General features: G+C 54.3%; 7 protein-coding genes across 23 annotated transcripts; 2 read left to right on the top strand and 5 right to left on the bottom strand.

The window, feature by feature from the left end:
• The first annotated feature begins 12418 nt into the window (after nt 1-12418).
• NR2F6 (nuclear receptor subfamily 2 group F member 6) lies at nt 12419-33113 on the top strand. Of its 7 annotated transcripts, none has more exons than XM_073324531.1 (7): nt 12419-13423; nt 19732-19826; nt 21415-21453; nt 26219-26743; nt 29911-29980; nt 30561-30622; nt 31529-33113. In XM_073324531.1, the coding sequence occupies exons 1-7, from the start codon at nt 13152-13154 to the stop codon at nt 31615-31617; spliced, it is 1152 nt and encodes a 383-aa protein (XP_073180632.1). In that variant the 5' UTR covers nt 12419-13151; the 3' UTR covers nt 31618-33113. The 7 variants fall into 7 exon arrangements, 6 of the variants coding, with proteins under 6 accessions (XP_073180632.1, XP_073180630.1, XP_073180627.1 ...); XM_073324529.1 differs by having other exon boundaries at nt 29911-30098; XM_073324526.1 differs by having other exon boundaries at nt 29911-30098; nt 30561-30761.
• A 2749-nt stretch (nt 33114-35862) lies between these two features.
• LOC140903349 (occludin-like) lies at nt 35863-61712 on the bottom strand. 2 transcript variants are annotated; one of them, XM_073324524.1, is made up of 8 exons: nt 59105-61712; nt 53396-54198; nt 49592-49750; nt 43094-43251; nt 42281-42490; nt 40602-40773; nt 39828-39869; nt 35864-37534 (listed from the first exon to the last, which is right to left on the bottom strand). In XM_073324524.1, the coding sequence occupies exons 2-8, from the start codon at nt 54086-54088 to the stop codon at nt 37433-37435; spliced, it is 1536 nt and encodes a 511-aa protein (XP_073180625.1). In that variant the 5' UTR covers nt 54089-54198; nt 59105-61712; the 3' UTR covers nt 35864-37432. The 2 variants fall into 2 exon arrangements, with proteins under 2 accessions (XP_073180626.1, XP_073180625.1); XM_073324525.1 differs by lacking the exon at nt 49592-49750 and having other exon boundaries at nt 35863-37534.
• Nucleotides 61713-77724, bottom strand: OCEL1 (occludin/ELL domain containing 1). 4 transcript variants are annotated; one of them, XM_073324522.1, is made up of 7 exons: nt 77551-77724; nt 65820-67035; nt 64449-64642; nt 63844-64015; nt 63598-63677; nt 62717-62767; nt 61713-61834 (listed from the first exon to the last, which is right to left on the bottom strand). In XM_073324522.1, the coding sequence occupies exons 2-7, from the start codon at nt 66945-66947 to the stop codon at nt 61792-61794; spliced, it is 1668 nt and encodes a 555-aa protein (XP_073180623.1). In that variant the 5' UTR covers nt 66948-67035; nt 77551-77724; the 3' UTR covers nt 61713-61791. The 4 variants fall into 4 exon arrangements, with proteins under 4 accessions (XP_073180623.1, XP_073180620.1, XP_073180622.1 ...); XM_073324519.1 differs by lacking the exon at nt 77551-77724 and adding an exon at nt 69776-69932; XM_073324521.1 differs by lacking the exon at nt 77551-77724 and adding an exon at nt 69836-69932.
• A 1468-nt stretch (nt 77725-79192) lies between these two features.
• KCNN1 (potassium calcium-activated channel subfamily N member 1) lies at nt 79193-155267 on the bottom strand. 3 transcript variants are annotated; one of them, XM_073324115.1, is made up of 10 exons: nt 154842-155267; nt 131458-131602; nt 109919-110362; nt 107835-107930; nt 101783-102201; nt 89847-89988; nt 88510-88620; nt 88092-88219; nt 81913-81982; nt 79193-80673 (listed from the first exon to the last, which is right to left on the bottom strand). In XM_073324115.1, the coding sequence occupies exons 3-10, from the start codon at nt 110279-110281 to the stop codon at nt 80386-80388; spliced, it is 1617 nt and encodes a 538-aa protein (XP_073180216.1). In that variant the 5' UTR covers nt 110282-110362; nt 131458-131602; nt 154842-155267; the 3' UTR covers nt 79193-80385. The 3 variants fall into 3 exon arrangements, with proteins under 3 accessions (XP_073180216.1, XP_073180217.1, XP_073180218.1); XM_073324116.1 differs by lacking the exons at nt 131458-131602; nt 154842-155267 and adding an exon at nt 129953-130017; XM_073324117.1 differs by lacking the exons at nt 131458-131602; nt 154842-155267 and adding an exon at nt 112340-112379.
• A 16244-nt stretch (nt 155268-171511) lies between these two features.
• On the bottom strand, nt 171512-193244 carry CCDC124 (coiled-coil domain containing 124). Of its 3 annotated transcripts, none has more exons than XM_073323821.1 (5): nt 193099-193244; nt 189520-189691; nt 174355-174541; nt 173768-173882; nt 171512-171885 (listed from the first exon to the last, which is right to left on the bottom strand). In XM_073323821.1, the coding sequence occupies exons 2-5, from the start codon at nt 189676-189678 to the stop codon at nt 171681-171683; spliced, it is 666 nt and encodes a 221-aa protein (XP_073179922.1). In that variant the 5' UTR covers nt 189679-189691; nt 193099-193244; the 3' UTR covers nt 171512-171680. The 3 variants fall into 3 exon arrangements, with proteins under 3 accessions (XP_073179922.1, XP_073179924.1, XP_073179923.1); XM_073323823.1 differs by lacking the exon at nt 193099-193244 and adding an exon at nt 192129-192339; XM_073323822.1 differs by lacking the exon at nt 193099-193244 and adding an exon at nt 191832-191990.
• Nucleotides 193245-204671: 11427 nt separating this feature from the next.
• SLC5A5 (solute carrier family 5 member 5) lies at nt 204672-218892 on the bottom strand. The gene is made up of 15 exons (XM_073323850.1): nt 218521-218892; nt 216340-216405; nt 215852-215903; nt 215211-215278; nt 214623-214777; nt 213912-214052; nt 211730-211859; nt 211040-211128; nt 210418-210530; nt 210055-210125; nt 209103-209189; nt 208583-208788; nt 207569-207672; nt 206554-206669; nt 204672-206028 (listed from the first exon to the last, which is right to left on the bottom strand). Exons 1-15 carry the CDS (start codon nt 218890-218892, stop codon nt 205813-205815), a joined length of 1986 nt encoding a protein of 661 aa, XP_073179951.1. The 3' UTR covers nt 204672-205812.
• Nucleotides 218893-242095: 23203 nt separating this feature from the next.
• JAK3 (Janus kinase 3) lies at nt 242096-266537 on the top strand. 3 transcript variants are annotated; one of them, XR_012156151.1, is made up of 25 exons: nt 242096-242307; nt 244491-244705; nt 245474-245597; nt 246760-246871; nt 247572-247717; nt 248078-248375; nt 249229-249351; nt 251501-251658; nt 252574-252679; nt 253303-253489; nt 253984-254105; nt 254830-254961; nt 255126-255210; nt 256186-256319; nt 257134-257272; nt 257672-257823; nt 258943-259093; nt 259509-259648; nt 260396-260585; nt 261291-261415; nt 261756-261928; nt 262815-262932; nt 264189-264299; nt 264398-265148; nt 265932-266537. XR_012156151.1 is itself a non-coding variant. In XM_073323712.1 (24 exons), exons 1-24 carry the CDS (start codon nt 242201-242203, stop codon nt 264512-264514), a joined length of 3462 nt encoding a protein of 1153 aa, XP_073179813.1. In that variant the 5' UTR covers nt 242096-242200; the 3' UTR covers nt 264515-266536. The 3 variants fall into 3 exon arrangements, 2 of the variants coding, with proteins under 2 accessions (XP_073179813.1, XP_073179812.1); XM_073323712.1 differs by having other exon boundaries at nt 257137-257272; nt 264398-266536; XM_073323711.1 differs by having other exon boundaries at nt 264398-266536.
• The last annotated feature ends 4153 nt before the right edge of the window (nt 266538-270690 follow it).

Here is a 270690-nt window from a genome sequence, read left to right as displayed (position 1 = left end):
GGCCCCGCCAAGGTCAAATGTTAACCTTCCCCCGCCTGACAGGAGCGGGGGGCAAAGGTCCCCGCGCACAGTGGGAGGGGGCGGGCGCGGTGCAGCGGGTTAATGGTTCGGCCGGGAGGCCCTAGCCAGGGAGCGCCCATCCCAGGGCGGGAGGCGCCCTCCCCCCCCGCACCGTTGCCTCGGGGAGCAGGCCTTGGAGGCCGAATTCTCTCCCGACGCCCACACACAGAGACGCAAGGGCCATGCGCACGGAGACCCATGTGCACGCACACACACGCGCACACATACACACTCGCACACCCACACCCACACACACACGCACACACACCCACACACGCACACACGCACACCCACACACACGCACACACACACCCACACACACACGCACACACACCCACACACGCACACACGCACACCCACACACACACACACGCACGCACACACACCCACACACACGCGCACACATACACCCACACACGCACACCCACACACCCACGCACACACACAGAGCCATGCGCGCACACGCACACACACACCCACACCCACCCACACACACACGCACACCCACACACACGCACACCCACCCACCCACCCACCCACACACGCACACACACAGAGCCATGCGCACACACGCACACCCCCACCCACACCCACACACACCCACACGCACACATGCACACACGCGCACACACACACACAGAGCCATGCGCACACACGCACAGAGGTGTATACACACACCCACATGCACCCACCCACCCACCCACCCACACGCACACACGCATGACACACCTCCTCCTCCACCTGCATGTACGTACCCACCCACACCCACACACACGCACACACACACGCAACTGGCTGGCAGCTCCTTGGCTCCTGGAGAAGCAGGCCCCAGGAATGTAACTGATAAGAAACCACCCGGGCAGTTCCTATGCCTGATATTCAGCAGCACCTGCAGCTTCCTGTTGACGTTAGGGAAGGTTGTGCTAACTCAGGACCTGTGGGTCTCAGCTCACAGGAAACATATGAAGGGTCTGCTCCCCCACCCCCACCCCCCCCTGCCGCCATCACTGAACGATCAAAAATCGGGTGGTAAGTCCTGCAAAAAGCAGGAGATCGGCTGAAGAATCATGAGATCTTAAATAATCATAGGCCTGGAAGGGACCTCGAGAGGTCATCTAGTCCAGTCCCCTGCACTCAAGGCAGGACTAAGTAGACCATCCCTGACAGGTGTTTGTCTAACCCGCTCTTAAAAATCTCCAATCGTGGAGATGCCACCACCTCCCTAGGCAAATTATTCCCGTTCTTAACCACCCTGACAGTTAGGAAGTTTTTCCTAATGTCCAACCTAAACCTCCCTTGCTGCAATAATAATCTATGCTGGTTTTTTTCTCTTCACCTTCTAGCTTCTGAACCTCTAGGTCTTGAGCAGGTCCTGTTTTCCAAGCTTTTCGCCACGTCCAGGAGGCCCAGAAACTTACTTTAAGAAATATTACATTAAAAAAAAAAAGCCAAGATTCTCATGTAATAACATGAGTCCAGGAGCTCGGGCTTTAGGAAACCTCCACAGTTCATGACACTCGTGATAAAATCGTGAAGATCAGCAGCATCGATCCCCTGCCCCTGGCTCCCCTAAAACATGACCTGAGCCATCCCAGTTCTGCAATAGTTAAAAGGTCGAACCCCAGGATATGAAAATTCAGCTCGGTTCTTTTTGCCTGTGACCTGGGTGGGAAAGAGCCGCAATCAGAGCGTGGCTCCGTCCTGATGACAATGCATGAAGCAGAACAGACTCTGGCTTGCTCTTTCGTAGCTGGATCGGCTCTTGTGGAAATTTGTTTATCATCATTATTATTACAAGTGGTGTCTTGAGGCCCCAGCCGAGATCAGGGTCCCGTTGTGCTAGGTGGTGTACAAACAGATAGAGAGAGAGGGACCCTGCAAAGAATAGTTCACTGTCTAAATACACAAGACAGGGATGAGGAGGGAAAAAGAAAAGATTATTGTCCCCAATTTTGATGGTCAGCAGCTGTGACTCTTAGACGCAGGAGGAGCAGGTCTGTGGACAGGGAAGAAGTTGGTGCCATTGCTTTTCAGACTGTTCACTGCATTTTAAAAGCAAAAATACTCAGTCATTCAGAGCTGCTACATGACATTAAAGGTGAGAGGCAAAGACTGGCTTTGCAAATTCAGCTACACCCCCAAGAGCCCTGATCTGATGCTTGCTCTTATTTGTTAAGGGGAAAACGCTTGCCTAAACACCACAGTTATGGATGAGAGGTGATCTGGCACTGTCCTCTCTCACTCCAGATTCCCCTGCTTTTGTTGGTTTAAAGTCAGATGTCTAGATGTGGATTAACTTGCTCTGGGAGGTGTTTGGAGTTGAGGCTGAGCGAGATATTTGCGAGGTAGTTTCAGGGATACTTACTCAGCCGGGGTTCGTTAAAATACATGAACTGAGCTGGGGACTCAGGGCCCAGCTCCCAGTGAACGTAGGTCTGATTTCGGGGTTTAGATCAGAACTGGAAAGTAGGGACGATATTTGTACCACATCAGCCCCTGAGAAGCAAAGCTGCTGGCGTTTCCCACATGCATCTTCATTTGGGAGCGACTGCAGACACACAGAACAGTGGAGAATGGGCGAGAAAATCCAGGGCTCCCAGCAGAAGAATGGATCCACAGTGCTGCTAACAGGGGCAATTTCATCCCCCTGACCCACATCTGCAAGGAGCTGGGCCTCTCCCCAGACTGGAGCCAGTTAGGAAGCAGCTGCAAATTCTCTTGGGGCCACCATAAAACATCTCTGTGTGACAGGTCAACCGCCCCCAGCCTCGTCCCCCTACGCAACAGACAGCAAACGGATTCCAAAAAGAGCAGGGTGACTCAGCCAAACTTTCTCTTTCAGTGAACGAAGGCGCAGTTGTCGGGGGGGGGGGGGGAAAGAGCTGGGCCCAGATTTATTTGGAGTGGAGCAACCAGGAGAATGTCCTAAACTGCCCCCCGAGCCTTCCCGTAAAACTACCGATAAAACTATATGACAGGACAACGTCTTGGACGGGAATGAAATCTGGGGTCCAACTTCACCAGCTGATGACACCTGGCAGGCTAAAAACCGCTCAATCAACCCTTCATTTGCAGTTCAGCAAAACAAATACCCCATAGTACCCGTGAACCATTAGAACAGTGGCTTCTCCATCCCTGGCCATGTTTAAATCAAGCTTGGATGTTCTTCTGTGCTCTAGGAATGATTCTGGGGGCATTCTCTGCCCTGTGCTAAACCGGGAAAAGGGGTGGGGGGGGGATCAGACTGGCTGATCACAGTGCTCCCTTCTGGCCTTGGAATCTGTGAACTTCAGCAACAGTGACTGAAAGCAAGATCTGGCTCAATTTCCCTAGAAAAGACCACTCGGAAAGGGTAGTTATTTACACCAGGGCAAAACGGGTGCGAAACTCAGCCTCACTACAATAGCCCTGGTTTGTACTCCCCTCCCCCTTTGTATCCTTTTGCCCTGGTCTCAATGACAGCCTAAGGTGGAGGGGAATTGAAAAATGGAGTCCTAAAGGTCTGGTGCCTTCTCAGCCAAAGCAGCAAGCAGCTCTCCGGCCACCCACCCAAAGAACTGGAGGCTCACACATAAGAGCCAAATGAAAGTATGATCCCGCTCCAATGTACTGTCATTTCCCGAGACCTCGGCAACTCCGTCTCCAGCCCTGTGAACATCCCAAGACACATCATGGGAGGGTCGGGGGAGAACAAATCTCAAACAACAAGCCAGACCACTGCAGATCCCTGCACAGAGCTGTCATGCCACTAGCAGATACCTCGCTGCAGCTGACTGCGCAAAGCTAGGGCAGACACCCTGCCAAATCCAGAATTGGTGACCTACAGAGGCAGCAAGGGCAGCCTGAGCCCCGAGGACTGGCAGGCCACCCAGTGTGCTAAGAGGAGAGGTTGAGGGTGACCAGACAGCAAGTGTGAAAAATTGGGACAGGGGGTGGGAGGTAATAGGTGCCTATATAAGACAAAGCCCCAAATATTGGGACTGTCCCTATAAAATCAGGACATCTGGTCACCCTACAGAGAGTCACTTTCTGCTCTGGTGTCTGAAATACAAGGGAATGAGAGGAGACTGTCTCAAATGCGCAGGGAAGGTCAAAAATTTGTTATGAAAAAGCACTGAGGAAAACCATGTGCCTGATTTAAGGAGAAAGGAGACGTGACAGTAGAGAGGGCAGGCAGCTATTTAACTGACGGTGTTCTCCAGCCACCCATGGCCATGGTAGCCAAGCATCTTCCACGCAAAATCCATTGTGGCATCATACTATAACCCGCTGGCCTCCAGACCAGGGAATGAAAATCCAAACTCACTGAGCTGCAAATCTGCCTCTCTCTCTTGTTCACTGCGGCAGCATTTGCCATGCCACTAAAGTACGGAGTTGAATTGAATTGTTCTCTGGCGCTACTCCATCCAGGGAGTATTTCCCCGCCCCCAACTTCTGTTCCATGCAGTTTATTTTGTGGCTTTCTATGTCACTTGCTAAAGAGAGAAGCAATTATTTCAGTAGATTCAGGGTCAGACCCAAGATGATGTGTTATCTACCCAGCTCTGCAGCTTTGGAACCATTGGGAAATTCACAAATAACACACAAAGAGTGTTCATGTGGGTGGGGGAATGTTTCTGGACACGGAAGTTTTGGGGGGTTTACGCTACCCAACGATAAGACAAAGCAATGTGCAGGTGACAGGCAGTTTCTTAAATGGAGGAACTCCCGCAGGTAGAAAGCAGGAGACAGTTTGAAAGTTCCATGGTCCCCCCTGCACTCCCCAACCCTCCATGAGGCAGTTCAAAACCCATGGTGCTTTTTGAGTTGTAAATAAGAAGGAGCGAAAGCAGGCCGGAAAGGCCATGGGAAATGGTCTCGCGAAGGAAATGTGATGGTTTCGGCTATACCAACTTATTTGGTGGAAATCAATAGGCACAGAAAACCACATTGGGTTAAAAGACGAGGCTCTTGGGATGATAGTCAGCAGGAGAAATCCTACGGCCTGTGTTATAGAGGGGGTCGGACAAGGGGCCCTAGGTACCTAGCTCACTTTGGTGCTTCGGTAGATCCCTTTAGGTACCTGTCTGCCTAAAGACTTTCATAAAACAGGCCCTGGATGATCAGAATGACTTTAAAAATGGACGAATCTGTGAATTCTGATAGGAAAATGGCCCATTTTATGGGGGGAAAATGACATTTCTGGGTCTGGAGCTGGTGGCCCTGGAGGAAAGGGCGGAGAGACACCGGCAGGAAATTTTGCGTTGCTGAAACGTTCACGTCACTTTCAGGGCAGTGCTAAGGACCCGGTGGACTCCTTCCTGCTCTCCTGTGCACAGCAGCCTCCGGGGGCAGGCATGGAGCTGCCCTTTCGAAGGCCCAAACAAAACAACAATGACCAAAAAAACCCCCCTCCTCCTGCTGAAAACGGAGAGAGGCCCTTTTGTGTTGCTGAGTCAGCGGAGCAGCACGGGGCAGTGGAGGGGAGAAAGGAATTCCTTCGGCGATTGAAGGCCCTCGCCAACTGGACACCGATGTCAAAACAAACACGGCCTCCGGTGGGGGGGAATGCGGGAGGTTGGGCAAAGAAGATCGAATTTCTTCCTTTGTTCCTGGATTATTATTTTGGGGGAGTGTCGGGGGGTGGGGGGATGGGGGGGGAAAGGCCATAAATCAAAGGCTGACAGGGGAGGAAGGAAAAGCAAGCCAGATGCTCCGCTATGGGGAGATGACTGTCACGCTTCTCAGATTGAAGAGCCTGCGACAAATTCATCCCAGGTGCAACATGGCCTAAGCCCTTGGACTTACACCAGGGAGGGGTTTGGCACTCGGTGATGTTCTCCCCTCCCTGCCTCACTCCTGAGATAAGAGACCCGAGAGCAGCGCAAGTGGGGGCTTCTTTCTCTTACAAGCTAGCCAAAAATTCCTCCAGGTTTGGGATGTTTTTAAGTGCTATGCCTGCCTCACACAACTCACTCCCGTCAGCCCCTGCAGGAAGAGCAAACCAAAGTCTGTTCTGTCTCCCACATCATCTACAGAAATCACCACTCCCACCCCATTTCCAGGATGCTCCAGGAAGCAAAATCAGCCTGGCAAGATGCTTAGCTGGCCTGCAGCACTAGAAGTCGGGCGGGGGGGAAACGTCCTTCAGCCTCATAAAACCACTGAGTGTTGGATCTGGGAGCTGCTGAGTGAGACCCTGGAGCGTCACTTTCACACGACAATGACTGTCTGTAATCACACTTTACATAACCAACTGTAGCAGGGTGCAGAGTAGCAGCCGTGTTAGTCTGTATTCGCAAAAAGAAAAGGAGTACTTGTGGCACCTTAGAGACTAACCAATTTATTTGAGCATAAGCTTTCATGAGCTACAGCTCACTTCATCCGATGCATTCAGTGGAAAATACAGTGGGGAGCAGCAAGCCTTGGCTGATTGGGGAAACGGCCACAGCTGTGGCCACGCCCCAGTCAGGGCCCCGCTGGCCTTTTTAAGAGGGCAGTGGGCCAGGAGGACACAGTCTCTCTCTACATGTTGAGAGGGAAGGGCCTCACTGCTGGGAGCTGAGCAGGGTAGCTAATGTGGAGCAGGGCTGGGGAAAGGCCAGAGGAGCTGGGGAGTTCTGGCCTGGGAAACCACCAGGCTGCAGGCCTTGATGAAAGCCTAGGAAAAGGGTGCTGGGGTGGCAGAGAATGGCCCAAGGGTAGGCAGAAGCAGCAGGTCCAGACCCTCCTTGCTGATGATGAGTGACACTTACGCTGCCGTCCGCCCCAGGGAGCGGGGGCTAGATGGTGACTGGCAGTAGCCAAAGACTGAGGTGAGGTGGGGATAGAGGGTGGGGGGACCCAGATCTGTTGGGGTACTGCCAGGGGGCAACACCCTGGTGTGAAAGGGGCACCAGGGTCTGGGAGAGACTTGGGGGCCCAGCGGCAAGTGAGACACCAGCCTGCAGAGGGCGCTCTGGAGGCTGGTGAGCTAATTCCCTGGACAACCAGCAGGAGGCGCCGTGGCGGTGAGTCCTGCCCTGCTACAGCATCGCTCAGCTTTTTGCAGGCTAGAACCAAGCTGCCCACGTGCCACTCCAGAAACTACAATGTAAAGACCCCGGAGGCCGAGTGAAACCACAAAAGCAAGCAGCTGATCGTTCAGGCTCACTTCCCCATTGCTTGGGCGCCAGTAACCTGGTCACCTTAAGACCTAGCACATGGCACGCCCACTGAGTTTGCAGGCCACACAGTGGCTGCCTCCCTTCCTGTTTGTTAGTGGGTATCTCCTGAGCCACCACCCTCAGCCGAGAGGAAATGGAGGTTTTATTTATGTCCTGAGCAGTAGTAGATGTCCCTTAGCTGTGCTCTGTCTGCGGTCTCAGAGCAGGCTTGACTCAAGCCCTGTGCTTTGGGTCACAGCGTTGTTGGTGCATATTTCTGTATTCTGGGATGAGTGGGACGGTGGTGCGAGGTGTGAAAGTGAAGGAGAAACGCACAGAGCGCTGGACAAGCCCCCACATTGCAGCTCTTCTCAAGCCCCTCAAACCTGCCCCCCGGTCTAGCCCCCATAGTGCAGCGACCACACAGTGTGCTCAGTTTAGTCCTGTTTCTATTCCAGGAGAGCCTAGAGGCCAGAGGCGAGAGCAGGGTGCTGTTGTGTCAGGCGCTGTACGCACACAGTAAGAGACTGTCCCTGCCCCAAACAGCTGGCAGTCTAAACCAAGCTGGACAAGACAGAGAGTTGAGGAGACTTGCCCAAGGTCACACGGTAGGTCAGGGAATAGGATGCTGGTCCCCTGAGCCACAAGGCTGGCCCCTTTGCCCTGGGCTTTGCTCACCAAAGCCAGGCTGATAATTCTGCTACAAAACCAGGCTGCTGCACTGCAACCAAGTGCAGAATTTGGCCCCAAGGTGAAAGGCTAAGGCAGTATGATAGCAAGGGCCCAAGCCCCAGTTCACTTGCCTTGTTTGTAGTTTAGTTCTTAGTTAATTATTAAGCCAGCATTACACTGACTCTGCAGAATGCATTCCCACCTGCAAGCTGCCTGGCTCCCACAGGGACTATCCCTGCCACCGATTCGTTAACAAGATTTCATTAACCAAAATAAATCTGGAGCTCGTGCGCTAATTAGCAGGCACTGCACACGCAGGCCCGCACATTGCATCTGTGCTCCTTTACCATCGTCCCTCTATGCCCCCTCTAGCTGTGTCCCCCTGGAGAGCACAGTCAGACCTGCTTCCTGGGCTACCCACAGAGAACCCAGGTGGGGAGTGCGCTGCACGAAGGCCCTTCCCCAACGAGCTGCTGGGCTGATGCAGGAGCTGTTTGGGGTGAGAATTCAAATGAAGACCTTGTGCTACTTCAGTGATGAAGAGCCTGTGGGAACTTTTGCAGGGGCGGGGGGATGCTCACATTGCGTCTTGGCCACATGCCAAATGTGGGCAACTATTTTCTATCTTGCTAGATTCCCACCACTGTAGTACAGCTGGATACAGCACTTTACTTTGGTCCTAAACGACATCGCAGCTGTGTGCTGTTAAACAGCTGCCCTGCTCTCCTCCAGAAGTGGCTGCATTCCAGGGCTGGGAGAAATGATCCAGGTCTTCCTCTCAGTCTTGTAGCTGAGCATAGTTGCTTCTGCCCCAATGGCTGGACTATCAGAAACCGTTCACCTTTGGTTACAGTTCCCTTTGGCCATGCCTCCAGCTGCAGTTCGCTACACAGAACTAATTCCTCCAAACTGGAGGCCTTCTCTTCGGGGTGACCAGTCCACAAGTGCCGTTAATATCCTTTGTGTAAGCTGATGACCTTTCAGTGACTTAGGATATATATGTCCCATTTCAATTTGGGGTCCTTGTCCCACCCTGTCAATAGAAGACCACACTGAATGCGCAAACATCACATTTCACAGTCCTAGGGTAATAGTGAGTGACCAGTACAGTGCAGGAAGTACTTTGGGGAAAGAATTGCTGTATTCAGTAAAGGGGTAAAGTTAAACTATAAGAGAGGAAGGGTGGCCTTGGGCACAGGGTGGGGGGGACTCAGGAGGCTTAGGTTCAACTCTGCCAGATTCCCTGTTTGACCCTGGGCAAGTCACTTTGTCTTTCTGCGCCTCCATTTCCCCATCTATAAAATGGGAAGAATAATCCTCCCTTTCCCATGCCTTGCGTCTGTATCATAGCCTGGTTGGAGCAGGGAGCGTTTCGTACTGGTGCATGTACAGTGCCTAGCTTTGGGTATGGCCTCTAGATGCCACTATAATAGTGTGGGTACGTGTAACAACTATCTTCTACAGGATGCAACCAGAACTGCTCAGCTTTTGGTCTGAATACACGGCAGCAGAGGTGTGATTGCAGTATGTGTAGACCTACCCCCTGATCCAGCTCAGGTACGTTTACACATGCTGCAGTCACACCTCCCAGTTGCAGGGTGGACACGCTCTGTGTGACATTAACCCTATACTGCATTTAGCCAATAGAGATTCTCCCTTAGCTCAAGGGGCCTGTGCATTTGGAACAGGAGAATGAATTCAAGCCCCGCTGCTGCGGTGAAGGTGACAGGGCCTCGCTGTTACTCCTGAGGGCATTCTGCACCAAAAAACTTTAAAATATTGTGTGCAGAATTTTTAATTCTGCAAATCTTATTTGTCAAATAAATGTGAAGGCTCCTGCTTGGCATTGGGGAGTACAGGTCACTGGCTGCATGGAGGTGGGACTCAGCTGCGAAGCTGTACCCAACCTTGACACAGCGCAAGGACAGGGCCTGCCCCAGAAACACCCCAGGGCCCTGCCCCTCCATGCGAGGTGTGGGCAGCCAGGCTCAGGAAGGCCGGATCCAAGTGTGGAGGGATCCAGGTGTGGGTTGAGAGAGTTCTGTGTGGGGTAATTTGGGTCTGGCTGGCTCAGTGGGGGAATCCAGGTGCAGGAGGGATTTGGTTGTGCAGTGGCATGTTGGGGGTGGGGGCAGTTCTGGTTGCCATGGTAATTGGACTCTGCAGGGGGGCCTAGGTGAAGGTGGTTGGGGCTCAGTGGGGTGGGGATCCAGATGCGGGTGGCTCACCAGGGTGGTCTAGGTGCACGGGGAGTGGGGCTCGATGGGCGGGTCTGGATGCACGGTGGTTGGGAGATGGCAGAGCAGCTCCCTGCACAGTAATCCCTCTCCCTGCAGCTGAGGACTGATGGGTGCAGGAAGTGGGAGGGGGGAAGCAAAGAAATCTGCGGGGGACATAAATTCTGTGCATGCAGGAGTAACACTGTGCTGCGCAGAGATCCCTGTAAAGCCAGGCCCTTGGATAGTATTAGTGCTCCTAAGGTTAATTTGCTGTAGTGGGGCACATGCTGGGGGTTGAGTGTTTCCAACTCCCCTGCCCCCAGGTTGACAATCACGGGGTGCCTGGGTATGAGCCAGTGGAGGGGAGATTTTTGCCATCCCTGGACGTTTTGTAACACCGGACAAACAGCCAGAGCAGGAAGTGCTGCACCCTGAACCTTCCCTGCTCCTGTCATGGCCTCTGCCACCCTCCTTATCTGCAGGCCTTTCAGGAATGCGCAGCTGGTTTAATGTTCTGCAAGGCCCACTGGGAAGCAGACTGGAGATGCTGTAAATGGCTCCTGTTATCTGGCGGGGACGGCTGGGAAAGCAAACAGGACTGCCAGCAGCCGGGCAAGCAGAGGGGCTGCTGACTGGCAGGGAAACTGAAACGCAGGGGATTGCAAAGCAAGCTCTGGAGAGCAGCTGTGCACGTTCATATCACACACTGCAGGGGAAGGGACCCTGAGTGGGGAGCGCAGGGCCGGGAGGGCAAGGGGCCCCATGGGGAGCAGGGGCCTGAGGGTGAGGAGTGCAGTGGCAGCTGGTGGAGCCTGGGGTGAGCCCAGGGGGCAGGCAGAAGGGCTCCTGGAAGAGAAACCTAGTGCAGAGGGGAAGCTGCGGGGTGGCTGCCCTGGGCCAAGCTGACAAAGGTCCGCAGCGCCTGCCCTGGTCACTGGGCTGGGGCCAGTCCCCAGAGACTCCAGAGGCAGCTGTTAGATCTGGGGCAGGGGCATGTGCCTGGCACTAGGGCAGGGGTGTGCGCCTGGCACCGGGGGATCCACTGCTTCCTCTCAGAGCCTGGGACTCCAATATCTCCTCCTGCCCTCGGGTGCTGGCTCCCCTTGGGGCAGGCCCCAAACCCTAAGAGAGACTTGGTGGAGGTGCTAGGGAAGACGGGAAGGGGAAGAGAAGGATAAAGGGGAGAGGGAGGAAGGAAGGAAGGGAGAGGTGGGTTCCAAGGAAGGTGGAAGAGAAGGACGAAGAGGGAGGGAGGTGGGTGGGTGTTAGGAAAGGATGAAGGGGGAGGGAGACGGGTGTAAGGGAAGGGGGAAGAGAAGGGCAAAGTGGGAGGGAGGGAGTCAGGCAGGTGCGAGGGAAGGGGGAAAAGGAGGGAGGGAGAGGGTGGGTGCTAGGGAAGGGGGGGTGGGTGGAAGGAGGGAAGGGGGAAGAGAAGGATGAAGGAGGGAGGTGGGCTGGTGCTAGGGAAGGGGGAAGGAGAAGAGGAGGACAAAGGGGGAAAGAAGAGGGGAGGGAGGGAGATGGGAGGGTGCTGGGGAGGGAAGAGGAGGACAAAGGGGGAAAAGAGGGAGGGAGATGGGGGGTGCTAGGGAAGGAGGGGGGGAGGGAGGTGAGGGGTGGAAGGAGGGAAGGGGGAAGAGAAGGATGAGGGGGAAGGAGGTGGGCCGGTGCTAGGGAAGGAGGGAGGTGAGGGGTGGAAGGAGGGAAGGGGGAAGAGAAGGATGAGGGGGAAGGAGGGAGGGAGGTGGGCTGGTGCTAGGGAAGGAGGGAGGGAGGCGGGTGGGTGGAAGATGGGAAAGGGGAAGAGGAGGATGAAGGGGGGAAGGAGGCGGGTGGGTGAAAGGAGGGAAGAGATGGAAGGAGGGAGGTGGATGGGTGGCCTGGTGCTAGGGAAGGAAGGAGAAGAGGACAAGGAAGGGGAGAGGGAGGCGGGTGGGGGGAAGAGAAGGATGAAGGGGGGAGGGAGGCGGCCAGTGCTAGGGAGGGAAGGAGAAGAGTAGGACAAAGGGGGGAGGGAGGAAGGGAGAAGAGAAGGATGAAGGGGGGAAGGAGGGAGGCAGCCGGTGCTAGGGAAGGAGGGAAGGGGAAGAGGAGGACGAAGGGGGGAAGGCGGAAGGATGAAGGGAGAAGAGAAGGATGAAGGGGGGAAGGAGGGAGGCGGCCGGTGCTAGGGAGGGAAGGGGAAGAGGAGGACGAAGGGGGGAAGGAGGCAGGCAGGTGGGGGGAAGAGAAGGAAGGGGGCGGGCGGCCCGGTGCTAGGGAAGGGGAAGAGGAGGACGAAGGGCAGCCGGGGGCGGGAAGGGGCCGGCCGGGGGCGGTCCCGAGGAGGCAGCGGAAGGGGAGGAGGACCGCCGGGGAGGAGGAGCATCGCGGCGGCTGAGCCCTGCTCTTCGGGGAGGCTGGCGGAGGGGCCCGGTGGCTCCAGCCCCGCAGCAGCAGGCGGCGGAGCGGGGGTTGCCGGCCGCGCCACCCGCGATGTGGACGCAGCACCGGCGGCGGGGGGCCGCGTAGGGGCCGATCGCGGGGGGGCGGGCGCGCCCCAGCCCTGCGGGGACCCGGCTCCGCGGGGCGCTCGGCTTCTGGCGAAGACTCCGGCCGGGGCAGCGGCGCGTCGGCTCGCCCGTGCCCCGGGGCCGGCGGGGGGATGCGCCCTTAGCCGCCCTCTGCGCGCTGCCCTGTGCGCTGCCCTGCGCGCCGCCCGGACCTGCGCCTGGCGAGCCCCCGCGCACCCGCCCCTGGCTGGCCAAAACTTGTTGGACTTGTTTTTCCGGCGCCGGCTGCTCCCCAGGTGGGGCTGGCTGAGCTCGGCTTGGGGGGCAGAGTAAAGGGGCTCGGGCCCAGCCTGCGTCTCTGGAATTTTCAGCCCTCCTGCCCCAGCGCAGCCCCACGGACTAACGGGGCGGGTTGAGGGTCACAGCCCGGAGCCGGGCGGCTAGACCAGGCCGGAGTTACCCCCCCTGCGCCAAATAACCAGTAACTCGCTCGTTTTAGCTCTATTCCTCCCCCCCCCCCGCCCCGCTGATTTGTTTTTCCCATTGGAAGGCGTCGCTGTTTCCTCGGGCTGCCCCACGGAGATATGGCCATGGTGGCTGGAGGCTGGGGAGACCCGAACGGAGACACCAACGGGGTGGACAAGGGTTACCCCAGGACCTCCGAAGAGGACTCGGTGTCGCCCCAAGGTGGGGTGAGCGACCAGGAGCACGGGGACGAGGACAAGCCGGGCATCCAGGTGGACTGCACCGTGTGCGGGGACAAGTCCAGCGGGAAGCACTACGGGGTCTTCACCTGCGAGGGCTGCAAGAGCTTCTTTAAGCGGAGCATCCGGAGGAACCTGAGTTACACCTGCAGGTAGGGGCTCACCTGGATGCCTGCCTGGGGCCTGCTTGGATTCGACTGCTAGAATCAGAGAATCGTAGGCCTGGAAGGGACCTCGAGAGGTCATCTAGTGCAGTCCCTGCCCTGCTAAGTACTATCTAGACCCTGTCCCTGACAGGTGTTCGGGGGTTTTAAGAGCAGGTTAGGCAATGAGGGAGATTCCAACAACCTCCCTTGCCCCAGGCCTGCCCCTTGTGCAGCCATTTACCCCAGTGCAAAATGGGTCCTGTTCCTGGCCTCTCATGTGGTCCCTTGAACCAGCGCCGGTGATGACACACGGTGCGGGGTGCCGTTGCAGGCTCTTCCTTGTGGTTAGATTTCCCCTCTCCAGCCAGTGTGGCAGCTAATTAATTCATGGCTGTAGGGTTCTCTGCGAACGTGCAGCCGTTGTTGTTATGAATCATTATGTTCCCCAGCGCCTCAGCAGAGAGCAGCCTTTTAAAAAACTTGTTGTGGCGACTAATTGGAACCAAAAGCACAAATCCTAATGTGTTACGGAGCTCAATTCTCCTCTCGCTCTGGTGCAGATCAGGAGTAACTCTTAAAATCAATAGGGGTGCCGTAACTGGTCAGTGGCCTTGACCCCTCTTAGAAGAAAAATATTTTTCAAGGCAGAGAAGTAAACACAAGGAAGATCTAGGTTCACATGCATGTATGGTACTGTAACAAGACCTAGGCGTTCTTGCAAATCAAATTTTGCATAACGGTACTTGCCAAACCAGTAGATTCCATAAGATTGGCTACGAACCAGCCTGGGTACACAAATGATTTCCTCAGTTTTGTATCTGAGTGCCTATGTTAACAGAAATAATCATTCACAGCCCTGGTCATGGTGGAAGACATGAGACTCAAACCTGATCAAAGAGCAAGTTTTGCTGCTGTATTTATCTTGCAGTTTCTGACCCACTCTGCTCTCAGGTTTCAGAGTAGCAGCCGTGTTAGTCTGTATTCGCAAAAGAAAAGGAGGACTTGTGGCACCTTAGAGACTAAATTGGTTAGTCTTTAAGGTGCCACAAGTACTCCTTTTCACTCTGCTCTCAGTTCGCCTGGCCCAGATTCAAACTCCCCTATGTCCTGTTCCGTATCTCCTCTTATGTGGGGGTGAGCTTGATTTCCTCTTTATCCTCAGTTCTTAACAGCAGAAATACTGCCATGTGAAACTGACCTTATGAACCTTGTGTGCATGAAATTAATCCTGCAGGTGTTAAACTTTGTGCAATGTTTTTTGTCCCCTGCACTTTGCGTTTTGAAAGGTTGCGATATCCTAAAAACCTTCTGTATGTTGCCACCGCTATGAATTCTGGGCCTGTGGGCACAACACATTCAGTGAACCTTTGCTATATCACCATCCTGTGCCCCTGTTTCCCCAAATCGTGATAATGATGCTTACCTACTTTGTAAAGTGCTTTGAGATCTACTGGTGAAAAGCACTAGATTCAAGAGCTAGGTATTCTTGTTACTTGAAGACTGGATATATGTATCCTACTGAAAGTACCAGCATTCTGAATTACAGAGGGGACAAACGACAAATGCAAAGAATGTTTGTTTTTGCAAAGAAAGAAGATAGATGTCTGTTGTTGCTTAGTAGTTAGGTACAAATGTATTGAGAAAAGTAGCACATCGTTCCGGCTAGACCTTCACGTCTGTAAATGTATTTTTTCACCTCTTTGGTCAGAGCATGTATTCAGGGGTGAGCGTATTCGCTTTGCGCTCAGAGGAATGTAGGATGAAATAAAAACATAGTTTCTTAGTACGCAGTTCCTAAGTGAGGACATAGGCAATGCTTTCCTCAGGCAGTCCTGTAGTGGGCTTCCTTAAAGGATTCACAGCGACATCAAGCCAAAATTGCTCTAATTTGAATTTTAAAAACTGAGCTGAATGCAGTTTAGTTCTTATACTAAATAATGACCTGTCCTAATTACATAATTTGCACCATACACACCTCCTATGTTCTCACATTTTCCTGTATAGCTACAGTGTGTCTAGGAGAACTTGCTAAGAACTCTTGGCTTTAAATACAACTATTTAAGTTTTAAAATAACATAAAAAGTGATTTCCTTTTTAAAAAATATATTTTTTGGCCCTTACTGTAACTCAAGGCCTGGATTCTCAGCTGGTAGAGGTCAGTTTCGCTCTATGAAGCTCAGGTTTTGGCCTGGGCTGTCTGAATGGAATTGGACCAAAAGCACTAATCATAGCCCGGTTTGTCTGTAGTGAATTTCTGGCCCTCTTTACAGAAGAATTTGTGATACAAACAGTTTCTCATGCTCCAGCCCAAACCGCTGTAACCCGGAGCCCTGGGGTGAAGATGTCATCTGATGTTTAGATTTATCGCTTCTCCACTAGAATAACTTTTGATCAGCAACACATTTTAAATGTGTTAAACACAGTGGTGAGGTTCAGGGTAAATTAATTCCAGTATGAACAGTTGTCGAATCGTACATGGCTCTTCTCTGGAGTCATGTAAAAATTAGGATATTCGTGTCAGGATTCCAAGGTATAACCAAATGCTTTCACTCATGCCTGCAACGGGTGGGATTTCTTTGCAGGTTGACTGGCCACCGTGCATGGTTTACATTCCCCCCCAGCCTTTCACTTGATCATGCATTATTTTACTAGTGGTCCCCTTGCAAATATAAAGTCTGAACCAATCCTCTGCTTCATTTGCATGCTTTTATTCCATCCTCAGGTCTATCCCTCGTCCCTCTTGACAAACGAAGGGGAAAATTCTCAAACATTCAGCGCCCACAGTGGGGGCAGATTTTCCAAAGGGCTCAGCACCCAGCTGCTCTTGTTGTGACACTTCCAGCCATTTTTGTTCAAAAGTCCTCTGCACCCAGTGCGCCGAGCATCTTAGAAAATTTGGTTGCTTATTTTACTGCCTAAATGGGAGCAGAGCCCTTATGAAAATCATGCCCCAAAGGGGCGACTGCCATGTCCTACTTACGCAGGAACAAAGCTCGAGGTAGCAATGTGCAAAATTATTTGAGAACTGGGGCGGGAACTCATCCTAAATGCACAGGATCAGATTTTGGGAGTACGTTAAAGCCTCCTTCCCACCCCGCCATTTACATCTCTTAAATAAAACAGCACATTGCGTTAAGTAGTGAGCTGGGCAGTAAACATCTCTGGCTGACGAAGGCCCACGATTCCAGACACCGGGGCAATGCAGCTTCTGTTCTAGCTGACTGCCATGTGTGTGCTGGATTTGGATCCTGGAGAGACTCTCCGGATAGCCTTCGCTCTTCGGAGAACAAAACCCTGTTTTTTGACCCCTAACATCCATTGCTTCACATCTCTGACTATGAGAACATGCTTCTCATACCATGAATGTGATGGCAAACGGGGTTTGAGCACACAGAAAAGGGCCGCAGCGCTCAAGAGACACGGGATGCTACATTTTGCTGAATCAAAGCCAGGAAGAGGAGTTCGGCATAACACTTGAGCATGTGCTTAACTTTAAGCATGTGAATCTGCTTATCCCTATACATCAAAACACTTAATGTGTGCAAGTCTCCTTGGAGTCAATAGAATTTCATAGCAGGCTTAGACGCTTTTCAGAATCGGGACTGAAGGCTGTCATGGGGCTTAGGACCCCTGAATTATTAGTATTTACCATTGTTTTTAATCACTTCTGATCAGAGCAGCGGGGGCGGTTAGTTATGGGTCCTGTCTATTTACTTCTGTGCTGGTTTTTCCTATTCACATCTTGTCTGGCATTGATCCAAAATGCAAGGCCCAAAGTGGCGAGGATGGGGATACGTTTTCTCTCTCTCATCCTTGTTTGAACATGTGCTGGGCCAGGAGAAGAGCCTGTGAAGACAGGACCAGGGCTGGTAGCTTGGTTCCCCACCTCTGCTCTGCCTCAACCGCCCTTCACTATCAGAGCGTCCCTGCCGAGTCACTTACCTCTCCGTACAGTCTGTAAAATCGATCACGGCTGCCGGAAAGCATCTGGGTGGGTTTGGAAGCTGTGGGCTGGGTTGGGAGACCCTTACCCTCGCTCGAGCACGGTGACTGTCATGGGCCTACTCCTAGCTGCAGAAAGAGGCTCACGATTGGGCCCATAGTGCTTGAAAGCATTGTTACTCCTGGCTCTGCACGGTTCTCCACTGAGCCTTCTCTCATCCCTCCTCAGATCATAGAATCATAGAATATCAGGGTTGGAAGGGACCTTAGGAGGTCATCTAGTCCAACCCCCTGCTCAAAGCAGGACCAATCCCCAATTTTTGCCCCAGATCCCTAAATGGCCCCCTCAAGGATTGAACTCACAACCCTGGGTTTAGCAGGCCAATGCTCAAAGCACTGAGCTATCCGTTCCCCCCCCCCCGCCCCTCCCCGCTCCCCATCCTTCACTCTTCCTCTTCCTTGCGTCCCCTCCCTTACCCAGACACTCTTTCCACCATTCATCCCCCGCCACCCCAGGTGACCTTCCCCTCAAAGCTCCCTCAGGCCCAGATCCTCAACTGGTGCAAGACACACAGCTGTCTTGAAGCCAGTGGAGTTAGACGGAGTCACGCCAGCTGAGGATCGCCCTGGGTCTGCACAGTCCATCTGCTAAACGACCCAGAAGCCAGTCCCCTGTTGCTCATGTGTTTCATTTCGTTCTCTGTCTGCTTATGCTGGAAGCTCTTGGGGGCAGGGACCAGGCGTTTGCAGAGCCTACCAAATATTGGGTGCCACCCCCTCTACCAGGAACACTAGCAGAGGGGCAGTGTGTTGTCTAATGCCACGCTCGGTCCATTTCAAAGGAGCAGAGGGGGAACGGGCAAGCACTGGTCGTCCCCCAGAGACTAGCTGGTTTGGGGGTACTGATTCTGCAGCAAGCTGGGTAAACGGGGGGGGTGGGGGGGCAGCAGCAGGCGGGTGAACTGCTGACTCTTAGCTTTTGTCACCCAGGCCTGGTCTCCATGGGACGTGCCCGTTTTTCAGTCTAGCAGCGCTGGTGTAGATGTGGTGTTTGCGGTGGTGGGCCCCCGCTGAAGACGGCGTGGGGGGGCCAGATCGTGAACTGGCTCTGCACTGATTTCAGTGGGGCGCCAGCAGTTCAGGATCTGGCCTGGAGACTTTTGCCGCCGACTTCAGAGGGGTTGGCATTGTGCCTTCAGCATTAGCCCCTTCTCCAAAGTGGAGTCACAATTGCACGGGGGCAGATAATGATTTTACCCTGCCTACCCTAGAGGTTTGCCCCCCGTGAAGCCAGGCAAATGGCCCATGTCGACAAGGCCTTAGGCAGAGCTGAACATGAGACCCATGGAAGTAAATCTGTAAGTGCTTAGTACCTGGGAAAGCAATCAACACGCTTTAATGGGGCTGGGATTATTCCCGCCCTGCTGCTGTTTACTTAGCAGGGCAGGTAAATGAGTTGTGTGCACTGGGAAGAGAAGTGACCCCTTCCCCTCGGCTGCCTGGAAAGGGCTGAAATGTTCTCATAGGAAATAGTTGGAATTCTTCAAGCTCCTGGTGAAAGGGGCTGGGAACAAAAGGAAGGCTGGCTCAGCTGTTTTCAGTTTAAACACCGCTGCCCCCTCCTTAGTGCTGGGAAGGCAGAGCAGTGTGGGAGAGCAGCTCTTGCAGGGTGGGGACTAGACCCTTTCCTCAGCAGTGGATCCTGGGCATAGTTCACCCTGTGCAGATGGGCCAGCCCACAGACTAGCCCTCGGGCCCCGATTCTGGGAAAGCACTTGAGTGCTTATGCATAGCCCCGTGCTGGGCAGCGCCATCCTGAATTAAAATACTTTGCTTCAGGGGGGTCTAGGCCGAGTGCTGGGCCTCTGCCTGGGGGTGACGTTCATCCAGGGGTCGCAGCAACTGGGGGCAGCTCTTGTTCCCCAGGAGAGCTGTTTGGCGAAGCAGGGTCACGGACAGCAAGGCAAAGTGTGCAGTGCCTGGTGCAACGGAGTCCCGGGTTCTGTTGAGGCCTCTAGGCCCAGCACTAATACAACGCAACGCTCTGCCCAGTCTGTCTCTCTAAAGTACTCCTCAGGCTCCCATTCCTGGAGTATCTGGGCCTTTCCAAATCTCTAATGTATTTAGCCTCCCAGGCCCCTCCCCGGTGTGGCAGGGCACTCTTCTCTCCATTGGACAGGGAAACTGAGGCACAGAGGGATAATGTGACCAGCCCGAGGTCCCACAAAGGAGTCTGTGAGTTGAACCCTCGTCTCGTGTCCTCTCCTCCTTCTCTCCTCCCCAGTACTTAACTCAGAAAACACACTTCCCCTCTCGGGCCGGCGCTTTCCTGCCCCCATGCAATGGCGTGGTGTTGTCTGATTTGCACACAGGTCGAGCCGAGACTGTCAGATTGACCAGCATCACCGCAACCAGTGCCAGTTCTGCCGCCTGAAGAAGTGCTTCCGTGTGGGCATGAGGAAAGAAGGTAACGTGGCCCGCCGTTCCGCCAGAAAACCCTTCCGCGAATGGTGGACTCTGGCACTCGCTAGCCAGCCGAGCATTCCCCAGTGCGTGTGAGAGGTGTAGCTGGCTCCTGTGTCGACTGCCTCCCACGCAAACAGGGCCGCAGGGGGCGTGGGATGGAGCGGTGCCACGCTGATGCCCAGTTGGCACGTGTCCCCGGGGGTAGATAGACATGCAGCCTGGACGTTGCCGCATGGGTGGCTGCTAGAGTACGAGCCTGCCTGTGAGCCCTGGGGCCGGAGCTGGGCTGCTCAGCCTGTTGACCTGGCTCGCTCCCAGCTGCAGGGTGGCTGTACCCCTAGAGACCAGAGCAAGGGGATGCAACTTAGAGCAACCTCTGAGCTGCTCTATCTTATGCCGATAAGCTGTGGCCAATGAAAAGGCCCTGTGAGAATCCGGGCAGAGTATATCTAGGTCTGTCCTTCCCAACGTGCATTGGTGCTACAGGATCCACGTACCTTTGGGCTCTTGGGGCCGGCTTTTCAGAAGAGCTCGGCTCCCATTTTGGCATCGTAATGAGGCCCAGATTTGCGAGAGGTCTCAGCCCCCAGCGGCTCCCATTGTGACGCTGCTGGCCAGATTTCCAAGAGACCTCCGCAGCCAGTGAGCATTCTTGAAAACCCAGCCGCTTGGGTTGATGCCTAGTGGAAACCGAGCTCTCTGGAAAGCCAGGCCCTAGGGGCATGAGTGAGAGCGCTGCTCCGGACCAGCTGGAATGCCAGTTCTTGAACTGCTGTTGCTTGGAAACAAGGAGGCAGGCTGGTAGTTAACCAGCATGGAGACGTGACTGTGCCGGAACTATTGGCTGGGATTTTATCGAGGCTTTAGGCTTCCAAAACCCACTGAAGTTCCAGGGGAGACCAGACAGTCAATAGGGCCCTTTGAAAATTCCAGCCATCTTCTGCATGGACCAGCACCATGGGCGGTCAGTTACATGCCTCCCGGATGGGTTGTTTTCAAAGCACAGAGGGCAGCTAAGTGCCCAACTCCCAGTGGACATCCGTGGGATTTGAGTGCCTAATGCTTGTCTCTGCCTTTGAAAACCTCCCCCAGTATTTTTAAACACTGGCTGCTCCCAGCAACTAAACTAAACTCCTCCAATGTCATGAAGGGGCTAGGAATCAGCCACACCTCCCCGACCGGGGCTACCCCTGCCACAAAGGGGATTGCCTGCTGGGGTAGGACCAGCCCACAGCAGCCCCCAGCCTACGGGCATGTTCCAGGAAGGAGCAGGCACTCTGCAATCCAGCTATTCTGGCCTCTAGGCCGGGACCATTGGAGCCAGGGCAACCGTCAGAGCAGTGCCCGGGGCTGCTCTAGTTTGAGCGAGTTTTCAAAAGGATCCCAGCATCCCCACAACCTAGGAGGTGCAAAGGTGGTATAAATTCCCACCCTTAGCCCCCACAGGAGCTGAGCCTCCAGAGCTCTGACGGGGTCGCAATCCGAGCCAGTGCCTCTTGAGAAGGGGGTGAGGGAACGATCCCCTCAAAATGCACCATGCCCTGCCTCGGACAGAGTGGCTGCAGATTTTCCTTTTGTTTGGCTTTTAGAACTAGTAAACGCTGCTCACCAGCTGCCTAGAAAACCAGGTGAGTAAATGCTACAGCAGAGGAGATTGTTGCTGGATCAGATCCCAAAGCTGAGGCCCAGCCAAATGGCCTGTAAATCCCAAGCGCTTCCCCAAGATGTGACTGGACATGTTCTAGGGAGGATTAGAAACTCCAGGCCTGATCTCCTCTCTCTTGCCCCAGCTTCACATGGGTGCAGTGGAATGCCTCCTGCTTTGTGCCGGCGGGAGCAGAACTGGGGCCTCTGGGAAATAGGGTTAGCTTTTTAATCTGCGTTAAAACCAGCCCTGGGGGTGGATGGGTTAGGGGAGTCAGGAACTCCCGGTTGCTTCTTTTAGTAAGTTACATTCCACCCTCTACAATTTATACCAGTTGAGGATTTTGCCCCCCATGTATCTTTGGTTACATGCCAGGGACTGCAGTTGGAGAGACTGAGCGAATACCTTTCTGCTGGTTTGATGCCAGCAAGACTCCTTTGAAGTCAGCGGAATCGCACCAAGGAAACACAGTTGAGGATCAGGCCCTTACCACAAGGTCTTGTGGAGCGAACTGGCCAGGAAATCCCTGGGCTGATTGTGGTATCTGGGAGCAGCCATTATTCTCACAGTGAAATCCCCGTCTCCGGGCAGAATACAAAGCCATTTCTGCTATTTCAGTCTGCCCTTGGGCGGATCGCGTACCAGTCTGACAGGTGGTGTGTGTTTGGAAAGCCAAAGCCTTGGCTAGATTCGGTGACTCACCTGGAGCCTTGTACCAGACCGCCTGACCTAGCAGCTTTAAAGGTCGCAGATGGAAACCAAGACAAACTTAGAATAATCCTTTGCAGTTCCAATATTGACTCAGTTATGCAAATTTCTGTGGCAGTGTATCAGGGCGGGGGGGTGCGTGTATGGCACAGCAGATGGCGTTGGCGGCTGTTCGCTTTATCTTGGGCATTGTGTTGCATTGAGAGTGGAACCCAGAACATTTTTAAGCATTTCTTGAGTCCGTTTCCCAACTTTACAGAGCTGGAAAGCAGAGGAATCCTCGTGGCTCAGCACCCTCTCTCCTCCCCTTAACACAGGGGCCCCGCTTCGATCAGGAACTCCTCTGCTGTGTCTTCATGCGCAGTCAAGGAGCCAGTCAGTGGCAAGCTTAGCAAACCCTTTCCCACAACACGCCATTGGCTGGTGGCACTCATTGCCATAAGATAGCGCTGATGCTCAGAATGGAGCCGAGTGGTTTTTAACTGAGACAGAACATTCTGTGGAGAATGAGAATATCCAAAGGTGTTATAGGAAGGCTTAAAAATAACCAAGAGCTTTGGAGTGGCTATAAATCCTCATGCTTCAGGGCAGAAACCAACGGAGGTCAGGAAGGAATTTCCCCAGATTATCCCATAACTGTCCACTGCAGGGGTTCTTGTGCCTTCCTTTGAAGCAGCTTGTTTTGGCCATTGTCGGAAGCTACTGGACGAAATGGACCATGGGTCTGATCCAGTCTGGCCATTCCTAGGTTCGCAATCTTCATTTGAACAAAAAAGTTCAGGCCAGAGTTTTCAGAAGTGGCCACTCATTCAGGGTGCTCGACTTGAGACCCAGGTGGCCTGATTTTTCAGAGGGGCTCTGCCATTGTTGCTCCATGAGGTCTGAGAGCAGAGCTGGCCGGGCAGGGTGGCTAGCTGCAAGGTTTCACTAGGGCCTTGGGGGTTGCTTGGGAAGGGACTGACCAGAAACAGTCGTGCTGGGACGAGCTGACATGGGTTTTGAGCGTAGGTGCTGGCAGAGTGAGTTGCACAAGGGGAACCTAGGACACTAGAGACCTACTTAGAGTGGCAAGTGCGAACTCCCATCAGGGATCAAAGCTCTATTGTGGGAGGTGCCGTACAAACCAACGAAGACCACAGGCCCTATCCCAGATTCCCCAGCCACCCTGCTCCTTGTGCCATTGACGCCAGCGAAATGCTAGTTAAACACTATGGATGTTCCTCAGTGGCATTTCACACCCAATTTGTCTTGGCGTCAGACCACAAGGTGCAAGGCTGGGGCATGAGGTGTCAGAGAGGATGTGATGAGAGGCAGGGTGGGGGAAGGACAGGTAACAGCATGAACAGAGTTTAGCAGACAAAGGAGACGTGAGTTTTAAATTCACCACTCGCTCTTTGCTTGATGTCAGGCGGTATTTGTATTTAATAGTCTCTACTTCTTCTCTAGCACTTTTCATCTCTGGACATCAAAGTGCTTTACGTGGGAGGTCAGGATCATTCACCCCCTCTGTGAAATGGGGAAACCGAGGCACAGAGCGGGGCAGTGACATCCCCAAGGTCTCCCAGCAGGCCAGGGGCTGCTGGGACTAGAACGAGAGGAACAAGAAATTCTTCGCTCCTCTACTGAAGCTCTTCGATGCTCAGAGCCATGTTTCTGCTGGCATTCAGTAAGGTTGGGTGCCTCTGCTGGCCAGATTCCCAGCTGGCATAAATCCGGAGGGAACCCATTACATCTGATTTTCAGAGGTGCCAGGCCCCCATGAAATTCACACCTCCTGCCTAACGCAACTGCTTGTGCTCGCTTTCCTTTCCCACGGCATCCCTTCCCTCCCCATGTCTGTGGGTTGTCAGCGTAGGCAAAAGGCTTGGAGACAAGGCGCGTGTTGTCTGTCATGACTTAAGGCTCCGTGCTTGCCAGTAAAGTCACATGCGTGATATCTGTTAACATTGCGAGAGCAGCCGTGTGCCGGGCCCCCGTGTGCAGGGACACTCAGTAGATTTCAGGCTGTGCTCAAGGTAACAGATTTAGGCCCCGAGTTAGCAAAACACTTACACGCACGCTTGAGTCATTTACCCTGCTTACGTGAATCGGGGCCACAGGACAGATCCTCTGCCGGTGTAAATGGGTGTGGCCCCTCCGGGGATCTGACCCAACAACTGGACGGGTGAGTGAAGTGCCCATGCTGGCCTGTCTTGCAAGCTTCAAATGCTTGGATCTCCCCGGGCTGGAAGTTGGGGGTGGGGGAGTTTCAGCTACTTTTGTGGGACCGAAGTCCATTCTTGATGCTCATGACAAGACTCCCCAGGCTATTCCCACTAGAAAGGGTCCAGCACTTGCCACTTAGCTGTGTAAAGTTGGATGCTTAGACAAACATCCTGGTTTGTGACGGTGCTCCGCTGAGCCCAGTGGGATTCGCTCAGTGCGCACTGGGCTGGGACTCAGGAGATCTAGGTTCTCTCTTCCTGACTCTGCCACTGGTCTGCTGGGTGACCTTGGGCAAGTCCTTTCCCCTCCCCGTGCCTCAGTTTCTCCATGTGACGCACTTTGAGCTCTACTCATGTAAAGTACTAGGCAGTAGTATTTAAGCTGCCTAAGTATGGATTTAGGCCCCTAACTTTTAAGTACTCAAGCTTGAAAATCAAAACCATTGTTCTGGGCGGATTCCACCTTGCTGTGGGCAAAGATTGAGGGCGGTGGGATCCCTCTGTGGTTCGGCTAGCCAGAGCGTATTTGCTGCCCCACAGGCGGTGGTAGAAATGTAAATAGCACAGGAAAGAGATATTAGGAGCAGGACATAATTTCCTCCTTCCAGGCAAGTCGGGACAGCATTGTTGTCACTTACGATGATTTAGAGCTCTAATTTAAGTGCTGCAAGAACAGCCCATAAATTAATTACTGGGGGCCGAGCAAACAGTGGATGCTAACGGGAGCTGAAAAATAGCTTTCTTAGCATGCGGTTAGGAAGAGGAGCACCTCCAGGGTTAACAAGTTCACTGAAGATGTATGTTTCCATTGCAGAGACATGACCTTGGCTAGCCGTCATCTCACTATAGAGCAAAATGGGGAGGGGAAAGAATTAGAAACTTCACGTGACTGCTTGGAGATTAGAAACCTGGGCTTAGTGCAGTTTGGAATCCTGCCTGCTAATGGAGATGAAATCAGCTGTCCCAGAGGCCAAGATTATCTGCAGATTGATCCTGGGTTTCCTTTAACCCTCTTGCAAGCCCCCAGGTGGAGCTGATCTCCTTGTTCGTCTCTGGGGGCTCCTCGCCCTTAACCCTGTCAGCCCTGCATCTGTCAGCCAGAGCCATTCAATGCCCTTGGCTATAGGCCTTAGCTCAGTTGCTTATCTCTGGGGTTAGGCATTAGTTTACAGCTCATTAGGAGTAATTAGGCAGTGTGGGAGGGGTGATATCACCAAGGTGCTAAGGAGGTTTATCTTATTTTCAGATAAATATTTCTAGTGTGTGTAACTGGCCAGGTATGCGTCATGTACCTCTCCAAGGGCTGGATAACAACCTGCTACTGATACCAGTTAATGGAGTGACCCTTTGAGCTCTGAGGCCTGGGCTGTGGAGCTGAAGGTTTTAGGCGCCCACTCTGCTGGCAACCCGGTCCTTACCCAAGGCGTTTACAGTTCTGTCCAAACTGATTCTAATGAGGCCCAGCGGACAGAGCATTGCTCTGGGAGTCCGGCTCTGCCATGGAACTGCTGGGTGACCGCAGGCAAGACACTGCCCTGCTCTATGCCTCAGTTTCCCCTCCCACCCGTTGCCTGCTTGGACTCTGAGGCAGGGCCCATCCTGGATTGGATACAAGTCCATGCCGCTCCAGGCCTGCCAGGCCCTGATCTCTGCTGGGGCCTCTAGACGCTACCGTAATGCTTATAACAGCAACCATCTCGTTTGGTAGCCACTTGCGGCCTCTGTGACGGGGACGTCGGCCCCAGCGTAGACCCAGCTGCTGCGTCGCGGTGGTAGCCACCGCATGGGACATTGCTGCCTCGTGGGATCTGATCTCTTCTCTCGCTCCCTTTCCAGCTGTCCAGAGAGGCAGGATCCCGCCCACTCACTCCAGCACCAGCCCAAGCGCCATGCCCAGCGGGGAGTATTACAACGGGCAGCCGGTCTCGGAACTCATCTCCCAGCTGCTCCGGGCGGAGCCCTACCCGACCGCCCGCTACGGCTCGCAGTACGCCCAGCAGGGCAGCGTGATGGGCATCGACAACATCTGCGAGCTGGCGGCCAGGCTGCTGTTCAGCACGGTGGAGTGGGCCCGGAACATCCCTTTCTTCCCGGAACTGCCGGTCTCCGACCAGGTGGCCTTGCTGCGGCTGAGCTGGAGCGAGCTGTTCGTCCTCAATGCCGCGCAGTCGGCGCTGCCGCTGCACATGGCCCCCCTGCTGGCCGCGGCCGGCTTCCACGCCTCCCCCATGTCCGCGGAGCGCGTGGTGTCCTTCATGGACCAGATCCGGATATTTCAGGATCAGGTGGAAAAACTGAACCGGCTGCAAGTGGATTCTGCTGAATACAGCTGCCTGAAGGCCATCGCCCTCTTCACACCAGGTGAGTGGCTGCTGCATGCTAATCGTCATGACCATGTCCCGGCCCCGGGCCCCAGCTGAGCTCAGGGCCGGCTGCTGCACAGACACAGGCCCTGTGAGAGCCAGGCCCTGCCCCCAAAAGGCCACAGGCTAAATAGACAAAGGAAGGCTCAGTATCCCCATTTTACAGGTGGGAAACTGAGGCAGGGAAAGATGAAGAGGCAGGTTTTTAAAGGTATTTAGGCACCTAAGGGTGCAAGTGGCTGCTCGTGAAATTTTCAAAAGCAGCTAGGCACCCAAGTCCATGAATACCTTTAAAACACTGGCCCAAAGTGACTTGCCCCAGGCCCCCCAGGAAGCCTTTGCACTGTACGACCTTAGAGCAAAGCCACGGAGTTGTAATTAACAGATATCTAGAGAACAAGGATGATCCAGTGTTTCGGGTGCTCGAGACCTGGCTTCCGTTCCCTCCTCCGCCACTGACCTTCCTGCGTGACCATGGGCAAGTCACTTAGGGCTAGCCAGGCTTTGTCCCTCGGTTCTGTACAATGGGGATAGTAGCACTGCCCAGGGGTGTTGAGGATAAAGATGCTAAAGATGGTGAGGGGACGGGGTGTGCGCCATAGAAATAATGTCCATCGAGCTGAATTAACACATGGGGGGAGGCAAGCGGGCGGGTAGGTTCTTGGAGTTCTGGTAGGTGTTGCAGCTCTCCCCACAGCTTGGTGCAAAGTGACCCTAATTTACTGACCTTCAGGACACGCTGCCCGGCCCATTTCTTGCCCCGGCTGTGCACGTCATGGGAATGCCCTGGTGGCTGGCACAGCTGGCATTCGCCAAAGGATTTAAGGAAGTTCTCTATCCTGCTTCCTCCAACACTCAGTAGGGTTTGGTTGCCTGACTCCTTTGGAGGAATCCCAGCCCAGGCCTTTGGGTGCTCGGCTGTTGGTGGTTGTGGGTGGCCCCAGGAGCAGTCTCGTGTGTGTGTGTGTGTGTGTACGGGTGGTTTCAGAGCGCAGCCTTTGCAGTGAATGCTTACTAGACACAACTAAAGATCGTGTCCGTGCGCCAGTGTGTCACACAATGTGCACCTGGCACTGCTGCCTTTCCTGCTGGTGTCATCTCCTGGTACCGAATAGACAGCGCTGAAGCCTGGGATTTATGAAGCAACCTAAGGGCTTCAAACACCCAGGGTAAAATTTTCCAAAAAGCGACTAAGTCACTTAGGAACCTCAGTCATGTTGGGTTTCAACAGGATTTAGGGGTAAAACGTTCAAAAGGACCTAACTCTTGTGTTTCAGTGGGATTTGGGTGCCTAATTCCCATAGGCTCCAGCCCAAAGGTAGCGACTCCCAGGCACATCCTGTGAGCAAGGTAACTTTCCCGCGGGGGGAGATGCTCCATGGGATGCACGTAGTGTTAAAGCTCCGGATCCATCAATCAGAACTGGTTAACTTTTATAAGATAAATTAAAGAGCCTTTGCCCTAAGAATGGAAAAACTTGTATCTGTTAATACTGCACAACACGAAATGTATGTCCCTTTAAGAGCCATTCCAACCTCCAGCCAAGCTAGCAATCCAGTTGGCCTATGTATGCACTGCAGTAGTAACAAGGCACAATCCCATGGATCCCGAGCTCCCGAGGCGGGCTAGCAGAGAAACCTGGCTATCTAACACTGCCTGGCTTGCGGGCTCTTCCTCCTTCCTAAAGAGAGAGAGAGGAGGAAAAAAAAAAGACCGGCTGGGTCCTTTAAAGGATGTGCCAGCGTGGGGTTCTAATTTAATCACCAATTGGAGCTCGTCAGCCAATCGGCTTGCTCTCCTGCCCACTGCCAGCTAACGAGATGAAGCAATTTTCCGTTCTCTCACAAATCAAATGCTCCGGGTTGGGTTTTCTGGCTTGTAGCATTTGTATTAAAAACCCATTCGCGCCATCCCCTTGTGGTTGGATTAAGCACCCGCAGGGTTGGATTTGGTTTTGATAAGAGTCCATTTGCGTAGGGGCCAGACAGCAAAATGTTTGGCTTGCAATAGTGGGACATGCGCGCACCAGGCGTCTAATGCAGTGTTGCATGGATAGCTACAGAAAGCCAGCAATTTGATTTGATTGGGAAACGTTACAGGAAGGTCAAGGTAGCCAAAGATGCAAGGTGGGGGGTGTGGGGGAGGAGAAAAGGATGTTCTAGGACTTGTCTTGACTGGATGGCCATCGCCATGTGACAGACGGGCACTGGCAGGCCATGGCTTGATGCCTTTCCACCTCCGTTTAACATGGCAGTGCTGCTGTGATTTTAAAATATCTGGGCAGGCAGATACCCCTGCCATGAGCCGCTGGATGGTTAATAAAATAGAAGCCCGGCTGTGTTTCTGCGTCAGCTGGCAGGGTGAATTGCTCCTACTTGGAGACTGGCTGCAGGGAACAAACGAAAGCTGCTGATGCAGGGTTGGCAGGCTCTGCCCGGCTACATGATTGTGTTTGTGGCATCTCAGTGCCCCTGTGCCCATGCAGCCTGCAGTGGGAGCAGCGGGTCTACCCTGGGTTTACACTGAAACCAATCTACACCCTCACGCTAAGGCTTCCCGTGGAGCATTGTTGCAACCGTGTTGCTCACAAGGGCAATATTGTGCCAGAAGTGGGGGAGGTTCAGCCTCTTGTGTTCATTTGAGGAAGCTTTGTCCCTGCTGGCAGATTACAGTGCTAATCCCTTGCTTTATAGAGGGCTTTCCATCGAAACGCAGTATCGTTATCTCCATTGCATAGATAGGGAAACTGAGGCACGTGGGAGGGGGTGTGACTTGCCCAAGGTCACTGAGCGGGTCCAATGGCAGAGCCAGAAATCGACACCCAGGTCCCTTACACCCCAAGACGGGGGCTCTGTCCACTAGGCCATGCTGTCTGCCAGTCCAGGCACATATTCTGGCCCTTCTGTAGCCAAGGGAGGGAACGGAAGAGCCTTAGAGAGTGGTGGCGCTGGGTTGGATACGGGGTACCTGTGAGCCACGTGGTGGCCTGTGTTACACCCACCGTCAGAGGAGAGGATCTAATAGTCCTGCCCGGCCTTCGCATCTCGGAAGTGGAGCGGGCCCGTGTGTCGGCGTTTGCACAGCCCTTAGCACGGTGTGGTGGGGACATCCAGAGCTGCGCAATCTCTGTTCCCTGCTAATGATTCTCCCCCCTGCCTTTTGCAGATGCCTGCGGCCTCTCAGACCCTGCCCACGTGGAGAGCTTGCAAGAGAAGGCGCAGGTGGCCCTGACGGAGTACGTCCGTGCCCAGTACCCATCTCAGCCCCAGCGCTTTGGCAGACTCCTGCTGCGGCTCCCGGCGCTCCGGGCGGTGCCGGCTTCACTCATCTCTCAGCTCTTCTTTATGAGACTGGTGGGGAAGACACCCATCGAAACACTAATTAGGGACATGCTGCTGTCTGGGAGCACGTTCAACTGGCCTTACGGGACGGGGCAATAGGAGACAGCGGGAATTCTCCCCTCGCGGTCCCAGATGCAGCTCGGGAACCCCAGCCCGTTCCACCAGAAACCCTTCCTCGCTGGGCCCTGTACTGAGTGGTTCCTGCGCGGCCAGAGGCTCAGGCCTGCACGGTTCTTTTCCAGGCCGGAGTCCCAGACCGTGCGGCCCCCCACCCACGTGGCAACGTTAGCTGGCGCCTCGCCCGGGTGTTGCACACGGAACCCCCTCCCCACTCATGGAGTGAGTCAGCAAAGGGATGGAGCCGATGACTTTTCAGAGTGCGACAGCAGATGGCTCTGGATAGGTGACGACTGGAATCGAACAATGGGCGGGTCGTGCGGTCGGGATTTGAACTTTTATTTTTTCCTTATTTAGAAAAACCTCTCTGAAGGCAAGACAAGCTCAAACTCCCGTCCCTGGGGAACCGGACAACAGAGGTGGGAAATGACTGTGGGCTATTCTGCTGCTCTGCCTGTTGCCTCTGAGCCAGTCCAGAGCGACCGGGGCTGCAGGCCTCTCTCTCCTGCCCCCACCCCCCGTCTGCCTTTTGCACGCAAGCTATATGACAGATGTCAGGTAAAATAGCCAGCAGCTGTCTCTGGCAAGAGCGTTTTGAGCCCTAGGAACTAGACCCGGCGGAGAGCCCAGCGCCTGGTCCCTAGCCAATGGCAGACCACTCTAGGGAATAACAGAACTGCCCAGTGTCAGACGGGTTAAAATAACCAAGTTCGGGAAGGGAGACAAAGCCGTACCCTCCAGGGATGTGCCAGTGTGTGGTGGGGGACAGGGGGAGGGGAAGGAAGAAGGGGGTCACGTTAGGCCTTCGCATGGGTTCTTGCATCATCTCCGCTTTCAAGGCCCAAGGGATCATTCCGCTCTGAGCAGCAGCCTCCCAGGCCCCATGCTGTCACCCAGTCACGCCTGCATCTAGCGCAACAACTAGGGAGAACCTAGGTGCTGGCCACGGGCTACTGGGCTAGAAGGGCCACAGGTCAGATCCAGTCTGGCCTTCCATGGGGGAAGAGCTCCAGTGCTTGGCCCTGCCTGCTTCCCTCGACCCCCTGCAGGCAACAACGCTTCCCTGCTGTTCAGCCCGAATTCACCTTGGCTCTGGTTACATGATGCCTGGCCTGGCGTGGAGACAGTAGGCGAAGGGGAGGCATTTCCTATATTACAGATGACCTCCCCCCATTCATTTCACCACCCTATATTTGACATCTCCCAGCTCAGCTCAAGCCAGTCCCTCTCTGCCTGTGATCGTGTCAAGGAAAGTTAGCAGCTGCTTTACACCGCAGACCCTTATATATAGGAAACACTGTCTCCCCCCCTTTCCTTTTTTTCAGGCATACAGCTGTTTCCCTCTCCTAATTCTGCTGAGCCTTTGAGGAGCGGTAGTGAGCTCTTAAATTGCTTGAAGGCTGCCAACATCTGAAGTGGAAGGGAGGGGACCAAGAGGCAGAATCTCTGTATGGCAAAATAAAAAGCAGACTGCAATTATTAAATCCAGGACAGGTAGTGGGTAAATCACTCTTTGCAAGGGCAGGGCTGGCCAGATTCAGGGTTATGTGCTAAACTGGTAAGTGGGGCATGGTTTATTTGTCCTATTAAAAGATACTGTTCTTTTGGCAATTGCTGATACACATGGGAATTGCTGTTGCAGAAAAGAACCTAGCACGGGGGGGGGTTAATGCAAAGTGAGGCAGATCTGGGGCAGACCTCATTCCTGGAACCGTGTGGCCTCTGCCCCACTAGTGTGGCTGCTCCCCAGTGATGCAAGCCTGAGGATCCTTGCTATAAACAGGCTCGGCACAGACATCCTATCTCTGTGTAAGCAAAAGAAAGCTAGATGGGTGGAGGACTTTTTATTTAGATCAAGTCCTGATTCTAAACCCATTAACTGAAGTCAATGCAGATGTTCCGTTTACGAAGGGGTGCTCTGTTTAGAGGGGAGTGGGGAAGGCGCTGGCCTTCGACCACATGGGCTGGGGTGGGAATGAGCTGCCTGGATTTTGAATACCTGCCTTCCCCCCCTTCAGTATATATTGCAGGAGACTTTTCAGCACAGCAGCCGCACAAATCTTTAATCCAGCTCCCCTAAAAACTTCCGAGGAGAGATCTCATTTTCGTCTCTGAGGGAGGAGGAGCATGACAACGGCTCTCCATTAAACACACTGGCACCCACTGCTTTGCAGCCACCTTGCGGATTCACTTTGCCTGGAGTTAAGCCATGGTTGCAAGGTGCCTGGGAGATACGAAGCGCTAAATCTTATCGTTACGCATTCACGTTGCTGCTCCAAAGCGCCCTCCTACTGTGGAGGCAAATAGGACCCTGAATCCGCATTTTCCAAGCGTGACTAGAGATTCTGGGGTGTCCGACGTGAGGCACCACAACGGGGCATGACTTTCAGAAAGCAGGTGCTGGGCAAGCTCTGAAAGCATGGCCCCCTTTGAGGGCATCCAGAAACAGTGGTACCCAAAATCTCTAGTCACTCTTGAAAAAAATGAGGCCCTGGATTCTGCTGTTCTATGCAAAGAGCCTTAACACTAAACCCGCTTGCACTTAATCCCTGAGAGCAGGGGCGTTTTGGTCACCCAGGGGCATTATGGGATATTATCAGGTGTGGCAAAACCAGCGCGGAGCCCCAGTACTTGAAATTTTCAAGTAAGGTTTGGTGCTATGAAGAGATTTTTCTGTTCAGAAATAAGAACCAGACGCGCCGCTGAATCCTGCGTGGGCATCGATGCCCCAGTCTGGGTCCCTAAGGGGCTGGGAAATGAACTTTTCCCCCGTCACCAAAGCAGAGAGTTACTGTTGCTGTCGGACTGAGTGTCTCCAGGTCTAAGCGCCAGGGCAGCACGCCTGCAAAGACCCCCTTAGAAAAGGGCTCAGCCAAAGAATCACAACAATAAAAGTGTGTTTTATGCTTCTGGGTGGTGCCTTCTTCTGGAATAGACTTTCCTGGACACACTAGCACAACCCGGACTTGTGCCCGGACTCCTTATCCCCTGCTAGGGGCTGCTCCTGCTGCCTGAGCTCCTGGCACTGGGCCCAGATACTTCTCTGCCTTCGCTAGTTAGATTCCACTGTCATTTCCCAAGTGCCATGTTAACAATCCTACATCCGCCGCTCTCAGGCAGCGTGGGGCTTGTTCTGCTTACCTGGGAATTGCGATGATCAGTGGCAATATTGTTTTGTTGGGTTGGGTGTGTGCGTGTGCAGGTAAATCGCTGATTCCCGACATTTACCAATGCAAATCTAACATGTCCATGCCTACCCCCGGAGAGGAATTGAGCTGCTAGGGCCAGGGATGGTGTTACAGTAGCATTCTGTATTATAGGGCCCCCAAACCCCTTATTACCCCAGCCAACGCTCTCTGGGCCTCTGTGCTGGGGCTGGGTTTTAACATGATGATCAATCTAGTTCCATCAGGCAGTGCCCCGAATTAGCCTCTCTGTGTAGCCCACCCTGTCTGTAAAGGGGTTTGGGCCTAATTCACCACTACACCTTGCGCAGGCCCTGACAGCAGTGGGATGTAGGTGTAAAACAACTTTTCATTGGGTGTAAAATCCTCCCTTGTGTAAACGTGCACACGAGGTGCAGGGCCATCAAAAAGACAAGTCACGTCCATTTAATGCAACCATTATACGTAGGTGTCTGGGGGAGGGTGACAAGACTCTCCCCCAGACCCACGCTTTCTTGCACTTAATTCAGGGGTGTAATCGTGCTGGTGACTAAACCATACCATGGACCTGGGGCCTTTGCAGTAAAATTGGTCAAAGATTGAGGATTAAAATGCAGCCAGAGTTCAGGCTCCCAGTTCCTTCAGCGGGATTAGGACTAAAGTGACTTTTCAGAAGCCATCTGGGCAAGAAGGGTCCTAGGGGTTTAAATATTTTTTAGAAAATAGTTCACGCGGCAAGCAGCTGAAAGCCCTTCCCACACCACCATGCCCTGGCAGCCAGGTCTGGGGTGGAACGCAGCAGCAGTTTCACAGTGTAGAACAGCTTTAGGACATGGAGAATTAAGTGCAGCAGCTTGAGGAGGGATCTGGCCGGCAAACCCAGAGCCCTGTTCTTGGGGGTGGGAGTGTGATAGAGGAAAGGCCCTTGGAGTCAGGCGAGCAGAGCACCTAGTGCAACCAAGGGGTTTTCAGCTGGGGTGGGGGATTCAATCCCTGGGCTCAGGCTTTCACCAAGACCTTCAGGGCTGACCCTTAGGGCCATACAGAGCCCCAGGGATTTCAGCTGAGAGCCAGCCCCGTGGCTTGCCATGCCACTGCACACTGCACACCATCACAGCCCCCAAGATACAGTAGCCCCCTCCCCTCCCCCCATTCAACGAGCCCATGGGGCAAACCGCAGCAGGCCCTCGGCCGGCTTAAAGCTCTGACAGCATCTACGGGCCTGAGAGGATGAGCAGCAGCATGTGCCATGCAGCATCCCGCTGCTCCCAGAAATCACAAGATGCGCTAAAGATAATCAGGAGCTTTCACAGAACAATACATATGGCGGGGGGTGGGGGTATTTATTTATTTTTTAATTTCCTTTCTGTTTTTTTGAGCCTTTAGTGGTCATGATTTTCAAGCTATTTCTCTGCAACCACCAGGGCTAGAAGTTTCTCTCTTGAAACCAAACACTGAGCTGCTCATGAATCCCACGCCTCCAGGAGCTGGCGCTTTAAGAAAAACTCCGAGCCAGGGGAGCTCCACAATAAAAATCCCAAGCGTGGGCAACATAAGAGCTGGTCATGTGGTTCTAACGGGTCCTCTCCAGGCCCAGCTGACCTTACCAGACACTAACTGCGCATCAAAACCCTTGTCTTCAGCGTACGCAGGTCATGTGGGACAGCAGGGAGAAGGGCGGGCGGGAAGGGGACTGAATCCACCAGCCTGCATCAAATGGGAAGCAAGGTTCCCACAGACCAACCCCTCTCAAACTGTGACCAAGATATTGGAGCGCCCCAAGAGCACCTGTCCTGGCTCGCTTGGCCCGGAGAACTCAAAGGGCTCTAGGAAAGGGGCCGCCCCTGTTCAGTGTGTGAAAGGGGAAGCACCTGGGGTTAGCAGTACTCACGGGCAGGGAGCAAGAGGCAGCTGGCAGCAGGCAAATGGCCACTTCAGGGTTCCAGCAGCTTCTCTCTGCCAAATGTATAGGTCCTGCCCCCCAGCAAGGCATGTTAGAAGAATGCAGCTATAAGAAGTAGCTATAAGAATGCAGCCCTGGGCTGGGGGTGGGAACTTTGCCAGCCCATTGCTGGCAGAGCATGGCTGGCCTTGTGGTTCAAGCACTGGCCGGAGCTGGGGGACGTTGGGGTTCACTTTTCAGGCTCTGCCCCAAACTCCTCGCGTGACCTCATCCAAGTCACTGCAGCACTCTGGGCCTTGGGTCCTGCCTGGTCTGGCAAACCAGGGATGATGAGTCTCACCTCCCACATGGGCTGTCAGGAGCATAAACTCATGACAGCAATGGGTTGACAGGCTGGAGGCCAGCAGGGACTGCATCAAATGCACTTGCTGTCATCTCTCCCCTTGCCCAATTTCTACCTCCAAATAGTGCTCCGGCCAGCGGCAAAACACTCACTGCCTCTGGCTGCAGCCCATAAAACATACAGAGATTCTTTTTCTCTAAGCCACACACTGCTTCAGGAGCGAAAGGGGGAAGCGTTTCATTTTTCAGCAAGCTGCTGAAATTTAAAACCAATAGATACAGTTTATTAAAAAAAACAACCCCAGACATCACAACCGGTTCCCTACAGAATAGCACACGGGCGTAGGAAGTGCCGGTGGCGTTAAAAGAAATTGCATTCAAACGTTCGCACCGTGCCGTCCAGCGCTATAAAACCATGGCAGCTGTAGGGGCTATTCTAAGATTGGCACCGGGATGCCCATGCGAGCGTGAAATCTCCTCACAGAACGCCTAGCATGGGCTCTGGCGGGAGGGCGGCCAAACCCTGGCTTTTGCTGGCTTGTCAAGTTGTCAGAAGTGTGAGCTGCCTGCGCTGGGTGACTCAGGAGCTCCCTATGTATTATTCATCCCGGTGAAATGCATCCACTGCCGAACTCAGTTGTCAGCTCCACAAGAGACACGTCTGCAGAATGGGGCAGGAGGTGAGGGGCTGGGACAATCTCTGGAACTTGGGTCTGTGTTTACACCCAGCTTGACTGCACGCATCTCAGCTGCTGTGGTGGGAGACAGGCCGTCACCCTCAGCTGGCTAGAACGGGCTCCTTACGGCAGGCTGGTGTGGAGTGTGAAACATGCCTGGGTTCCAGAGCTCCAGCTGCGGATCTCCCATGCTCCTGGCTTTGAATCACATTGGGACTCGGGGGATGGCGGGGAACGAGGACAGTAATCTAAGAGGGAGCGGGAGTCCTTGCTAATTGCCTTTCCAGAGAGCACGGGCCCAATCCTGCAAGCCTTTCTTGGGCAGGGATCCAGCATCAGGCTTATGCAGCACAAAGTCCCCAGAAAGGAGTGAAATCCGGGCTCTATTGAAGTAACAGCTCACTCCCCAGAGAGGTCAATGGGGCCAGCATTCCACCTACTGTGCTCGGGGGGGGGGGTCAGTGGTGCATAGGCCTTGTACAAATCCCTCTGCCCAGAGGTGAATTTCACCCACCGAGGGTCCTCGCTCACGAGGGATGTCCCACTGAGCTCACTGGGACTACCTGGGCGAGTAAGGGCTTGCAGGATCGGGACCAGCATGTGAGCATGCTACAGAGAGGCTCACCCTTTGATCATATAAAACAGAAGGCTAATTTATATACACACCCACGTATTTACAAATTTACATCTGCACACATGTACAAACCGAAGGGCCGATGCTGCAGCAACCGCAGGTGCATGCTTAATGCTCAGTTCTATTAAATTCATGAATTGCATGCGTAAACTTAAGCACCAAGGATGATCTCCTAGCCCCACTGAAGTCACTGATTTCAATGGGGCCAGGATTTCTGCTTAGGTCATTGCAAGATAAGGGCCCACCGGAATCAAACCAGAGCGCAAACTTCCTTGGAGTTTCATTTCTGTTCTAAAAATCGCCCTCTCGCCCCGCTCACTTAGACCTGTCGGGTTTCGGTTTGGAAACAGCACAAAGAGAGAGAGATTCTGCTTTTGAAACGAGTGTACAAAGCAAAAAGAAATCTGCTTTTAGTCCAGGTATTTGGCATTCTTGCAGCGCTTCGTGGAGGGAAGTCGGCTGATCACACACAGAATTTCTTCCCCCTCCAAAGGATTCCGCTTTCTGCGCTAGCCTCTCATCTTATCGTAATCGCTCACCATGCGTTTGATGTGGAACAGCTTGTTCCGCAGAGCTTTGCTCTCCATTTTCTTTGTCTGATAGTCAGGAGTCTGAAGCGAGAGCAAGAAACGAGGAGGCGTTAATCACGTCGCAGGGAACACGGGGGCCCATTCTCTCTGGCTCCTTAATGCAGTTGTGCTCTGGAAGCACGAAGCATTGTGGGAGCTGGTTCAGTGTTCTGCATCGCCATCTAGTGGCTGGTCCGCATAAGAAGATAAGAGCCTCCCATTGCTACCGGCTAATGGAGTTCTGTTTTTAGCTCAAGTGGCACAGGCTGATGCTTCTGGAGAGCAAATGTTAAGAATTCATGGCCAGATTTTCAAGGGCTCAGTGCCCACAACTGAGGCCAGATTTAAGAAAATGCTCAGCACCCAATGGGACTGCTCCCTTCAGTGCTTAAATGAGCGCTCGTCCCCTTTGAAAATCTGGTACTTAATATTTAAGGTTCTGAGTTCAAGCCCCACGTGTTGACTGTGATCCCAGCTTAGACCCCCTCCCTTTGCAAGTGAACAGAGATATTTTTTATCCTTTGCGGCCTGTGCTGCAAAAGCAACCTGGGATCCCAGAGGCGCGCTGGGTTTCTTCTTGCCTCGTGCACGCTCCCCGCTAATAAAGATTTTGCAACTGGAACTAAGCAGTCCTTTGGGATGTATGAACCCCAGTGGAACCCCCTCATGCCACTGGGCTGGCTCTGCAGGGCTCAAGGGAATAATCCAAAGCCAGGTTTCAGAGTAGCAGCCGTGTTAGTCTGTGAGCTGTAGCTCACGAAAGCTCATGCTCCAATAAATTGGTTAGTCTCTAAGGTGCCACAAGTCCTCCTGTTCTTAATCCAAAGCCAGTGAGCTCCGCAGGCCTGCCAGGTCCCCACAGCGGAGAGCAGATCGGCTGAGTGAAGAAGGCCCCCTGGCCATGCCGCAGGCTGTAGGAGGCCAAGGCTGGCACTGGACGGTGCCGTCTAGACAACTCTGAAAGCAGGAGGTGTTTTTCCTCCGTCTCAGCTCACTGAAGCATGTTGGATTTCAAGCTGTGCCACAGAGCGTAATCCAACACCAAACCAGCCAGCTCAGGGGCACTGCGAAGGGTGGCAGGGCATTGCACTCCAGGTCATGTGTTTGACTCTGACCCAGGTACGGAAGGGTTGGCAGTTTTTAACCAGCTGATGGCTCCTGGGCCACGTCAAGCACATTCATCGCCTGGGTCCTAGATGACCAGTCTCCACATTACAGAGTGTAACCCACTGGTGGGCGTGTGTTACAGACCCCCTTGGAGTGAGGACAGGAGTTGTTACAATGCCCGCCCGCCTCCCCTCCACCCAGGGAGCTTTCACTCAAGCTGTAGCAGCTCCTACGTTTAGCTCCGGAGGTCCCCAGTTCAATCCCCCTTATGACAGCCAAGAGGGTGGCTGTCACAAAAGCACACACTGCATGGGACTTTCCCCCCACCCAGCCCAGACTAGGGAATGGGGGCCTGATTCTGGGGGGTGCGGCTCCCACTGACTTCAGTGAGAACGGCGTGTACACAGCAATGCTCAGGATTGGGCACACAGAGCGGAGCTAGCCTCCCACCCCTAGCCGGGGCCTTCCAGCTCTGGGATCGGTTACATCACTGGCTACACACGCACTAAAGCCATGCTGCCCTAGGGTGACCAGATGTCCTGATTTTATAGGGACAGTCCCGATTTTTGGGTCTTTTTTTTAATATAGGCTCCTATTAGCCCCCACCTCCTGTCCCAATTTTTCACATTTGCTGTCTGGTCACCCTATGCTGCCCCTGCCCTGGGATGAAGCACAGAACTCCAGCTCTGGGCTCTCAGTCCAGCCCCCTTCATGGGAGCAACAAATTCACTGAAAAGGGGAAAAAAGACAATCACCCCCAGGCCTGGTCTACACGCACAGAGCTGCCCCGCTCTAACTCAACATGAGATTTTAAACCGATTCAGATAAAACTGGTGCAACATTGTGTGTGGACACCCTGAAATCAGTTTAAGCCTCACTCTGATGATTTCGTTCACCTAGGGAAATTGACAGGCATTCAGCTAAACCGACAGAACTATATTCAAACTGATATCCATACCTGCACATAGGGGCTTTCAGTGGTTTAACCATGTCTGGGTTGGAAAGCGATTTAAGTTAAGCCGGTGCCGCTTGCGTGTGTAGACAAGTTCTAAGGCTGCTGAAGTGGGAAATGCTGAACGGCTAAGCCCTTGGCTGAGGACACTCACTATGGGATGCTATTTGAATAGCTAGGGGAATGGACAGACACACAAATCCTTAAGGGAGATCAGACAGACAGAATAAACACAGAGGCAAGTGGCTAAAGACAAGCTGGGTTTTGGAGACTCACCCGTTTTAAATCTTTCAGCCGGTTGTATTCCTCGGCGACTCCCTGAAAAAGAAAAACCAGGAGGAGAGGGCCATGTTATGTGCACAGCAGATAATTATTCCAGAGCCATCACTCGGCAGTGTACCTAACGAGGGAGCACAGGTGATGGTGCCAGGCGGGGGCTGACAAAGAAACCCTTTCAGGCTACTGTATGGAAAGCCAGCCACGTTGCCGAAAGGCAGTCTTCCCAAGGCAGCCCATCACTGCATGCTGGTGGAATCAGGATGGGCTGGGCAGGGGCTGGAGCTAGGGAAGGAGAAGAAGAATGTCTTCCAGCTCCCACTGACTGGGCAAAATTTCCTGTCAGCTTCCACACGGGCAGGGTGGGTCCCTGAACAAAATAGATGAGCATGAGCTATCAGATGAGACCTACATGCCCCTTGAGTGGGGCTCCAGCTTGGTGCTGGCCCCTCTGCAGGGGGGTGAAGTAGCAGGAAGGATGCCCTGTAGATAAGGCACTGGGCTGGGAATCAGGAGACCTAAGCTCAGTTCCTGCCTCTGCCACTGAATCTCTCTGGTTCTTAGTACCCTGGCTGCAAAATGGGGCGACAATGCCCCCTTTGTCTGTTGAGCCTGTGAGCGCTTCGGAGTTGGGCCGGGCTCTTGGGGTCTGTGCAGCGCCAGGCACAACGGGACCCTGAGTTCTGCTGAGCCCTAGAGGGGCTACTGTGATACAACCCCTACAGACTCCGTGTCAGTCGGTAAAGCACAGCCCCAGCCTGGCCCCACCCTGACCTGGTACTGTGGGCTGTCCTCCGACAAGCCGTCCAGCTGCTTGCTGAGCTGGTTCAGCTGGTCGTTGATGTCGTCCATCTCGGCGCACAGCTGCTTGTAGTGCTTGAGGTCAGCATCGAACTCCTGCTTGTATTCCTGGCGAATGCTGTCCGAGGTGATTGGGGGGTACACGCTGCCCGGCAGGAGGAGAAGGAGAGAGAGAGAGATTAGATTGGGGACTCAGCGGGGGGTGGGGTGCTCTGGAGCTGAAGGGCCGAGTCTCTGGGAACCAGGTTCAAGGTGCCTCGAGTTTGGAGCCCCGCTCCCCTGCACCCCCAAATCATTGCAATTTATTTCCATGCAGCGTTGTTCTTGCACCCACATCCAGGGAGATGGCAGGTGCTTACTGGAATTACAGGAGGGCTGTGTCACCGGCCTGTCTGACGGGGGAGGAATGCAGGCGTCCCCCAGATGGGGCTGCCACAGCACATGGTGACATCACTGCCGTGACAATGACATCACATCGGGATGCCAGCACACCTTGTCAAAATGTCAGTGAAGCTGGCGTGACCAGATCCCCCTCCCGCCTCCCATGGAGTAGCCCTCCCCCACAGGCCAAATGGGGCAGCCTGGATCCCCATCCTGGTTCAGCTGCATGGCATAACATAAGACCATAAGAACGGCCATACTGGGTCAGACCAAAGGTCCATCTGGCCCAGTATCTTGTCTTCTGGGGCACCTGGCATTGGCTGCTGTCAGAGCAAATGAACAGAACAGGGAATTATCAAGTGATCCATCCAGTCACCCACTCCCAGCTTCTGGCAAACAGAGGCTAGAGACACCATCCCTGCCCAGACTGGCTAATAGCCATTGATGGACCTATCCTCCATGAGTTTATCTGTTCTTTTTTGAACCCTGTTATGGACTTGGCCTTCACAACATCCTCTGGCAAGGAGTTCCACAGGTTGGCTGTGCGTTGGGTGATAAAATACTTCTGTTTGTTTGTTTTAACCCTGCTGCCTGTTAATTTCATTCAGTGACCCCTAGTTCTTGTGTTATAAGAAGCAGTCAGTAACACTTCCTTATTTACTTTCTCCACACCAGCCATGATTTTATAGACCTCTATCATACCCCCCTTGGTCGTCGCTTTTCCAAGCTGAAAAGTTCCAGTCTGATTCATCTCTTCTCATATGGCAGCTGTTCCATGCCCCTCATCATTCTTGTTGCCCTTTTCTGAACCTTTCCCAATCCCAATACATCTTTTTTGAGATGTGGCGACCACATCTGCACGCAGTATTCAAGCTGTGGGCTTACCAGGGATTTATATAGAGGCAACATGATATTTTCTGTCTTATTATCTCTCCCTTTCCTAATGATGCCCAACACTCTGTTGGCTTTTTTGACGGCCACTGCACATTGAGTGGATGTTTTCAGAGAACTATCCACAATGACTCCAAGATCTCTCTCTTCAGCTAATTTAGACCCCAGCATTTTATATGCATAGTTGGGATTGTGTTTTCCAATGTGCATGACTGTGCCTGGCCATGGGTCAGCCCCTCCCCCTGTGGCCCAGCCTCTGATGTTAACAGCAGCGATCTCTGGTGCTAGACACCCTTCTGGGGGATGGCCCCAGTAGATGCGGCCCTGCAGAGGCAGCCAGGGGTCACTGATGGATGCGCCGGGGAGAGCGAGCCCCTCACCTGCCCCACTCGTCCTTGTCCCGCTCGTCGCTGGACTCCATGGCTGTGGTGTAGTCCGTCTCGTACTGGGACTCGTCCAGCTCGGGGTTGCGCCTCCTTCTCCTCCCACGCCGGGCGGCGGGCTTGCTGGAGCTCTCCCTCCCCCTCTCCTCCAGGGTGCTGGTGCTGAAGGTCCTGGCAGGCTGATCACTGACCACACGGGCAGGAGAGCTGGGAGGGGTGTGTGTGGACACGGGGCTCAGCCTAGAGCCGGGATTCTCAGCCTGAGACCTCCCCAAACTGCTCATCCATCCAGGCGGGACACAGGGAAACCCCTGGGCTAGAGCGCCCCAGCTGCTGCGGGTGACCGGGGGCTGGCAGCATGGGAAGGCGGCAGGTCTGAGTGAAACCGGGAGCGCGCTCCCCACATGGGCACCGTTATCGGTTTGGACACCTTTTCCTACCAGCAGCAGTGAAGCAGTGTGAGCTCAGGACCCCGCCGGGCCGGCTGCTGCCCAGACACGCAGTGAGAGAGAGCCCCTGCCCCAGAGCTCACAGCCTCAGACCGTTATCCTCCAGTCTGCAGATGTCTGGGAAATGAGGCCCAGGGAGATGCAGGGCCTTGCCCAAGGTCCCACAGAGCTGTGCCCTGAACCCAATGAGTCCGAGCCCTGGGCTCTAACCACTAGACCCACCGGGTACGTTACTTCGTCAAACCAGTGGCTCCCGAGCACCGTGAGCCCAGCTGAGCTGGGGGAAGAGTCTGCCGGAGGCCCGGGTGGGAGATCTGGATACAAAGGGACCCTGGGTTCCCAGCCCTTGGGACGGACTCACCTTCCGGGGTTGTAGGCCTCGGGGGCATAGTAGCCGTTCTCCTTGCGCGGGTAGCCGTAGGCGCTGGCCGGGGCGTTGACAGGGCTCATTGGCTTCTCAGAGTAGGCCAGCGTGGCCATCTCATCGGGCATGCTAGCCCCCTCTGCAACGTTCTTCACCTGAAAAGCAGCCAGAGGCGTTCGGCTCCCTCTGTGCCCGCGTGCGGCCTTGGGGGGGGGGGCTGGGCGTGATGCTGGGGTCACGCTCTGCCCTTAGCTCCACCTTAGCAAGAGTCAGGGCCAGGCGTGACCTTGGTCTCAACTTCAGGCCTGGTGATGGCCTCGGGGCAGTCCGCAGGGTGCACACAGTGGGGCCCAAACGGCAGCCCACCGCTGAGGGAGGCTGGGGGGGCAGGAGAGCAGGGGGTTGAGATTTAGGGACACTGGCAGAGCTGTGTGGGAGGGGGGAGCTCAGGGTGGGGATAACAGGGGGATGGGAGGTCGGGATTGAGCAGCATCAGCAGGCGGGGAGGCGGGGAGCCCAGGGCTGTATAACAAGGGGCTGTGGGTCGGGATTCAGGGACGCTGGCAGAGCAGGGTGGTGGTGGAGCTCAGGGCTGGGGTAACAGGGGCTGGGGGTCTGCACTGTGCGAGGAGCTCTGGCAGAGCCGTGAGGGGGACGCTGGCCCAGCCAGTTCTATTCGTTCCTGGTCACCGTCACACAAAGGCACACAGAAAACCAAACCAGGGGCCGCTAATGCAGCCCAACCCTCCTCCGGTCTGCAGGGCCCCGGAGCTGGGATTGGGATCGAGAGCATAGGGAACCACCGCCCAGATCCCGGCTCTCTGCCTCCCGTGTGCGCAGCCCCAACCCCCTTATCACAGTGCGAGGGGCTGATAAGCTAAATCAGCACTTGGCAAACACCTCCCCTGCCATTTAACCAGCCCCACCCTGCAGGCTGGGTGAGAGGCAGCTGGCACCACCGGGCCCCACGATCCCGCAACCTGCCGGCCCAGCAGCAGAGACCAGAGGGATGGGTGGGTGCCAGTGGATAAGTCCCAGGCACAGAGGAATGGGGCTAAATTGTGTGACCTACCCCCCCATTCCAGGGCCTAGCTGACCTGGCTTGCTATGCCCCACCCCCAGGAGCCAGCCCCCACAACCTGCAGTGGAGAACAAAGCCGTGGGGCTGTTGGGTGACACCTTCCCCCAGCCCCCAGCTCCTGGCTGTTTGAGGTCTGGGAGCTGCAGGAGCAGAGCGAAGGAGATACAAGGCTCTCCAGGAAGGGGAGTGGCTGCGCTCAGTGCCAGGGAACAGGTGGTTTGGGTGGGAATTTCCCCTCCCGAACTCCCCTGTGCCAGCACGCCACGGGGCCAGTTCCCTTTCCCAGGGGTGTTTGCTCACCTCGCTTACAATAAATCACAGGGACTCAGCCACCTGGAGAGCACTAACCCTTCCCTCCCCAGACATCCCTGGGACTGACAAAGGGAGGATATGCCGTTCTGGGCAGCGCCGCCCTGACCTGGGTCCCTACAGAGCCCATGCAGGAGACGCTTCCACCAGAACTCAGGAAATGCCTCCCAGGGGTGACCTGCTCAGTAAATAAACCGAGCTGGGAGGAACGTGGAAACGCCCAGAGCTGGGAAACTGGTCACGTCCAGGGTGCTTCGGTTCTTTCAGGCTTTGCTCTTGTACAGACGGCAGGCTACAGGGTCAAATTCTGCCCATCTGTTTTATGTACATCTAGGACCCGCAGTGCTGTAGGATCTGAGCACCTCCCAATCCTTAACATATTGATTTATCTTCACCCCCACCCTCCGTGAGTTAGGGAAATGCAATTATGTCCATTGTACAGATACCACCTACTGCTTACATAGCACTTTTCATCAGCTGATCTCCAAGGGCTTTACAGAGGAGGGCAGGACCACTATCCCCATTTTGCAGATGGTGAAACTGAGGCACAGAGATGGGAAGTGACATGCCCCAGGTTACACAGCAACCCAGTGGCAGGGCCAAGAAGAGGACCCAACACTGCTGGGTCCCAGTCTGGGGCTGCACCCACTAGGCAATGCTGTCTCCTCTCTAGATAGGCCCCTGAGGCCCCAGAGATTAAGTGACTCACCCAAGGTCACACAAGAAGTCTGTGGCAGAGAAATGACCCCTCACCTTCCCAAGCCAGTGCCCTAACCACTAGGCAATCCTTCCACTGTATTCACACAATCTTCCTCATGCTGGACACAATGCCTCACGCAGCCAGTGGGCCCATTGACCTCAGTTGTGCAGTAGGACACTACTTAGCAGAAAGTTACAAAAACAAAGTATTAAAATCTGGCTCTAAACAGGGGAACCATAGCTTTAGAAGTTGTGACCTTGATATAGCCTTCCGGCCCAGCCCCCCACGTACATCCTCTTCCACTTCCACCAGGCATCTGCTAAAGAGGGCATCCCAACAGAACAGATTTTTAAATAATCAGTAAATAGTTAATGTATGAATGGGAATAACATTCACCGGGGGCCGGGAAGGAGATGGTAAAACAGTGTTAGACTGAGTTCATCAGGGTCTCTGAAAGAAAGCGAGCAAGCAAGCAATCTCTACTTGCATCATGTGGAGAAGATGATATAGAGAGATAGATACAGTGTTGCCAACTCTCTCAACACCTCATGTTTCTCCTAAAGCTCCAGCGCCTGGAATCAGGGGATTAGGGGAGAATCTCCTTTTTTTAAAAGTCATTTTTTAACCTTCATGCTTTTGGAGGAAAGCTTGAGCACACACCCTGCGTGCCCCCCAGCAGCTCACTAACCAGAAGGCAAACCAAAAGCAACCAAAATTCATTTTTAAACAAAATCTCTTAGTTTTTAAGCCAATTGTGTGATTTTTCTGGGAGACCGGATATGGGACGATTGAGCTCTTGAGGCCGGTGATCAGCGAGATCGATAGAAATGAGAGCGAAAGGGCGGGGGGTTAAGAGATATCTTTTATGGGACCAACTCCTGCTTGTGGAAGAGACAAGCTTTCAAGAGCTCTTCTTCAGGGCAGGAAAAGGTACTTGGAGTGTCACTGTGAACTACAAGGTGGGACAGACTGTTAAGCCCAAGGGATTGGCACATGTAGGCAGAACGATCAAACAGAACAGGTTTCATAAACGGCATGCCTGATTCTCCCCTGTCCTTGGCTAGTTGCCCCTCTGCTCCAGTCAGATCTTTTCTAAACGCCTTAAGTTTGCCCCTGCTTGCAATTCACTCCCTGGATAGCAGATGCACTCGTTAACTCCTTCCTTCCTCTCCTCACGTCCACCCAGCCACCCGTGGAAGCTGTCTTTGCTCCATGCTGCCGGCTGCTGAATAATGTAGGCCGCTCCCTCCCCTGCCCATCGGAGCATGAACGTCTGCCTCTGCTCTATGCAGCCTCGCAGCTGCAGGGCCCCGGCCCCTTAACGTTCCCCGCATCCTAGTCCCTGACCTCAGGCCAAAGGCATTTCCTAGCACTGGGCCTCCAGGCCGAGAGGTGCTGGGTTGGTGACGCAAGAGAGGTGCAGGCAAAGAGGGAATGCGGCCACATCTGCTCCTGGAGGTTAAGGAAATGGGGAGGGGCGGGGGCATTTGTTTAGACTGAATCCTAGACAGCCAGATGTTTTCCCCTTTCACCCTTCCTTTCTTCCTGGCCCTTTGTGGCTTGTTAGCTGGAGCCTCTTGCTGGGGGGCAGAAATTGTCACTTGTCTGGGATCTGATGGATCTTTGGAGAAAAAAGCTTCATTCCCTGGCTAAGTCAGTCTCTCTCCCACCTTCCTTCCCACATGAGCAAAGATACAGAGAAACCTGGGAGCTGATCCTGGGGGGGAATCTCAGGGGGGCCTGGGAGCTGATCTAGAGTCAGTGGGGGAATCTCAGGGGAACCTGGGAGCTGATCCTGGGGGGGGGGACCCCAGGGGGACCTGGGAGCTGATCCTGAGTGGGATGAGGGGAAATCCCAGCTCCCACCTGCAGAGCCCAGTCTGGGAAGAACTTGTCTTGTTCAGTTCCACACATTATTGAGCCCTTGACCCCTGCCCGGACTCAATGCTGCCAGCCCTGCTTGCGCTGTTAGACACTCCCTGCCAGAGCTGTGACTACAACCCAGGCATCCTGGCTCCCGAGCCCCATCCAGCTCTAACCCCTAGGCCGCGCTGCCTACGACTCTGACAGTCGCGCTCTCTCCTTGCCCTTGTGAGAAGCGCTGATTTGGTGGTTAACTCTCCTTTCGAAGGTCACAGCCCAGCCCTTAAACACGGTACACGTCACTTAGGACATGCCTGGGCGACGCTCAGACCCTAGTTACGAGAGCAGGACAAGACCCCAAACAGAACAAAGGAGGCTCCTGCTGCGGACAAGTCTTCCTCCAGCGACTGCTCTGACTGTGTTAATTTCCCCACAGCTAGGTTTGTCAGCGCTGTTCAGCTCCCTGATGCGGAGATGGCTGCTTTTCTGGGTCATGCCATGCAGTGGAGGGGATGCCAACTGCCATATGCCCTGGCCCAGCAGCGCCCTGGAGGGCTTGTCACTCTGCGTTAGGCTTTTAGGCATCAGACGCGCACGCTGAGCGGCAGGGATGCACTGGGGAGGCGGAGGGGAGAGGGGTGATTGCTCTGATGGCCCTTGGGGGATTTCACCCTGGGCAGAAGCCCAGCGCAACCCCACGGTACCACTACACCCATGGCTGGGAATCCCAGAACCCTTTGCTTCCTTGGCATGGGTGTAAATGGGATGTAAGTGGTGCTAAGACCGCCCGCCAGCCCCCCGCCTAGAGATGAATTTCCCAGGCTTAAGCGGAGCCCAGCACTTACCCTGGTGTGAAATTTCACCCCAACAACCAACCCTGCTCCCCCACCCCATCCCCAAGTGCCTGTGACCCCACTCGCCCAACCCCACTGCCAACCAGATGTGACCTGGCGCCAAGCGACGGACCAGAACACCGTGGCCGTTTGAGATGTGCCAGGCGAAACCCTGTGTGGCAAGAGCTGCCCGGTTAATCATTGACGAGGGTGAAACTAAATCATATCATAAGCAAACATCTTTCAAGCACTCAGTAGACAAAGGGGAAGAGAACAAAAACCCTTCGTGTTGCTGGTTCCAGGCTCACAGCCTATCTGATCCAATCCTGTTTTATTTATCTTTTGGTACATTCGAGATAGCTTGGACCAGCCCTGCTCTCTACACCCTGTTACTCATATCTGAGCAACAAAGAGACCCAAAAGCAAATGGAAAAAACAAGGCATTTAAAACAGATGCAAGGAACTACATCCCCCCTCCACTAATATATAAAATTAACCCATGGAACTCATTGCTACATGATATTATTGTTATTGTTATTTATTTTAATTTCTGAAGTAGGCCGGAGCCACAGCCACGGACCAGGATCCTGTTGTGCTAGGTTCTGTACAAACACTGAACAAAAGTAATAATTCCTAGTTCTTATATAGCACATTTCATAACGTGCGTCAGGGAGCGCACAGCACTCTGCCACGGTCCCTGCCAGGCCACTGCACTTGCCCTAGTCCATCTTTTGCTCCAGAACCTAACCTGACCCTGACATTTATGGTTGCCTAGATCACCTTAAAATGTGAAGCAGACGAATCCAGCCACATCTGCCCACAGCCTGAAAGAGCAGATCAGAGAGATAATGCCCCATTGACCACAATGGAGTGTTAACTCTGAAGCCTACAGACGGTGACCTACAGTCAACATTGTTAACCATTTATAGATTCGTACCTCCTAAAGCCAGAAGGGAATTATTGTGATCATCTAGTCTGACCTCCTGCATAACACATGCCAGAGAACTTCCCAAAGTAACTCCTACAGCATCTCTCTTAGAACAAATCTAAATCTTGATTTTAAAATGGTCAGTGATGGAGAATCCTCCATGACCCTTAGTAAATTGTTCCAACAGTTAATTACTCTCACCATTAAAACGTTATGCCTTATTTCCAATCTGAATTTGTCTAGCTTCAATGTCCAGCCATTGGATCGTGTTAGCCCTGTCTCTGCTAGATTGAAGAGCCCGTTATTAAATATTTGTTCCCCGTGTAGATTCTTTATAGACTGTTTTCAAGTCACTCCTGACCCTTCTCTTTGTTGAGCTAAATAAATGGAGCTCTTTGAGTCTCTTGCTATAAGGCAGGTTTTCTAAGCCTTTAATCATTCTTGTGGCTCTTCTCTGACCCCTCTCCGATTTACCAACATCAACATTTCCCTGCTGCTAAAAGGAAGATGAGGATGGATCATGCTACAAAGATCTGCACAACCTACTGTGAGCGACGGCTGACTTTGAGGGCTCTCAATTTTGGCGCTATGAGTGGATGGGGCTTAGGAGAGTCCCTCCCCTTGTTTGTTTCCCAATCTGGCTCCTGAGGGTAGCTCTTGCAGCTAGACACCTTGGTGATGGGCTGGTTAGTAATGCCCTGAGTTAGCCAGAGCAGGTTGGAGCCTCAAAGTCCCTATCACTCATCTGCTCCACCCGCAGCCTGCACCATCCTAGACTCACCCACTCCTCCACGTTGGGGCCTTCCTGGAAGGCGAGTGGCTTGTCCCAGTAGATATTGGGCTTCCCAAACTTCCAGATCTTGTGACGCGTCTTGTGAGCAAAGAAGCAAATCACGCAGAGAAGAATGACGATGAAGAACCCACAGACAATGGCGATGGCCTAGAAGAGAGGAAAAAACCCACGTTGGCCAGGGAGTCAGGGAAATTACCCTTATGTCATCCATCAGCTTGGTTCAACCCCACCACTCTCTGCACTGCAGCACTGACCTCTACCACTCAAGCTAAAGGAAGAACTCCATCAGCTGATAGCAGCAGTAGGTTGTTGTCGTCTATGTGGATTGGCCACTAGCAGGAAATGAGACACCCGTTCCTGCTAGCACAGCTGGAGAAGTCATTCCAGTCCATGTGAAGGTGCCAAAGGGTGGGGGGAAATCAAATAGAGGGAAAATAATTGTTACATCAGAGAAAAGAGTCCCCCCAAGGAAGAGAGAGTGAGACAGATGAGGAATTTCCTGGAATTAGGATTTAGGGGGAGGAAGAGAAGAAAAGGCAGCTTCTTGGGTTGGCAAGGGCTTTTGGAACCGGCTCCTTCACAAGAACTGCCAAGCGACGGAGAACAAACCCAGCAGCACTCAAAGGGGGAATGGTAGGGATTGGCTGTGCTGGCAACAAACCGAATCAGCTTCCCCAGCTGTCCCTGGCACAAAGCAGGAATCACATGGGAGGCTGCCACTGCTTTGCTCATTGCTATGATCTTATCCTGTGTGGAAGTCAGCAAAACAATCGAGCTGGCAAAGCTTTCTGGGGTTTCATTCTCCGGGACTGGGCCCAGCTCAAGAACCAAAAAGGAACCAGGTGATGCCAAAGCACTTTGCAAGCTACAGGGATCCAATGCCCTCATATTTTACAGACTGGGAGACTGAGGCACATGGCAAGAGAGGAAATGACTTTTGCAAGGCCCCACAGAGCCAGGAAAAGAGCCCAGGAGTCCTCACTCCCTGCTGCATGCTGAAACAACCAACAATCTTCTCCTAAGGACACATGGCCGAGAGCAGCAGAAACAGGGGCTACTTATTCTCTGTATGATTTTTGCTCCAGGAGAAGGGGTTCAAATCCTTGCATTTTGGTGTGTGTGAGAGAGGGAGACTCCTCAGAATTTCCCATAGGGCCCTAGTAAGAATGTTGAAGTTTGATAGATATTAGACATGGGGGGAATGACAGATTAGGTCACATCTGGTCCATGCATCAGGCAAGTGCAGCACGGCTTGTTTTTAGTAGGAAATATGCAGCAAAGTGCGTAGCTCTACGTGCCTCTGGATTTCAGGTGGCCGGAATGCAGACGGCATGGTATCGGCAGCCCCGCCCAGCTTGCTGCTTAAATCGCTGCAATTGTTTCTCTCCAGACCAAAACTGACTTCACAGACACCTTGTTTGTTACTATTCTGCTGCCTTCTATCCAACAGACAGCCTAGAGCTCTGACTCCGGAGCCAGGGCCAGCAAGCAGAGATCCCAGTTAGCTGCACAGTGGCAATAAGAAAACCGACCAAGCCCAGCAGAGTAATTGAGCAGCAAATGAAGGAGATTTTTATAAAGCTGTTTTGCACCGTGTTACATCCTGGGGGCTAGACCTGGACAAAGCACGTGGCTGGTGGGCTTGTGGTTAAGGGGGGGAGGGATAGCTCAATGGTTTGAGCATTAGCCTGCTAAATTCAGAGTTGTGAGTTCAATCCCTGGGGGGGCCATTGAGGGATCTGGGGCAAAAATTGGGGATTGGTCCTGCTTTGAGCAGGGTGTTGGACTAGATGACCTCCTGAGGTCCCTTCCAACCCTGATATTCTATGATTCTAAAGCAGTGGACTGGGAGTCAGGAGACCTGAGTTTATTCTGAGCTGAAAGAGGCGCTTCTTAGCTTAGAAGAAGGAAGGTTCAGTGATCAGGGCACTAGCCTCGGACTTGGAAGACCTGGATTCAGCTTCCAGCTCTGCCACAGGGTCCCTGTGTGACCCTTAGCCAAGTCATTCAGCCACTCTGTGCCTCAGTTTCCCCTCCATTCAATGGCGATGACAGCCAGGCCTTGCCTCCTAGGAGTGTGTGAGGATAAATCCATTAAATACTGGGAGGTGCTCAGCTCAGAGACTACAGTAATGTGGGCTATACAAACATTTATGATAAATAACTGGGCTGCAGATTCTGCTGTGTGTCTGTCTGGGCCTCAGTTTCCCCCTTTGTAAAATGGGGTGAATGAGCCTTCCTTCATTTATTCAGACTGAGTTCTTTGGTGCAGGGCCTGTCTCTCACTGTGCATCTGTGCAGCGCCTGGCACATAGGGTCCCTGACTTCAGCTGGGGTGTCTAGGTGCTAGTGGGCTACAACGCACCCCAGCACTGGTCTAAGGGGAGCCTGCAGTGGACTCATCGGTCTTGGCAATCGAAGACTGCTAGATGCTGCTATCGGTGATCCCCGTGTAGCTCTGCAGAACCGTTGCTGTAGCCAATGGGGATTCAATGGTATCAATCCATAGTAACTATTACAAAGACATTACAGCAAATCTTTTCCATCAGCTTTCTCCCAGGACTTAGAGACTTTGAGGCCGTGACCACCTGACCCACTGGGATCAAGGGAAACCGACTAAGGCAAAACCCAACTTTCAGCAACTGTCCGTGGCACTTGGTTCATAGCTGTAGAGTTTTAAACTGTACAAATCGTTGCACCAGGACGGCTCAAGGAGGGGAGAGGGGAGCAGAGCTCTGAGCTGATCAGAACAGAGGGTTTGGAAAATCCCAGAAAATGGGTAGAGATGGAAAAGAGCCAGGAGATGGTCTAGTCCAGGGTTTACCGAACTTTCCCATAGTGGGGACCACAGCTTAATAAAGGGATTGCCCTCCCATCCCTTTCATGATCCTATTTCACTCCTGTCAACTAAAGCCATTGGTTGAATGGAAAAATAACCACATGCTTTTCCTTCAGCTCCCTCTCCCATCAGCTCTGACCCTCCTTCAGCTGCAAAACCCAGGACGAATGAGTCAGCACCATGACAGCGGCCAGCTCCCCCCTGGGCCAGGGGCCAGTTTGCAACCCTCTGGGCTAGCCCATCCACCCGCCAAAGCAGGATTTTTCTCATACTTTGCCCAACCTGGATTTAGAAGGCCCAACTACTTGGGTCTCCACCGTTCCCCTGTGAGATTGCTCCACAGCTTCGCCCACGAGAAAGCACCTCCGGTATTGAGCCTTGAATTTCCCTGTCCTCAGCTCCGTCCTCCTAGCCTTGGTGACACCCTGTGTCGAGCCAAGGGCAGCTGACGCTAGTCACCAGGAACTGCTCTTAGCTGAGGAAAGTTGGAGAAGCGCACCTATGGCTAGTGGAAAAGGGAAAGTAGCAGTTACAGCCGATGGCTATGGAGGTACTGACTGGCTGGGAAATGCCAACACTTCCAAGCAAAATTTTAAAATGTTAACAAAAAACCCAAAACAAATGGGGGGTTTCCACGAATATTCTGTCCAAAATTTCATCCTGTTCATCTGTGAAATCGAGCGAGCGAGCGAAACGGTAGGAAATTTTCAAACCCCTCTGTAGATCATTTCACATTTTAAACAAACCAGGACTAAACGGACATTAACATTTCCCCAAAACAGTCACCCCGTTTTCTGAGCAGCTCCAAGAGAAAGTCGACGAAGGATGAAGACAAAATGGAAGGAGAGAGAAAAGAAGGAGAAAGAGAGAAAAGGCAGAAAGGAAGTGGAAGGAAGGAGAAAGAGAGAAAAGAAGGAAAGCTGAAGGGAAAACGCAAGCAGTGCCCATCTTACCTCCTGCGGGTCCACGGTGCAGTAATGGTAGAGGTACTGGTTCATGTAGGCTCCACCGGAGGAGTACATCTGGTTGCACATGGTCAGCATGGGGCTGTAGTAGTAATTGCCGGTCATTTGTGCCCGGGGGTTGACGCCCATGATGTAGACGATGGAGGCGATGAGCATGACAAAGGCCAGGATGGCGCACACCACGATGACCGCCAGGTAAAACCTGCGGGAGCGGGCGCTGCTGGACTTGGTGACGCTGGCCACGAAGAACCCCAGCAGTGCGATGAAGCACAATACCGACATGGCGATCATGAAGCCGCTGGCTGCCCGCGGGTTGGTCATCCCGCCATAGTAGCCTCCATAGCCGCCGTAGCCGCCGTAGCCCCCGTAGCCCATCCCTCCGCCATAATAGCCAGACCCGTAGTAGCTCCCTAGCCCGCTCCCGTACATGCCCCCGTAGCCGTAGCTGTATTCCCAGGCCAGCGTAGAGGCCACGCAGGCGAAGATGGTGATGCAGAGCAGGACGACCAGGGCCTCCAGGATCCTCACCACGCCGGGCGGAGAGTTCCACTTGTAAAAATACTGCGGCACGTCCTCAATGTAGAAGGAGCCCGGGGCGGGGGAGTGGATGTCGTAGCCGTAGCCGTCGCCGGGGGGGCCGTAGCCGGTGGGCGGGCTGTCGTAGGGCTTCTGGCTATACATGGCGGAGGAAGGATCCAATGCAGGGCAGGCGGCCGGAGACCGCAGTGACGGGCAGCCTTAGAAACGCCTCGGTAGGGCGGCAGATAAACAAGCTGGTCAAGCAGGGTGGCCTGGAGGTGGGACAAGCACAAGGGCAGGGGGTTCGAATGCTTGCTCTGCCACTGAGGCCTTGAGCTAGTCACTTACAAACTCCCCGAGCAAAGGGTGTGAGGGCCACGCGTTTCCCTCAGCTGCCGTCCGGCCTTGGGAGACGACTGTAGTGGAATCGGCTGCCTAGGGCAGCCGGAGCAGGGAGCTGTGAATATCCAGAGAACTTGCCACAGTTCTGACTGGACTTTCACTGCTCTGCATTGTTTGCTCCAGCTCTGAGCTTCTCTCCACACCTGCGCAGCCCCCTTTGCTTTCCAAGTAGCTGATCTCCAAACTAACCCACTGCCACCCTCCAGAAAACATGGCATCAATATGCTGCTTGCTGCCACCTCTGCGTGTGGGTTGTAGCCCTTCCTGGGGGTCACAGACCTTGGGCCTGTCTCGTTTTAGTTAGACTGTGAGCGCCGACCACCCCTTGCTTCATATTGGTGCAGTTCCTAGCACAGTGGGGCTCTATTCCCAGCTGGCCTTCAGGCACTACCGTAATAACCCCGGTTGATAACAAATCAGTGGCAATTAGGGGTCTAGGCCCCTTTGAAAATCCCAGCATCTCCATCTATAGAATTGGGGTGGTTTTATATGTATAGGTATGTATATTACATAGATAGATAGATAGATGGGGGGGTGTGGGGATAGATAGATAGAGGGGGTGTATTGGAATGGATAGCTAGATAGCTAGAAGGGGGTGTATGGATATAGATAGATAGATAGATAGATGGGGTGTATGGGAATGGATAAATAGCTTGATGGAGGGGGGGTGTATGGAGATAGATAGATAGATATATTGTAATTGCGTCTACATAGATGGTCAAGTCAAGCATGTTAGTCACTGGCTACGCCTACACTGCAAACCCCCCCGCAGCAGCGAGTCTCAGAGCCTGGGTCTACAGACTCCGGTTTGCATTATGGGTAGGGCAACCAGACAGCAAGTGTGAAAAATCGGGACGGGGGTGGGGGCTAATAGGAGCCTATATAAGAAAAAGACCCAAAAATCAGGACTGTCCCTATAAAATTGGGACATCTGGTCACCCTAGTTACGGGGCTGAAAGCAGCAGTGTAGATGTTCCCTCTTGGGTGCCACGACCTAGCAATACGGTGTCTTAATCATTCACGAGCTGGGGGAACGGCTTCGGGCGAGGCCAGGCAGCCCTTGGGGACGGGTGCAGCCTACAAGGATGTGGCCATCTTCTAACTGGCCCCAGCGGCAAAAGGAGGCATCACGCAGACCCCAGTTTAAGTCCTGAGCAGCACAACTGATCTCTCCAGCTCAGAAATGATCCACGATGGGGTGGAAGGTCAAAACCAGGGGACTGGGCTTGTTCATGCCACCTAGAGGTTCTGTAGGGGGACTGTTCAAACGGGACTTGCTTGTCTAATATCCCAGAATCTAATCCTCCTTCTGGTCCCAGCCAGCCTCCTCCCTGAGCCCTCGGCACCATCTCCCCACGCTGGGGCGAGACCCTTCTCCCCTGCAGAGAACAGAAACCCCATTCACCTCGATGGACTCATTGACGCACACCTAGCAAAGGCTGCAGGGGTCAAACAGCCCCCATGCCCCAGGCTGTGCTCAGCCCTGACACTAGGGGGTGAAATTCCCATTGACTTTGGCCCTCCGCCTTGCAAAGGATTCTCCTAGCTGAACTTTAGGGACCCTTGGTAAAGTTTTTTTTTAAAGCACATAAATGACTTAGGAGCCGAAGTCCCATTTTCAGAAGTCACCAAAGTGCTGGGAATTGAGGGGGCCTGTTGATTTTCCAGGAGGCTTGGACTCTTAAGTCACATGGGGTCTGAGTTAAGTGGGGTAAACAACCCCAAGGTTAGCCTAGCCCTGGTGTGGGCAGCCACACAGTGACTGTGCCTCCCGGGTGCCGACTCATCCAGGCGTGCAGCTAGGACGCCGGGGGACCCATCCTTGGGTCTTTGCCCTGCAGTAAACTGAGCCACAGGGTTTTTCTCCAGTGGATTGTGGGAGATCTTGTCTGTCCCTCTAGGCACGTGGAGGGAATAGTGGGAAGGCCCTGGAGGACTGGCCGCATGATGTCCTTGCCACAAGTGGGCGGGTTACCAGCTCCTGCGTGAGCACTCCGCCCTAGAGGAGCCAGCTAGCCCAGGGCGAAAGCACCACTAAACTCAGGTTTCGAGGGTTTTGGGTGTGGACGGGAGCTGGGTTAGGGGCAACCCCCGAGCAAGAACCTGAGTAAACTTTGCACTGAAGACAGATCCTTAGACACTTTGATGATTTTTGCCCCCCTTGCACTAGCGCCGGGCTCTGGTCTCAGTTACACCAGCATAAACCTGGAATAACTCTGCCAAATGCGGGTCTGATATACTGGTGCAAATCCTGAGAAACAGGCCGTCACACCCTCAATATCAACCAAGTCCACCACATTTTTAGTTCAACACCCCACAAAATTTACTCACTTGAATTTACTCGAATTGCTTCAACCAAATAATGCAAAAGATTTAAAAAGAACCCACCAACAACTGAACTAAAGTAATTTTGTTCAGACACTTTGGTAACAAAATGCAAACCCCCAAGCCCCACAGATTATATGTTTCTAAAAGAGATTACTTCCGCATGTTCCCACGCTATGGTGACGGTACTAGGACCTCAGCAGACAGACGGGCCTAGAGTCTGCCTTACATTCGTGTATTTCAGTCAATCGGTTTTTCCCTAGGTCTCCCCTACCCCCGCGCCCTGCTCTGTGCAATAGCAACACCGCTGAGGGCTTCAAAGCACTTCCCGAGCATTGATTAATAACGGTACAAACAACAGAGGCTCAGACACAGAAATGCTTTTGTAACACAAACCTTATTAGTAAGATAAAGAGGCCCGACCTTGCTGCTTCTGCACGAGTCATTATGACCCAGGGAGAAGAACTCCTGTGTACTCGTAGGTTACAGTTATCCGGTAAAGGGGGAATTTCACGTATTTACATTTACAACTTCTCTGTGACGCAGGGAAAGGCCATTAATGCCATGGAGAACAAAGGCAGTCCAGAGAAACTGAGTCACTTACTCAAAGGGAGTCGCGGCCAGGGCAGGGGATTGAACCCTGGCCTCCCAGGTATGTCTACACGGTGACAAAAAACCCATGGCTGGTCCGGGGAGCTGACTCAAGCTCACCGGGCTTGAATTGCGGGGCTATAAAACTGCTGTGTAGCCGTCAGGCTGGCACCCCGGTTCTGAGCCCCTCACAAGCGAGGGTCACTAATACACGGAAGACCTGGCTGCTGAGAATAATTACCCCAGGGATGAATTTGCTGTGCTATATTTAAAGGGATACATAAAAGGAAGATGCAGATTTGTTTATTTGATCCCTTACACTTCTGGGGTAGCCACGTTTTAAACGCTCTTTTCTGCCCCTGCATTCCGGAGGTGTACCCCTCCTCCCTCCCCCCCCCGAGTGTCCTTTGGGTCGGTTCGGCAGGCTCTGACTCGCTGGGCACAGGCCCAGGCGTTCCCACAGGAACTGCCTGTTCTCCCCCTCACCCAACTTTTAATAAAAGGCCTTTTTATTTTGCTACAGGCTCAGCTCACGAGAGCCTTGCCCCTGCGCTCCATTATAATCCCCCCAGTGCTGGAGGGGCAGAGAACACAGGGAAGGGCAAACAATCCTCCGTAGAATCCTTCTAAGCCTCACCTTGGATTTTGGGATCACTAGGAACATGCAGGGTCAATGATCCCTGCTGAATCCAGCCGTCCTGAACCACTGGAGATAGGATGGGAATGTTCGGCTGGGGCCTCCACGCCGGCTGCAACAGTTTCTGCCAACACCACCTCCTCTCTTATTTCACCTGATTAATAAGGCTCTGTTTTCCCAGGCCTGCAGCTGGGAAGCCCACAGCAGCTCAGGGCAGGGTTTGCTCACTACACGCCCCTCGTGGGTCTCCACCCGTCTGTCCCAGCACTAGCAAATAATACGCTCCCCTCACACGCGCGTGTGCTCTAGTCAGTCCTTTTTAAAAAAAATCCCCAATGTTTTTCTTTCCCCAAGAGAGCCCGCGATAAGGTTGGTGCTGTGTTCTCGCTGCCAAACCTCCTTTCTTTGGCCAGGATTCAAGTTTCAAAGACAACAAAAGCTCCCAGTGCTTCTAAAAGCTGCAGTTCCAGTTTGATCCCAGACCCCAGAGAGAATTTCCAGACCCAGTGAAGTTGACTCCGACACCTAAGCCCTTTCTGCAAAGATTTTGCAATTCCACCTCTTTCCTTAACCGGGTTCTTTAAATTGCCCAAGATTTTTGTTTAGCAACCACCTTGCTTTATTCAATTGAGCCAGTTAAGCTTGTTTTCATTTCTGTCCTAGCTTTGTTACTCTAGAAATAAACAAGATAATAAACAAAATAAACAACGGCCCCTCTAAAAGCCCCTTAACAACAAACAAGGATTTAAGCTTTGAAGGAAGCAGCTGGTGAACATTCACGGTGTTGTGCATCGAAGGCGAACTCTCGGAGGCAGATCTGTGTGAATTCAGCCTTCTGACCTCATGAGAAGAATTTTTCTAGGCCAGGGTCTCAGCTAGCATCCATTGCCATTGCTCCACTGAGGTCAACGGGGCCAGACCCCTACCTGGCTGCAGGTTGACTGATACCCGCTGGGAATCTGGCCCCCTTAAGTTCGACAGAGCTTTAAGAAAAGGAGTACTTTTCTTAAAAGCATCCGATGAAGTGAGCTGTAGCTCACGAAAGCTTCTGCTCAAATAAATTGGTTTGTCTCTAAGGTGCCACAAGTTCTCCTTTTCTTTTTGCGGATACAGACTAACACGGCTGTTACTCTGAAACCTGACAGAGCTTGAGACGATCCTGAAACATATGATGCAAAAATAAGGGAGCAGCTCTCCCCTGTGAAGCGATCAATACACCTTACCTTAGATTGCAGAAGCTGTCTCCAGGGCCAGCTGCGCCCGTCTCTGGCCTTAGTATTGTTGGTAAACGTGCTGCTTTCCAGCCTGGTGCTGCCTGTAGACGGGCCCCTGGCTCAGGGCGCCATTCCTGGAGCCGCTGCCTTGCGAAGGGGGTTGGCTGGGTTTCCTTTAAAAGCAGCTACCTGGGTCCCCTCTGTTTTCCTCCCCTCTTTGTTCATCTTAAAATGGCAGCCCAGGGATTAATCATTACTAGGTGCACAATCATTAAAAACAACCCACCAGCCTCCTCCCGCTGCAGCCAGGCCGAAGAGAAGGCTTGTAACTGCAGGAACCTGGCACAGCTGGAGTCAAAAACTTGGCAGCAGCAGATGGAGTGCTTAAATCTCAGCTCCCTGTTCCAGCGTGGACATAAATCGCCTTGTGTGCAAGACTCTGATCAAAGCGCCCGGCTGCGTGGCTGGTTTGACTTTAACCCCTTCTATTGGTCATGCACATGGACCGACGGGGGAGCAGCCCCCTAGGCATGGTTGAGCTGCCTCTCCCTGTCTCAGTCGGGCCCGAGAGGTCCTGCCAAGCCACAAGGATCCCAGCCCGGCACTTGGATTTTACTCCTCTTTAAGTCTTGCTCCCAGTGCGCCCCCCGCTCTTCATGGGTGCAGTGAGTTTGTGGGGTCCCAGGCTTTGCAGTCAGAGGGTGTCTCAGCTGAACGGCCCACAGGGCTTGAAGTTAAATATGGGGCATGTTGGCAGGATTGGGGCCTTAACTAGCTCTGGACGCCTTGTTGTTTCCAATTTTTAAATAAAAAGCAGCTTTGTAAGTGGAGAAAGAACCTAAAGCCAGGTGTGTTGCAGTGAACGTGCGAATAGCAGGGCTGCTCCGACCAGCTGCCCGCACCGGGATGGCTGTCAGTCAGGGTGTTCTGAAATTCTCCCTCTGCAGCTAGCTTTCAGCACTGGTCACTAGTGCTAACAATCCACAGATGCACCAGGGTAGCTCATCATGGGTCTGTCTACACTGCATTGTAAACCCAGGCTTTTCCAAGCCCATTCTTGAGTGTCCACGCCGCACTGTAAACCTGGCTTTACAACTGCTGGACCCGAGTTGCACAGCTGGGCTAATGGCTTGAGCTGCATCCACACTGCAACATGACAGGGCTCGGACCCCAGTCACAGCGGGACTCAGGCTCCAATCCATCCCCCAGCAGGCTCCAAGGACCTGGGCCTTGAGTGTTTGCTGACCTTAGTCAGGCTGATGTGTGTAGCCAGGAGGCTCAAACCTGAATCAGAGCCTGGGCTTAGTGTGCAGGGGAGACACACCCCACGTCGTCTCACTCTGCTCCCTAATGACCACATGGGGACGGCCCAGGAACTGAACCTGGGACCTTCCCAGGAAGAGCACGAGACTTTCATGAGCTTGAACTAAAGAAGTAAATCCCCCTGGGGGGAAGCTGCAACAGAGTCACATCCTCTGGGGGGAGGGGGGTGTCTCAGGGCACGGTGAGCAGAGAGCTCTGCTAATTTCCCACGTGATGCTGCTATGACCCACAGTGCTTTTAGCGGAGAGCACGTGTGTTAGCATCCCTTCCCTCACATCTTCCCCTTCGGGGACCCTCTCCAGGGGAATTCTGGCGCAGGGCAGGGCAGATCCTGCTGGCTACAGGGACTTCACACACGGGCCGCCAGGTGTATTTTATTCACTGGAGAAGCCATTGCTCCTTAGGGACAGTTACGGGCACGCCCCAAAGCTCAGTTTTTGCTGCACAGATGAATGCTGCCCCCCTCCTCCGCTGGCTGCTTTGCAGACAGAGTAAGGGAGAGTGGCAATGAAGTCATGCCCGTAAGAGGCAATCTCCAGCCTGGCTCCCAGGGCTCTAGCCAGGGACCACATTACAGGAGTCAGGGTCCCAATCCTGCTCCCGCTGAAGTCAATGACCTGATTCAGACCAGTGCAAGTCCACTGTCCTCAGTGCCATGACTCCCGAGTTTACACTAGCATGAAGTGACCACAGATCCAGGCCCGGGGGCGTTTTATCCTCCCATCACAACAGCTCTCTTCAGCCAGAAGCTTTGTCCAGTTTCACAGCTTCTCCCCAGGGTCCGCCTAGAGGATGGGTCTGGCTGCTGCTGGCTGGAGCAGATGCACCGTGCACCTGGTTACCTATTCCCGTGAGCAGGAGCGATGCACCTCTCCCCACCCCGCCTGAGGCCGCACTCCTCCCACCCCCAGCTTCGGTCCCACCTGGAGAGTGCACACCAGCACTGCTGGTTCCCAGCCCCAGCTGGTGAGGGGGCAGCACAGGGCAGGGATGGTGCCTGACCCACATGTGACCCAGCTGAGGTGTGTGTGTGATGCACAGGAGGCCACAAGGCACAAGCACCCCCATAGGTGCTGGAACTAGGGGTGCGGCCGCACCCCTTGGCTGGGAATGGTTTCCATTATAGACAGGGTTTACAGTTTGGTTCAATAGCTCTCAGCACCCCCACTATACAAATTGTTCAAGCCCCCCTGAGCGCCCCCCCGTGTCCTGTATCCTGCTCTCTTTCAGGCCGAGATCTCCCAGACATCAGCAAGCCCCAGAGTAAATCAGGGCTGGCGGCCAGGGTGTTGGGGCTCAGAAGTACATTGAGCCCTCCTTGGCCGTCCGGTCGTACTCCTGGATCCGCGCTTTGATGTGCGTGAGCTTCTTCTTCAGGTAGTCACAGCGCTCCTGTTTCTCCAGGAAGGTGGGGTCCTGCAGGGATGGGGAACGGGTCCTTTGTCAGCATCACCACTGCTGGATCTGGGCTTCACCCCCCTATCCGCTGCCCGCAGGCATTCACAAAACAATGACCAGAGACTGAACTGGGGAACAGGGTTTCCAAAAGGATCCGGGATTTGCTCCACGCTCCCGACCCTGCGGAGAGCTGCATCCCTGCTGGCACCGACCAGGCCCCGAACAGCTCTTGAGCCAAGCGGAGAAGCAGGGAGCGTTTTCACCTGGGGATGTTCCTTTGTACGGAGTCTGAGCCCTCAGCTGGGAAGGCCAGAGCCGTTGTGGCTGCCCTGTTGTGAGCAGCCCCAGGCAGGCCAGGATTGAGAGACGGCACAAAATCCCGTCAGCCAGTCTGGGGACCCCAAGAGAATCACAGGTTCTATCTGCATCCAGCAGCCACCATAGAGAATCCCCATTCGAGTCATTTGAACCCAGTCTGGCTCTTCCGTACCACAGGGGCTCCGCAGCCACACATGTGGGAATGCCCAAGACCCCCCAGTTGGCCAGAGGGGCCCTGCTCGTTTGGGAGAATTCTTTAGCCAGAAGTGCCCCAAGCACCGTTCAAATGGGGACACGGGCAGGAGAGCCTCAGGGCAGGTCTGTTCAGCTATTGGGATGTGACTAGCTCATGCGGACACACCCAAGCTGGCTTGAATCCGGCTAGCTCGGCCATCGGGGCAGGGAGGTTGTGCTGCCGCGGCGTCACTGGGACCCGAGCTAGCTCAGATACGTCTGCACACTGCAATCACACCGTGATGGGGCGAGCTCCAGGGTGTGCAGCGTCCCCCCGAGTCGGTCTGCCTACTAGCCTCCGCCCCTTGGCTTGTCCCGTGCGAATCCAGCACCATGCCCCTAACTCACCCTCTTTTTCTTCTTGTACTCCTTCCAGATGTTGGAGACCCGGCTCTGTTCCTGCGGAGCACAAAGCAGTGGGTGAGGGGGCCTGGCCGAGCTGTGCCGGACAGGAGCAGGGAGCAGCCCCAGCAAGCCTGGGTCATCAGCAGAGCTGGCGGGAGCGGAAATTTGGCCAGAAGATTTGGAAACATTTTTCTGTTTGGAATTGGCACCTTTCAATTCTGGTGAATCAGCATTTTCCGACAGGAGACTGCGCCCCTGGAATACTGTGGCCAGCTCCAGGAATTAGCGGCTAACCAGCCAGCCAGGGACCCCACCAACACCCTGGGAATAGAGTGGGGGTTAATTTCCCCCCTTCAGCTGGGCGTCTGGCAGGGTAACTGTGACAAGGGCCCGGCTGGGAAATGCTGCTGCTCTTTTGATCTGCCAGCTGGGCTCTCAGATCCCGGAAAACCAGGAACTGCCCCTGAACAATCCTCTGTGTCTTAGGGTAGCTCTGAAGACAGCGGGTGGTAAATAACCAGAACTGCAAAGCCTGGAGTTGGCTTGGATCCCAGCAGATGACCAGCTTCCCCTTTCCTCAATCAGCCCTGGGCGTCTGCTCCGAGTATTAATGAAACCAGCAGGAGCCGTGTCGGTTCATGGGCCACAAGGGTTTGACTTGAACTGGCTTCCTCAAGGAAGCCCCAGCGGAACCCAAAGCACAAAGCTCAGTCCCGCCGGTCCAAGGAAAATTTCCGGACAGCTTTGTCACAAGAGCGACAGCGGCTCCTTTCTTGTTCCTGGGGGCTCAGTCGACCCTCTGATGCGTCTAGCCTCACGCCGGAACCAGTCTATGGCTTAGGCCACATTGTACTACGTGCTTCTGCTGCAGGTGGGTTCCCTACCTGTCTCCAGCCCTGGGCTTCTTTGCCAACACTGCGAGAAAGGGGCCGACCAATTCCAGTGGGTTTTTTGTGGCTTGTTCCTGTCCCAGTAGGAAATCAACTGAGACCCGTCAATTCATTCCACCAAACATTCCTCACTGCTGAGCCAGGCAGGATAGGAAGTGGACCCCTAGCGGTGGAGAGGCCCCACATCCCAGCCCCGGCTCCGACCTGCCCGTGCCGTGCCCCCTCTGGTTAGCAACTGACCTTCCTGCTGGGTGTGAGACGCGGCAGCCGCCTCATCACGGCGTCCAACTCCTTGAACTTCTGCAGCGCCGCATGGACCTCCTGGTAGAGCTCCTTGTACTCCCCGTACTGGTCGTTGAAGACGGCCTTGTACTTCTCTCTCTCCTCAGGACAGCAGATCCCCGGGTATTTCCTACCCAGCCCCAAGAGACTCTGTGATAGGTGGGGGGTGGAGCTGGCAAGGGATGGATCCGCGAATGGTGGGAAAATGTTAACACGTGGGGCAGGAGGAAATCAGGGACTTCTTAGGAAGGAAAGTATCTGCAGACCTAGGTGGGTGCTCAGACATCATGTGTATTATCATCGTACCTAGATGCAGTGACTTGCTCAAGGTCATCCGGCGAGCCCGTCACAGAGGCAGGCATTGAACCCAGGTCACCTGGGTGCCAGGCCAGAGCCTCAGTTCCCGGGATGGAGAGTGACGCAGAAACCCAGTGCTGCCGTCTTAGCACCCCGCCCCGCCCCTGCTAATGACCGTGCTAAACTCACCAGTGCATAGCCCTGAGCCAGCCTTCGCCTGCTCCCGCGGCCGGGGACATGGATGGGGCGGGCGGGTCGTTACTTACACAACATAGTCGGGGACGATGTGTGGCTGCGGGGTGTGCCCTGTTGGGATGGAGCAACTCAAGGCCCCCAACTCCTCTCCCTTCTCGGAGAACGCCAGCTGTTTGGTGACCTTCCTGGGGAGGCTCCCGGACGGCATCACCTCATCCTGGAAGACGATCCGCTTGGGTCTGGCTTGCAGGAGGACGGGGTTGTGCTTAAAGAGACAGAGGGGAGTGAGGCTCAGCAGCAAAGCGGCAACCCACATGGGCCTCAAATAGTGAGCTCCTAGAGCCTAGGTTAACACCCCAGGCCCCATAGCCCACCTCCTCAAGAGCAGCCTCCCATCTCTAGGCATGGCCTAGCCACTGGAGGGAGACCTTGCCTAGGAAGGGTTAGGCAAGCCCCAACCCCTCAGCCCCATGCAAAGGGCGAGGGCACAAAGCGGGTGTCTGCGCTGTAGGCAGGGGGTGTGATTGCAGCTCCTGTAGATACGGAGATCAGCACTAGCTGGGTAACAATAGCAGGGAAGCTGCGGCGGCATGCCCAGGACCCTGGGTAGGGACCTGAGCCGGCTTTGATGTACTCCAGTGCGCTACGTCTGCAGGAGTGGCAGTCACGCACGTCCCAACGGCTGGGCAGAAATACCCGGAGAGAGGGAGGCTCCTGCCGCACAGAGCCAGCGAGCTGCCAGCCGCCAGTCTGAGTGACGGCCGTCTCTGACGCAGCGGGGGCTGGAGATGGATGGCTGCTCCAGAAGGAGGATTCATGCATCTTTGGAAGGCTCCGGTTCGTGGGTCCCCCACATGGAACCATTTCCTGTTCCTAAGGAGTTAATCCCCCAGCCCTCAGTATAACCACCACTGTCTCCAGCTCAGGGTTTGCCCTGACCCTTGTAGGACTCTCTGCCACAGCCTCACCCCACACAATGCAACTGTGCATGGGGCTGGGGGCATAGGGCCAGGTTACTCACAGCCCTGGCGCCCTTTTATACCAGCTAGCCAGGCACGAGCCCCCAGGGGAGCTCCCCAGCACAAGGAACCCCCTGGGGGGCCTGGGGGAAGCTGTGGGCAGGCTGGAGGAGGGAGGGGGCGTCTCAAAAGTAGAAGGGGGTGTGGCTTACGGGGCACTGCAGGGAGGCAGAATGCAGGCCCACCTAAGGGCCTTTGAAGCATGGGTGGTGAAACAGGGCACCCGCGGCTTAAGCTAGGGGCCACACCGGCCCCTGTAGCCCTGAAACAGAGGTACCAAGTGCCTCCCCTCCGCCCCTGCCTGGGGCGAATCCTTCCCGGAGCCAAGCGAAGGCGCTGGGCCCTGGGGGCAGGGAAGGGGGCAGAAGCGCTAGGAAGCGGCCGCCTCCTGCTCCGGGGCAGGCGTCCCTGGGGAGGACTCACTAGCGCTTCAAAGGCCTCCCGCTGCTTCCTCGCCATCTCATGCCTCCACATCTTCAGACACACCAGCGCCCCGGCCAGGTAGAGCAGGGTGGTGATGAAGAGGAAGGCGATCGCTGCCACCTGGCCCCCTTCCACCCGGCAGAAGGCAGCTAGGAGCGGGTTGCTGGCGAACAAGGAGTAGCACAGGCCGCCACGGTTCACGTCGTTGACGTAGGCGATGGCCGCCCCCATGTAGAGGAGGAACAGGATGATGTTGAGGGCGAACTCCGTCAGGGGCCACCAGTGGGAGTCTAGGAGGATGGTTCTATAGTACATGGTGACCCCCAGCCCCAAGAGGATCACTGTGACCAGCCACGCCAGGCTGGCCACCACCAGCACAAAGGGGGTCATGGGGCCGTAATAATTGTACCCGTAGCCCCCCCCAAAGAGGCCGTCCGACAGCAGGTTCCCGCCGTACAGGTTGTACCACTGGGAGTCCTTCTGGACGTAGGCGCAGACACAGGCAAAGACCATGCCGCCAAAGAGCAGCTCCAGCCCGGCCATCAGCCTGAGCAGGCCTGGCCATGACTTCATGTAGGAGTACTTGAGGTGGTAGGCCTCCAGCTTCTCCTCATAGCTCGGCAAGGCGGGTTGGCCCTGCTGGCTCTTGGGGGGAGACATCTCTGTCTCCTGGTGACACTCAGAGGGGCTGGACCAGGAGGGTTCCTGGAAACCGCTGCTGGAGCTGCCATCACGGGCTGGCCTGCGGCGATCTAACAACGGACTTACGGGTGGAGAGCTCTGGGCAGTGGCGTAGGCCAGCGGCAGGAACGGCTCGGGCTCTCGCCTCCATCTTTGGAAAAAGTTCTTCCACGACGGCGGGATAAAACGCCTGACAGGCTTCAAGTGAGAGGCCTCTTGGTCCTCTGAGCTGCGGGGGACGTCCCCGACGGGTGGCTGGGCGGGCAGGGGAGGCTCACGGGTGGAGGAATCAAAAGAGTCAGACAAGTCGCTCTTGCCAGGGTAGGACCTGCCGGATGCCCTGATCCAGGCTGGTGAGGGCCACATTTGCCAGGAGGAGTTTAGCGGGTCTCCGTCTGACTCCACGATAGGCTGCCTCTTCTCCCTGGAGGAGGTGGAGTTCGCCATGTCCAAGGAGTCATAGCATTTCAGTCCCTAGTCTCATCAGCACCGCTGGGACCGGGGGGAGCTCCCCTCTCTCCGATATGGCCAGGCCCTGTTGGAGCAGGAAGGAAGAAACAGGGCCAGGTTAACGCTGAGGGTCATAGGCTCTTTGCTACAAGCCCATTCGTTTATTCATTACATCAGCAAATAAAATTCCCTTGGTGAGAGTTGGCACCCTGCTCTCTCATCCCACTCTCCATTCCCGAGCACCTGCAGCTCCCATTGACTTCAGCTGCAGTGGCCTCCTAGCCCTATGATGGGCAGTGTGGTCTAGTGGCCAGTGGCCAGGAGACCTGTGTTCTTGTCCCAGGCCTGCCCATGGACCTTGGGTAAGTCACTGCCCATCTGTGTGTTTCGCTAGCCTCCTCTTGTCTGGTTAGACTGAGCCCTTCAAGGCAGGGGCTGTCTCATACTGGGTACGTACAGCGCAGCGGGGCCATGGTCTTGGGGTGGTGCTGCAGGTGTTCCAGAGCAGGGCTTAGAACCCAGCAATGCCCGCGCTCGGACCGCGAACCCCTCTCCTAGAGTGTTGCCTTGGGCCTGCAGCTCGTTCCCCGTCGGCCGCTGCTGATTGATAAATGTTCAGCACCAAGGGAACAATCTGAACATAAAGAACGTAAGAACGGCCAGCCTGGGTCAGAGCAAAGGTCCATCTAGCCCAGTACCCTGTCTTCCAACAGTGGCCAATGCCAGGTGCCCCAGAGGGAATGAACAGACCAGGGAATCATCAAGTGACCCATCCCCTGTGGCCCATTCCCAGATTCTGGCACACAGAGGCTAGGGACACCATCCCTGCCCAGCCTGGCCGATAGCCATTGATGGACCTCCAGGAACTTATCTAGTTCTTTTTTGATTGGCTTATGGTGACGTCACCACCACGCTTACACTCCAATTCTTCCCCATCTGTAGGAATCGGCACGGTTACGAGCCCCTTCAGCTCTGGTGCATTCCAGGCCCCTGGGCACCCACCCCATTAATACCACTCAAGGCTGGGCTATAATGGGGCAGCCTGTCAGGCCTTAGTGTTGAATATAGAGAGAATTTCTTGGCTGTTTGGGATTGTTCTCAGCTCGTCGCCCAAACCTCAGGGGCCGCACAATCTCTGTCGGACGTGAAAAGCAATTAGAGTGGCTCCGGGCTGGCACAGGCAGCTTCCTCCGGGGCCGTCTTCCCCTGCAAACAGGCACGAGGACAGGCGGCTTTCATTGGCCATTTTGCTGCTCACTTGACACCGCCGAGCGCATTGGGTTCAGAAATAACAGCAGCAGCTAACAAAAGAAAGGCCTCCACGTCTAAGGAGAGTCCCCTCCCCTCCTCCAGGCTGCTTGGTCTTTTTCATTTCTCACTCACCGTGGGCACCTGGCTCAGTAGCACCGCCTTATAACCTGGCTTCTACTCAGGGACGTCCCCTGCTGCTTCTGGGGTGGGGATGTGGCTTTTCCCTTTGTACCAGAACAGCCACCCAGGCAAGGTGGGCTCCACAGAACCACGTTTACTAACGACACACAACATGCAAGGGCTAATTACATCACACTGCCAGCCTGGCTGCCTTCTAAAACACGGTGAGCACCACCAGCCGGCTCACGAACGAGTTAAAGGGATACGACCCTCTGCACTCACCTGACTAACGCCACTTGCAGTGCAGGGCTAACATCACGGGGGTGCCGATCAGCACCCCACGGAGAAAGACACTAAAGTCACTTTCAATTGAAGTTAATGCGCGTGTGTGAAATCCAGAGGGAACACGCCTTTGACCGGGCTTGGGGATTGACTTGGGGGATCTAACAGCGTAAGCATCTGCTTCTTGAGCCAAAGGAGTGGTCCATCTGCCCAGGGAGACTTTGTTCATCCAGAGGGCCACAGCGAGACTGAGCCCAGAAGAAGTTTGGAGCTCCTGTTTTCTATCTCTAGAGGGCCTGGGGGCGTTCACACAGGGACTGGCTGGAAAACAGGGATTCTTGGGTTTTGTTCCAGATCCGAAAAAAACCACAAGAGCTTTGGAAATTTCATCCACCCCCACATCCACCTCCACATATATGAGAATGAGTGAGACACGCTCCCTCCACCTCCAGAATAGCCCAGTGGCCCAGGCACTCACATGGGTGAGCCAGGTTCAAGTCCCCACGCTGCCTGATTTGGAGCAAGGACTTGAGTGTCCTACTCTGTCATCCCAGGCGAGCCCCAGCCCCTTGGCTGTCCCAGACCTGAGACACCTTCCTGATGAACGGGCTGTCCGAACCAACACCTTCCCACCTGACGTCTCTGGTTTGATGAATTGGCATTTTCAAGCAGAAAAAAACATTTCATTGAAAAATTCCCACTCGGCCTTAACTAGCGGGGATCTCATCAGTTTGTCTAGGCAAAGCCAGCTACAGCTGAGCTGCCACCCTGCCTTACCCTGGAGCACACGAAGTCCAGCAGAGAGCCGCACCCCCCCTCCGACCGGGGGCTCGGCTGCCCTGGGGATTCTTGCACGGATGTGGTTGTGCTCTACCAGCAGAGAGCATGGCTTGTGCCCGTGGGACCTACCCTGGCCACACCACTGCAGGCCCCACATTACACGCCCGGGGCCCACTTCTGCTTCCACGCAAATCAGCAGCCGTGGCGCTGCAGTCAGCAGAGTCAGACCGGGTGATGCCGTTGGGAGCCAGGGCAGGCCCGGTTTGTAGGATCTGCACCAGCGGCGGGTATCTTGGGCTGCTCCAGCCTTCCCAGCGTGGCCGCTAACTGCGCCTACGCTCAAGAAGGGAGGGCCCCCGGGATTTCAAACAGAACACGGCGTGAGCCATTACCTGTCCTTCCCTTCTGGGGCCACAGGCTGCGGGGTACATAGGTTCATGGCTGATCCTCACCCTCCTGCTGTCATCCCGGCAAAGTCGGGGTATTGTGAAGGCGTCCGGCCCAGCTGCTCCCCTTGGTGCGTTATTAGCCTCCAGTGAAAACAGTGAGTTAAACATTAACTGTGCCCAGCCGCCAGGCAGCCCCGTGTGCAGAGCCGGGGGCCCTTGTGTGGCCGGATGATAAGCTCCACCCCTGGGGGGGGGGGGAGAGTTCTCATAGAGCGCCCCCACCACTCCACTTCCCTGAAGGCGGGTGGCACTCCGCCCCATGCTTTCCTGCCCATCAGCCAAGCCTTCCTGGTGGCGGGGACGGGGTTACTGCCAGCAAAAATAAAATCTGTGAGAGCTCTGTGCCTGCCAACAGAGATTGTGGGTTCCTATTGACCCCCCGACGGCTGGGATGCCAACAGGATTCGAACCCTCCAGCTTCAGCAGCCCAGTACAGACCTCTCTGCTACTGGAGCTAAAAGAGTAACTCCATGAACCGGCAGCAGTAGCAGGCTAGGACTGGGGAGGCCAATAGTACGGTTATGAACAGCATGAGGGTGATCACTGCCCCCTACTGGCTGGACTCAGCCGTTTACCATAGGCACTATATTGCTAGCAGATAATGAAGATTTTCCTTTAAATCAAACGGTTGAGACCTGGGCCACAAGGATTGGCGTCCACACGGCCTCAGGCCCAGCTCCGTCCCAGCACACCCAGCTGCACTATGGCTAAAGTGTTTCTCCAATCAATTAGGAGGGGCAGGATCATTCACCTTCCTGGGGCTGGGGTACGACCAGCCCCTCCCTCCTCCCCTGCAGCTAATCAGATTTGGGCTGGGACAACATAGAAAACCATCTGCCGTTTGCTGGGTTGTTTTAAGCATTCCACGTGGCAGCGGCACCTTTCTTGATCTTTATCCCCCCCCCCCCCCCCCCGAACGAATCAGGCATGCTTAACCCCTTCGTTGCCACTGCTCTAGCCCCCTGCCCCCTCGTTGCACTGTTAGTATCACTGAGTCTATAAACTTCTCTCTGGCCTGGTCGGGGGGGTCCCAGCCTGGGGCTCATGGACAGATTTCAGGAGGCCTTGACCACGCCCTGTTTCTTTAGATGAGGCGGAGGGGTGTGGGTACAGGACCCACTTTTTGTCCTGTTGTAATAGGAGGTCACAGCCCGCAGGATGGGCTGTGCTGGCAGCAACTTAACTAACAACACTTCATGTACCCTAGGCTATCACTGTGTGGGTCTTTGTCCCCCTCTGTTGGCTGCTCCACATACAGTCGGGCTAGGGGGAGACCCATGAGCCCCTCCAGCTGAACTGGGCCGACGAGATTCTTCATGCCAAGCCCAGAAGCCACGGAAAAGCCACTCCATGCCAGGGAGAGGGATGCGTTAGCAAGCGAGACAGAGCAGCTTTCATCTGAGACACTTCAGGCACCTTGTGGGCATGAACCATTCACCCCCAGCCCCTTCTCTCAGGTCGGGTTGATATTCCTCATTCCACAGATAGGGAAACTGAGGCACAGAGCAGGGCCGTGATTTGATTGAGGCCACAATGGGAGGCAGTGGCAGAGCTGGGCCTGGAACGCAGGGGTCCTGACTGCCAGTCCTCGGGTTCTAACCACTAGACCCTCCCAGCCCCGCATTAGGACACCACAAAGGGCTGCGGCAGAGGGCTTGCCGCACCCTGAAGCGGCCAACGTGACAGCGAGAGACCAAATTAAGAGGCCTGGCTGGGGAGGAGGGTGGGAAATTGAATGTTAAGAAGTCCGAGTCCAGTTAAACACGCCCAGGACAAGTAGCGCTGAGGAGCCACAGGAGCTGATGGCTCTGGTCAACGGGCATCCCTTTGCAGCAGCAGGGGGCGCCCTCCCCCTACAGTTCACACTGGGCCCAAGTTATTTGTGAAGCAGAATAAAGGAGCATCTTTGTCCAATAGACTACAGCACCCCCTGCCAGCCTCAGCCGGTGCCCGCAGACCAATCCCAGGTAGGGCTGGGTCCCCCTTCCTCTCACAGGGCAGCCACCCCGTGACACCGTCCACCCCGTCTCCACGGTGCTCCCAGCCATGCTGGCTCGGTGAGCTTTGGACGCGTGGCGTTTTGCTTCCCGGTGCCTTTAGAGGTCAGGGGCTAAACGAGAAGACCAGGCATGCCACAGCCACCCAGCGCCTGCCGTCCTTTGTTCCTAGCCCTGGTGCTTTAGGTCTGGATGGTCCGGAAATCTCAGCTCCCGGGTAGGGTCAGTTTTCAGGCTTATCATCATTATTACTGAGTCACTGTATTGCAATAGCCCCGGGGTGTCCCAGTCACGGACCAGCCTCCTCGGTGCCCTAGGGGCTGAACAGACATGCAACAAAGAGACCGTCTCTGCCCCAAAGCGCTTCCAGTCTAAACCAGATTAGCTCAACAGTGCGCAGCCCCATAGCTCCCATTCTGACACCCACGGGCAGGTTCTTCAGACCCACCCAGCCGAGCAGTTTGGGGCAATCTGGCCCGGATGGATGGTGGGGGCAGGAAGAGGAGGGGCATCGCCTGAAAGTGCGGGCCTGTTGCACAGGTCTGTTGGTAAAACCTGGTTGGATCGTGCTGGGATCCTCTAGGTTTCCTTACTCAGAAACAAGGCCCAGGCAGTGTGAGAGGAAGATGGGGGGTCTTTCAAGAGCTGCAGGGAGCTTCTTGTAGACACCCTGATAAATCCCTAGTGGGGTGCAGGGCCCTGCACATTTTTGTAGGACTGCCCTTAGCCAGGCCAGCAATAAGAGCCCAGGAAACCCAGGTGCAGGTGGGGGGGCGTTTGTGGGGTCCCCAAGTTGGGTTTGCACTAATTTCACAGCCCCCCATGGTTTGGCTCCTACAAACCCCAAATCTCAAAGCAGAAACCATCGTTGTGGCCATGAGCCACCTGCTCTTGGGCAACAGAAAACCAAGCGAGAGACAAGCCGTTTCCATCCAGGAATCCCACACAGCCTCCCAGGGCAGGTGTTCTTCTCCCTACTTTACCAATGGGGAAGCTGAGGCACAGAGGGGGGGAGGGAGTTGTTCAAGGTCACAAAGCAAGTCAGAATCTTGACTCCCCATCCCTGCTCCTGGCTTTCCTGCTCTAACCACTAGGCGTCCCCGACCCCACCCTCTGAAAGCCCACACTAGAACCCCAGAGTCCTGATTCTCATCTGTCCCTGCTCTAGCCACTGGACTAGACAGCCTCCCTGTTTCATTACAAAGGTTCCAGTTCCCCATCAGTGGGGCCCCACCCACAGCATTCCTGGGTCACCATCTCCCCCATTCCCTCCGGCTGGCCTGCGGCTGGCTCTGGGATCTCGCTGGCCTCCTCCCAGCAGGGGCCTAGGTACTCTGGCTGGCAAGCAATGACCTGCCCGGCTGTCTTCTCATGCAGAGGCCTCTCCTCTCTGGCTGGGGAAGAGCCATGCTGATGGAAGCACTAAGCACTCGATCTGCTCCAAAGTTGCCCTGGCTGGCTTAGGGGGACACTGGGAGCTAGAGAGCCCCAAAGGACCACAGCGTCTGTCTGCGCCCAGCAGCCTCCCCAGAGAATCCCCCTACCATCATTGCAGTCCAGCCCTACACTTCACCCGCCCAGCTGCCCCCAGCTCAGCCAGAGGGGTCGGTTCACAGCATCTCCAGCTAAACCAGCTGTGCCCTGCCTCAGACAGCACCCCCCGGGATAGGCTCAGCTTGGTGAGGCCGGGGAGCCCCGTGGGTCAGAGTCGAAGAGACTGAGCTAACTCCCTGCCCCCACTTGGCGTCTGGACTGATCTGGCCCAGTGTTAAATGCCGGGCCCACCAGGGAACGCACCAGCAGCCGACACTGACCCAAACCCAGCTGAGGGCGGGAGTCCTGTTCTGGGCTTGGCTCACTCAGATCATAAACACAGCCATGGCCTTGGCTTCCCCACTCCCTCCCACTGGTGCCCCCCCATCCTGATCCACAGCCCCTGTCGCTATTCCAGCCCTGGTGCCCCTCAGTCCCGACTTGCAGCCCCCCCCCCCATCTCTGTAGTTGGTTCACGCTGGACTGTCTTTAGTCAGGGGGAGGTGGGGAACCAGCTTGGCACGTACAGACGGGGCCTGCAGAGTGCATCGGAGACGACTCCTTCCCCGGCTCCGGCTCTCAGCAAAGCCAAGGTGGCAGGTTGATGGATGAGGCCGGGACAGCTCGCAGGCTGGATCCATAATGGGAAGGGGAAGCGCCGTGGTTCCCGCACGTGGTTATTGATGTGTTCTTGGCCAAGCGGCAGAGAGAGATGGAGGGGCCGGGCTGGGCGGACGTGGGGGATAGTCACAGAACAGCTGCCATTCCAGCCCTCAATTAGCAGCTGAAGTTCATTTCACGCCTCACAAGGTGCTTGGCAGGAGGATTTTTCAAAAACCAAATAAAAGCAGCCACAATGAACCGCTCCTCCCCTCACCCCCCATGGGCTCAGGCCCTCGCAGGCATGGCCCTGGTTTAAAGAGGAAGGGTCAGAGCTTGAACTTCCTCTTGGCCTCCAGCCTCAGTCACCTGCTCTAGCATTAACTCCCCCCACCCCCCGAGCCCTGTGCATGGTGCAGCAGCTGGCTCTGTGGGGAGGGGGTTATTCCAGGGGGTTCGGTAGCTGAGCTGCCACTGGGATTTTAGGGTATTTTGCCTTATTGTCTCTATGAAAAGGACAAGATCAGGGAGAGGGACACAAGTCTCATACAAGTCAGAGGGCTGGTTCAGAGGGGAGTAGCCAATAGCTCAGGGGCAGATTCAGAGAGAGAACCCAGGAGTCCTGACTCCCTGCCCTCTCTACTCCAACCATGAGACCCCATCAGCTTCACAGAGCTGAGGACAGAACCCAGGAGTCCTGGCTTTCAGCCACCCACAGCACTCAGCACTCCCCTCAAGCACCTGGCTTGCTGGGTGTGAATCTAATACCCCGTATAGAGTCCATACTGATCCCCCTCGAACCAGACACTGCCAAGGGTAGATATCTGGGACACTGCTCAGGCTTGTTCCCTCCCCCCGCCCCCGCCCCCGGACTCTATGCCTGATGCTAATGGCCCAGATGTACCGGTCTGGGTCTCTGCTCACCTGCAGAGGTGCCAAGTCCCCTCCATACTCATTGGTTTCCAGGCTCCGCAGAGGGCACGGCCACTTGCTCTGATGTGATCCTGCCTTGGATGTCTGTGCTCCTTCCCTGCACTGCATGGCGGGGCTCGGAGTGCAGGAAGAGTCAGGCTGAGAGATGCTCCCCTTCCCGCCCCATTAGAGTCACACTCTCCCCATCAAAGCCCTTTGCTGTTTGTGATACCACAGCCCTAAGGAATGCCAGTGAGAGGGGGTGAGCGAGCACCTGCCTTTGCCAGCTGGAGCCGAGGGCCCAATCTGCATCGCCATCCTCTGCACAGTTGCAAAGTAAATTAGTTAATTAATCCATAAAGCCCCCTCAGGGAGGCAGGTGAGGATTATCCCTGTGTTAGGGAGGGGAAAACTGGCACAGACAGGTGAAGTGACTTGCTCAGATTACAACAAGCAGAATGGAACCCAGGAGTCCTGATCCCTCCTCTACCTACTAGAGAACACTCCCTTCTAGAGCTGGGACCAGGTGTATGGATTCCCAGCCCCCCCCCGCTCTAACCACTAGACCCCACTCCTCTCCCAGAGCCAGGGATAGAACCCAGGAGTCCTGGCTCCCCATTCCCCAGGGAGTTAGGAACCAATCCTTCATTTCAAACCCAGGATCAAGCCCAACTGCTGCAGAATGCAATTGGACCACTTGGAATTTGGCCGGGAGGACAGAGGTCATGCCCTGACTCATTGTTAAAGTGCCAGGTGGTCTCTGCTGACCACAGTGGCCGGCCACTCAGCACACTAAAGGAGAGCGACAGGCAGCAAGTCACCCCCACGGGACCTCAGCAGCTCCTGTGCTCCACACAGCAGGTTCCATGGTGTTCATGGAACCAGCCCAGGGACACTGCAAATGCCCTTAAGGCTGCTTGACTCCTCCGTGACCCAGGTCTGGGCTCTTGGGTCAACTCCAACCCTGCTTCAGTCAGTCCCCAGAGATGTCTGCAGCTAAAGCAATTTGCACCAGGCCACATTTTCAGCCCTGAGGTCTTCCTGTGCCCCATCCCTCCAGGTCACGGGATGATCAGTTTCCAAACCAAGGAATGTGGGCAGATGCCCTGTGCTGGGGCAGAGCCTCACCTGCCCCCCATTGGGCCCACAGGTCTAAATTCTGCTCCCACCAAAATCAACGGTAAAGCTCCTATTGGCTTCCACAGGATGCGTGATCTGGCCCAGCCACTAATATCAAGCCTGCAGAGTGAACTGTAGGACCATGACAGCTGCCATCCCAGGGGATTGAACTCATAGATTCATAGACTCATAGACATTAAGGTCAGAAGGGACCATTATGATCATCTAGTCTGACCTCCTGCACAACGCAGGCCACAGAATCTCACCCACCCACTCCTGCAATAAACCTCACCTATGTCTCACCTATGTCTGAGCTATTGAAATCCTCAAATCATGGTTTAAAGACTTCAAGGTGCAGAGAATCCTCCAGCAAGTGACCCGTGTCCCATGTTACAGAGGAAGGTGAAAAACCCCTAGGGCTTCTTCCAATCTACCCTGGAGGAAAATTTCTTCCCGACCCCAAATATGGCGATCAGCTGAACCCTGAGCATGTGGGCAAGATTCACCAGCCAGATACCCAGGAAAGAATTCTCTGCAGTAACTCAGATCCCACCCCCTCTAACATCCCAGCACAGGCCATTGGGCCTATTTACCATGAATAGTTAAAGATCAATTAATTGCCAAAATCATGTTATCCCATCATACCATCTCCTCCATAAACTTATCGAGTTTAATCTTGAAGCCAGATAGGTCTTTTGCCCCCACTGCTTCCCTTGGAAGGCTATTCCACAACTTCACTCCTCTGAAGGTTAGAAACCTTCGTCTAATTTCAAGTCTAAACTTCCCGATGGCCAGTTTATATCCGTTTGTTCTTGTGTCCACATTGGTACTGAGCTTAAATAATTCCTCTCCCTCCCTGGTATTTATCCCTCTGGTTTATTTATAGAGAGCAATCATATCTTCCCTCAGCCTTCTTTGGGTTAGGCTAAACAAGCCAAGCTCCTTGAGTCTCCTTTCATAAGACAGGTTTTCCATTCCTCGGATCATCCTAGTAGCCCTTCTCTGTACCTGTTCCAGTTTGAATTCATCCTTCTTAAACATGGGCTCAAAGCACAAGGCAGTTCACCAAGAGCCAAGGTGCCCCAGACTCACCGCTGTAGCTCAGGCCCAGAGGGGTGCCCAGAACTACAGCTGGGTGACATTGTTCCCCCGAAACTTTTTGTAGCCAAAAATGCAGGTTCGGCAACACCAAAATCGCCTGCGAATTCGTGTGGCTTTCGCCGAACTGGCTCAGTCGGAAAAAACCCTCGACAAAAAACAAATCAAAACATTTTGTTGGACAGTTTCGATTTTTTAGCTCACTGTGTTTTCAAAAAAATGACCAACTGTTCAGAAATGCTCAAACTGGAAACGAACCGGTTCACATTTTGGGCTGAACAAAGCGTTTCCTTTGACCTGAAACAATTTTTCCCCCCCAACTTTGATTTGCCCCACGTTTCAACAATGTTTGTTTTCAGTTCGACCTGGAACAATTCCTTCCCCCTTCTCCCCCCTCGGAATTGACAGTGAACTGAAAAATCCTTTATTTCCCCAGGTCTCCCTGCTATACACACTCACCGGTGAGTTACACAATAGCCAACCTTTGGCTTTCCTGCTGCTCTGTAGCTGGCTCCCTTTCAGGTGTCGGTAGCAAGGGGTTTTCTTTTAATCCAGGATCCCTGAATGAAGGCTTCTCCAAGAGATAACATGAGTATCTCAGGCCAAGCTGACATAGCAGGAGGAGAAAGAAGTAAACCGTTCATCTGGTAAATATTACAGATCTCGCCAAGCCGCATCCTGCGGCAGTGCATAGAAAACACTGGCCATATGCTGGTCTCTTTATTTATTTATTTTTCCCTTTAAAAAAAAATTCAGTATTCCTAAGGAAAAGTCATAAAGGACCAGACCCGTCGCACCTCCCTCATTCTCCCCTGCCCCCCTTCCGCCACCGCTCCTGCCAGGATCTGAAGTTTGGCTTCAAAGGAAAAGGGTTTATTTGAAAGTTCCCTGGATTCTGCCATCAGAACCCACATACTGGAGTGAAGCTGGAGGCCAGGGGACCGAGGCCCTGCACTGCTGCGCCGGCATTTGCACCAGTGCGAAGTGGGCGTGAAACGCTGCTACTCTGACTCGATAGCATTTGACTTTGCACTAGTGTAAATGACGGTGCAAGGTGCAGAAGTCTCTCCTTGCAAGACATTTAAAATTGCATTTACAATGAGGACCAAAATGCCCCTCCCTTGGTAAATCACAATGGAACGGTTTGTTGCGCCAGGCACCCGCCTCAAACACAGGAGGCCTTTGATTGGCTGAGCATCCCCTGCGTGCCTTAGGGTGTTCCGTCAGCGCTGGGTTGAGACCATTCACAAAACCCGGGGAGGGGGGTGAGCAGCACGATGAGGAAAACGGGGCTGTCGGGGTCACCCCGTGACACTACCTTGTATCAATGACCCCTCCTACATTAGGATTCGGATTACAAACCCCACACAGTGCACCTGATCTCTGGGAAGTTTGGCATAGAGGGTGAACTTGTCCAGTGAGACAGAACCAGAACCCTGGATCCCAACCCCACCCCTGGGTTATGGCTTGGGCTCCCAGGCGGGTTCCTCCACCTGGGCCTTGAGCCCCGTGATGGCTTTGTGTCCCCAGACCATGTCTCCCCTAGGGGACCAGGACAGCGGCACAGCTGGGAGCCTCATTGCACAGCACCAAGAATGCCCCTGGTCCAGTCCCTCCTGGGCCCCAGCCTCCCTGGGCTTTGTGAATAGCACTGAGTACGCTTGAGACTCAGGCGTTAACCAGCAACTGGCAGCCTTTCCCCACAAGGGCAGGGACCTCCAACACTTCATGGTGGGGACCACAACTCCACTGGGGGATCCTAGAATCATAGAAGATTAGGGTTGCAAGAAACCTCAGGAGATCACCTAGTCCAGCCCCCTGCTCAAAGCAGGACCAACCCCAACTAAATCATCCCAACCAGGGCTTTGACAAGCCCTGGGATGTTTCACAGATACCTCCCCTTCCAGCACCCACCTCCGGTCCCCTTCCCCATCACCACCTCCATCCCCCTTCCCCATCGCCTGGAACTCACCTCCTTCCCCCTTCGCTGTCACCCGGCACCCACCTTCCCTCCCATTTCCCAATGTCTGGTCCCAAGTTGCAACCCATCTCTCATTCCCCATTGTCCAGCACCCACCTCCCCTCCCCCCCATACCCCGTCACCCGGCACCCACTCCCTTGCCATTTGTGATGACAGAAAACCTCAGTGGCTCACCCAGAAGATTGATGCCAGGGGTGTAGTTCATATAATGTTTAGCTTTTAACATCATTCAAGCGGAGGGACCAGCCCCCTGTGCCCAGCCATCCCTCCCCAGGACAGCGCTCTGAGGGCAGGCTCATGGGGCAGGTAACTCTGAGTTAAATCCCCACTCTGCTCACTTCCCCCCTCCCTGGAATGTGGGGCATTGCTCTGCCCCCACCTGCCACCCAGCGTTTACTACACAGAGTTCCTTCCGCAATCCGCAGCCGGATTCAGACCCATCCCAGGTCCCGGCTGCCGTGTGGTGCTGTGGTCAGGAGCCATCATCATCAGAAGCTCTTCGGGCTGGGCGGGATCGGCTGCGCCTGCCCTGTTCACAGTCTGTATTGGCTTAATATTGCAGCCAGGAATCTCACAGCGCTTTACAATGGTCAGTATTATTATCCCCCATTTTACAGATGGGGAAACTGAGGCACAGAGTGGTGAAGTGACTAAGCTGAGGTCACCTAGTGGGAGAGCCAGGCATAGAACCCCAAAGTCCTGATTCCTAGTCCCTGCCCTGCTCTAACCGTGAGACAGCACCCCCCTTCCTAGACCCGGGGAGAGAAGCTGGGAGTCCTGGCTCCCTGCCCCTCCAGCTCTAAGCATTAGATCTCCCCTGCTTTCCCAGAGCCAGAACTAGACCCCCGATTCCTGGCTCCCAACAGAACCCAGGTGTTCTGGTTCCCAGATCCCCTTCTTGCCACCACTCAAACCCTCTCCCACTTCCCAAAGCCCCCTAAAGAACCCAGGAGTCCGGCCTCCCAGCCCTGTGCCCTAACCACTAAACCACGCCCCTTCTGTACGGCTCCTTGTCAGGACGACCTAGAGCAGTGCCCTGCCTCCACCCAACCTGTGCCAGTTCCGTGTGCGGCCGGGTCCCCTTGCCATGAGCACTGGGGCACCGGGTGCCGCTTTGGATTCCCTGCCCCCTCCTCCCCAGGATAAAGGCAGCCCTAACTCCAGTCTAGGCCCATACGGCAGCTCTAGCTTCACTCCAGCACGATGAACTCCAGGAGTTTAACTGTACAGGGCTTTACAGAACAAAGCAAACAAGATCAGCCACACAATGGCCAGACATAAACAGGCCCGAGTGCCGGGCCCGCCCCCTGGTGTCACCCGCTGTCCGATGAGGTGTGGGGAGCGGTGGAAGGAGACGTCCGCCGGCGCGTCGGCGTCCACGAGGACCTCTCCGAGCTGTTGGAGATGGGGCAGAACCTGGGGGCGCAGCGCTTGGCCAGCTCTCGCTGCTGCTGGCTTATGGCTTGGCTGATGAGTCCCGGCAGGGCGTGCAGGCTGAGGCCCAGTGCGTCGATCTTGCTCTCCAGCGTGTTGATGCGTTTCTCCAGGTCCTCGTTGCGCTCTTGGAGCTCGGAGATCATGTCGTACATGACGTTCTGGGTCTGCCGGAGAGACGGGGCGAGGCCAGGTGCTGAGCAAAGGTGCTCAGACCCGACAGCATCTCAGCAGGCAGCCCCAGGGCTCCTGGCCTTGAATCTCCCAAGGCGCTAGTAGCCATTGAGGGCTCCTGATACCCATCCTCAGGGGTTAGGGCTCACACCCAGGGGGCAGTGACGTACCGAAGTGATTATTCTGCCAAGGCTACACTGCGAGAGCCAGGGGAGAACTGGGAATAGAACCCAGGAGTTCTGGCACCCAGTGCCTCGCTCCAACCACTAGACTCCACTTCCCTCCCATAGCCAGGGATAGAACCCAGGAGTCCTGACTCCCAGCCGACCCCATCTGCTCTAATACACCAGCGCCACTTCCCTCCCATAGCCGGGATAGAACTCAGCAATCCCGTCCCCTGCTCTAACCACTAGACCCTTTCCCCCTCCCATAGCCCAAGGTAGAACCCAGACCTCACTCCACTCCCGGAGCTGGGAATAGAACCCAAGATTCCTGGCTCCCAGCCCCCGGCTTGAACCACTAGCACAGGGGTGCGCAATCTATGGCCCGGGGGCCTCATCTGGCCCTTCATACATTTTAATCCAGCCCTTGAGCTCCTGCTGGGGAGCGGGGTTGGTGGCTTGCCCCGCTCTGCACGTGCCATGGCTCTGCATGGCTCCCGGAAGCAGCGGCATGTCCCCCCTCTGTTTCCTATCCGCAGGGGCAACCAAGGGGCTCTGCACGCTGCCCTGCCCCAAGCGCCACCCCTGCAGCTCCTATGGGCCAGGAACCACAGCCAACGGGAGCTGCAGGGGCAGTGCCTGCGGACAGGGCAGGGCGCAGAGACACCTGGCCGCGCCACCGCATAGGAGCCGGAGAGGGGGACATGCTGCTGCTTCTGGGAGCTCCTTGAGGTAAGCGCTGCCCGGAGCCTGCACCCCTGACCCCCTTCTGTGCCCCAACCCCCTGCCCCAGCCCTATCCCCCTCCTGCTCTCCGAACCCCTCGGTCCTAGCCTGGAGCATCCTCCTGCACTTCCAACCCCTCATCCGCAGCCCCACCTCAGAGCCCACACCCCCAGCCAGAGCCCTCACCCCCCGCCCCCCAACCCTCAATTTCCTGAGCATTCATGGCCCGCCATACAATTTCCATACCCAGATGTGGCCCTCGGGCCAAAAAGTTTGCCCACCCCTGCACTAGAGCCCAGCCCTGGTGCAGCACACTGCTGAGGCCGGACGTCTCCCGGAAGCTCACCTTTGCCAAATCCACCAGGGTGTTTGCCTGGTCATTCAGTTTCCGTTGCTCCATTTTCACACTCCTCAATCTAGAGCGAAAGAAGTGACACTGGGTCAGTGGCCCCTGTCCGGCAGCCGGAGAACGGGGCCTGGGGCGGCCCTTCCCGAGGACATGCACCGCGTTCCACAGCCCGGCTGGCTGGCTCCAACGCACAGACATGCAGCTGTCGAATGAGGCAGCCCCTGTGGAATCTCAGGGCAGGGGGGCCGATCCCCTTGCTCCTGGCGCGCTTTTCAAGCCCTGTGCTGCCACGCCCTGCCGGAGAACAAATCTCGCCCCAGCTCCCTCCAGGAGCAGGTGCCAGGTCGGCAATCAACCTTCGTGGGCACTTGGGAGCAAGGAGGAACCTTGGTGTCTGAGGCCCCGTGGGGCTCGTGTGAGTAAATGGGGCTCTGGCCTCACTGGAGAGCACCCACAACAGCCAGACGGTGGCGCTATAGAGAACTACTACCATGCAGACAGGCCTGGAAATGGGACTGAGATGCCCTGCGATGAATTTGGATGCAGAGGAGATGGGGCCGCCCGGGGAATGCAACAAACGATCTTTGGGGCAGGGGCTGGGCTGGGCGGTTGAAAAGGGACCTTGGAGTGGCGCTGGGCTGATGCGGACTGGGGAAGCCTTCGAATGAATGAGAGTCATTGGAGATGTCACAGCTTAGAAGGGCTTTCTCTACAGGCACTGTCTCCTCCCCGCCCCCCACCCCGCTGCAGTCACCCCTGGCCTAGCTGTTGCCTAAACACCCCCGGCCCCCCCCAACCCTGTTCTACAATTAACTCCCATGGCAGCCCTCCCTCCTCTGCTCCTAGGCTGGGATGCCTTGCATTCAACCCCTTGGGAAGGCACAGAAGCAAAAGGATGGAGGCATCTCTGCCCCCCTCTCTCTGCAGCCCCCATTGGCAGCTCCCTCCCTGTGCCCTAAATTGGCCTTCGCTCAGCTGCCCTGGGCAGTTCCCATCTCACTGCCTCAATCCCTCCTCTGCCGTGCCCTGAAACTCCATTCAAGGCCATGCGGGTGGAATTCGGGGAGCCCTGGGAGTTCTGAGAGGTTCTCGATCATGTGTTCCAAGACTGCCCCCTAGATCCAGCACTGCCCCTGGGCTATAGGCCCCAGCCCTGCCTTTTCTAGCATCAGGGTGGCAAAGAGCGACGGGGGACACATTTCCAGGCCTTGCTCAAAGGCGCTCCGTTTACAACTAGCCCCTTGCTGGGATGCGGAGGCTAACGGTGCTGTAACTCCCCTTCCAGCTTGCCCGAAAGCAGGCCCTGGCCCGCGCTCACTCTGGGGACATCTCCGCTGCACTCAGAGGGGTGACTGCAGCTCGGCTGAGCAGCCCTGTGCTAGTTTTAATGTGGCTAAAAATAGCCGTGAAGCTGAGGCAACACAGCCCCTGTCATGGGCTGGCTCCGAGTACACACCGGGGTCCCAGGCAGGCTGCCTGGAACATGCTGCTATGGTTTCACTGCTATTTTTCGCCGCGCGTGGATTGACGCTCAGGCAGGTATCCCTGCCTGAGCTGCGGTCACCCTCGGATTGCAGTGGAGACGCACCAAGTGACTCAAGCCCCCGGCAGGGAGAGAAGTCCTGGTAAGCTGCTACATGGCTGCTAGCCATGGTGTTCACGCTGCTGAATGGATCAATGAGGGGGAGTCAGTTCGGCAGATGCCCCCCACTCCCGGGCAATGGACGGAACATGGATTCACAGGGTAGATTTGCGGGGGTCTGAATGGCCAAAATGTTCCGTTTCAGCAAAACCATGCAAAACACAAGGCCACATTCGAGAGCCTGGCAGCTCCACGGAGGCGACTTACTTCTGAGCTCTGGAGGGATCGGGCAAAACAAAGACAAAACACAGCACGTTTTAATAACACGACAGACAACAGGCACTGTCATGCCAGCCGGTGCCCTCCCCTGCCCCGCCCTGCTCCCGCCATATCCCTGCACCCCCCCCACACACAAAGGCCCAGCCCGCTTGCACAGATCTGGAAACTGACAAAGCTGATTGCATTTAGCGCCTTGTCCCATTGGGGGAAAAGATCTCCTGGGGTCCCTCTGCCCGTTTCCCCAGGGCTTCGATCCCGGACTGTGGAGACGGCCCTTTTAAACTCCTCCTGTGCTGGGGGCTGAGGTCAGGGCTCCACTGCTGAGCTCCCGGTGACAGAGATTTCGAAAGGCCTGAGCTGTACTTCTGGGGAGCGGGTGGAGAGTGAAAACCAGGAAGTCTTGGCGAAATGAACCCAGGGGGCAGGGAAGGGACCTCAGGAAAAGAACAGACGCTGATCAGCCCGGGGGACTGGAGATGAAGGACCCAGGCACCAGGAGGGAGGGGAGCGGAAATGCTGCAACCCTCACAAAATCTCCAGCTTCGCTATTTCCAAGCCGAAGAGGCTTAGCAGGGGGCCAGGTAACTCCAGGCCTCCTGGGGTTTGTCCAGCTTTGGGGTTACCCTATGGAAAGGCAATGGGGTCACCCGCACTTTCTAGTGCTCTGGGGCCTTGTGGGAACAGCTCACCAGGCCATTGGTCTATGGATTTCTGATGCGAAGGGGTGGGTCACTGGCACTGGATGGCACTGAGCTCAGAGCTCAACCGTGCCCACCTGCCATGGCTACCTGTGGGAAAGACCATCTGCCAGCTGCCTTTGTGCTGGGACATCTGGTGCCAGTATCCAGCTTTATAAGGTGGATACAGGGCCCCCACCACTGCTGTCTCTCAGTTACTAGAAAGGGCTCTTTAGGTGCTTTATCCACAGTAATTGTTTAAACATGAGGCTTAGTCAAGGCTCACGCTCAGTGTTCAGCTGGGGAAACAGAAGCACAGAGGGGGAAGGGACATGTCCAGAGAATCTTTGGCAGAGTTGGGAATAGAACCCAGGAGTCCTGCCATGTGGGGGGTGCCCCCGGCAATGTTTGAAGTGGTACGCACCATCAGTCCCTGGGGCTCCCCTGGGGCAGGCCCCTGTGCCTCACCCGGGCCAGGCTCGGCCCCCCCCACCGGCAGGCAGTGTCACTCCCAAACCCTGAGAAGGGGGATGGCCTGCTGGGAGCAGGGTGGCCCAGGCAGGCCCCCAGCGGGGAGCTGGCGGCATGGCAGCAGCGAGGAACAGCAGTGGTGGGCGCCCTCTTGCCCCCTCGGTTTGACCCCGCTGACCTGTCACAATGAGGGGGGTCTCGCGACTTTGTGCGTGGGAGCTGCAGCCCGGCTCGAGTCCGGCGCTGCGACCCCTGGTCACTGGGTTTCCAGCCCACTCACTCGGTTTTGGCTGCACTGCCCCACGAGGGCGGGGCCCCAAACCGAAGTGGGCAGCGTGGCCGTCAGCATTGCTGCTCCACCTTGTGCCCCGGGATGCACCGGGCACCGCAGCCTAAACGCTGCGCTTGGCCAGAGACACCATGAGCCCAGCGATGGGTGAGGAGGGGGAAACTTCCTGGGGCGAAGACTGGGGGGCCAGATCCGCAGCCACTGGGGACTGCTGGCTGCAGTAGATTTATACCAGCTGATGCTCCAGCCCTGGGGTCACGCCTCGGGTGAAGGGGCAGGGCAGGTTTTTGCTTCATCCACCCAAGTGCAGAGTGGCTGTGAAGCGCCCAAGAGTCTGCCAATCTCTCTCTCTCTCTCTCACACACACAGACCAGGTTCCCCTTCGCGTGCTGGTTAACAGTCCATGTAGGGTGGTAAAACCCCAGACCCCTCTTCCCTGAGATAGCTCTCTCTTGCTGCGTGGGCTTTGGTCCATCCATGCATCCCCATACGCATCCCTCCCTCCCTCCCTCTCTCCACACATACACCCATCCATCCCTACACGCATCCATCCATCCATCCGTCCGTCCACCCACCCACCCAGCCCTTCCCAATGGTTTCCCTTTCGTTCACTGTCGTGTTCCGGCTACACCCAGAGCAAGTGGCGTCTTCTCCCCCTCCCCCATCTCTGTGCAGCGCGGGGGGCCTTTGTGGGTGTGTGCGGGGGAGGGGGATGCGCGAGGTGGGCCACGATGTGGAAACAATGAAAAAAAGTCAAGCCAGTCCTGCAGACACAGCGAAGTGCCCGACATCAGGGTTTCATTCCCCCTCACCCCTGCCAAAGAGAACAGACAGACCAACTGACCAACCCTGGGCAAGGGGGCAGGGGGTTTGTTTTTCAGAGCCAGAGTATCAAAAATGGCCACCCAAGTGCGGGGCCAGGGGGCAAATCCCATGCAAGCGTGTGCCCAGCCCATGGGCACCCAGGCCCATGGGGACCCTCTCACGTGGGGCTCATAGGACCCGCTCTGGGCTCCCGCAGGCTGGATTTCCAACTACTGAGCCCTTCAAATGCATTGAAGCTCCCCATGCCCAGGTGGGTGAGAACTGAGCGTGGGCACGTGGTGCCCTGGGAGGTGGCACCCTCTATCCATACAGCACACGGGCAGCCACAGGCGTGCTGCACCTGTCTTAACGCTGCTCACGTCTCTCGGCCCCGATGGAGACCGTGGTGCCAGGGATGACACCTCCCCACTCCCTGGCTGCACCGCGCTGGCCATGGCTCTGCACTCCTCTGCCTTTTTGTAGGGCCACGCTGGGGCTGGGGCTGGGGCTGGGGCTGGGGCTGGGGCTGGGGCTGGGGCTGGGGCTGGGGCTGGTTATTAAAGGCCTTGCAGCCTCCAAGCCTGATTCAGTCGGCAGGGCATGTTCCCCTGGAGCACGGGGACTGGCACCCAGGCTTTCCAGGCGCTAAAGGCTGCCCGGGACCAGGGGGAGCCCCTAGAGGGGAACTTTGCACCCACCTGCAGGGGGACAAGCAGCGCTAGCCAACGCCAACACAGAGCCCCTGGCAACACCAGGGCATAGCCCTGCCCAGGAGGATGGAAGCTGGTGGGCGCTGAGAAGCTGCTGGCAGTTTGGGCCTGCAATAGCAAGACAAGGCAAAGAGGGACCCTCTTGCCAGCCACGCTGGCGTCCGTGCTGCTGTCAGCCCACGGAGCCCCTCCAGCCACGGGAAAGCGAATCGGCACCTGTTCTGCTCTCCGCATCGCCGGCGGAGTTCTGACGGCGCCGGGGCGGGGAGAGCAGAGATGGCTCCTCTTAGCGTGCAAGAACCCAAGCGTGTCGGGGCCCCGAGACAGCAAAGCGTACAAGCACATGCTGCTGTGACTTGATGAATAGGGGTCTGGATGTGGGCACCACAGACAGCTTGATTCAATGCACTGGTTGGGAGTCCACAGGCCCAGAGAGGATAAATCTGATACCCTGTGGGGTAGTTTGCAGAGCGTCATCTTGGTTGTAATTGGGCTTTGAAGTGCTTCAGCGCTCCGCAGCACGAAGGGCAATCTGGACTCATCCGTGAGATTTCTAGAGGACCCACAGCCTTGCAAATGAGTCCTTGGGGAAATATTCTAAGCTGAATTCCCCTTGAGTCAGGAGGGAGCGAGAGATTTTTATGGTGAAAACTGAGATCCTAAGTTTGGCAACTGGAGTCATTTTAAATGGAGCTGACGAAAAACCAAGAAAAAGAATTAGTGGACAATGTTTAGAAATTTTTTTCTCCCTTTTTTGGTCAAAAATCTCAAAATCTGAGAAGTTTCAGCCAGTCGGTTGGAAAAAGAGGAGGGGAAAAAGGCAATTTGTAGAAATCTCAATTGCTGAAAATTTGACAAATTTGAAATTTCAACCATACTTGTCCCCATTTTTCCTCAAAATTGAGATGAAATTTCCCATCAGAATTCAGAAGCTGGACAAGACTTTTTTGCTGAAATTTGAAAGTTTCAACTTACTGCAAAGTTGGTTGAAAAATGGAAATAAAGCAACTGGAAACCATTGTCTTGTGTTTTCTTTTGGGTCAAAAATTGTGACCAAATTTCATGGGAAAATTTAGGAATTTTGACATGATTTTTCTGGGCAAAGTTTGAAATTTTGACGAAATTCGATGTTAAAATTTGAAACCGCAAGAAAATTTTCTCTCATTTTCTCAACACAATTTAAAAAAAAAACCCTCAAAATTTCAACCTATTTCATCCAAACTTTGGAATGTTAAGAATGTCAATCGGCTCGTTTTCACTCCTGCCCCAGTCCGTGTCCTCCCATCCCCTTCACTCCCCCAACCTCACGGCCTGGAAGCGCTGGAGGGTACCAAATATGAAGCAGGTAAAGGTGTTGGACTTACTGATGGATGGCTTGGAGGAACTTACGCTGGTGTTTCCGAACTTTGGCATGGTCAATCTTCTTCACCAGCTTGGTGTGTTTATAGATGAGCCACGTTTCCCTGAGTACGTTGGCAGCAGCGTTTTTCACCTGCAGGAAGCAGGAATAAATACGGCGGTCAACGGGCTGAGTAGATTGGGCATTGATCATGTTTTGAGCCAACTTGCCGGGGGAACTTCACCCAGGGTAGGGAGGCTAACACAAAGCCTAGATGCCACATAAGACCCCCTTCAGCCCCACCCTGGGAATCCCAGAATCCTGTGTTTCTCAGGGCTGAATTTCACAACTCCCCCCCCACCCCAGAACGCGATGCCTGGGATTTGCAGAGAACGGGGCAGTGGGGGAAGGAACAGGGGTGGGGAATGGGAGAGATTTCTTACCCGCTTTGTTAACTGTGTGTCCATCATAAAATTGTGCACGTGTTTTTCAGCTTTCGTGAGTTCCAGCTTCCGGGCTACCACAGCGACAACCAGGGCCGTACACCCAGCGCCCTGGGACCGAAAGAAGAAGGGGTGCGGGTAAGGGAAAGCAGAACTCGGGCTACCAGGAGAGAGGCTGCTAGGACCAGTGGGAGGTCAGATGTGTGCCTGCAAGGGAACTAGTGCTGAGGAGAAGAGGTGCCAGCACCTAGCTAGGTTTTTCATAGGGGCATGGGGAGGTAGTCACACTGAAACCCAAAAAGTTTGCAGGGACCCCGGGAACATGCCATGGGAGCCTGCACCGTTCATGGCAGCAGGGAGTAAGCAATAGGGTATTTCACCTTCACTAGGAGAACATGTCCCTTCGTCTCTTTCTAGTGGCTGGTCTTTCTAAGAGGATAAGAGCTTACTACAGCTGCCAGCTAAGGGAGTCACTTGTTTAGCTCAAGCCATAAAGGTATATGCTTTTTCGTGCTGTAGGTTGCAGGTTCAAACTCCAAGCAGGGGTGGTTAGAAAAGCAGAAATGTAGCCTGTGACAGGGTCGGGCCAAATGGCTACAGGAGAGTAATAGAAGGCCGATATATTAGCCCCAGGCTAAGTAGGTCCCTTTTCCCTGGGTAAGGTAACAGGGAAGGTTCCAGAACAATCAGGAACCTACTGGAGACAATTAAGACAGAGAGGCTGATTAGAACACCTGCAGCCAATCAAGAAGTTGCTAGAATCAATTAAGGCAGGCTAATCAGGGCACCTGGGTTTAAAAAGGAGCCCACTTCAGTTTGTGGTGCGTGTGTGAGGAGCTGGGAGCAAGAGGTGCTAGGAGCTGAGAGTGAGAACGCGGACTGTTGGAGGACTGAGGGGTTTAAGCATTATCAGACACCAGGAGGAAGGTCCTGTGGTGAGGATAAAGAAGGGGTTGGGAGGAGGCCATGGGGAAGTAGCCCAGGGAGTTGTAGCTGTCGCCCAGCTGTTCCAGGAGGCACTCGACAGCTGCATGCCACAGGGCCCTGGGCTGGAACCCGGAGTAGAGGGTGGGCCCGGGTTCCCCCCAAACCTCCCAACTCCTGGTCAGACACAGGAGGAGTCAACCTGGACTGTGGGCTCATGAAAACGGCCAAGCTGAGGGCTGCCGTGAAGCTCCAAGGCGAGCAAATCCGCCAATAAGCGCAAGACCCACCAAGGTAGAGGAGGAACTTTGTCCCAGGCCTCTATGTCTGCAGAGCTGGTTTTTGACTCAGCTCTCTCTATGCAGCCAGGATGCCCCTGGCCAACGGCCTTCCCCAGGCCCCCTTGGGCTTACCATGATTCCAGTGAGCAGGCATACTCCCTTCCCGCAATAGGTGTGCGGCACCATGTCGCCGTAGCCAATGGAGAGAAACGTGATTGAAATTAACCACATCGCTCCCAGGAAATTGCTGGTCACTTCCTGTTTGTCGTGGTACCTGCCGAGGGGCAATAAAACACAGGTCAGGGGTTATCCGGTCCCTCCCTCCCCCGGCACCAGCGCCAACGCACGCCCCAACACGAGCATTTCAGAGTCACTCATCAGATCTTCATCCAACACGGGCCACAGCTTGGGGCTGTCGCAGGGCTCTGCATCAGGCCAAGGTCTGATTGCAAAACACCAGGCCAGAACCTCTGCTCCGTGACAACAGTGCGACTCCTTATTTGGACTGGCAGCTCCCTCCGGGCAGGGGCTTTGCGTCACTGCAGCGCCTAGCGCAACGGGGCTCCTCCTCCTGGCTGGCCCTTGGGCGTGACCGTAACAAACGCAGTTTGTAAGAATACGAGACTTAGGGTTATTGCACTGCCTAGGCTCTGCACAGTGGGCTGGCTCCTAGCCCCCCCGACTCCAGGCTGCCTGGGGTTTCCCAGTGGAGCTGAGGAGGGGTGCGTCCATCAAGGTTGCAAAACGGGTGAGCGGTAAAGCTGTGATCTGAATTAGGGACCCCCTGGCACTCCCTCACTGTGCACGTTCCTGCCTGGCTCACACCTGCTGGGATCTGGGCAGGGCTGCTTCGCCACCGTCCGGTTCCCTCTACTGTCTCTGCAGGCAATGGGGCGAGAACACTCCGCTCTTATCGCTGCGACTGTCCAGGGAGCCAACGGAGCAAGGGTTCTGATCCCACGGGCAGGCCATGAGATACAGGCACCTGATGCCTTTACATAGCCCAGCCTACAGCCTTTGCCAAAGTGTTTCACAAACACAAATGAATCCGTCCTCCCCAACCCTGTGGGACAGGGGTGTGCCACGAGCCCCATGTTGGACAAGGAAACTGAGGCACAGAGCGGGTGGGAGTCTTAATTTACCCCCGGGCAGACAGTCAGCACAGGGACTCTTCTAGTGGTGATTCCTCCTGTGTTGGCCCCTCTGCCCAGAGGTTAATTTCACCCTCATTGACTTGTCCAGACGAAACTGGCAACAGAACACCGGCCTCCTGGCTCCCAGCCCAGTGCCTTGGCCACTGGGCCTTGCCTCTCTTTCCACGCAGTTACATGGTGGCTGCTGGACATCGCAGCGCTAGTGAATCAGGGCTTTGCATCGGAAGCCCCTGCATGGCCAGCTTCAAACCTGTGAAGGAGGTTCCAAGTTCCACCCCTGCAGTGGCCTCAGAGCCGCGCGCGCTATCAGATGTCAGCGGTCTCAGCCGAGGGGAGATGGAATCTCTTAAAAAACCCGGAGTCTTTTTGAAAAGAGAACCATCTCCAGCCATCACATCACGTCAAGGCCGGGGGAAGGGTTTTCAGCGCGACGGAGGCGTTTTGCCAAGAAGCCTCCCCTAGGACCTGGGATGGGAAAGGCGAGCCGGGGACGTTGCCTGGAGCTATATAGGGCTTTCCTGCCTGGCCTTGGCACCTGCATGGGATCAGGGTGTGAAATAGCTGCCAGTGGTGTGGGCAGCTGACCCAGGCGCCCAGAGGGTCCTCACACGACGCTGACGCTGCATCCTACTTAGCTCTGCAAAGGAGACCACATGGCATCGCCTCTCCCCACTGCCTGCCTCTGCCTGCCTCTCTCCTGTGGAGGGGCAAGAGAATCGCATGCCTGTGAAGGGTGACAATCCCACAGGCTGGACTCCCCAGTGGCTATGTCAGCAGTACACAGTGGGATGAAAGCGGCTGCCAAAGGCCAGTGGAGGATGCTCCTGTGCAGGGGAATGATCTGCCGGGGAAAGTGATGCCCCAACCCCTGGCACAGGGGGATACCGGGAGAGGGGATGGGGGGATGGAAGAACTGATCTGATCCTCCACAGGGGTCAGTTTAGAGCTGCTCCCCTACAGCTCCAGCTTGTTCTGGGGACAGGTGGCTCAGCTTCAGAGAGCTGTAATCATCTCCCCGAGGTATCGCCCCCCTTAACTGAGCAGAGATTGACCCCAGAGAGCCCAGTGGGCACAGACAGAGCAGCTCTGCGTTGCCTGCTAGTATACAGTACTGGTCAGGATAGTGTGGAGAAATTATATCTGTGAATGCAGATTCTCTCTTGATGTCACGGTGTGAGTGTGACACACAACTGCACTCGCACCTGTTTGCACGCCCAGCCACCCACTCAGAGGCCTGATTCTCCATTGCAACCACATTTGCTGCACTAAACGGCTGCACAAGACTCCTTCCCAGGGGCTCTCTCTTTCTCTGTCACTCACACATGCGGGTCCATCCCCTGGTCCTGGCTCAGCCAGAATTCCCACTCAGGTTATTAGAAGCTCTGATTGCTCAAGGCTTGCATGGTTGTGTGCTTCATTGTGTGTGTGACAGAGAGACAGGGGGCATGTGCGTGCGTACGCACGTGGACATGTTCATTCACATGCACTCGCCACCCGTGGCCTGTGTTAAACACGAGGTCACATGATCACAATGGTCTCACCTGGCCTTAGACTCTAGGGATCGGATCTGTTTAAAAGATGGATGCTTTCTGAAAATCTCCCTGCAAACTTTAGATGGCACAAAAGAGCCATTTGGTTTCAATGTGACACACTCTGGCTACTGACGAGACTTTAGGGGAATGGGAAATGCAAACAAAACTTCAAACAGAACCATCCAGGGGTTCGAGTTTTAAAACATGACAATCGGCACTCATGTAAGACAAAGAGGTGGCAGCTAAGGTCTTCTGCTGCCTTGAGCGTCTCTTTGGAGGTTGCTGGAGTTGCAGTTTTGCATTAATAGCTGGCTGTCCAGTACCACTTCCTTGTAAGATTTGCTTGTGGGGTTCAGGCTGGAGTAATTTCTCTGATGTCAGCTGGGGGTGCTCTGCACTGACACCCATGTCACTGAAATCAGAATTTGGCCCAGTGTCATTAAAAGGAAACAAAAGCCCCCCAAAATGCAACTGGACAGTTGTCAGGTAATTAAAAAGCTCCGTGGCAATGAGCAGCCAGTGTGAGCAGAGCAAAACCTTCCCTGAGAAAACTGAAACATGACTCAACACAGCCCGGGTTTGGGGGAAAGTTGGGGCAGAATTAAGCCTTTCAAAAGCCGCATGGGTAGAACTTTGAAACAGAAACTCAGTTTGAAACCAGTTTCAAACCCTTGAAAACTCAAACCAATGAATACATCCGAGGAATAAATACCAGGGAGGGAGGGGAGTTATTTAAGTTAAGCAACAATGTGAACACAAGAACAAATGGAGGTAAACTGGCCATCAACAAGTTTAGGCTTGAAATTAGATGAAGATTTCTAACCATGAGAGGAGTGAAGTTCTGGAACAGCAGGGGCAAAAAACCTAACTGGCCGCAAAACTGAGCTTGATAAGTTTATGGAGGGGATGGGCTGATGGGACGGCCTACAATGACATGTAGCCGATCAGCGACTGCTAGCAGCAAATATCTCCAATGGTCAGAGATGGGACACTAGCTGGGGAGGGCTCTGAGTTACTACAGAGAATTCTCTCCCAGGTGTCTGGCTGGCGGGTCTTGCCCACATGCTCGGGGTCTAACTGATCGCCATATTTGGGGTTGGGAAGGAATTCCCCCCCTGGGTCAGATTGGCAGAGACCTCGAGGTTTTTTGCCTTCCTCTGCAGCGTGGGGTACGGGTCACCTGCAGGTTTAAACCAGTATTACTGGTGGATTCTCTGTAACTTGAAGTCTTTAAACCATGATTTGAGGACGTCAGTGACTCAGCCAGAGGTCAGGGGTCTATTACAGCAGTGGGTGGGTGAGGTTCTGTGGCCTGCAATGTGCAGGAGGTCAGACTAGATGATCACAATGGTCTCTTCGGACCTTAACATCTCTGAGTCTCTAATTAGGCACAGCTCTCTGACAACACACCGTACTTTCTAGTGTTACTGTATCCAGTCCCTTTCTGTTCTATTCTTCCTGACACTATGTGGTAAATTAAACTACATTTATGCCCACTGTAAGGCCCCTTTAGACCCCCAAATGGGTATAAAAGGGCCTTGGTCTCAATTTCCGAATTGCTCAGCTAAGATCAAGGCCTTAGCCTTGTGTATAGGGGTGAATTTTCCCCATAAGCACAGCAGATGGGGAAGGGCCTCTTTCCCCTCTTAGTTTGTAGGGTAACAGTCTCTCTGCAATTTAACATCGCTAGGCCAAAACCACTCCTGGAACCTGCCCTTTTACCTTGCAGGTGAGCTTGACAGACGCTATAGCTCACACATTGACGCAAAGAGAGTGACCAGCTGTGTTCACTCGGCCAGCCCGCACTGCAGCACCCGGGTGTGGCTGACTCATTGGATGAAGATAAATGGCAACTTAGAGCATCGGTTTACAGACCCCCCCGCTTTCATGACCATGTGGGGGATCACGTTGGGAACAGGAGATCTACACAGCAATTGCACAGTGGAACAATCCATCAAGGTGTGAGGGCGGGAGGGGGAAGCCGGGTGTGTTAGAAATCAACCTGACACGTGTGCAGAACACAGATGTGGCATGTAAGTGAGATGCCAGGCACATGTATGACACAGCTGGCCAACCACATGCCTCTGTCACAGGGGACATTCTATTCCAGCATTCGCAGAGGGGGGAGAAACTCGCACCTGATACAACCTCTTAGCGGTTTAGCCGTTACATTTTGCGGATGGGTCTGAACCGGGGACAACAGAAATCTGCAGAGGGGGGAGAGCAAAACATCTGAAAGGTGGTATGAAGGTGAAGGAAAGTACTTCACATATTACCTGTGCCCTCTGTGAAGTTCAATGAGAATTAAGTCTCCAAAGGACCTTGAGGGATCAATTAATAATAATTCTGCCTTTTGTATCTTTTCCCGAGGATCTCAAAACACATGAAATTAATTTCACCTCACAACAGTCCCAGCAGGTGCAAAATCCTGTTTTACAGGTGGGGAAACTGAGGCACACAGGTGGGGAAGCCCGAATCAAAGAGTGAATTGATGGCAAAGCTGGGAATAGAACCCAGGAGTCCTCAAACTCTAGCCAATCAAAAGGGTCAGATAGTGAGTCAGCCAATCCACACAAACCAGTTGAAGCTACAGAATTGGGTAGATCTACCTAGCTAAGTTTGTAATCAGGATGCCTGTCACCATGGTATCTGGGTATCTGAGATCTCAGGAGAACACGCTCTTGTACATAATTTCCTGAGATTCTTGCTTCTGGAGGGAAACGTCACCAGAAGTGGCCATTCCTGGCGGGATTTGCGGTCTTTGCGCCCAGCAGGAAGCATAAAGGCAGTGCAAAGCCAAACATTTCAGAGCCATGCGGAGAAAACAGAAACTACTTTCAAGTTTGGACAAAGATTCTGAACTTTGGCTTCTCACTTCAACACCTAAGAGACACCCACTTGGTTTCCGAAGACCACCAAGCCAGCCCTGAGAGGATAGCTACTTTCAAGCCACGGCTGATTTGCTTGGGTTCGAACTAACAACCTAGATATAAAGCATTTTGTGAGCCACTAGGTCAAAGCTCCGCAGTGGAGGTGCAAGAAAACCTCCCCCCACTGATTTCTGTTGCCTTTGGCCCACTAGTCCTCAACTGACTTCCACGAGTCATTTTTGCTGGGGCTGATGTCTTTGGGTCGCAATCATCTTTGTCAAAGCTGGGATTGGAGTGGGAGGCTGTGGGGGTGGGACTGGACAGTGGGGTGAAATTCGCTCCTGTGCAGAGAGCCAGCATTTAGACTTAGACATGACTTAAGCCCTGTTTTTAAGGGCATAAGTGGGACATAAGTGGTTCGTGGGACTCACACAGGCTTCTGCACCAGGCTGAATTTCAGCCTTAGTGAAATGAACGTCTTCCCATCTTTGGCTACTTGAGCCTTGTGCAGAGGAGCCAGTGACCAGGAATAGCACTGGGGACTGCAAGGGTGGCTTTCTCCACCTCAGCAGGGCTCTGAAGGCTCTCTCCTGCCCATCTTGACCCGCCTCACTCCCGCCCAACTGTATCTCAGCACTGAGACACAATTCCAAGGGCGGTGTTCTTTTGAAACCTGCATCTAATGAGTTAACACCAAATGCTTCTGTTTGAGATGTCTGCCCGGCCTCGAAACCCTGAGTGCAAAATTTCACCGGGGAAAAAAAGTGAACCCAGAAAATGAAAAACAAAACAAAACAGGGCTCCCAAGGGAAAAAGAGGCTGGTTAGGGGTAGTAAAAACCCAACCCAAAATAACCGGCGCTGAGCAGTGTTGCAGATCTTGCCAGACTCATCAAAATTCTGCAGCAGGGCTCCAGAGGCATGCAGGGGAGGGAAAAAGGAAAAAGAGAAGAGAATGTAAAACTCAAAACAAAAATAAAGGGAAAAGAAAGAGAGAGAGAGAAAGAGAGAGCCCCAGACCAGTCAGAAATTAGATTCAAGCAATAGGAGACTTGGAATTTAGGATTGCTGCGTTCCTCAGACTGACCCCCCTGCCCCATTCAGATCCCTACAGTCAGACATGCCCCGGCCTTCCCAGCCCCTGCCGCCCCCCCAGTCTCATGCATTCGCACTCAGAAGGGAGTTTTGCAGAAAGGGTGGGGTGAACCTTTGAAAGTTTGGCTTGGAACCTCAGTGGGGAAGGGAACTGCAGCAGCAAAGCACTATGGGAAAACACTGCTCATCTGTTGGCAGAAAGGAGATGATGTGGTGAAGCATTATGGGTAAAAAAAAATCTTGGGGTAACAGGTGGGTCTCCTGTAGATGCCTGGATCGATGAATGGGTGCAGGAGCAGCTGGAATGAAGGCACTGAGCTGTTCATTTCACCCCCATCCCCACCCCATCCCCTCTCTCCCCGGCGGGCTAACTTGGCGGCGGTGGAGTGGGGCTAAGGTAAGACCTTACATTCTTTAAAAAGAATCATTCCTGAGCTGACTCCCGCTAGAGACAGCTGCAGGAGGAAGCAGCCATGGTGAGAGGGCATTACATGGCAGCGTTTGCTATGGGGAAAAATTCAGGCCTGGCGGGGATCTGGCCAAAGCCTAGGTACCACGTAAGTCCCACTTACACCCCTTGGCATAAGTGGGACTTAAGTAGTGCCCAGGCCTCATGTTGAGCCTCTACCCAGAGACAAAGGTCACCCTTGCGGGACAAAGGAGTCCAGAAGTGCCAGCTCACTGACTTGGTTTGAATGTGATTGAGTCGGTTTCTAAGGGGCCCCCTACACCGTGCACAGCAGGTGAAAACCTGGCCCTAATGCAGAGTCTTCCTCCATCTCTGGCTTTCGCCTTCTCTCTAGCCCTCATTTCCCTCTTGATTGCAGGGATTGCTCCTGGGACTCTTTTAGAGCATTTGACTTGCGCTGCTAAAGATGGAGAAATGCTGAGCAGCTGAGCAGAGAGAAAGGCCTTTGGAGATATTTTAGCCAAATCCTCATTCATTCTATAAATAACGAGGAGTGAGCGTTTCCTTTCCAGCTGCTGTTGATTGTCTTGATTCTTTTCCAGGTTTTATTGCTGCATCCACATAGTAAGAAATGGAACCACCTGTGCTTGACTCATTTTGCTGTATGGAAACCACAGCCACAGCCTGTGAACCAGAGCACGATTGCTTGAGCGCCATGTAATAAATTGGCACTGTGTGAATGATTTGGAATGCATCATTTATGCAACAAATTTTACCCTTTTTTTTTTTTTGCTTCCCTTCCATTTATGACTCAATGGGAAAGCGTGAGATTCCGACCCGTGTCCGTTGTTCGTAAATTCATCTGTGGATCAGGAAGAATGCTTCAGAAAGTCACCTGGTATCTTCTCTGGCCTGTGATTGGACAGTTTGTGTCACTGACCTATACTTCCCACATTGACAGATCTCCAGCTAATTGTTCAATTAATTGTGCACCAGTGCAGAATGTTACCACCTTGTATTGGGAGCCTTGTACACCCTCCTTTGCCCTAGGGCAGTAATTTTCCACCTTCTTTCATTTGCGGCAGACCCCCTAAAACATTTCGAATGGAGGGGCAGACCCCTTTGGAAAGCTTAGACATAGTCTGCAGACCCCCAGGGGTCCACAGACCACAGGGTGAAAACCACTGCCCTAGGGTAAGGGACTGCACAAGAGACAGATTAATGGTGGACTGAGCCCCTCACTGGGAATTCATTCGGCTACTATTCCACACTAATGTTCCTTTTCACGAGGATCCGTGCTAGTAAAGCCAAAGAGCTCAGACCTTCGTGAAAGGCAAACACCAAAAGGGCATAGCTCAAAATTTGCTTTGGAATCTGAGTAAGAATTTTTTTTCACTATTTCCTCAGCTCTAATTATTCCTGGACATTTCTCTGGAGCCCATCACTCTAATATCTAGCCTGGACATGAGGAGCTAGGCAGGGGGTATTGGTGATCTTCAGATTCAATCACTATTGGTGTGAGCGAGAGGAAAGTTAGGAATCTGTCAGTAGGATCAATGCTCTATTATATTTTGGTGCATGATAACCAAGCAAGGGGTGGTGGAGTAATTGACTATTTACATAGCACCATAAGTGTGCATGGAGCCTTAAAGGGACAGTGTCCTTGCTCGACTACTACTAAAAGGTCTTTTTTTCCCGATAGGACCTTCCACGTTTACACATATTAAAACATTCCCATGGGAGAGGTAAATATTTGTATCCTCCTTGTTTTTCAGATTGGAGAAACTGAGGCAGAGAGCGAGCGAGGAAGTGACTTGCCCTTCGGGTCACATGGCAAGCCAGGGGCAGAGCTGAAAATAGAATCCAGCAGTCCTGGCTCCCACGCCCCTGCTCTAACTGCTAGACCGTGCTGCTGCCCTGCTCACTCACTGAAAAGCCGACTGCATCCTAGATGTAATGCACTAAATTCAGCTGCAGTGATGTTTCCCTTTGGCACCCTGGTGCAGCCCAAGGTAACGTCACACAACGTTACAAGAGAGGCAGCCGACAAGCAGGGCCGGGGTGGGGGTGCGCAGGGGAGCGGGACACGACTGCTCTGACATGGTGGAACTGGACCTTGAGCAGCCTCCGAGCGCGGCTCGACGGGGAAAAGGTCACATAGCTCCAGTCTCTCTAGTGCTTGCGTAAGGCCCAAGTGGTGCTCACATCCCACTGCTGCTGTTCCTCACTGAGAAATGACACCAGGCTAATAGCCAGGCACTAATCGCCATTTTGCCTCCGCCACGAGCACAGCTGCAGCAGCTGATGGCAGTGCCCGTGCTGACCCCACCCTACCCTGCGGTCTCTGTGCCGTCTCCCTGACGCCTCGCACCGGCCCTCTCATTGTTTTTTAATTTTATCCTGCAAAAAGCATTTTAAATCCAACTGAGCAGCTGGTGAGAGGGGCCAGACTGGCATCCTTCAGGGCCGGGGTCCCTCGGCAAGCTGGCACAGCGTGGGGGACTGGAGGGCAGGTCTCCCCTAAGCTGCACTATGCTGGTAATTGGCCTCACCTCCATGGGGCGAGAAGTGAGTTCAGTCTGTGGGTTGTGTGGTCCCTGGCCTCAGTGCTGACCCAGGGTTCTCTCACTTTTCTCAGAGAAAAATGTCATCCTGGCAGCTGAGCTCTGACAACTCGTCACATCTGCCACAGCAGTGAAATGCAGCTCAACGGAGAGACTGGTGCAGACTGGCACCAAGAACTTCTGGGCTCTATTCCTGGCACTGCCACTGACTCCCTGTGTGGTCTCAGGCGTGTCACCGCCTCATTCTGTGCCTCAGTTTCCCAATCTGTACAATGGGGATGATGCGCGCCACCTGTTTCCCAGGGAGAGCTTTTGAAGAGTCTGGAAAGCATGTTGAGCTCCCCCGGTGGAAGGCACTAGAGAAAGGAACAGGATTGTTGTGTAGTCATGGATTCTCCACGCTGGGTGTCATCTGGATTTTTGCAGTCAGGGCTGGAACCAAACGCAGCAACCAAGAAACAAAGGAAATACCAGCCTCGGAAGGTCCGGAACGGCATTTGCTTCCCTGGAGAAGGCCCTGTGTTTGTGCCTGCCCGTCCCCAGAGTGCAGAAGGTGCAGGAGTCTGTGGTCCTGTTGCATATATTGCAGTGACTCCCGCATTGGAAGGGGGTGTGGGCCATTGGACACAGGGCTACCCCCAGCGCAGAGGTGCGCTCCAGCGACAGAAGGGGTTTTCCATTGCGGCAGGATCTCCATCTCCCCAGGCGGCGCTAGTGAATTCAACAGAAACATCCGTCCACTGACCCAGCCACATCTACACCGGGGCGAGGTCAGCGCCGCTCCAGCACTCAGGGGGATGCCATTTTTCACACCCCTGAGCGATGTTTTAACTGTAGATCAGGCCACAGAGAGGGGCTAGCCCCGCGGAGGGGAGCTGGGCAATACGTCCGCTTCCCCTGTGGCTGGCTCTTATGAGAACTGGCTGCCCAGCCCCGGCGCTTAGAGCCCTGGTGCCTGGAGTTTGGCTCCATCTGAGCCAGAAGGCAGATCTTGGCCCTGAGAAGACGCTGCAGTTCTGATGCTAGGGGTACGGCTCTATAGGGCGTGCAATGAAACATCCCCCCACCCCAAGGCCGGGGACTCTGATGCACTGAAGGGTCAATCTGTTGGCGGTGGAGGTCTGCGATAATGAATGCCGAGGTGAGACCACCTGCAGAGGAGGGGGTCTCCTCCCTCCAGAGCACCTGGCCATGCCAAGGAAAGCTGCCTCCTGCCACTAAAGGGTTAGCAGCCCAGCTCCTGGCCTGAGGTCCGCAGGGATGGGATGGGAGCCTTCGGCAAAGCATGAGGAATCCACGCCTGGAAACACCCTCCTGTGGCGAGCTCTTCCCAAGGGAGAAGGTCAAGGGAAGAAGTGGCGCTGGATTCCTGGGCACACCTGGAATGGACTGGGGGGGGAGGGCAGAATGTCGGAGGCAACTGCCCCCGTCACAGTGAAATGCAGAGGTTCCAAGTGAAATGGCTCCAGCCTGCTTTCAAGGTTCACGGCCCCTTTGCTACGAACTGGATCCCCACCCCCGCCTCCTCCCACCCCACCAGCTGCAGCTAATCTTAAATTCTTGGCAGGCGCAAGGCTCGGAAGTAGGAGGCAGCTCCCCGTGCAGGATTGGGGCTATTGGTTTCTAGGAAGGAAGACTCACAGTTTGTCCCTATGAGCAGCATAGCAATTAGAGAGGGAAAACAAGAGCAGATTAATGAGCAGTCCCGGTGCAGAGGAGAAGGGGCAGACAGGAGAGGAGAGGAGAGCGGAGAGCGCACACGCACCCCCCCACGCACACCGTTCGGGTCCCTTCTGACTGCTCCGCAGGCTCGGGTGCAGCTGAAGGGGCATGTGTCAGTCACACGGCGCTCGCTCCCTTAAATGCCAGAGCTCGGGATGCGCTCCCTGTTTGATGGGATCCGCCCAAGCTAAAGAGGAGGCAAAGGGCCAGATGCCCAGCTGGTATCCATCGGCCCAGCTCCGCTGGAATCAATGGGATCAGAGCCCAGCGGGTGTACATCAACCTGGCCTTGGCCTCTAGGATCCCAGCTCCGTTGATTTCACTGGCTGAGGCTGTGGCCCACGGGTGTACCTGAGATGACCGAGGTGGGTTATTGTGGTTCCTCCTTGAGTGGAACAGCGTGGGGCTGTCAGCCTCCATTGACCAGACCGTGCCCAGCGGCCTACCAGTCAGTGGGGCTTTCGTTCAGGCAGGAGGTTGCTTTCCCATCCAGAGGCTGTGGGTTCACTCCCTGCTGGCGACCCTTGTTACATACGGCTGAAGCCGGCAGCAGCCAACCAAAGGGCCCTTTCCCTCTCCTGGTGGGGGGATCACATATGCAGGGGTCCCTAGCTCTGGTCTATTTAAGGGAGCCCGGCGTGTCTCCAGCTGCACGGGAGGCATGCATCTCAGTGGCCCTTGTGCAGAGCCCGCCCCACCCTCCGCCCGAGGAGGAGCCCTTACCTCTCGCACACGCGGACCGTCCAGGCGGCAATGATCCAGGAGGAGATGCTGAAGACCAGCAGCACGGTGCCGGGGCAGATGGTCATGAGGGTCTTCATGATGAAGCGGGTGTTGAAGTTGATCTTGTTGAGGGCGCCGATGCTGCGGGAGGAGGCGTCGGTGAAGAGCTTGCTATGGAGCAGCATGACGCGCCCAATCAGGTAGAGCCGCAGGAACATGGGGATGGAGAGGATGATGTCCACATCGGCGTCGGCCACCGAGGTGGTGTAGGTGAAGGCCAGCCGGGCTGTCCAGGTGAAGAGATACTGGCCCGGAATGGGGTGGATGGCGCACACAATCAGCTCCAGGCTGATGAAAAAGATCCGCTTGTAGGTCATGGCTATTCTCCAGTCGTCTGCCCCGTTGTCCACCATGAAGAGCTGGGCAGGGAGAGGGGAGGGGGGTTAGAGGTAGGGGGTTGCTTTAGGGTGGGTCGAAAGGCCCAGCAGCGGCTAACAAGGAGCAGGCAGGCGGTGTGGTGTAGCGCCGGTGGGCTCTATGCCCAGCCCTGCTGGCTGACCTTGGCCAAGCCCCTTCCCCGCTCACACTGTAGGCTCCAGCGGCTGGCACAAGGGGCCCGGGGCTCAGGTGGGGTTCCCCAGGCTCCAATACAAGCAGTGGCAAGAGGCTCTAGCCAAGGAGTAAGTTGTTAGCCCCAGCTGAGTTCAGCGTCTGCCCAGGAACAATTCCTGCCCTGCAGAGCTAACGCCCGAAATAGAGCAGGCAGCTGAAGGAAGGTTTGTTATCCCCCGTTTACAGGGGAGCCAGGAAGCAAGGCCTAGGAACTGACGCACTTGGGCAAGCAACAAGTCACTGTAGAGGTGGGAATTGAACTCACCCTGCTCGGTGCCACCCCCTGCCCACGAGAGCAGGCTTCCAGTCCTTTAGTGACACCCGCCTGGACTGGGAATATAACAAGGACCTTCCTGTTTGCCCCTCAAGCCCCTAGGGCCAGATGTGCAGGGCAGAAGGGGAGAGACGGGTAGCCGAACGAACCCTGCTCTAAATGCAATAGATTTATAGAGGGTTCGTATTGCCCATTGAGCAATGCATATTTTTCTTCTGCTTGTCATCGGCGGCAGGTCACATGTGGCTCAAGGCAATAATTGCAGCCAATAATAAAGTTTTAATGGGAAATCTCTGAGCAATTTAGCCCTGCATTATTCTTCTGGGACTCTGCCAGGCTTCTCCAGAGCCCACTCGGCCCTGGAACCGGGTGGGAGGGCTCTCAGGCAGACGCCCTGCCCAAAGATGGATTCCCCATGTGCCACCTGCAACAGCTGGAGCTGTTCAGCTGAGTAATGACTGTACGCATCATCCAGCCCAAAGCCACTGCTCGCACATCTGCTTCTGCCTAAGCTTTGCTGGCAGGCGCTCGTCCCAGGGCCTGCTGTGGAGATTTTCCAACTTCCTCTGCACTCACACAGGTTGCACAGAGCTTGCTGGCTTTGTCTGTCAAGTCGGGGGGGGGGCGGCCCCTACGCATGCCCCTCTCTCTGCTTCTCCATCCATCGCTCTCACTTGCTCCTGACAGTAACCATGCCTCAGCGCGACTACAGATAAACAACCTCCCAAAGGGACTCGGGGCATGCCTACCCTGCAGCTGGAGCAGCCAGACCTGCACTAGCTCTGAACAACCTCAGGCACTAAAAACAGCCACGTGGCCACTACAATGAAACAGGCAGGCCGCCCCAAGTACATTCCTAGCGTCTCGGGCGGGATCGCACTCAGGGCAGCGAGCCCCTCCCACCGCTCAAGCCACCACGGCTACACTGCTCTTTTCGCGCACAAGCTCACTCAGAGCTAGCACCGGTATGTCCGCCTGAGCTGGAGTTGACACCTGCCAGCTCAAACGTGGACGTACCCTCGGGCCTGATTCTCCATTGCTTTGCCCCTGCTGACGTCATCTGGGGCCAGATTTGGGAGCAGGGAACAGGGGAACTGTGAGAAGGTGCCGCACTCGACTGATTTAACCTGTGTCCTTGCTGCAAAGGAGGTGGGTTACCAGAGGGCAGCAGCCGGGCTGTAGCCTGTACCCCCAGCCCAGCCAACTAGTCCAGGGTTAAAGTACCATAGAACTCAGGTGAGAGGTTTGGGTGTAAGTTAGAGGCAGCTCCGGAGTCAGAGCCTGGTTAACTCTGCAGGGAAACAGACACAGGAATTTACAATATCCCCCTAAAAGGGTAGGCACCTCACTCCCTTACATGCCTCTGGAAATCCCCCTAAGCTCCTGTCTGCATCTTTAGCTGCTCATATATCTGTGTAAATCTGGCCCTTACCGCTGTGTAAAATGCTACCAGATCAGAGGGGTTGTGGTTTGATCTCTGGACAAGCGTAAATGACTGTACAGGCCCCAGTGGAACCCCGTTTATCCGATCTAATTGGGATCGGGGCCGGATCGGATTTTCAAAAATTCTGCTAATCAGGAGGGCTCGGCGAAACTAAGTTACGTGCTTCAGCCCCAGGCGGCAGGGCTCTGGCTGTCAGTGCTCCGCACATCTTGCTGGTGTGCAGTCAACGAGCTAAGATATTCAGTGTTGCCAGTTTTCAGGGTTTGAGCATGAGTTTTGCAATATCTGGTGTCCCGGCTTCCGGAATTTGGTGATTTTGTCAGAATCTTGCCGGTTATATTTTTTAAAGAAAGCAAGTCAATTTCTAGCCCTCGTGATTGCAAAGAAAACCTTGAAAATGTGACTAGAGCAAAACCCCAAAGGCTGAAAACCCCAAAGGCAAACGAGCGGCAAGCCCACAGCATTGTTATTTTAAGCCAATCTCAATATTTTGGGGAGCTGGACTCATGAGGTTTGAACATTCGGGGTTGGCCAGCCCGCAGATTTCAAGTGCTACTTAGTCTTCTTGCCAAGGTTTAGGATTTTCCAGCCACATTTTCCTAGGTTGATCGGTATTTCCCTGTGTTCCCATGCGAAAAGTCCCCGCAAAGTGAAATTAAATACACAGCAGGTGAGGAAATAGCAGCTGTACAAATCCACAGAGCTGCGTCCCAGATGGCAGGACTCATCTGAGACCGGCCTCTCTTTTCCTGCTGTGCAGAATGGGAGAGCTCGCTTTCCTTCAATTAAGGCATTAAAATCTAGCTCCCTAAGCTCTTAAAGCATTACTATCGACTTTCTCCTGGCGAAGCTGCGGCTGCAGGGTGAATGCTGTGACTTCTCCTAACAGCTGCTTGGGGACACAGAGCTCAGCCATTGTAGAATGGATGGTGCTTTGCCTTAAGGGGACATGATCAAAGTCACATAGGGTGTAGCTGAGATGGTGGGCATTAACAGTAGGAGAAGAGTTTACGGCCCAAAGGGGCTAGATTGCAAACCAGAGGCAGCGCAGATAGGAGAGAGGTTGCTGTGGTGACCTTCAAATGGACCAGGTGCCAGGGTCAGAAAGTCCCTGGATAAAAAAAAACAACTGATTTTTGCTGTATCTGCTCCTTCCACTCATCTTTCTGTGGCACCAGGTGCCATCTCTGAACACTGGAGACTTTTGTTTTCCTCTCAAAACCCAGCTAGAAAATCCTGTTATCAAGTACAATTCAAGCTCCAATTCTGCAACCTGTTCTGCGTGGATGGAACCCGCTGGGTCTACGCAGAGCTCTGCTGGGGCTGGTTCTCCATGGCTCTGCATCTTGTGTGGTCACCTACCCCAGGGCAGCATGTAAATCGCTGACATGCGAGGGCATGGGGTGGGATTGCAGCTTGTGTAGATGGACCTGAGCTCCTGTTCATCTAGCTGGCACGTGTACCGGAGCAGCCAAAAGGGGTCCCCAGTTTGAAAGGGCCCCCAAACGACCTGGTGCGTGGGATCGTAGTGCCATTCAGGCTTGGCCTGGCAGTCCCCCCATCATGGCAGAGGGAGGGCTGGGCCAGACCTGAGTGGCGCTGTGACCCTGGGTAGGAGCTCCCAATGTCTGGGGCGGAGATCTGGGCTCAGCCCCGCAGGATAGAAGCCTAGCCACTGCTGTGGGGTACGTGCAGTGGGAGCTTGTTCTCGGATTCCCCCTCCCCCGACACTCTGCAGGAATTTTTTTGGAAGGGTGAGGGTTCTAGATTTCAGATTTTGCCCCGGGCGCCCTAAAAATCACAGAAGAAATGCACCAGTGCTAAAGCCTTCAAACATCATGAATCAGATTGCAAAGAATCATGAGATTTTTAAAAAAAATAATGCATTTTGGGTTGTTCTCTTTTTACAAAAGCTGAGCTTCTCAGGTAATCACCTGACTCCAGCACCTGGTACTTTAAGGAAAAACACCACATATTGCAAGGCTCAATAAAAATCACCAGAGCTGGCAACACTGTCAGTATCTGCAACCCACACACCAGGGTTTCCTGCTAGAACGGGAAACTGACGAGAACTTTTCCTTGTCCCAGACTAGTGAAATGCAACAAGTAAATAAAGAACAAAAGGTGACAGGCATATACAGCTTATAATTTAATAGTAACAAGCAAATACAGCTTGTTTTAAAGTTAATAACTTACCGGCTAATTTGTCATACAGGGAAGGACATTTTTTAAGATGTGATGTTGCACCTTTATAATGAATGTTGTCATGCCAACCTCAAGCAGGAAGCCGCCTCCTCGGTGTATGTGCAGGAGGGGGTGGCAGGTGCTAAACATGTTAGTGGAGTCCCTCTTAAGCCTTCAGAACAGATCTTAAGAGGGACGTGGGTCTCCTGTACTGGGGAGGATTTCACCTGTTGATCAGCACTGTCTCAGAGGAACGGTGCCACCTAGTGACTCGCCAGCACGGCTTCCTGCAGCACCTACTTGTTCCTTGGAGGTCTCCCAACTACTAGGATCTACTACGGAGCTGAGCTGGGTCAGGTTAGGTCTGTGGGCACCAGATTCTTTTAAAAGAGCTCAAGGCCGGATTTCCAGCCCGTTGGGTGCTGGGTACTTGGGAAAACTTGCTGACAAATGTCACAATGGGAACCTGCTGACCCCACTTGAAAATCTGACCCTTATGCAGGGGCCTAAATGGGAGCCGAGTTCTTGTGAAAATCTGAGCCCAGCGGAAGGTGCTGAGCCCTTGGAAATGTGGCCCGCAGCTCTTCTGAAAAATTCTGGCCCGTTCTGCTCCTGCTCCTCTTAGATCTGACACAGTTGCAGGGCTCAGAGACAGCCTCAAACCACCCCCTCTCCAAACCCCTTTGAACTTTGCAGGGCAGGAAACGGTTGAAAACTTGGGATCTAGGTCTGAATTTTGCAGCTCTGAGCCATCTCTAGGAAAGCTACAACATGCCCACCCAGCTGGGACAGCTAATCAATCACCCCTGTATTGCAGTGGTTCTCAACCGGGGGTACGCATACTCCTGGGGGTACACAGCGGTCTTCCAGAGGGCACTCAACTCATCTAGATCAGTATTTCTCAATGTGGGGGATGCAACTCCCAGGGGGGTCATGGGATGGGTTTAGGGGGGGTCACAAGTGCAGGCCCAGTGTTAGGGGGTAGCAAGCAGGGCAGTTGCCCGGGGCCTCATGCCACAGGGCACTCTGCGAAGATAGATTACAAGCTTCAGCCTTGCCGCCGGGGCTCCGGCTTCAGAGAAGGTTCAAAAGTGAAAAACAGGCTCAAGTATGACACTGAAATGTAAGTACAATATTTACATTCCAGTTGATTTATAACGATATGGTAAAAATGAGAAAAGTGAAGTGTGCTGTGACACTTGTGTATTTTCACGTCTGATTTGATAAGCAAGTAATTTTTAAGTGAGGTGAAACTTGGGGATATGCAAGACAAATCAGACTCCTGAAAGGGGGACAGTCATCTGGAAAGGTTGAGAACCACAGTTTGGACAAACTCAGGTTCCCACGAGGACCACCGGCTTCTTTAAGGTAAAAGAAAGGGAAAGGGGAGGGTTTGGTTTGAGCACATGCAATGGGATTCCCAGAGGAACGTTCCTGTCTGATTTCACACTCCCATCAGCTGTGCCTGGTGATGGCACAAACTCCACCCCCTCCCCATGAAATAGGGGAAGGGCCATGCGTTGTGGTGCGCGGCTCACCTGGATTTCTCTGGCATGGTACATGATGATGAGGCCCAGAAGTATCATGGTTGAAAGGCTGATAAGGCATTTCAGTGCAAATGAATATGAAGACTCCTAAAAGGGAGACAGAGAGGAGCAGCATCAGGCACGGTTTCCCCCTCGGTCCTGAGGCTAGTCACACCGCGGCCCGTGGCAGGGAGGCTCTGGACTCTGCCCATTCAATAGGCACACGCGGATCTTTATGGAAAGGCGCGTACCAAGCTGTTGGGAGGGACTCACCGTCTTTGCATGGGCCAATGACGGCGGGGCGTCACCGGGCATGCAGCAGGGATCCCGACTCCAGGAGAGAGCCTATCCCTTGGGCAGGCCATCAGCCACTCGCACTGAACTCCAGGCTGGGTTGCTGGCCTCTGGGGGCAAATCTCCGCAGCAGCTGAGAGGTGGAATCCCCAGGGCCGCGGACGCACCCGGGGTAGCCCTGATCAAGCTTGCAGGCTACAAATAGCAGCGTGGCCATGGTCTGGTGCGCGCAGCAGCTCAGGCTGGCTGCCCAGCTACGTACCTAGGACCTTGGAGGGGGTTGTCCTTGGGCGACGAGTTCATGCCGCCATGGCCACGTTGCTATTCTTAGCGCACGAGCTCCACCAGAGCTGGTGAGCGTATGTCTACCCGAGCTGGGGTTCACGTCTCCCAGCTGCTGACTGGACGTACCCCCTGGCACCAGAGGTTGGCTGGGAAGCCTGAGGCAGGGGTTAATACTAACCCTGTGCCCCTCCCTACTGATGGTCAGCAATGATCCGCTAAGCCTCCCAGCTCCAGCATTAGGATCCACATTTATTTCACAGACAGGGAAACTGAGGTACAGAGCTGCTGAGACATGCCCAATGTCACCCAGGAGGTCAGGGGCGGAGCCAGGAATGGAACCCAGCTCTCCAGAATCCAACCCTGAGCATTAGCCCTTGAACAGGCTTCCTTTCTGGAGATCCCAGAGGCAGCCTCCAGTGTGGCTGAGGGGGGCAGACGCCACGTGATCAGTTCAATCCAGAGATGCATTTGCTACATGGACGTTAGCAGCCCGGGGACCTGTTCTGATCCCCAGGGCCTTGCACAGAGGTCTGCTGGCTATCCAGTGACAGATGTGCATGCCAGCTTCTGTAGCGGCAAGATCTGGGGCTCTGTAGTCACAGGGAAACTCTCCCCACGTGCCCAATGTGCAGTCAACAAGGGGCGTGCGGGACAGGTGAGCTGCATGGCAGCGTGCAGGGGACAGGCGGGTGTTTGCATGAACGATTCTATCTGGTCCCACACCCCTGCCGTTCGGGGGATGATTCATCAGCCCTGGAGAGAAGCCAGCTGAGCAAGAATGATAAAGCATCTCGCTGAGCCAGGACTGTTCACACTGTCAGCACAAAGCGCCCATCAGCATCAAACGTCGCAGCAAAGAGCAGGGTCCATTAATCCTCAGTGCAGCTTGTGCATTGCCGGGCCGGTGCAAACACAGAACACAGGAATGGGGAGGGGCGCACACACGATGCACCCAGAGAACAGGTCCACACGCACATAGCTGGGTCCATGCACGTATCCCTACATCGGTGCACGTACACATACACAGACTCTGGGACGCATCCTCCTTTCCCCAGACGAGACGCACCCACCCCACACCCCGGCACGCCCATGTGTGCGCACCCCCACAGCCAGCCGACGTTCAAACCCGCTGGCAGGCCCGCTCTCTCTGTCACCCTCACACACTTTCCTTATCCCTTACGCGTGTTACGGTGGCACTCGGATGCCTGGCGTGCCAGGTGCTGTACGAACACAGCTGTCTTGCACTCACAGGGCCTCCAGCCCCCTGCTGGGCCCACCTTGGGCAGAGGCCCCGCCCGCGTGAGACCTAGGTACCAGATAAAAGTTCCACTTACGCTCCAGGGCTGGGACTTCCCGGACCCTTTCCTTCCCAAGGGCGACATACAGGCCTGGTTCCCACAGGGCGTGAAGGGGACTTATGCGGTACCCAGGGCTCGCGCCAGCCTCTTCTCTGAGCCAGGCACGTCTGTCCCCCGAGTCCCCGGCCTTTCGGCTTCACGACCAGCCACGGTCCCTACCTTGGTGTAGATTCCCCAGGAGAGCTCTGTCTCCGTCACCATGACCACGATGCCGAACATCCCGAAGATCAAGGCGTAGTCGCTCAGGCGTTTGCGCTTCTCGAAGAGGGCCCGCCGGTGGCCCAGCCGGTACCCAATGTTCTGGTTCTTCTTCTGGTTCCGGGAGCGCGCCGCCGACTCCTCATCCGCCTGCAAGCTTGTATCCTTGGCCTGCTCGGTTTTGGAGACCACCACCTCCAGGCCCGAGCTGTGGAGGGTCTGCAGGGGCTGGGTCTCGGCCGCCAGTTCATGGAGGTTGCGCTGGGAGGCGCTTAGGCTGCTCAGGGGTCGGACCACGCCTCCATTGTACTTGCAGCTGTTCATGGCTATCTCGGTGAAGGGGTTGGGCTCGCTGAACACTGTCTTGGATCCAGCATGGTTCAGAACCTGGGAGTCCGCATTTACCTGGAAGGAGACGGAGATGGGGCTAGAGAGACGCAAACCCGGGGGCAGAGAGACAAGTGGGGGAAGGGGAGAGCTCGTCCCCTTCTCAGTCCGAGTCCCCCGGGGCCTGCAGCCTCCATTCTACAAAGCAGGATTTGAGATAATTATTAGTCTGTATCCCTAACTGGCCCCTCAAGTGCTACTTATCTAGCATTACAGACGGGCCACATGGACAGAGAAGGGAGTGCAGGCCCTGGGCTGTTCTCAAACCTCAGACCATGACTGCTAAGAGCAAGCATCGGGAGGTGGCCCATGATGCCCACCTACACAGTGGTGTGTGGCTCTAAACTGCACCCCTGGGCCGCTCTTGAACTCCGTTCCCTGGCAGCTGCGAGAAGGCAGGCCGTGGCGCCCACCCATAAGGCAGGGAGACCCCTGACATTACCAAGATGCAGAGCTGTGGATGGCAACCAAGCGTGAGGATAAAGGCTCCATTAGCAAATGGATGGGGAGGCCCAGAGGCAGGGACCATGCTGGGTGAGAGGGCTGCAAGGGCCTACCCAGAGGTGAGGAGCTTGTCTGCTCGGCCCTGCCCAACCTTGGAACCATTGCAGGGTGAAATTCACCCCCAGGGCAGTAGACCAGGAGGAGAGGACAAGGCAGGCATGGGGAGGGGCGTAATGCAGCTCAGATGCTGTGGTGATGGGCACTCTATAAAAAGTAGGTAGAGAAGAAAGAAAGAAAGAAAGAAAGAAAGAAAGAAAGAAAGAAAGAAAGAAAGAAAGAAAGAAAGAAAGAAAGAAAAAGAAAAATTCAGCAGCCTCTTGGGATACAGGTACACATGCAAGGGGGCATGGTTACCTGATCTACTCACTAGACAACACTCCCTTCCCAGAGCTGGGAATTGAACCCAGGAGTCCTGACTGCCAGTCCCTGCTCTCACCTCTGAACATGCCCAAAAAAAAACAACAAACAACTCAGCTGGTTAAAATACTTTGATCCCAAAGGTTCCCAAAAGGATTTTGTAAACTTCAGCTCTGCACAGGGATCCCTTCGACCACTGTGGAAATGCGGCCACCTCTGTGGCGAAGTGCACTAACCGCATAACAAGTCACAGCAACAGGGTAATGCAGGAAGTGCAGAATTCCGTGTACAGCTGAAACCACCCCTGGGTGGGGGGTTGGACAGAAGCAGGTTATATCACCCTCCCAGTCAGTAACCGGGCCGGGCCGGGGATGCTAATGATCCAACCAGCAGACCAAATTTGGTCATGAACCCTGGCCACGTGCCACCCGAGGCATGCTGCTCTAAGACGACCGTGGGACTTGAATGATCAGTTTCAAATCTCATCTAACAGCCAGCGCCCACTCGTAGAGCCCTAGGCAGATATGAAATCTGTATCCGCATACAATTTGCGATCCACAAACATGGTCCGTGGATATAAAGCAGATATCTGCAGATCCACAAGAGCTGAGGCACTCGCTCAGAACAAAGCGCGCCCCCTAATAACTCGCCGAGGCGTCAGGATCATGAACAGCTGTCAGGGGTGTGATTGAAAATTACTGACCGACACAGCATCCCAAATGTAAGTAGCTCTCGCTGGTCTCCCTGCATAGCAATGAGCACGGGCAGAATCACAGCATGAAGAACAGTGGCTGGACACCTGCCAGGCTACCCTCCCTCACACCCCTTCCTCGGCCCACCACTGCTTTGGCGTCCAGGGACCCAGCATTTCAGAGGCTGCTGCCAAGCGGGAAGAGAACAGCTGCAGCCGCAAGAGCGGGGTGGACAGGTCTGTCTGGGCCTCCCTAATGAGGCTTTGATTTTTCCTGAGCTGTGTGGAGCCATCGCGCTGGCTGGCGAACAGGTCTTTCCCCAGAGCTGATTAATGGCCTGCATCTGGCGCGGGGCACGGGCTGGGGAGTGAATCTTCCGTCTGTTAGCCAAGTGTCTGCACGTCAACAGAGTGCCCCCAGCAGATCTGGAATAACACCTCACCTCCCACTCTGGAGCCAGTGCAGCGAGGCCGATAGGCGAAGCCCCCGTGTGCTCCAGCTTTGAGGCAGGGTCACCAGTGAAGTGAGTTTGTTCGGGCTTAGTATAGTTGGCAGGGGGTTGTTATACAATCACTGTCCAAAGCAACGTGACTTCCAGGTTCTCTGCTCGCAATGGAGCCAGGGCAGGAAGAGAGGAGGAAAGGTAGGGGTGTGTGTGTGGGTGTGTGGGTGTGTGGGTGTGTGGGTGTGTGTGTACGTACATACACAAGGCTATATAGTCACAGGAACATAGGAACTGCAACACTGGGTTGGACCGTGGGCCCGTCTAGCTAGTGTAGAGCAGGAAATTATTTTCCCAACCCAGGAGAATTTTGAGATTTTGAAAATTTCTCCCATCCTGAATCAAAAATCAAAGTCAAAATCGCAAACATTTTCACAAACTGATAATCAAAAAAAAAAAAAAAAAAGAAAAGAAAAGAAAAGAAAAGAAATCAGAGCGGACCAATCAAAATGCTTTGTTTTGATAATTTCTACGCATTTAATTTTGATTTTGACTTAAAAAAAAAGAATTCTTGTAAGTATAAATTAAGTAAAATTTTGAAACAAAAAGCGATTATGAACCAAAACCCAAAACAATTCACTTAGAAAATGGCCAAACATCCAATTTCAACTATTTTGAAACTTTTTTCCAATTTTTTCCCCAATCAGATTCGTCCAAACTACCCTTTTCTCGTGAACAGTTTTGATTTTGAGAAATCAGCTTTTTCAGATGTAAAAACGTTCCCGGTCAGGTCTATATCCAGCCTGTCCCCTACATTAACCAGCAGCAACTGGGTCAGAGAGAAAAATCCTGCAGGAGGCACTGTTGGGATAACCTGCTCCCTGGGAAATTTCCCTCCTGACCCCTATTAGAGATTGGGGCTCATGCCCTGAAGCATGAAGGTTTCTAGCCCTTCCAAAGCCCTTTCATAATTTTACTAGCTAGTCTCACTACACATTTCTTTGCTTTGCTTTTCTGAGTGTTGCTAAGTTGTTGGCCTCAATGCTGCCATGTCCAGGGGTTCACTGTGCCCTGGATGGAAAAACACTTTTTTTTGCCAGACGTCAATTTGCCACCTTCCAGCTTTGTGGAATGGCCCCTCTCATTCTTGCAGTCACATGAAAAGCCTTTTGATCAGGCTCGAAGCACGGTCACTAGCCCAAAGCACTGAAGATGAGCTCGAAAATCAAAGCCCTCTTTCTAAAAAGCTGACGGATCCTAAATGCAGCAGGGTTGGGGTGCTCTCCAGGGCAGACAAAGAGAGGGGACAGACGTGGTGCAGAGCACCATAATCCATCCCCTGCTTGACCCACGTACAACAGGGAAAGGTCCCACGAGGGATGGCTTCTCATCTCATTTCCAAGCACGTGGGCAAGTGGGAAGCCCCATCCTCTAAAGCAGTCACTGAGGCCTCCAACGGGGCTCTGCTTTGCTCCTGGATACACCTGAGACAGGCCATGAGAAATCGCCCCACCAAACGGAGCCCTGCTCTCTCTGCACCGGGTTCAAAGCCCACCAAAGTCAATGGGAGTCCTATTGCTGTCCACTGGCTATGGAGGATGTCCAGATCAGGCTGACCCTCGGGGACACCTCAGAGAGCCCATCGAGAGACCCGAACGAGCCTGCAGACCCTTGGGGTGATGGGGGACAATGCTACTAGCTTGTGCAGCAGGGTGGCAGCCAGCTGGTGGTGGGCTACAGCAAATCCAGCCCAGTCTCCAAAACCAATCCCATCTCGTGGCCATGGGGAGAAATCAGAGGGTCTCGTTTCAGCTCCTCGGGGATGAGTTTTGAAGGCCAATGTCCTAACAGAGGTGCTTGTTTGCAACCTCAACAGGGAGGCTAAGGACAGGGGGTGAGAGGGGTGAGGCTGCATCATCAAAGCCACGGCCCCGTGTGACAACAGACAAAAGTGGGGGGACTCCGAGTTCTGAGACCCTCCTAGGCGCAAAGACCATGGGTGGCTGTGTCCTCCTTCGAACTGGGGTTGAGAAGGAGGACACAGGTAAGACAGCCCCTCTCCCCGTGCAGAGAGAGAGCTACATATCACACATACACGCACACACAGCCACTCACTCACAGTGAACGCTCCGCGGGTGCCGGAGCTGCTTCCTTTAGAGAATCTCTTGGGAAGAACAATGAGAACGAGCGAAAGAAAACCAACAGGATCAAAAACAATCCTTCTGATTTGCCCTGGATTTCCAGAGATTTCAGCCGAAAACTGGGGGCGGGGCAGGGATTATGATCCACTGCATAGAATTCCTGATCGGCGCAGAGAAACAGACCCCCATGAAAAAGAAAAGGCAAGGCCAGCCCCACCCTTGGCAGCTGGGAGCTCAGATACCGCGGTCATGGACATAGGTGGAAGATGGCCTTGTGGCAAAGGGGCTAGGTTGGGGCTTTAATGGGGGCTCAATATCCAGCTCTGCCATTGGCTCTCCAGTCACTTCATCTCTCGGGCCCATGGCTCCCTGCTGATCAAGTTATAATTTCCCATCCCAAGGGGAAGGGGGAGGTTTAGGGGCAATCCAGGGGAGGGTCCCAGGTACCGACCCCCAGAGGCACTAAGTGCTCCATGCACAGGACTCCTTCCCGTACCTCATCTATCTGAAGAGACGTGTGCCGCACAGCTCCTGAGAGACCTCATCAACTCAGTTCTAATACAGTGAGCTACAGGAGGGCATTTGCGGTGTGGAAGTGTGTACAAAATATACCGTACTGCGGGTCAGACTGTCTCTAAGTGTCTGGGCAGCTGGCCAGTTCCAAGTGTAGCACTTAACTGCAGTGCATACTGGAAAATAGAGACCAGATGAACAGTGTCGTCCAACTTTATTTTATATATGGTCTCTATTTTCTAATGTGTACTGCAGCCTCGTGTTAAACTCAGGTATTGATAGAAAAAAACATATCCCTCTACTGCTAAGGTTATATGATAAGTACAGACACCTAATCTACACTGATTGGCTAGACAGACAGGCCTGGTAGGGGCTAATATAGGTTCTGCACCAACATGCAAATGCCATCTCAGAAGGCAGCTCTCGGCAGAGCATGCAGACAGCTCCGCTGGCCCACTGCAGAGCTGAGAGTTACAAAGATCCGCAGAAACGACCTGCAAGCAAGTCCTCCACCAAACTCCTTGCTACATGGAACAGCTGCAGGCTAGCTAAAAAAAAAAAAAAAAGGGGGGGGGGGGGGAGAGGAGCGGCGGCCTATGTGCGATTTCCCAGGCCCACAGGCAACAAGGCCCTTTAAAACATCCAGCAGGTGCAAACTCACCCGCCGACACCCAGCCACACTCATAAAATCCACCTCAGTAGCTGGGAGCAGGGAAGGTTTAGAGGGCAGGCTGGCACCGCCGGGCTGTTGACTCTGGAGCGGGTGAGTAGTGGCACAGAGAGAGATGGATCTGGTCACCCGTGGATCTGTGGGTGGGTGCTGACTGGGGCATCAGAGGCAGGCCCAGCTCCTGGAGGGTGACTGATACAGCGAGAGAACAAGCAATCCGAGTCTGAGTAAGTAATAATATTTAGCCCTCATACAGCCCTTCGCTTCTTTCAGCTCTGCACAAACCACGGCGCAGAGGAACTCGTCTCCAGAGAATAACCCCACGGTAGGAGCAGCCCTGACCTAGTGCTGTCACCCCAAAGCAGACACACAGGGATCCCGCCACCGACCACTGAAATGCAGCCACCTCTAGGGCGCAGCGCACCGTCTGCTTAACAAGAGCCGCAGGAACCCTTCGTGACAGCGGGTTGGCTGCACGGTTCATCTGAAAGGCACCATCCGAAGCTGCACAGCAACAAGTCAGGAGTGATCCTTCAGCACCAGGAGCTCCTGCACCACGTGTATTTTCCGTGCTGGTCTCCCATCCAGCTACTGACCAGGCCTGGCTCGGCGTAGCAGAGAAGACCCAGCAGCGTGACAGGAGGGCTATTCCCAGAGAGCTTCCGCACTTCACACCTGGCTGGCATGGAACTACTCCAGCCAAGAGCTCCCTGGTAATTGGCTCTGCCCAGTTTCTTGCCTCCAAGTGGCAGATGGAACAAAATCTTCTCTCTGTCCAGTGCTTGGAGACTCGTTTCTCCAGGGCCTTTGAGAGTGACACGGCTTGTCTGAACAGAAATTAATGAACAAGGATCACAGGAACAAAGTCAAGGGAGCCAGCAGGAGTGGAAATGTTCTGATCTAGCCCGGGGTTGGGGGGCTGAGGAGGCCGGACCTAAGACGTGTCTCCAAAGGACCTGGGATGAGACAAACACAGGGTGCCAGTTACAGGGGAAGTTGATTAAAGCACAGGCTACCTTTGTGGAGGAGGAAGGGAGGCTGGTGAAAACACAGGAGATGGGCTCAGAGACAGCAAGGCAGGCCCAGAAGGGTGGGGAAGATCAGACTTTCCCTGGGCCAGAAACTCCTACCCCAGGAGAATGGAGTAATACCCCAGCGTCGTTCCCACCAGTGCTGTGTGCCTAACGGATTTCTCACTTCGCTGGCAATGCCGGAAAAGATCATTTGGGGTCATACTGCGAATGGAAAGTTTCACAGGTTTTGGCAGATTGAAAGTAAAAGAATAATTCTTTTGGGTTGAACGAAATGCTTTGCTTTGATTCTGAGCATTTTAAACCGGGTTCCATTTTTTAACAGCAGCAAAGGAAACTTCGAGATGAAAAGTCCTTTGGAGTCACCGAATTGCAGCGTTTTGAGGTCTGCGGATTCCTTTTGAAGGTTTCTTTCCCACTGAAACCGTTTGGCGAATTCACAGACCGTTCCGGTGCCGCCGAGCCTGCGTTTGGCACGGGGGGGAAGAAAAGTTGCGGACGAAAAAGGTTGCCCAGCTCGAGTCTGCAGTGCCACGGTGCACACACCACCTGACACAAGGCAGGCAACACGCCCTCAAACTCAGACACACACACGTCCTCTCACACTGACACAACTGGGCATCACAGGCGTCCCGCACACGGCCCCTGCTGTAGAAGAGGCCCACAGTCACACCCACAGAGATCGGGTGCTCACAACCACACTCACACGGCAGGTGTAGGTTCTCCCCTTCTCTCATTCCCACTTGCAACTTAACCAGCACTTAGCCCTAGTGGGCAGGCAGCAAGGAGCCAAGGTACCAGTCAGCTCTGCCAGGGCCTCCCTGCACACTGCTGTCTCTCTGCGCCCATCCAGACCTGCGGGGTGCTGCCCCAGGAGTCCTGCTCCCCCCAGAGCCCTCTGAGGCACTGAGCTCCTTCCAGCCAAGGGGGAGCGACATGGCTGGCGGGGATAATTACAGCCCTGGCATTCACGCCCCCGGCACGCTGCTCTCCCCCCACCCGCCGCCAGAATGCTGCCAGTGGAACCCCACCCTCCACGCAGCACTGTCGGGGTAATTACAGGGCTGGGTAGCGGAGTCGCTTTAAAAGGGGGGGAGGAGGAAATCAAGCAAAAATTACCCTGTCATGCTGCCTTGGAATCTGACACTGGGAGAGAGCGCGGGGGAATCGATGCTCCTGCATACACAGCCCCTGGACATGCTGAATTACAGAGCACAGGAAATTCGGGACGTTCTGGGGCGCGCTTGCCAGTGACAAAGGGCAGGCTGCCTGCGATCTGGGAGCAGACCACCGAAATAAATACGGGAGCAGTTTAAAAAACAACCACCCCCCTCCCCATATTTTGCCCCCCATCCTACCCAAATTTGGGACCTAGACACATGCCTAGTTTACCTCTGTGTTAATCCAGCACTGTGCACACACGGTCCCAGAGACCTAGTGGTGGTCACACACCCCAGCCTGGTGCTGATCTCACACACACTGGTCACACTCGTGCACACATGAGCCTGGGGCCAATCTCACACGCATTTGTGCGTACACCCCCCTACAGCCCCCCCCCCCCCACTGAACCTCAGAATGCCCAGGTATCCTCTCTGTCTTCTCTGCTTACGGCCTCTTTAGCCTCCGGGAGACGCAAAGACCCCTCACTTCAGCTGTTGAAGGAAGAAACCCATTTGACGTTCAATCCAGTTTGCGTCACCTCCCTCGCGGCTCATCAGAGGCACCCGCTGCCCCTGTGGATGGCCAGTGTAAAAGCAAATACCCCAAAATCTATGAGACAGAGCAGAGAGCGAACTGTGGCCAGGGAGAGGCCCAGCAATGCTCTCATCAACATTCACAGGCCAGGAGGAGAGCGTGGAAGGCGAGCGAGAAAGCCTCTGCCCTCCGCATGGAAAGGAGAGAGAGACAGGCGGCAAGGAGAGAGATGGTGTTTTGTTGGTGCCATGGGGACAGGGGTTCAGATACAGCCGGCTCGGTCGGCGGCTCCGTGCCCACGAGGATCCAGTGCCAGGAAACGTCTCTTGTTTTCTGCCTCCCAGGGCCCAGTTTGCCGTCCCCAGCTCATGAATCAGCAGAACACACTTGCTCAGGAGAGGTGTCTTTTGCAGCGACCTCATCTCCAGCTGTGATCTCCGGCAGCCCTCCCAAGCTCAGCAGGGTCAGGCCTGGGTGCGAGACAGCGGCAGGGGACGCAGGCTGCATGCAGGTGACTCAGCATTGACCCCCACGGTCCTGCGTGGGGACTCGGTAGATCTCACTTCTCAGCCGGTGCCGACCCCGATGCCCCAGTGCAGTGGTAGGGGGCGCGGTGGATGACAGCAGGGCACTCTCGCTTGGGAATCAGCATTGAGCTCTGTAGGACCAGACGGCCTTACTGGTCCAAATTCAGATCCCCACGCTTGTGCTCCGAGGGAGTTAGCTGGCCCTTAGCCTAATACACCTGCTCCATCACATGTTCCTCGCTTGCCTCAACCCTCAGGGTCTCCCCGTCCCCAATCCCCTTCCCAGAGCCCTAGTTCAGAGCAGCCTCCACCCTTTCTTTACAGCAATCACTTGGGACCACCCTGCCTGGCCGATGCTCGTAGCCCCCCACCAGCTCTCGCTCCGTTTGCTGGGGTTACCCCCAGTGGATGAAGAGATGGCAGCTGCACGAGCCCCCTGGGGCTGGGAAGAGGTGCCAGATGGACATCCCTGCTTCTGTTCAGCCACAGGAGTGCGTGGCATGGATCGCAAGCTCCCCCTGCAAATCGGCCCCTGGCGTGATCCTCTCTCATCCCAAAGATAGAGGGACCACTGCCCGCACCCAGGCCTAGCCTGCAGGGCGCAGAAGTGAGCCCAGCCTGACCTCTTTAACCCTGTCAGCAGCTTTCCAGAGCATCAGTGTGCTGAGTCCCATCAAACTCGCTGCACCCAGGGGCTGCCCAAACAGGTGTTAGCTGGAAATGGCTTTTGCCCCCTACCAGTCCGGCCTGGATTTGAACCAGCGACGTTGCAGCGAAAGGCTCCGTAGTGCATTGCCGACCCCTGAGTCATCCAGACCCCAAGCTGGTGCAAAGCCGCAAAGCTCCGTGGACTTCAGTGGCGAAACTGAGTCCTCGTCCCCAGCTCCGTGCCAACCACTCACCCTGCACACCGGCCCCCAGGAAGGCCTCCTGCCAAGTGCCCCCTCCCTCTTCTTAAAGGGGCAGTTCACATTTCGCTCACTACGTAGGTTTGTTAATACTGCTGTTATTTATTTGTCACGGAACCAGAATCCAATTGCGCTCAGCGCTGTACAAACAAAACTGAAAGACAGCCCCGCCCAAAGCGCAGAGCCAGAGTCACTATAGAAATGAACCAATATATGCCCAGCAACGAAATACACGAATAGAATTATTCCTAATTAGGAACCCTATTTCTGAAAGGATCAGGAGCTGGGTTCTGTTACAAAGCCCAGATTTGATATAGTGTCCCTCCAGCTGTGGGTGTGGTGGGAATTATTTGAGGGGTTGGTTTTTCGTAACTGTTTGGCTGCGCTCCTCGTTATTCCCTCATGACACACGCCAAGAGCAGGCATCAGAAACAGATAGCTCTCTTCCAGGGTCATCGCCGCAAGTGTGCACGTGATTTAGTGGACAAACATCTGGACGGAAATAATATTGTCCGCAACCTCTGGGGACCAAAGGCAGCAACAGAGCTAGGGGAGTAAGCTTGGGATGGAACTCTGGCTAAATATAAAAGTCAAACTTTCCAACATGCCAGGTTTAAAAACAGGGCTTGGAATTTGGAAAAAAAAAAAGACACAGGACGTGAAATGTTACAACCCACCGGCAAAGCTGGGACCACGAACTCAGACAGCATTCCTGAAAAGGTTCTCTCAAACCCATGGATATCAAAACCGAAAATATCTTTTTTTCCCTGTAAGGATACTGGTTAGAGCACAAGTGAAAGAGGGCTTCTGTCCCCGGAGGGAGGGTGGTCTAGTGGTTAGAAAAGGGGGGTGGGAATCAGGACTCTGTTCAGGACTATTTCCAGCTCTGCCACTGACTTCTCTTGTGACTTTGGGCAAGTCACCTCCCCCACCCCCCTTTGCCTCAGTTTTCCCATATGTAAAATGGGCCCCTCTCCTGGCAGAGTGCCAGTTCCATAATCACTGGATCCATTTCCAGGCCAACTGCTCCATCTCCCCGTGACTCAGAGGAGCAGGATCGGGCCCTGACAGAGCATGAATTTCACTCGCAGAGGCCTGTAACCTGCCCCATCCCCTGCCAACACCATTTCTCCTGCCACAGCTAAGTGCTCTCTGTGTGAGGACAAGGCTGGGGAGGTGGCATGAGCATCCGCAGGGATTTCTCTGCAGCAGAGACTAGAGAAAGGTTCAGAGACAGTGCCCAGGCTAAACTGGGGGAGAGGAGAAAATCTGATAAACTATGTGGAGCAGAGAGGGTGTGACGGGCCATTTAACTGCTTCAGTTGTGAGGACAGGAAGCAGTATGCCCTGTCGGGGCAGTCAGGTAAGAGGTTGGGTTCACATTAGTATGAGCATCCGGGTGGTACCTCCCTGAAACCCAGCTCCCACCAATAATCTGCAAACTCTCCCATGAGACCTGAAAATGAGAAACTGCAAATTTGGGGTCATGTGTCCATGTCCTGGGTGGCTGGGGCTGCTCTCTGACCCCAGGATTCCCCATCCCAGGATGCAGCGTAGGCCCTAACTCCTCTGCTCAGAGTCCAAGCTGGCAGGAATTAGCTGCATTCATATTTTCCCAAAAGGAAAAATTTGGTTTTGTCAAAACTGAAATTGTCTGCAGGGAACATGTCATCTCAGGTGTGTGAGGGTCCAGTCCAGACCTGGCATCACAAACCCTATTTCAACCTCTTGAATCGTTCAGTTTCAACAGAAAATGTCAGCAAGAAAATAATAAATAAATAATAATAAATAACTCCTCCATCCTGCTGATCCCTTCTGTCCTCCATAAAAGGAGAAAGGAAGATCTAGCTTACAGGAACTCAAGATTATTCTCCCTTTGTGCCAGGTGCAATTTAAGGGTATTTTTATCACCTACTGCTGGGCAAATAACGGATTTGGGGGAGGGGGAGAAATCATTTTGGGTCAACCCCAAACCAAACTTTTGGGGAATTTTTGTCAAATTCAAAAAGTTGAAAAAATGTCATTCGATTTCCAGCTTCTTTTCCCTTTTACTTTTATTTTGAAAATGTTTTTAAAGATACTTTTGAATCAAAAAATCCAATTGTTTGGTTAAGAAAATGTTCAAACAAAACATTTTGACTTTTTTTTAAACCAAAACAGTTCCCCAAACTCGATGCAAATTTGTGAAACGTTTCAGTTGATCCATACCTTCATCTTTCACCAAAAAACAAAAAAAAAAGAAGTTTGGGTCAAAAATTCTCAGCCAGCTCTATTTCCCCCCCTTTACAGATGACACAGCAGAGACCCAGAGACATGCAGGCCTTGTCTACACTAGAAACAGCACTGCACGCCGTCTAGCTAAAGTGGTACGAAGACCCTAGTGTGAATGCACAAACAGCAGCATAGTTATTCGCATACAGAACAGGGAATAAGCTGTATCAGTGTAAGGTACCTTTTCACTAATCTAACTACATCTCACCTGTATAATTATTTCAGGTGAAAAACAATCAACCCTTCCTAACCAATATAGTTATACCAATAAAACTTGTAAAGTGTAACCAAGGCCTTATTCTCAACGGCTGCAGCTGGGGGATAAAACCTTCGCCAGAAGCGACCTTCTCAAGGTCACTTGTTGTTGTTTACAGGGTTGGTGTAGCCGTGTCAGTCCCAGGGTAAGAGAGAGACAAGGTCAGGGAGGGAATATCTTGTATTGGACCAGCTTCTGCTGGTGAGTGAGGTTGGAATCATTTGATTTTCTCCCCTCTTCTTGTGAGGTGAAGAATCGCTCCAGGGTAAGTTTGAACAGGGGAGAAAATTAAACCATATCACCCTCCTCCACCAACAGAAGTTGGGCCAGTCCAAGATATTCCCTCACCCACCTTTTCTCTCAATGTCACCCAGCGAATCCTGGTTGGGAGTTGAACCTAGGTGCCCTGCCCCCTCTGCTCTAACACATTAGCCTCCCCTCCCCGGGCCAGGAATAGAACCCAGGAGTCCTAACTCCCAAGCCCCTGTTCTAACCACTAAACACCACTCCCCTCTCGGTGGCTGGAACAGAATGCAGGTGCCCCAGTACCTGCACCTGTGCTAAAGGAATACAGGGGGCCGACGGGATCGCTGGCAGAGGACAGTCTCAAATGCAACATTTTCCTCCGCTGACAATTCTTTTTGCCTTTTGGTTTGCTTTCTCTAAGCGCGGTGGGCCTGCAACTTGTCTTCTGGATGGGCGTGCTCCATGCCTGCGCCATCAGCCACGACCCGATGGCAGCCACTGGACTATTTGTTCCTTATTGTTTTCTAAATGAGGGGGAGATTAATTGGCTGTCTGCTTCTATTGGGCACCTTTCACACACTGCCTCTTAGGAAACAATTCCCGAGCGACGGCTGTTTGCCCCAGCTCCGGCCCCTCTCCAAGGCTGCGGGCTCCCAGCCACCCCGATGCCATGCCACCGCACAGGACGATCACCGGCCACTGCGTTCGGTAACGGCCTTTCCAAATGGTTCTGGTGGGCTGCCTACTTCGGGCCACAGGTTCTAGAATTCGGGGTACTGCCGCAGCAGGGGCAAGCGGGGAGCATTGAGATTCTGCTCTTTATTCCCGGCACGGCCAAGCTCAGCAGGGCATGATGTTACCTGTCCTGCACGAGGGGCCTATCAAGCTGGTGGCTGTCGGGGCCACAGCTGGTGGATGGGGACAGGGCTGGTAGGAGGGCGGCTCTCTGATCTTTCAGGGATGTGTCTGTAGGGTGGGGATTGATGGCAAACGGAGGGGGAAAACCCACTGCGGGGTTCTGGCGGTGTCCCCTGCAGCGTAAGGTGGTGAACCACAGCCCTCAGGATGTGCAAGGGTATGAGCCATTCTCTTGCCTTCTCAGCATAAATCACCAGGCAAACTGCAAAGCATGGGGAACCTTCATATACAACTGCTGTTATGCAGCATCGTGCATTTAAGCTATCGCTTGTAACAACACCCCGGCTTGTGTGGATTGCACCTTGGATCTCAAATCACCAGCCCCGACTGCCTGCACTAAAGGGCCAGGTGCAGTCACTTTAAGCCTGTAACTGACTCATAAACTGCTCTATTTGGTCCAGTCACTAGAGGGAGACAAAGAGCCACACTTGTGTTACCGTAGGCCACACGTTGTCTGGCGTTGGCACCGAGTTCCCACCTCAGGACTGGGTTTTATTAAATGCTGTTTGACTGATGTGCTAGAACAGCTGATTATCCACTCAGCAACGGGCCTCAGGTCCATACACTGCATGGAGCAAGGAAGCATTTGCAACAAGGCCGCCACTCTGGAGTTATTCATAGTAGACGATCATTGTGCTCAGCAGTTATATGGTGCCTGTCACCACAGGAGCTAGGCAGAAGTCACTATCTGTATTTTACAGGTGGGGAAACTGAGGCACAGAGCAGGGAAGTGACTTGCCCAAGTGTTGAGCTGTGCCTAGAAGCCAAGAGTCCTGACTGACATCCCTGTGCCTTAATCTCTAGGCCACACACCCTCCTTAAGCCAAGAAGAGAACCCAGGAGTCCTGACACCCAGTTGTGTGCTCTCCCTAACACACAGCACTCCCTCCATACACTTGTTCTATCTTTGTATTACAGTAACACCTAGAAGGCCCAACTGAGATCAGGACACATAGTGAGAGACAGTCCCCACCCCAAAGATTTATACTGCAGGCAACACACACAAAGGTGGGAGGGGAAACTGAGGCACAGAGCAGGGAAGTGACTTGCCCAAGGTCACCCACCAGACCAGAGGCAGAGCTGGGAACAGAACTCAGGTTTCCTGAGTCCCAGTCCAGGGCCTCTAACCCTTTGCACAGCATTGCCTTCCACAACTGAAACACCCATGAGACAGCAGCTGGTTAAATGCATCTGCTGTGGGTCCTGCAGCTGCTGGGTCATGTTATATAATAAACTCTGCACCTTAGACCCAATTCTTGGCTCCTCGGCAATCAAGTTAATTGGAAAAGCCCCCACTGGGTGAAGGCGCTGCCACTGGTTTCCTGCCCTGTATAAACGCGGCCCCAGCTCGGCTCAGCACGCTTCTCTTCTCTATCTCCAGACACAGATTGCACTCGGGCCACTCTACTAATTACAAAGCGCTTAGAACAAAGGGAGGTCGGCGCTGGGGGCTGTGTCCCCAGACATACCGGAGGAGCCTCCCCGAGCTGCTGACACAGGCCCACAGGCTGAGCCTTGGTGCCTGAGCCCTTCAGGCTCCATTCAAACCAAGGGAGGATCCGGCCCGTTGCTCAGCACCTCGTTAACGAGCCTTTAAATGGGGACTGAGGACAGGCAACGGAGTGAGACGGCAGCTGCTCTGTGCTGCCTCTTGGCTTTAGCGGGCGCCCTTCCGCACCAGCTTCCCACCAAGGAGCTGGGAGCGCCTTTTGGGCATGGGCTAGGCAGGGATTACCTTGCATTGTACCGATGGGGAAACTGAGGCCCAAAGAGGGACGTGGCTTGGCCAAGGTCACGCAACAACTGGTAAGAGCAGAGCAACCCTGACCCTGAAAGGGAAAGAGCCCACGCCCTTTCCTTTCATTGGCTATGGGAGGCGTTTCCGCTGTGCTTTTAGCTTCTGTGTCATTCCTCACATAGCTTTCGTGGAGGGCGGGTTAGTGGGGCAGGTGGAGTCAGGACTCCTGGGTTCTACTCCCAGCTGGCAGGAGAACACGGGTTAGAGGGAATAACGGGCGATTTGGAATCTCGCTGCCCCGGTTCTGTCCCCGACTCACTGCGCGACCTTCAGCCACGCGTCTCCTGCCCTCATTGCCCTGTTTGCTCACCTGATGCTAACGGGTGCCGCCCCCCCCCCGCCCAGGCCTGGGGCTTTTATTGTTTATTGAGTTGGGGGGAGGGGGTTGTTATGTGGTCTTTGGGATGCGCTTTGCCAGCCTCGGTGAAAGTCACAGAACTGCAAAGCATCAGGCTGTCCTTCTAAAAAACTCCCCTGCCTGCCTCCATGGAGATCAGAGGATCCAGGCAGCAGTTCTGATCCTGAAAACCCTTTTCCCCCCTGCCAGGAGCCTTCCCTCACACAAGCACCCTGCCAGAGCCAGGCAGCTGAGCAAAGAAAGGCTTGCAGGATCAGGACCATATATCAGAGCTCCTCCATTGTAGATACAGACACACCTCCCTAGGAGAGGGGTGTCTATGACAGAGCACGACACAAACACACACATCCCACCCCTTCTTAAGGGCAGACTGCAAAGCCTCTTCCTAGTTTACCAACTTCCCTGGGGCTGTGATTGGCAGGGGTGGGGGGGAAGAGTGGGCCAGGGATGCTTATTTGGGAGCAAAAGAGTCTTTTTATAGACCCTGTCACTTTGAGATCCAGATGCAACGTTGGATGCATTTCGGACTTGACTTTGGAGTGGATGCATTTTATTGCAGGAAATACTCAAATTACATAAATCAAGAGCTGGACACGCGGCACTGTCATGGGACGAGTGGTGAACCCCACGGCTGTCACTGGAGGGGCCGGTCCCTTCCCTAGGATCCCAGCTTTCTTGTTCAATACTGCCTGCCTCCATTCGCGTGGTTGTAGCCTCCCTTCACACCCCAGGTGACAGGCTGGTCCCCCAGTTGTAATAGATTAGAAGGCCTCTCTCAGCAAACAAATGCTGCTGAGGACAAGTCACGAAGCCTGGATCTGCAGCCGTACAAACGTTACTTATCAGGGCTTTTTAAAACCTCCCACCATCCCCATATAAGCAGTTATCAAATATTCTCAGGCCACGACTGGTCCCTTAGCTGAACAAAATCAAAAAGGGTAGATTTTGATCCCTTACCCCTGCATCAGTCTGGGCCAGATCCTCATCTGGTTTAAATCAGGAGAGCATCACTGACAGCAAGAGAGTGATGCTGATTTGTAACAAGTGGGGATCTGGGCCCACTGATTTAATCAGAACTAGGGCTGATTTACCTCAGCTGATCTGGACCATTTATGGAAAGACACCATCACTTTTTTGGGGGAAGGGGCAGGCCAGTAGGAAGGGTATTAAAAGTAAAGGGTGTCATTCAAAGATCCTGCAAAACAGCGCAGGATTTCCCTTGCTCTAGAAAGACAATTTCCTGCATCGGGCAGAACTGACCGATACTGATAAAACACGACATTTAATCAAACAGTTTTCCAAAATTTGATTCTCCCCCTTCCTGGACCTGTTTCGGAGTCCACTTCCCCAGCGCTGCTCTGATTCATCTCCCAGCCCATGATGGAGGCAGCGAGGACACGAGTGTGACATTTCTATTTTCCTTTCCCTTTATCCTAAGTCCCCACCACCACTCCTCCCTCCAGTCGCTGGGATCTACAGCTGCTGGTGACAGACAATTTTAAATGCACATTGCTGCTAATTCTATAAACTCAGTGGGTGCAGAGAGAGAGAGAGAGAGAGAGAGAGGCCTCTTCCTTTCATATCCATATAAATTGACTTGGCACGAGCAATTCAATGGCTTTTGCACACCTTTTCTGCAAGCCCGGTTTGGGAAATACTGTCCAGCTACTACAGTGTTCTAGGGTTGGATGGCTGGACTTCACTGCAGAAACACTGAACCGTTTAGCTAGCCAAGTCAATACCTACATGGAGATGCAGCTGTTTGCAGACACTAAACTTGCTAACCCATCTTTACATGGCTAAGGCTGCCCGGCCACACTTCCACTCCATTAGGAAGTGACGTTATGGTAAAAAAGCAAACTAGCTGTTACTCTGGAAAAGCTTCAAACTCCTTCTAATAGAAGACATTACTCGCAACACGTGACTTCTAATATTAAAGTCTTGGATCCCTTTTGAGAAGTTATAAAAGGCAAAAGCACAAAGATAACGCATGAACGGTTTGTCTATTTTGTTTTTTCAATCTCTCTGGTGAATTATCAGGGATCTTTTATCCTCTGTAGAAAACCTTGCAATCAATCAATAGGTTAATTAAAAAAGAGAAAACTCTGATGGTCCAGCTGAGATAAAACAAGACATGAACACCTTAGTTGGATGTAAAGGCCTGATTTAAACTCACTGAATTCAATGGGCGTTGGATCAAGCCCAGATATATTGAGTGAGATTTTCAAAGGAGCATAAAAGGAGTTGGGTGCTCCCTATCCATTGGAATTCCATGGAACGTATGCACCTAATTCACTTAGGTTCCTACTGAAAACTCCAGCCTTTACTTTGGGTAGTTCTCTGAGCCTCTGCATAGATCGATACACACACACAAGCTATCCTCACCTCTGTCTGCCACAGCTACTAATTCCCTTTGATTGAACGGGTCTCTGCCCAATGCCAGGGATATTAGAAAGTTCAGACTGAAGAACGCTCCCCTCATTCTAAGCCCTCTGCTCATTCAAGGTTTACTGAACACCAGCGTGAGGAGGATCAGAGAAATGTTCAGGAGCCATAAGTCAGCAGACCCTCGGCAGGTGAGGCTACCGGCCGTTTATTTCCATTTCCCCTACCCCAGGGTGTGAGCTTTTGGGACTCACCCAGAGATGGAATCAAACAGCACTTTAGCTACAATTGACAGGAAACTAACCAGCCAACCAGAAATCAGAATCGGGTGAAACTCAAGGTTAAGGGAAGAGACTGGGAGTGACAAGGACAGGGATTCTTACCCATCTCCAAGCCAGGGCCCCTTTCTCCACATAGGGATCACCCTCCTCCCATCCACCCGCGGTCTATCTGGGACCCCGCCCCCCTTTTCCCATTTAGCACTGCAGGAAGAGCAGGGTGGGCGTGGCCCCCTGACACCTGTGGGATTGTGACCCCCAGGTTGAGAACTGCTCCATAAGGCCATAGTAACAGAGAGAATTTCACACCCTTACAAACAAAATTATCCCTGAATCATTCCTTGGGCCCAATCTCACAGACCCCCACGGACCGTTCAGTCTCAGAGAAGGACAAAACCCTGCGCTGAATTTGTAGCCACTTTCAAGAATCCCTCTCCCTCCCGAAAATTCAGCATCACATCCTTCAGCTCAGAAAGAAGCAGGGCTCAGCACCCAGACCTGATGGACGAGCCCACCCCCAATACCCTCTGCAAGGCCAGGACTTCACTTCCACAAGATGATGCGGGGAGGGAAGAAGGCAAAGTTTGAGCCTGTCATCAAAATGCTCTAGACCCAGCAGTTCAGGCCAGGGGGGACCCCGACAGTTCTATGGGATTCCAGCAGCCTCATTAGGTTTTCGGGGGTGGGAAAGAAACATATCCAGGTTTCCTATGAAGGTATATATCTATCCCCCCTTCCTAACCACACAGAAAGGAATCAGGTATTTAACACAACCCCGGTACCTACATTTTCCTTGGTAAGTCCCAGGCTCTTCAGACAAAGATCTGCTAGCAGCCAAGCATCATTAAAATGCTCCCCCCCCCTTGACTGGGTCCATCGGGTTTTCTCTCTCCCCACTTCACTAATCTCTCCTCTGCCAGCTGCAATTAGCTGGACTCGGAGAGCAGGGCTGCTCGCAAATCCTCCCTCCCCCCGTCCAGTGGTGCATTGTGTGAGCTTTACAAACCAAACACACACACACACACACACTCACACACCAGGGGGACCAAACTGCACTGCACAATGACACTGGGCGAGGAGGAGCTAAGAGGAGCACGGGGGGAAAGTGCACAGTCCCCAGAGAAAACACTCACACACAGAGTCGCTAGAACACACACACACATCACACACACACACACACACGAAAACACACACAGAGAGTGACTCGAACACACAAACAAACACACACACACTAGCAAAAACAAACACACACACACTAGAAAACACACACACACACAGTCTCTGGGACACACACACACACAGAGTCGCTAGAACACACACACACATCACACACAGACACACTAGAAAACACACACACAGAGTGACTCGAACACACAAACACAAACACACACACACTAGAAAACACACAGACACACAGTCTCTGGAACACACACACACATCACACACAGACACACTAGAAAACACACACACAGAGTGACTCGAACACACAAACACAAACACACACACACTAGAAAACACACACACAGAGTGACTCGAACACACAAACACAAACACACACACACTAGAAAACACACAGACACACAGTCTCTGGAACACACACACACACACACGCCCCTACCTGCTGCTCTGGGGGGCCCTGGGACCCGCAGCGCCGCGACGCGCAGGAGCCGCCGGCGCCGGGGAAGTTTGCGAGCCGCTGGCGCGGCCGCGGGCTCGGAGCTCGCCGCCCCGCCTCGCCCCGGGCTCGCTGCGGACAGCGGCAGCGCTGCGGTGCGGGCTCCAGCCGGCGCGGCGGCTGGCTCTCCCCGGGCGGCAGGCGCAGCGGCGGCACAGGCGGGCGGGGGGCGCGCCGCGGCTGGGCGGGGGGCTGCCGCACGCGAGCCCGCTCCTCCGCTCCGCAGCCGGGCTGCGCACCCCGCGGGAGGCGGCAGCCGCCCGGGGCGGGGGGCGGCTTCGCGGCGCGGCGGCGGGGGCGGGGGCGCCCCCCCGGGTCGTGGGCTCGCGGGGGCAGGGGCTGGGCTGCGGGGCTGCGGCGGGGAAGCGCTGCCGGCGGCGGGCGCCCCGCGGCGGGCTGGTGGCGCAGGGCGGCGGGCGAGCGCTCGCCGGGGCTCCAGCGCCGGGCAGATCCCGGCCGCCGCGGGGGCTGGCGCGGGTGGTGCTGAAGGACAGCTCCCTGCCAGCGCCGCGGCATGGCCGGCCCGCCCCGCTCGCGCCGCCGCGGCTCCCCGGGGCGCTGGGGGAGCCCGGGCGGCGCGCCTGATTGGTGGGCTCGGCCAGAACGAGCCGCAGGACGCACCCCCACCCTGCTCCCTCCTCCCCTGCTGAGGCTCAGAGCCACGCCCACATTGGCGGAGGGAAATGTTCCCTGCCCATGGCCTGGGGAGAGGGGGGTGGGGGGGGGTGGGGGGGGTGGTGTGTGTGGGGAGGGGTGTGGGGAGGGGGGTGTGGGTGTGTGTGGGGGGGGGAGTGGGGGGGTGTGGGGAGGGGTGTGTGGGTGTGTGGGGAGGGGTGTGGGGGGGGGTGTGGGGAGGGGTGTGTGTGTGGGGGTGTGTGTGGGGGGGGGTGGTGTGTGTGGGGAGGGGTGTGGGGGGGGTGTGGGGAGGGGGGTGTCGGTGTGTGTGTGGGGGGGGTGTGGGGAGGGGTGTGTGTGGGGGGGTGTGTGTGGGGGTGGGGGTGGTGTGTGTGGGGAGGGGTGTGGGGGGGGTGTGGGGAGGGGGGTGTCGGTGTGGGGGTGTGTGTGGGGGGGTGTGTGTGTGGGGAGGGGTGTGTGTGTGGGGAGGGGTGTGGGGGGGTGTGCGTGTGTCTGAGCTGCCCCCCCCCACAACCCTGCAGCTGCAAGGACAGGGCAGCCCAGATGGAACCAGCCCAGTCCCAGAGAGCAGCCTGGGGGAGCCCTTCCTGGCCCCTTCACCCCACCCATCATCTCAGTGCTCCCCCCCTCCCCCCAGCTCCTTGGGCAGATGAAGCAGGCAGGGGCCTCAGGGCCCGCCTTGCCCTCTGCTCAGGAAAAGGGAGCCCCTCCATTGAAACCGAAACCGAAACGCACCCCAGAGGAGACCAATGGATCTTAAGGAGCCCCAACCTCTGCACACCGCAGCCTGGCCTTGGCCTCCTGCGCCTTACCTGCTCCGTGCCAAGGGGGCCCGGCTGGAATCAGCCCCTTGCTTTTAGCACCCCCGGGGCGTGTCTGCGTGGGGATGGGGTGCGGCGGTTCTAGCGAGGGCTCTTGCTCTGTCTGTCTCCTGGGGACATTGGGTTCCCTAAACACCTGGGGGGAGAGCAAAACAGAAGTCATCAGTGTGGAAGAGCTACAACAGACTCACGCAAACAGCCAGCCCAGAGCTACCCACAATGTCACACTAAAGATATGACTTGATACCAGTGTAGGTAAACTGGTGCAACTTTGGGGCCTTGTCTACACTAGAAAGTTGAATCACTTTAACTTTCCCTGTATACTTAAAGCGGTGCAACCTGCCCTAGTGTGGATGCAGTTATACTGACTTGTACTAGGATAGCTATTCCCACATGGCAAGGGGCATAAGGGTTACTGACCGAAGGCACCTTTATACCAATGTAACTGCGTCCACATTAGGGATCAGACTGGTATAAATCATCAGTAAAAATCACTCCCAACCTGCCATGGTTCTACTGGTACAGAATCTGTGTGCAGAGCCACTGAATGCAGCATCATAGGGTTAGACACATCCTGTAAGGCTCATGTTCGGTGGGACTTTGTGGCTCAAGTGTTCTCTGGAATAATTAGTAGCACCTTGAAAGAGAAACTGAAAAACTTTTTACGTGACAAGACGGGAGTTTAAGATTCTGTTTTTCTCTTGCAATAATTAATGACTCAAATTTAAAGGCCAGATGGCCCATTATGATCAGCTAATCTGACTTCCTGCCTAACACAGGGCACAAAATTTCAGCCTGTCATTCCTGCACCATGTGGCTGAGTTGGAGCATGTCTTTTCGAAAGATTCAATCTTCATTTAAAAGGGTATAAGTGGTGGAAGTCCTCTACTTACGGGGCAAGGAGAGCTAATTATGGATGAGATCCAGAAGGCTGAGAGGTTTAATGCGTATGGTGCTTCAGATTTCACTGAAAAGGTTAATGGTGACCAGATACTCAACACAAGTAATATTAACAAGGAGGAAAGACCACAAGTGGAAATGGGTTAAAGAATATAGATAAATGAGACGTATTCAAGTCAGCAGGTCCGGATGAATTTCACCGTAGGATACTTAAGGAACTAGCTGAAGCAATCTCGAAACCATTAGCAATTATCTTTGCGACCCCTTGGAGGACAGATGAGGTCCCAGGGGACTGGAGAAGGACAAACATTGCACTTATCTTTAAAATAGGGAACAAAGAGGAACCCGAGAATTATAGACCAGTCATCTTAACTTTGATACCTGGAAAGATACTGGGATAAATTAGAAAGCAATCAGTTTGTAAGCACCTAGAAGATAATGGGGTTCTAAGGAAAAAATCATGCCAAACCAAACCAATTTCCTTCTTTGATGGATTACTGGCCTAGTGGACGGCGGGGGGAGTAGGAGACGTGATATCTCTTGATTCTAGTCAGGCTTTTGACACAGTCCCACATGACTGTCTCATAAACAAACTAGGGAAATATGGTCTAGATGAAAACAGAAGATGGGTCCACAAGTGGTTGAAAGAATGTACTGAGAGAGTAATTATCAATGGTTCACCGAGTGGGGTACCACAGGGATCAGTCCTGGGTCCAGATCTATTCAATATTTTCATTAATAACTTGGATCATTGAGTGGAGAGTATGCTTATAACATTTGCAGATGACACCAAGCTAGGAGGGGTTGGCAAGCACTTTGGAGGACAGGATTAGAATTCAAATGACCTTGACAATGTGGAGAATTGGTCTGAAATCATCAAGATGAAAATCAATACAGACAAATGTAAAGTACTACACACAAGTAGGAAAAATCAAATGTACAACTACAAAATGGGGAATAACTGGCGAGGTGACAATACAACTGAAAAGGGTCTGGATCACAAAGTGAATGAGAGTCAGCAATGTGATGCAGTGATCATTGTGGGGTGTATCGGCAGGCGTGGCATATGTAAGACACTGGAGGTAATTGTCCTGCTCTACTCAGCCCTGGTGAGGCCTCAGCTGGAGCACTGCGTTTGGTTCTGGGCATCACACCTTCAGAAAGATGGGGACAAACTGGAGAGAGTCCAGAGGAGAGCTACTAAAATGATCGAAGGGTTAGAAACCCTGAGCTCGGAGGAAACCATTTAAAAGCTGGGTATGTGCATTCCTGAGAAGAGAAGGGGAGGGGTCTGATAAGACTCTTCAGCTCTATTAAGGGCTGTTATAAAGAGGACAGCGAGCAATTGTTCTCCCTGTCCACAGAAGATCGGGATAAATCTGCAGCAAGGAAGATTTAACTTAGATATTAGGACAACCTTTCTAACTCTCAGGGTAGTTAAGCTCTGGAACATCACTGGAGGTTTTTAAGAACAGGTTGGACAAAAACCTGCTAAGGCTGGTCTAGGTGTACTTGGTCCTGCCTCGGTACAGAGGGCTGGACTTGATGATCTGTCAGGGTCCCTTCCAACTCTACATTTCTGCGATTCTGTGGAGAATCCACCCATCCCTAGGTAAGTCGTTCCAATGCTTAATTCCCCTCCTTGTTAAAAACCGAGTTCTTATTTCAACCATTCTTTCCTCGCTCACATTAGTGGAAATCAGGAATGATTCCACTGCAGCATATAAGGTTATACCAGTATAAAACTGGTGTAAGCAAGAGGATCAGGACCATTGGTTTTGGTCTGGATCTATGTATGTTGCACCATCAAAGGCCTTAGTAAATAAAATAAAGATAAGACCAGTTAGTTTCCCCTGGAATCACTTTTTTTAATAAAATACTGCAAATTCTGGACAATTTAGCCTCAAGTTTGAAAACTTCCCCCAAGCGTACAAACAAACACAATGCAAATTTGTAACAAAACCCCCAAACCAGATACACCTAGGATGACTGAAAGGGGGTGCTAGGAATACTTGGGGGCATGAGGCATAAAGGGGTGCTAGGAATATTTTGCATGGCCCTGGCCATCTTGAGGAAGGATGGAGTTGTGAAGGCCCAGCATGAGGAGCCAGGAACCTGGATTCTATTCAGCTGGGACGTGCCAGGGGAGTGGGAGAATACCCTGCCTGACGTGTGGCTTTCCTAGGGCACACCTGCTGTGTCTGATCATTTGGCCCAGACCAAGGGGTGCAGCTGCCTTCTCGAATGATAGCGTGTTTCCCTTCCTCGTAAAGCGAAAGCATCTGGGCTGGGGGCGGGGGCTGGGGGGCACTGTTCTCTGGGGCAGAGGCAATGCCATGAACAAGCAGCCTGCTATTCTGTTCCAGGTGAGAGCAGCACCGTCAGAACAGAAGAGGATATTTTACTACCTGTGGAGGGCAAGCACCCAGCCATTGAGTATTATATATGGGGATGCTGGCAAGGCTCCAGAGCCAGATCATTTTCTCTCCATTGTGCCAAATTTATTGCACAAAAATGGTCTCCAATTTCTTTTTAATATTTTGATGGGGAGGAAAAATGACACTGGCAGACTGACTAGGAAGGACACGTCCTTAGAGCAGGACTCACCCAGCCAGAGAGGGGAGGCCTGATCCCTCATCGCTCCAAGCCTTGGCCACCCATTGATACCCAGGCTAAGAAGGTGCAAACTGCTCCCAGATCAGAGTGGTCATGCTCCCTTTGCACTGGTGCAAACAATTGCGTGATGTGCAAGGGCAGCGGGGAAACAGGCCTCAATCTCTGAGAAGGTTTGGATTCACGTTAATTGAAAGCAGGACCTTTAAGAAGTGTGGGGCCCGTTTGCCTTGCAAATGCACACGATTGCTGGATGGATTGCAGCAGGGCCTAGAGGCTCCAATTAGCTGCCACACCCCCAGACCCTCCCCAGTGGTCGGTGCTGTACACACAGGCAATGAAAGGCAGTCCCCTGCCCCCCCTCCCCACAAAGAGTTTGCCATCTGGTCTGTTCTCACTGCAGGGTTAACTCCACTCAGGTGTTAGCCCAGCCCAAGTGAGAGCAGCCTCCTGCTGAAATAACACTGGGGTTGCACAGAGAGGCTGTGTCAGCCGCTGATGCATTGTGCTCACTTGAGCTGTAGCTTGGACCCATGCCCGGCCGGCCAACTGCTGGTAAAAGCACCACCGTGCTGGAGTGAAGGGTTTGGTTTGTGTGTGGACGGGATTCGAGCTGGAGCTGGAACCTGAGCTCACTCCGCAGTGAAGACAAGCCCTAGGTGAATCACACGGCACAGCGGGGGTGTGGGTGTGGGGGGGGTGCACCACAGAGATGGGGAGGAGGGAGGGTGACAGGGACACTGCTCTCACTAAGCGCAGTGGCTCCCGCTTTGAATCTGCCTGTCCCCATCACTCCTGCCGCTCGCTTTGGGGCATCCACCTGTTATGCTTCCCAATTCACTCAGGCCTTGTCTTCCCACTGTCCAGCATCACTGGCCAGGACTTCCTGCGTTCTATTCATTAGCAGGGACGATCCACAAGACATCACACCCCTCCGCCTCCACTCTGCATCCCACCGAGCTGCCCCATCTTCACTATGGCCTGGACATGCCTCAGGAGGAGGAGCTGGAGAGAACCAGCCATCAGTGACAGAGAGGGACAACCCAGGGCTGGTGAGAGGAGCTGTCTCCCCTCTCCAGCACCAATTGCTCAGTGAGCGAGTCCTGGAGGGCAGGGCAGAGAGGGGATACACGGGGAGGGGGGGGAGCCTGGTAGGTCCCACCGCCCCCAGCCAAGATCAGGGCTTTAGCTCCCAGGGCTGCGCTTTCTTAAGGCTCCTGTGTGGGGCTGGGGAGGGGAGCTAACGCAGCATAGCCTCCAAAGCGCAGAGCCCTGATGCCTCAACACACAATGGACTGGACTCCTTGGGGAGCCACCTGGGCCTGAGACAGGCAGTGGCTCAGGACGGGGGCGGGGGGAGGGGAGAGGAAACCCAGACCTGGCTCACCCATAACCCAAAGGGATGGGGGAAAGGGGAGCAAGGCTGGAGAATCCAAAGCCTGTTAACCCTTCTCGTGAGAATGGGCATGTGGGCTGCCCTGGATGTCAGGAGCCAGGGCAGCACTGGTGGGGAGCTGGCCCCATTTCCCAGGGCGTTCCTATGAGTGGCCCATAGGGTGCTGGGACCCTAGTGGGCTCTAGTGGAAGGAGCAGGATAGCACTGGGAGTCAGGACTCCTCCATTCTACATGTAGATCAGAGGGGAGTGTTACCTAATGCTTAGAGCAGCTGGTGGGGGTTGGGAGCCAGGACTCCTGTGTTCCATTCCCAGCTGGGAGCGGCAGCATGTCTAATGGTGAAAGCCAGGGATAGTGTGGGGCCTTAATGCTCCCTCCAGGTTTGGCTCTTAAGTGCCCGCGTTGGTTTCTAATCCAATCGCTGGCACCATGTTTTAATTATTATCTGGTTTCTGAGGATGACAGAGGTTGCAGGTTTCACACTGTCCACAAGGCCCCCAGTCTGGGCTGGAGAACTTACATTAGTCTTGGCCTCATTACTTTCCAGCTGTTGGAACTGGGCAGGTAAGGGGTAAATGAGAATCGGCTTATCCCTCCCTTCCCCCTTCCACGTCCCTGCCTGTGTCATTCTCCCGGCCCATCGGGCACGGGGACAGAAGGCGAAGGCAGCAGGAAGCTGGCAGCTCTATTAACGGGCAGGTTTGTCCCTGCGCTGCTACTCGCCCACCTGACTGCTCCCCAGGGGAGCGCAGAAGAAACCCAAGGAAGAGCCACGATCCCCAGAATTACTTGGTTCTAGTGCAGCTCAGCTGAGGCTACGACTTCAGCACCTCCCCGAGACATCCTGCCGGCGGACTTTATACCCAGCTCTTCTCTGGGCTCTTTCCTGAGCGCTTTGCCAACCTCCACAGATCCTCATAACCCACCCACCCACCCCCCAACAAACATGGTGTCATCTTCTGGCTGGGGCAAGCAAAGGCCCAGGAGCAATTTGTTCAAGGTCACGTGTGAGTCAAAGAACCCAGGTGTCCTGACTCCCAGTCCCACCAAACACTAACCACTAGGCAATATTCCCCAACAGCAATGGGAATAGAACCCAGGAGTTCTGACTCCCAGTTCCCTGCTCTAATAACCAGACACCACTCCCAGCTTTTCATGTTACCTGCGATTTCATTTCTCTCTAGCTTGCAATCCTCAGGAAGCTGCTCCTCCAGCTGCTGGAAACACCCCAAACCAGCTTCTCTCCCATTTCGTACATTGCCAGTGGCCACCCTCACCACAGCAACGGATCCTCCGACCACAGCGGTGGAGACACAGGAGCAAGAGGCGTTTCAGACGCATCAAGGCTGGAGCAGCTTTTGGGGTCAGCGCTTCCTGTGGGCTCCCAAATTAGGTCAGGGAGAGCGCAGTGCCGCATCTCCGAGTGGTCCTCTGAGATGGATCCAAGTAAATATTTTATTAACCATCACTTAGCCGACGTTTCACGAGTAGGTTATATTGCTGTCATCATAAATGGGCTTTATTAAATCTTTCAGCCTGTCAGGACATCAATACAAATATCTCCACCAGGGAAAACGTATTGCCCGGCCATATAATGACAGTTGATGAAAATGTCCGGCCTGGCACCTCTGGGTTTACGGGGCTCGAACGCTCCAGAGTCTGGACAAAAAGAATTACTACTGTGATCCAGCCCCACTCACATCCCTGCCATGATGACCCCTCCGAAAACCAGCAACCCCGCTCCATCCAGCATGCACATCCTCCCACTCACCAACCACCCAGCCAGGTCTACCCTAGGTAACCTCTCCACTCACTCCTCAACCCAGCTCTCCTTGCCATGAGAATCCCCCTCCAAAACCTGCCTCTAGCCCCAGCCCCTGCAACCTAGCTCAGCCCATGATGAACACTTTCCCAGCCCCCCATAACCCAGCCCTACCCGTCCTGTGTAGCGCCCTCCCCCACAACCAAGATAGTCCTGCTCTGGGAACCCCTTCTCCAGCACAGCTATATCCACTGTAGTAAGCTGCCTTCTCCAAACCCCAGTTCAAGCAGCCACAAGGTTCTGTCCTGCTTTAGCGCATGGGATACAGAGGCCCCTCCTTGTACCAGCGGTGTTACCCAGGGTGCAAAAGATCTACCTGGAGCCATAAGGATGAGAGCTGCAGCCCCTAGAGCATGAAAATCCCTTGGCAGTAACAATGCAGATACGAATGGTCCATGTAGCCCAGTGGCCAGGGACAGATGCTTCAGAGGGAATGAACAGAACAGGCACTTATCAAGTGATCCATCCTGTGTTGTCCACTCCCAGCTTCTGGCAAACAGAAGTTTAGGGACACCTGGACAATCCCTGACCAGCTTGGATAATAGCCATTGGTGGACTCATCCTCCATGAATTTAGCTAATTCTTTTTTGAACCATTATATTTTTGGTCTTCACAACATCCCCTGGCAATGAGTTCCACAGGTTGACTGTGTGTTGTGTGAAGAAGTGCTTCTTTGTGTTTATTTTAAACCTGTTGCCTATTGATTTCATTGGGTGACCCCCGGCTCTTGTGAAGGGGTAAATAACATGTCCTTATTCACTTTCTCCAAGCCAGTCATGACTTTATAGTCCTGTGTCATAGCCCCCCTTAGTTATCTCTTTTTTAAGCTCAGTAGTGCCAGCATTTTAAATCTCAGTTTATACGGAAGCTGTTCCATACCCTTAATCATTTTTGTTGCCCTTCTCTGTACCTTTTCCAAGTCTAATATACCCTTTTGGAGATGGGGTGACCAGAATGGCAGGCAGTATTCAAGGTGTGGGTGTACCACGGATTTCGATAGTGGCCTTATATTTTCTCTTTTCTCTATTCCTTCCCTAATGGCGCCTTCCGTTCTGGTCGCTTTTTGGACGGCTGCTGCAGAGTGAGCAGATGTCTTCAGAGAACTCTCCACGATGGCTCCAGGATCTTTTTTTGAGTGATAACAGCTCATTTAGACCTCTCGTTGTTTGTGTACGGTTGGGATAACGTTTTCCCATGTGCATTACTTTGCACCTATTGACACTGAATTTCATCTGCCGTTTTGTTGCCCAGTCACCCAGTTTAGTGAGATCCCTTTGTAACTCTTCACAGCCAGCTCGAGATTTAACTCTCCAACATAATTTTGTACCATCTGCAAACTTTGCCACCTCCCTGTTCACCCCTTTTCCAGACCCTTCATGACCATGTTGAACAACACCAATCTTGTACCAGGCAGGGACATTCTATCCTCTTAGCTGCATTATCTAATACAGAGGCTGCCTGGCTAATACATCATCTTAATAGACATTGAGATAGAACATTCTTCCATGCAGAGAGCCCAGCTCAGTGTCACAAACCCTCTACTGAAAAAAATCCCTTCCTCTGAACCGGAAATGCGGCCTCCTCTGGGGTGCAGCTGTGCAGTGGTTTGGGATCAGAAGCACTTTGCACAGAGGGGATGTGGGATCTTGAACAAGCACCATCATATGTGGTGGCACCTGCCACGACACGGCTGAAGGATTGACTCATAAGGAACAACCTCCCTTCCATGTCTTGGCCAGCCTCAACCCTGCTTAGCTTGCAAAGGCTGACAAGAGACCAGCCCTCTGCAGTTACTTTGCTTCTTGCAACAGAGGGTAAGACAACGCTTTTCGCACCTGCCCTGAGTTTAGTTCCCAGCAGCTCTTTCTTAAATAAGGCTTTGGGCACTGGAAGAAAATTGAAAAAAATGTGCCAAAGGCCAGAGGGGTTCCCAGCCTCCCCGTTGGAAGGATGCTATTTTCTTAAATGACCAAGGACAAAACCTCTCTCTCTTTGTTAATAGCAAAATACGTCAGCACCATGAAGTCAGGGTTAATGACAGCCAACAGCCAGGCTCAGCAGGGAGCATGGTGCGAGAGCACGAACAATGATTTTATATATAAATATACAGCACCTAGAAATCACATCCGCCCAGTCTCACAGAACCCCAGTGCTCACCTCGCTCAGACAATTAATTGCTTCTTCCCGGGCACCTGCTCACACCCCCGTCCATAGATGTTAAGGGTGGAAGGGACCATTAGATCACCTGCTCCGGCCTCTGGTGCAGCCCAGACCAGAGACTTGTCATCCCTGGAGGGAGCCCAACGACATGGGTCTGACTAAAGCATCTTCCAGAGAGGCCACCCAGGCTGGAGCTGAGGACATCAATAGCAGGGACATCATTTGCTATGGGGCAAAGGAGGCAGTTGCCCCGCTCAAGGCTTGGTTGCCTTCCCCCTCTCTGCCGCCCCAGACTTTCCGTAGGTCTGTGTGCTCCATTATGTTTTCCACTTTTGGCATACACCGCAGCCAGACTTGGTAAAATATAATACAACCCCATACCATGGGCTATGTGATGACACAACTTTGTGTCTCCCCATCCTTGGCACCCACACTGGTGTGAAATGACATCCCTGATCAAGAGATGGAGAATCTGCCTGTGACGAAGTGGGACTGTTCTTAATGTTTCCTCTGAATAGTGTGGGGGTGCCTCAGTTTCCCCTAGGCAGTTCTTAAGTATCTAGGGGGTGGAGTAAGGGTGTATGATCATTGCAGAGCCCTAGAGGGCATGTGTGTGCAGGAGTCTGGACACAGAGAATGGCCAACACCCTGTTTCCTGGCAACTGATGGCCTGGGCCCTTCCCCCCCTGCAAGGTGAGAGCTAAAGGGTTGGAGAACAAAGGAATCGGGTGACCACCTGGCCCGGGAAAGGAACAAAGCCCAGAGGAGGAGGGGCTGGAGGGGGTTTTCAGTTTGGGGCTGGCTGGGACATGGAGTGAAGGGCAGACGGGGTTGTCTGGCTCACTGCCCCCCAAAATGGACCCAGCTGAGGGGTCCCGTTCTCTGCACCTGCAAGCTCTGTTTTAGACCATGTTCCTGTCGTCTAATAAACCTTCTGTTTTACTGGCTGGCTGAGAGTCACGTCTGACTGCGAAGTTGGGGTGCAGGACCCTCTGGCTTCCCCAGGAGCCCCGCCTGAGCGGACTCACTGGGGGGAAGCGCACGGAGGGGCAGAGGAGGCTGAATGCTCCGAGGTCAGACCCAGGAAGGTGGAAGCTGTGTGAGCTGTGTGTCCTGAAGACAGGCTGCTCACAGAAAGGCGACTGCCCCAGAGTCCTGACTGGCTTCATGGGGAGCCGTTCCAGAGCATCGCCCAGGGACTCCGTGACCACTGGTGGCAGCGGTGGGATGTACTGCACCCCGTGGATGGCGCTTCCTGCAGTAAGTGACTGGGGAGCAGTAACACGAAGGGGGATTGCCGAGGACCAGGCCTGCTGAAGGCTCAGAGAGGAGCGGTTTCGGGGGGCGGTTAACCCCTGCGAGTGTGTGACCAGCGAGAAGGACTGTGCAGTAACAGGGTTCCCCTGGGGATTGCAGCGAGCAGTCCAAGGGGCGGAGGAGTCTGCAGCTCGACCCTGGCAAAGAGGTGGTGACCTCGAGAAGGGCTGGCACACTAGGGGTTCTCCCTGGAAACCGTGGGGAGCTGAGAACACACGGGCCTGTGAGTCCACAACAACTTGGGAGAAGCGGAGTGATGGCCTGTCCCCGTCTCCTTAAGAAGGACATTGTAACCCTGTGCAAAAAGAGAGGGTTGAGCATTGGAAAGTTCACCAAAGCAGAGTTAATTGTGCAGCTGGAGGAGGATGGCCACTCTCAGGGACAGATTCCTGACCCCAACTGGGGCTATAGCAGGATCTGGGAGCAGCTGGAGCGGGAGCCAGGCATCGCCAAGACTCCTGTCCCCGACCAGACGGGGGTCTTCACGATCGGGTTCCCCATTGGGGGATCGGAGATGGACGGGATTGGAGCTGAGTCCGAGGGAGCAAGAGGACTGTGAGAGACAGCGAGAGCCCGAGAAAGAGATGCAGAAGCAGCAGCAGGATGAACTGGCGGTGGGGGAGCGGAGAGGCCTAGGGGACCTCCCCGGGTGAGTGGGGATAGACCCCGGGGGGCCAGTTCCGCAGGGAACCTCGAGACTAAATTGCTGCCCCTGGTTAAGGAGGGCGGGGTGTGGATGCCACCTCACTGCCTTTGAGCAGGCTGGCGATTTGAACCAAGGGGACCCTGCGGAAAAGCCCTGGTGTCTAGCTCCCTTGCTGGGTCCCAAGGCCATAGACTCCGTCAGCCTGATGGTTGGGGATGTGGACAGGCTCCCACTCCTGACCCCGACCTATATGTCTGTGTGGAGTTTCCTGGGGCCAGGCCCCTCGGACCTCCAGTGGGAGCAGAAGGTGATGGTCAATGGGGAGACATTCTTGGGGTGGCCAAAGGGCATGGGCTGCATAAACCTTCCCACATGCGGCCTGCGAGTGCTATCGACCACCCCTGACCTAAGGGAGGGCGTGAAACTGGAAGGGCCTGGTGTAACTCCTACCAAGGAATGGGAGAGATGCTGGGGCATCCATGGGAACGTTGGTGGCTTCGAACTTCCCCAGGTCACCGGCTAAAGTGACCCCGCTCAGTTCGATCTTGAAGGGGGGAGAGATGTGACGAAGTGGGACTGTTCTTATTGTTTCCTCTGAATAGTGTGGGGGTGCCTCAGTTTCCCCTAGGCAGTTCTTAAGTATCTAGACAGGTTTCAGAGGAACAGCCGTGTTAGTCTGTATTCGCAAAAAGAAAAGGAGTACTTGTGGCACCTTAGAGACTAACCAATTTATTTGAGCATGAGCTTTCGTGAGCTACAGCTCACTTCATCAGATGTTTACCGTGGAAACTGCAGCAGACTTTATATACACACAGAACTCATGAAACAATACCTCCTCCCACCCCACTGTCCTGCTGGTAATAGCTTATCTAAAGTGATCAACAGGTGGGCCATTTCCAGCACAAATCCAACCTGGATTTGTGCTGGAAATGGCCCACCTGTTGATCACTTTAGATAAGCTATTACCAGCAGGACAGTGGGGTGGGAGGAGGTATTGTTTCATGAGTTCTGTGTGTATATAAAGTCTGCTGCAGTTTCCACGGTAAACATCTGATGAAGTGAGCTGTAGCTCACGAAAGCTCATGCTCAAATAAATTGGTTAGTCTCTAAGGTGCCACAAGTACTCCTTTTCTTAAGTATCTAGGGGGTGGAGTAAGGGTGTATGATCATTGCAGAGCCCTAGAGGGCATGTGTGTGCAGGAGTCTGGACACAGAGAATGGCCAACACCCTGTTTCCTGGCAACTGATGGCCTGGGCCCTTCCCCCCCTGCAAGGTGAGAGCTGAAGGGTTGGAGAACAAAGGAATCCGGTGACCTCCTGGCCTGGGAAAGGAACAAAGCCCAGAGGAGGAGGGGCTGGAGGGAGTTTCAGTTTGGGGCTGGCTGGGACATGGAGTGAAGTGCAGACGGGGTTGTCTGGCTCACTGCCCCCCAAAATGGACCCAGCTGAGGGGTCCCGTTCTCTGCACCTGCAAGCTCTGTTTTAGATCATGTTCCTGTCGTCTAATAAACCTTCTGTTTTACTGGCTGGCCGAGAGTCACGTCTGACTGCGGAGTTGGGGGGCAGGACCCTCTGGCTTCCCCAGGAGCCCCGCCTGAGCGGACTCGCTGGGGGGAAGCGCACGGAGGGGCAGAGGATGCTGAATGCTCCGAGGTCAGACCCAGGAAGGTGGAAGCTGTGTGAGCTGTGTGTCCTGAAGACAGGCTGCTCCCAGAGAGGAGACTTCCCCAGAGTCCTGACTGGCTTCATGGGGAGCAGTTCCAGAGCATCGCCCAGGGACTCCGTGACACTGCCACTTCCCTTGGTCTACCCCCTCCCAGAGGGGATGCATGGGGTGGTCACATGCTCCCCCCTTTAAATTGCCCCCCCACCAGCATCAAGAGTTATGTGTTATCTCCTATTAGAAACCAGAGCCAAACAGAGGGGAACTGACGTGGCCAGCAGTGACCCAGCAGAAGGTGTTGCCCAGTCCCCAGTAACATTATTATTAATAATTATTTTAAATCATCTATTTGGTGACAGACAAGCTGCCCCCCTCCCCCATGGGGCTAGGCTCTGCACAAACACATCAAATCATTGGGGAATGTTCTGACCTACCCCAGTAGGTCAGACTGAGGACTGCACCCTCAGCAAGTTTGCAGATGACACTAAACTGGGAGGAGAGGTAGGTACGCTGGAGAGTAGGGATTAGGATACAGAGGGACCTAGACAAATTCGAGGATTGGGCCAAAAGAAATCTGATGAGGTTCAACAAGGACAAGTGCAGAGTCCTGCACTTGGGACGGAAGAATCCCAGGCACCGCTACAGACTAGGGACCGAATGGCTCGGCAGCAGTTCTGCAGAAAAGAACCTGGGGGTTACAGTGGACGAGAAGCTGGATATGAGTCAACAGTGTGCCCTTGTTGCCAAGAAGGCTAATGGCATTTTGTGATGTATAAGATGGGGCATTGCCAGCAGATCGAGGGACGTGATCGTTCCCCTCTATTCGATATTGGTGAGGCCTCATCTGGAGTACTGTGTCCAGTTTTGGGCCCCACACTACAAGAAGAATGTGGAAAAATTGGAAAACGTCCAGCGGAGGGCAACAAAAATGATTAGGGGACTGGAACACATGACTTATGAGAAGAGGCTGAGAGAACTGGGATTGTTTAGTCTGCAGAAGAGAAGAATGAGGGGGGATTTGATAGTTGCTTTCAGCTACCTGAAAGGGGGTTCTAAAGAGGATGGATCTAGACTGTTCTCAGTGGTAGCTGATGACAGAACGAGGAGTAATGGTTTCAAGTTTCAGTGGGGGAGGTTTAGGTTGGATATTAGGAAAAACTTTTTCACTAAGAGGTTCATGAAGCACTGGAATGGGTTACCTAGGGAGGTGGTGGAATCTCCATCCTTAGAGGTTTTTAAGGTCAGGCTTGACAAAGCCCTGGCTGGGATGATTTAGTTGGGGTTGGTCCTGCTTTGAGCAGGGGGTTGGACTAGATGACCTCCTGAGGTCCCTTCCAACCATGATATTCTATTATGATTCTGTCCCTAACCTCCCCAAGGAAGTAGTGGATGGGGAGGGACCTCTTGGGTCCCAATGAGGCCGGCATCCCAGAGATGCTTTTCACCCCACACATCTAGTGTGGTAGAGAAGATAAGAGGATCTGGGCAGGAGGGGGCTGTGACAGGAGATGGACAAAGGCTCCCATTTCTCCTTCCCTCTCCCCCCATCTCTTCATCTGGTGAGACCCATCTGGCAGCCCCACGTGCTGGAGAGGGGACCTTTGCTCCCCTACATAAGCCCTTGCTGACTGTCAGTTGCAGTGATGCACCCTGGCCAGGCTCAGGAAGAGGCTGGGGAGGATGGAGATTTCCAGAGCACGTGCTGGTTTCCAACCCCAGGGTGGGCACTGAAAGGTCATAGGCTTTAAATAGGAGCATGCTGGGGAAGGAATCCTCGTTAGTGCCTGTCTGACTAGCAGAGAGAGAATACTTCATGTGGTCACACACACCCCTGGGGCTCACCCAGCTCCCAGATCAGCTGGAGAAGGATCAGTCACCTGTGGGCATGGCCTGCATTTGGCAGGGTATCATAGATGATCCAATCCAAGAGAACGGGACCCTGGCCCAATGCACAGAGATCCAATGGAAGAGGATGCCCACGGCCTTCAGGGCCAGGCACCTTCCCCTGGCCATAATCCCTGAGACTGGATTCGCCTCTATTGCCCCTTGGCTGGAGTACAGTTACCCCTGATTTACACCAGCCTCAGCCAGAGCAGGAGAGGGGCCAGTGAATTGTTCTTTTGGGGTCCAAAACCCTTTTTCATGTGCAAACATTTCCGCGGATTCAATTCCCCTGGCAGATTTTTCACCCTTCCTTATTCCACAGAGATTCAGCAGAAAGAAAGAAAGAAAGAAAAAGAAAATAGAGCTGGGAATAAATAGACACACAATGATCTAGGGAAGTAGACAGACAGGCAGACAAAGAGGAAGAAGAAAGACAAGGAAAGAGACAGGGTGTGCCCAGCTGTCGGGAGGTTTTTCCTGTACAGGGAGGCAGAGGTTTCTCACAAGGGCTTGGCGATTGCTGCATGGGAAGGCTGGGGAAAAGCAGCTGAACCGGAGCGCGCTGCAGAGGGAACCTCCTGCCCCCCCTCCCCCGCGCCGCCCACGCACAGACAGCGTCTATTATTTGCCAGGGAGCACGAGTAAATGATGCACCCTCCTCTTGGGTTTTCCAGAGCTGGGATTCAGAGACAGCTCCTGAAGGGGCAGGAGGGTGTGTGTGTGCAGGGGACCCCCGGGGCCACCCCGCTCGCTGGCGTCACCCCTGGAGATGGAGGCCCAGAGCAGCGTTGGGACAGCCCAGGCAGGGGGAGTGGCAAACGCAGAGTGAGGACTGCCTGCCCCGCACAGGGCCGCTCTGCCCCCAAACACGGGCTGCATGGCAAAGTCTGCACGTGCTGCCGGGGGCGGATCCGGTTCCTTCCCCGTGTCACGAACAACGGGGGCTAAAACGCAGGGGGCAGCCGGGGCCAGGCATTCATTTCAGTAAAGGCTTTTCAACCGCTGCCAAGCCAGACAACAAGGGGGGGCTTCTGGTGAGCTCCCAGCTCCTCAATTATATTTAGGTGCCCAACTCCCACTGAGTTCTAGGATTTCAAGGGGTGTTAAGCCCCTAAAAACCTTCAAGGACGCTGGGCCAAGGTCCCAGGCTGAGACGCAGAATGCCTCGGTGATTGCTCAGACGGCGGCTGTGTCCCACCCCAGAGGTGGCTGCACTTCCTGTGGCCCGTGGGAACCGCACATGGGGTAGCCTGCAGTAAAATCTGACTCATGGTCTGCTAAGCCCTTGGGGACCCTAGATATTGCCATTACAACCCCCCAGAGAAGAGCACGCTCCAGCCTTCTGATTGGCTGGCAGCCGAAGAGGGGTGGAGCGCTCGCTGGCGGCTCCATCCACTGCCCGCCAGCTGGGGCTCCCCTGGCTGCGGGCGGATTTGGCTGGGAAGCTGCCGGCTGGCCTGGCTGCCTGGCTGCCGGGAAACGGGGCGTTGCTGATGGAGGCCGGGTCAATCGCACGGCACGTAATTGCCTCCAACGCAGAGGCAACTGGAGCGAGCGGGGTCCTGCTCCATCGCCCTGCCACATGCGTTCATATCCCCAGGCTGACCTCACAAGCCTGAACTCAGGGGGGCTCCTGATCTGGACCCCGTCTCTGCCTCTCATTCCCCCTTCCCACGGTGAGGGCAGTTCGCTCTTTCCCTTCGGCCAGGCTCCATTCTGAGTCAGGCCTGTTGCTCCCACCCACGCCAGTCAGTTAAACATAACAAGTGGGGGGGTTAGCCACCCACTGCCGCATCTGGTACCTTCCGACACCTCTGAGGCACCGTGCCTGAGGGTCACAGCTCGTTCCTGCTACTATTATTTGCATTACAGTAAATCTAGAGGCCTCATCTGAGATCAGGGCCTCCTTGTATCCGGTGCTGCATAGCCTGCGAAACACTGTCCCTGCCCCAGAGGGGATGCAATCTGAATAAAGCAAAGGAAGAACTGTTCCCAACGTCTTACCGATGGGGAAACTGAGGCCCAGAGAGATTCAGTGACTTGACCAAGGTCACACAAAGGATCGGTAGCAGAGCTGGGAACCGAACACAGGTCCCCTGAAGCCAAGCCCAGCAGGGTCATGGCAAGGCTGTTACCTTGGCTGCGTTTAGGGTAACAGCTGGATCCCAGAGGGCACACCCCTGCTGGGAAGAGAATCCAGAAGCAGGAAACACTCTGTCTCACCTGGAATAGGGGGACCCACTGGCCAGCCTCACCAGCTCCAGCCGGATTGTGGCATTGGAGGAAGAAGGAGCTGGCTTACCACCCACGAAACCTAGCCAGAGGCCCGTCCAGCCTGTTCTTAAAACCTTCCAATGACGGGATTCCACACCCTCCCTTCAGAGCTTAACAAACCTTGCAGTTGTTTTTCCTAATATCTAACCTAAATCTCCCTTGCTGCAGATTAAGCCCATTGCTCCTTATCCTACATGGAGAACTGATCACCAGACTAAACCTGCCCCCCCCACCCTTTTTAACCTTTCCTCACCAGTCAGGATTTCTAACCCTTTGATCACTTTTGTTGCTCTCCTCCGAACTCTCTCCAATTTGTCCACATCTGTCCTAATGGGCGGCGCCCAGATGTGGACACAGGACCCCGGCTGAGGCCTCGCCCAGTGCCGAGCAGAGCAGGACAGTGACCTCCCGTGTCTTTTACATACGACATTCCTGAGAGGAGTCTTTTCTGCAACTGCATCACGTTGTCGATTCATGCTCAGTGTGACCTCCTGCAACCCAAGACTCTTTTCAGCAGCGCTTCCACCCAGCCAGGTCTTCCTCCGTTCAATTTTCCCTTCTGAATTGCGGTACTCTGCATTCCTCTTTACTGAATTTCATCTTGTTGATTTCAGACTAATTCTCCAAATTGTCCAGGTCATTTGAATTCTAATCCTGTCCTCCAAAGTGCTTCCAAGCCCTCCCAGCTTGGTGCCATCTGCAGATTTCGTAGCATACTCTCCATTTGATTATCCAAGCCATTGATGAAAATATTGACTAGTACCAGACCCAGGACAGACCCCTGCAGGACCCCACTAGACACGCCCTCCCAATTTGACAGCAAACCATTGATAACGCCGATCTGAGTACGATCTTTCAACCAGTTCTGCACCTACCTTACAGTCATTTCACCTAGAGCACACTTCCCTTGCTTATGGGACTGTCATGTGGGACTGTGTCAAAAGCCTGACTAGAATCAAGAGATATCCCGTCTCCTGCTCCCCCCATACCCCGGGAGAGAGGCAGTGGGGACGATCTTTCATGGGCTAAGTCTGTGCCCAGAAAGGGAATAAAAAAGCAGGCCAGCCTACCACAGTACCCGCACTGGTTGTGCACTTGGCAGCTTGCAAGGTGGCAGCTAGGCTGGTGGACGGATGGGAGACCATGACACCGGTGCATCAGCAGGGGATACTGTGAGCCAGCTCTGAGCTAATAAACAAGCTGCTTTTGTCTTATTCTTCCCCCCCTAAACTCCCCTGTGGTGATTTTAACCGGACACGGCGAGCCCCTCAGCATAGCCCAAGCTGCATCGCCACGAACTCGCACAGCTGCTGTGCTTCACCCCAGAGGTGGCTGCATGTCACAGCGGCGCAGCAAAGAGATCCGCGGCCTGTGCTGTTTGTCCAGCGCTCTGGAGGAGCGGAGCGTTTCTGGGCTGGGGGAAGGGACCCAGCACCGATAGGGTTAAACAATCCCGCAGGCGCTGTTGTCAAATGCTGGCTGATGTGCAAATCTAAAATATTCCCAGCCCTTGGTCGGGTGGAAAATAGCCCTCGCCCCTCGGGGAGCTCTGGGGTCCGACAGGGCAGCTGCTGCAGAGGCTGCAGCTAAAAATAGACTCGGGCGGTCAAAAGGTTCAGTGCGGGTGATTTATTTATTACTTTGACTATTTCTTGCCTAGGAAAGGAGTGCAGGCTCCCAGGGGGCGGGGCAGTGGGGGTGGGGAAAGGACATGGGCGGGAGGGGGTAAAGGCAGGCAGCATGGGAACTCAGGGTCAGGATGGCTGCCCTGTAGAATTTCATAGGCCTGCTTGACAGGGGGAGGTGGGATGGATGTGAGGGGTGGGGCTGCAGGGCTGAGCTGGCGTGCAACGGGAAGTGTCCTGTCTCTGTCTGGGCTCCCACTCATGGAGAGTGTTTGAAATTAACGGGCACTGTCCCAGAGAACTCACCCAAGCTCAGCAGCACCAGACCTGGCTGCCCCCCCAGTATTCACAGCCCGGGGTGGGGTCAGGTCCCAGTGTCATGAGCCACAAAAAGGATTCGAGGGCTGGAGAAAACGCCTGACTTCAAGAGCTCCAGCTGTTTGGCTTATCCAAAAAGCTCAAGAGACGACTTGATGACGGCGCAGAAGTACCTTATCAGGGAGAAAATCCCAGGTACTAAGAGCTGTTTAACTCGCCAAGAAAGGCCGAACAAGATCTAATGGCTTCACATTAAAGCCAGACAAATTCCGATTAGAAATAACGCCCAGATTTCTAATGGCGAGCGTGATTAACGGCTGGGTCAAACTCCCAGGGAAGTGTCCATTCTCCATCCCATGCTGTCTTCAAATCCAGACTGGAGCCTTTCCAGAAGATGCTTTAGCCAAACACAAGTCATTGGGCTCACTGTGGGGGCAGTGGGGGAAACTCTTGGGCCTGTTACATACAGGAGGTCAGATGAGATGATCTAATGGTCCCTGCTGGCCTGAAACTCTATGAATCCAGGAATGAATCTGAGATTGGCTTTAAAACTATAAGGTCAAAACCAATGTGTGTTGGGTTCTTTCAATTTGTCACCTGGTTTCAGGCTTTTCTCCACCGGGAGAGTTAGAAACTTGCTGTTCTTTATTAAACGGAAGCTGAGATTCTCATGTAACCACATGATTCCAGCTGCTGGGGCTTTAAGCACCAAATATTGCGAAAGCAGCTGCTGTGGGACAGGTGCTGGGGTCTAGTGGTTAAAGCAGGAAGGCTGGGAGTCAGAACTCCTTGCTTCTAGTCCCAGCTCTGGGAGAGGAGAGGTATGTCATAGTTAAAGCAGGAGGGACTGGGAACCAGGATTCCTTTGGTCTATTCCCAGCTCTGCCACTGGCCTGCTGGGTGACCTTGGGCAAGTCACTTTCTCGCTCACTCTCTGCCTCAGTTTCCCTATTTGTAGAACAGCAGTGATGACACCGAGCTGCTTTGGAAGGCACCTGGAGATCTAGGGATGAGCAGCGCCGTGTGAGAGCTAGGAGTGCTGGCTGTTCCTGTGTCCGGGCCATGCCAGTCAGGGCCTAACCCTGCCATTCTGCAGAGGTCAGCGGGCTCTGTGCTTAGAGTAGGGTGACCAGATAGCAAATGTGAAAAATCAGGACGGGAGTGGGGAATAAATGGCACCTATAAAAGACAAAGCCTGAATATTGGGTCTCTCCCGATAAAACCAGGACACCAGGACATCTGGTCATCCTAGCTCGCAGGGCTGCGGGTCCCAGAGCTGAAACCCCACTGGATTGACTGAAACGTTTCTTTTAAAAACCCACTTTAGAGGGTATTCCACCTCAAATCCCTTTGAACTTCCCTGTGCTTAGCCCAGCTGCTCTGCAGCGCACCCAGCTCCGCTCACAACCGATGTAATGACAGGCTCCTTCCTGCTGCCAAGCTCCCGAGCTCCGTCGGCTGGCTGAGCTGCGTCTCTTTGTGCCAATAGAGAACACAGGGTCCTCGTAGCAATGACAAGGCCCTGGGCAGGACAGAGGAAGGGCTGGCATGCAGGGCAAGGAGATACTGAGCAGTGACATTCCAGAGCGGGCATGGGGAAGTTTAACTGTAGGATTGGGGGTGCAGGGTCATTTTGGGGGGCCAGCATTGGGGGGTGCAGGGCTGTCTTGGGTTGCAGGATTGGGGCTGTGTTTTACTGGATGCAGGGCTGGGGTCAGGTTTGTTGGGGAAAATCTACCTCCTCACAAAAAGCCCTGGGAGGATCCCTTTAAGAGAAGCCACTGAACTGGTTGGAGCGTGTTCCACTGCCCTCTACAGGATGCAATCAGAACTGCTCGGTGGTGTGTCAGAGACCCTACACAGCACACAGTAAATGGGGATTCTCCTTTAGCTCAGGTGGGAGGGGCTGGTGTTCTGTGGAGAGGAAGATCTGAGTTCCAGCCCTGGAGTCACTGCAAAATTCCTAACATCTGCAGCATGCAGCGGTTTCAAGCCCAGCACTCCCTAGAGGCTGGGGGGTTGTTAGAGCCTCCATGGCACCCTAAACATCAATTAAACCTCAGCATTTCTGTGGGGTAGGTGAGCCCTGCACCTAATTCACAGCTGAGGAAACTGAGGCATGGAAAGGAGAAGTGAATTGACCAAGGTCACATAGTGAGTCAGTGTCAGGCCTGGAAATAGAGGCCAGGAATCCCAAATCCCTTTCCTTCCCCTCCAACTAATGGACCAAACTTTCTCCAACAGCTGGGTCTAGAACTCAGGAGTTCTGACACTTCCCCCCTACCCCCCCGGTCTAGACCAACAGCAGAGCTGCTCTTGCTGGAGTCCATTCTATTATTTGCGTAACAGCACCCGAAGCACAGCTAGTGTCTGGATTTGTCAAAAGGGAACAAAGGGAATTTAAGTAAATGTAGCCAATTCCAATATGGCACCAGACAACCAGCGTTAATTACTTGTATTACAATAGCGTCTAGAAGCTCCAACCAAGATCAGGGCCCCTTGTGCCAGGTGCTGCCAGACACACAGCGAGAGACAGGCCCTGCCACAAAGAGCTCACAGCCTAAATAGACAAAGGGTGGGAGGGGAAACTGAGGCACAGAGAGGGGACGTGACTTGCCCCAGGTCACACAGCAGGTTGGTGGCAGAGCTGGGCCTCCTGATTCCTAGCCCAGTGCCCTACCCACTAGACCACACTGTCTCCCAACAGCACCAGCAGAACAGAGAGCAGGGTGAATAAGGGATGTAAATGAGGAGGTAGGGGGCAGAGATGGGGGGGACCTAGGGCTGGAATAGCAGGAGAGCTGTGGGTTGGGATTATGGGGCATCGGCAGAGCTGCCTGCCAGGCCCAGGACAGGGCTGAGGCTCACTTGAAACAAGGAAAGCTGCAAACCCGTTGCCTCCGTGCCTCAGAGAGGCCCTTCCGTGGCGCCCGCCTCATGCTGATCACGTCTCCTGAGCCACAGCTGCGGCTCTGATGAAAGTTTTTGAAAGGCCGGCTAATTAGCGGCGTGCTAGCCAGGCATGGCCCTTGCTCCCAGCCAGGCTGGAACAGCCCCCGTTGCTAGGCTGTCAGCTCCCTGCAGCCTGCCCGCTCCGCACGGGAACGTCCTTCCACATAGCAACTCCCAAAGGGCTAGGGAGCCCCAGAAGCAAAAATACATGACGTGGGCCCCTCAGCTGCCTGGGCCCAGATCCCGACCCGCTATGCAGGGGCTCTGGGCCTCTTAAAGGAGGACGATGGCCCTTCCAGAGAGCATGTATCAGGAGGGAACAGAAAAGCTGAATGTAGGCTCTTTGGGTTGAGTCAGGCTGGTAATTCAGAACAGAGCATAGCTCTGCTGCTGTCTCTTGAGCCCAGCCTGCACCCTCTGATCCCTGCTATCCTAGTCCTGGGGTCCCCCTCACAGATCTGATGATGCCTCTCTATCCTGACCCCCAGCCACCTGGGATCTCCCACCCGCCAGCTCTGCTGGTGCTCCTCAGTGCCAACTCACATCCTCCCCTGCCATTCCAGCGCTGACCAGGCTGAGACCCCCGCACTCATTCCACCACCAACCCAGTCTGCAGGGTGGGCGGGCAGCCCCTGTCGTTCCATGGCCCAGCCTTCAGAACAAAGCAACCCGAAAGGAAAACGCCCAGGGGAATCAGATCTCGAGTCCTTCAGCAACCTGCTCTACCCACCACGGCAGGCGGGGCGCAGCTGGGGGCTCATTGGGCCGGGCAAAGACGGAATCCCGCTTCTGATCCGTGGTGACGACGAGACCGGGGCAGCTCCTCAGCTGGTGCGAATCGGCTCAGGCTGCCCTGGAGCTGGGCTGACGGACGCCAGCTGGGGATGTGGCCCGAACTCTCCCCAGCCTGGCTGGCACGGCACCTCCTGAGCTTGCAGCTGATTACGGAGACATTTGTCGGTGCAAAGTGCAAGGCAAGCGTCCAGAGCCACCAGAGCCAACGCAGAGACAGAAATGCCCTGTAAACCCTGTGCCAGGACGGCCAGTCGGCCCAGCCCAAGCATGGGGAGAAAACTCACTACAGGATTGGGGGAGGGGAGAGATTTTAAACCCATTCAGGAAATCTGGCACATTGAGTGGAGTGTGGAGAATTCAGAGCTGCTCCTACAAGTACCTGTTCCCCCCGGGGTAGAATCCACCCCCAGCCCTGCTGCTGGCACGTTTCATGCCCATCTGGGTGCCAAGCCTGCTCGTGCTGGCAGATAGAACACACCTGCTCTAGCTTCAGGACATGCCAGTTGCCCCGTCACTGCAGGTAAAGCCCTGTTGCCCCACTTTAATGCCGTGCCAACCAACTAATGCACCAGGGGATAATTTCAGGGGACAGGGCTGCACGGGCATGGGAAAAGCCCTGGATCATGGATTTAAACGCAACGCTTACAAGAGAGGCCAAACAGGGCAGCATCCAAATGGCACCTGCATTTTCCACCCACAATCGGATGCACTTTTCTTGATTGTCGGGACAATTAGATGCCTCCAATCCAACCCACCCTCAAACTCCAGCCCAGCCCAGGCCATCTGCTGTCGCCTAATCTGCAAACCCTGCCCCAAACCCAATCTTAGGGGAGAGATTTTCCTTCTGCCTTTGCCCAGCCAGCCAGAAACCATCTTCTGAATGCACAGCAAGCAGAAGAGCTTGGGGGTAGATGCCACTTACAAGCCCCCTCCCTCCGCACAGATCCCCGTAAAACGCTACCAGCGACAAAGGCATTCCTCTAAGCCCAATATTCCACCCGCCCGCTTACCTGCCAGCCACGGAGCTCAGTTCTGGGCCTTTGCTTTGAGCAGGGGACCAAACCGCTTCCTGCTCGATGCCCAAAACGGGCCGAGGAGCATGCAGGGCTCACTTGCAATCTTGGCTGTGGGTCTCGTCAGGTGAGCGGCCAAGGGAAGACGTTCAAAAGTCGATTGGGTCGGAGCCGCTTTTAAGCCAGGGGTGGCTCAAAAACCCCGCTGCAGGTTTAGCGTCAGGATCCCGTTCGGAGCTGAAAGGGCGTGGGATGTTTCGGGTGAAGCGTGGGGATGCCCCCCAGTTCCCTCCCCGAAATGGAGGGCTTTCTCTGCTCTGGATGGTGACCTTGAGGCCTCCCCCAAATCCAGCCGGGCACACTAGAGTGGGGTGGGGGAAGAGGTTATTTTTAGAAGAAGGAGTCACTCTCATCGCATCCTTATTGTTATTGGCTCGGGCCGACTGTTTCTGTGACCGGCTGCCAAATTCCGGCCTCGCCCCCAGCCCTGCGGCTCAGAGAGCGAGTGGCTTCGGGGGGAGAGCGGGGGCTGCACACAGAACAGGGGTGGAGGGGGCAGCAAATCCCTGTGCTTTGCAAACGGAGCAGAGCTGGAAGGGGCCTCTCTGTTCCCAGCTCCTGCAGGATGGTGCCGCCCAGCCGGCCGGCTGGCTTTCAGTAGCCCAGAGCGTGGCCCCAGAGAGAGGGTTCTGCAGCCCGGCCCAGCCGATCTCCTGGGCTGGGTGTTTTGCCTGCACATCCCCTTCAAGTGCATCCCATGTGCCCCCACCACCGAAGACCACCACTCCCCCTTGGCGCTGACCCTTGTCTGACCATTCCCATCTCCTCCCCCACAGGGCCCACTCAGGCAAGCTGGACCTGTGCAGGTGTTCTATACCTTGCCCTCCCCCCAGGTCAGCCCCTCCACCATATTTCTTGCCCTTCTCAGAACTCCCTCCGGTTTGTCAATATCCTTCTGGTCTCCAGGGGGCTGGGAGCATCCCAGGGCAGCCTGGGCCGAGCCACAGAGGGTGAAAGTCATTCTCACTTCCCTCCCCAAGAGACAACTGTTGGGCTGGGTGGGGAGCCAGACCCTATCCGTCCATGGGAGCCCCCATGGCCACACACCAGCCCGTTGGGGCCTCTACGGAACCGCAGCCCTTCCTAAGCAGGAGGGGATTGCAGAAAACTAGAGACACTGAGGCACGTCTACACTACAGACTTTGGCCAGCCATAGCTCGGTTGGTCAGGGTGCGTCTCTGACTGACAGAGCTGGGCCAGCAGGAGCCCCTAGTACAGACACAAGCTCCACCAGCAAAAGTGTGCTTCATGGGGCCTGGAATAAGCTATCCTGGCAAGAAGCTACGTCCACACTAGGAGTGCGTTTGCTAACCTAGCGTACTGGTATGGCCATGCCGGCAAAGCCTTCCAAGTGTAGCCCTGGCCAAAGATTTTGGCTTCTACACAACTCGTGTTCCAGCTTCAACTGCCTTTGTTTACCATAGCTTGCCTAGAACTCGGTATGGCATGCAGACACCTTTAGTGGCTGAATAATGAACTGCAAGCACCTATCATTACAGCCAACCCCCCCCCGCCCCCCCAGGTCTGGTGTACTCTGCCCACATTATCCCTCCATCTGCTGCAGTTAGCGTTATTAGGGCCCTAGTAGGCAGGAAATCAGATTCCTGTCTCTGTCACTGACTCACTGCGTGATCTTCGGCAAGTCACTGCCCCGTGCCTCAGTTTTCCCGTGTGGAAAATGGGGATGATTTTACTTCCCTAAGGGGATATTACTTTGTCAACAACAGAAGAGCTCTCCTGGGCCCTCCGATGAAAGGTTGCGGTGACACAACATCTTATTGTTATTCTGCTTACACATGCACAATCACACACACGCTCGGAATTTGTACCTGTATCTGCAGCCGGGGCATCTATTGTCTGGATCTATATTTAGATGGTTGCTGGCTTTAGGTCCACCTTAGGCTGGGCAAATCCACATCTGCAGGAAGGCCAGGTCCCTTTTAACGTTTCAGCCTTTGAAGTCCCACCAGCCATACCTCCTCTCTCCTCTCAGCTTTCCGTCCTCACTTTAGCATGTGATCCACTTTCTCATTTGCCCAAGGAAAAGTCATTTAATCTGCTTTTTGTGATCTTGTCGCAGATCAAATCCCAGTGTTAGCTGAACGCCTGAAATTTAACTGTTTAGCGACAAGGCCCTGCTAGCAAGCTGTTCCCCAAAGAACTATTGTCCTCTGTTTGAGTCATTGGCTGCAGAATTAACACCAGCCGGTTCTATTCCTGGCTGCAGTAGGAATTAATATCAGCAATGGATTTACTCCTCCAGTCCTCCCAGCCTGGCCAGAACTGGTGCAGAAGTCCATCTGCCCTTTGGCTGTGTGGCAATGCAATAGCAAGCCAGGCTACCGAAATACGAGACACTCTTCCAGGGTGTCTGCCCCATTCAAACCGTTGGGCTCCACCCTGTGTCACTCTTAGCCCAGAGAGCCCTGGTGAAGCTGGGGAAGTTAAAAGGCTGGAGGTCAGACTAGATGACAATGGCCTTGGAGCCTAGGAATCTCTGGACCCCATTCACCCTGCATTGGGCCTTTATTTATTTAGCAGAAAATTAAAAAGGGATCCACTGTGCAGAGGGGCCATGCTCATCTGTCTCGAGTCACTGACCCCAGCCCCGCATCATCCGGGCGCCCCTGCACGGGGCAGAGGCAAGGACCCAGGACTGTCTCCTCACAAGCCTTCAGCTGGAACACCCGAGCAGAACAGGAGCAGCTGCTGCTCTTGGAGGTCGGGGTAGGGCCGGGAAAGCTCCTGTGAATCGTGAATGTATTAAGTCCCCGCAGCGGCCCAAGAGTGTCTCTCTCTCCAACTCATCCAGCCCTGCTTAGAAAAAGGCTCTCAGAGAGAGACAAAGAACTGTCCTCAGCTCAGCTGCTCCTCCAGCCATCTCTAATTTGCTCTTAATGCCAGTTCCATTGACCTGTCAGGGGATTGGCTCCATCCACCCACCCAGCCCCTTCGCATTCATTGTTTGCAATTAACTGTATTCTTTTTGCTCTCAGAGGCCACCACAGAGCTGCGGCCCCGTCATGCTGCAGAGACACAACGAGAGTCGGGCCCTGCCCCAAACAGCTTCCAGGCAAAACAGTCAAAGGATGGGAGGGGAAACTGAGGCAAGGAGAGGGGGCGGGACTGGCTCAGGTGGATGGCAAAGCCAGGAACGAAGCCGACAGCATCTGTGCTCCAGCAGCGGTGACAGCAGGGACCACATGCACCATGGACCAGCTCCCCGGCAATTCCCAGGGGGTGCACGGCCCCGCATAAGGATTGCCATGGGGGAATAGCTCCCCAGCTCCCTGTGCTAGAGGCCAGTTGCAGCTCACAGAGCCCTTCCCTCCTTTCGTGTTATTTACCCTTTGTACTGAGATTCAGCCTCCTAATAAACAGTCAGTACCCGGCCCCTGAGCCAGGCGCCCTTGGGCGCAGGCAGCTCCCGAGAGACTGCTGCGGCTGATCCCGAGGGTGATCCGGGCCCTGGAGGGCTCCAGAATACTGCACGGCCAGGGGGCACAAAGGCCCGGACCCACCCCCCAAGTGCAGAGACCAGGACTCAAGCTCCCAGCCCCTCATTTCTGTGTATCCAGCGTGAGCCCCCCCTCCGAGACCCAACAATCCCCCCTCCACACACACACTTCCTGCACCCCTCCTGCACCCTGGGCATGCTGGTCGGCTCCCACCCACTGCACCCCAGCTCCCCTGGGAAAGAAAGGACCCCACCCTCCCCCCATGCCTTTGTCCTGCCTCCCAGCCCCCAGCTGCAGGGAATGCGTGCGTGGGGGGGGGGCTATTTTCTCTCCCTCTCCTCGTCATTCCGAGCACGGCTCCCTGCATTCCAGGAACGCCCCCCCCCCAGGCACCCCCGCCCCCAGGCTCCGTGACATCAGCAGCCGCCTGCGCGCCGCACGGGGAAGCCCGGGCGAGGATTCCTGGCCGCCCCGGCGCCTGGCGCGAGCCTGGCGCGAGCCTGGCGCTCCCCGGGCGCCCCCGCCCCCGCGCTGGCTCCTGGCCCGCCGCAGCAGAGATGCCCTGTTGCCATGGCAGCCGGCAGACCACCCCCCCCCCCGGGAGGAAAGGCCGCGAGAGGCCGGACGATCAATAATTCAGCCCCGGAGCCCCGCGCTCGGCTCCGGTCCGGCAGGCGGGATTTCCCCCTCCCCAAATAAACCAGGCAGGGGGGCATCCCCAGCGTGGAGGGCTTCCCCAGGAAACGAAATGAGAGCGGGGGGGGCGGAGTTTACTGCGGGGGGGCTGGAAAGGAATGCATGGCAACGCTGCTAAGGAGCGGGGCGGGGGGGGACGGGGGGGGTATTCCAAGCCGTGGACCGGAGCGAGACTCGATTCTGCAGTGCCAGCGGGGGGAGATGGGGGGGGGTCTCACTGCAGGAGGCGAAGGGGCGCGGGGGGGGGGGGAATCGGGAGGAAATCCCCCCCCCACAGTACAGCGCTGCACCCGCCTCGCTGGAGGATGTTCCGGGGACCCCAGCGAGGAGAAGGGCTGGGCGAGATCGGAGCCAGAGGCGCCCCATGGCTGGGGGGGGGTGCTACGGGAGGGGGAAGGGGGATGCTGGGTTGGATGGGCCTGCTGCCCCGCGGGCCCCCCCTCCATCTCAGCCCCTCGCGCCCCTGCCTCTCCCCCCATCCTGCCTGGGGGGCGGGGGGAGCTTGGGGAGAGCCAGAGGAGACCTACGCTCTCCCCCTACCCCCACACCTCTGGGCGGAGGAGAGGGGGCGACGCCCCAAGCGGGGCGCAGTCCCAGGATGGGCTGCTGCCCTGGCCAAAGGGCAAATGCCGGATAATGAGCAAGAGCGGGAGGGAGGAATCATAGAATCATAGAATCTCAGGGTTGGAAGGGACCCCAGAAGGTCATCTAGTCCAACCCCCTGCTCAAAGCAGGACCAATTCCCAGTTAAATCATCCCAGCCAGGGCTTTGTCAAGCCTGACCTTAAAAACCTCTAAGGAAGGAGATTCTACCACCTCCCTAGGTAACGCATTCCAGTGTTTCACCACCCTCTTAGTGAAAAAGTTTTTCCTAATATCCAATCTAAACCTCCCCCACTGCAACTTGAGACCATTACTCCTCGTTCTGTCGTCTGCTACCATTGAGAACAGTCTAGAGCCATCCTCTTTGGAACCCCCTTTCAGGTAGTTGAAAGCTGCTATCAAATCCCCCCTCATTCTTCTCTTCTGCAGGCTAAACAATCCCAGTTCCCTCAGCCTCTCCTCATAAGTCATGTGTTCCAGTCCCCTAATCATTTTTGTTGCCCTTCGCTGGACTCTCTCCAATTTATCCACATCCTTCTTGAAGTGTGGGGCCCAAAACTGGACACAGTACTCCAGATGAGGCCTCACCAATGTCGAATAGAGGGGAACGATCACGTCCCTCGATCTGCTCGCTATGCCCCTACTTATACATCCCAAAATGCCATTGGCCTTCTTGGCAACAAGGGCACACTGCTGACTCATATCCAGCTTCTCGTCCACTGTCACCCCTAGGTCCTTTTCCGCAGAACTGCTGCCTAGCCATTCGGTCCCTAGTCTGTAGCTGTGCATTGGGTTCTTCCGTCCTAAGTGCAGGACCCTGCACTTGTCCTTATTGAACCTCATCAGATTCCTTTTGGCCCAATCTTCCAATTGGTCTAGGTCCTTCTGTATCCTATCCCTGCCCTCCAGCGTATCTACCACTCCTCCCAGTTTAGTATCATCCGCAAATTTGCTGAGAGTGCAATCCACACCATCCTCCAGATCATTTATGATCTGAGGAGCTGAGGGGGTGAATGGAGATATGGGAGGAGCCAAGGAAATCCCTCCTGCCCCCCCCCAAATCCTCCCCATTCCCAGGGGCAGTGGGGAGCTGCTTTGCACACCCCACAAAGCCCAAGTAGCATGTGAGCACAGCAGGCTGGGGCCCCACCTAGTGGCGGGATAACAACCTACTACTGCTACCAGCCAAGGGAGCTACTCCCACAGCTAAGGGCAGTAGATCATGGTGTCGAATGCCACTGAGGACAGCAGCGAAGCAAAACTTCTGAGCAACTGCCAGCTACGCCCCAGCTCCTGAAGTGTGGGAGCAGCAGGAAGGACAGAGAAGAGTGAAATCTGGAAGCAACCGTTGGAAGAAAAGCATCTCCCCTGGAGATGTTAAGCAAGGCAGTGAGGCTTAGTGGCTGGGGCACTGGACAGGGGAATGGGGAGAAGAGACCTGAGCTCTATTCCTGGCACTGCCATTGCCTGCTGGGTAACGTGGGGCAAGTCACTTCCTCACTCTGTGCCTCAGTTTCCCCTCCCACCCTTCATCTATTCAGACTGTGAGCATTTGGGCAGGGCCTGTCTCTTGCTGTGTCTCTCAGCAGCGCCCTGGGACCCTCCAGATGCTGCTGTGATACAAGTAATATGCACGAGCCCCCGCTGCAGGAGAGGCAGGTGTTAAATACCTGGGAGATTCCCAGTGGGCTCCTGCCCCAGGGTACAGTCAGGGGGGTAAGCAGGAAGGCCGGGCAGGCTGTTCTCCACTTCCAGGCCTCGCTCGTCCTTCACTGCTGTCAAGAAGGGGAATTAAAGCTTCACGGGGCCCATCAATCATGCTGTGCAGGCGCAGCTCAACTTCGGAATAACGAGGTGGATAACAAAACGTTTAGCAGATTAACGGCCTTCACCAACAGCGACCACCCCCAACCCCAGGCCAGAATCACAGGGCTTCTGGGCCCAGTCCTGGGACAGTCCGCTTCCTTTGCTGATCTCAGTATAATTTACAAGCCATTGGGGTGGAGGTAAGAGGGGGACTGAGGGTGTTGCAGAGTTTAACCCCTTCAGTTCCAAGCGCCAGGGCAGGCGGAAAAACAATTTCCCCCTCTCCCCGAAGTCCCCTGCAGGGCAGTCTGTTCTGCCCACCCTGCACTCCTCCCCCCAGCAACCAATCAGTTTCCCACCCCCATGCTCCCACCTGCCATTTTGCTTCAAGCAATGGGCCGGAAATTTTCAAAGACTCATGTAAGGCGCAGCTTAAAGTGCTCTGAAAAATGTGTCCCCTGCCCCATCCAGCCGCACAGGAGCCGGTTGTTTCTGGGCCATGTCCCCGGGGTGCTGGGATGCCCCTCCCCTCCCTGCCCCCCTCACAGGTGGGCTCAGAAGGGTTTTGCACAAACGGCAGGGCAACAAGGTGAAGCTGGGGGAAGAGAGTTGCGAAGGTGCGGGGCTGCTCCCGGCTGCCAGGACCTGCCAGCTCCCAGAACAGGCACCGTGGCAAGGGTGGAGCGAGGTAAAGGGAACCCACTCCAGCAACTGACACTGCCCCACAGCCAGGTTGCCCTTTGATCTCTCGGACACCCGGGGGTCAGGCTTGGGCTGTCCGGATTTTCCCGACCTGCAGCCTCCCCATTATCTCAGTTCTGGCGCTTCATTTGAAACCACCCTGTGCTGCCATGCGCCGAAGTCCCTTGGGACTCTGCAAACTCATTTCACTTACACCGTTTCCCCCCAGATTTGAAGGTGGGTCTCCAGGTGAGAGGAGGCAGGGGATTAACCCCTTGAGGCCCTTAGGCCCCGGGCTGAGACGGTTTCTAAATCATCACGGTCTAGCTCCAGGATTAGAACATGTCCTTGGCCTGACTTTGGGAAGGCGACGCTTTTGGTGCATCGTTATCGCTTCTGCATCAGATTCCTCTTGGTTATCTCCTGCACAAACCCAACAGGCAGAGGGCGGCTGCTGAAAGACACCAGCCACAGAGCAAAGGCCGCAGCGACCTCTAAAAGACCCCCAGGAACTGTTTACTGACCTTATCCCACCCTGCCCCAACACCTGCCAGCAGGGAATCTGGGCACACTCAGACAACAAATTCAGCTGGAGGGGAAAGATTTTACAGAAGAGGGAGAGGCACAGAGGGGACATGACTCATCCAAGGTCACATGCTAAGTCAGTAGCAGAGCCTGGGATAGACCCCAGGAATCCTGATTCCCTGTCTCCCCCATTCTAAGCACTCTGCCAAATCCTAGCCCCCACCTTCAGCACTGGGGGGAGAACCCAGGAGTCCAGACGCCGAGTCCCTGGCTTTACCCACTAGATAATATTCCTTCCCACAGTGGGAAATAGAACCCAAAGCAGAAAATCACAGTCCCGTGATCCACAGGAAATCTGAGCCCCCGGTCGGGTCAGAGAGACTTTTCCTAGGAGGCTTTTAACCACTGCACAAGATGCAGCCTCCTCGGCTTCCCTCAGGAGGCTACGCAGGCCCCAGTGTCACAGGCCGCTGGGCATGTGACTAACTCGAACACTGGATAAGCACGTGCCAATGTCATTGCAGGATCAGGGCCCTAACTGTTAAGGGTCTTGGGGGCAGGGACAGACTGCTTGTAGCACACAGCACAAGGGGGCCTCAGTACGGACGATCAAGAACAATATTCCAGCAGATTTCACTGGCAGCAAGGTCTGTCCCTTTCATAGCCCAGCCGTCCCCCTGCAGGTTTTCACAGTGTGCCCTTTGCAGTGGCATCTACACATCAGCATTATTGGAATTCCAAGAGTTTCTCAGCTCCCTGTCCCAGATCAGGGCCCCGTGGTGCAGGGCGCTGCCCAGACGTGGGGGGAGACAGACCTTGTCCCAGAGAGCTCACAGTCAGAATGGGCATAGGAGGGATTGTTAAACCCATTTTACAGCTGGAGAACCTGAGAGATGCAGGGGCTTCCTCAAGGTCAGACGGGGATACTGCAGCAGAGCCAGGGACTGAACCCAGATCTCCTGAGCCCCGAGGGAGTCTGGTTTCTCCCCACTTTATGCCTAGAATGGCCATGTGAATAAGGCTGTGGTACCAAAGGTGGTGGTGGTACCAAGGGGCTATTGTCCCAGCTCGCTAGCTCACGATCACCCTGTCCTCCCCCCGTTGCTAAGTGAGAGTGATAGATCCCAGCAGGGGAAAGGTAGAGAACGGCCAAGTCTGGTACCCACATGGCCCTTACTGGCACCCTTGAGCCAACTCCATCCCAGGACGCAGTGGAGACCCCAGCAGGCATGGCTCTCCCGCAGAAACCAGTCTCTTGTCCACTGAAACCACTCAGGGTATTTGTCCACCTCCCCACCAGTGCAACCCTGTTAAAAACACTCCATGAAAGGCACCAGAGGAAGATTGGGGCCCTGCAGGAGACCTGCTGTGGTTTGAAACAATTCTGCAACCTCAGGACCCAGATAGCTCTGGGGAACAAGTGCCCTTTGTTGCTAAGGCATCGGTTTCAATGGGGTACGGGTCTGGAGACACAAAGAGCTGGGTCCGGGCAAAAGGAGGCATTAATCAGCCCTCACACACAGCCCCAGCTTTGCACAGTGCTGGAGAGAGGCTGCAAAGCGGGAGACGACAGCAACACAAACACACTAAGTACTCACAAGCAGGAAGGCAGGGAGCTGCAATCTGTCTGCACCAGGGAAACCAAAGCACACCCTAAGGGCAACAGCTGTGCCTGTCACCCAGATTGAAAGGGCCAGCAAGCATGCTGGGAAAGGGTAAGTGCACACTTAGGGCTGGTCATAAAGGCAACCACAGCTGCTAGGGAAGCGGGGTAAACTCCCACCTCCCTGCGGATTTCCAGCCACAGAACCTTTTGTCTGTGCTCGGTATTCAAGGGAGTTACACCGGCCTTTCGGCTTGGCCTGACATGCCCCTGTAGCAAATACTTCAAATAATTATAACCGCCGCAGCCTGCTCTTATCTAGCACTGTCCACGCGTAGATCTCAAAGTGTCAGAACGAAGGCAGGGCAGATGCGTTCTCCCCATTTCACAAATTTCAGTTTTCCACAATCAGGAACTGAAACATTTTGGCTAGGAAAAAAAATGCAAAATGGGGGGGCTGGTTCTGATAAAAATCCAAACAATTGAATCACAGACAGTTTGGACCAAAAAAAGCCACTTGCCCGCAGTGAGAGTCGTGTGGGGAAGTGGCAGTGGTGGAACGAGGGACGAGAACTGGGGCCCAGTTCGGGGCTCCCCACGCCAAGTCCTTCATTGCAGTGATCTGGCCCCCATCCAATTGTCTCGGCGCAGATGCCAAGGCCTCGGAGGGCCAAGGGCAGCATCTGCCCTCCCTCGTCATTGGCAGGGCAGGGCGGGAGAAGCTGCCTATGTGATCCCTGTTCTGGAGACAAGCGGAGGGCCGTCAGCACAGTGCTGGCTGGAATCCACACCCAGGGTCCAGGCCTTGGCCCTGCTGCCACTCACCCCAACTCAGGGGGCCTGCCCGCTACCAGCGCTGCTGCCAATAGAGACAGGCTTTTGGGCACCTGGCCCCCAGGGGGCACTGCTGAGAGTTAGGCCCGTGAAGAGTTAACGGCCAGGTGAGGCGAGGTCCCAGGGGCAGTTCCCGGACTGGTGCATAGCCCTGGTAAGTTGCCATAGTTACAGCCCAGCCACTGCTTGCTTAGGTGGCAGGAATGATCCCAGGCTCTAATTGGGTGGGGGCAGGGGAATTTCCTAGCCCTGTCGTTCTCGTTAACCCCTTTGCTGCTCCCCGGCCATCCCTGTGCACCAGCAGCGGGTCCTCAGGTAGATCATCCAGAGGGGGCAGGAGCCTCCTGGCAGAGGACACGGTGGGATAGCCCGGCCTGCAGCAGTGAAGGGGTTAATGGCACAACTGCTCGCTCCTGGGGCAGGGAGGAGGGTGACTCTAGAAGGGGAAGGATCCGCCCCAGGCCCTTCAGGGGAGTTTGTCTGGAAGTGCAAAGACCTTTTGGGAAAAACTGGAGGAGTCAGGGTGGTGAGTACTCGCTGCTACCCACCAGGCACCGTTCCGATCGGTAACCACCCTAGCCCAGAAATACCCACGAGTACTCGCTGTTAGCCACCAGGTACCATTCCCATCAGCAATATCCCCTAAGTAGCATCCAGAACCCATCAGAAAAGCCTGCTGGGGCCATGTGCTGTTGGGCTGGGTACCAGAAAGATGGTGATCGCTCAGGCTGTGAAAGTATCTCCAGGGAAGCCCCGGTCCCTTGAGCCCAGATGAGGCCCTGCGGGGAGGTGGTGGTGGGAGGGAAAGGGCAGGGCAGGGCAGGGCAGGGGCTCCCAAGTTTAGATCACAAATGAAATGAATTTGTTGATTTCATTCCAGTCTCTGGGGCATGTCTGTGCCTCTGAACCTCCATGGGGTTTGGCGGCCTGGCAAAGCAGAGGGTGCAAGGACCAGGGGCAGTCATAGAGCTGGGGGTGGGGAGCCCAGGACTGGGATAGTGGGAGCAGGAGATACGGGCTGGGATGGAGGGGCTTCAGCAGAGCTGGGAGGTAGGGGGGCCAGGACTGCGACAAACACCCAAATCTACGCTCTTGTGCTTTTGTCTCTAGTAGGATTCTGGGGATGGGCTGAGGGATAATGGCTGGGGGGGGGGGTGGGCAATAAGTAACTGCCAGGCTGAGGAGACATGGGACCCCGGAGCACAGGGGATAGAGCAGGGCTGGGGTGCTGTGCATATGCTTTACTGAATGTTATTTAAGGATCAAATAGCCAGCGGAGAAATACATGAGTCATGACAGGGCCAGGCAGCCAAGTTTGAACAGCAGCGGGGAAATGAATGGGGCTGCTACTGGCCTGCGGGGCTGCCCGAAGGTGACGAAGGATTAATAAAAGTGGCAGTTCCCCTCCCCCCCATTTGAAAGGGCCCCCAAACCGAGTGGCATTGGGCCCTGATGCACAGGGCTGGGCCCGGCTCCCCACTCCTGTTCCAATGACACAGGGTAGGATGGGGCATGGCCGTGCAGTCAGAGCACGGCTCCTTCAACCTGCCACGGCAGACGCTCTCACAGAGATGCAGTTCAGTTAAAGTTATTCAGCAAACAAGGCAGAGCCTGGGGCTGCGGTTGCGGTGACATCTCCCCCGGCAACGCCATCTCTCACTACTCTCATTCTACTCATTGCCAGCTGGCCCAGAAGCACAGCTGAGAGAGAGGGGCAGGACCCAACAAAGCAAGCTACTGCCACAGCAAAGAGTCCTATCTCCCATCCCTTCAGCAGAGCACTAGGCAGCCACCTGCCTCTGGAACAGGGAGGCAGGAAGCACCGGGTGCAAGGTTGAGTCCGGGAGGCTAGGACTAGAGGCCAGAGCCCAGCTAGCCAAGCCAAAATGCAGCCCCTGCAGAGCGAGGGGCAGTGGCTGCCTGGAGCAGGATGTGCCAATGGCTGTCAGGCCCGTAGCGCAAGGCCCAAGCCTGACCAGCCCGAAGCTCGCAGGAGTGGGGGTTTCTGAGCCTGCTTCTAGAGCTCTCAGGTTGCGGTGCCGGTCCCAGGAGGTACTGCAGATCTCCCACCCCCAGCCCTGGAGAGAGGGGGCTGTAGCAGGCCAGCTCGCCCTGAACAGGGTGTCCTCATCTTACTGCAGGAAGAGAAGACACTCCGCTGCTCCATGGCCGGGGTCCCGTGGCTGAAAGAGACAACTCAGGGCTACCAGAACCCACCCGGGTGATCAGGACAACTTAAGGGCCCGAGTCACTAGACAGAGACACACCAACTGCGTTGGCCACTGCCAGACACAGGCTAGAGTACATGGCCCAGGGACCCTAGATAGGCCAGGCCATGAGTCTACTCTTCCTGCCCCAATCTAATAATGCCCCACCTCAGTGCCAAGTTCACTGGCTGATGAATGCTTCCGAAGTACTCCAGCAAGTCCAGCCAGAGGTGATGCAGAGGCCCCCATGGGACAGGTGGGTGCTTCCCCTCAGCCACAGCGCACGCTCTCCCCGTCATGTCTAACTGCCTTGATAAATTGCAATTAATAAGCAGGGAGAAGTTTAAGCACCGCTCCAGTGAGCTTTCTGCTTTGCTGGACGCAGCCAGAGCCAGCAGAGGAGATCAGCCCCAGGAGCAGCGCAGAGGGAAGCCCAGCACTGCTGCTTCCTCTCCACTTGCTCAGCTCTGCTGAGTTTGCAAGGCAAGACAGGTCAGTCACCTCTAACGGGCCAGCTGAGGGGGGAATCCAACTTCTCTTACCACTTCTGGCCTCAGCTCCCCCTCCCCCACCACACACACAGCAGTCCCTTCCCCACTTGACCGAGGACACTGATATTCCCCCATGGTAGGGAAGGGACCAACGCTCACCTTGGTTTACTTCCTGGTTTCTGCAGAAGGTGGAGAGGAGCCCTAGGGCAGCATTGGGACTAGTGTGAGCTTCAGTCCTCTCTACTACCCTTCCACCTCTTTCAAGGTACCGTAATTCTACGCCCCCCTACTGGTCCAGGCCAGGGTTGCCCCCACGCCTCTGCTCCTCAATCCCGAGTGCAGGGCTAGGCAAGGGCAGAGACTGCCACCCCACTCAGGTGAATTTTAGCACTGGCCAGGGCCAGACCTCAGCCAGTTCAGTCCTTTCTCCACACCCCTCAGCGCATAGAATTGGGCTGGAAATCTCTGGACGAGCCAGGAACAACAACAAAAAGCTGGTTTGGGCGCAGGTTAGTACCTCTGCTACTCGGCAGACACAGACAAGCAGGGGGCCCTAGCAGGGGGAGGGGTGTGGGAGCGTTACACAGACCTTTACAACAGGATGGATCAGCTCTGGCAGTTCTTAAGTTTACCCAAATGCACTCCCCACTTCTATTTTTTGACCCAGGACAAAGGTTCCCAAGACCCAACTTAGAAACAAAAAACTCATTTTCATTTGTAACCAAAGCTGCATTGGAAGTTAAACCTCGAGCGAAGGGTGTAAATGCATGAGCCTCTCTCCTCGGCAACCCCTCCAAGGTAGGACAGTCATAGAACATCAGGGTTGGAAGGGACCTCAGAAGGTCATCTAGTCCAACCCCCTGCTCAAAAGCAGGACCCATACCCAATTAAATCATCCCAAACAGGTCAAACAGGGCCATTTCTCTCTGGCCTTCAGAAAGCAACTCAAGCTTTGCTGGTAAAGCTCACAGCAGTAGCCCATGAACAGCTGTTGAAATAGGAACCAATAGCTCCATATTTGATCTGTGCCATGCAAGTGCTGGAGGGGACTTAGAATTCTTCTTCCCATCCCAGCTCAAGGTCACTGCTGGTGGGAAGGCTGTAAATTTCCCCTCGAATGTAGCCCTAAGAAAAGGCTCATTAAACAGAAACTTCTCTAGGCACACTTAAGGGAGATTTCAAACCACTTCAGCTCCCCCTCCATTTTTTCCAAGGACCAGTCTCAATTGATGGAGTGCAGTGGTGAAGGGCCTGAATGCCACATTGTCTACAGAGGAATAAGACAAGAGAATTTCAACCATGCTTGGCCCAAAAAGAATCCAGTCAGGAAGCTGTCAGTGTTGACTCCTGTGATCTTTGAGTGGGAACAGTTTTTCTGCTTCCTTGAACAGATACATACGAAGGAAGGGAAGGGGGAAAAATATGCCAGCATGATCCAAAGGCTTTATTTCTTCAATAGCTTACAGGTTGGGATTTCCATTTTTAATATTAGATTAAAACAAAAATAGGGAGCTTTTCACACTAAAAGGAGAGGGAAAGATGCTATCGTGTATTTCTCCCTGCCCTTGTACCAGCTGGATTTCTTTGAACTCTTGGGGATAGGGGAAGGGGCAGGACTGTTTCAGTCATCCTGTTTCTGAAACAAGTTGGAGTAGGGTGCAAAGAGGACAAAGGTTAATGTGAAGAGTATCCGTCTGGATATGAAGCCAAAGCAATAGGTGAGCTGCAACTAAAAGGGTTTTCAATGCAAACCTTACGGTCTCTCCAAGCTCAGATCAGAGCCTCTTCACAGCTACCACAGTGCATGAGCAGCCACTTGAAATGCAACAGCAAGCAGGCATGTGTTTGGCCACTCCTAAAAAGTGCAGCAGGTGGAGAGATTGCCCTCTGTGTTTAGTGCCATTAAAAGAAATCCCCAACCCTGCAGGCTAGCAGCTAAGGACTCCACAAAAAACCTCCCTACACCTTCCTACTGCAATAGAGGCCAGCCCTAAACTTGACCTGTGTAGTCAGATTTCCATCCAGGGCAGGCACAGATTCAACCCGTGAAGACATTAGGAGAGGCTGCCCGTAGGCTAGTGCTTTGTGGTAGGGGGGCGATGGAAGTGAGGGTCATGAGCTGGCTCATGGAGCAGCTTTACAAAGAATGTCATCCCCAGCTGAGCACGGTCTCCTCATTCACCCAGCAAGCAGGTTAGGATTAAATGCCAGATTACAGCAGCATAGGCTTGACATGCCAGAGACATGGCATGGGTTGGGGCTAGGGCTGGAGCTGATTGCAATCATGGAGCATAAGCACAAAGGCAGGGTGATGGCCTTGGACCAACCTCGTGAGGTTTTAATTTCAAAAGGAGGTGGTTAGAACACAGTTTGGCAGGAACAGGGGGAGGTAAGCATTGTACCTTTAATGTGAGGGCTAGAATTCCACCTTAGCACGAAGCCCTTTCCGCTGCACGCCTGGTGTTTCCAGGAGCACGGCAACTCTTGCAAGGGAATTCTCAGCCTTTTGTTTCAGGGTGGATATTTTATTACCTAGCTTCAATACTGCAGAAGGGAGAGGGTTAGGACTATTAACAAAACACAATGGCACTGCTGATTGGGCCAGCGAGCAGAGTTTAAAGGGCTCCTGGTGAAGGGGTGTGTCTAGGGCAACACAGAGCAGGGTGTCAAACTGGTGCTTTCACGCAGTAGGTGGGAGAAAGTCATTTTGACCCCTTGGGTTAGTTGCCATGGTGCAAGATCCACATTTCCCTTTCGAGAGGAAAACGCACCCCAGGCTACAAGAGGCCCCAGTCTTCCCGGCTTGAGACTGCTCTTCATGTGTAGTGTTCTCTGAAGTCCCATTCTGATCTCCCGCTGCAAAGCTCTAGGATTCCCACACATGGGCTGTGGGGAACTCTGTGTAGAGAAGTGATAGCACCTTACACTCTGCAGCGTTAGGGGGGCAACTGCACTGTGCTAGGTCATCAAGGTCCTTTGCTTTTCCCTTGGAGATAGAAGGGAAGGCAGAGAACGACAAGTGGCTGCACTGGAAGAGTTTCCTCTAATACTGTTCATATCCTTCGATTCCACTCCCTGCCCCCGCTGTGTCACTGACTGACACCGAGGAAACAGCAGTGGGCAACTGCAGGCAGGATGGTGGCTTAGCAGTTAGGGTTAAAACCCACTCCTAGCCCATTACCTCTTCCCAGAACAACCTAGCGCTGCTTGACCTGTGGCCCAGAGCAGATGCCTTCTTCACACTGTTCTCTTGCCACATGTCACCAGCTCAGCATTGAGAGGATTCTTGTAAACAAGGTGTTAGGGCAGCTACAAGAGAGACTGGGATAAAAAGAGAACACTTCAGTTTGAATGGGAGAGGGGCTTAAATGTGGTGCTGGGCAGCTCAGATGTCTAGACAGTCATGGATGGTGCTGGGAGCGTCCATATGGCAGTGCCAGATTTGGTACAATGCTCTGAGCTCTCCGGGGGGGGGGGGTAGGAGTGACACTTCCAAAAGGACTACCACGATTTTCAAAGTTAAAGATAGAGTTAATCCGTCCGGGTTGCTTTGGCCCAGCTGCCTAAGGATATAAAAAACGGGCTGCTCTGGAGAGGTCTGTATGCAACGGACAGTTTCAGAACATCTGCAGCAGGCAAGGCTCCAGCCAAAATCAGGGAGCCAGGCTCCCTGGGGCACCCCGAGAAGAGCTGCACGCATCTGTTTGGATCAGGAAGCCTCATGTTTAATTAGGAGTCCAACAACAGGGCACAAAAGAGATGGAGAGGGGGCGGGGGGAATAAATGAGGCAAGGTTCCTGGGTGGCCTTGTTTTCTTACGTGTTTGAAGGAAGCCCTAGGGCCTCAGAGGGATGGCTGGCTTCTTTCCAGTTCTATTTTTGGCTGTTGTAGGTCATGTGCCTCTGGTTCATTGGGTTGTCTGGGGACCTCATCCACTCCTTCTTGAGGAGCTGCTTGAGCTGGGAGAGGCGCATGTTGGGGTTCTCCTGCTTTAGGCGTGGCAGATTGATCTCTTCAAATGTGGCAAAGGCAGCTTTCATCCGGCGCTCTGGGTGACGGTCCAGGTCGTCAGCAACACTGTGAGGAGAATTAAAAAGGGGGAATACTACTAGAAAAAAGAATCTTAGTCGCTTCTAGCTGGCACCAGCTCAGCCCAGGCCCTGGGGAATAACCCTAACCTGGTCGGAGCCTGGGCTAGATCATTGGCCTAGTCCAGTTCTAACCACATCATCTATGGCTGAGTTTCCTTAGCAGTGACAATGTCTGGAGGATACTTCAGTCAGAAGAGCGATGCTGGAAAGACACTCTCTGACACAGCAGCTCTGCTCCCCAGGCATCTCCAGTCTGCCCACTCAGACACAACAGCTCTAACCCCTGTGCAGAACAGTAGATAGAGCGCCAGGAAAGCAAACTGGAGTCTTTTGTGCCTTCCTGCATCAAACAGGGGGGTTGGCAGAATTCAGCTGGTGGGATCTTCACCACCCAGGAGGACATTGGAAGCAGAAAGAGGACAGCTGGTTTTTCTGATCCCAGGGGAGTTTCAAAAGGAGGCCTTAGCCCCATTTGTAAACGCAGCAAACGGAATACCTCCGAGGACAAACAAAAAGCAATGATGCTCCCCCCTCATTCTGACTGACCGTGTGTGACATTATCTGATTAAAATATGACCATACAGGTCATGGTTGCAACCACTGTGTACAATATTTGCAGCAAATATTGCACAAAGGTTGTCGAGTGAAGTGGTGATGAAAAGGTTAGGACTGACTGGTTATGATTATGCTATCTGTCTGCATGTATCATTTTTGTATGGGAAGTTATAAGTATTGGCTCTAGACCTGGATTTCAATTGTTGGCTCCTGGGGTACTGCTCACAAGGTAGCACCCAGCACATCTTGGAGGGACTATTCATATGGAGTGGCCCATCGAAAGAACATTTAATGGGCCATGGGAGATGCCCCTCTACACTTAATGGAATGTCCTGCTGTGACTAGGTGACACTCATGGACATGTGACTTGCCCATGAGACTCCAAACTCCATCTTGTTGCTGTAATTTTCCACAGTAAGAACAATGGGATTCCCTCCACATGGCAAAAGCTATAAAAGGCCCTGGAAACACCTCCATTGTCTTCAGTCCTGCTTCTTACCTCTGGAGGAACTTTATTCAGAGCTTCACTTTGTAGCAAAGGACCAAATGACCCATCCAAGCTGTGAATGTACTCCAGAGACTTGACTTAAGCCAGCAGTTTATTCCATCACTGCTACAAGCCTGAACCAAGAACTTTGCCATTACTGTACATAATTGATTCCTTTAACCAATTTTAACTCACCTTTTTCTCCCTTTTTTAAATAAGCAAACCTTTAGATTTTAGATACTAAAGGATTGGCATCAGTGTGATTTTTGGGTAAGATTTAAGTTCTATAGTGACCTGGGTGTGTGGCTGGCCCTTTGGGATCAGAAGAACCTATTATTTGATGAGACTGGTTGTAAAGAACCACTCATATCACCACTAAAAACACTGGATTCAGAGATAAGAACTGGAATGCCTGAGGAAACTGCCTTTATGTTTTCTTGTTAGCCAGTGCAGGGAAACAGGAGTTTACTTTTGTGGCTGGTTTGGTATATCTTATAAAGGAATAGCCACCAGTTTAGGGCTGCGTTTGCCCCATTTCTCAGCAGTTGGTCCTGAATTTGGCATCCTCAGTTGTGACCCATTAAGGCCCGGTTACACCGTGCTTTTGGGAAGTTTTGCTTTTTGGGCAGGGATTAGAGGGTGTGCAGCAGGAGGCTGATGGACTTGCCTTGTTCTTGCTGCATCAGAGTGGAACAGCTACATTTTTAAGTGTTAAAAAACACCCAAAGATGCCTGGGCTGGCACCTTCATGGCAGGGTTGCTTCTGGGGAATCTCTAAGGAAACCGGCCCCTCCAAAGGAAGCACCATGAAGCTATGGCCAAATACCTGAGGACTGCAATAGCATCTTCAATGGTTCTGGCTTCCACGGTGCCTTCCTCCAACACTCTTCTGTTGATGTTTTCCTCCAAGGGAACATCAAGGTGGCTCTTCTGCTTCTCCACTGGAATAGGAAGGGGGAAAAAAATTCAGCTCCCAGCCAGATGAAGCCTTTAAGAGGTGCAGAATATTTGTTTGGCTGGCACTCTGGAGAAGGCCAATACCTCAAGGGTTAAACAAGTCTGGTGTACAGAGCGACACAACAGCAAGTTTACCCAGGATCCTGGAGAGTGAAATGCAAGTTTAATCGCCTAGGATCGGAACCCCTCCTCTCTGTCTGTGCTTGGAGATACTGGGACTAATTATACAGGCAGCAGCTAGGAGTCCCTAGCAGGGACACAACAAGGGTGCATCACTTGGACATGATAACTAGGGGTTCTCTGGCCCCCAGGACATCTTGTACTTCACCAAAGGCAGACAGAAGTGGCTTGCTCTCTGGGGTGCTCACGAGGCCTGAGCAGCCCACCTGCGAGGCATCCTAAACCCTCGGGCTAGTAGGGGACGTTCAATGGTATAATGATGGGGAAGCTGCAAACCTTCATCTCCGTTCTCCTTCTGTTGCTGGTCTTTCCGGATTGTCTCTTCAATCTGAGCCCTGGTGATCTTGCCTGGTGTGACTGATTTCGGTAACTTCCCTTTCAGCTTCGCGTCTTCCTCTTCCAGCAGGCGTTGCATCTCCTTCTTGCGCTCCAGCTGCTCCAGCCGGCGCTTCTCCCTCTCCTCCTGGAAGGGAGAGACAATGTGAGGTCACTTCCTGCCCCAGGCCTCTTGTCCCACAATGCCCACTTCCAGCATCAAATCAGCCACTCTAAAGCAACCTAGGATCACAGGAGACGGAGATGGAAGACACTCATTTTGATTCAATCAAGTCCACCCTCCTGCTAGGGCCAGAGAGAAAATGACTTGTATGGAGATGGGCATCTAGCTTCTTCATAATCATAACCCACTTGCTCTCCCTGCCCCTCACTCCAATATACACCCCAGCCACCAAGCATGGACAACTGAGTCATCTGCTTACCACCTTTTCCACTCAGAGCAAGATGCTCAAGAATGGTTTTAGAGCGAAGCCAGAACAGGAGAGGCACTTGGTAGCTCTGCTACATGCAGGAACATGAGAGATCCTTTGTTTATATCCAGAGATCCCCTAGTTGCTAGGTCGACATGCCACCAAGCACAGGCTGCATTTGGATTAGGAAAACCATGCTGAAGGAAATTGGCGCCGGTCTACATTTAGGACAAGTAATAAAACACGGGAACACAAAGGTACCCAGCCTTTAGAGTGATCATTACAATAGTGCATCACCTGCAGCACAGCGGGGGCTGTGGGGGTGTTAAGGCACCTCTTTAGCACACCGCTGTTTTTATATTCACTCAGTAATGTTTTAGTTTCAAACTCTAGTCTCCCATCAACTTCTGTTGAATCACCATCGTGAGCTGTGTGTCACTCAACAATGACCCCTGCTGGCTGCCCACCCAGTCATGAGACTAAGGGAATGTCCAATATGGGACAGCACATGGGGTCCCCACCAGTGTTTGCAGCAGAGTTCACTGAAGCTCTGCCAAACTTTATATTCTAGGCCCCTTCCCCAGGCTACCTCACAAAAAGTGGGCCAGGAATTTTGCCCGTCATCCTGAGATTTCAAGGCCCATCTCAGAATCGTAATTAGATGAGGTAATTTCACACTCCATGCTTTTGCCAATTCCTCCCCCCAATCTTAATCTGTAATCATGTACTGTTCATTGTGATGTCAGCGTGGTGAAATATAACCCGTCAATGGGGAGAGATGCCGACCAAGACCGTTAATCAGGATAAGTTTTCCACGGTTAATTTTAATAAGAGTGAAAGGGTCAAAGTTGGAAAGTTCAGAAGTCTTGACATTCTGATCAAAAAGGCCCAACAGTTTCTCAGATTTCTCCTTTAAGAGAGAATCAAAAGGCTAATCTGAAGCAATTATTGTAGTCCTTAAGCAAGAAACACTGCCAATTTAACCCAAGATGTCGAACCTCCATTTTGCTGGCAAAGGCACTGCTAGGAGACAATAGTGCAATCATGCACTAGGATTTTAGCAGCTTTTGAGTTTTATTTTCATATTTGAGTCAAAGCCACAGACTGTTTCACAGCAAATAGCAACATCATTCTGTCCAGGTTGATTTTGTCTGCCAGGGTCACAAAGCGACTTCAGTCCCAATAGCAGTCCAGTACTTAGGTTAGTTAAGTGGCCAATTATGGGTCTCATCCATTATTCACAGGGATGGTACAGCTAACTATATCTGGCGTTATCATCATGGGTTTTGCTCTGAAAGGCAGCTGTGGAGTAGAACAACTGAAGAGGTAATGCACCCTGCCTTGTTCACCGTGTTTAAGGAGTATGGTATTATGCATGTCAGGGTATGGCCCACTTTAGAGACTGTAAATAAGGCTAGGTTTTAGAGCTACTTTGGAAAAAACAATTTTCATTAAGCCATTCCTCAGCTTGGGAGCTTAAGGAGGTTCAGACCAGACAGACAGCAATATAAAATGTGCCCCTGGAGCCACCATCTGATAAGGACTAAGCCTTTCAATCCAGGCGGAGAAGTAGGATACTAGCATACCTCAGAGTTAGAGCAGCTACAATCCAGGATGGAAAAAAGTCATTATGGGGATGAAGTTTATTACAATTGGCAGGCTTCAAATTCTGGCTCACTAAGTGCTTTGTTCCAATGCCTTTGGAGAGGACATTACATTGTTCTAGCACTTGGCTCAGCCAGTCCTGGCCTGTCCCAGCAGGAGTCATCTCCTAACACATTAAGTAGGTTCCCTGGCTCCCACAAGAGCTGGATGAGCCCACTTGCTTTACGTTGCTCAAATAAGATCAAGAAACGGAATGGAGAGATGCAACTGCCTTAGATGAGTGGGTTCGCCAGACTCCATTAAAGAGGGAAGAGCACCACAGATAGAAGGGTCTTTCCAGATCATTTTCATTAATGCTTTAAGTTCAAGGTGAACAACCAAAACTAAAAGCCATTCATTGTTTTTCTACTGGCTCTGATGCAAGAACAGATTCACCCATCAGCATTTAACCCAACAGCAGATGGCAGAATGAACCCAGCTCTCCTGGCAGCAGACCACTGCAGAGTGGACACGGCTAAGAAGGACTGTGGCAGTAGCCAGCAGGTGTGTCACGAAGGTACTATTTCTGCTGTCACTACACTTCGTTCTCTCTGGCCCGGATACTGCCCTTTCCTCTGCAAGCCCAAATCTCTTCAATTCTTGCCTGATCTCATGCAAGTCCCATTCACCAGCCAGAAGTCAAACACGCCCTCCTGTAGGGGATTTTCCCCTAAGTGTCCACTGCCCAAACCCCTGTATCTCTGGGCAGCTAGAAGAATTCACTGCAGGGCTGCTTTATGGGGTTTTTTGTGGGTTGTTTTTTTTTTTTTTTTAAAAAAAAAGCTGTAACAAGATTTTTAACTAAGTACTTCTGACTTCAATAGCAGATGGTTTTCCTACTAGTACCAATTGCTTACTACGAAGCTGAAGCCTGGCCATGCCACAATGAAGGATTTTAAAGCCCTCATTACAAATTCAGATTAAGCTAAGAAGAGTCAATTACACATTGAGGTTCTCTGCTGTAGGAAATATGACTTGCAGTTGGATTTAAAACCCCCACATATGGTCACAGTTAAACACAAGTGGAGCTCTCCATCCTGACACAGCAGTTTGTTGATGAACCACTGTGCATCCAAAGCCACGTTTCCAGGCCACAGCTGTGAGAACTGACAGAGCTGGTCTGCATCCAGCAGCCCTCATCCCGCTTAGCTACAGCTGCTGTTTCTTTGTAAACCCCACAAGTAATCTGGAACTTTTTCCTAATTGCAGGGGACAGTTCTGATGAGCAGGTCCCGTATGAAATGCCTCTCTCTCAAATCCCTGTCATGGTGCTTGTGTGCCTCTCAACAAGGCAGCCTGGAGGCAAAGGGTGGGGGGCAAAAAGGGATGGTTTACCCCAGGCCCCCATTTGAGAGAGCCTCAAACCCTGTGGCATTGTGATCTGGCAGACAGGGTCACAGCACCACTCGCTGAGATTTGGCCCCATGGCCCCTCCACCATGACAGAGGGGCTGTGAGGCCAAACCCGAGTGGTACTGCTACCCCACGTGCCGGGTTGCAACCCCACTCACTGAAGTTTGCCCCCACAGCACTTCCTAAGCCTAGCTGAGCAAGTAACCACAGACAGAAGTCTCCCCTTGCATCTTTCCACTTCTCTGGAGTAAGGCAGCTCTGTTTAGACAGCTGACTCAAGCTGGGATTCCTGACTAGCCTGCTAGAATCTGTTTCAGCCTGTTCACAGCCTTCAATTCATTTTAAAAAGGTTAGTGTATGTGGAGAAACCAGGAACTTGAGAGATTCATCCCTGTATTTGCTCTGAATAAAGAGGAGCCATGCATACTCCTCATTTTACACAGATTTGCTGAGTATGAAATAGACACATTCCACCAGTGCTGCAATTCCATTTCATGCGTTTGCTAATAAAAGCAGAGCAACAGACATTTGTTCCTCTTAAAGCTAACTGGGCACGGCTGCAGATACAGCAATGGTATCACGGGAGACAGCAGACTCTAGTGACGCTCCCACTTAAGAGGTGATGCAACTTGTGTTTGTTCTTGCCTAGCTCTTCATTCCACATGCACCAGCTCCAAGGCCTCTCAATATTTTCAAGCAGCGACTCAGGGGAGCATAGCCTGGTCAGACACATGCCTCCTCTAGGGAAAGGTCCAGGAACATGGATTAAGGTTGGCAAAACTGTTGCAGGAGCCACCTCGAACACTACGTCACATACCAAGAAGGGACAGGTGGGTCCATGGCAGGACAATGCAGATTGACTACTGTTGTATATAGTGGGAGCCCAAGCCCTGTGCTCTCTCTGCCACCTGCCTAAACGACCACTCAGTGGTTCCCTCTGCTCCCCATCAATATCACACTTGTAGGAACTACCATGTTAAAGTTCTGCCAGAGAAAGAAGAAATCACTGAACACACAGCTACCAGAGAGAGCGCATAAGTAATTTAATTAGTTAGACCTATAGCGAACACAGGAGAACCAGCAGTGTATTCATGATACTGGTGTTGTGTGTCTAGAATACGGATTACTGTAAAGCGAAACTATTCTCATACCGCTTTGTCCTATCTCTGATGGGCAAGTGTGACTGAACAAGGTAACCAAAAGAAATCCCTGGCACAGGAAGCACCTTTGTGATACTACAGGCCTGGCTGTAGGTTTGAATAATTCAAGAGGCAGATAAGGAGCGGATATACAAGTGCTAATGAGTAAAGGGAGGGAACCAATACATTTCAGGGCAGAAACATTATTTGCAGTTACAGAAAATTTATCTTTTACTCCCTTTGCTAGTAGGGTAACTTGTTTTACAAGACAGGTAGCTCAGCCACGTATTTCTACACTGCGACTCCACTCGTCTCACAGTACAGAAATCCAGGGAATGGTACTCTGCATTCCTATATCCCCTTTCAAAATAAGCTGCCCGCTTCTTTTTACAGGATGGGGAAGCTGAGGCAGAGAAGGGAAGCAACTTGTGCTCTCTTCCCTCCAGCTCATGCTGCAATTTAGTAGTTAAGTGGATAGACCCCAGGAATGCTGACTCCTAGTTCCTTGCTCTGACCACTAGACAATATTACTCCCTGCTCTCTAATGTTTACAATTGAGAGGCTTCCACTTGCAGAAAGTAATCAAGCCCAAATCATTAGTAATCTGTCACAAGGCATGCAAAATATACATGATCTGATTTCACTATCAGCACTTGGCTTTCCAACCTGCTCTGGGCCTTTAGTAGGGTTCAAAGCTGGGAGGTCTGCAGCAACAGCAGTGACTTCAGGAGTTGAATCACAGGTGGCCGAGTAATAAGGCTTGCGGGTTCATGAGGACCAGGATTTAAAAAACAAATTCACAGCAAGTTCCTGAGTGTACAAATGTCAATTTCCTTAATGGGCTGACGCAGCGCAGAGGTCAGTCGTTCAGGGGAAGGATCCTTTATCAAAGCGGTCTCTACAGATTGGTAACAGCTGAAATTCCATGCCAAGTATGACTTTAAATAGTTTTGGGGCAGTCTCATTTCTACTAAGGGGGCTTTTCTTACATTAGAGACAATATGTACAATTTATATTTCTGCTTTTGACTCACAGCTCGTCAGGAAAGGAATTTAAATACTTCCTCACCAGGTTGAGCCTGAAGAAACTCCTAGTTGTGTGTGTCACCGCAATGAATCAGCACGAGTGCTCTAATGAAAGGGACACTTCCATTTTTATAAGTGAAACATACAAGCAAAGCGATCAGCCAGCTGGAAGAGAAACCCCCAACAGCATCAGAGTCAACAGGGCATAGGAAATGAAGACTTCCTTGGCTGGATATTCTGCTCATATGCCTTTCTAGCAATTGAAAATAAAGTTTCCAGCCTTGCAAAGAACTGGCCAAGCGAGACTCATTAACTTTCACAATGAATTCCCTGCTCCTAGATGGAGGGAGAAAGGTCGCAGCCGCATGGCTCTGAGCAAGTGGTCAAATGAAGTGGCTGTGCTCCCAATCAACCTCTTTGCGGGAGACTCAGAGGCACACCACAGAGATCTCTGCTGGAAGGGCAAAGAGTCATTGCTTCTCACAGAGCAGAGGAACTAGGCAATGCAAAGTCTGATATGGTCAGAAGGAGCAGGGCGTATAAGCAAGCTGGAATAATACTGAGCACATGTACGGACCTTTGAGGTTCTCCATATCTGTCAGATTGATCAGCCCTCAAAACCTCCAATGTAGATCCTTTTTACAGACTGGGGGGAGGGGAAGGGGGAAGGAACAGAAGTAAAGGTCCCAGGACTTGACTGAAGTCACAGCAAGTCAGTGGCAAAGCTGGAATTAGCACTTAGGCCTGAGCCCAGATCTCCTCTAGCGCTCTTGCCACCAGACCTCACTCTCCCCTCTCCATGTCTCATTCACCCCCAAGCTCAGAGCCACTTCTGTAGCTGCAGTGAGCATCCATCTCAGGATCTGGACGTGGGGCCTAGTTATCCCAGCTGTTTAACATTCCATTGCCTCCTTTAGCTAAGGCATGGTGCTGCACAGAGTAATACTGGACTGAGGGAGGGAGGAAAGATACCTGTCTGCGAGAACACTACAATATGAGGATATTAGTGTACAGAGGTGCCAACCTGTACCCCAAGATTCAGACTAATATGACCAAGAGCATCACAGGATTCAGATGCCAGCAGAGTTTTGGGAGACAGCTGTACCCTTCTAACACATGACAGACATCTTTCCAGTGATGGATACAATTAAATGCACAGACCTTTAATTTGCTGGCCATCACAAGAAGCCTACTCTCTCTAAAAGGAGGTGGCCATGGATTCCCTCCATTCCAACTGGGGTGCAGAAGCTAAGAGGAGAGACCTCCTGAAGCCTGACATTTGAAGAAGCCTGCAAAGCACAGTGAGAAGTGGAGGGAAACAGCATGGTACTTCCACTTTCAGACACGCTCTGTGGAGGGAAGAGCATAAAAGGGATTCCAGGCAGCTGGCTGCATAGGTCACCCATGGCAGGGAATGGCTTTCCTGGCACTTCAAAGCTGCCTTTAGCTGAACGGCAGCATGAAGCAGCCAGTAAGTGGAAGACCAGTCACAACACTATTTGAATCCCTTTAAAGGGCCCTTCCCCTTGCCAAGAGGACAGCTATCACTCCCGGAGGAATTCTGCACCAAAAAATTTAAAATTCTGCACACAATATTTTAAAAGTCTGCAAAGTTCTGCCTATTTTATTTCTAAAAAACACAAAATAATTACACCAGTTTCAATTACTTTGGTAAGTATGTCTAACAATACAGACAACAAGAGAGATTCCCCCAGGAGCAGAGTGTTAAAGAAACCCCTACAACAACCCAGTTCCGGTTTCTCGGTTATGCTTCAGTTGGGCGCCTCAGTCTGGGTGCGTCACACATGCCAGCTGGGCATATCGTGGAGGAAATTTTGCCCCTCTAGTCTTCTAGTCAATTCCATTTTTTTGCCCTGCCCCCCTAGGGTTACCATATGTCAAGTCTGCAAATAGAGAATGCTGCTGGAGGGATGAAGACGGGTGTGCGTGCACTGGCATAAAGTATTTTGGGGGTGCTGGAGGCCCCCCCCAGCCCAGATACATGCACCCTCTTCCCCCAGAGCCCAGCTGCAGGCTCCATCCCACCCAGCTTCATTACTGTCCTGCTGGAAGATGCAAGGTGAGGAAGGGTGTGGCCGCACTCTAAGAACTGGCGCAGCTGGGTCTCCCAGGCCCGCTCCCATCCCCAGGTGGATGCAGTCATCACATGCAGAGCCATAGGGCCTCCATCCCCCCAGGCTAGATGTTCTGATAACTGCGGGGCTGTGGTCTTCGTTCAGGGCATGCTAGGCCTCCCGTGCAGGCACACTGCAAGCTGGGGAGCCAGGCTCCACTGGGTCCAGTGGCCCGCAGCAGCGGCCAGCAGCTCTGCAGCACCAATTCTGCAGGAAAAAAAAAAAAAATTCTGCGCAGAACATACATTCTGCATTGCGCAGTGGTGCAGAATTCCCCCAGGGGTAAGCTATGGGAGGTAGCTCACTTTTCGCAGGAAGCAGCTCTCCAACAACCCGTGCAGGAGCGCTAGGGGCAGAATGGCCAGTCTCTGAAGGGCACTCCCACCCAGCAGAGAGGACACCCCCGTGAGGGTACTGATCTCAGACAGGCTTGCAGCCAAGATCTTTTCCCCCATTAGAACAGTGCCTGGTTCTCCCAAGATAGCACAGGACCATAGCGGAGTTTCCTACACACAGGCAGCTTTAATAATTTTTGCAATCTGAGGTTGGGGCAGCCCACCATTTGGCTGAACACACAGGAGATTTAAAAGCTCTCCTGGATGTCAGAGTAGCATCTTCCTCCAATGTGGGATGGAGAAGCTTTCTTGCTACCATTTCCTCCCCCACTCTCAACAGTGGTGCAGCATGGCCACGTGCTATCCTCCACCTCAGAAGTAGCAGCATCTTTGCGGTGCTGGATGTACAACATTGCAAATGAGAGGAGAGCCAAGTGTTATTCTTGCATTAATTTTCCCTTTTGCCATGTCTCTACACCCCAAGCATAATTCTATTTGAAGGACATCATATCTCAAGAGATGTATTTAAAAAAAACCTCTTAATCCGGACAGCATTTTGAATATTAGCTTTGTGCTTTCAGCAAATGCAACATGTTAGTCAATTTGACAACTCTTCCCCCAATACCTGGTAGATCTGTGTGATAAGTGGTCATCCTTCAGAGCTCCCTACAGACTCACCTCACTTGTTGCTTCAGCATTCAAGGGTATTCCACAACCAGACTGCACTTTAGTTAATTGCAAGAGGAAAAACACACACACACACGACACTTTAGCAGGGTGGGGCTAAGGTAATTCACTGAGGCAACAGGCTGGTTTTGTATATGAGGAGGCATATGCTGGAGGCAGGGGAGAGTGAGGAGTGGGAAGAAAGAAGCGTAGAACAGACGCTTTTACCTGGTTTGTCTACATTTGAACCCCGGCTTGGCACAATGGGCCTTTCAATTTCTGGCCTTCTGATCGGGAGTGGCAGGATATGGAGCCAGGCCAAGATTGGAAGGCACAGAGAGGTGTTCAGCAGGGTAAGAGAACTAGCACAATCTATATTATGACAGTGGCACGTACAGCCTCCCTTGCACTGGCCACAGTGAGACAAATCGCACCCCAAGGGCTTAAATCTGAAATGGACAAGACAAAAGACAGGAAGGGATGCAGAGACAGGACTTGCCCAAGGTCATATAGCAGGGCAGCAGCAGAGTGGAACAGAAACCAGGTCCAAGTCCCAGTTCAGTGCCCTACCCACTGAGCCCTGCTGCCTGGGTCTAGTTTGTATGATTTGCCTCTCAGGCAGGAGCACAAAACCCAGAGTCCCCTATGGCAACTGACAAGAAGTGGTCTGTTGCTAGAAATACTGGAGAATAGAAATCTATGCCTGATGTTAGCTCAGACATGCCATTACGCAGCAAAGCCAAGATAGATCTACTGTTCTCCATTAGCAGAGATCATCTCAAAATGCTGTAGGTTTAAAGACACAGCAAGAGCAAATGCCACAAGCAAGTCATCCAATGACAGGCACAAGCCTATCAGCCAAGCCTTGATGTTGCCTTTTGGACATTAAACTTCCTAATGACCAGATATTCAAGATGCCACCATACGGGCTGTGTCTATAGTGCTTAAAAGAGCCCACCAAAATTGTTTTGTGCAGAGAGTCACTGAACCCTGAAATGACTCAGGGAGGCAGCAGCTTGAGGAAAATAGCATGCTACATCCTAATTCACAACACAAGGGCTTTGGTGGTCAGCATCTGCCGGGGGCAGGAGGGAGAAGGGGCGTTTTAAAACAAAACAACCAACACACCCTGCAGCATTCTATCCCCACGGCTTTCATTTAGTCTGAGGAAGTTTGTTATTTTGCAGGAAATCAGGAAATAATCGGTCTCTGTGCCAGCCCCATGCAGTAATACATTACTGCCATCACCTGGACAGATTCGGGGAGAGTCATTTTGGTCCTGAATGAACAAGGGTATTGTTGTTCAAACAGCTAAGGGTATGTCTACGCTGCAATAACATACCCATGGCTGGCCTGAGTCAGCTGATTGGAGCTAAAACTTTGCAGTGTAGACATTGTGAGCCTGAGCCCGGAGACCCCAGGAGTGGGGGGAGAGGGTCCCAGAGCCCAAGCCCTAATGTCTACACTGCAATTTTATAGCCCCACAGCCCGAGTGAGCTGCTCCAGGCCAGCCATGGGTGTTTTACTGCAATGTAGACTTACCGTTATAGATGTGCTGCTCTCAGTTACGGCATGTGTAGGAGGACCAAGTCCCTCTTGCACCGAGTAAGGCTATTCCCCTGCTGGATACCATCCTTTGGCAGATCCTGTCCAAATACGTTTCATGGATTCTTTAGTCATGTTTGGGTGCCTTCCTAAAATCAGAGTCCATATAAATCCTCTGATTTACCCCCACCTCACTTACCTCCTGGCATATCATGGGGTGCATGCATCTGACACACTTCCTTTTGGTTATTCACTTGCCAAGGAGGCTCAGGTGAAAGGCACTGCCTTTTAGCCCATCTGGGGGAAGACTGGGTGACAGGCACAATGTGAGCAAAGGATTCGATCAGGGGCCTACAGCAAGCTGGTGGCTCAGCAGAATTAAAATCCAAGAACTGCCATCTGCTATCTAGACCACACAGACTATGTTTACTCTGACTCTGGGCCTGAGGAATGACAAGCCAGGCAAAGGAAACAGATGGAAATAGTAATACGTAGGAGAACCATCACAGATATTAAACAAAAATGCAGAACCATTAGAGGTATTAAAAATGCATCTAGAGGCCAGGATTCAGAGGGGATCTGAAATGGGCTATTGAGGATTTTGCCAATTCTTCCCAGACAATTCAGTCATTAACTGCTGATGGCTATTGAGGGACACAAAGATCTTAAAAGTTTTGCCAGCACAACTATTTCATCAGGGGCATGATTCCTCCCCTCACCTCCCTGACCAATAAAGCCATGCCAGAAAAAGCCTCAGTGTACACAGTTATATTGGCAAAAAAGGCTTTTTGCCCAGCTAGCTTACCCTATTTGGAGAACTGGATAAGCTATACCGACAACGGAACTCTTGCCTTTATGTGCTGTATCACCAGGAGGGAGACTGACTGTTTAGTTCAATGAATATATCGGGGTGGCCAAACTTACTGACCCTCTGAGCCACATACGATAATCTTCATCGCCTCAAGAGCCAGGTGCACCCGCTGGGGCTCACCTGCCAGGGCTTGGCAGCAGGGTGGTGAGGCTTGAGGCTTCTGCCCCAGGGGAGGTGCCCTGCAGGGCTGAAGCCCTGAGCCCTGCCATAGGCCAGAAGTCCTGAGCTCCCCTCCCCACCAGTTTATTAGGCGGAAAAGGGGGAACCCCCCCCCCGGGAGCCACACTTTAACTGTTCAAGAGCTGCATGTGGCTCGTGAGCTTCTGTTTGGCAACCCCTGGAATAGATCTATACCAGCAAAGCTTTTCTGGAGTATACCAGGCCAAAGAGAGAGATGGTCTCAGTCCAGCTCCTAGTGCACCACAATAAGAGGGAGTAAGGAGGGCTTGTGATGAAGGCACTGGACAGGGACTCCAGAAATGTAGGTTCTTTTCCCAGCTGCACCACAGATTTCATGGGACATTTCCAGAGTCCCCAAGAGCAAGGCAGCGAGAGGTGGGCAAAGTATCCATCAAAGGCCATTGAGTAAAATGCAAAGACACGACATTTTAGTGGAGCATGCCCAGACCCTGAAATCGAGGGGTCTGTTTTATGTGCAGTGACTGCAAACTACAACCCCGGTGCACAGAGAATACTACCCCATGTCCCCCTTTGCGACGGATATTCTTAAAGCTGCAGCAGAGTGCTGCAGTTGTGGAAAGTGCACTGTCTACTCTCCCTAAGGAGAGACAGACGGTCGACACCTCCACAAGTTTCAGATACTCATGGAGACAGGCGTTCGTTTAGATTTTCACAACTGATTAGCAGCTTCCTAAGACTAAGGCCTAGGTGGCACCTTCTGGCTATGCTCGCACATATTAAGATGTGACGTAGATCGAGATTAAATTAAGCGCAGCAAAGAGACCGTTTCGAAGGGTGAAGGAAAGGAGACAAAAGAGGAGAGGGGAAAGATGCCAAGAGATTCCAATATTACATTTGTCTAATGCTCTCAGCTCGGCTGAGGAAGATGGCATCTCATAGCCACGTCCCCAGTCAAAGTGCATTAGTAGCATTAAGACTTCAGAAGGAAGCTGAACCAAGTGGCTCGCTAAGCTATGATTACTTCAGTAACAATTTTCTGTCTGCAGAGGAAGAAAAAGCAAACTACACATGCCGAGCGCAGGCAACACCCAAGTTTGATAAGGTCAAACAATTCCTTAGTAACATTTTCTTTACAGAAAAAAAAATAAAGAAAAAAGTGTTTATAGACATGCTCCTCAAGCCTCTTGCTCCATGAAGCACATGGGGCTTATTTCTCATTCTGATGCCCAATGGGCAGCACGCCATGGAAGACAGCACGGAAGAGACCAGAGATGAATCAATGGGCATTAAAGACCAAAAGCTGGTATCTTCAGATCAGAGACACTAGAAATGGAAATTCGCTCTCGGGTATTTCTACAGCAGCCAGCCACTGGTTCTGGGATCCCTGACCTGATCAGACAAGGACTCTCTGTTGCCACCCACAAGGACTCTCTGCTGTGCATGTTCTAACCCAGCACGGATCTGCTCCAGTCCTCACTCTCATGATCACAATGGCCCAAGCTGCACGGTGGGTTGAATAGGAAGCTGGCTGTGGTGGACCACTACAGCACATCATCAGGTCGCAAGAGGAAGCTTAGAACACCAGCCACAAAAGCGTGAAGATCCAGTTTATACGGTCAGCTCTTTGGACTGGAAACTCTGTTCCAGTGGGTGTGGGCAATGCCCGACATAATGTGAACTCTGATACACAGCAGCAACATGCATACCAGGAACTGGGTTCCTCTCATTTAGCCCGTCTCCTTCAGCAACACGGGACTGTTCCCTCCAATTGGTTTTCCCAGTACCCTGCTTGAGTCAAGATGGCAGAAACAGAGGCCCCAGTTCAACCACCTTGCAATTCAGTAACTGCGAATCACAACCACAGCAATCAGCTTATGCCGCACATTGGATTTAACTTAAATAGAGCCACTGGCTGCAGTGCAGCGATACTGGTGCAGTGACCTTATGCTTTACTGCCGACGCACCGCAATGCTCCCCAACACCTGGTTACAGCGTGATCTCAGGGTAAAGAGAACGGCTCGGCTCTAAGCCATTAGGCAGCAGTGGCTGGCCACGAGAGGGTCTGGCACCGCATGCAGGCATGCTACCGAAGCACCAAGGGTGCCAGACCGCCACCCGCCATGCCGCAAGACACCAGGCCTTTCGCCATCAGACGTGATGACCCAGCATAAACATCCCTTTGAGCACTAACTCCGGAAGATGCAGCTGAGCTACCCCACTGGGACGGCACACCTAGAAATCCGTCTGCACTGGCATACCAGCCAAGAGGGACATTTTCTAATACTGCTATTTTGGGGGGATGGAGGTAGTGAAGAGGGGATTTTTACCTAGGTCAGAAAAAGCATCAGGATGCAAGGACGACAAGTTTTTCAATCAGTGAGTTAAGAGCCACAGAAGAGACTTAACCCATTTGTGTAGCGATTTTCTCTGAACTCGGATTCCTAGGGGACTTGTTTAACAGCCATTTTAGCTGAAAGCAAAATTAAAATAGCCAAACCCCAAATCCTTTTATATTTAAAATAAAATAAAAAAAAAGACAGATGCTTTTGAAAAAATATCCAGGGGTTCCTAAATGAAAAAAAGAGTACTCTGGTTTTTTGCAACAGTGGTGAAGCTGTAACAAGTACTTTGCAATGGAGAGGCCAAAATACATTATTCTAAAGGAACACAAAGGCCTTTAATGTTTTTTGTTTATGTAAATTAATGGGCAAACTCTAGCAGAGGTCAGACCAGCCCCATATATTCAGCCACACCCACGTAGCTTCCATTGATGGAGTTCACAGTGAGAGCAGACCTACATACACAAGGCATTTCATTTCCAGGACTCCAGCAGAACTCCTTGGGCTAGGAAAGGATATCAGCAGGGTAAACAAATCCTGCTTTAGAAAAGCAAGTACTACTAGCAGTTAATGTTGGCAATTAAGTTTCTAGGAAACCCATGGAAGTAGTAAGAAGTACATTTGCTTGTGTATTGCTTGCATGGGGACTGTGAGAACTTCCTAGCTTTCACGTGACATGGTAGGTCAAAAAAATGTTACTGGAACGGGAGGGAAATTTACCTGTCCTACAACATACAACACCACAACACAACCTTCAAGTCTGAATGGTCCAGAAGTTAACACTGAACTGATCCACCTATTGAACAGCTAAATGATTTACATACAGAGCACAGGAAGTGGATTAGAATCTAATTGGGAAAACTCATCCCCAGAAAACCAATGTTACAAGAGGCAAGACAAAAAAAAGTCACGTTATAAGAGCGGCCAGACTGAGTCAGACCAAGGGTCCATCCAGCCCAGTGTCCTGCCTTCTGACAGTGGCCAGTGCCAAGTGCCCCAGAGGGGATGAACAGACCAGAGAATCATCCAGCGATCCATCCCCCATCCCCAGCTTCCGGCAAAAAGAGGCGATCCTTTGTGGATTGTATATTTCTTTGATTTGCAGGAGATGCACAAAAGATTAGGGTCCAGGTCATCCAGGCTCCTGTAGGATTGTTCCCTATAACAGGTTCTTCTGCACTTTACCCAATTCAGTTTAAATAATTCCAATGGGGCTCTCACCATTGCCCTTAGGAAGGCAGCTCTATAATCTAATACAGCTCTGAGTCGTGCATGAACACGAATGCTCCTCACTACATTCTGCTTCTGTTCATTCCTAGGGTAGCAATGAGCTCTATCTCCCGTCCCTGAAAAAGGACGGGACAGTGCTTCTAGCACCAATGGTAGCCTTGGAACAGAAGAACAGGAGCAACCCCTGCAAGGTAAGTTGAGGTTCCCAGGTGTGAACGCAAGGACTTGCCACAAGGTTCCCTTACACACACACACACACTCTCCTCCATTTACCTTCCTTTGTTCCTTCCTCATGACGTGTTTGTCCTCATCCTTCCAAAAGGCATCTTCCAGCTCCTGCTGCCGCTTGGCATCAGCTGCTGCCTTGGCCTCAGCTTTCCTTGCGCGGGCAGCGGCCGACTTGGTGTTCTCGCCCTGGAACTTCTTGGGCATCCCTCAGGGTGCTCTGTGGAGGGAAGGGAGAAAAAAAAGCCATTGCCAAAGTGCTTCCCTGGGCCATGGGTTCAGATGACAACCCCTGACAGACAGGGTCAGCTCTGATCCCAAATCCCAGAGAGGAAGTTGCTTTTTCCAACTGGCTATGTCTATGCTACAGAGCCTAGGCTGGTAGAGCCCCCTAGTAGAGATGCAGCCTGCATTGACTGATGGAGTTTTTCTGTCAGCATAGGAACACCAGCTTAGCTATGTTGGCAGCAGCCTATTGACATAGCTGCATCCACACTGGGGGGTTTATCAACATAGCTGTGTTGGTCAGGGGTGTGGGGTTTTTCACACCCCGGGACGACGTAGCTACGTGGACATAACTTCTAAGTGTAGACCAAGCCTGAGCCAAACGGCTTTGAAATCAGAGAGGCCAGACTGGGGCTGACAGCAGAACTGAGAGCCAAGAACTCAACTGCTAACCCCAGTTCTCCCTCTGTTCCTCCCCCACCATCTGTAAAAGGGGGACAAACACCCATACTAACTTGCTCGCAGGGATGCAGGCAGGGTTAGTGAAGATTTGTAAAGTGTTTAGAAAATGAAAAGTGCAATATACATGTCAAACATTAGTATGGCTTGACCTGTGGAGCAACCTCCGCATAGAATATTTAGTTTCCATCACAATTTAGATTTAGGACCAACAGGTTGGCCTTATTCCTGTTCGCTAAGCCACCAAACGTACATAAAAAAAAAAAAGCCAGTCTGCTATGACTGCAGAATGAAATTCTAGGTTTCCTTTGAGACTTTGACCCTTACAGAGAAAATTTAATTATCCAACAAAGCCAAAGGTCTGGAAAAACAGATTTTTTTTTCATGTAAGCTGCTGTTACTCCACTAGAGGTCCTGTTTGTGCATTCTGAAGAAAACCAGTATTTCCTCTCTTAGAGCAAACTACAACCTCCAAAATACAGCAAAAGGCTTGAGTCTAGCCCTTCACTCAGATACAACTGACAGACACCGTGCATCCACGCCTGCGTATGTGCACGTAGCCACTGGTGATTATTAAGCATCTGTGGTGAGGATTCTCCCTATTAGTCACTCGCAGAGGAAAAGGCATGACAGCTTTCCTGTCCTACAAGAATTCATAAGTGGAAGTAAAACAAGAGACCTTCTGATTCAATAATAGCACAGCTAGCATACATGGTCTGCATTTTAACACAAGCCTCTTTACCATTTTGGGATATAGAGCAGACAGAAGGAGCAATTGCTTTGTCCTACACATTCTCCCTCCTATCCCACTGTATTGTGGTTTTTCCTCATAGCCTTTAAAGAACTTGGGTCTGCCACTGGCAATGTTTATTATAGCTTCATGCCTTCCACGTCATAAATCAAAATTAACCTTGAAGCTTCTATTAATTGCCTCAAGTGATTTTAACAGGATTCCACAAAATGAGATTATGGAGCAAAGGAAAGTTATGAGAGCCCACAAGACAAGTGTCTAGGTTAGCTTTCCAGTCCTGGACTCCTGTTCTTCTATCAGGTCATCTCAAACATATTCACTTATCACAAATAATCTAGGCTTGTACACAAGTTAAAATAGGAATACAAGGCATATTAACAAAATCTCAAGAAAGCAACCATTTCTGTATAACCCTGTTTTCCTCTTCCCCACCAACTTAACTTCTTGTCACTATCATATCAAATTTAAAGATGAAACTCCTAAGCCAGGGTCCCTGACCTAATGTTAAAACAAGCATCTCACATACACTTCATCTTCATTAGAATAAAAGATGTTTTTAAAGTAATGTGAGATAACACGTTAAAACTCTAGAGAAGACAAGTTGTATTTTAACATCTGTTAGCTGGTAGAGGGCGAACTCTAGGGGGAACGCTTTAACTCAACACTTAACATGTTCAGGCACACTACCATGACTATACCAGGTCAGAAGCAAGTTGCTCTACATATTTAACATCACAACTTAAATCTCAGTCTAGGCAAGACAACAGTGTTGTGTCAGTTACAGGGTCTGTTGTTGATGCAAATATATATAAATTCTGGTGGGGCTTGTAAGGTAAAGATTCAGCAGACAGAATGACTTATGTGCTGCAAACCGTTCTTTAGACAAACAGGATACAACCATACAGAAAGGTGTGAAGTCAGTTACCTGGTCCTCATTTATGCAGCACTTCCCATTTTCCAAAGCACTGTGCAAACATTTAACTGGCATAAAGTAAACACGCATGGGAAGTGGAACTAAAACCAGGGTTTGCAGAGATAGTACGTGAGTCTTCTCGGAAAGCAGCAAAGACGCTCTAAAGATTTAGTTACAAGGTTTCAGAGTAACAGCCGTGTTAGTCTGTATTCGCAAAAAGAAAAGGAGTACTTGTGGCACCTTAGAGACTAACCAATTTATTTGAGCATAAGCTTTCGTGAGCTACAGCTCACTTCATCGGATGCATACCGTGGAAACTGCAGCAGACTTTATATATACACAGAGAATATGAAGCAATACCTCCTCCCACCCCACTGTCCTGCTGGTAATAGCTTATCTAAAGTTGAGCCCACGTTGGTCCTTCCTGAACTGAAGATGACCCCTCCTGAGCAAGGAGAGCTGAGACTATACACCACCCCCAGGGCAGGCCTGACAGACACAGCATCCCTGGAGTCATTGGGGGGGGGGGGCAGAAGACCTCTAATGAGTCACATGGCTCTTGATGAGGGGTCAACTTCCACTCCCCCCCTCAAAGCACAGACTGCTTTGAAAGAATGGTTACAAGGAACCCAACCCAGGCCTGGCCCACACTGGAGTAGGCCTAGCCCCCCACCCCACCCCACGTGCCCCACGCCAGATACCCCAGCTCCAATACACTGAACCTCCAAACCCAGCCAGCCGTCCCTCCCGCCCCCCAGAATGGGCCCCGCCCCCCCTCAAACCTCCCTCCCGCCCCCCAGAATGGGCCCCGCCCCCCCTCAAACCTCCCTCCCGCCCCCCAGAATGGGCCCCGCCCCCCCTCAAACCTCCCTCCCGCCCCCACCCCCCAGAATGGGCCCCGCCCCCCCTCAAACCTCCCTCCCGCCCCCACCCCCCAGAATGGGCCCCGCCCCCCCTCAAACCTCCCTCCCGCCCCCACCCCCCAGAATGGGCCCCGCCCCCCCTCAAACCTCCCTCCCGCCCCCACCCCCCAGAATGGGCCCCGCCCCCCCTCAAACCTCCCTCCCGCCCCCACCCCCCAGAATGGGCCCCGCCCCCCCTCAAACCTCCCTCCCGCCCCCATCCCCCAGAATAGGCCCCGGGTCCCCCCCTTCAAACCTCCCTCCCACTCCCGGCCCCGCCCCCCCTTCAAACCTCCCTTCCCCAGAATGGGCCCCCCCGCGGCCCAAGCCCAGGGCGGATAACCCGGGGGAAGCGGCTCCCCCCTCCCTGCTCTGACCTGCTGCCGGCTCCGGCTGTCGCTCGCTTCGCCCGTCACGGGGCGCCTTATCCCCGCCTGAGGGGAGGGGCAGCGGCCGGCCCCTGCCGCCGCGAAGGGTGGGGTTGGGGGAAGGGAGCACGGACGCCGGCGGAGGGGGAGGCGCAGGCCCGGGGGTGGGGCCTGGTTGGGTCCTTCCGCGCCCGCGACGCGCGCCCGGGCGGGCGCCATCTTTGTGCGGGGCGGGCGCCATCTTTGTGCGGGGCGGGCGCCATCTTTGTGCGGGGCGCTCCGTCACCGCCTCCTCCTCCTCCTCCCCCCGCTCGCCCGCTCACCCCTCGAAAGCGTTGTGCGAGGAACACGTCCCGCCGCCCGATCGCAGTCGGCTGCCGAGGGGGCGGCTTATGGGGAAAGACCCCGGTCCATTCCCCTCCCCGCCCCCACCTTGTGCCCCGCACAAAGATGGTGGGCCCTTCTGCTACGTCATCACTGTGCTGCCCCGCTCCAAGCTACCCCCCCTCTTCCTCCCTCCCCCGTCTGCCACGCACCCCCTGCCCCCACCCCACGTTTTCTGTGCAGCCCGCCCCCCCCTTCTCTGCCGTGCACCCCTCAGGGCGCGGGACAGAAACCTGTGGCCTCTTGGAAAGAGTCAAGGAAGAGAAGGATGAGGGGGGATTTGGTCGCTGCTTTCGGCTGCCGGAAGGGGGGTTCCAAAGAGGATGGAGCTCGGTTGTTCTCAGGGGTGGCAGATGACAGAACAAGGAGCAATGGTCTCAAGTTGCAGTGGGGTCGGTCTAGGTTGGATATTAGGAAAAACTTTTTCACTAGGAGGGTGGAGAAAGACTGGCACAGGTTCCCTGGGGAGGGGGTGGAATCTCCTTCCTTAGAGGTTTTTAAGGTCCGGCTTGACAAAGCCCCGGCTGGGATGATTTAGTTGGGGGTTGGTCCTGCGTTGAGCAGCGGGTGGGACGAGATGACCCCTGAGGTCCCTTCCAGCCCTGATCTATGACTCTAAGGACCTAAAAGCCAGAACTTCTGCTGCGGCGGGTTGGAAGGGCCTGGCTCCTTGTGTGGGAGCTGAAGAAGCAGCAGCGTCCTGATGAGCTGACCCAAAGAACCATGCTGCCACAGGCGAGCCACGGCCTCCGCGCTGCATCGGTTCTGCTGGACCCAAAGAGAGAGCTGCTCTGGGAGAAGAGCAAAAGCAACCTGCCTGCGGGACTCATGTGTCTGTCTCCTGTGTTATCCCCCGCTCTTCCACTGCCTCTCCGCTCACCCCATCAACAGCGGGGATGCCTGCTAGAGGGGCACAGTGGGCCGAGGAGACTGTCCAAATATTAATCCACCATTTGGGCTCTTGACACACCCTGACAGCTGTCAATCCTGCCTGAACCTTCCAGGCGATGTCTACACTCTGATAAAAGACTCATGGCACCAACTCAACGAGCCCTGGGCAGGTGCCTCGAGCTGGGACTGTAGAGCTATAAAATAGCAGCCTAGATGTTCAGACCCAGGATCTCAGAGCCTGGGCTCCAGCCTGACCTTGAACGTATACACTGTCATTTTATAGAGCCCCATGAGCCTGAGTCAGCTCACCTGGGCCAGCCGTGACCGTGCCGCAGGTCTTTTATCGCAGTGTAGAGGTCCCCACAGACAGCCCATCTGGATGCCTTGTCAAGCTGGGATTTCCCATTAAAACCCTCTTTTTAAAATGTCAGACTTGTTTGTTAATGGGATGATAAAAGTTGACTTTGCACCTCGGTCAGTTTCCTTCCCCTCCCATGCCTCTTCGAGGAACTTTCAAGAGTTGCGAAGATGCAGGTACAGTAGATCTGGGTAACAGTGATGAGATCAGGTGACGTTTGGTTCCATTTGCTCTCATGTGACCCTTAGGAAAGGAAAAAATATGTCAAGGGTCTGTCTGTCAGTTGGTTCCTGTCTTGACAAACACCTGTTGAAGCTTTTGCCTCCCACCCCACCAAAAGCAATGTTTTCTTTTGTCCATGTAAAACGAAGAATCTCTTGATAAACTGTCCTGGGGTCTACCGCATCCCAAACCCCAGGCAGGCTAGGAGTGCAATAATGTGGTTAAACTGTACTGGGGAGTAGACGCTGGTATGGACATGAAGTGAGAGCCATTATGGAAGCTGATTTCTGTCCCTACCCGTTCGAATGTTCATTCCATCTGTACATGAAATAGAGGAATCCTACATGTCATGCATGAGCCCAGGCGAAGCAGTGATTGCTGCTCAGCAGCTCTGCTGCGACCTCCCTCCCTATTCTTTCTTATGTCCGTGAACCTGGCCTCAGATTTCTGAATTCCAGATCCTCCAGTACCTCTAGGCAGGGCTCCGCTTTTCTGCCACCTGTCCTTCCACTCAAGCACTGCTCACGAAGGAGGAGGTGCAGGGTTGCTGCTGCCCCTTGGTTATCATCACCAGCCATACGCACAGAGCGCTCTGTGTCAGATCCTGCTCTACAATAGGATGGATCAGGAAGAGGAGAGGCTGGGAGGGAAAAAGAGTCTTCCTGGCCAGCTGGCTCCAACAGCTGACTGGAGGTGAAGGCAAAAGGCATCAGGCAATGGGTTAGGGTCCAGCTGAGTGCCAGGGCGGGGGAGACAGCCTGAGACTAGGCAGTCTGAATACAACCAGCCCAGTACAGCTACATGAGTCTCCCAAACAGCTGTTTATCCAGAGTTCCCCTGTATGCTCCTGGCATGCCTGCTTGAGCCCTTCACATCCCCAGGCCTGCCACATTACTACCCCTGTACACCTGTGTGAAATTAAATCAACCCCATGCTTGCTAGAAAACAGCTAGGGCTTCTGGTTCAAAAGTGAATTCCACCCACTGGACCTCTAAGCTGACCTGGAGACTTGACCGGGAGAGGTGGGGAGGTCTCTGGACTCCAGGGACCTTATTCTCCCAGCCTACAGGGGATGAGAAGCCAAAGGGAGTAACTCAAGTGGGGCAAATGCAGGCCCCTGTTTGTCACAGGAAGCACACTGGTTGTCTAAGGACAAGAACTGGGAGCCCGTTTGTGACTCCCAGGGCTGACTTGCGGAGCGGAAAGGCCCCTTTTTGTCTCTGTGCTAAATGAGCTGCTAAACTGTTCATAACAACAACAGCAACAAACTCCTGCCCCCCTTCCCCCCCACCTCCTGGATCAGCCCCAGGAGTGACCAGCCTGTCTAGTCCCGGTAACCTGCAGCCAAAGGGATTGATTCCTCCCTGTTCCTGGGGAATGGAGTGTGCCCACCTCTCCGGGGGGTGGGAGTGGGGGGCGCCTTCCAACCTGCAAGTCCTTTCAGTGCTCAGATTCTCTAGACTAGGGACTGTGACAGCTTTAAGTGGAAACTGCTCTTTGCTTGGTGTTTAACTAGACTGGTTGTATCCACCCCACTCACCCTCTGCCGAGGAAGTGACCAGGGCCGGGACTTCCAGCTCCAAGTCTGTTCTCTCTGGAAGCCCTCTGGCTGTGCAGTAATGACCACCTCCAGGGTTCCTCAGCACTCACAGACCACTCTGCCTCTTGAGCCCAAGGAGTAGCTCTATTAGCTGTAGGAATACAAACCCCCAGCTCTCGAGCCGTGGAGCTCAAAGCGCTTTGCAAAGCAGGCCAGTATCATTATCCCCATTTTATAGATGGTGAAACTGAGGCATGGGGCGAGGTAGTGACTTGCCTAAGATAACCCAGCAGGAATAGAACCCAGGTGTGCAAAAGTCCAGTCCTATGCTGTACCCACTAGGCAATGCTGCCATCCCATTAGTAGCAGTAGTAGGCTGTAATATCCTCTTTTGGGGCCAGCAGCTTAGCCAGCATCTTCCTCTGCCTGAGGAAGCTCGTCCTGAGCATCTGACATCCACAGGGACTCAAATCCGCAGGTGGGAAATTGGGGCCGGGTGGAGAGGAGGTGTTCCCATTGGCTTTGCACAGCCACAGTGCAGGAGGGGCCTTCGCTCCAGGGGCAGCTTCTATGGATGGCAGGGTGGGAGCAGCCCGCAAAGAGCCAGCTGTGCCGTTCTGTGCACCAGGCGATGTTTCCCTCCCTGGCCTCTGTGAGGATCAGCTGACGCACTGGAGCATGAAATGAGATAATCCAAGCAGTTACAACTGGTGTGGGGAGGCCAGCAAGGGGGTCATTAAAATTATCCAGCTACTCTAGTAGAGGCGATTTAAGCCTAGGAAGGCTTCCTGGGTGTGGGGGAGGGTTAACTTAACACTTGGCCACATAAAATCCACCCAACCCCTAGGGAAATCGAACACAGTCCCCTGTGCTCTTTCCCCAGCCCCACTCGCCCCCAACATTAACACCATGTGGTGAGGCTGAAAATCCAAGACAGGAATATGATAATGTTATTATGTATCTTAAATGCCTAGGAAACCTAACAGAGCTCAGGGCCCCATTGTGTTGGGTGCTGCACAGACACAGTGAGAGACATGCCCTTCCCTGAAGAGCTCAAAGGAGGGGAAACTGAGGCACAGAGCAGGGCAGTGACTTGCCCAAGATCATGCAGCTTGTCCATGGCAGAGCTGGGAATAGAACCCACGTCCACTGCCCCAGCCATAGGCACCAGGTTTGTAAATGTTTTGGATGAGGTCAAGCCCCCAGTGGGGGTGGAAGGGGTAGAGCCCCTAAACTTGAGGGTCTGGGGTGGGGCAAGGGGGCAAAGCCTCCCAGGTAGGCATGGCACAACGGAGGTGCAGCCAGGCCAAATTTGAGCAGCATTATGACTCCGTGCACCAGGTCACACCACCACTCAAATTTGGGGCAGGTGGGCAGGTAACCTGGGTCCCCCCTTAGCACAATCCTGGTTGTGCCCCTGGTGTAAACGCTGCGGGGGAGGCTCTGGGCCTGCTTTCCAGACTATTGGTGGGGCCCGTGGTTCCCTATAACCCGGTGCTTACAACCCTAGCTGCGGCGGGACCACGCTACCTTCCAGTAACACCGCCCCAGGTGTCTGTCCTGCTACTGACCACACCTTGCCGGAGCCACCTCGGGATGTGGTGTGGGTGACGGTCTTCCCGGCAGTGGGGGGCTGCGGCTGGACCGGGCCAGCGACCAAGCAGAACAGAGTTTGAGCATCGCTCGCGTTGCCAGTGGCCGCTGGGGCACCAGGGGGCGATACAGGCTACGTCTCGCCATCCCAGCTCTCAGAAAAGTCCCCGGGCTGCTACAGACACAGAGCAAGAGGAGACTGGAATAGCTCAGCGGTCACAGGCCAGACGGGCCCAGGCTCGCCAACCTCCCCTGTAGCACGGCTCTTTCCCCGGTTACCCCTCCGTTGAGCCCAGGACCGTGGCACTATGCTGGCAACTTACATCGGGACAGCACCTGCGCTCAGAGGTGTGAAAAATCGAGGCTATACCGACCCTACCCTGCTTGTAGACAGCACTGGGTCCACAGGGGAATTTACCGACTCCCGGGGAGGTGGATTTCCTGCGTCGAAGGGAAAATACCTCGCGCCGGCCGCTGTAGCATTTCCGGGGTCGACAAGCCCAGCGGTGAACCGGGGCCCCAGGCCCCTGCCGTGGCAGAGAATGGACTTGCCCAGACAATCCCAGCAGGTGCCAAACACCTCCTGCTGCAGAGGAAGGTGAAAGCCCTCCAGACAATTCCCTACTGACCCCAAATTCCCCCTCCTCCCCCTCCAAAAAAACCCCCTCTTTGAAATCTGAGTTCATACATGAGTGCCAGGAGTTCACCATTCTCTGTGCTGGCCGTTGTTATACCAATAAAATAAAAACCAGCAGGATCTTATTAAAGGGGAAAAGGCAAAATACCACATTTACTGTGAATACAGAAAGAATCATAGTAAGCAGTTATCAGAGTAGCAGCCGTGTTAGTCTGTATTCGCAAAAAGAAAAGGAGTACTTGTGACACCTTAGAGACTAACCAATTGATTTGAGCATGAGCTTTCGTGAGCTACATCATCGGATGAAGTGAGCTGTCATCAAATCAATTGGTTAGTCTCTAAGGTGCCACAAGTCCTCCTTTTCAGTCTGCAGTTAGCTATAGCTGTAACATTCCATTCAAGTTCATATTTATTCACACATTCATTCATACACACAAACACACACACACACACACACACATTCTGCATGGTTGTTATCATAGTTACCAGCCTTAGAGTTGCTCATGCCAAGCCACTGGCCAGGTGGCCTGGACCTGAGGAGGGAGCAGGGCCTTGTCAGATGCTCATCTGATGCTCCTGGAAGTTGGTTTGCAGAATCAGACCCTAAAGTTCTCACTTTCTAGAGTCCATTTTTATAGGAATTTCTTCCGATGCCAGTCTATGGGAATTGCTTCATCATGCTGTTGCTGAATCAATCAGCAGATGGCACATTCCTGACGGCTCCGTGCTGCCAGATGTTATCTTGTTCTTTGGTTCTCCCATTCTTGAGGCTGTTGGGTGGATTCCAGTCTGCCCTCCGGGGGTCCTCTGTTTATTTCCACTTGACGCCTTCTTCAGCCGATGGACACTGGATTCTTAGGCTGGCACCTCCCTGATCACTCAGTTATTATCCACACCAAGCATCCATCCACATACATCCTCTATCTCTATTTTAATCACAATTATTAATACAACAAAAGGGCGGGGAGTCTCTGGGTGCTGTTTCTGTTGTTACAGAGTATTGCTTTGAGTCTCTCTCTGTGAATTGCTTTGAGAACAGACTCTGTCTTAGAATGTACTAACACAATTAGCAGCTTGCAAGTTTCACACATAGAGGGAGAGAAACAGTACCAAAAACCAAGAGACCCCTTAATTAGTAATACCCTGGAATTTAAACTATGGGGAATCAAACTCATTTGTGATTTTAATACAGAACTTCTTTAATATGATCCAACACCATAGCAGGTAACGGCTGGTGCTGCAAAGATGCCACTCAAGTTGGGGTAACTGAGTGGGCTTAGTTCACCCGCCGGGGGGGCCTTAGGCCAGGCTTGCAATGCACTGAGTGTTATCAGGAGTTTTAAGACCGAGCTAGCGGGCATGGTAGGGGGGCTGCGGGTCAGGATTGCAGGGCATCAGCAAAGCTTTGTGTGGAAGGAGTCCAGGCAGAGGATAGCAGATGGCTACAGGTCAGCCTTCTTCTCTCTCTGCTATTAAACTGGGCTGAGCTTTGGCCTATTGGATGTTTTCCCAAAGAGGCAGAGCACAATGGGTGAGCCAGCCGGTTTATTTAATGGAATCATGCAGCATAAATGTTTAAAAAGCCGCTCGAGCGATCGGGGTGAAAGGGCCACTCGAGAACCCCAGCTGAGCTCTCTTTGAAGCGGGTGCCTGCACTGTGGCCAGAGGGTGCTTTGCAGTCACGGACCCCGTCTCTGGGCCACTGGTCAGGATCTTTGCGTGTCTGGGAGCAAAAGGAGCTTGTAGCAGAGTCAGCAGCTCCTCCAGTTTCCTGCTTGCCTTTCGATGGTGGCTGTTTCTCATCAGCCCAGGTGCACTTAGGTGAAAGCATCACAAGCCCTTAGAGCTAGAGGCAGCCACAACAAACCAAAGGGGGACTAGCCACAGTCTGACTCCACAGGCTTTCCCCGCCACCTGCCATCTTCCCGGCCTACGTCACAATTCAGTAATAAGCACAAGTCTGCAGAAATCCCAGTTCATTCATCTGGGGCTGTTTTCTGGTGGCTGCTTTTTCTGCTTCAGAATCTGCTTTCAGGATAAAAAAAAAAATTTAAAAATGCATCTCTCTCCAGTTCTTCTGGATGCAAAAAAAACATCTCTTCAGTGTGACCATATATAACCGATGCAGTGACATCTGCCTGAGTCTGTGGCCAGTTTAAAGCAGTATCTCTGAAAGGGATGTGGTGTCCCTTTCATGTCAATGGGGACGTTTACCCTGAACCCTAGTGATGACAAAGTAAATGCCAATGATTTCACCACTGATCAACGAGTGCAAGGCTATGTCTACACTGGCAATTCAATGACAAAACTTTTGTTTTTCAGAGGTGTTAAACTCCCCACCCCACCCCATCCCCGGCTGAAAGACAAAAGTTTTGCCACGCCAAATGCCAGTGTGAGCAGCACCTTGTCAGCAGGAGCGCTCTCCTGCCGACAACACAAACGCTGCTTGTTGGGGATAGAAGTTTTCTGTCGGCAGGAGAGCTGACAAACAGTGGCTACGCTGCCCGACATGTAGCGGCCTGGCTGGGGCGACAGTGGCATGTTGCTAAACGCTGTGTAGTGTCGACAGAAAGGGACAGACATCAGCACAGGCTGCTGTTCCCAGTCTCTCACTCTGAGGTCATGAATGGGTGTGCTTGGTTTGTAGGTGGGGCTTTGAAAAGCAACACACTTTGGATTTAATCTTACTTTGCTTGCTGCTGCCCCCTTGGGGTCCTACTCTGGAGTCAATTTTGCCTTTTAGGGGCAGAGAATTGTCCAAAAAATATGCAAAACGAATTCATTCCTTTAAAAAAGACAAACAGAAACATTAAATCAATAAAGTTTGTTTAAATTTAAAAAGAGAAGTCAATTGATGTCGAACATGGGAACACAAACCAGCTCTGACATTTTTTTTTAAAGGGAGTTTATTGTTCCCCAGACCGTCCTAGTATTGACCTCCCTGTCCTTGGAGCAGCCTCTGCTTGGGGTCATTCCGTCCTGCAATTGACTGCCCAGTGGCCTGGCATACCCCACGGCCTCTAGAGCTTTTCCCTGGTAGCAAAACCCAGTCAGAGATTATGCAATCCCCTGGCACATGCTCCCTGATACTCTGTTTCCCTAATGCCATGCCAGCTGCAGCACCCACCCTCCATGGCCCGTTTCACTTCCCAGCCAGTGCTTAACATGGGGCAGGGGAGTTGCAAGGGGTCCCAGATCCAGCAACTAACCCCACATTGAAATTGAGCTGCTTTGCTGAGGAGCACACTTTAACCATGTAACACCAAAGGATTGACAGACCGCCCCCCACACCTCGCACCCCTTTTTCAGCTCACTTTAAGCACGCAGCGCCCAGCAGCGCTAGGCAATGCACATGTCCCGATTAGCCCTCTGAATGTCAGATTATCAAGCAGGTGGAATAAAACCACAGATCAGAGCTCCCCATAGATTGAATTCAAATCTTTTAGTTACTTAGCAGGGCTGGACTCCCAGCAGCTGATATTCCCACACTTGCATCACTTCCCCTTTCACCTGCTATGATAAGGGCAAATCAAGGAGTTGCCACAGCGTGGATTTTCCCATCTTAAGAAACACAGGAGCATCTGCAGCAGAGATACAAGTGAAGGGGCGTGGAGAATCAGGAAACTGCCGTGCTAACATTATGCAATGATGGAGCTGGCAGATTACTCAGATCCAGCAATAACTCACCGGAGGCAGGCAGCTGACACTTTACGGCAGTGATAGGTCACTGGGCACTTTTAGTGGATTCCCATGCTTGAGGCACAGCTGGATCAAAGGGTAGAGAAGGGCTGTTTGCATCAAGTCTGCCTTGGGCTCACTTGGCCTCCCAACGGCCAGCTCTGAGCCAGCACGGCAGCCTTGTCTGCGGCGTGGATAGAGGGCCCTAGAGCTGCTGGAAAGCCGCAAAGGATCTTGGCCAACGTGCTCCTGTTGCACTTGTGAACATCGGCACAGTTGGGTTTTCCTTTGCACAAGGGGTCAGGGAAACATCCAACCAAGCAGCCGTCACCAACCAGCTCATCAGCTGCGCTGCATGGCAGCCTCCCAGCTGCACCTGGCTCCCCAACTAGACACCACCTGGCTTCAGTGAGCAGTCACCCACCACAGCCAGGCAAGGTGGCTCAGCAGGAACTGACAGGCCAAGATGCGTTTCTCCCAGCGACCTGACGGCTGTTGACGAAGGGATAAGCAGGATCGGCTGGAAATGGCCAAACGAGCGGGATCCTTTAGTCCCAGCTCAGAACCCAGCTGGCTCCAGTTGGTATTTAACCAAATGCAATACACAGCCAGGGGTGGGGGACCTGTGCACAAGGGTGAATTTCCCCCTCTGGGTAGTCTGCTGAGGCCACATCAAAGGCTACACCTGACCCATGGGTGGGTGCATGAGGAATATGGACAAGGCTAGAGGGGCAAAGGGCCTTCTGCCAAACCACAGCTAGTGCTGGATGTCACTGGATCCCATCTGGCCCCCACCATTGAGGGGTGCATCGCGGGGTCTCCTGTGAGCCCAGAACTGCATTCCTCCAAGGGAGCGAGCAGCCAGGGCTTTGCTGGCTGATCCTGCTCCCCGCAGCTGTTTTTCTGTTCTCTGGATTTTAAGCTGGGTTTGATTCCCCTGGTGCCAGGGCCAGACACCACTCCCACCAGCTCCCCGGGCCAGATTTACCCCAGTGTAACTCACCCTCATTACAACACCAGTGAGCACTGCCCCAGAAAGCAAACCCCCCAGACATGTGCCCCACCACAGCTCAACCCAGCTCTGCTGCCTGGGGGGATGCATTATGAGCTTTCCCAGTAAACCCTGGGCTAAGGGGTGGGGCCTGTCAGGGCAGTACTTATTGGGGGGTGGAGCCATAGGATGTGGCACTATGGCCCTTCAATTTCTGAGCCATTCTAGGAAGCAGAAGACAGTGCACTGGGGTTACAGCCTGTTTCTCTGACCTGGGGGACCTGGGTTCAACTCCTTGCTGTGCAAGAGTCTGTGGATAACTTGCTTCATCTTAGGGCCTCAGTTTCCCCATCTGAACACTGCCTGCCTCCCAGGGGCACTGCAAGGACAAACACCCTGAGGATGACCTCAGCTAGATGGGCAGCCCAGGTGTGTGACTGTAACTGAGATCAGCCAGCCACCTGTGTTATGCCACGGCCCCCAGTCAGCCCAGAACTTGCCAACGGGCCTTAATGTGATGTCTCCCTCTGCTGGAGCTGCACCGCCCAGGAGGCGCTCTGCCCTCAGCCCTGGCCGGGAAACACCAGGAGTCGGGGTGCAGGGGACCGGGTGCTAGCTAAAAGCCAAGGCTCCTCGTGGTGGAACCACAGCAGAGGGGACACAGAACCAGCAGGCAGGGGATTGGGGCCAGCAGCTGGCTGTTTGAACCTTTTATTGAGCTTTAGCATCTAGGCATCAATACGGCCCAGGACAAGCCCAGAGGGGGACCAAACCTGCCATCTGGATCCAGGTTTTGTCTCTAAAGGGGCTCAGGAAAATCCCATCTGCACCCAGCAGGGGCTAGAGGCAGCGAGGCCTCAGCATAGACAACAGGCTCGCTGTGAGTAAGCAGGGCAGCTGGTAGCTATGGCCCTGAGCCGGGACTCCGGAGATCTAGGTTCACTTCCTTGCTCTGGTGGGTGACCTTGGGTGAGTCCCTGCATCTGCCTCAGTTTCCCTAGCTGTAAATTGGGGATAACGATGCTTCCTTCCTCTCGCTTGTAAGTGCCTTGTGGCAGTGGCTGTCTCTCCCACTGTGTCTGGGCCTGGTGCAAAGGGACCCTGCTGGCTAATGGGCCTGACCCATGAGATCTCCTAGCACTTAGGAGCAGCCCTCAGGAGCAGCCACAAGCCCTTCCCCATAAGGATTCCTTTGGCCCCGCTCTGGGTGGAATCAGCATTCCCCCCCCAACCCCACCCCTGTTCACACACACACTAACTATTTCCTTCTCAATCTTTATTAGAGCAAGGTGTTTACAGTCAACAGGCGCTGTGTGCCCCCGATAAGATAGACAGTGGGCAGATAAGCTATTTCATGAGCAGGTACGGTCTGCGGTGGGTTGATAGAGTACTTCAGACACAGAGGAGTTATGCAAGAAGCAGGAGTCTCGAAGCCATGCCGATATGCTGCCAGAGGGTGCCTGGAGCGAGACACTTAACTCCAAACACTCCCTGAAAACCCCAGGTCGGGCCTGAGCCTGCCCAAGGAGAGAGCTCGGCCCGCAGCCCCACCTGGAAATCGGGACATCAGCGGGGCTAGGGCCTGTTTACCGCAGCTGGGGATGCGGCCTAATGGCTGGCCTGAGAGGCCAGGGCAGAGCTGACCTGACCCCATCTGTCCCCCAGAGCTCAGCCTAACCCTGCCCCACACCGGTTAAAATGAGCTGATGTGGTACTTAGTGCCGGGTGGCTTCAGCTGCCGATTGCTGCCGCAGTGGGGCCGGGGGGCAGAGAAGCTGGTCCTGGCTCAGGGGGGCAGAGGCAGAATTTGGATGGGGGCTGGCCTAGCAGATGTGGTGAGCGCTGCTCTGGTGCTCAGCACAGGACTCCAGGGTTCTTTCCACGGCCCATTCTCCAACTTGCCAAGCCCCTTGCTTGCTCCCTGCCTCAGTTTCCCCATAAATCACCAGCCTAAATCCCAGGGCTCCATCTGTCGCTATGTTAGCGGCCAGGAGGGGGTGGGCAGCTCTAGACAAGGCCCTGCTCTGTCACAGCCACAGGGCTCAGCACTGGCTGCAGCTTGGGTCCTCTGTGTGGCTACTGCCTTCCCAAACCCACTTGGGCTGTGCCTGGCTGGCGCCTGCAGCAGCCAGGTACCTTAGTGCAGCCGCTTTGCCGTGTCAGCCTCTGCCTGGCCAGTCAGAGCCACAGGCACCCCCTGGAGGGGGACGGTGCAGGCTGGGGGGTGCTGTAATACTCCTCCCAGAATGTCCTTGCTGGGGGAATGTGGAGGGGGTTGGCCAGCCCAGGGCTGCTCTGTCCATTGCTCCCTCACTGGGGCGGGGGCTGGATTCGTTCCCCTCCCCGCATGCTGGCTCTGGGGTGATGGGGGCTGGCTGAACCCAGCGCAGCCTCCCCTTTGGGCCGCAGCTCAGCGGCGCTGCCCAGCCCTAGACGCTGGTCTCTCGCAGCAGGTGGCAGCAGCCGGCGTCGACAGGGTGGCCGAGCCAGAGGAACTCCTCGGAGTCGCACTGCAAGGGGGCGCCCGCCTCCAGCTGCTTCGCCAGCAGCGCCCGGTCGGCCTCCTCGCTGCCCGTGAGCCCTGCCAGCAGGAACGTGGAGGAGCTGAACGGCTTCTTCTGCAGAGTGGGGGAGACCCCCGAGTCCTGTGGGGGGAGAGCGGAGATGGAGGAGGCGGGGCTGACGTGGGGGCGGACACTGAAAAATGCCGCTCCCCTCCCCCCCCCACCTCCATTACGTGTCCAGCGCGAGCCTCCTGCCCAGCACGGGCTGCCCAGCCACTGCAGCATCGCCAGCCTGGCCAGCAAACCGGCCATGCCGTGTGCCACGAGTGACACACTCAGCCCAGCTCCTGTGGGGGAGGCGACCCCGTTCTCAGCCCCCCAAGCCAGGCAGACCATGCGAAAGCTGCCTTCCCTGAAGTGAGCCCTGGGGACACCCGGGGCAGACACCCTGCGGGAAAGGCGGAGGGTCCCTGCTGGAAACACCTGGCTCTGGTGTCTGGCCAAGGCCGCGCTGGTTCCCTGCTTTGCACTGAAGTGCGGTTTTGCCCAGAGATGCCCAGGCAGCCACTGGGCTGCAAACTGGGCTGGCGGAAACTTGGCAGGGAACAGGGAGAGAGAACCCTCCTGCCCTCCCCCGAGCACCAAGCCCCACCCTGACTCTGTTACCTTGGTCAGACTGTCCTCAGAGGGGTTTTTCCTGCCCTCTGGGGAGAGCGAAGAGGTCTCCTTGATAATGTCCCACCAGAGCACACCCCGGGGCATCTGGCTCCTCTTGGTAGGACCTACCAAAAAACAATGAAAACCAGATGGGCAAAGTCCCTGTCTAATGACAACTCTGGCTAAACAAGACCCCATGGAACAGGGCAGGGCAATGCCTGTGTCAGTCTTCGCCCACCTCCGGCGCCCTCCAGCCCTGGCGGACGCTGAATCGCCTGCCGACAAGGCCAGGGAGCATTCTCCCCGTGTCACGGATGGGGAAACTGAGGCACAGAGACCCCAGACTTGCCCAAGGTCACATGCCGGGTCCATGACAGAACTGGGAATGGAACCCAGGAGTCCTGACTCCCCCTCCCAAAGTTTAATCTCAAGAATATCCTCCCTCCCCCGGTGAGGGCCTGAGGTCAGGTCGCTGTTCCAGGGCTTCCACACTCTGCTAGTCTCCAGGAGAAGCTCGTTTGACCCTCTCCATGCGTGGGGGCTCGGTCCAGTCGTGGGGGTGATGGGACACAGATCCTATCCTTCGTAGGCTGCCGGTGGGGACAGCTGCTGCTGTCCGAATGCTGGCTGGGCTATGGGACACTAATTGGGGGAGGGGGGTATCAGCCCAGCTCCCCGTGGACATGTGTCCGTGGTATTGTCACTCGTTGGCAGGCTCTGCAGAGAGGCCAAGGACTGAACAGGCCACAGACACTGAACTATCCGGTTACCACGAGAGGTCACGGCTGGGACAGCCCATGGGGGAAGCCTGTTCCTTCACCGCCCCTGAGCTGGGGGCGCCCCACGCGTCCTGGAGGCTTGTCTGGCCCTTTCCACCAGCGCCACGTTCTCACTAGATCATCCAAATCTGCCCCCCTCTCTCCTGCCCTCCACCCAGTCCCAAGCTCCGTGGGATGCCAGGGACCAGCCCAACATCTGGCACCCCTGCCCGTTGGCTGGGCTGGCACCTCGCAGCTGGCATTACCTGTCAGGTAACTTATCAGCACCCCCACCACCACAGTGGACAGCGTCCCCAAAGCCCCAAAGTAGAGGTAGGACATGGCGTAGAAGTCATCGGCAATGGCCGGCCTGCGAAGGAAGTGACATTGTAGTAAAGCAGAGGGAATGATATCGTGATAGGCTAAAGAAAACCACGACTAGGTACATCTAGGCTGGTCAAGGAAGGTTCTATTCCTGGGAGTCACCAAGGCTGAGACTTGGTCACCCCCTATTATATTGCTTGCCCTACCTTCCTCCCAGCCCACCAGCCTGGCTCAGCCCCCTGTGACCTCTGGGCTCGTAGAAGGGAACGTCTTCGGGACAGGGCTGAGCCTCGCACTGTGAACTCAACAAACCGGAGGTCTGTAGGTCCTACCACACTATCAGTGTGGAATACAAATACTGCCAAATCACAGAGTTGCCCATCTGATGTGGTCGGGGCTTTGCAGGAGGAGAAATCAGTGTCCCATATTTTGTTGGTTTATTTACCCGATCTACCCCAGTCCTGGACCAGAGCCATTACAGACGGCATGCAGCCAAGCCCCTCTGTCAGAGCTCTCCACCCATGCACCACTGCCCAGGGTCAGGGAGCAACTGTCCCCAAACCGGACTCCTGTCGGAGAGATTCAGGCAGGGAGCGAGTTCCCCTGCTGTTTGCAACAGCTCCCCTCAAAGAAGCTCCATTGTGAAACTAACAGCCACCCAGGAGGTCTTCAGAACACGGCTGCTGTCGGCTCACAAGCGCAGGAACAGACCTTGGGAGACTAGCAGCGCCACCCAGTAACCACCCACCACCACCGCAGCTCAAACCCTAGAGGATAATGGGTCTGAACCCAACCCTCAGCTCAGCGCACCTCCAGGCTCTGGGAGAGTTCAGACCCACAGGTACGCTAGTGGGCTGGCCCTCATCTCTTTCTTGGGACAGCCTCCGATCCAGGCAATTCCCAGCCCTGGGAATATTCAGCCCCTGCTGGATTGGTTCCCTCATTCCCGGCCTGACCTTTCCAAGGGTGCAGAGACGTTCCGCGGAGGCAGGGGTCCCAGGACAATGGTGCTGTTGATCCCCTCGGTAGCATTGTAGAGCGGGCACAGGTCTCCGTAGTAAGGCAGCACTCCCATGGTGTCCTCACTGGGTGGGTAGATGGTGCCCCCCACCGCCACCCAGAAGGAGAGGACAAAACCAGACCCCAAGCCTGCAAAAACCCCCTAGAAGCAGAAAAGAAACAAGGATTCAGCCAGAGCCTGAGCAATAGACATTCCCCCACAGCTCTCGGGCATCTCCGCGCACACAGCCGGGTACCTGCTTCTAGGGCCAGCATATTCCGGGTCTCTCGGGAGCAACTGGAGACAGGCACCGGCAGCTGGAGTCGAACAAGGCAGCTGGCAGCCCACACCCCACCTACAGCCCACAGATGCCCCTGATCTCCCACTCCCTTTGCTCCAGAGCCAAGCCGAGCACCAGCACCCCAATTCTGATGCACTGAAGCAGCCTCCTTCCCCCCAAAATGGCAGGGACTTACGACTGTGTTGCAAACGGGTATGAACATCCCAAGGATGAAGGCTCCAAGCAAAGGGCCGCTTATCACTCCCATGACGGTGAAGGAACCCTGGAGAGATGGAGATGGGGTGGAGGTCAGCCAGGATCTGGATGGGGTTTGGCACTCAGGGGCCCGGGAGGAGAGCAAGGCAAGACTTTCCCATCTCAACTTTTTTTTTTTTTTAAATGAAAAAATTGATTTTTCAACAAAGGGGAGTTTTCAGGAGAAAATTTAATTTTCATGGACAACCAAAAGTGGTCCGTCCCCCGCAACATCACAAAATAAAAGTTGGGTTTTGTGGACATTTCTGTTTTCTGTTAAGAAAAGCGGGACAGGACGGGTGGGTTTTGACCAGCTCCTGTCAGGAAGGTCTGGCCAAGAGTCACGGGTCTGTCCTGCCTTAAAAACCTCATGCACTTGAATGAGGGGACTTGAGTTTCAACTTGATCCATCCCCAGGCTACGTAGCTGCAGCCCAACAGCTGCTGTGGGATCCTGCCGCTGAGGGGCACCTGAGAGCCATGATCCCAAACTCCAGAGCGTTGGCACCAATATCTTCATCACTGGTGCCGACACAGCCCCAAAGTTTTCCCAAACTTTGGGAAGCTTCTAGTCTTGGAATCCCAGTGGGAGATGCCCGGAACTTGATTTTCAGAGGCTCTGTTGACTTCAGATGGAGCGGTTGATGCTCTGCAGGAGATGGGGTGGAGGAGCATAGGGCCAGGGGGTGGGCGACAGGGTACAGAGCCCTTGGCTGGCAGACCCCTACGTCATTGCCACCTCGACAGCTCTTCCATGACTCACGTGAAATGAGCCGGAGCAATGGGGACCCAGTGCAGTGGCTGTTGGCCGGGGCCCAGGGACAAAGCCTGCGGATATCGAACCAGCACCCTGGGGCATGGCACCATCTGGGGGCGGGGTGGGAGGAAGCTTACCTGCAGCACACCGCCTCCCAGCAGGGAAGACAAGGCAGCCACCGTGATGCAGGAGATGCCGTAGATCAACGCTGCGGGATGGAGAAAAAACAGCCTCAGGCCAGGGAAGCAGCCGCACCGGACCCACCCCCTGCAGTCTTGCTCAGTCTGGGCTGAGGCATGGTGGGGGTGCGGGGAGCAGCTTGGGGCTGGGGAGCAGGTCACTTTGATGTGTCTCCCCTTTAGCCATGGAGCCCTAAGCAGCCAGGGTGAAATGCACCCCCAGGTGGAGGGCTCGGGCAGCCAAATGCCGAACTTTGCCGCTGCCCCATCGCCATGCAGCCAATGCAAGGATCCCCCCGCTCCCTCCAGCCCCACACTTACAGAGTCCCTTAGAGAGGAGGGTGAGTTTCTGTGGCGACAGGGAGGGCATGCTGGGCTTGACCAGGTCTTCCACGGTGACGGCTGCCATGGCGTTGATGCTGGTGGATGCCGTGCTGAGGAGAGACGGGGCAGGAGCAGAGGAGAGTCATGCATGCCAGGCCAACGGGATTGTCATCCTCCGGTCTCCCAGGCTAGGTGGGGTTGGGCCCGAGGGAGTTTTGGATGGGAGACCAACAGGGACTGATGTGGACGGAGGAGTGGAGGGCAAGCTCCCCTCTGGGTCAGTGCACATGCCTCAGCACATCGCTAGGGGGCGCTGTGCCACAGGATTAAGGGCACTTGCCCCACAGTCCTATCCATCCCCAGTGCCGGCAACCCCAGTCTGTGCCCAGAACTGCCCCTTTAGCTGCAGCTGGGCACAGCGACTTTCCTCCTCACTTCCTGTCCCAAATGACTGTGGGGGGGTTTAAAGAGCTGACGAGCTCCACCCCAGAGCCAGCTCTGAGCCGTGGAATAACAAAGGGGAGCGGGGTGGGGGTGGGATAGCTGGGCCCCCAATGGAGCCCAGGGCTACAGTCACTATTGCGATGAGTTGCTGGGGAAGCTGGGCTCTGCCCCTCACCTGAGGGTCCCACTGTACGCGCAGGCCAGGAAGAGACCGGGCACGCCCGGGTACTTCTCAAAGATATCCAGGACCAGGTAGGGCATGTACTGCAGGGAGGAGATGGCCATGTTACAGAGGAGCCAGAGGCAGGGAGGAGGGGTTATTCCAGAGTGAGACTAAACCCCCTCTTCTAAGGAGAACTGGTAGGGGGTGGGGGAAAGGACCCCCTCGGAGAGCAGCTTAAACCCGTCGACCAGGACGCAGAGAAGGGGATGCCCCAGAGACGTGGGTTAACAGCAGAATATCGAGCGCCGGGCATGGCACCTCCTATCCCAGGAGCACTTTGCAAAGCATCAGCCCTCCTTTATAGATAGGAAAACTGAGGCACAGAAAGGCGAAGGGACCCACCCCGGATCAAGCCAGGACTAGAACCCAGGTGTCCTGATTCCTAGTCCTACGCGCCAACCACTAAGGAAAGAATGCAGGTGTCCTGCTTGCCAGGCCTGTGCTCTGCCCTCTAAAGAATTAATGATCCACACAGGGGCTTCACCAGACGACCTGTCAAGCTCCCTCAGTTTGGCCTCTTGTCTTGATCTCTTCCACCCAGTCATTAACAGGGCAGTTCCCCCTGGCTGCTCAAGTAGCCCTCAGTTCACTAGAGCAGGGCTCCCCTGCAGCAGGGACAGAGGCCAGCCAGGCCGTGGGTACCTGGTCGGGGGCAGAGATGTATCCAGCCAGGAGGGGATCACAGTCCTTGTAGAGCGCAAACATCACAATGCCACAGCCCACCGCGCTGGAGACGATGAAGAAGAGGCCCACTTGATTGACCAGCAGAGCACTGAGAACACATGGACGGCAGAGATCACAACCGGGACAGAGCCAACACCACACAGTGACGTCTGGCCAGGAGCCGGCTTTCCCCTCCGCCAGGCTTGGGCAGATCCACTGTTCGTGCTGGCTCAGCAGCCCCAGTGGTCTGTATTCATCCCCCTTCCCCACGGCAGAGGCAGGGCAAGCTACCCATGCCCTCAGGCTGGGACGGAGGTGCCCCATTTCAATGGGACGTGGGTGCCTAACTCCCAGAGGTTCCACTGTAGGGCCCCCCAGCAAGGTGCCCTCCTCACCCTGACCCACAAGTTGCACTAGACCCAACACTGCCAGACAGAGCTTGTTGCTTTGGGGTGCTAGCCTGGTTTGAGACGCCCCAGGCCTGACCTGCAGAGGGGCAGAGCACCCCCAGGCCAGCCAAAGCCAGTGGGCACCCTAGGGGCTCAGCACCTCTGGAGGTCAGGCCCTGGGCACAGCAGGTCAGGCCTGTATCCAGCCTCGCCCTTCTCAGCGCAGGGCTCCACTTGCGCTCCCCAAAATGTGCCCCAGCTCAAGGGCGGGATCCCGACCTCCAAGGAGAGCCCTCCCCTCTGCACACCAGGCAGAGCCCCTCGGCTGCCCCCACGGTGCGCAGAGCTCAAAGTAATCCCAGAGGGCTTGGCCCACAGCCCGGGGAGGCTCACAGCGAGATCCCCTCTAACATAGGGCCCAGCTGCAGGGACCACGAGAAATCCAGGGGCTGGGGCTGGCTTTGCAAAGAACAACGGTCTCCTGTCACTGGTGCCCGCTTCCCCCAGAGATCGGTGATAACTACTTGTAGCCTTCCAGGCTCTGGCTTCATCGATGGCTTCCTGCCACTGCCCGGGTCCCTGGGAGACCCCGGGATGGGACAAAGCTACCTGAGGAATGAACATCCTACCTGTTTATGGAACAAACCAGAGCTGCAGGGTCACAATTACTCAGCAAAAGCCACCTCCACTTCCTGGCAGAGCTACACCCTAGCTTGGCTCCCTGGCAGCATCTGTCTATTGTGCTGACCTACTTAACTCTGTGACCACTGCCTTGATCCAGGAAGGATCCTTCCCCTGACTCTCCGGCTGGGAAATCCCCTCTTGGCTTCCACAGGAGTGCTGGTTAGCTGGGACACTTTCCTCTCCACAATCCCTCACCATTCCCCACTCCTGACAAGACTGGAGGGAAGGTTTCCTCTTCCCCAACCCCCACCATGCAAACCTCAGCCCTGGCTGAGGCCTCTCCCCCGCCTCCTTTCCCCATCACTCAAGTGGCTCCTCACTAAGCTCCACCCCAAGCCAGCTAGTCCCCATGGTCACATTTCATCCTTTACTGCAATGGGCTGGGGAACTCACTGCCACAAGATATCACTGCAGCCAAGAGCTTTAATCTGCTGGTTTTATGTCCCTGCACGAGACGAGGTTCTTGGAACAGGCACAACCTCAGCCACCGATAAGTACGGGCGGGCTGGTCCCAGCGCTGGCATGGCCAGCCGGGTGGGGCAGCTAGTCTCCCCCGGCCATTATCAGAACACTGGAGGAGGCCAGGGTGGGTTATCGGTGCCTGACGGATCATGGCTTGTGTCTATAGACTCACACAGGAGGAGGGGCATAAGGCTCCGTGGCAGCGGCCATGTTGATATTAGAGATACCGGTATCGGGGCAGATAGTAGCATGTACGAGCCAATAAACCCCAGACAGATCGTCCCCCTGCACAGTGGTGGATCAGGAGGGACGAGGGCACCTGTGTCCCACCTGCACTCTGGGCTTTCCCATGCCAGCCAGGAGACAGGTCAGGGATAGAGGCGTGTGCAGTTAGACCAGACGATCAAAGGTTCTAATCCTGCCTGCTCCATAAGTGCAGTTTTACATGGCAACACTGGATCATAACCCTTCAGCCGCCAGCACTGGCCACAGCCACCGTGAGGTGACTCAAACAGGGTCCCGCTTCCTGCATCCCTCTATGCTGAGTTCCCCAGCAGCCTGGCTCTCACTTCCCTAGGAAGTTAAACCCTGCCTCAGTTTCCCTTTCCGAAGCAGTGGGGACTCACAGTTTTGCCCCATTCTCCGTCTTGCAGGCCACATAGCGCTGGACCTGGGCCTGGTTCACACCGTACATGGAGAGCCACACCATGGTGCCCCCAAAGGTGAAGGTCCAGAAGGTGTAGCGGCTCCTGGGGTCTGGGTCGAAGCTGCAGACAGAAGGGGAGGGCGAGACACAGACTAAGCTAGTCATGCAGGGGGAGAGTCTCCCAACACAGACTATTTTCCCAACCCCATAAGTGAGTGTGTGGGGTTGGGGGGAGGGGCCCCCAAGCATCTTGGCAGTTCTACCTCCCACCCCAATCATGCTGGGACATCCCAGTGTAACGGGCTGGCATTTTGGTGCTGTCATGGTACAATGAACAGCCGGGAAGGGTCACACCGCATTGCTGTGGGAATATCCCACAGGGCCCCAGTGTGGGACGCAGACTGCCAGCCCGGAGAATCGCCCCACTAAAAATGGAAACTGGCAGGGAAAAACCCTGGGGCAGACAGCAGCCCTGCTCAGCAAGGACACCTCTGTAGCCAGCATGGGGCTGGTCCCAGGTCTGGGAGGGGAGGGGAGTGGGGTCTAGCGGTTAGAGCAGGGAGATGGGAAACAGGACTCCTGGGTTCTTGTCCGAGCCCTGGGAGGGGAGTGGGACCTGGAGGTAGGAGTCCTGTGGCTCAGAGTTAGTGGGTTTCTGGTGGAAAAGGTCCATGCTGGGAAAGGCACCTACTCGAGCAGGTTAACCCTGGAGTGGTTGGATGCGATCTCCAGGACTGCTCCAGGGCTGCCCACAAGCAGCGTCCCCTGGATCAGGATGGCAATGAACCCAGACAGCATCACGAACACCTGGAACACATCTGTCCAGATGACAGCCTTCATCCCACCCTGTAGAGGGAGAAGAGGAGGGTCAGTGCCCTGGGCGGCCAGCACCAAAGTGACATCACAGAGCCCCTAGGGGCCAGAGCCTGGGCTGGAGCAAACCAGCACCGATCTGTAGACGTCAATGCAGGGACACTGATTTACACGGGCTGGGGCCCTGGCCCCAAGGGTTAGCTCATCCCAAGCCGGGTAGGGACATGGCCCAGCGAGCTAATATTCCCCCTCATGTCATCGCTGGTTTGACCTGCCAGCAGATTGTGGAAGGGCCCTGCAGGGCACAGGATGGAAGCCCCTTTGCATTGGGCATAGCGCCAGGATACCCCAGGCAAGCCCCATCCCACCCACCTGCTCGTCTCTCTGATTTCTGGGATCTCTAGTGGAACCAGTCGAAAGCTGGAGGACACGTGCCAGCAGCAGAGAGGGAGGGGCTGGTACTCACTATGGTGGTGTAGAAGGTGCAGATGGCTCCAGTGGAGAGAAGAGATGCCCAGATATCCAGCCCTGTCACTAAACCAAAGAAGAAGTCAGTCAGCTAAGGGGAGACATTCCCTGACCCAGCCGTGCGGCCCGCAGGGAACCGGGCCCGGCACAGAACTCCCGATTCTCCCCAGCCCTGAACTTCGGGGCCCGGGTCGGCTCTAAGGGCCAAAGTTTGCAGCCCATCAGACAGCGGTGGCGCTCACAAGAGCTAGCGGGACGGATCCCCAGCTGGCATAAATCAGCATCGCCCCACTAAGCCAATGGGGCCAGAGCCCCAGCTGGTGTACAGCGGCCATAGCTCCACGGGAGTCAGTGAGGCCAGCGGGAGTCGTGGGCTGGCAGGACAAAGACTCTGTAGCCGCAGCAAAGGGGATAGAGGAAGGGCTTCGATTGTAAGCTGCTTGGGGCAGGACCCAGAGGGCAGCACCTGGTGTGATGGGGGGCTGGGCTGTGCCTTGGCACTATGGGAAGAGAAATACTAAAGAACACCAGCCAGGCCCCTTTATTTGCACGTTCCCCTTTCCAGGCGTCGCTCCAGGATGAAAGGCACTGGCCCAAGGACCCGGAGACCAGGAATCACGTGGGGGGCCTGGGATGTACCTTGGTTGAGGATCAGCGCAGGGGCATAGATGACTATCCCCGTGTACAGCATCTGCAGATGGAACAAACAGCATCCCAACCCATCGTCAGCACAGAACCCTCCGAGCCCGTCAGCGAGAGCTCAGCCCCCGGCGGGAGGGCGGGAGGGCGGGGGGGGAAATCAGATAACGGGGACCAGGTCTGGAGTAGGTCCAGCTGTTGCCCGACCCTTGACCCTCATGCTGTTCACGTGGGCACCCCCCAGACAGAGGTACCCAGCGGGACACGACCTGCCCCACGGCGTTAGAGTGAGGCTAGATCCCCCATGCTCTGGCTCCCAGTTCTGTGCCCTACCCACTAGGCTGCACTGTGGAGCGGATCCTTTAGCTGAGGCCGGGAGAGGCGTCTGCTCAGACCCCACTAGGTCATTGTACTTAGACCGCTCTGCCTGTGCGGCCCCCACCCCCAGACATGCCACTCCGCCCCGGCCGGACCCCGGGACCACGCACCGTGGCAGTGATGTACTGGATGGTCCCACATAGACGAACCTTCCTGCTGAATCTCATCTCCAGGTACTGCAAGAGAGAACGGGGAGCAGGGTGTGAAATTCAGTGTGTGGGGGGGGAGGGAGGCGGGAGAGGGCTGCTGACCTCTTTGCTCATCTCCTCCACGGGCTCCTCCAAAGGCAACAAACCAACCCATCTCTGAGCAGCTCCCCAGCCTCTTGCCCGGCTACCCCCAGCACAAGCCTGCTGGGACAGGAGCCCCCAGCCGCTGCTGAGGGTCTTGGAGGAGTCTGGTTCTTCAGGGGACTCAATCTAACCCATTTCCTTCCTTTGTGATGGTTTGTCTCAGCCTGTCAGTGCAGCCCCCTGCCCCACACAACACATTGCACAGGTGCAGAATTGCAAACCCCTTTGCTTCTCGCAGAGCAGGCTCCCCCGCCCCTCGGATTTACAGCAGTGCTAGGTTTGGAGGGTAAGAAAGTCGGAGGGAGCAGAGTTCAAACCACGGTTCTGACCCCTCCAATGAGATTAGCACTGGCCTCTCAGGGGCTCCAGTACACAGATCCAGTGCCCCTGGGACTTAGCGGCCCAAGGGTGCCGTGGGTTCACCGGCCAGACAGTGTGTGTGTGGGACAGAGAGGGGGACCCCTGGAGCTCTGGAGAGCAGCCGCCTTTCCACCACCACACAGTGAATGGGCCTCGGAGCATAAATGTGCTTAAGCAGGGAGAGAACATCCCGGAGCTGAGCCGGTCCCGGGCACTTGGCTAAAGGCAAAGAGTGGGATTCAGGCTCCCAGATCCCATTCCTTTTCATGGTCATTGGGCACCCAAATGCCTCCTTCGCTGTTCCGTGGAAGCAGCATTCCAGTCCCAGGACTAGAACTAGGGGCCCATCTGCTCCCCCCACCCCGCCCTTTATGCATTTGTCCTCACAACTCCCCAGCAAGTCAGGGATGTGACATCAGCCTCATTGGACAGAGGGGAAACTGAGGCACCAGGAAAGGAAGGGGGTTGGGGGCAGAGCCAGGAACTCCCAGATCTCCCGAGTCCCCAGCCAGCGTGTGAACTGGCAGAGCTCAGGTTCCACAGAGACCACTGCCCCTCACAGGTGACTCCAGCTCTCCACCTTGCGCGTCATTGCATGGCTCGCTAATGCTTCCCCACCAGGGACACGCTGTTTACACCACTCAGAGATGCCGCTAACACAGGTCCCAGCACATGCTCCAGCAAGCCAAGAGCAGGAATCCAAGCCAGGGCATCGGGTGAGGCACTTGTGATACTGGGGACTCAGTCTTTAAGGGCTGAGCTTCCCAGACAGAACCTGAGCAGGGCGTGGGAAAGCTTTGGTTGTTATGCTCAGCCTGTGCGAACCAGACACAGAATAAAGCACCCAGAGCACTGAGCGACCTCACAGAGCTAGAGACAGGCAGCCAGAGACCTCCAGGCTCTGGGGAAGCTGTGATCTGCCCCCACCCAGCTCTGGAAGGCGATCAGTGCCCCCGCGTCCTTCCCCAGCCCTTTGGGGAAGCATGCACCGCCTGACCTCAGCCTTCTCCCCACCAAGGCCCTGGCAGCGAGGCTCCTTTGTGGGACCCAGCAGCTGCACTGCCTGGAAGCCCAGTGAGGAGCCCTGGAGTTTGTCAGGGATAATAGCAGGGCCAGGAATCCAGGCAGCTGCTCTCCTGGGCCAGGCATTTGGCGCTGACAGACACCAGACTCCTAGTCCCCTGTTCTAACCATATCCGTCCCCGAGCAGGGAATAGAACCCAGGCGTCCTGAGTCTTACCATGAGACAAGCCTGCCTCTCAGGCTGAAGGAGGAGAGAGGAAATAGTGTGATCCCAGGGGGCACCGTCTGACCCCCACCCCTGTGTCCTGAGATCTGGGGACAGTGGATCTATCAGCTCCTGTTATCCATGGTGTTTATTAATGATAAGACTCTGGATGGCCAGCAGAGAGCAGGATTCCTGACCTTTCCCACTCAGCAACTAGGAGAATGTGCTTAGCAGAGCCACAGGGCTGGGCTAGCAGGGGAAGGTTGCCCCGTAAATGCCCTTCGCCAATCCTAGCAGCCCCTCAAATTCACGAGCACTGAGCAAACCCTGAACAAACCCACCTGCAGGGAAGCCACCTGGGCAGCCAGATACGTGTCTGCCCAGGCCTGTCTCCCACCAGGCTCCCTTACCTCGTAGGTGCTGGTCAGCCCCAGGCGGTAGAAGACGGGCAGGAAGAGGTAGGTGGTCAGCAGGGTGTTGAGCATCTGCCCCAGGCACATCCACAAGAACTTCATGCCATAGCGGTAGGCCTCTGCCGGCACACCCAGCACCTGGATGGCCGACATGAAGCTAGCAGAGAGCGAGAGCCCCACAGGCACAGCCGACATCTGGCGCCCCCCGGTGAAGAAGTCGTCGCTGGTCTTCTGCCCGCCTTTGGAGAGGGCGTAGAAAAGCCCAATCCCCGTGGAGACCAGGAGCATCAGACCAAATACTCCGTAGTCCCAGAGGCTGAATGTTAGCATCTCCGGCATAAAAACCTCCATGCTGCCCACCTGGGACATCGAGCCAGCTGCTATCCGAGCAACGCCCCCGCCTCAGACACGGACAGACCCAGCCCCACAAGATCCCCCCCCGCAAGCAAATCAACAGCTAGGCCTGCAACGGGACCCTGTGCCGTAACTTGCTGGCTCAACGCAGCCACCCGAGAGCTTTGCTAGCAAAGCAGGGGCAGTTTGGAAAGCGCCTAGATAGGGCCACAGACAGACAGAAATAGAGACACAGATAGGCAGCAAAGGGCTGTAAACAAAAAAAACACTACAGTTAACCAAGTGAAGGTTCACTGTGGTAGAAGGGAACAAATAATAATTATTTAAACCAACAAAAACAGCAAATTGTGTATGAAAATCAAAGTGTTTCAGAAACTGAAATTCACAGTTTGGATCCAGGACCCAGAGAGACCCACACTGCAGAAAAGTCTCTATGTTCACGGTGTCAGGATCAGCTGGGGGGTGGGGGGGGAGAGGAGAAGAAATATTTTTTAAACAAACAAAACCATCTGGCCTGGATCCTTTCTGAAAAATCAAAATATTTTACAAACTGAAACTGACCAGAATGTCAATATTTTAAAACACATCGTTAGAAATTAAAGCAAGTCCAGTTGAGGCTGATCAAAAAACAAAACCAAATCTGTTTTGTCTATTCAGAACAATGCCAACACTCAGCACTTCCCCCCTAGTGCCTGGAAAGCCAAAAGGTGATGGCACAAGAAAGAAAATACCCAGCTTAAAAATTTTAAAAAAGAGTGATCAGTGAAATTGATACAGGTGAGAAGATCAAAAGGCAATAGGTTCCAAACCAGTGTTGTGCTCGGCAAAATGTTCCCTTGTGTTTAAAAAAGATATAAGATGCCTAAAAGCCTTGTTTCACAGGAAGTTTCATAAGCAGATAAATAAATAACTAAATCAAACCCCACTAAACTGCTAGGAAAACAAGAGCAGGACAGGAGAAAATAGTTTGCTGCCAGCAGGAGCTGGGATGTCCTGGGAGACTCCTTGGCAATCCAGGTCCCCTTTAGGATGAAGCAGCTTCTCAGTCTACCTGGGCAGCTCTGGGCTGTGAGCGTTTTTCTAAAGTCACTTAGCCAGCAGGTTTACGATAAGGGAGGCGGCTGCTTAGAGTTTCTCAGAGGGGTGTTGATTTATTTGATGGGAGACCAAGGTCATCCAGGCTTGGCCAAAGGAGTATGTGTCCAACGCCAGACACCCTTTCAGCACTGGGGCTAGGAGAGCAGGTGGAAGTCGTCAGGAGGAAGTTTTTAAAGACACTTTCCAGCCCAGGGCGTGGTGGCAGGTTATGAGCAATGACTGGCTGTCACAGCTTTCTCACCAATGGTGGAGAGCATGTAATTAGCGAAGGGACCTACCAGGGGAATTGGGGCTGGTTCTGAGAGGTAAGTGTCAGGTGCTTCCTGGTAAGGGATGGCAGGATGGGGGAGAGGAGAGAAGAGCTGAATAAGTGGGTGGAAAAAAGAATCCAGTAACTCCCGCCTTGCACTGGTGCAGTGATTTACAGCTCTTCTGAGCAAGGCTGCAAAATGCTGCCACTGGATAAGGGAGCAGAGAGCTCCCCACTCCCTCCACACGGCTGTACGACTCGGTCGGGCTCTGAGGGACACACGCACACAGCCTCAGCAGGCTGCGAGCAGCGATGGATGATGTCCCAAGGCCCATTGGCTGCCTGCCTCCCCAGGGGAGCTCCTGCACCGCCAATCCTGCAGGGCCAGGGCCCGGGGCCCAAAGCTCTGCTTGCAATGCCTTAGCGCAGGCAGAGAGGCGCTGAGTGACCGTGAGTGCTCCCTGTCCGATCATGGATATCAGGGGCGTGCTGCACAACTCCACCCCAAGGGAGCAGGAGTCAAAATGTCCCCCCTCCCCCCACCCCACAGTAAATCCCAGTCAGATGTGGGGGGGGGGGGGGCGTGTGGAGGAGAGGCAGGCACACTCATCGGGGAGGGAGCAGAGAGGAAACCCAGCAACCTGGTGCAGCTCCATGCAAAGCCAGAGCATGAAACTGACCAGCCCTTGAATCCAAAGATCTTCATCACAGCGAGTGTCCATCCAAGGAGTAACTCCAGCCCCGGCCAGGGCAGTTTCTACGGGGGGATGCCCTGCACTTCGCCTGTGCGTTTTCACGGGCAGCGCCTTGGTGGATTAGGGCAGGGCAGTGGCTCAAGCACTTCTGCAGGGCCAGTGGTGCAACTCGCACAAGACCGCGGGCTCCCAGGCTGGCCCCTCCGCAGCCACCACTGTGCAGGCAGAAGAAGCAGGACTGGGCGAAAATTTCCCATCCTAATTTATACCGAGAACTGGGGGGTTTTGATGAGATGAAAGTTCTCTGGGGAAGCAGCTGCTCTCGTTGGAACTTTTCAGGTTTTGTCACAAATTTGATGTTTATACTTTTTTTTTCTCTCCAGTTTTTTTGGCCTTTTTTAAAAAAAAATTCCATAAAAAGCCAAACATTCCTGTGACAAATACCCATTTCCCAACCAGCTCTCATTATAAGCCCTCCAGGCCCTCCCCTGTGACAGTCCATCTACCCCCCCCCCCCACCGTCCCATCACTGCCTCTGTTGGGCCCTTCGCTTTGAGACACCAGGCATCTGTTCCTTTTTAGAGGTGTTTTCACTGAGGGGGTTCCTGATCAAATCCAGGTCTGGCCTCACAGCAAAACTGGGTGAAAAGGGAGAGAGAGAGAGATTTTAAAAGTCACTGGAGAGCTGTTATCTGTGTTTGGACTCTGAGGAGGTCACAAAGTCTGGGTTAACCTTGCAGCAAGGAGAAACCCAAAGGCCTTGTCTGTGCAAAGACACCAGCCCAGCTTTCGGATAAGCAAGTGTAAGCAGCTCAGTGATTAACCCTTTCCGCTCCTGCCTGGCCCCTTTGATTTCAGTAAATGCCAATGCTGAGGCAGCGCACTAGGTACCTAGTTACTTGGCTCCTCTGCTGGGGACAGAGGTGGAGTGGGTGGTTTAAGGTGCCTTTAACCTTAAAAGGTGTGTAGGGCCCTCCCCAGCCTGCAGTGTAACTTAGAGCAGCCCCGGGGCTGCTCTAACTTACACTCTGCATCCCATGGCCCCTAGGGAGCAGAGCACTCTCGACATGTTGGATCATATTAAAGAAGTTCTTTATTAAAATCACAAATGAGTTTGATTCCCCATAGTTTAAATTCCAGGGTATTACTAATGAAGAGGTCTCTTGGTTCTTGGTGCTGTTTCTCTCCCTCTATGTGTGAAACTTGCAAGCTGCTAATTGTGTTAGTACATTCTAAGACAGAGTCTGCTCTCAAAGCAATTCTTTGTAACAACAACTACTCACCCAGAGAGAGACTCAAAGCAATACTCTGTAACAACAGAAACAGCACCCAGAGACTCCCTGCCCTTTTGTTGTATTCATCTCGCTTTGTTAACAATTGTGATTAAAATAGAGATAGAGGATGTATGTGGATGGATGCTTGGTGTGGATAATAACTGAATGTTCAGGGAGGTGCCAGCCTAAGAATCCAGTGTCCATCGGCTGAAGAAGGCGTCAAGTGGAAATAAACAGAGGACCCCCGGAGGGCAGACTGGAATCCACCCAACAGCATCAAGGATGGGAGAACCAAAGAACAAGATAACATCTGGCAGCACGGAGCCGTCAGGAATGTGCCATCTGCTGATTGATTCAGCAACAGCATGATGAAGCAATTCCCATAGACTGGCATCGGAAGAAATTCCTATAAAAATGGACTCTAGAAAGTGAGAACTTTAGGGTCTGATTCTGCAAACCAACTTCCAGGAGCATCAGATGAGCATCTGACAAGGCCCTGCTCCCTCCTCAGGTCCAGGCCACCTGGCCAGTGGCTTGGGATGAGCAACTCTAAGGCTGGTAACTATGATAACAACCTTGCAGAACGTGTGTGTGTGTGTGAATAAATATGAAATTGAATGGAATGGTATAGCTGCCACAAGTACTCCTTTTCTAATTGCTTACTATGATTCTTTCTGTATTCACAATAAATGTGGCATTTTGCCTTTTCCCCTTTAATAAGATCCTGCTGGTTTTTATTTTATTTGTATAACATTTTGGTGGAGAATTGCGAGAGGGGGAATACTGGTAAAAAGCCTCAGTTATTGTAAATATTGGTGTGCAAACTGCCAGCTCTGTTGAGCTCGGCATTTCTATTAGGTTAACCAGACCTGCTGGCCTCCGGGAAGGTAGCAGGGAAAAACAAGTTAACCAGACCTGCTGGCCTCTGGGAAGGTAGCAGGGAAAAGTGTATAATTTAAACTAAGGTTACTAAAAATGATCAGGTTTAACCAGACCTGCTGGCCTCCGGGAAGGTGGCAGGGAAAAGTGTATAATTTAAACTAAGGTTACTAAAAATGACCAGGTTTAACCAGACCTGCTGGCCTCTGGGAAGGTTGCAAGAAAAAGTGTATAATTTAAACTAAGGTTACTAAAAATGACCAGGTTTAACCAGACCTGCTGGCCTCTGGGAAGGTAGCAGGCAAGAACAGGTTAACCAGACCTGCTGGCCTCTGGGAAGGTAGCAGGGGACCTGCTGCCCTCCGAGAAGGTAACAGGGGAAAAACTCATAGATTAAGCTACGATTACTAAACTTAAGTCCTATTGCTCACTGAGGTATTGGGGCAGCAAGAAGGCCTAAGGGCCAGGCTAAGCTACTTGCTGGAATAAGGAGTAGCAGATTCAGAGAATCTAGGCTGTGTCACTCCCTGGCCTGTGCCAGGTGTGACAAGGAAATCTGATAAGCTATGATTTCAGAATCTAGTCTGTGTCACTTGCTAAGGAATACCAGGAGTGACAAAGAGATTGAAATATCCGTGTTAAGATGTTTAAAACAAAACTGGGTAAGCCAGTACCAGAGGGAAGAATGGAGTCAGAAGGAACTCCAACCTCACCTTTTGTTAAAGAAATTACCGCTTTTAAACAAATCCTTCAGAAACGTGGGCACAGTCCTTGGACTAAACGAGCCCTAGCTGATGTCTGCACTATTTCGGAGCTAGAGGATAGATTGGCTCCGTATATCCTCATATACAAACCTCCTAGTGCTGCCAGAAGAGAGTGTGAGGCATGTAAGGATTCTTCCCTCCGCTTGTCTTCATGTAAAGAGGAAAAGGCACAAACGGAAAAGGGAGCAGACAACTGGAAGGTCCTGGGTACAAATACCCAAAGTCAGCTGGAAATAGTGAAAGAGGCACTCCAGGAATGCAAAAAGAGAGAAAGGTTCCTGGCAGACCAAGCTAAAGCCTCTGAGAAAACTGAAAGAGAGAATCATGTGCTCCAAGGTATGGTAAAGAAATGAACCTTGAAGCAGGGCCAAGCACCTGCAAATCACAGTCCTGAATCACTAATTAAGAGTCAAGGAGTACTTGTGGCACCTTAGAGACTAACCAATTTATTTGAGCATGAGCTTTCGTGAGCTACAGCTCACTTCATCGGATGCATACCGTGGAAATCCGATGAAGTGAGCTGTAGCTCACGAAAGCTCATGCTCAAATAAATTGGTTAGTCTCTAAGGTGCCACAAGTACTCCTGTTCTTTTTGCGAATACAGACTAACACGGCTGTTACTCTGAAACCTGTAATTAAGAGTCTGAAACAAAAATTGGGCTTTGCCTCTAAACAGGTAGCAGCCATTACGCAGGTGAAGGGGGAGAAGGTCCTATGTACGGCACCCCCAGGCATAATGACAAAGAGAAAAGAGAGTGAAAAAGTTAACTCTGCAGAGGCTGGAGGGAATTAAGCAGCTAAACCTTGTGAAAATGTTAAAAAGGAAAAGTGTTAGAGAAAGTTCCCAGAAGTCACCTACTACAGGACAGGCCTAACAAAGAAAATAACAGAACGCCACTAGCCGTCACCTTCAACCCCCAACTAAAACCCCTCCAACGCATTATTAAGGATCTACAACCTATCCTGAAGGATGACCCAACACTCTCACGAATCTTGGGAGACAGGCCAGTCCTTGCCTACAGACAGCCCCGCAACCTGAAGCAAATACTCACCAACAACCACATACCACACAACAGAACCACTAACCCAGGAACCTATCCTTGCAACAAAGCCCGTTGCCAACTGTGCCCACATATCTATTCAGGGGACACCATCACAGGGCCTAATAACATCAGCCACACTATCAGAGGCTCGTTCACCTGCACATCCACCAATGTGATATGCCATCATGTGCCAGCAATGCCCCTCTGCCATGTACATTGGTCAAACGGGACAGTCTCTACGTAAAAGAATAAATGGACACAAATCAGATGTCAAGAATTATAACATTCATAAACCAGTCGGAGAACACTTCAATCTCTCTGGTCACGCAATCACAGACATGAAGGTCGCTATCTTACAACAAAAAAACTTCAAATCCAGACTCCAGCGAGAAACTGCTGAATTGGAATTCATTTGCAAATTGGATACTATTAATTTAGGCTTAAATAGAGACTGGGAGTGGCTAAGTCATTATGCAAGGTAGCCTATTTCCCCTTGTTTTCTCCTACCCCTCCCCCCCCCCAGACGTTCTGGTTAAACTTGGATTTAAACTTGGAGAGTGGTCAGTTTGGATGAGCTATTGCCAGCAGGAGAGTGAGTTTGTGTGTGTGTGTGTTCCCGGGAGTGGGGGGGTGAGAAAGCCTGGATTTGTGTTGGAAATGGCCCACCTTGATTACCATGCACATTGTAGGGAGAGTGGTCACTTTGGATAAGCTATTACCAGCAGGAGAGTGAGTTTGTGTGTGTGGTTTTTGGAGGGGGGTGAGGGAGTGAGAGAACCTGGATTTATGCAGGAAATGGCCCACCTTGATTATCATACACATTGTGAAGAGAAAAGGAGGACTTGTGGCACCTTAGAGACTAACCAATTTATTAGAGCATAAGCTTTCGTGAGCTACAGCTCACTTCTTCAGATGCATATCGTGGAAACTGCAGAAGTGAGCTGTAGCTCACGAAAGCTTATGCTCTAATAAATTGGTTAGTCTCTAAGGTGCCACAAGTCCTCCTTTTCTTTTTGCGAATACAGACTAACACGGCTGTTACTCTGAAACCTGTCATTGTGAAGAGAGTGGTCACTTTGGATGGGCTATTACCAGCAGGAGAGTGAGTTTGTGGGGGGGGGGGGCGGAGGGTGAGAAAACCTGGATTTGTGCTGGAAATGGCCCAACTTGATGATCACTTTAGATAAGCTATTACCAGCAGGACAGTGGGGTGGGAGGAGGTATTGTTTCATGGTCTCTGTGTGTATATAAAGTCTGCTGCAGTTTCCACGGTATGCATCCGATGAAGTGAGCTGTAGCTCACGAAAGCTCATGCTCAAATAAATTGGTTAGTCTCTAAGGTGCCACAAGTAATCAGACTGTCACTTGGATAAAGGTGCATGAAAACTCTGTAAGCAAAAAAAGAAATAGTGACACCTTATGTAAAAACGGATCTGGATCATGTTCTAGAAGTTAAACCATGGAAGGAATGTGCATTTGCCCCAGAACATGTGCAGGGTATATTGTAGAAGGGGCAAAAGAAATGCAAACATACTGTGCTACTTAATTAAAATGCTATTCGGGCTCCAAAGGGAGCCACCATAGGTTGGGTTTTCTTTTTCAGATTGCTGTGTGTCTTGGAAGCAGAAGTAAAAAGTGATCAAAACTCTGGTGAAAGTTGATTGTGTCCCTTTTAAGATCGAGTCTCTGAGCTGCTGAGGGCTTTAAATCCAAAAGCAGGAAGCGTCTGTGAAAATGCAAATGACCTAAATGATAAAGGAAGGAAAGAACTAGCAGCAAAAAGGAGCTGCAGATAAAGGACACACCTGGTCAGCAAACAAATTGTCCACATAAAAGGCATGGGATCACAAGAGAATTTTAAGAAATGTAATGATAAGGACCCCTGTAGCAATGTATAGTGTGTATGATTTTTGGAAAAATCCTTTAAGGTCATATGGTAATGATGCTTCTCAGTCATTACCTGTAAATAAACTTAAAGCTTAACACAGCAGGAAAAACCTTATAAACTTGGTCTGCTGTATAAGAAGGGAAACTGAGGTACCCCACCTCAGGGATTTAATAACTAACCAGAAAGAAAAGGAGTACTTGTGGCACCTTAGAGACTAACCAATTTATTTGAGCAAAAGCTTTCGTGAGCTCTCGAAAGCTCATGCTCAAATAAATTGGTTAGTCTCTAGGTGCCACAAGTACTCCTTTTCTTTTTGCGAATACAGACTAACACGCCTGTTACTCTGAAACCAATGACTAACCAGTGGGATAATTTCCCCATAACCCTTAAAAAATAGAAGCCATGGAAACCTGGCCTGCTTATAGAACAAAAAACAGGAAAATGTGGGGGTAATTCCTCTGTTTTGCCTGCAATCAGCAAGGGTATTTGTAAAAGAAATATTTTAAGCAATAATCTGCCACCCCAAAAGGGGTAGAAACATGTTCTTTTGTCTTTCAGAAAATCAGGAAAAGCTGATGCCAGCTGAAGAGCAACCCACTACCAGGAATCTACTGTCACAACAGAAATTGTGTGTTGTCTTGTCTTGTCTTGTTGCTAGCACTGTTGTGTGTTTAAAAAAAAAAAACAAAAACTGCAGACCTGCAGGTAATTAAAAATAAATTAAGCTCTCTGTGCCAGCCACAGGACAGCCTGAAACAAAAACAAGTATATGCCAATGTAGACTTGGTCCAAATTGGCCTGGGTAACCTAAAAGGCCGAGGGAATCTTTGGCAATAGCTTAATACTACCACATGGCTTATGTATAAGGAAAAACAATTTAGAAATAGGAAACTACACAGCCACGGCTATGGGATGCACTGAAATGCAGATACTTGCCCTAGCTACTTTAGAACACAAAATGTTCTGGGTCATATTGGGAAATATTAAGGGTTTGATGCATTTGTTAAAACAAAGAAAGAGATCATTGTTTGACACTTATCAATATGAATGGATGCAATACGTTTCCAGTATTGTAAACCAGCCTTGTTAATGGGAGAAATTGTTATCAAAATTGCACACCAACAGTCCCTGGAGGCAAAGGTATTGAAGGTTAACCCACTCCCCATATTACACATGGGATCCTTCTGGCTACCTGGACCTCAAGCCAGTGGGCTGGGGAGGGAGGGAAGCTATTGGACACTAGAGGTTGTACCGAATGGACTCCTCAAAAGTGGGTGTGCCTCACCTTGCCTGTTGCCCCAGAACCTTGTAGTAAAGATACATCACTAGGATCATGTATGTGGCATGAATTGGAATCACAAACTCAAATTGCCTCACAGTACTTTCTCTTGAATAGGCTACATAGAAAGTGACACTGGAGATTATAAACCTTAGTGTCAAAAGGGGGATTATGTTGGATCATATTAGAAAAGTTCTGTATTAAAATCACAAATGAGTTTGATTCCCCAGAGTTTAAATTCCAGGGTATTACTAATTAAGAGGTCTCTTGGTTCTTGGTGCTGTTTCTCTCCCTCTTTGTGTGAAACTTGCAAGCTGCTAATTGTGTTAGTACATCCTAGACAGAGTCTGCTCTCAAAGCAATTCTTTGTAACAACAACTACTCACCCAGAGAGAGACTCAAAGCAATACTCTGTAACAACAGAAACAGCACCCAGAGACTCCCTGCCCTTTTGTTGTATTCATCTCACTTTGTTAACAATTGTGATTAAAATAGAGATAGAGGATGTATGTGGATGGATGCTTGGTGTGGATAATAACTGAATGTTCAGGGAGGTGCCAGCCTAAGAATCCAGTGTCCATTGGCTGAAGAAGGCATCAGACAATGGGACACGCACTCTCTGGAGGGCCAAGATATTAACAGCTATTGAAAGACAGTTGCAGGCAAATGGGCCCTGGCTCCTCATCTTTGGCAACACACCACCCTCCATGCAGGCCCATTAGCTCTGTAGTCCAGCTGGGAATATCAATCTGGGAGATGGGGGAAGGCTGCATTACCCCACTCTATGGAAACACAGAGCCTAGAAATCTGCAATTATCGGAGAAACAGGAAAAGAGTGTCCCCGAGTAACAGAAGCCCATTCCAGCTGGTGTGGTTACATTCTGCTTCCCTACACCTCCCCTGTGGCTTCAGCTGGATGCAGGCTCTTTATCCACTGCCTGTTCTCCAGGGCTGCTGAGCTCCCTTAGCTGGTGCCACCCCAGAAGTGGATGCATTGCAGCAGCGAGGTTCGGCAGGGAATGGCTTCATGGGGGCAAAGTCTGCAGAGGCCGTAAATACTTTTGCATCTTTCATCCTGGAGGGCAGATGCAATGTCAGCTCTGCCCATCCCTCCCTTGGGGCTGTGGGGCATGAAGACTGTAGCAGCTCGACGTGTGTCTTGTTGTGCAAGGAGATGTTGATGATACTGTATGTGCTGTGGCATCATGCCAGCTCCTCCCAGGCACACGCAGCTGGGGAAGGACAGGTCTGTTTCCCTGCAGATGTGCCAACCAAGCCATTCCCTCAAGACTGGGTTTCCGTCTGCCAAATGCATGAGTTCCTGGTTACTGCTTTGCCTGACTCCAAATGCAGGTGGCAGAGCCGGGGGATTGGGCACAGACTCCCTGGCTAACCTTGGGCAAGTCCATTTCCCACTCCGTAGAACAGGGATAATGAGTCTTACCCTCCTGAGGCAACAGCCTTAAGATTTGAATGTGCCCCAGGCTATTTGCCACAACCTGGCCCTGGCCCCCTCAGGATGTGACCTGTTTGCTGAGAGTGGATCTGGCTGCTGGATCTCCCCGGCTTCTAAGCCAGCCAGGTCCAGGCAGAGCCAGGTCACTGGTCCATGCTCTGGGTTGCTAGGGTACAGCCCCAGGCTCACAGCCCCGAGTCTGAGCTGTGCCTCAGGATGTGGGACTCCCCTGCCCCATCACCCGAGCCTGGAGCCAGTGCCGTACGCATCCCACGCCCCCTAGTTGGTGACACACACTTCCTAAGAGTTCATAGACTCCAAAGTCCAAAGAGCTCACTGTGATCATCTAGTCGGCTCTTCTCCATATCACAAGTCACAGGATTTCCCTGAATTAATCCCAGCTCCCTTAGGAAAACATCCACTCTTGATTTAAAAATGGCCAGTGGTAGAGAATTCACCACAGCCCTGGGTGAGTTGCTCCATTAGTTAGTTACCCTCACTGTTAAAAACGTACACCTTATTTCCTCTCTGTGTTTGTCTAGCTTCCTTTGTGGCTGGCAAAATTTTGAAGCTCCAATACCAACATCTGGTACTTTGCACTTGCTCTTTTTGCAGTGTAAGGGTACGTTAGCTGTCCCAGGGGGCAGCATAGGTATGTTGTCTGGTAAACGAGAGAGACAATGCTGGAATGTGAGCTGTGTGGGAGCCTGGCTGCAACAAGCGCCTCCTGTTTCAAAGGATTACTTCTAGCCTAAGGTTTCAGAGTAGCAGCCGTGTTAGTCTGTATCTGCAAAAAGAAAAGGAGGACTTGTGGCACCTTAGAGACTGACCAATTTATCTGAACATAAGCTTTCATGAGCTACGGTTCACTTCATCGGACGCATTCAGTGGAAAATACAGTGGGGAGATTTAGATACACAAAGAACATGAAACAATGGGTGTTACCATACAGACTGTAACCAGAGTGATCAGGTAAGGTGAGCTATTACCAGCAGGAGAGCGGTGGGGGGAACCTTTTGTAGGGATAATCAAGGCGGGCCATTTCCAGACATTCTTGTCAACTGCTGGAAATGGCCCACCTTGATTATCACTACAAAAGGTCGTCCCCCCTCCCTTCTCCCTCCCCCCCCCCACTCTCCTGCTGGTAATAGCTCACCTTACCTGGTTTCAGAGTAACAGCCGTGTTAGTCTGTATTCGCAAAAAGAAAAGGAGGACTTGTGGCACCTTAGAGACTAACCAATTTATTTGAGCATGAGCTTTATGCAAGGTAGCCTATTTCCTCTTGTTTTTTCCTACCCCCCCCCCCCCAGATGTTCTGGTTTAACTTGGATTTAAACTTGGAGAGTGGTCAGTTTGGATGAGCTATTACCAGCAGGAGAGTGAGTTTGTGTGTGTATGGGGGTGGGAAAACCTGGGATGTGAGAAAACCTGGATTTGTGCTGGAAATGGCCCACCTTAATTATGCACACTGTAGGGAGAATGGTCACTTTGGATGAGCTATTACCAGCAGGATAGTGAGTTTGTGTGTGTGGTTTTTGGGATGGAGGTGAGAGAACCTGGATTTGTGCAGGAAATGGCCCAACTTTATTATCATGCACATTGTGTAAAGAGTTGTCACTTTGGATGGGCTATCACCAGCAGGAGAGTGAATTTGTGTGGGGGGGTGGAGGGTGAGAAAACCTGGATTTGTGCTGGAAATGGCCCACCTGATGATCACTTTAGATAAGCTATTACCAGCTGGACAATGGGGTGGGAGGAGGTATTTTTTCATATTCTCTGTGTATATATAAAGTCTGCTGCAGTTTCCACGGCATGCATCTGATGAAGTGAGCTGTAGCTCACGAAAGCTCATGCTCAAATAAATTGGTTAGTCTCTAAGGTGCCACAAGTCCTCCTTTTCTTTTCACCTTACCTGATCACTCTGGTTACAGTGTGTATGGTAACACCCATTGTTTCATGTTCTCTGTGTATATAAATCTCCCCACTGTATTTTCCACTGAATGCGTCCGATGAAGTGAGCTGTAGCTCATGAAAGCTTATGCTCAGATAAATTGGTTAGTCTCTAAGGTGCCCCAAGTATTCCTGTTCTTCTAGCCTAAGGGTTCACTTTTAGGGCTGCCAACAGTCCCTTATTACAAGGGACGTCCCCTATTTTTTCATCTCTGTACAAGATCGGGAGTTGCTGAGTGCCACAAAAAGCAGCAAGAAGTACTGGTGAGAGCAGGGGAGTGCTGGTTAATTGTACTGATACTAATAACTATGATAATATCAGGAGGGGGGTGGGGCAGGGGTGCTAAGGAAACAGTCCCTTATTTCCGAAATACAATGCTAACCACCCTACTTACACCTACTTGACAGATACCACACATTGCTGCAAACAACAGGACTTGACCACAAAGCCAATATGCACACAACATTCTGCTGCTAAGCCGGCCCTATTGTTGGGCGTGCCTCACCGCGTCAGGCGGGAGTCTCAGGTATTTGTATGGAAGGGCTGTGTGTGTAATTATCCCTGGCTGATCACAAAGGGAACATAGAAATGCTCCTGTAGCAGGAAATATGCTGGGGAGCCAACCTCACTGCTTGCCAAATCCTTGTCATGTGGTAGAGGGAAAAACCATGTTCCTTAATCAGCAGGGCTGCCTGCCTTCAGGAGCACAGTGCCCGGGGGTGGAAGTGTGATTTTACAAGACGCCAGCGGGTCTTTGCAGTGCAAACATTGTCACTGTGCCGGGGGGCGGGGAAGTAATGTTGTGTCCCAACAGACCACAAAGCTGATGGGTCTGGAGGGGCACCACTTCCTGGAGGAACTCTAGACCATGCTACTCAAAGTGGTGGTCTGCGGCCTGGTGCCGGTCCACAAGCCATCGGCTGCCGGTCTGCGCGCACATTGGAAAAAAGAAATGCCGGTCCCCTACATCAGATAGCTTGAGAAGCACTGCCCTAGACCATAACAACAGACCGGGGGGGGAGGGATGCTGGCTTGTGGTTAATTGAGGGAACGGGGAGTCAGGGCTCCTGGGTTTGTTCCTGGCAGGGAACATGGGCTCGTGGTTGGAGACGAGGCCCGAGACTCAGGCCTGCTGAGTTCCGGTCCCAGCTCAGCGAGCCCAGTCTTGCTGTTGGAGGTGGGAGTTTGTAAAAGCAGGCGATGGTCACGCATATGTTTACCCCGGCTCCGAATGACAGCAGGCTGCACAATGCACCTGTCTCTGCCCCGAGCCCTTGAGCCCTTTGAATGCTGCTTTTCACCACCAAGGCTCTCTGAGCTCTGGAAGGAACTGAAGGCATGCAAGCAGGCTCTCTATTACCAAAGAGAAACTACAAGTAGGTTCCTCGTTCCTCCAGCACAATTGGTGGTTTATCTCCCGTGTGTGCTTTGGACAGGTGCAGTGATTTTCCAGGGGCTTAGCTGGTCTATTCACACAGGGAACTAAGAGGAAAAAGGTTTCAAGATAAACACACAGTTAAATTATGACTCAAGGTGAGGGCCAAACAGATCCCTTGTGCAGCTCCCTGGATTGCAGCAGAACCTGATCCCTAAGTGATCAAATATTTGAAGGCGGGTGAGGGAGTTTAGTGGGTGTTGACAGAGGGAAGAAAGGGGAAATTTAGACAGAGGAGCAGGAACCATTTCTGCAAAGGGTGTCTAGTCTTAGCCACAAGACTCAGCCTTTTGATACTATTTGTATTCTCATAGCAGCCGGAGCTCAGCCCTGGAGCAACTCCCCACTGCAGTTTTTTCCCACGTCGACCTCAAAGCACTCTGTAAAATGGGTCAGCGTTGTTAGACAGACAGCAAGCTCTTCAGGGCCCGGACCGGCCATTTCTTGTAGGTGTGCCCAGCCCAGCGGAGCACAGAAAGAAGCCCCTTGCCCAAGGCCATGCAATGCATCAGTGGCAGAATCCAGGAGTCCTGACCTCTGTTCTTCTCCAGGCTCCTTCCCGGGGGAAGTGGTGACAGCTACACCAAATGCTAGGGGATGTGCTACAGCGACAGTCCTGGCCTGGCTACCAGGAGGGGCTTAACCCATCTTTTCCCCAAGCCACTGCTAGTTCTAGGCTAACCCATGCATGAGGTTCAGCTCTCGGCTCTTCCCACTAGCTCATCTCACCACGTCCACCAAGATCCTCATCTGCAGCGCTGGGCGCCACTGAAAGATTTCACCTGTAGGAGGAATGGCTGGGGAATCTCTTGGAGGCAGGGCCCGGAGCTAGGGTCTCTCCCTCCAGCTGGTGAGTCTTCGCTCTGTACGCAACATAAAGAATACAAGGGAGCCTCCGGGCCACAGCGGGGTTCCAGAGAACTGTGTTTCCTCCCTATATGTAGGCACAGCAACGTACTCAGCTGCTCTGCTATGTTCTGGGGGCTCCCAAAGGACTGAAGGGGCTGTGACAGGTTCCCTCTAGGATGCCACCTGGAACTGGGGTACCACTGAGCCCTCTGACCCACCAGCCTGGGCTCCCTTTAAACTGTACTGCTGTGACCAGCCTGCCAAGCCCTCTCCCCGGCTCCAGCCCCCATACAGGTAGGGACACACCCAGCTGCAGTACATTTAGATGCTGTGATACAGACAGCTACAGCTAAGGAACTGTCCAGCTGCTCAAGTGCACCCCCACCCCCGAGTGTAAACCCAAAATTATACCGTCTTGCACGGCCCAGAGATCTGTACAGTGTAAGCTCATGAAATTCGCCCCCTCCCTCAATGTGGAGAAGGTTATGAAACAGCTTTCTGCCCCAAGTTATGACTCCCACACACTGGTTTTAGACAAAGCAAAAATAAGTTTAACTACAAAAGATCAATTTTAAGTGATTATAAGGGACAGCAAACAGATCAGAGCAGATTACCTAGCAAATAAGCAAAACACGCAAATTAAGCTTGATATACTACATAGATCAGATATGAGTAGCAGATCCTCACCCTAAATAATGATTCAAGCAGACTGCAGAGATTCTTCAGGGGCCAGCTGCACTGGCTTACAGCTTAAAAACCCTGGGTTTTCCTTTCACAGGCTAAAAATCCCTCTAGCCTGGGTCCAGCTCTTCCCCCAGGTCAGTCCTTGTTCCTCAGATGTTTCCAGGAGTCTCTTTGGGCAGGGAGTCAGTGAAGAACCACTATGATGTCGCTTCCCTGCCTTAAATAGCTTTTGCATATGGCAGGAACCCTTTGTTTCAAAGCTTGGTTCCCGTGCCAGCCGTGGAAAAACACTGATATCCCAAGATCCCAAGACGGAGTCCAGCCCCAGGTGACTTGGTCACATATCCCTGTAGTGTAAAAGCAGCCATTGCTGGGAGGTAGTCTGTAGTGTCCTCAGGACAACCCCCAGGTGAGGAATAAGCTTCTTCTAAGGCCTATTGTTCTCCCTAATGGTTCATTAACTTGAAGGGGCCCTTCCCAGCCAGCCATCTAGACTGAGAGCCTTTTGCCTCTTGGTCACTGCCCAAGTGTAAACCCATTTGTAATACAGATACACAATCAATATTCTGAAGAAGTGGTTTTTTACCCACGAAAGCTTATGCCCAAATAAATCTGTTAGTCTTTAAGGTGCCACCGGACTCCTTGATGTTTTTACAGTTAATATTCCTAACTTCAGATACAAAAATGAGACTTGCGTACAAATAGGATAATCATATTCAGTAAATCGTCACCTTTCCAATGATCCGTCACATGACCTAGCTTGCATAAAATACGTCAGAATTATGCCATAATCCTGCCATAGTATCGCTGTGAAGAACACCGGGTGCAGTGTCACGGGGGCTACCCTCAGTTCCCCTACATTCCACTGCCAACCCCTGCCAAGTGAGCCAATCTGGGGTTAACACACCACACACAGCCCTCTCCTGTTCAGTTCCACCAGCCCACGAAGGGAGACGGTACCTCTCTCCAGCCTGGGATATAGGTAGATTTAAGGGTGGCACAGTTTTAGTCCTCCAAGTTTACCCTCTTCGCTCTCACTGGGGCTGGCAGGAAGAAACCCGGCCAGGACCCAGGAGGAGCAGAAGAGAAAGTGAAATAAAATATTGATTTGATATATCATGTAAAAATATGTGGAGCTCGCCTCCCCGCCCCTGCTGTCCAGGAGGGACCAATGACTTGTCTCCCCACCCCCAGAGACTGCGTCTGAAGTTGGCCAGAGGAAGCCGTGAAAACTCCATAATTCATCCAGCTGTGTAGCAGCAGCCCAGGTGCATGGACCCAATTCCTTCCTGGCCCCTGCTGGTGATTGTTTTGTGCCCTGAAGCATGAAGTCTGAGCACCTGCTGAAGTTTTAACCCCAGCTCCCATCACTCCAGAGTGCCCGTCTTAATCCTTTCCTGCACTCGGAGGCACGTATGCGGCACCCACGGGCACCCCCAGGGGGATCCCAAGGCTAGATTCGGCCCACGATCGCGTGGCATTTTCAGTCTACCCAGGCAGGGCACAGAGAGGGGAGAAATCCCTGCATTTCAAAGAGAACGGCTGGCGCTGGCGGGACAGGGAGGCTCTGGGTCTCAGTGGATTGTTTTATGAGTGGAAGGATTTAGGATAATCAATGTGAGCCAAGTACAGGGAACTGCCTGGCAGGGAGTCTGAGGGGTCAGGAGGGCATCTAGGGGTCAAATACTGGTCCCACTGACGGGTGCAAATAGAAAGCAACATCACTGACTTCAGTGGGCCCACAGTTACCTCGGCGTAAGGGAGAGCTTTGGGTTGTGTTTACCCCACCCAGCACAGCAGGGTCCTGCTCCCTGACCACAACAACAAACACTCATCCTCAGACCCACTGGCTTCAGCGGGTTTACGCCAGCTGTGAGCACAGTCAGAAACCAGGCCCAGGCATCCACATGAAAGGGAAGCGCCCAGGCGAACATGTGGCAACCACGCAACATAAACAGCGGCTCCGAAAATGAATCACCCGCAGCCACACAAAAGCCCCGCTCGGCTGGTGGCAGCCCCGAGCTTGGGAGCGGAACAGGCTGCCAATACAAACAGCTTCCCGCATCCCTGTCGCAAAGGGGCTTTTAATAAACACGCTGGCAGAGTTCTCCTTCCAAAGCAACTTGAGCTTCTGCCAAAGTGTGTCCTTCTGGAGAGGACCTGGGCTCTGTGGAGCCACCTCTGCTCTACCCGAGAGGCCCAGCCAAGAGCTAGAGAAGCCAGTGCAGCCGGTGGCAACGACTCCACCACAGAGGCTAATTGTCACTCTGTGGCCTCAACACATCCATCCCCGTGATCCAGTGGCTCAGGGCCCCGCTCTGGGAGCCAGGACGCCGGGGGTCTATGCTTCGCTCTTTTACTGATCTTGGCTGGGGATCGCACAGACCTGACCCAGCGGACGGGGTGTCTGCAAAGGGGAGATGGAAAGCTCAGTGGTTTGAGCATTGGCCTGCTAAACCCAAGGTTGTGAGTTCAATCCTTGAGGGAGCCATTTGGGATCTGGGGCAAAAATTGGGGATTGGTCCTGCTTTGAGCAGGAGGTTGGACTAGATGACCTCCTGAGGTCCCTGAAATTCTATGATTCTATGACTCCTGTTTGCCGAGCTCCTGGGCTCAAGGTGTGATCAGCACACCACAGCTGTTTGGTGCAGTGGACATAGCTCCGGGAGCAGAGTGCTGTTCCTGAACCAGGTTTCAGGGCAGCAGCCGTGTTAATCTGTATCCGCGAAAAGAACAGGAGGACTTGTGGCACCTTAGCGACGAACCGATTTATCTGAGCATAAGCTTTCATGAGCTACAGCTCACTTCATCGGATGCAACTAACAAATTTATTTGAGCATAAGCTTTCGTGAGCCAGCCAGCCACCCCCAGCCCCTCTCCTGAGTAAACATGCAATAAATACGCTGCTGCGTTCAAGCCTGGCGACCCACAGGTCAACCACAGCTGGCCCAGGCACTCAGCAAGCTAGGCAGAGCTCAAGTGCTGCTCCCTGGAATCTGGGGCTCTCGGGCCAGATTCGCAGGGCTGCTGCTGGAGCTCTGGGTGCTCAGAAGTCACAAGGAGACGCAGGGGCTCTGGATCTCGGCGAATCAACCTCCTGCTTTACCTGGGTGGACAGTCTTAGTGCTTCAGCGAAGGCACTGATGTGACCACGTAAAGCACATGTCTAACTCCCCGCACTGGTAACTGCAAGAGAAGGGAGTCCAGGGGGCAGCTAGTAATTCAGGGATGTACCGAGGGTGTACATGCAATGGCCCCTGCTGGATAGAATTAGAACCACTCTGCTGTGTGTCATATGCTCTAGACAGCCACCAGCGATTCTCCTTTCGCTGAAATGGCAGGGCGATCAGAGTTCTAGCCCTGGGTCACAGTGCAGTTTCGGGGGCCAGTGGTGGGCAGGCAGGACGTCCCTAGATGGACAAAGGCCAGAGACAGTCAGATCTCAGAGTCTGTCTCACTAGCCAGGAGTTGTTATTACGAACTTCGCTCCAAGTGGGGCTTGCAAGCCTGAGAGCAAGCTGGGGTCTGTGACAGGCAAATCTGCTGTTTCTAGCCTGTTCCCAAGGGCCTGCGGAGCTCCAGAGACAATTCGCTTTCTTGGGATAAAGCCTCACTAGGCAGCAGGTCCGCACCCATGGCCCGTCCTCGTTAGCACCTGAGTCAGAGGGAAGCTGCTTCGGGATTTGACAAAGGGGGGCAAAATGATAGGAACATTAGGCTGACCCCCTGGGGAAACTGAGGCACAGAGTGAGGCAGCAACTCTAGTCTAGCCACTAGACCACATTGCCTCCCCTGCAATCAGGTTAGCTCCCCTGCTCACCAGCCAGTCCTGCTGCCAGTCTTGCAGCTCAATGTGAGCTGCTCAGTGGTCCATGATTCCCCCCATCCCCACCCCAGTTCCTGTAGCACCCTTCCCCAGCCTGCCAGGAACCCCCAGAAGAGCAGGGAACAGAGCCAGCCAGAGGCCCATCCCCGTCTCTGCCCATACCCAGGGCTCCCTGCGCTTCTCTCTCCCAGCAGGTGCGTCAAAGCACTTGCAGAGCCTCTCTTCCCACAAGGCCCAGGGCTGACACACGTGCCCGGGGGGAAACCCAGCAGAAAGCACATCTCTTGTGTAAAGGGCTCCCAGTTGCAAGCCAGGCTGCAGGCAGCCCAGTGACTCAGTGCCCAGGCATGAGAGCAATTCTCCCACCCCTGCTTCCTCGCCTCCCTCCCTGCACCAGACACTCAGGTACATTCCAGCTGCGTCACACACCTGCCGAGAGCGGCTGCTTGGGGCACACGGCCCTCGCCACTTGCCTTCCCTCCTGGAAGCAGCAGCCTGGGAAACGGCCTTTGGCTGCCCTTTTGGAATGGGGGTCTAGGCCAAGCCAAGCTGGGCCTGCACGTGTGTGTAGGGCGGAGGCACCCGTAGGACCTGGTGATGGCCATGGGTGGTGGGGGTGCTTTGCACCATTTACAGTCAGGCCCCAAGAGTTCCCTGTCGGGCTCCCGCCTTGTCTCTCCAATGTCCTGGGACCAGCGTGGCTACAGCTTCACTGCACGGGGCTCCCACAGAGTCCGTATCGCCGGGCCCAGTACTTGCAGGGTCAGTCTCCTGGTGCAAAGGGAGTGTCACCCAGCCAGCATGGGCGTGGCTTGCACTTGGGCAATAGTGAATCAGGCCCCCAGTGTTTCAACAGAGGCCAGTGCAAGTGACTTTGGATGCAGGCCCAAGTGGGGGGAGGGGAAGGCAAACACACGTCTCTACGCCGGGCGCTCCACTGTACATGCCGAGCCCCCCGAACCGCTCTGAAGAGGTTCCCCACCCCGAGACCCAGCAGGGAGCAGGAGGCAGGGAAACCAAGCAAGCAGGAGAGGCCTCGAAACAACCTTCCCATGTCTTAAAACCTGTTGTGGGGGAGACCCCTGCATTTCCCCCTTCGCGGCTCCTCTCCCAGGCTAGGTGAGGGGTCGTGGCTGCCGGCAGTTCAGACCCTGACTTGCCCCCCCATGCTACCGCGCATGTGACGTTAGGGGCTGGCAAAGGCATTGATTGAACTAAGCACAGCAGAGACACCAGCTCAGCGAGTTGCCGTGGGCTTTGTGGCTGCTAACGTGGGGGTGGGGGGGCATCTCACAGCCGGGACTATAGTTGCCTAGGGGGAAATGGCTTTCATAGATCGGCGCCTTCCTGGGTAGCCACAGCAGGGTGGGCACGGATCCATCAAACCCAGTCCCGCCCGAGTCCCTCCAGCAGGCGAGCAGCATGCGTGGGGCAGGGATGGGGGCTGTGAAGTTTGCCCAGCCGCTGTGCCTGTCCCGTGGACAGAGAGCAGCTGTTGGTTTCTAGGCCCATCAGCCTCAGACCATGGAGCTGCCATGGGACGATCCGATCCCCAGCAAGCCTCCATAAGCCGACTGCTCCGAAAGTTGGGGGCAGGGGTCCGCTCTCTCACCCCCCCACTGTCCCTCGGGACCCAGAGCCAGGGCAGGGCTGCTAACGCCTCTGCTCTCTGTGGGGAAAGAGCCGGGGGATCTGCCCCAGCCCCATCCCCCTGCGCAGAATCCCGGCAGGGCCTGAGACGTGGATCAGCGTCGCCCATATCTCGGGCCCCACAGGCAGCCCCAGCCCCGGGATCGGAGGGTGCAAGGGAGCGTGTGGTTGGAGAAGGGGGAATGCGAGGGCAGAGCCATGCCAGCTGCTTCTGTAGCACTTAGCTTAGCCCCGGGGGCAGTCTCAGCAGGGGCACTGCATGAGAGTGGCACCATCTAGTGGTCAGAGCCTCTACTGCACAGGGCTGGGGGCAAGCCGGTAACTGCCCCTGGTCAACATTTCCTGACGGAAACTATTGCACTGGGAGGTGGGTGCGGGGGGGGGGTTTCCATTGTAACCCCTCCCCTGCCTCTGTCCTCCCCCCTGGGAAAATGTCATCTGGCACTTTTTCAATGGGAAATGTCAGAACTAAAGTTTAGTTTGGTTTTGTAGTGAAATGGATGTTTTGCTGTTCTAAACCGGGGAGATTTCAAAGTGGTCTGTTCCCCCCCCCCCGCCACCCAACATATACCCCCGCACCCACACGCCTTAATTGCTATGAATGCGACAGAATGAATGGCACGGGGGGGAGGGGTATTTTTTCTATTTTCTCCCTCCCCCGCTACATTTTCCTATTTTCCTCTTTGGAAATTTTCAAAACTTTGCAGCCTTGTGGCAAAAAAATAAAATAAATAAAAATAAAAAACAAAAAACAAAAGGAAAAACACACATGCACACCCCTGCCCCCCACTTTTTAAATAACTGGTTCCATTTCAAATCCTGCAAAACACACACACGCACCCTCTTCAAATGGTTTCCTGACATTGTTTTCCCAACTCTTTAACCTAGCCCCTCGTGTGGACGCCACGGGCACCCCAGGGAGATTTGCTGCCTCTGTTGCCGAAGCTGCGTCTACACTGGGGCTGGTTGGCCCAGCCAGCAGTTGGGGGCAGTCCCAGAAGTGTAGGCCAAGCCTGTGCAATCCCATTCCCAAGGCCAGGAGACACCCGACCCTCTCGTGTCCTAGGCAGGGATCTCTCCCATCCCGCTCTCATCTGGCTTCCTTAGCCCCGGCGTCGCAGAGCTCAGTACCGAGCAGCCCCCGGCACGCGGGGCTCTTTGGAGCCTGGATGCTGGCCCAGACCCATCTCGCTGTCTCCCTCCCACCAGCGCGCACAGCAAACCGGCTGCAGCTGCAACAGGAAAGCCGCTCTCCCTGCCATGCCCTGCGGTCAGGCCCTCCCACGGGCCGCTCGCGCCTCCCAGCTCGGCAGGAAGCCCATGGGGGCTAGGACCTGAGGGGTGCAGCGCTCCCTCCTTCGCCCCTTGGCCATGCCAGGGACCCTCACTGGCTGCAGGGAGACACGCTGGCCGCATCCAGCAGCATCTGGTCTGTGGCTCCCGGTGGGGGGATGCTGCTCTGATGCCAGAGCTTGGGAGAGCCCCCTCCTCCAGGCTCCACTGGGGCCCCTGAAGAATCCACACTGGGGCTGCTGGCCCAGGCCCATGGGAGCTCGGCCAGGGCTGGGGGGATGCCCCATGCGCCGCAGAGCCCATCACCTCCCTCCAGAGCCTCAGGGCTTTGATTCGAGCGCCCTGTGCCATACTTCAAATCCCACGGCAGGAGCAGGGCAAGGCCGCTCAGAGCCCATGTGGCTGGATCCCAAGGGGTCCCGCGGGGTCTCTGGGGGACATGCCTGGACCATGGCTCTGGTAGAGAACGTCCCTTCCACGTGCCTCTGCTGCTCAGAGACTGGGGTTCACCTGGAGACCTCAGGGGGCTGGGAAGGACTCCGTGGGGTGCTGCAGAACTGAGCCCCTATGTCAGAGCAGCCTCAGCTCCCAGGGGCTGGCTCGGCAGCCTCTCTTTATACCTGGAACGGGGCAGCTGCTCGCTGGCCTGCAGGGACCCCCTTTAGGCCTGGGGATGCTGCCAACACGGGGCTAGTCAAGCAGAGCGGCCATCCCGCCCCCTAGCATGGTACCGTGGGGCCCGACTGAGCCACCGACTCCGCCCAGAACCAGCACCCAAGCAGGTGCAGCAGAACCCCGGCTTGCTCCTAGGCCCCGCTTCTGTGCCCCCCCCGCGCTCGGCGGCTCTCCCCTCCAGCCTAGTTGGTTCCCTCCCCATCCCACGCACCAGCCTCTGCGAGCAAATGACAGGAAGTTCACACAAAGCCAAGATACACAGAGGGCAGGAAGGAAGCGAGAAGGGGGATTTCCCCCCCCCCACCATCTTTCATCTGCATCACAGCTCGCTCCATGCCCAGCTCCCTGCCCTGGCCCCGGGAGAGGAAACCGAGCACGCTGGCTCCTTGTCCCTCCAGCGAGGGCAGAGCTGCGCCCACGAAGACGTCACCCCACACAAGGTAACGCTCTGGGTCTCACCGGCTGGGATGCAGGGCAGAGCGGGGCCTGGCTCGCGAGCCCATCGTGGCGTAGCTGCTGCGACGGGGGGCTCGGTTCCCTCCCCCGAGGTCATCCAGACCCGGAGGGAAATCGCAAAGGCCTGTTGCTAATAACAGAGGAGGGAGCCGGACAAGGCTGCTCAGCGGCTCACGGTTGTTTGTCTCTTGGGACGTTGGCCGGCCCGCTGTGAAGGCGAGCTCTGTCTGAACCCAGCGAGAGGCGAACGGAGAAGGCCGTCAGCGAGCAGGGGGTTTGGCAGGGCTGGAGGAAGGCTACGTCTGGGGTCAAGGCATTAAACTGGGCACCTGCTCTGCCCTGACTCCCGGGGGTGGGGGGGGCTTTGGCTAGTCATCTGTCCTCGCTGGCTGAGAGAGTTGGCTGCTCAGCATCAGATGTCTGAGAGGGACCTGATCTTCAGAGCCCTGCCAGGCCACTTTTTAAACAGGTGGGCCTCTGTGCCTCAGTTTCCCCATCTGTAAGACACACTCCCAGCTCCCAGGTTTGCAGAGTGGGCTGAGGCCCTTTGGCTAGATGGTCTGATGGGGTCACTGGATTCAGCCCCTCCTGTCAGGAGGACAGGGACCATTCCCCACTCGGCGGGGAGGGAGGGGAAATGTACCGCTCTCACTTCATACTACGAGAATCCTGGCACACACACACACACACACACACACTCTCTCTCTCTCTCTCACACACACACCCACACCCACCCCTCCCTCCCCTATACAGCACGAACATGACCACAGCCTGCAAACAACTAACATGTTCATTGCACTTATGCATCCCCCTCCCTAGAGGGTTTTAAGACCACGTTGGCCAAACCCCCAAAAGGGCTGGTCGGGGGTCGCTTGGCCCTGCCTCAGCACAGGGCACTGGACTCAAGGCCCCTTTCAGCCCCACATAACTCTGATCCTACGTTGAAGAGACAAACCAAGTTGAACTTGTGGGGCCTGATTCTTCACTCCCGTGCATGTTTACACCAAAGAGCAATGCTACCCTGCCCATTTGCACGGCTGTGCCCACAGAAACCGGAGTGTAACCAAGAACCCCCGCCTCCCCAGTTCAACTCCGGGTGCGTCTTGCAAGGCAGCAGAGTGAGGCAAGAAATGAGATTAGCATCAGCTCTCTGGGAAGGGAGTGGTCTCAGCGTGAAATGAGTGCAGACAGGAGACCACAATACGCCCTGTGACGTTGGCACCAGCTGGCCCACGTATTGGCCAGTCAAGGATTGAGCGACCTGCCGTCTTGGCTAGGAGACTAGTCTACGATACCATGTTTGGCCAGCGTAGCCACATCCTGGAGGGCCGTGAAAAATGTCCTGCCCTTGGCAAGTGAGCCAAGCCAACTTATGCCCCTATGTAGGTACCACGGGGTTGCCGGAGGAATTCTTCCTCACTGCCTCCTCTGGGGGTGGGTGGGGGAGGGATTTCAGTGTCTGCACCACCTTGTTTTGAGGCCTGCGCCTCGCCAGGCCCAGGTTCAGGCAGGCTAGTGGGGAGGGAGGAGAGAAGCCACCTGAATAACTCACCGGCTCCGTTCTGCAGGGCTCTCAGACCAGCCTTGCTCCAGCTGGAGAGGCAGGGAGGGGGTAGGGGAGCCCCAGGCAGGCCAGCAAGCAGCTGACCACCTGGCCTCTGCATTGCCCACCCTCGTAGAGTCCTGCACCCAGCCAAGCCGCTGTGACTCAAACCTCACTCAGGGGAATGAAGCAGACTGCAAGCAGGAGGCTGCTTTCATGGTTGACTTTCTGAGCGCAGTCACATTGGGAAGGAAGGCCGGGGTGGGGGAAGGTGTATTCGATGCGGCGGCCGGGGCCTTTGCAGCCGCCTGAACAGGACTTCCTACCTCCCCACCTCGCTGAGGATGAAGTGCCTGGGATGGGAGGGGAGCCAGCACCTGCTAGAGAGCAGGCAGGGGCACTTGCAGGAGCAGAGGAGAGCATTGCTGCCTGGCCTGGTTTTGCCAGGAGGGTCCATTTGTGGAGGTGACTGGCCCGGGAAATCTGGGAGCTCCGGACCCGCTACCAGCAGGGCTCAGAATCAGCCCGGCGGTGCCGGCGTTTAGTGCCGGAGGCGGCCGCCCAGAGCAGGGAGCGCAGAGAAAAGGAGCCCGGCTAACCAGCCCCGTCCTGGTGTTGCCGCAGGCTGCCTCCCACCATGGCCCCCCTCGGGGAGGAGACGCCCCTGATCGGAAACAGGTCCTGCAGTCTGTCCTCCATGGAATCGGGGACCCTCCAGGTCTACCTGTACCACCCAGCCAGCACCCCGCGATCGGACCCCGACTTGGGCGGCGTCCTGACTTTCACGTACGGCGAGTACTTGGCCGAGGAGCTCTGCGTGGCGGCAGCCAAGGCCTGCGGTGAGAGGGGCGGGGGGGGGGGGTTCTGGGGATGGGATCCACCCGGGGCAGGGGAGGGGAGGAGGTGGCCCCGCCCCCCGTAACGCAATGCCATCGCTTCCCGAGCTGCCGCGATTATGTCGCCACCTGGTGGCCGCAGCCCGAAGCACCAGTCGACCACGGGGACAGCAGCCAGACGCTCTCCCGTGCTGCATCTGCCCTGTGCCTGTGGGAGGAGCCCAGCGCCCAGGGCTTCACAATCCCCTTGTCCGGTGCGGGGGGCCTTGCAGCCCAGGAGATCCAGGGTCAATTCCCAGCTCTTCCCCTAGCCACAGGGTAGCCTGGGATGAGCCGCTTCCCCACCCACGCATCAGTTCCATTGGGAGAATGAACCCATCTTTCTTCAACCCTTGAGCTAGATTGTAAGCTGCCTGGGGCCGAGTGTAAGTGCCCTGCTGCCCCAATCTCGGCAGAGGGCCACCCGGGGCAGGCTGGAGCTCAGGCTCTGAAGCCTAAGGAGGGGGGGAAGGGGTGCACCGAAGCTGCCCCTTCCAAGTTCTGCCTACTCGGCTGTTTTCGGCGCATTCGCCCAAGCCCTGCTTGCCTGAGCCCTGTCTAGAGCCACCCCAGAGCTACCGGAATGGGTGAGCCCTGGGTGCCCTCAAACCAGGCACGGACACCAACACAGCCAGGCCAAGGAGCCCAGGGCGAGCCGCTCTGGTGTCTGGGCTAGTCAGGTTTCCTGCCGGGTTTGCCGAAACGCCTCACCTGCCACTCTCCTCCCTGCAGGGATCCTGCCCGTTTGCCACTCCCTCTTCGCCCTGGCAACGGAGGACCTGAAATGCTGGTTCCCGCCCAACCACCTCTTCACGGTGGACAATTCGAGCTGCCAGGTTGTCGTCTACAGAATCAGGTGCTTACGAACTCCCTGCCCCAGTCGCTGAGCGCCCAGCTCCTGGGGCGTTGTCCGGAGTCACCCCCTTCCTCGCGGGCCTGCGAACTCGCGAACCCAGCAGAGACCTCTGGCTAAGCTTCCCCGCCAGTGCAGGCTCCTCGGCGTTCCAGGCAGGAGTGTCTCTGTCCTAGTCCCTACTTCCCTCTGGGCCAACGAACCGCACCCACTCCCTTCCCGGCCTGCGTGGAGCTCATGGGATCACTCAGGAATTACCCTGTGTCTCCACACAGGGTTTCAGCACCCAAGCCTAGGGCCCCTCAACAGCAGGGCAGTGAGGTCTGTCCGCTCCTGAGCGGGGCCATTATTTCACACTGGTGCATCCAGGGCCGGCTCTAGGGTTTTTGCCACCCCAAGCAAAAAATTTGCCATAGGTGCATCTCAGGGGCAGGGTTGGCTCGGGAACCTATCGGTGGCACGTTTGATTAGGAACCACCCGACTGGATCAGACCCACGGCCCATCTTGTCCAGCATCCGGTCTCTGCCAGTGGCCGGCCACAGGCAAGTGCAAGAAGGTCTGGGTGGGGGAGGTCTAGGTTGGATATTAGGAACCACTCTTTCACGCGGAGGGTGGTGAAGCACTGGAATGGGTTCCCTGGGGAGGCGGTGGAATCTCCAGCCTCAGAAGTTTTTAAGACCCCAGCTTGACAAAGCCCTGGCTGGGATGATTTAGTTGGGGTTGGTCCTGCTTGGAGCAGAGGATTGGACTAGATGACCTCCTGAGATCTTTTCCAACCCTAATCTTCTAGGATTCTAAGAAACCCCACAGGAAACAGTTATGGGACAACCTGCCCCCATAGAGCCTCCTGTGGAATGATAGTGTCTTATATTCTCTCTAGGCTCATATCCTGTGCCCAGCCCCCAAGCAGGAGGTTGGGGCTCATGCCCCGATGCCAGCAAGTTTTGCATCCTGCCAACATTCTTGGTCCTCTTTAATCCTTGCTATTATATCTGCACATCGCTGCCCCCCCCTATAAAATCACCACTGGGGAGCTGGTAACCCCAGGGTCAGAAGTGACACTTCGAGAGGGTCAGTTCTCACCCCCAAGCAGCCAGCCCACGGGGAAGTTAGCGTCAAACATGGAGGAGAAGAGAAGTGAGCTGGGCTCGTTTTCCTTGGCAGGTTTTTCTTCCCCAGCTGGTTTGGGCCGGGGAAATCGTACCGCTTCGGGCTGCTGAATGACCAAGCCAGCGCTGTGCTAGACTGTCCCACCATGAATTATCTCTTTGCGCAGGTGAGTGATGCCCCGGGGGGTTGCTACAGAGCGTTTGTCCCCTAAAGTCAGGTACCAGCATCACCCGCCAGGTGCGTCAACGCCCAGCTGTGAGGTTCAGACATGGCATTGCCCAACCACTTTCCCAGTTGGGCTGCACCCCGGTTCACCGCCCCCCCACTGCACAGCGGAGGAGGGAAGGCGCAGAGAGATAAAGCAGCTGTCCACAGCCCTGCAAGGCCCCAGGGGCAGAGCTGGGAACTGCCCCCCAATCTCCAAAGTGCCAGCCCAGCACCTCGGCTGCTTGCGAGCGTGGGCCTCTGCCAGCCTGATCCCAGGTGCACAAAGGGCCCAGACACCGCCTAGACTGGGTTGTGAACAAGGTATAACTGGAGTGTGGAAATCCCTGTGCAGCAAGCTGGGAACTGCCCGCGGCTGTACAACTGGGGGGGGGGGATGTTGCCAGGGCTGGAGTCACCCCAAGATCAAGCATTGCTCAGGGGGCTCAGGGTCCCTCAATCCCTTGGAAGGAAGCTTACTCACTTGTGGCCCTGTTTCCACATCCCTGCAAGCGGGGGGGATCCCAGAGCACCAGCTGGAGCCTCGCTGTGCTTGTGTAGCTGATCTGGGGGGCGTGGGGCAAAGTGGCTCTGCCCACAGGCTGTAATCGCAGCCTGGCGCTGAGCGGACCGTGCGTGGTGTGCTTGGGGGTGGCCCCCAGTCCCGCAGCGATTTCATCAGCGGGCGAATGGAGGGGGCGCTGAGCCTGCAGATGCAGGAGGAGTGTCTCAGCCTGGCCGTGCTGGACATGCTGAGGATGGTCAAGGAGAGGAAGTGGAGCCTGGAGGAGATCTTCAACAGCGTCAGGTGAGAGAGGGATTGGGCGGGGGGCAGGGGGGCCAGCAGGGCAGGGGGATCCGGATGTGTCCCTTCTAGCATCTGGCCCCAAGTTCCATCTGCCAAAGCAGCTGCAAACGCACCCGCTTCCCTGCCCTGCTGGGTTCCAGCAGCAGCCACCAGTGCAGGCACAAATGCTCACCACACAGGCTCACCCCCAGCTGCCCAGGCCTTGCTTTCAGCCGCCCAGGGACCCCGGCCAGCAGGTCCCACGGATCCCAGTTGGCGAGCTACCAAGGGCCACCTCCTCTCACATAACACCTGGAGAAGGGGCTGTTGGGGAGGCTAGGCCAGGACCAGGTCTCCTCCATCCTCTTCTTCCACCCCCAGCTACAAATCCTGCATCCCAGAGACGCTCCGGCACCAGATCCAGCAGCAAAGCTTCCTGACCCGCAAGCGGATCCGGAGGAAGTTCCACAAGTCCCTGCGGAAGATCAGTGGCTGCCAGACCGATGATTGCACCCTCAAGCTCAAGTACCTGATTGACCTGGAGAAGCTGGAGAGGGCCTGGGTGGAGGAGAGCTTCCCGGTCCGAGCCCACAGCGCTAGCGAGCGGGGCCAGGAGGGGCAGAGGATCATCCACGTGTCTGGGGAGAACGGGATCTTCTGGAGCCACAGCGGGGACAAGGTGAGGCTGAGGGGGCGTGGGGCAGGAGCAAACACCAGCCCTCAGCCCCACATGGCTCAGCTGGGGATTGAACCATTCGACGCCGGAGATGGGGCTGGGGGGCAAAGGGCTGTTGCTGCTCCATACTTTTGAAACATGGGGCGATACCACCCCCCCACACACACACACTTTTGCAGTCCATCCCCCACCTCTGGATTGACCCTGGGACCATGGATCTAAAAGCACAAACCTCTCCTGCTTGAGCTAATTAGCCGGAAAGCCATAGCAGCCTCCAAAACCTATAGCACGCCACCGCCACTAGAAGGGGCCGCAGCCCTGGCTGGTGTCGGTGTGGGGCACACCACAATGTGCGCTCCATCTCCTCCACAGACAGGGAATGAAAACCCGGCTCAACGTGTCAGGAAAGGCTGGACGGGTTTTCGTTTCCTGTTTCCCACCTGCGAAATTCAGCCCTTGTCTTGCTCTTGCTTTCCCAGGAAACTCGATGGGCCACTGGAGAACTCACAGGTCTATGGCATCAGGGAAACCAGGCCAGGGAGCTGGGAGGGAAAGTGGCTTGTCCTCCAGCTGCCTTAAACCTCTGTGCATTTCATGTGTCCTCTTACCCACGTTTAATCCTATCACCAACCAGCCAGGTGGGAGGATTGTTCTCCGGGAAAGACCTAGCCCCAGCCCTTCACTTGAGCTTCTGTGTCCTCCAGCAAAACCAGGGGCAAGAAGAATCCACCCTCCTGCTACATCTGAAACCTCACCCGGGGTCCGAGGCTTGGGGGATGTTTCGGGTCGGTTCTTGTTGTCTCGCGTTGGGAAAATGCTCAGTTCAGAGACCCACTTCTCCTCCTCTCCACCCTAGAGCCGCCAGCCGTTCTGCGACTTCCCCGAAATCGCCGACATCAGCATCAAGCAAGCGAGCCGGGATAGCAATCCCGTGGAGAACCGGATCGTCACAGTCACCAAGACGGACAACAGGATCCTAGTGAGTGTGTGTGTGTCAGGTGGGGGAGCTGCCTCATTCCGACTGCCTGCTGTTCCCTTTTGGGCACCCACGGGTCTCTGTGTCCTTTCTAGACACATAGGGGAAGGGACCTCGAGAGGTCAGCTAGTCCAGCCCCCTGCACTAAGGCAGGACCAAGTAACCCTAGACCATCCCTGGCAGGGGCTTGTCCAGCCTGGTCTTAAAAATCACCAGTGACAGAGATTCCACCACCTCCTTAGGGAAATTCCAGGCTTAACTCCCTTGACAGTTAGGAAGTTTTTCCTAGTGTCTAACCTAAATCTCCTTTGCTGCAATTTAAGCCCATTGCTTCTTGTCCTGACCTCAGCGGTTCACAGCAATGTATCATCCTCTTCTTTAGAACAATCTTTTACGTACTTGAAGACTTATCAGGTTCCCCCCCCAGTCTTCTTTTCTCCAGGCTAAACAAACCCCGTTGTTTGAACCTTTCCTCAGAGGTCATGTTTTCTAGACCTATCATCATCTTTCTTGCTCTCCTGTGGGCAAACATGAGCCTACCATGTCATGAGTACTTTCACCCAAGCTCCCCTCCACCTTCAAATTCTCAGCCAGTTTCTCTGTATCTGTCAGGAACAAATCCACCTCAGCCTCTGCCCTAGTCACGTCCTCTGCCTTCTGTGATAAAAACGTGTCCCCAGGGCATTCCAAGAACTAGTTGGATAATCTGGGCCCTGCTGCATTATTCCCCCAGCAACAGCTGTCAGAGTAGCTGAAGTCCCCCATCACCACCAAGTCCTGTGCTTTGGATGGTTTTGTTAGTTAACATAAGACCGTAAGAATGGCCATACTGGGTCAGACCCATAGGCGCCAACTTCTCCTGGTGCTGGTGGGTGCTCACGCCCCCCCACCCCCGACCCTGACTCCACCCCCATTTCAACTCCTTCCCCAAAGTCCCCACCCCAACTCTGCCCCCTCCCTGCCCCCATTGGGCTACTTCCCCAAATCCCTGCCCTGGCCCTGCATCTTCCCCTGAGCGCCCCGTGTTCCTCCCACCCCCACAACTGTTTTGCGGTGGCAAGCCCTGGGAGGAGAAGCAGGGGTGGCGCGCTCAGGGGAAGAGGCAGAGGTGAGCTGGGGCAGGGAGCTTGGCACCCACAAATTTTTCCCCATGGGCGCTCCAGCCCCGGAGCGCCCACGGAGTCGGCGCCTCTGACCAAGGGTCCATCTAGCCCAGTGTCCTGTCTTCCGACAGTGGCCGGTGCCAGCTGCCCCAGAGGGAATGAACAGACCAGGGAATCATCAAGTGACCCATCCCCTGTCGCCCACTCCCAGCTTCTGGCAAACAGAGGCCAGGGACACCATCCTGGCTAACAGCCATTGAAACGTTGTTTAAAAACAAGCCTCATCCACCGCTTCTTTCTGGTTAGCGGTCCTGGGCCCTGTAGTAGACCCGTCCCAGGAGATCGCCCTAGATTTTCACTCCTTTCAGCCTTAGCCAGAGATACAGCCCGCCATGCCGTTTGCCTTTTCTGCACTAGTATCACATTGCGGACTCCTTCCACGTGCGATCCCCCATGGCTGCCAGAACCTATTCTGCAGCCCTGCAGCCTAGCCACTCATTCCCCATTTTGCATATGTGCAGAAAGAACCAAAGTCTCTATGAGAGAGCAAGAGACGGAGGGAGCGGGACGCGTGCGTCTCCTCTGTGAGGTCTGCACTAAACACAACTCAAAATGGCCTGCCGCAGACAGCCGAGTCCTTAGAGATTTAAAGGCACGGTACACAGGAAATGAAGCCACAGCTGTTACTGTTCAGTGCTCCATCACAGAACCTGCCCCTCACAAGGGTTTCCCTCTGCCCAGGGGCAGCCTTCTCCTCCTCGCCAGGCCTCCACATGGACACAGGACAGTTGGCATCCCAGGTCCTGCGGTTCAGGGAAGCTGTACCCCCATTTCCTCCCCACTCCCATTGGCTTCCAAAACTGGCTGACCACAGTGACAGCAGCACAATGCACTTGCCCTTGTACCCTGCCCGTTCCTTCCACAGCACCCCCTGCGCAGGGCCAGGGCTAAGTGCCACCCTCTTGGCCTGGCTGAGCATGAGGGATGCTTGTGGCTCTGATTCCAGCTGAGCCTGTTGTCTCTCTCCGCCCCTCCCCTCACCCCCCCAGGAGGTGGAGTTCCTCACGCTGCAGGAGGCCCTGTCCTTCGTCTCCCTCATCGACGGCTACTATCGGCTGACGGCGGATGCTCACCATTATTTCTGCAAGGCAGTGGCTCCCCCCCGGCTGCTGGAGAACATGGAGAACCAGTGTCATGGACCCATCAGGTGGGGATGGTGACGGGACCCTTGCCAGCAGCAGCGCCGCCTGGCTAGAACATAACTCCTCCCCTGCCAACTTGGCAGCCTCGGGCTCTGGATTCCTGGGGGCAGGGAGTTAAAAATACTCTCTGCAGGAAATGTCAAGTAATCATTTAGGTAGGACCTACACAAAAACAATGCTTGCTGCTCCCCTGTTTTGGCTCTGAAGGGGCACTGCACTTGTTCTGTTCACCAGAGCTGTGCTGAAATAGGAGGAGGGAGATGATGCTTGAACAAGGAAATTGGTTTTTAAGGGAAAGCATTTTTAAGTAGAGGGTGTGGACTACTGGGTAGTATTCCCAGCTCTGGGAGGGGAGTGGGGTCCGGTGGGTTAGAACAGGGGAGTCTGGAGTCCAGACTCTTGGATAGTATTCCCAGCTCTGGGAAGAGTGCGATCTAGTGGTTAGAGCAGGGAAGGTAGCCAGAACTCTTGGGTTCTATACTTGCGTCTACCAATGGCTGAGTCCTTATGAGACATCATACAATATTTGGAAAGGGCTCGGAGAACCATTTCTGGGAAGTCTCCTCAAAGGGGAAAAGATCCCAACTAATTCTTCCGAAAGCCCCACCGTTGCCTTTCATGTTCTGTCTGACCCCAGCTCCCCTTCCAAATGGAGGAGCCAGAATCTGGAGGGGAGGCAATGGGGAGCGCGTTCTAAAAACCCTTCATTGCATGTAAAGCGTCACGTGGCCTTTGCAAACTGACCCCTCCACCCTCGCTCTAAAGGATGGTGCCATGTGCCAGGCCTGGGCACTGAGCATGCACTATCTTAAAGGGACAGTGCAGAGAATAGCTGTGCTGGACCCAGTCGCTGCGAGCTCTGGTTGGTTCCTGGCGGCTGGGACCTTCGCAGGGTCCTGACACGGGCCTGGGCTTTGCAGGTCTGAGTTTGCAGCAAAGAAGCTGGCAGCGAATGACGAGGGAGCCTACCTCCTCCGCCGCAGCCCACAGAACTTTGACAGCTACTTGCTGACTGTCTGCATCAAGGTGAGACCTTGTGATTGACGGTACCTGTCCTCTGCTGGCTGCCTGGGGCACAGGGGGATGCCAGGCTGCTTCCCTGAAGCTGTTCAGCATCAGAGTTTATTCATGCTTCCCAGCCCTCTGCTGGGGAGGACATCAACCCCACAGGGATCCGCTCCCGTCCAGTGGGGGACTCCAGTCCGGAATTCCCCAGTGACCCATCCAGGCTAGAAAGGGTCCGTCTGAGTCAGCCAACCAGAGGGAAGAGAGAGGATCTGGAACTGGGATTCAGTTCTCACCTGGGACAGATGCTGGGCGTGGTCCCCAGGAGAAAGACCCGGCATGGATTTCTCTGCCTTGGTCCCCTCCCTGGCTGCATAGAGAACTGCCCCGCATGGACCTAGGTCTATTCGGGGTGTCTCAGAGCCAATGAAGCCCAACTCCTTGGATGGGCCAGGACCCCCTCTACCATCCCTGCCCGCTATTCGGACTCTGCCTTTAGCTTCCTGCATCTCACTCAGGGATGCCCAGTCCCTGGCTCCTAGCGCCTGTTGGCCCAGATCATGGACTGTGGCTCCTTGTGGCTGAAGGATCCTTTGGGTCACATGTGGTACCGCTGGCTAACTGCCCCCTGCTCTGCTATGCAGACTTGCTTCGGACGGGATTACAAGGGCTGCCTGATCCAGAGGGACAAGGATGGGAGCTACTCCCTCTCCGGAGTTGCCAGGCGCTTCTGCAGCCTCCAGGAGCTGCTCTGCACCTACCAGAACTGCACCCTGCACGCCGACGGGGTGGCCCTGCACCTGGGCACCTGCTGCCCTCCCCAGCCCAAAGGTAAAGCCAGGGTGTGACGCCACACATGGCACCCGGGGGCACCACCTGGATCCAGACTCAGGGCACGTGGTGGGCCAGACCCATAGGCGGGAACCAGGTTCTGCCTAGCCAATGGGTTGGAGGGCTGAGGAAACCAAGGGCAGCTCAACGGTCTGTGATGTCACGGCGGCGGGTGTGGCCAGCAACATTTAAAGCCCAGTTGTGCCGGCTGCCCCGTGGGCACTGCTGAGGACCATTGCGCCTGCCGGAGACTGTGTGTGCCAGGATGACGAGGATGTCTCCAGTCTAAGGGTCTGTCTCCCAGTCCCCCCCACAAGCCATGCACATCCAGGCCAAGCCCTGGGTCTAACTGTGGGAGCTTTGTCCCCCTCCCTTCCCACGCTGAGCCCCTGTGCTGAGCAGTGAGGGAGCATCTGACCATTACATGGCGAGACCCCCCCGCTCACCCCATGCCATGGTCCCTGCTGATTTGTCCCCTTCCCTCTCCTCACAAGAAAAATCCAACCTGCTGATCGTGCGAAGCAGCTGCTGCCAGCTCCTCAGCTCCCCCTCTGCCCCACGCCGCAGTGTCAACCAGATGATGTTCCACAAGATCCAGCCGGAGAACCTGATGATGGTAAGTGGCGAGGGCTGGGGACACAGGGCCCACACCAGGGTCTGGCTGGACAGGGGGACTCCTCTCCCAGCCACATTTCTGGATCAAACCCAGAAGCGGGCGACCTGCCCAGGACTCCTGGGTTCTCTGCCCAGAACTGGGAAAGAAGTAGTATGTTCTAGTGTTCAGATCAGGGGCCTAGGGGAGGCGGCTCAGGACTCCTGGGCTCTTTTCCCAGTTCTGAAAGGATTGCATGGTCCAGTGGTTACAGCAGGGGAGGGGGCATTGTCAGGACTCCTGGGCTCTGGCCCAGATTCACCATGTGACCTTGGGGGAGTTCCTTCCCCACTCGGTACCTCAGTTTCCCTCTCTGTGAAATGGGGACTATTGAGGGCAAGGGCCTGATCCTTTCGCTCTGGTGTAAACTGGGAGTCGCTGGCAGGCACAGTACTCGGGAACAAAGGGAGACAGGCAGCAGTGTTGTGCACTGCTCCCACACCACCCCTGCCTGCGAGAGGAGACAGACACCAGGGTGATGGGCACAAGAGGGCTGGCATTTCCAGAGGAGGCTTGTGGGAGTTAGGTGGGTACCCAGCTCCCAGCAAAGGGGGCGCTGAAGGATTGTGCCCTGGCTCCAGGGGGAGCTGGTGAATGACCCAGGGCAGATGGAGGGGTGGGTGTGTGGGGGAGGTGCCCCCTGGTTATTTATCCCCTCCCCTCATCTCCTCGCTCTTGCTTCTGACAGTGCGAGAACCTGGGCCAGGGATCCTTCACCAAGATCTACCGGGGCATCAAACGGGACCAGGAGGACGACGAGTGCCACGAGACCGAAGTCCTGCTGAAGGTGATGGACAGCAGCCAAGGCAACTGCTCCGAGGTGAGGCCTGAGGTTGTCGGGGGGCAGGGGGATGAGCCGACACACTGGGCTCCCTGCAGCTTGCCCAGTGTAGGGCGGCCTGGCTCTAGAGAAGCTAAGCCAGAGACAAAGCAAGGGGACAGGTATCCTAGCTCAGCCTAACCCGGATTCTCCGTCCGTTCCAGTCCTTTCTTGAAGCCGCCAGCATAATGAGCCAGATCTCCCACAAGCACCTGGTCCTGCTGTATGGGGTCAGCATCAGGGAAAACAGTGAGTAACGCCCCTGCCGGGGCCTTTCCCGAGATGCTGCCCAGAGAAGGCGCGTGGCAGGGAAGGCCCTGAATCATTAGAACGGGGAGGTGTCCGGGCAAAATGCCAGTTTCTTGCTCCACAGTTGATTCTGCTTGTTTGCCGTTTACACTCACAGCGAGTCAATCCCAAGCAGTTTCACTTCCTGAGGCTGGAACCCAGGTGTCCTGGCTCTCAGTCACTTCTCTCAGCACCAGATCACCCAGCTGTCCCTTGCTCTAGCCCCTGGCTCACGCTCTCTCCCAGAGCTGGGAACAGAAATAACTTAGCAGTCCTGACGCCCAGCCCCCCACCAGACTACACCCTGCGCCCAGGGCCAGGGACAGAAACCAGGAGTCCTGACTCCCAGACCCCTCCTCGAACCCACAGCCCATTCCCAGGGCTGGGGATAGAACCCAAGGGTCCTGACTGCCTCTTCCACCCCTATTCTAACCCTCAGATCTAACTATGCCCCCAGAGCTGGAAACACAGGAGGCCTGATTCCCTGCTGCTTTAACCACTAGCTCCCCTTCTGCCCCCAGAGTTGGGGCCAGTGCTGTAGTGTCCACGTTTTTAACTCTGCAGAGAAAAATCTTGTTAGAGTCCCCCCCAAAATACATAGGGCGAGATTTATGAATCAGACTCACTAAAACATTTCCGTTGGAAGGCAGCATGGGGCACTGGAGCTGGGGGGGTCAGGACTCCTGGGTTCTAGTCCCAGCTCTGGGAAGGGAGTGGGGTCCAGTGGACCGTGAGGGGCTGGGAGTCGGACTCCTGGGTTCTATTCCCCTGAGCCAGCAAGACATCCTGAGGACACAACCAGAAGGTCCTCACAGGTATTTGTGATACAGGAACCATCCTCCCTGGGCTGAGTCAGGGAAACTCTGCCTCTGTAGCCAAGTGGTCCTGGCCCAACCAGCTGCCGTGAGATGCTGATCGCTTGCCCCTCCCCTGCAGGTATCATGGTGCAGGAATACGTCCGGTTCGGCGCGCTGGACATATACCTGAAGAAGAACCAGGCTGGGGGCAAGGTGACAGCCAGCTGGAAGCTGGAGGTGGCCAAACAACTGGCCTATGCCCTCAACTTTTTGGTAAGCTGGCAGATGACTCACGGTCAGCCCCTAGACCCCCTCCCCAACCTCCTTGCCAATATCCCCCTTGATCACCCAATATCAGCATGCCCTTCTTGGGCCCTGCAGGCAGGCCCTCGGTTATTTACAAGGAGCCAAAGACTAGGTTGGGGTTAAACTCCCAGAGCAGTTATTAAACCTGAGAATGACTCATCCTGCTCCACACACACACACACACCCCTTCCCTGGGGTTTTCCCTCATGGTTAATTTCAGAAATAATAAGAATCTGTAGCTCTTACCTAGCACTTTTCATCAGTCGATCTCAATGCATTTCACAAAGGCAGACATGATCATCAACCCATTTTATAGAAGGGGAAACTGAAGCCCAGGGAGGGCAAGTCACTTACCCAAGGTCCCCCAGGGGGCCAGTGAAAGAGCCAGGAATAGAAGCCAAATCTTCTGAGTCCCAGTCCTGTGCACTAGGTCACAGTCCAGCCCTCTCCCCTTACTACTGGAGCATTTCTAGGGTTGCAGGCCAGCCTTCATTCCCTCTGCAAGGCAATCAAAGCATTTGATCCTCCTGGGTGGGTGGTGATAGGGCCCACCTGGTCTGGCAGCCAGGGTGAGTTAGCAGAAATAGCTCTGCAGCTGCATGTCCCTGGCACCTTCAGTACTCTGGAAATCAAAGCCCTAGATTCTGTGGTAAAAGACGAACAATGGTGGGTGGTAAGTAACAGCCCCAGGCCCAAATAGCCTGGTGAACAGGGAAACAAAGAGACACACTGGGCTGTTCGCTGCTGACATTTGCAACTGACCACTTCGCTTCTTCCCCAGGAGGATAAGAAGATCGTGCACGGCAACGTCTCTGCTAAGAAGGTCCTGCTGGCCAGGGAGGGGGACGCTGCCAGCGGCAGCCCCCCTTTCATAAAGCTCAGCGACCCTGGAGTCAGCCTTGCCATGCTGACCAAGGAAAGTAAGTTCCCTGGGGCAGAACCAGCTCCCATCACAACTCACACCCCATGAGGCTGGGGAGGGACAGAGGCGTCCTTTGGGAAGAGGCATCCTTCCATCCCCCACCTTTCCGCCAAGGAGAAGAGTTTCCCTTGAAACAGACCAGTTTGTCTCCACTGAGGAAAGGCCCTTGGGATCCCACCAGGGCCTTCCCTGGCTCCCATCACCATAGTATCTGGGCACCTCAGAGTCTGCAATGTATAGTAGGGCAGGGCTACGATCCCCACTGCACAGAGGGGAAACTGAGGCACAGGGCAGCTAAGGCCCAGATCTTGAAAGGTTCTTAGGCTTGGCAACAACAATTACCAGGGTGCCCGCGTGCGGAACTGCCTTCACCCCACCGGTGTGTACTCCCTTGCAGTGCTGATCGACCGCATCCCCTGGGTGGCCCCCGAGTGCATCAGCAACCCCAAGAACCTGGCACTTGAGTCGGACAAGTGGAGTTTTGGGGCCACCGTGTGGGAGATCTTCAGCGGGGGCACCATGCCCACAAGTGTCCTGGAGCCCCGGTCGGTGAGTCGGCCCCTCTGCTCCCTGGAATCCCCCCTCCCATGGTTCTGAGCCACACGGCAGCCCCAGAAGGGTCACTTCCCTTCCTCTGTTCCTGCGGCTGGGATTTTACCAGCCTGGAGGTGCTGGTTTGTGTTGGCAGAGCGGGTCTGACCTGCAGTCACTCCCATGACAACTTCTCTGCAAAGTTCCTCTTCGGAGGGCCCCTGCCCAGAGCAGCTGTTCCTTCACTGTGCTGCTCCCGCTCACGGGCGCCAGGCAGCGATGCACCATTGGAAACTTACAAGGCCCCTTGACACTGCTGGCGAGCCTGGGTGGGCAGAGGCAGATCCGGTTCAAGGATCGGGGCCCACAATCTTGGCATAGCAGGAAGGTCGGGGTCACTCTGGTTAGTTGAGGTGCCATTGGGGTGCAGGCATCAGAGTCTGACACATGCCCCCCTAAAAGCTGGGGGAGTAGGGCCAACCCCAAGCGTTCCCATGACATGAGTTTGTCGGCTCCCCAGAATCACGATCAGCTTAAAAACCATGAGATAAAAACATTGGGTTCTTTTACCTTTGCCTTCAGGGGTCTGAGCCCCTCAGGGTCCCCACTTCCACCCTTCCTCACCAGCCAGGAAGGCTGGCAAACGCTTTGCTTTTTGTTTTTTAAATGGAAGCCAAGATTTGCATGTACTACCATGACTCCCAGAGCTGGGACTTTATGAAAACCTCCCAGTATCCTGCGACTTCTGATGAAGCCATTTCAATTGGCAAGGCTCCTTCTGACCCCGGGGGAGGGGCATGTGCTGGAAGGCAATCGGCCCTTCCCCCGCTGCATGTTATTTTTAAAGATTTTTTTTTTTAAAACCCGACGGTTCCCCGTGGAGAAGGACAAGGGCGTTTGGGCTCCTCCTCCTGGCATCCCCCTGCACCTGGGGCAAATGCAGGTGGAAACTCCAGCCGGCTGAGAGACCCGAATGCCACAGCTTCTACCCGGGCAGGCCTTTATCCACCCCCGCCACCCCCCATTCATGGCAGAGGGCGGTGTCGGGTACCGAGCAAGGGACGACCCAGTGGGGGGACCCAGGTGATCCGCAGGCAGTGCAACACCGAACCCCCCTGCCCCCTTTCCCCTGGATAGAAACTCCAGTTCTACCAGAACAGCCTCCAGCTGCCGGCTCCCAAGTGGACGGAGCTGGCCAATCTCATCACCCAGTGCATGGACTACCGGCCGCGCTGGCGACCCTCCTTCCGGGCCATCATCCGGGACCTCAACAGCCTCATCACCTCAGGTGAGTGCCCGGCCGGCGCACGTGGGACAGGCTGCCGAGAACACGGGGCGTGGGATCGCAATAGACAGCAGCTCCCGAGCCACACGCCCGGCGGTAACGGCCACGGTCCGGTAAGGGCCTGTTGGTCCCCGCGGATGACTCTGGTCCCCCGTTTACCAGGCTGACTGTGGTCTCTCTTGCCTCCAGCCCTGGCCTGGCCGGGTGTGAGGCCAGGGTGGCTCCAGGGCGTGGTACCGAGCAGGGTACAGCGGTGAAGCAGGAGCCCTGCTTGCTTTTGGCTCGGTATCGCCCCCTGCAGGACGACACCGGTGCTGCCGCTGCCCAGTTTGCAGCCAGAGGAAGTGGCTGGGCCTGGGGGGGGACTGGTGGGAGCTGGCCATGCAGCCTGACATGCCCACCCTCCCCCACGTTTCAGATTACGAGCTGCTGTCAGACCTGTCGCCCAGCGAGCTCCCAGCCAAGGATGGCTTCTGGAGCTACGTCACAAACCCAGCGTGCCAGGACCCCACCATCTTTGAGGAGCGGCACTTGAAATACATGTGTGTGCTGGGCAAGGTGAGACCCCGAAAGTCCCACGCCTCAGGCCCCAGCCTCCCTGTGTGCTTTACATTCCCGCCAAGTCACCCGGCCTGGCCGAGTCGCTGCACCACCCTCACCCCAGCGTTTGGGTGTTAAACAGCTCCCCGGCCGGACAACCCGGTCCCCTTCCTCCCACGGCTCTCTCGTGGGCAGCCTGACCCCCCAGCCTGAGCCCAGGGCGCCCTTGGGGCTGTGCATTTCCTTTTCCTCAAGCAGGGTCTTTGCCCCCCTAATGTCATTGGGGACCTTCTCCCAGGGCTAGTCACCCTTTGCAGAGGGGCCAAAACAAGGCCTAAGCCTTACTGTGGAGGATTTAAATGGTGCATCGTCCACCCTGCCAAGGGCCAGTTTCTCCCGTCTTCCACCTCCACAGCTAAACCTTCAAAACCCTTGGCCTCCGTGGTTTCTTGTAGCAAGGAGTTCCGCAGGACAGGCACGTATCACCCACATTAGTGCTGGGTAAATCTTTGCCCCGCCCCCCGCGGCAGGCTGGGTAAGGAGCTTATACTGCTGCATCCAGCTGGTGGGGTTTCCAGGAACCACCGCCAGGGGGAGATGAAGAGCCATGCTGGGTTAGGGTGGGTGGCGTGGCGTGGCAGGCGTGGCGTGTCTCGTGGGGATCAGGGCCCTTGCTGCAGGCCCCGGGGGGGTTGCCACGGCTGTATCCATCAGTCCCCCCCGAGCTGCCAGGCCCCCCACACTCCGCTCCCTCTCCCGCCCCAGGGGAACTTCGGCAGCGTGGAGCTGTGTCGATACGACCCGCTGGGCGACAGCACCGGGGAGCTGGTGGCCGTGAAACGGCTGCAGCAGAGTTCAGCCGAGCAGCTGCAGGATTTCGAACGGGAGATCGCCATCCTGCGCTCCCTGCACAGCGACTTCATCGTCAAGTACCGGGGCGTTTGCTACAGCCTGGGTGAGCCGGGGGGCCTGGGCAAGGAAGGGTTAACGCTAGGGCTGGGCAGGAGCCCTGGGGTGTCCGAGGCTGGGGCCACATCCGGAGCCAGCGCCCGGCCTGGGTGGGGCTACATTCGGTTAGACCCTCACAGCCGGGGGCAGTGAGCGTGACGGGGCAGCGCATTCCATGGGGAGCCGCTGAAATCACCGACCGAGGCACCAGGGTGATGGCTTCAGCACGCTGCAGGGGCCTGTCACAGGCTCTTTGCAGCTCTGCAGCTGGCCCTGAACCATGACCCGCAGCCCCCCTGCTATCCCAGCCCCCCAACCCCGACCCGCAGCCCCTCTGCTATCCCAGCCTCCCAACCCCGACCCGCAGCCCCCTGCTATCCCAGTCCCACCAGTGTCCCTCAACCCTGACCCGCAGCCCTCTGCTATCCCAGCCCTGGGCTCCCCCACCCCACAGCCCTGCTGGTGCCCCTCAATCCTTGCTGCTTGTTCCAAGCTGAGACCCTCACCTCGCTGCCTGGTGGAGCTTTGACTAGAGCAAACCCGCTCAGGACGCAGTGGGTAGAGGGCCAGAGCTGAGGGCCGGGTGTGGGGCAGACTCGGGTTGGGCCTGAGGGCCAGGTGTGGGGCAGGCTCCCGGGCCAGAGCTGAGGGCCAGGTGTGGGGCAGGCTCCCAGGCCAGAGCTGGCCATGACATCTTTTCTGCACCTTCTAGGGCGGAGGAGCCTGCGGCTCGTCATGGAGTATCTGCCCAAAGGCTGCTTGAGGGAGTATCTGCAGAAGAACCAGGAGCGCCTGGACCACAAGAGGCTGCTGCTCTACGCATGGCAGATATGCAAGGTAGGGAGCCCGGCTGCACCCCCAGGCACCTCCCCGCATGCAGCTCCTCTGCTTTGTGCCCCCCATTCACAACAAGAGGGACAGGAAACTGAGGCACGGAGCAGTTACATGACTCTCCCAAGGTCACCCAGGGAACCTGTGGCAGAGCTGGGACGTGAGCCCAGGTCTTCACAGCCCGGCCCCAGCGCCTTACAACCATCCTTCCTTTCCCAAGTGGGTGCATGGAGCAGGGCCAGCTGGCTCTCTGATTCAGAGTAGGCAGGGAGCGGGGGAGCCAGGGTCCCCTGTGAGATTGGCGTGTATTCCCTCTGGCTGGAGGCTTTCAGCATCTCTGTTCCAGGGCATGGAGTACCTGGGATCCCAGCGCTACGTCCACAGGGACTTGGCCAGCAGGAACATCCTGGTGGAGAATGAGACCCACGTGAAGATCGGGGACTTCGGCCTGGCCAAGCTGCTCCCCCAGGACAAGGAGTACTACGTGGTGCGGGAGCCAGGACAGAGCCCCGTGTTCTGGTAGGGGAGGCCCGAGCTGCCAGCACCCGCTGGACTGCGTTTCGCTTGGGGGTGGGGGCTGCAGCTCCCAGAGCAGCTGAAAGCCAGGACTCCTGGGTTCTTTTCCCAGCTCTGCCACAGGCTCCCTGTGTAGCCTTGGCCATGACACTTCTGCTGCCTCATTTCTCCCCTCTGTAGAAGGGGGATAAACCTCTTAGCGAGCGCTGAGGAGATTCGGAGTGCTCCCCCAACCCACAGTACAATCCAACCTTCCTGCGGGAGGGGCCATTTCACACCTCTAACGCAGTCCATGCTAACAATGGTACTTTGCAAACATCAGCTAAACAGTCGCCCTGTGAGAGCAGTATTGTCAACCCCGTTGTACAGATGGGGAAACCGAGGCACCGGCCTGCGGCCACCGAACAAGTCAGTGGAAGAGCTGGGAATAAAACCTGGGTATTCTTGCCCCCTAGCCCTACACTCTATCTGCTAGACTTAGCTGCCTCCCCCGGTGGTCCCGTACAGCAGCGACGAAGGATGCCTGGCTAGATGGGGAACGGGAGGCTGGGGGGTGATGTTGGAGTTCTCTGATACAGGGCCCACGGCCCGTGCATCTGGGGGACTTTGAGGTCAAAAATGTTGATTTTTAAAATACGCAGCCAACTGTTCAGCTTGTGTAAAATGGTGCCGCTCCCGTTGACACCCATCGAGCTGGGCCCGATGTCTCCGGCTGGGGATCTGGCCAATTTGTTGCAGTATCTGTCTCTGCAAACTGCCCCTTCTCTCTGCCCCCTTTTGCCCCTGGAGGGGAGAAGCCCCTGCTTCAAACAAGTACCCTGATGGGCCCTCTGCTTGCACAGCCCAGTGCTCACCCACCTACCTCGCTAACCACCTCCTCCCCGGCCAGGTACGCGCCCGAGTCCCTGTCAGATAACGTGTTCTCCCGCGAGTCCGACGTCTGGAGCTTTGGAGTCGTCCTTTACGAACTCTTCACATACAGCAACAGAAGCCAAAGCCCCTCCGAGGTGAGACCACTAGCCACAGCTTCCCCTAAGGGCTCCGTCTCCCGCGAGCACCACAGGGTGCCATGGGTTTGGAGGTTCTCAGCCTCTGCTGCCAGGAAAGACCTTTGGCTGAATCAGGCACATCTCCCCCTGGACTCCTGTGGGAGCTGCCCCCCCCCACCCATCACCAGAGCTGAACTTGGCCTGGTGCATTTAGGATTGCCCCAGAAGAATTGCTGAACAACCCCATGATCTACTTAGTCTCCAACATTGGATGCCTCAGTAGGTTTAACTCCCCTGCCTCAGAGTGCTCCTAATGGGGCAATCCTATCAGGGGAGGGTCTGGGATTCCTTCCTGACCCCAGTCAGCTCATACCCTGAAGCATGAGAGCTGAGAACCCTTGTCACTTAATAAATGTCCAAGCCCCTAGAAGCCAACTAAGTTCCTTGCTTCACTAATATCCTGCAGCAGTAAATTGCACAGGTGAGCCCCAATGCTATCCCACTGCAAGGTGTCCCCCCTTGGTCACTTATCTGAGCAAACATTCCACACAAGTGACCCATCCACGGCAGACTAAACTGGCAGTTTCCTTTCCTGAAGGCGGCCGTGGGTTATGTTAGATACAAACTGAACTTTAGTTGATAAAGGGATAAAAAATGACAAATCGATGCTTTAATACCTGGTTAACACTTAGAGTCCAACCTGTCAATAGATTGCTTACAGCCTCTGTACCACCTTACCTTGCTGTGTACATAACCATCCCCGACGCCCTCCTTTCACATCTGTTACCTACTTACAGAACTTCAATTTGTTATTGATTACCCCTTTGTAAATGGAGCTTTGATAGACTAAAGGGTGACCACAGGGACTATATAGTATGGGGAAAAATCAGATTTAAAAAAAGCAAATGGCCTTGCAGTCCCCCCTCCTGCCTGCAGAGGGAGACAAAGTCACATCTGACCATGGAGATTATATGGCATGGGGTGGGGGTGGGGGGACTGGTTTAAAAAGAGATCTCGCAATCCCCACTCCTGCCTGCGGAGGGAGACAAAGTCCCATCTGACCATGGGAGAAAGGGGGGAAACTGGTTTAAAAAGAGACCTCGCAATCCCCACTCCTGCCTGCGGAGGGAGACAAAGTCCCATCTGACCATGGGAGAAAGGGGGGAAACTGGTTTAAAAAGAGACCTCGCAATCCCCACTCCTGCCTGCGATAGGAGACCAATCCACTCCCAGAGTTTCCATTTCCTGCCTTGGTTTCCCTCCCTGCCTCGCAGGAATTTCTCCGCATGATGGGACTCGACAAGCCCATGCCGATCATTTGCCACCTGCTGGAGCTGCTGAAGGACGACAGGCGGCTCCCCGCGCCCCCTGGCTGCCCCGCCGAGGTAAGGAGCCCGTGCTTCCCCGAAGGCGGGGGTGGCTCTGCCAGGCACGTCCCTCTCCCCGCTCCGAGTTCACGGCTCCGCACCCCTTTCTCCTCCAGGTGCACGGCCTGATGCTGAGCTGCTGGGCCTTCAGCCAGAGCAAGAGGCCCAAATTCAGCGAGCTGGGGCCACAGGTCGAGGCACTACGCGACAGCCGGAGCAAGGTCCGAGGCTAGCAGGACGAGGGAGGAGCGGCCCAGCCCCCTCAGCAGCTCCCGGGCCCCTGTTCCTGTCCGGACTTGACACCGCTCCTCGCACCCTGCCAGGCACGCCACCCCCCCCCACCCCGCCCACAGGCCAGGGACACCACGGACTGCGGGGTCATGGCCTGCGCAGGATCCCACTCATGGGCCCATGCTGTGAAACTGCAGGGACTGAACTCAGGGCAGGGCCCTCGCCCCTGGGACAGAGAAGAGGACGGCAGGACACGCAAGGGGCTTGACGATGGCTCTGGCAGCCCCATGACCCAGCCTCCGGGGCTAAGCCAGACGTGTGCTCGAGGCAGAGCAGCAAAGGGCCCCGGGTTCCCTGCCAAGAGCTAGTCTGAAGGCTTCAAGGCCACAGAGCCGCTCTGATCCCTCCAAGGCTCCTGCGGAGACACCTTCCTCCTCCCAACTTCAGCAGGTTGGGGGACCGGGACCAGACTGCCAGCCCCAGAGCCGCCCGGTGCCCTCCCGCTGGGCTACATCACTGGCCCAGCCCGGTGGCTAACGGGTTTGACTCAGCCGCGGCTGGTGCTGTTCAGGATCGTCGCTTCCCCGGCTTAGGCCTTGGCTCCCAAGGATCCGCTTCAGCAGGGCGCAGGCTGAGGTGCGTTCCCAGCTGCTGTGCCCAGCTATTTGCCCGTGCGGGTGACTGGGGAGACTGAGTCAGCCGCTCGTTGGTGCGGCATGCCATGGGCCGCAGAGTCAATCAGCCCATCCAGTCTGACTCTCCTGTATAACACGGGCTGGAGAACTTCACCCCACGACCCCTGTCCTGTGCGTGGGAGCTCGTGTTTGACAAAGCACCGCCCAGAAAGGCCCCCCACGCCGCCCTAGGGCAGGCAGGCCCTCGCTGCCCCATGTGCTTTGTTCCTGTGGTGCATCACAGTCCTTGAACACAAATCAGAACCATCCGCTGGGCATTGCCCCTGTATTGTACTCGCCCCTGTCCCCCCATCTAGTGATGCTACCAGCTAGACCCGATCTGTATTACCCAGAGATCTGTGGAGCTTTTCCCACAGCCCCCGTTTGCTGCTGGAGCTTACACCAAAGACTCTCTATCTTTTAAGATACCTACGGGGAGGCTTTTCACACCCCAGTTTTTCTTGGAGAGGGAGAAAGGACTGGAAATCTCAGCAATCCCACCCTCCCCCACAGACCTCCCCAGAGCATTGCCAGTTAAAGAGAGACACAGAAGAGCAGCACCATGATGAATTAATTTAATTATTCAGAGAGAACAGCAAGGTCTGAATGGAAGGACTCTTAGGGTGAAGCAGTTTTGGTCTTTGAAGCAGACAGGTAGTTGGGGAATTCTCCTCCCACATCCCCCCAAAAAATGGAATTGAATTGAAAATTTAAATGAAAATGAAAAACTTTTCTTTTGTTACAGGCAGTGAAAGTTTGTGAAAATGTTCAGGTTTTCATTTTAAAAACATCGACAGATGTTTGTTTTCAAACGCCGAAAACCCTTTGTACATAGTGGCCAAAAGCTGAAACGTGTTTGGCTCTTCAGCAAAAGTAGGAATGGTTTTGTCCTGTGAAACCTTTTCCACAAAAATTTCATTTATCCGAAACTCAACTGTTGGACAGCATAGCAGGGGCTTTACCCCGGGGACACCGGAGCCGCTTTGCAAAGAGTTAATATATACGAGGTACAAAACAGGGTGTTCCAGCATATGCGAGATGAACTCGATTGCTTTTTAAACTAGCGCAGCTCGGGTGGGCAGGATTCGAGTTTTAATCAGTAAATGTTGGGAACCATCGATTTCTCCATACACACACAACCCGAGGAAGGACTATTGCCAGCGATAACGAGAGACATTTACAGAGAGGTGAAGTAAGAAAAAGATGCTTGACAATAACAGACTTTGATTTAAGGAGTGTGACTTTGTACGTTTCTACCTGTGACATTGACAATTTGCGATTTAACGGTTTATAAAGCTTTAACTTTTTGAACCTTGAAGGTGACTGTCATTAAATTAAATCATTATTGTCTGATCTCTCCCGCCCATAATTTCTTGCAACTATGCAAATTGAAATAGACTAAAAATCGGGAAAAATGGATCCCATGAAGAGTGCTCTGATCTGTCGCAGTTATACGGAAATCAAAATTGAATTCTGCTGCGGTCAAGCAGAGAGCTTTCGTCACTAGAAACGCACACAACCCAGCCTTTGGCAGGAGTTAAAGGGAATTTGAAATCAAACCGGGCTTGGCAAACCACTCCCTCACCTTCAAAAAGCCAATCAGCCCCCTCTTCCCCCCCTCCACCCAAAGTTACCAGGTGGTTTTAAAAAAAAAAAAAAAATTTTGGCATCTTCTTATTTGTCTCCTGGCGCCTGAGCCTTTGAGTGTCCCAGGTCCAAGCTTTCATCGGCACGCAGGCGGGCGAGAAACACCCTTGGGCAGCTGAGCTGCTGGAGTAATCCCAGGAGTGCGGGAACTGGAACCTTAAAATAAAGTCAAACAACCCCCCCCCACACACACACACACCCCAGCGCTAACTTTAATGTGGGAGGGTGGGCAGCAGGATTTCAGATGACTGACAAGCACTGAAATGTCAGCTCTTGGCTTTCTGCTAGGCCTGGGGGGTCTTTAAATGGCTTAAAGAAGCCAACACCAAACTGTGTAGAACGGATTGTGGGGGGGGTGAAAACGACCCCCCACACACACTCACAGCCGGCACTTCCTGGACACCCTGTGACGAAGTGGGACTGTTCTTAATGTTTCTTCTGAACAGTGTGGGGGTGCCTCAGTTTCCCCTAGGCAGTTCTTAAGTATCTAGGGGGTGGAGTAAGGGTGTATGATCATTGCAGAGCCCTAGAGGGCAGGTGTGTGCAGGGGTCTGGACACAGAGAATGGCCAACACCCTGTTTCCTGGCAACTGATGGCCTGGGCCCTTCCCCCCTGCAAGGTGAGAGCTAAAGGGTTGGAGAACAAAGAAATCAGGTGTCCTCCTGGCCCCAGAAAGGGGAACGCCCAGAGGAGGAGGGGCTGGAGACATGGAGTGAAGGGCAGACGTGGTTGTCTGGCTCACTGCCGCCCAACATGGACCCAGCTGAGGGGTCCTGTTCTCTGCACCTACAAGCTCTGTGTTAGACCATGTTCCTGTCATCTAATAAACCTCTGTTTTACTGGCTGGCTGAGAGTCACGTCTGGCTGTGGAGTGGGGGGGCAGGACCCTCTGGCTTCCCCAGGAGCCTGCCTGCGTGGACTCGCTGGGGGAAGCACACGGAGGGGCAGAGGATACTGAATGCTCCGAGGTCAGACCCAGGAAGGTGGAGCCGGGTGAGCTGTGTGTCCTGCAGCCAGGCTGCTCCCAGAGAGGAGACTTCCCCAGAGTCTTGACTGGCTTCGTAGGGAGCAGCCCCAGAGCATCGCCCAGGGACTCCGTGACACTCCTTCACTAAGCAGGGCCCTCAGAAACACACCCTGACTCACCACGGCGCCAGTTTATCAGGGGCGTTGGTTGTTCCTGGAATTAACCAAACCGGCTGGCCAGGCTCAGCTGCTTGCCCAGAACCCCGGCTGCAGCATTCAGAGCTGGCTCCTCCGGCAGGCCTGCTCCCCTGTCAGCTGGGTGGCGGGGCTGGGACGGGGCTGCTGCTTTGGGCTTGTCAGCCTACAAGCAACCTGGTCACACTGGGGCAGGCCAGGGGCTTGGCTTCTGAGCCCCTTTAGCAGTGGGTGCTTGCAAGGGCCAGCAGAGGCTAATGGGCAGGGCGGGAAGTGGGGGGAGAATCCTGGCTCCTAACAGAAGGGCATCATCTCCTTTCTGGTGCAGCCCCGGGTGCAGCACATGCCTGCTGGGCCGATGTCACGCTCCACACACCGGGGCAGGAAGGCAGCTCCTGGGTTCTCCTGGGAACCTAGCACGGCCACCAGGACAGGGTGGCACCTTTGGGGGAGCCAGGGCCTTCAGCCGCCTCGGGGCCAGGGGAGAACCGGTCACAGTTGAGCCACCTGAGCTGTTTAGCTGAGAAAGAGAGAGAGCGAGAGAGGAGGTGGGTCTGTGCGTGGCAGAGGGACCAGATTCCGGCCACCCCAGGTGGGGCTTCTCTGCTCAGGCCGGAGGACAGATGGGGAAAACTGACCAGGGTTAGCACAACGTCACCTTTACCTACCCAGGCCAGCACGAGCCAGGTCAGAGGAAGGATCTGGGGACCAAAATCTGGCTCCCACAACACCACTCCCCTGGGCTGCAGAGGGGGCAGCTGCCCGAAGCACCGTGAGCTTGGAGACACCTCCTGCCCCAGCCCCATAGCTTCTTAAACGCTGTAATGACCAGTCATGGGCTGGCCTGCCGGGGCTGTCCCCTCCTCGCCCCAGGGAGCGCACGGCCCACGGCAGCAGGGTTCGCAGCAGGGCCGGTGAAGCCGCAATAGGAACTGGCGCCCACTTACCGCCGACTTTGCCTGGCTCCTGCCCGGGGCTCCGGGAGTAGAACTTCCACCAGGAGCCCCCGCACGAGGTGACGATGGGGCGAATGAACTCCCAGCCACACAGCTTCACCAGGGAGTCGTGCTGCTCCTCAGTGCCCTCACGGCATGCCAGCGCCAGGACGAGCAGGGCCAGGCTGGCCAGGTAGCGCGTTACTTCCCGGGGGGGCCTATGGACAAAGCACCTAGAGGATGAAGCACAGATCCTGGCGGGTGAGTGAGTTTACCAGAGAGCCAACTGGGCTATGGGGACACGTTCGCTCTTCCCAGGCCCAGGGTGCTGCGTTCTCCCCACCCTCCTGCTGGGCTCCTTGCCGGCTGCACGCCAACCCCCTTCCCTGCACCTTCCCCACAAGCAGAACCAAACGCTCCAGCCTCCACAGCCACACCTCAGCCGGGGACCCAGCGTCCTGATGAGGCTAAAATCCCAGGCCCCTGCTAATATTCCTTCAGCTGACGGGCGTAAGGGCCAGATCCTGAACTCAGAGCTGCACCAATTCACACCCGCCAAGGATCCGGCCCTAATCGCTGCCAGGTGGCCCGCAGGCATCCTGGCCATCCCCTCATTACAGATCTGTCAAATCCCCCCCAGTGACAGGGTCACGAACGGGGCGTGACTGTTCTTAATGTTTCCTCTGAATAGTGTGGGGGTGCCTCAGTTTCCCCTAGGCAGTTCTTAAGTATCTAGGGGGTTGGATAAGGGTGTATGATCGTTGCAGAGCCCTAGAGGGCAGGTGTGTGCAGGGGTCTGGACACAGACAATGGCCGACACCCTGTCTCCTGGCAACTGATAGCCTGGGCCCTTCCCCCCTGCAAGGTGAGAGCTAAAGGGTTGGAGAACAAAGGAATCAGGTGCCCTCCTGGCCCGGGAAAGACCAGAGGAACAGGGAGGGAGGGAGTTTCAGTTTGGGGCTGGCTGGAGAGATGGAGTGAAGGGCAGACGGGGTTGTCTGGCTCACTGCCCTCCAACATGGACCCAGCTGAAGGGTCCTGTTCTCTGCACCTGCAAGCTCTGTGTTAGACCATGTTCCTGTCGTCTAATAAACCTTCTGTTCTACTGGCTGGCTGAGAGTCAGGTCTGACTGCGGAGTTGGGGGGCAGGACCCTCTGGCTTCCACAGGAGCCTGCCTGCGTGGACTCGCTGGGGGAAGCGCACGGAGGGGCAGAGGATGCTGACTGCTCCAAGGTCAGACCCAGGAAGGTGGAAGCTGTGTGTCCTGCAGACAGGCTGCTCCCAGAGAGGAGACTTCCCCAGAGTCCTGCCTGGCTTCATGGGGAGCAGTTCCAGAGCATCGCCCGGGGACTCCGTGACAGCGTGGATGCCCCAGCCTAGTGGTCAGAGCAGGAGGGAGAGGCCAGGAACAGAGCCAAGCACCAGGCAAGGCGGCGGGGCTGGGAACGCTGCAGGTGCGGAGCTGCAGGTGGGCTAGTGCTCCCGCTTGGCATAGCGGCTGGGCTCCCGGGGCATCCCAGTGGCAGGGGGCCTGGCTGAACAGGCAGGTCAGCTGCCGGCCCCAGGCTCTGATTCAGCACCACAAGCCTCCGCCCCGCAAAGCGTGCGCCCCGTTACGAGGGATGCCAACTTTCCATTTGCAGAAGCCCAACACATTTGCCCCGCCCCTGCCCCACCCACTTCCTGAGGCCCCGCCCCCTCTCACTCCACCCCCATCCCCTGCTCTCCCCCACCCTCACTCATTTTCACTGGGTTGAGG

This window comes from Lepidochelys kempii, chromosome 25, assembly GCF_965140265.1.
Source record: "Lepidochelys kempii isolate rLepKem1 chromosome 25, rLepKem1.hap2, whole genome shotgun sequence".
NCBI classification, from domain to species: domain Eukaryota; kingdom Metazoa; phylum Chordata; order Testudines; family Cheloniidae; genus Lepidochelys; species Lepidochelys kempii.
Note: the sequence above shows the minus strand (reverse complement) of the source record. Positions and strands in the feature narration are given on the sequence as shown.

Coding starts and splice junctions, on each gene's coding strand:
- SLC5A5 (XM_073323850.1), bottom strand. CDS start 218,892: ATGTCCCAGGTGGGCAGCATGGAGGTTTTTATGCCGGAGATGCTAACA. Junction 209,190..210,054: donor TGGGAGGCGGTGTGCTGCAG/GTAAGCTTCCTC, acceptor CCATCTCTCCAG/GGTTCCTTCACCGTCATGGG. Junction 208,789..209,102: donor TACCCGTTTGCAACACAGTC/GTAAGTCCCTGC, acceptor TTCTGCTTCTAG/GGGGTTTTTGCAGGCTTGGG.
- NR2F6 (XM_073324526.1), top strand. CDS start 13,152: ATGGCCATGGTGGCTGGAGGCTGGGGAGACCCGAACGGAGACACCAAC. Junction 13,424..19,731: donor AACCTGAGTTACACCTGCAG/GTAGGGGCTCAC, acceptor ATTTGCACACAG/GTCGAGCCGAGACTGTCAGA. Junction 19,827..21,414: donor TGTGGGCATGAGGAAAGAAG/GTAACGTGGCCC, acceptor TTTGGCTTTTAG/AACTAGTAAACGCTGCTCAC.
- JAK3 (XM_073323711.1), top strand. CDS start 242,201: ATGCCCAGCTCCCTGCCCTGGCCCCGGGAGAGGAAACCGAGCACGCTG. Junction 242,308..244,490: donor AAGACGTCACCCCACACAAG/GTAACGCTCTGG, acceptor GTGTTGCCGCAG/GCTGCCTCCCACCATGGCCC. Junction 246,872..247,571: donor TGAATTATCTCTTTGCGCAG/GTGAGTGATGCC, acceptor GGTGGCCCCCAG/TCCCGCAGCGATTTCATCAG.
- KCNN1 (XM_073324115.1), bottom strand. CDS start 110,281: ATGAACAGCTGCAAGTACAATGGAGGCGTGGTCCGACCCCTGAGCAGC. Junction 88,621..89,846: donor GCCTGCTCACTGGAATCATG/GTAAGCCCAAGG, acceptor TTTCGGTCCCAG/GGCGCTGGGTGTACGGCCCT. Junction 81,983..88,091: donor TTCCTCCAAGCCATCCATCA/GTAAGTCCAACA, acceptor CTTTCGCTCTAG/ATTGAGGAGTGTGAAAATGG.
- LOC140903349 (XM_073324524.1), bottom strand. CDS start 54,088: ATGTATAGCCAGAAGCCCTACGACAGCCCGCCCACCGGCTACGGCCCC. Junction 49,751..53,395: donor GCACCGTGGACCCGCAGGAG/GTAAGATGGGCA, acceptor CCTCTCTTCTAG/GCCATCGCCATTGTCTGTGG. Junction 40,774..42,280: donor GACAAGGACGAGTGGGGCAG/GTGAGGGGCTCG, acceptor CCTGCCGGGCAG/CGTGTACCCCCCAATCACCT.
- OCEL1 (XM_073324522.1), bottom strand. CDS start 66,947: ATGGCGAACTCCACCTCCTCCAGGGAGAAGAGGCAGCCTATCGTGGAG. Junction 64,643..65,819: donor GGGAGGCCTTTGAAGCGCTA/GTGAGTCCTCCC, acceptor TGTCTCTTTAAG/CACAACCCCGTCCTCCTGCA. Junction 62,768..63,597: donor AAGCCCAGGGCTGGAGACAG/GTAGGGAACCCA, acceptor TGTGCTCCGCAG/GAACAGAGCCGGGTCTCCAA.
- CCDC124 (XM_073323821.1), bottom strand. CDS start 189,678: ATGCCCAAGAAGTTCCAGGGCGAGAACACCAAGTCGGCCGCTGCCCGC. Junction 173,883..174,354: donor GAAGGAGAACGGAGATGAAG/GTTTGCAGCTTC, acceptor TTCCTATTCCAG/TGGAGAAGCAGAAGAGCCAC. Junction 171,886..173,767: donor GATGCTATTGCAGTCCTCAG/GTATTTGGCCAT, acceptor TTCTCCTCACAG/TGTTGCTGACGACCTGGACC.